The 288,358-nt window shown below is 36.7% G+C and overlaps 1 protein-coding gene across 1 annotated transcript; it reads right to left on the bottom strand.

Annotated features, from left to right (window-relative positions):
• Positions 1-128,144: 128,144 nt before the first annotated feature.
• Positions 128,145-265,459, bottom strand: Mmp16 (matrix metallopeptidase 16). Its single transcript, XM_059255607.1, has 11 exons — positions 265,380-265,459; positions 265,100-265,211; positions 257,790-257,938; positions 249,308-249,430; positions 239,071-239,375; positions 199,058-199,219; positions 196,928-197,139; positions 159,911-160,049; positions 142,325-142,475; positions 138,026-138,141; positions 128,145-135,406 (listed from the first exon to the last, which is right to left on the bottom strand). Exons 1-11 carry the CDS (start codon positions 265,457-265,459, stop codon positions 135,072-135,074), a joined length of 1,884 nt encoding a protein of 627 aa, XP_059111590.1. The 3' UTR covers positions 128,145-135,071.
• Between the last annotated feature and the right edge of the window lie 22,899 nt (positions 265,460-288,358).

Raw genomic sequence — 288,358 nt, 5'->3', positions numbered from 1 at the left:
CAAGAATTGTTGAGATCAAAGTTGGATAAAGCACAGGGACAAATAGCCGAACAAATGGAAACACATGAACTACGAACCAATGGCTGAGGGGTCACCAACTGGATCAGGCCCTCTGAATGGGTGAGATAGTTGATTGGCTTGATCTGTTTGGGAGGCATCCAGGCAGTGGGACCGGGTCCTGTGCTCATTGCATGAGTTGGCTGTTTGAAACCTGGGCCTTATACAGGGTCGCTTGGCTTGGCCTGGGAGGAGGGGACTAGACCTGCCTGGATTGAGTCTACCAGGTTGATCTCAGTCCTCGTCCTCGGGGGAGGCTTTGCCCTGTAGGAGGTGGGAATAGGGGGTAGGCTGAGGGGAAGGGGAGGGGGGTGGAAGGGGGGAGAACAAAGGAATGCGTGGCTGATATGTAGAACTGAATTGTATTGTAAAATAAAATAAAATAAAATAAAAATAAAAATAAAAAACATTATAGGTGACAGTTGTTGCCCTTGGTTGCTGCCCAGAGGTTGAAGGTAAGTTCCTATTGCTGAAGACACTATATACTTTGGACACAAGAACCAGAGGATATTGGTTCATAGTTCATGTGTTTCCATTCTTTTGGCTATTTGTCCTGTGCTTTATCCAACCTTGGTCTCAACAATTCTCGCTCATATAAACCCTCCTCATTCTCACTAATTGGCCTCCCAGAGATCCACCAGGGGCCTAGCCATGGATCTCTGCATCCAGATCCCTCAGTAGTTGGATGGGGTTTCTAGCAGGACAATTAGGGTGTTTGGCCATCCCATCACCAGAGTAGGTCAGTTCTGGCTGTCTCTCGACCATTGCCAGCAGTCTATTGTGGGGGTATCTTGTGGATTTCTGTGGGCCTCTCTAGCACTTTGCTTCTTCCTATTCTCATGTGGTCTTCATTTACCATGGTCTCCTATTCCTTGTTCTCCCTCTCTGTTCTTGATCCAGCTGGGATATCCCGCTCTCCCAAGCTGTTTTTCCCTCAACCCTCGCCCTTCATTATCCCCACTCATGTCCAGGCTGTTCATGTAGATCTCATCCATTTCTCTGTTATTGGGTGATCCCTGTGTCTTTCTTGGGGTCCTGTTTTCCAGGTAGCCTCCCTGGTGATGTGAGTAGCAGTCCAGTCATCCTTGTTCCACATCTAGTATTCTCCTATGAGTGAGTACATACCATGTTTGTCTTTCTGAGTCTGGGTTACCTCACTCAGGATGATTTTTTCTAGATCCATCAATTTGTCTGCAAACCTCATGATGTCATTGTTTTTCTCTGCTGAGTAGTATTCCATTGTGTATATGTATAGCTGAGGGGTCACCAACTCGATCAGGCCCTCTGAATGGGTGAGACAGTTGATTGGCTTGATCTGTTTGGGAGACATCCAGGCAGTGGGACTGGGTCCTGTCCTCATTGCATGAGTTTGCTGTTTGAAACCTGGGGCCTATGCAGGATCGCTTGGCTCAGCCTGGGAGGAGGGGACTGGACCTACCTGGACTGAGTCTACCAGGTTGATCTCAGTCCACGGGAGAGGCTTTTCCCTGGAGGAGGTGGGAATGGGGGGTGGGCTTGGGGGAAGGTGAGGGGGGCGGGAGGGGAGAGAACAAGGGAATCCGTGGCTGATATGTAGAACTGAATTGTATTGCAAAATAAAAATAAAAATTAAAAAAAAAAGAACCAGAGGATAGAAGCTAGATTTGGCCATAAAGTCTCCTCCCAGGAGAACTAGCTGCCATGGAACCAGAATGTATCTTTATACTTTTCAAAGGTCTGAGTTACTCTGTTATTTCACTTCTGTCTTGAGTATTTCATCTGAAATGCATTTTGGGTAGGTTCACTTCAGATAAATGATATTGTGCCTTTGTTTTCATTTTCTTCCTATATGAATATAACTTTATTGCTCCTACGTAATGAAAGACCATGTCCATGGAATATAAAATTTGAATTCTCATAGGCTGGATGGTTGCTTTGTATATGTTAACTTTCAAGAGTTTGTTTTATTAGTTTGTTTAAAGTGTTGTCTTCTGTCTTTCACACTTTCTGATGTGAAGTAGGTTAGGGTTGGTTATTCATTTTCATCCAGACATACACATTTATGTACCTATGTAGTATTGGATGTAATCATCGTCTGGTCTCAGGGTATTGTCTACAAATTTTCTTTTGAAAAGTTTGGTTATGTTTCTTGGCTGTTGTTTTTAACCAAGCCTCTATCATTCTATTTTATGAATAAAGACTCGGGAGCCAGATGCTGGGGTAAAAATCTGCTGGCTCAGAGAGGCCAGAAAGCACCCAGCTGCTCCACCCTCTGCCATCTTCCCAGAAAGAGAGCTGTCTCCTACACCATCTCAAACAATAACTTCTCCAACCAGATGCCCCTCCCTTCTACTTCCTGTGTGGGTCTCTCGCTCTCTCCTCTTAGCTTCAACATACTCTCTGTGGTTATTTTCTATCAAGTGGTTACTTGTTCCACCTCTTGACCTGAGGTTGCTTTTATTTAATACTGTTTACAATATTCAAGCAGAAAGTTCTTGGATTAAAGGTGTGTGCAAGGGTTGAACCATACCACAGCCAGAAGCAGGTTTTTCCAGTAAATAACACAATCTTGGGGTTCACAGTGTGGTCAAAATCTTGCAACACCTGGGGTTTGCTTAGTATTTTTCAAATGTGAATTAATGTCTTTTTAAGTCATGACTTATTCTAAGACATATCTCTGTCATTTTCTAATTCAATTCCTTCTTTGACTCTATTGTGCATGTATGACAGACACATACATCCAGGAATACCTTTGATCTTTCTCAAAGTCTTCCTTCTCAAGGTTGGATATTCTCCACTTAATAACTGTTTCCTAACTAAATGACCTCCTTTTACAGCTTCCAATGTTCCTTGCAAAACTACATTCTGATTGTTTTAGTTCAAATTTTGTAAGTTTTTTTTTCCGTTCTAGAGGACCCAATGGATCTTATCTTAGAATTTCTACAATCTCTCATAACATTTAAGATAATTTATATAGTAGCTATGTTACAATTACTACCTACTAACAATAGCTATGCATTCTCATGTTCTCTTGATAAAAATTAATATTTTCTTATTTTTTAAGAGTAAAAGTCATTTAGGATTGTATCTTGAATCATATAGATATAAAATACTCCTGTAAACTCCTTGAAGATTGAAGACAGGCATGAGTTTATTATTTCACTTAAAAGCAGAATACATACTGACTTAAACATACTTTTGTAAATTAACAAATTAAAGGAAAAATGATTGACATCTCTCATATTTCTCTCCTCTAAATTAGATTATATAAATGTCTTTACCCTTTTCCAATGTAATCATATTATGAATCATCTAAGATTGTCTCAATTCTCCATCATGAGATAAGCATGTGGAACTCATAAGAAAAACTCATACTCTTGTAGAGGCCTGATGGGAGGTGAATGTGCCAGTAGAAAAATGATTGTTCTGGTATGCATAAATAACAGCTTCCATTACCTTCTCCATCTTCAAATATTGAAACACAAATCAATACCACATTATAATGTCTAATTTCTGATTTATTTGTCCCTATTTATAAGTCTTTGGATGATTCTAAGGTTACAGTGCACATAAGTAGTTAAATTAGAGCTCATTAGATGATTTTCTAGTATGGTCTTGGCATATCCAAGATCAAATTTTAACCAGATTTCAACTATAGTTTTGTTTTTCAAAAATATGATGAATTCACAATTTTTGAATTTGCGTACTCCACTGAAATGATATTATACTAAGAAACTGAATTATAGAACTATGTATATGGAGGGATATCTTTTGCTGTTTGTACATTTTAATCAGTAAAAATATATTGTAATTTCTGAATAAAAATGCATCAGCTCATATTTATAAATAATTGCCTTATTTTCCAAATGAAGTACATGATGGTGACATCAAGATTAAGTAGCAATTTCTACTTATAAGTAAACATAAAACCTATTTGATAGTATATAGCAAAGGGAATTTATTATGAGAAAATTACATAAATTGTGATACATGAGGTTACTTTTACAATCAACACTGTCATTCTGTAATACTTATAACTATGTCATTTCTAAAGTTAAAAGGATGCATAAAAGGAGAAATTTTTTCTGAAAATTTTGTTGAGGCCACAAGTAGCAATTGTTCTCACCTTATCAAATGTGTGCCCAACAGAAGGATTAAACTAAAACAATAAAAGGATTCAATGATGTGCTTGTATGAGACAGCAAGAAGAATGATAAAAACAACCTATGCTTTTGTCTTTTGCTGAACTGCAAACATTAATGAAAATTTTTGAGTCAAGAAGAAATATCCTAAAGAGAAACATTGAATTATTATATTTAATAGGAACCAGCTAAAGTAATACATACTGGTACAGACACAAATTTAAGGCTTTCTCTGCCAAACCACCAGATAAGTGGCACACAGGACAAATATGTTGTTCTCATTGCTATAATTCTTCACTTAAAGCCACAATCTGCCCACAGACAGTGCCCAAGCCTGATTCCATCCAGTGTTGGACTAAGCTAGAGTCAGGAAAATTACTTCTCCAGCTGGCTAAAAATGGGGTAAAACTAAATTTTGAAAGATTTCTATGAAATTTTGCTGGTAAGGATATGTTTCTGAAATTTCTGTAATCACATTTTAGAAAATGCCTTCTAAGTTTCAATAATGGAGCTACACAATACCTAGAATGATACTGAAGCAAATATAATTTAAATCTTAAAATATGTGAGGGAGCCAGTTCCTATCATCTATTCTTCCACTTGTGTTTTAATTCTTGGGTATGATTTAATCCATGACACATGACAAATTTCCAAAAGGAGAAATCTTGACTTCTTACTCTCCTTTGACTTACAGACCCAACTGGAAAGCATAAATATAGCTTCATGCACCATGATCTGTATGCTGAAAAGTAACTTAGCACAGAAATTTAGACTTTTTTAAGCATAAATGACTACTAAATGAAGAAAAATAAGATACTGTAAGTATTAACCATTTTAAAGCAAAGAATGTATACTGAAGAAACACACTTTTTAGTTGGCTGTCAGTCACAACAAAAAGTACTCCAAAATATCTCTTAGAATGTACACTACAACTTAAATGGGCTGTGAAGCTTTTGTTTGTTTTTCTAAGAAACAATGTCACTTATGAATGATCATAGAAAAGATTCATAGAGTATATTCCTTTGATATTGATAATTATGTCCAAAGTGGTTGGTGACATTTTCTGCACACAGGCAAAATGAAAATTTATTAAGTGATACAAATTAAGGAGCATCTTTATTTCCAATTCATTACAAAATAAAAATGGAACATGTTGCCAAACTTGTGTTTGACTTTAAGAATCACTACTGGGAAGCACTTGGCCAAGATCCTGGTGTTCAGTTGAAGAGAGGGTGGAAGGATTATAGGAGCAAGGGGGTTCAGGATCATGATGGGAAAAACCACAGAATTAGCTGTCTCAAGCTAGTGGGAGCTCATGAATTCTGGACTGACAGCTGGGAAGCCTGCATGGGACTGCACTAGGCCCTCTGAATGTGGGTGAAAGTTGCATGGCTTGATGTATTTGGCAATGGGACCAGGACTTATTCTGGGTACACGGACTGGCATTTTAGAGCCCATTCCCTGTGGTACAATGCCTTACTCAGCCTTGATGCAGGAGGGAGGGAGGGGCTTGGTCCAGCACCAACTTGGTATGCCTGCCTGTGTTAACTACCCAAGGGAAACCTTACCTTCTATGAGGAGGGGATGGGAGTGGGATGGGGGTTGATGGAGGGGATCAGGAGAAGGAAAGGGAGGGAGAACAGGGGTTGATATGTAAGAAGAAAGAAAAATTTTTCAAATAAAAAAATTATTTGAAAAAAAGAATCACTACTGGGAAAGGGATTTTTAAATTAATCAGCTTTAGAAACTTCAATATTTTCCTAAATCTCATTCTACAGTTCTTCACTCCAGTATTTTAGATATTGAATACTTGTTATCCTCCATGCTGTTGTTATCATAGGGACATGTAAATGAATTTCTAAATGGGCTTATTTTATAAAAAACATGGAGCCAAATATAGTGGTGAAAGCCTTAGAAAGATCAGAGAAATAGGGAAAGAGCCACCAGCTAACCTTACCTCATCAACTCTGCAGCTTCCAAATGCGAGTTACTTCCTGTCTACCCATGCCTTTATTGCATTGCTGTTCTGCCCTCTTATTTGCTCTCTGTCTAACTACATCACTTCCTCTTCCTGGCCAGCTCTGTCACTTCAGGCCTCCAGAACTCTATGGTTGGTACTGGAATTAAAGGCATGTGTCACCATTTTTGGCTCTGGTCCCTAGTGTGGCCTTGAACACACAGAGACCCTGCCTGCTAAGTGATAGGATTAAGGGCATGTGCTGCTGCTGCCTGACTTCTTTGTTTACTTAATATGGTATCAGGGACTATGGGGGCCCAGCTCCTCAATAGTCTCCTCCTAGGGTCTAGGAAGAATCTACAACCAGCTGATAATTAATCTTTGATGTAAAGAAATGAATCTATGTACACGAAATTCCTTAGTCCATACATTTTATTATTCTGTCAGTTTTCTCTCTACAAGCGTATACTCTGCTCTCACTTTTAGCTCCTTTCTTGTCCAATTTCTCTTTATATTTATCTGTTGTCCCCTCTAGGTTCTATCTTAATTCCTTCATCTAGTTCTGTCCCTTCTAGGTTCTCATCTATCTAGTTCTTTCCCGTATCATCTCCTCTTCCATCTCCTTCTCTCTTATCTTGTTCTCCATCTGGCTCTTCCTCATCTTCCATCTCATTCTAACTCTGTAATCTAGTTCTTCTCCATCTCCGTTTGTTCCTCTCAAGTTCTGACCCATCTAGATCTTCCATTCTCTTTTCTCCTCTCCATCCTCCGTTCTCTGAGTTCTACCTAAGTGTTCCAGGAATCCAGTTATAGCAAGCCCCTGCTTGAGCAAGGTCACCAGGCTTGAATTCTACAGGGTCATAAAGGTAGGTAACAGTTTTCCTTAGGCAGCGACCACCAGGCTTTCTTTTACAATCCAAAATGAGAGTGGTAAAAGAGGTCAACTGAGTGATAATGAGCAGTTAGCATATCAAAAAGGGGATCTATGTGCTCAGTCTACATTCCTAGAAGTGGTTAGGAAAGAAGTTAGTGGTCTATTAGTAAGGTTGTGTAAGAAAGGAGGGTCCAAACTAAACTGTGTAAAGCTATTATTTAACGTTCACCTGACCTAGGCAGTGTCTCCTTGTGGAATTTATCTTAAATCAGGAGACTTGCATGTGGGCTGTTATCACTGTTAGTCCTTGAAAGTGGCTAAAGTAGATATCTGATTCCAGAGAAAGCCTTTCCTGAGGCTGTTCTCCAAATACCTGGAATGTGTATGTCCAGAGAGTGATCAATCCACACTGTTAGCCCTTATTAGGGAAAAGTCAATTGGGAAAATTATGAAGGCATACACGGTTTTCATAACAGAATACAGCTGATATATAACAAGCCAAATAACACCAAAAACTCCTTGGAATTTGGCTTCCTCTGGAGGAATTCCCGGATCCTTCCAGGTAGTGACTTTGCCATAACCAGCTGAGTTCTTATGATATATTCCTGCAGCCTGCAGCAATATGGCTTGCTATTTCCTCTGATCTGAAGGGAAATTTTATTTATTAAAGCACAAATAAAATATCACCACATTCCAGCACAAATAAAATATCACCACAGGGACATATATAGCATGAAATTATTTTGAACAAAATGACAATAAAAGATGAATAAGAATTGAGTATGTACCTGACTCCAGATGTGAAGTAACCAGCCCCTCAGGCTTCTGCCTCCATGCCTTTTCTGCCATGGTGGACTATACCTACTCAAACTCTGAGCCAAATTAATCCTGTTCTTCCTGGAGCTGTTTCTTACTGGGTATATAGTTATGGTAAGAAGGAAAATAAGTAATATGCAAACACTGGTACCAAAGTGTGGAACCTTAATGTGCTAATTTCAACATGTGTCTCATATGAATTTTGAACTATTTTGTGGGAGGAATGTAGAAGAATTTTGAGCAATGGGATAGAGAAGTCCTACAGTGCTGAAAGGTGAGGATAATGGATAATTTTGGTAAGAAATGGAAAGACCAGAGTTGTGAGAGAAATATTGAGCATGCAATTCATGCTCATGAGGTTTCAGAGAGAAGCCTTGAAATTTCAATGCAATTGAATTCACAGCATGAAGCTGTGAATATAAAACCTAAGTTAATTTGAGTTGTCATAAATGCTAGGAAAATGAGGTGTTTGCCACAGGAATATGCAGGCACAGGGTAGAGCTCCACATGAGAGAGGCTATGTTTGTTGCTAAAGGCTGACCCTAAAGGGGGGCACAGCCCTTGGCCATTATAACACAGATGATTCTATCATCATTCTCAGGTGCCTGACATAGAGACGTAAGATCTGGTGCAGTGGGACTGGGTCTTGCCTTTTTGTGATCTTTTCTTGATATGCCCCTATTCTTTACTTTTAGAATGAGACTAGGTAGTTGATGCAATAGTATATTGGAAGTATAATACTTGTTTATTGGGCTCATAGGGGTTCACAGACAAAGAGATTTCCTTCATACCCAGAAGGGAATTTGGACTTTGAAGATGTATACAGTGTTGGGACTGAAAACAGCTGTGATACCATCAGAAAGTAAATAAAGCATTTGGCGTTATCAGATGAAAAAACAAAATGGGTCAAGAATTTTAGGTGCTATGGGTGGAATATTATGATTCAAACTGATATGTTGTGATATCAAGTAAACAAGAGGTAGAACTATAATAGCTTATCTTCATGTCACTTTGATAGGATGTAGAGACCCCATAGAATCCCTTTGAGGGTTCATGAGGGAGTCTCCAGAGGATTCGACTGAGTATGGATTGTCTACTCTGAACTTTGGTGACACCATTCATTGGGATGGTGTCCTAGCCTGAAAAAAATGAAAAAGTGATATAAGCATTCATTCATTTCTCTCTGCTGGGTGAGGACATATGATATGGCTACCCAATCCAGGCTCCTGTCACCATGCTTTCCCTGCCATAATGGACTGTGTTCTGTCATACAGCAAGCAAAATTGAACCCCTCCTCATTTAGGAAAATAATTTCATATTGAAATAACTACAGAAGCATAATGATTTTTTTGCCTGAAACTGTCAAAGTTGACTTTCCATTTGGACCTTTTAGAAACTGACTTAGAGTAGGTCACATTAATGGTGTAGACCTTAGCAAAATCAAGTACCTCCCTATGAACAAGACTCAGGTGATATCTCCAAGAAACTTTGAATCCCATTAACAGTTTATAACCTTATGGAGGCCCTCAACTCTAACTATATTCAGTAATCTCATGGAAGAAATGGGTGATAATTACATTAGCAAGTACATGTACCTATTGAATAAGAAGCATTGCTTTGTGAGAGATACATTAGCACTGTTTCTGGTAGGTCATGAAGCTCCCGAGAATATATGAGTCACATTAATCTCAAGTTAAACCACACAGAAAATTCTGTAATTTTATGCCTCATGATATTCTAAAAGCTCTATCTATCTTCAAAACAGTGTTTCTTTCTCTTCAACACTTATGTTTACCTCATTGACATTTCTGAATAGATGAGATATACTTTATCTATTAGATATACTTTAAGGCATACAGGATAGTCAATATTATCTTTCAGTCCTTAAAAGACTCTGAGTTAAGTGTTCCATAATTTCTTGGGATAAACTGTCTCTATTAACATTTTCCCTTGTGGGAAAACAATATTCTTAAGCTATAGAAAGAGTATAAGGAAGGAGTTGAAGAAAGACTTTTACGAGATGATAGTGCTGAGTCAGGGCCTTTACCTTCCTCAGATTTTGTTTAGGATTTTGTATAGGAGACCCACAATTAGACAGCATATATAGATTAAGGGCTTTTGAAGAGGTTGGCCCTAAATGGGATGTCTGTATTTTAACCCTCTCCTCCATGCTCAGTGATCATTGTGGAAGAGGAGACAGAAAGCCTGTAACATTTAGAGATGGTGGATGACTCCAAGAAAACAGCATTTTACAGACACAACAGGGATGATGTACAAGTCAACTTAAAGAGACTGTGATAGCATTCACAAGACCTGCTGCACAAGTGTAAGCCAGATAAAATTCCAGCACAGAGAGGACAAGTGGTCACCAAATCCTACTCCTAACCAAAAAGCTATTTAAAGTGATAGCTGCTGAGAGAACAAAAATCACTTTTCTTCCATGAATTTTTATTTTTTAAATTAGATGTGATGGGAGCAGCATATTATACCATATCAATTCATTTTACTTTGTCCATTTTGCTTGGTTTTATGTTTGTAGAGCATACAAAAGTTACTACCAACTTCTATGACTGTAAGCAGAAAGTGATTGCAAGAGCTGTCAACCAGGTAATTTTGAAAACCTATGTCAGAGATGTTTTAAAGCTAATATAGGGATATAACAACCATTGAACTAAATAGGTACTTAAAAAGCACACTGGGCTAACCACCAAGAGAACTATATATGTACTCAAATCACTATGTTACCCACATAGTGAATGGACCTTTAAATAGATGAATAAATTAAGTTCTGATACAGTGGCTTCCCCCAAAGTTCCTGGAAGTTAAATTATAGCAATTTTATTGCCAACCTTCAGGACAGTTTTACCGTGAGGTATTGAACTGAGATCTCTAAGATCTCTAGCAACTCTGAGAATTATTGATTGTAAGAGTACATTAATGTTAATTATCTGGATACTAGAAATATGTTTTTTACTGCTTAATTTTTGCCACCTTTCTTCATTATATGAAAACTAGCTTTCCTCCATTTAGGACACTGTTCTCTTCACTGGCTCTGGTGGTTTGTTTAATATTCAGAAGCAATTTCTCTACTTATCTTGTTAGATCTGTCTGCTGCATGTGTTACTATGAATCATTCAATCTTTGAATAATCCCATTAATATTCTTTATTGTTTGCCTCCAGTCCTCAACAGTTCCTCCCAACTTTCTTTCATTGCTTCATCTTCCTATGTAGCATGCTGAAGTGGACTCTACTTTCATTCCATTCTTTCTCTCAAGCATTTATACTGTTCCAGTTAGGTAGTTGAATTTCAAAACTTAGCAGCTTAACTACTTATTGTGTATTATTAGTCAAGTATTTCCAGCTTCCTATTAAAAACAAAGCATATCGTATTATCATGCCCTGATTTCCAGTTCTCCCTCTTTGAGTGAAACATATCTCCCTTGTTAATTCCCTGAAGGAAGAGTGGGGCTATCATTACTTTAAACTCCCCAGAATAAGCCTTATCTGAGGTTTCTTCTTGCCTGCTGAGATAGCTTTTTCTATTTAATCTTTTAAATATGCCTCTTCCTCATTGTCTTAGTTTCTTTGTGCATGGCTGTGATAAAATATGCTGACAAAAGCAACTTAATGGAGACAAGGCTTATTGCGGCTCACACTTCAAAGTTTCATCCACCATGGTGGAGGAAATCAAGGCAGTGAGAACTGAAGGCATCTGGTCACATTTTATTCACAATTAGAGAGCAGAGAATGATGAATGCATGCATAGTATTGCTCAGCTCCCTTTCTGCGCTTACATAGTCTAGGATCCCAGCCAGGAAATCTTGCCATCTGCAGTGGATGAGATTTTTCACTTCAATTAATAAAATCAAGACAACTCCTCACAGGCATATGGCCCATTTTCCAAATGACTCTACATGTTCTCAAGATGACGTCTGAGATGAGCCGTTACACTCATATCTCTTCTCAAAAGCATACTTGGTCCACTGCTGTGTAGTTAAGCCTCTCTGTTAGTTTCCTTCTCACTCTTGAGGGGGCTCACTCTACATTTCAGTGCAGTTCCTGGTTCTGCCCTTCTGGGTTCAAACATTAGCTTTGTCTTCTTTTTCATTAAGCATCATTGTACTTCTGTACATTTGGTTTAAGATAGAAGAATTCCAAAACAACTGTTTGTCTTCTTCTTCTTCTTCTTCTTCTTCTTCTTCTTCTTCTTCTTCTTCTTCTTCTTCTTCTTCTTCTTCTTCTTCTTCTTCTTCTTCTCCTTCCCCTTCTTCTCCTTCCCCTTCCCTTTGCCCTTCCTCTTCCTCTTCCCCTTCTCCTTCTCCTTCCCCTTCCTCTCCTTCTTCTTCTTCTTCTCTTCTTCTTCTTCTTCTTCTTCTTCTTCTTCTTCTTCTTCTTCTTCTTCTTCTTCTTCTTCTTCTTCTTCTTCTTCTCCTTCCCCTTCTTCTCCTTCCCCTTCCCCTTCCCTTTCCCCTTCCTCTTCCCCTTCCCCTTCTCCTTCCCCTTCCTCTTCTTCTTCTTCTTCTTTTTATTTTTTGTTGGTTTGTTTGTTTTTTTGAGACAGGGTTTCCCTGTGTAGCTTTGGTGTCCTGAATCTCGCTCTGTAAACCAGGCTGGCCTCGAATTCACACAGATCTGCTTGGCTCTGCCTCCCTGGTGCTGGGATTAAAGGCATGCGCAACCACCCCCCCCCAGCCTGTATTCTTTTTAATATGCAAAATAGGATTATATTCCATTAGACAAAAGTTGTTCATGCAAATATTTTTTAATTTTTTGAAAATTTGTAAAAAAAATTGTATTTTTTGTAAATTTGTAAAAATAAGGCATTTTCCCTTTTATTGAGAATAGGTTTTTCCACATATAACACACCTGATTATGGTTTCCACTCCCTCTATTCCTCCCACTTCTTTCCCCACCTCCCCTGTCACACAGATCCACCCCCTTTTGGAGTACTAAGGGACAATATTAAAATATTTCTTTTTTTTTTTTTTTGGTTTTTTGAGACAGGGTTTCTCTGTGTAGCTTTGCGCATTTTTCCTGGAACTCACTTGGTAGCCCAGGCTGGCCTTGAACTCACAGAGATCCGCCTGGCTCTGCCTCCCGAGTGCTGGGATTAAAGGCGTGCGCCACCACCGCCTGGCTCAATATTAAAATATAATACAATAAGACAACCAACATATTGGAATAGAAAAAAATAAAACAGAAGAAAAAAGACCAAGAAAAGTCATAAGAAACACACATGGATATAGATACCATCTCCATCTCATGCTAAGAAATCCCATAAACAAACTAAACTGAAAGCCATAACATATATGCAAAGTACCTCCAAAGACACCATTGAGTTCATTTTCTGTTGGCCATCTACTGCTGGGCATGCAGCCTAAACTTCAGAGTAGTTTGTGTCCCCATTGAGGCTCTCTTGGAGAAAATTAAACTTCCATTTGCAAGTAGCTATCCAATTGAGATAGCTTCTGGTTCAGGGGTGGGAGATGTGTCTATTTCTCCTTTCAGCTCTAGGACCCTATACATGGTAAAGATCCATGTCAGCCCTGTGCACGCTGTCTCAGTCTCTGGGAGTTCACAAGAGCTTTGCTCATGTTGTTTTAGAGGGCTTGGTGTTCTTGGTGTCCTCCATCCCCTCTGGCTCTTTCACTCTTTCTTTCTCCTCTTCCTCAGGGTTACCTGAGTCATGAGGGTAGGTATTTGATGGAGACACCCCATTTAGGGCTGAGTGTTTCAAGACCGCTCACTCTCTACATATTGTCTTGGTGTGGGTCTCTGTATTTGTTCCCATATGCTGCAGGCGGAAGTTTCTCTACTGATGGCTGAACATGGTAGTATTCTATGAGTACAGTAGAATGTCATTATAGCTATTTTTATTTTTTAAATTATATTAATAGTAGTAGTAGTAGTATTTGTATTTGTATTTGATTTTACCATAGGTCCCTGGGCTATCTCACCTCAGGTTCATGGTCTGGTATGGGTTTCATCTTGTGGGGTGGGCCTTAGATCAAATTTGATATTGGTTAGTTATACTCACAAGCTTTGTGCCTCCCATTCCACTAGCATTTCTTACAGGTAAGACTCCACTGAAGATCAATAGATTTATAGCTGTGTTGGTGCTGTACATTTCTCCTCTGATAGCATGTACCAAGGTCACTAGAACATAGAGCTGAGGCTTTAGTCACCAGCTCAACTTCTCCATGTTCAAAGAGTTGAGCAAGTGTTGCCTTCGGCAATGGGGCCTTGCCATCAGTTTGTAGAAAGCAATATGTTGTCTTGGCAAAAGCCTGTGTTGTTGGGGGTTCCCATGGAACTTTTTGGCCAACAATTCAATCAGGTGTAATCCAATCTTGGTACTAGAAGCTTCATTTGCTGACAAAACATGTCCAGTTTGGGCTCTGTCTCTCCAATTAATTGGCGATTTCATTTACATCATCTTAAAACGTAATTATATTTTAGGAAGTTTCAATTGTTTTAGGTTTCTATACTATCCCTCAAATGGCCTTTAATTTGAGCTATCTCTGCCCATATTCCATCTCTTATCCATTTCTTCCCTCAACTCCCCCTTGATCATTCCATTCTATTCCACCTCTGTTCATCCATAACTTTTTAATCTATTACCCTTTTCTTGGAAGATCTGTCTGTCTCGCACTAGTCCCTTACTCTATACCTAACCTCTGTGGTTCTGTGAATTGTGGTTTAGTTATCATGGACTTAATAGCTATTCTCTACATATGAGTGAATACACATCATATTTGTATTTCTGAGTCTGGATTATCATATTCACAATTTTATCTGTTTTGATCCATTTAACTGTGAATTTCATTATTTCATTTTTTAGTGGCTAAGTAATATTTTATTGTGTATGTGTACCACATTTTTCTTTTTTTCCACTGTAGTCACTTCTTGAGTTTATTTTTTTTTCATTTCTTTTTTTAATTCATTTTACATACCAACCACAGATGCCCCTCTCATCCCTCCTCCTGCTCAGATTAGACTACTAGCAACAGTGGAGAGGGTGCCTGAACTGACCTAACCTGGTAATCAGATTGGTAAATACCCTAACTGTCACCATAGAGCCTTCATCCAGTAACTGATGGAAGCAGATGCAGAGATCTACAACCATGCACCAGGCCAAGCTCTGTGAGTCCAGTCAAAGAAAGGGAAGAGGGATTACATGAGCAAGGGGGGTCAAGGTCATGATGGGGAAATCTACAGAGACAACTGAACCAAAGAATCTCACATTTTTCTTTATCAATTCATCTGTTGAGGGGCATCTAGATTGTTTCCAATTTTCCGGCTATTATGAATAGAGAAGCAGTGAACATGTGTAAGCAGATGTCTCGGTAGGAGGTGAAGCATCCATTGGGTATATACTCAAGAATCTTGAGGTAGATTGATTCTCATCTTCCTGCAGAACCCCCACAATGATTTCCATAATGACTGTATAACTTTACGGTCCCTGCGGCAATGGATGAGAATACTTCAAACCCTCTCTAAAATAAAGTGTCATTTTTTTTATTTATAGTATCCAATCTGATGGGTGTAAGATGAAATCTCAAAGTAGTTTTGATTTGCATTTTCCCATATGATTAAGAATGTTGAACATTTCTTTAGGTCTTTATCAGCCATTTGGCTTTCGTCTTTTGAGAAATCTCTGTTAGTTCTTTACCCCATTTTTAATTGGGTTATTTGTTTTCTTTATACCTAGCTTTTTTGTTGTTGTTTGTTTTGTTTTGCTTTTTTTAAGTTATTTATGTATTTTGGATATTAGCCCCCTATAAGATGTACAGTTGATAAAAAAAAATTCCATTCTGTAGTCTGTCTCTTTATCAAAATGATGGTGGCCATTGCTGGACAATAACTTTACAGTTTCATAGGGTCTCTCTCATTTACTAATTATTGATCTTAGTGCTCACTTTAGCAGTCTTCTGTTTAGAAAGTCTTCTTTGGTGTCAGTGAGTTTAAGGCTGTTTCCCACTTTCTCTTCTATTGCTTTCCATGTATCTGGTTGTATATTGGTATCTTTGAGTCACTTGAAGCTGAGGTTTGTGCAGTGTGATAATTTTTAATCTATTTGAATTCTTCTACATGCACCCATCTAGTTTGAAGATGCTGTATTTTTTTCCAGCCTATATTTCTGGCTTCTTTATCAAAAACCAGGTGTCCGTAGGTGTTTTGATTTATGTCTGGGTCATCAGTTAGATTCCAGTTTAGGCACACTCTCCATTATTCTAGTAGTCTAAGCCGGGATCCTCCTTGTAGATTCCTGGGAACCTCCCCAGCAACTGGCCTCTCCCCATACCAGTGAAGTCTCCCTCCATCATGGTATCTCCTTCACTGCTCCCTAGTAATCAGATCAGTGCAATACTAATTCTACAGATCCATGAGTATGGAATATCTTTCCATTTCTGTTATCTTCTTAAGTTTCTTTCTTCAATGTCCTATTTTTTTTTTATTATTCAAATCTTTCATTTGCTTTTTTAGAGTTACCCCAAGATGTTTTATATTACTTAAAGCTATTGTGAAAATGTTGTTTCTGATTTCTTTCTCAGTCCGTTAGCCATTTGTATATAGGAAGGCTACTAATTTCTGTAAGTTAATTTTTTATCCACGAAATTGGCTGGATGGGTTTGTAAGCTGTAGGAGTTTTCTAGTGAAGCTTTAGGATCACTTATGTATACTTTCACATCATATGAAAATAAGGACAGTTGGCTTCGTCCATCTTAATCTGTGTCCCCATGACCTCCATCAGTTGTCTTATTACTCTAGCTAATCCTTCAAGTACTATACTGCATAGATATGGAAAGAGTTGACGACTTGTTCCTGACTTTAGTGGATTTGCTTTGATTTTCTCTCCATTTAATTTGATGTTGGCTCTAGGCTTGCTGTATATTGCCTTTATTATGTTTAGGTATATCTCTTGTGTCCCTAATCTCTCCAGGACTTTTATCATGAAGGGGTGTTGAATTTTGTCAAAGGCTTTTTTGGCATCTAATCATGTGATGTTTGACTGTTTGTTTATATTGTAGATTACATTTATGGATTTACATATATTGAGCCAGGCTTGCATCTCTGAAATGAAGCCTACTTGAGAATGGTGAATGATCTTTTTGATATATTTTTGGATTTGGTTTGCAAATATTTAATTGAGAATTTTTACATCTATGTTCATGAGGGAAATTGGTCTGCAATTCTCTTTCTTTGTTGGTTCTTTATGTGGTTTAGGTGTCAGAGTAACTGTGGCCTCATAGAATGAGTTGGCCAAGATTCCTTCTGTTTCTATTTCATGGAGCAATTTCAGGAATATTGGAATCAAATCTTTGAAAATCTAGTTGAACTCTATGCTAAAACCATCTGGCCCTGGGCTTTTTCAGGTTGGTAAATTTTAGTTAAAATTTCTATTTGACTAGGGGTTATAAGTCTGTGTAAATTGCTCATTTGATCCTGATCTAACTTTGATTAGTGGTACCTATTAAGATTCTCTGGATTTTCTTAGTGTCTGTTGTTATGCCTCCCTTTCTCTAATTTTGATTTGTATATTCACTCTATGCCTTTTAGTTCATTTATTTAATAAGAATTTGTCAATCTTATTGGTTTTCTTAAAGAAACAACCCTTCGTTTTATTACTTCTTTGCATTGTTTTTTGTTTGTTTGTTTGGTTGGTTGGTTGGTTGGTTGGTTTTTTGAGACAGGTTTATCTGTGAAGTTTTGGTGTCTGTCCTGGATCTTGCTCTGTAGACCAGGCTGGTCTTGAACTCAGAGAGATCTGCCTGGCTCTGCCTCCCAAGTGCTGGGATTAAAGGTGTGGACCACCACCACCAGGCCTTTGCATTGTTTTTGTTTGTTTCTATTTTATTGATTTTAGCCAAGTTTGATTGTTACTCACAACCCATTCTTTTTGAGTGTGATTTTTTTCTTTTTGTTGTAGAATTTTTGAGGTATAATGTTAATTTAGTATTCTAAGATCTCTCTCTACTTTTATTTAATGTAGTCACTTAGTGCTATGAACATGCCTGTTACAACTGCTTTCCTTGTGTCCCCAAAGTTTGGGTATGTTGTGTATTCATTTTCATTGAATTCCAGAAAGTCTTTAATTTCTTCATTTCTGTCTTGACCCATTTGTTATTCAGTAGTGAATTGTTCAGTTTGTATAATTTGTGAGCTTCCTGTTGTTTCTGTTGTTATTGATATCCAACTTTAATCTACAGTATTTGGATAAGATGCAGGGTGGTATTTCAATTTTATGTATCTATTGAGACTTGTTTGTGTCGAAGTAAGTGATCAATTTTGCAGAAAGGCCCATAAGATGCTGAAAAGAAGGTATAATTTTTGTGTGTGAGTTAAAGATTCTGTAAAATCCATTTGTTCCATAACATCAGTTAGGTGCAGCATTTCCCTGCTTGAGTTTGTTTGCTGAAAGTTGAGTATCGCAAAGTCTCCTACTACCAGTGTGTGTCAATATATAATTTAAGCTGTTGTAATCTTTCTTTTATGAACTTTGGTGTCCTTGTGTTTGGTACATAGGTGTTGAAAATTGCAATGTCCTTTCGGTGGGTTTTTCTTTTAATGAGTATGTAGTGTCTTTCCCCATCTCTTCTGATGAGTTTGGTTTGAAGTCAGCTATTAAAGTGGTACACCAGCTTGCTGCTTCAGTCCATTTGCTTAGAATATATTTCTTTTCATCATTTTACTTTTAAATGATATCTATCCTTGAAGTTAAGGCATATTTCTTGGATGCAGCAGAAGGATGGATCTTTTTTTTGGCATCCATTATGTTAGTCTTTGTCTTTTAAGTGGGAAATTCAGACCACTGATTTTGAGAGATATGAATGAGAACTGAATGTTGATCCTCATATTTTGTTGTTGTTATTGTAGTGGTGGCGGTGGGGTAGTGCTGGTGGTGAGACAGGTATTTCTGCTCTTTTGATTTGCTGGTCTGAAATTATTTTTTGCCTTGTGTTTTCCTGGTCATGATTAATGTCACAAGGTTGTAGATTTCATTCCAGCACCTTTGGTCACCCAGGATTTTTAGGTAAGTATTGTTTAATTTGGGTTCTATCATGGAATGTCATATTTTACATCTAAGGTGACTGAAAGTTTTGCTGGATAAAATAATCTGGGCTGGCCTCACTAGTCATTTATAGTTTTTAGAACATCTCTCCAGGCCCTTTTATATTCCGACTTTTAGATTTTCCATTGAGAAATGTGGTTTTATTTTAATAAGTCTGCCATTATATATTACATAGTCTTTTTTTTTCCTTTGCAGATTTCAATATTCCTTTTTTTTCTGTATACTTAGTGTCTTGATTATTGTGTGCCAAGTAAATTTTCTTTTCTGTTCCACTCAATTTGGTGTTCTGTATGAATCTTATATCCTTTTAGAGGCATCTCTTTCTTTAGATTAGGGATATTTTTCTATGACTTTATTGAAAATATTTTTTGTACCTTTGACCTGGATTTCTTCTTTTTGCTATTTCTATTATTCTTAGATTTGGTCTTTCATGGTGCCCCATTTTTCCTGGATAACATTTTTTTTTTTAGATATAACATTTTCTTGTACAGATACATCCATTTCCTCTATTTTGTTTCCAATGCTTGAGATTCTCTTTTCCATTTCCTGTATTCTCTTGGTGAGGAGTGCCTCTGAGGTTCCTGTTTGAATTTCTAAATTTTTCATTTCCAGTTTTCCCTTAGTTTGCATTTTTTATTGATTCTATTTCCACTTTAATGCCTTGAACAGTTTTGTTCATTTCCTTCCATTGGTTGTGTGTGTGTGTGTGTGTGTGTGTGTGTGTTTTCATGGATGTTTTTAAGGGATTTATTCATATCCTCTTTGAGGACCTCTATCATATTCATAAAGGCTCTATTTTAAAATATCTGTTTTTGTATCAGCTATGATATAATTCTCAGGGCCTACCCTGTTAGGTTTGCTAGACTCTAGTAGAGATATTTTCCTCCTTGTTAGTGTTTCTATGCTGGTTTGGAAGGATTGTAATTCTAGGTGCTGCTGAGTGGATGCTTTGTTCCTCAGTTTATCTTGCCCTTTCTGGTTTTGGGGATGGTGTGGTGGCTGTGTGTAGCCTAGTAAGGAATTCTTTTTTTTTTAATTAAGAAAAAAATTATTCATTTTTATACACCAAAGATCCCCCCTTCCCTCCTCCTGCCCCTCCAGTGTCCTCCTCCCAACCCCCCCCATTCCCTCCTATAAGAAGATAAGGCCTCCCATGGGGAGGTACACTTAGCAGAGGCAGGTCCAAGCCCCTCTCCCTGCATCAAAACTGTGCAAGGTGTCCCATCAGAGAAGTGGGCTCCAAAAGGCCTGCTCATGCACAGCTGATGGTTTCTGATCCTACTGCCAAGGGGCCCCTTAAGCAGATCATGCTACACAACTATTCTTTTGGGATCCTGCCAGGTGGGGCCACCAGGGTTTCCCAAGTAAAATGTTTTTCTGGGTATTGGAACCTGGCATTTAGAAATGTAGATGGACTGTGTGGGAGGTGGGGTGAGGGGCTGCTGAAGGAGGAAGGAAAGCAGGGTGTTCCACCTGTATCTGCTTAGTCCCCTAGTAATCGTGGCAGAGAACAGAGAACGTGGAGGAGCCCAGACAGGTTTTCTGCTATAGAGTCTGGGGTGAGACTAGGGGATCAGATTTAGAGGAGACAAGGGAAAATAAAGGTCTGCCCTTAGGCTGCCTGCTTTCCTGGCTGGAGTAGTCCACAAGTTTCCAAGGAGCGTGTGTTGAAGCTGGGTTCTGGGTTAATGAGATGAGTAGGGAGGGGAAGGAAAGCTGGGAAGCAAGATCTTTGTGATCAGATGCAGACTGGGGAAGGAAGGAAGGAAAGCTACAGGGGACCTGTTACAGAGGGGGATGAAACTGGACGTTTGGGTTTGGAGAAGAGGAGAGCCAAGTGGAGATGTGAAGTTAGCTTTCCTGCTTCGGTGGTTTGAGTGCTTGCTGGTTCTCCAGAAAGACCTGCTGTTTGGGGAGGCAGAGATAAAGTGGTGAATTGGGTGGAAAAAGGTTGGAGATGGGCAGGGAGGCAGAGGATACAACTGCAGGTGGAATTCCATAGAACTGGAGGTGAGACTAGAGGACTGGATTTGGAGGAGAGAAAAGAGAGGTGAAGACCTTCAGTTAGCCTACCTGCTTTTCTGGGAGGGGTCAATGAAAATATTTCTTAAACAAGTCTTTCTCTACATTTATTTTCTTCAAAGCTGCTAGAGAGTGATGCCGTTCAGGTTTGTTGGTTTGTCTGTCTTAACTAACATAAATCCAGGTTTATTCATGTTGTTTCCAATATAATTGGTTTTTGCTGTGCCTCCTTCCCCCTCTCTTTTCTCCCTATCCCTAACTATCCTGTTGCTTTCTGCCTCCCAGTCCCCTCCTTTATGTTTTTATATGATTTGTACAATATTATTTTCCTTTCTTTTACTCAAAACCTCCTTTTCTGTTTTTGTGGTACTTTTTCCTGATTTATGACCCATTAGGAGACTCAAATACACACACACACACACACACACACACACACACACACACACGATATACATATGCACACATATGCAGAAATATTAAAACCTGAGATACACCTATGAGAGAGACCCATAACATTTGTCTTCTTTAGTCTTGGTCACCTCACTGCACGGAATGATTTTCAGATATATAAATTTTCTGCAAATTTCAAATTTTCCATTTTTTATAGCTGAATATGAATATGGTATAAATGAATATATTTTCATGATCCATTCATTTGATGATTGACATCTAGGTTGATTCAATTTCCTGGCTATTGTGAATAGGCATGGATGTGCAAATATCTCTGGTTAAATATAGTCCATTAGAAAACGTACTACTTAAAAGTAGCTATCCTCAGGGAACAGCCCCAAACCATAAGGAAGCTTTCTGTTTTTTATCTATGCCAAAGGATCTCTAAGAACTAGCTTAGAATTTGATAAATTCTATAAAGAGGGCTTTAAAGTCTCAGCTCTGACCTCATCTATGACCTGCCTAGAGGCCACATTTTCCCAACAAAACTAGGGATTTTATCTTTTCCCTAAGGTTTACTATATGTTTTTCACTTGATTTTTTTTTTGCTTAGGAATTTTATAATAAAAATAAAAAAGTCTTACACCCTTAAATGTTTCACAATGAAATTGAATATTGTATTTCTTGGCTCATCTTCTTTCGTCTATAATGAATGCATGAAGCTAAAGTGAATTGTTTGATACTTTCTATACTCTGCCCTTTTTCCTTGGCTTAATCAATATCTAATGAATATTTTTTCACATTATATTAGTAATAACTTTGGTACATTCCTTCCCTCTCCCACCACATACTCTACTACCATGTTTTCTCACCTCCGATTTCACATTTTTTGCTTGTGCTTTAGCCTGCCCGAATCACCCAGAGGACTGTCAGCATCTGTTGTTCATGTTTTTGGTCCCCTCCAGTCCACCTCAGTGCTAGTCTGAAACCTAGTCCCATTTACTTTAGAGTTTCATTTAAGAGATCTCCATCTATGGCACTATCTCATAAATCAATGTTCAATCAGCAATACAGAATCGCTGTGAGAGCATCAAATGAGACCTCTAGCATTATCAATAACTATATGAATCTGTTTGCATAGAAAAGTACATGTAGAACTTTTACCTCTGCTTGAGGGCTGTGTGTCAGATGGCTAGAAGTCAGATAAGCCAAGATTCTGGAAAGAAAAAAAATAGACATAAGATTGAGAGAGTAATGAGAAACTAGAGCCCACAAAGAAAAAGATACTATGAGAGAAGGAACTAAAACTACATCTAACTTTAGTGATACAGATATGCAGAAGCAGCTGCCGTCTATGCTGAGATGCAATGTACACAGAACCTGCATGCAGAGGAACTGAAGCAGATTAAGCATGAGCTGACTGAGTTACATGACCAACAAATTACCACCCCCAACAAATGGCAAACTGGCACATCAATGCTAAGAAATTAATACATCTTTATCAGTAGATTTGTTCCTGGCTTGTGATTCATTGGCCCAGTGCTTCATTTCTATGTTATAAATCTCACTTAAATGTCCTTTTTGGTTAGTGCTGTCCTAGGATGACACAAGGAAAGGTATTCTAGAAACCATTCTGCTCAGTTAAGTAGAGAGAATGCAGAATACCCTAGAGACTCCATGGCACCATGTTATTTGAAATGAAATGTTTAAAACTGAATGAGTAGTTGGAAGAATTTCTTAGTAGAATTTCTTGCATAGTCTGTGCAAGGTCCTAAGTTGAATATCTAGCACAGGAAGAGAAGAAAGTTGGGGGGTGAGAGAGAAGTGAGGTTAAGGAAGGAAAGTTAAGAGAAGAAGAAGAAGGAAAACTGAAAACATTAAGTTGAAGAAATTATAATCATAGATGCAGATTCAAGGAACAACAAAAAAGCTCGGGAAACAAAGGTGTTGGCAGTGAACTAAAAAGAACCATAGAATGAGTCCTTTCACAGGGCTCCGTTGGGCTCCAAGGCCTAAGAAGCAAGCTGCACTTAGTCACAAATCTTTAATACATCTGTATTGACTAACAAGCATGTTGAGCATGACATGTGACACAGAGAAGCATAGAAGTTGGAGTGATCAATTCGACTACATCATGCAAGCTTGTCGTGTCCGCCTCGACCAGCAAGGACGACGCGACGCCAGGCTCTTCTCTAAGCAGTTTACTTAGGAACCTTGAACAATCTTCTAACCCCGGGGAAAGCCATCTTCTTTTTCTCTCTCACTCTCACTCTCTCTCTCTCTCTCTCTCTCTCTCTCTCTCTCTCTCTCTCTCTCTCTCTCTCTCTTCTTCACAGTCACCCCCACAGTCACTCTCACAGTCACACTCCCAGTCACTCTCACAGTCCCTCTCACAATCACCCTCACGGGAAAGCCAGCCCACGCCCTTTATAGCCACTGGGCAATCAACCCCGTGGTGCCACGTGGACAATGCCGCTAGGGTCAGACATATGCAAGCAAGCCAGATCCTAGCCTTAGCCAAATAAGGAGCATCTGCCATCGGGAAGACAGAAGCCAGATGCTGCGCCATCTTTGAGGCACGGCCGTGCACGGCTCTCTACACAAGCTCTTGAATATAGCTTTACAAAAGTGATGGGTGCCAAGTTGTGTGCTCACGGAGGGTGCTGAGGAGACCTCTGACAGTGAGATAAGACATGGACAGGTCTATGAGAGGAGTAAAGCAAAAAACAGTATTTTTCACCTGGCCAAGCACACTCATATACAGAGAAGTGTAACAGAGGCACAGTTTGATACTGATATGGATGAGAAAGCTGCACTCAAAACTGCTTTAACAAGTTCCAAAGCACTTTTAACAAAGAAAGTTTTAGTGGCTGCTCAAATACATCTTAGTGCATGTAATGGAAAAAATCATTTAAATCATTATTTTTGATTTACGTGCACTGATGATATCCTCCTTAATATTAATCTGTTCTCCCACTTCTCACATTTTTCCTCTTCAGTTTTCCTCCTTTGTTCTGAATAGTAAACTATGTTTTATAGGCAGATCATTTTCCTTCCAACACCTAGTGGGAAATTTCAAATACATACTTAATAGAGTTAAGTTTCCATGTTCTTAAAGGCAATAACAACTGGTAGCTGAAATGATAAAGGTATTTCCAGTTAGTAACATCAGGGCAGATACAGTGCCCCTTGCTTTATCTGCAATTGGCCTTTACATTTTAAACTCCCCAGCATGACTAATTCAATAAAACAAGACATTTCAATAAGAGCAAACTGCTCCTCCAGAGCTTTTGCACAATTAAAAATGTCTTTAACTGTCAACTATCAATGCCAGAAACACCTTTGACCATAGGAAGAAACTGTTTCTGGAGTCTCTATGGCAAAATACAGGAATTAAACTTCCCCATCTCATATTCAAAAGAACCCTGATGAACTTATTTAGTGCACTGTGTCAAAACTTACCTTTATAGATTTTTTTGTTAAGGAATAAGTGCAGAAAACGATAATCTTTTTATGCATTCCTGCACTCTCTGTTTTGGACAGATAGCTCTGGTAAGCACTGGATGGTAAGATTATTGCTGGTTTTCTGTATATCGTCCATCAAATTTGACGAGCACTGGGCTCACATTGAAGGCTTCCAGATACAGAAACATCATCAAGTGTGTGCAGTACTGATCAAAGCTGTAGCTTCTACAAGAAGCACAGTATTACTTTTTCTTCAAGTTTCTCTTCTCCTTCCATCCCTCCACCATGGAGTGTGTAGATCATTTTCTTTTCTATTCTTTTCTTTTCCTTGGTTTCCTTCTTTCCTTGTTTCTCTCTTCCTTTTTTTTTTTTTTTTAGAAAACTGGTTAATATCCAAAGAGATGGACATCATTATGGCATTTCATGCATATGTATCACTGTACTTTGTTTTCAGTCATTATCTTCCAACACTGCCCTCCTCCATGTGCGTGATGTCCTATGTCTTATTATCTTCTATCCTCCAGATAGTCCTCCTTTTCGATAGGAACACAATATTAATGTAATACCAGGCTTCAGATCTTCGATGAATCAGCATGCCTTTCTTTGTGGATTTGTCTGTGGCTTGTAAATAAATCAGATTTTCCTTATTTGCTTGTCATCAAACTGTCACCAAGAATTAACATCTCCATGAATCTGGAATTCATAATTTACATTCAATTTTCTGATAAAACTAAGCCTTTGAATTGTTTTTTCTGTGCAGCCTTCCAAGCTCCTTGAAGATCTGGGAGTATTTCTTCTATCTCTGTTTTAAAACATACTACTCAGTGATCTATCTTAACATCTATTCACTTGTAGATTGTAAGAAACAGAAAACGCTGTTTACGCAAATATGTATATGCTTACCATTATTTAAATGTAACCATAAAAAATAAAATAAAACAGATTTGAGAACTGAGAGAAAGAAATAACTACTGATTTTTATTACTCAAAATACTGTGGAACAACCAGGAACATAGGAGAGCTGTGGGTTATATTTGTTGAGAAATCCAAACTGTTGTTTTTCTTTTTTTTTTTTTTTCAATGTCTTATATCCTTACAGTCTCAAGCTTTGGACAGTAAGTCACTTCCCATGCCTGGATAGATATTAGCATGGTAATCAATTGAGGTAAGGTTCTCTAAGAATCAATTTTCACTAGTTTAAGAATGCAGTGAATAGATGTGAACTCAAGTGAACATGCTTCCACAAATTAGATTTGTGCTTAAGACCAGAAGGAGCCTTAAGAGAGTTTGGGATTCCCAAATAAACCACTGTGTGATGCACAAGCATAATGCCTTACATAGTCCTGTTGCTTTTATTCTACTTCTAGAAAAGGAAAGAGGCATATTAAAAACTTAGGAAGGCTGTGAGTATGGTTCAATTAGCAGAGTGCCTGCATGACATGAATGAAGGCCTAGCAATGTATAAATAGGGCATGGTGATACATGGTTCCTATCTTGGCACTCAGGAGTGAGGTGGAAGCTGAAGTCAAGGTCATCCTTGGCACACTGGTGAGTTTGAGTCCAGCTTGGATTATATAATACTCTTTCTCCAAATAAATTAAAATATAAAATGTTGATAAGTAGCAAATTAATAAATATAAATTTAGGAAGATTTTTTTTTCCCCTCAGCATCACTTTTCAACATTTCTACCATACAGAGCACTCAACAACACCCCATGACATGTATTTTCTGTCACACAATCTCAGAGAATGCCATGGACAACAGAAGGCAAAATGGAGACGGTGCTAATTGGAGGTGGACATCAGTGTGTGGAAGGCTAGAGAAAGAACATGTGGTTTCCATGACACTTTCCCACTAAAACCACGAGGCAGCTGTTATGGCTTGACTTCAGAATGTCTTCCAAGTTTAACGTTTTGAGTGCTCATTCTCCAGCTTGATATGTTGTTTTGAAACCCTAAGTCAAAAGAACCCCTTCCTCTGCTAGGTATTAGGCCACAGTTATGCAGAATTATTGGAAACAGAAGCTGTGAGACAGGATGGAGCACTGGAAGACTGAAGGTATGATGAGGAGAGCATTGTCTCTTCCCTAAAAACAATTATCCTCAAAAGTAATTTTCAGCTCATGTAATAACTTTTTTTTTTTTTACTTTTAAATCTTCTCCATAGGCATAAACAGAATTTTAGAAAGATGTTGATGGGAACTTGCTTAAGCAGCATTCCATTTTCTCCATTGCAGGCACTCTGATGTCTCAGGTCAATTGAAATAAGTCCTCTTTCTAAAGTACCAACAAATATGCTTAAACCCATCACATCTACATATAAATAAGTAAGTTCCAGAAAATCTGTACTTTGCTAGAGTTTGAATATGGTTTGGGTGCATCTTCAATGGTCTATGTGTTGAGATTAGTGTTCAGTAGCAGTGCTGAGAGGTGGATCCTTGTGAGAAGTCATTAAATTCCAAGAAGAGGTTAAGGTAGTTCTCATGGAAGCCTCAGTTCTCCCAGACCTGAGTTTTATCAAAGCATGAGGCTGACTCTAGAATTGCCCTGTGAATCTGTCCTCCTCTCGGGCGTTTTTCACTGTTATGACCCTTTCTGCCATGATGTTGGCATAGGGAGTAGGTCAGCATCAAGCTCCTTAACTTCTGCAACTATGATCTGAACAATGTTGTAGTAGTTTCTTTTGGAAACCAGCCCACGAATAATTACATGGAGACATGATATTAATTATGAAAGTTTAGTCTTAGCTTAGGCTTGTTCCTAACTAGTTCCTATAACTTAAATTAGCCCGTATTTTTTAATCTATGTTCTGTCACATGCAATGTTACCTCATCTCTCATGCTGCCCATTCTGCTTCCACCAAATCTGGCTGGTGACTCTGCCTTCTTCTTCCCAGAGATCTCTGTCTGCCAGAAGTCCTGCCTAGCTATTGCCCATTCAGCTTATTATTACAACAACCACAGCAATACATCGTCACACAGTGTACAAATATCCCATATTTCCCACTGTTTGTCTAAATAAAAAGGGAAAGTTTTAACCCTAATACAACAAAACTATATATAGTAAGAAAAATTATCATGTAAGTATTACATTTATAATGTCCACTCTGTCTACATTTGGCAAATTCAGAGAAAATATTCCATTATCTGTCCTATCACGGTGGGTCAAAAGTTTTGTACTTAATTTATTTTCTATCATAACTAAAGAAAACTATAACTATAACTATCTAGTCTTCAACCTCAACAGAGACTTGAGAAAGATATAATTTTATCTGATTAAACAGGAAGTATGGAGCAAGCAACTTCTGAAACTAAGAAACAACAGAGATATCTAGCTGCCTGGATAGTTACCCAAGGCTCCTCTGCAATATAGTCTCCTTTTGGAGACTTTAAAGGCTGATGTTAGGAATGGTCACAGTTCACTGCAGAAAACCTAAGCATTTTAAATGTCATATGCAGCAGATCATGGAGAGGATACAGGACCATAATCTATTAAATATATCTGAGGTACACAAGCTTAATTCCTAATTACCTGTTTCAGACTCAAGCCCAAAGTCAAGTACAGGAAGTTTATATATATATATATATATAAATCTTATAAATATTGAGATGATATTTACACCTTAAGAAAAGTTTTAAAGAGTCAAAATAAAACCAAAGGATTATGAGATTAGTGGCAATATAATAGCCCCTTAATTTTGGTTTTCTTCTGTCCCATACCAGGTGGCTCTTCTGACATGAGACAGAGACTTCGGATTTTCCTCTAACAAGCATGCTTAGGTTTAGAAACAGAGAGCCATGTTCAACTCCAGCTTCAAATTTTAATTGACTTGAGACTACAAAAAGACTATTTGCTTTATATGTCTGTAGAGAACAGCAGAAACAAATATTTGGGAAGATTTATGAATTTGTTTCTGTTAGAGATGTGTTATACCATTAAGCCAATTTATTCTTTTTCTTGGGACATTTTCTCTGGATGATTTGTCCTTCTTTATCAGATGTCTTATTAGTCCAATGGTCTTAAGATTCTTTAGTTGGATGCTTTTATTCTCCCAGAAAGACAAACACAAAACGCTGCACAAACCCTAACTTTGGGGAGTTTTCTCTTTCTTTTGAGGGGGTAGGTTATGTCTGATCACTTGTTAGTCTTATAAATTAATTTAGGTAAAATGGCCATGCAGTTGAGGAACACTCACCTCTCCTAATCAAGAGGTCTTTCCAAATTCAATCTTTATCAATCTTGATGGTATCCATAGCTTTTCTTCTCCCGTGGAAACAAAAGCAAAACTTCTTCCCCAATGTAACAAATACCTTGGTTTTCATTCACTGACTTCCTCAGTCCTCCAACATCTGAATGGCTAATCCCGGTCAGCCAATCTCTGACTCTATCCTTGATTCAAGGTGGCTTTATTGGCATAATGAATTGGCAGTGTTAACAATTTTCCTGCAACAGAGCAAGTCTTTTTTTTCTTTGCAATGTTTACCATACCTCAGTTATCCCATTACAGTAACAACAATGTACCAGTATAAAACTTACAGATTTCCTATCAACTCTGATGAATAATTCTCACAAAAGGCAAATCTTGGTAATGAATAGAGATACTTTAGTGAACCTATCTAAGATACTTCTGCTTGAGAATCCAAGTCCAAGAGGTAGATTATTTAAAACATTGCAACCAAGATACCCTATTATTTTTTTTCCTTTTGTTTTGTTCTTTGAGAATTTCATACAGACATACAATGTGCTTTAATCAAATACAACCCCTTATCTGTCGTTTAATTTCCTACCTTACCAACTTTATGGGCTCCCTTTTAAAATGCTCTTTGAGTCCATTTAGTGTTGCCTGTGTATCTTGGTGGATGTAATTGAGCATGGATGGTCTTCGAGGGGCTGCATCTATGAAGAAAACTGACTCTCCTTTTCCTAGTAGCTAACAATTATAATAGATCCTCAACTAGAGGCAGGACATTCATGAATACCGTTCCTGATCTGTAAGCACCAGTGTTTACTTAATGGGCCAGGGTCACCTGATACGGCCAATAAGAAATGAATCTTAACCAGACATAAGTTGGAGGGGTCACAGCAAGATTGAGGCTGTGACAAGTTTATTGTAAGTAATCAGACTTTTTATCCCCTTATTAGAAACAGAAGATAAAGGCTGGCTGTTGCCAGGATCAATAAAATTGTACTTGCCAGGACACAATCATGTTTGCAAACTATACTAGGTATACAAGATTAATGTCTAAGGCCAATTGTCCTGTCAAACCTCTAAATGCTTACTGACTTCTAGGGAATGCAGAGAAACATGAGGCAGCTTAAATGCTTCACTGCCTAAGGGAGTGCCTAAGTTTCTCAGAAACTAAAAGGCGTACAGTACTCCAGGAGCCATAGACTCTAACCTGAAAAACCTATTACATATGTCTCTCCAGGCAGCTACACCAGGCCAACTGCAATATTCCCCACACCTATACTTGTTGGGATTTTGTCTTGCTTGATCTAATAATGGTCTTGTGTATATAGTTACAGTCACTGTGACTCCATGTATACAACAACCCTGTTATGCCCATTAAATGCTGTTTTGCTGCAGATGTCCTTTTGGCAGACTTTCTCCGTCCCACCAGTCAGCTCTGTCTTGACAGCTGGCTCCCCAAATATCCACACAGAGACTTATTATTAATTATAAGTGCTCAGCCAATAGCCTAGACTTCTTACTAACTATCTCTTGCAACTTAAATTAACTCATATTTCTTGTCTATACTCTACTACTTGGTGGTACTGTTTTTCAGTACGGCATGTTCATCTCCTGCTTCTTCTTCATCTAGCTGGCAAACGCAACTTTCTTCTTTCCAGCATTCTCCCAGTCTGGCTCTCCCACCTACCCTCTTCCTGCCTAGCTGTTAGCAAGTTGGCTCTTTATTAAACCAGTGAGAACAATATGTATTCACAGTGTATGAACGGATTATTCCACAGCAATGTCTATTTTCTGCTCTCATAGACTTTTTCCACCTTTTCCATGAGGGTCACCGAGACTTACATAGAAGGGATATGATAAAACACAGTTGACTAATATAGAGCAGAGCACCACAGTCTCATTTCTTGCAGGTCAACCAGTTATGGTTTCCCTTTAATCACCATCTTCTTGTTAATCACCAAAAATAAGCTTCTCTGATGAGGCCTGAGAGACACACCAATCTATGGGTATAAAGATAAGAAATTAGGGGATAGTTAACAACTATGTTAATTTATCAAAATAATAGTATTAGGATAGAATACTAGATAATATAATAAACACTAGTATTCTGTCTTGGACCCAACACCTCGTGAGTCATGAATGTTTGACCGAGCTAACAGTACCAGACATGCATTCTATCTTGCAGAAGACATTTTAAATCTACTCATAAAGTGACTGAGTATTCCACAATAGTCACACCTCTGCTGCACTGGAGTATATATCTTGCCAGGTATGGGGATTTAAATGAGATGTCCTCCATAGTCTTGGGGATTTGAACATCTGGTTCCCAGTTGGAATTGTCTTGGAAGGATTCAGACATGTAGCCTTTGTTAAAGAAGGTATGCTGCTTGGGGCAACCTTAAATTTTCAGAAGCATTTTACTATCTCAAGTGCCCTTTCTGCTATCTATTTGTGGAGAGTGCTCAGCTACTTCAGCCACCTGCCATCTGTCATCTCTGTTCCACCACCATGGATTCTAGCCCTATGGGACTCTTCCTTATAAAAGTTGTCTTAATCATAGTACTTTATCACAACAGTAGAAAAATAACTAATACACCAAACCAGTTATTATTATAGCTCACAGGGTAAGACAGATGTGGAAGAATATTGATGACTTTTCATCACCAGAATCACACATAGAACTTTCCAGCACTAAGAAAGCTAGCCACCAAGTATCTACTAAAAAGGCTGATTCATAAAACTTCTTAATTTTTTGCTTTTCAAACTACCATGTACTTTTCTGGTTTATTTCATCCGGCGAAAGTTATGATATGCTCTTTTGAAAACCAACTATATCCATCAGAGAATCATGTTGGGAAGACAGTGCTATCATTTCCTTTTTATGAGGAGTCCATAGGAAACAGGACCTCTGATAATAACACAGCTAAGGCAGCATCTAATAAATGACCTTTTGTATCATAAATCTGTTTTCTCTTTCCTTCTTCCTTTTTTTTGTTAGCTGAATGAGACTTTGCATTAAAGTAGAATGAATAAAAGTATGAAAAACTGCTCAAAGTCAATTGTGACAAGAATTGAGGAAAAAATATCAATATTTAGCCTGTTTTCTTTTTTTATAGATTTTGATGTGCACCAGTGTTCTATAAAGATAAAATATATTTTTAAATGAAGACATATTTTCAGTGATCAATAGGATAGATAGATTAACTTTAAACACTCTACTAAATTTTATCAGCCCTTAAGTTGAGTTTTATTTTGAGTAGAGGCAATGGGTTACATAAGATCTTGGCCCCTTATCAGAATAAGGATTTTAGCAATCAAAATGCAGAGGAAGCATATGGATCTATGAAACTCTAATGTCTATGTAGAACCAACTTGTGAAAAATGTCTCTAAAAATTGTCTTAGTATATTTGTATCTAATACAGAGGGTATTTGGGAGATTTTAAGTGGAGAATTAGCAACACATGATCACATTTCACTGAATTATAAGCTGCAAGAGGGTATTGGCCATGTATGCTGATCACCTTCTCATGCCTTGTGGGCAGTAGAATTTGTTATTAAGTTTAGAAAGATAAACAAGTTGTAGACACAGTAAAAACTTGGGAGAAGAGGATAGCATTTATGAGCTACGAGCTAGGCTTGGCCTCGGTTGGTATATCGAAATGAAGATGAGAGCTAATACAGACAGCTTCAGACTCAAGGCCAAACCATTCTGATGGAATTTTGCAGACACTGTTTCTTCCCATATTGCAACTTTTTCTTTCCTGTAATAGTATGAAGCATTGACTTCAAATCTAGATGCACATAATTCTCTCTTTATGCCTTACTATTTGACAATGAGGGTGGGAATTTTTATTGAACCTTAGTTTTCAAGTTCCTAAATCAACTCAAAGGGTGTTTATGAAGTTTATACGAACATGCCATATGAGTGATGAGATAGAAAGTAGGCACTTAACAGTTTGTTTGATTGAAATCTTATCATGATTTAATCTGGGATTATTACAAAAGCTTCCATGGTGTTGTAGAGGATTCTTGTATGTGTATCCATAAAACGTACTCAGTAAAAACTTTAAAATACAAAATATTAATCACAAGTAAAATATACCCTTAAGTTCTAAACTCCAGAAATATAAAAAAAAAAAAAATTAAAAGTTGTCACTCTCAGAAAGGTAAATTGATCTATTTTATGTCTTGAAGCAGAGGATTTTAGAATCACAGGCTTCAAAAAAAAAAATGAGTCAGGTTCTTCATTGATAATAGGGAGGGCCACATTCAATTGCCTATTGTAGGCATTAAAAATATATGACTTAGCTGGGCGGTGGTGGCGCACACCTTTAATCCCAGCACTCGGGAGGCAGAGGCAGGTGGATCTCTATGAGTTCAAGGTCAGCCTGGTCTCCAAAGTGAGTTACAGGAAAGGCACAAAGCTACACAGAGAAACCCTGTCTCAAAAAATTATACATACATATATATATGACTTGAGAAATTTATCACATCAAGGTTGCTGTTTTAAGATTTAATATAAACATATTCAATAATTTTTTTAAACTAGTCAGAAGTGTGCACAGCTGCTCTAGAGCTGGTAAATGAGGATCTTAGTGAAGTTCAACACCAGTTTGGACAACTTGAATCCTGCCTCAACATAAAATAGTAACAGGAACTAAGGATGTGGCTCTAGTGCTTGTCTAGCACAAGCAAAGCCTTGAGCTTAGTACCCAGCACTGACAGATCCAGCAAGAAAATGCAATTTTAGAATGCTTTTTGATAAACTTCTGAATAATTTTTAAATTGATTAAATTTTATATGACTCCTGTAGCAATATCATCAGGGCACTGATGTTGTGTGTGTTCTGAGACTGCATTGCAGTGGATGGAAGCCAATAAATAATAAAAAGCTTCTGCGGAACAGTCCCTAGTGGACTGGATTATAGACAGGAATACATCAGTCTTTTTACTATGGAACTTCATTCTCTTTCATTCACATGCCCAGCAGTGAGATTGCTGGATAGCACACTGGTTCTTTTTTTCAATTCTTTTCTTTTAGAACTCTCCATACTGTGGTCCCCAACAAATGTACTATGCTGTATTCCTATCAGCAGTGTGGAAGAGTTCCCTTTCCCCTACATCCTCATCAACACTTGTTATCATTTGTCTTTTTTATAGTAGTTCTCACTGGATTATGGTTTTTACCATAGTGCTTTTCTTTTGATTTTTCCCAATAATTAATGATATTGAACATCTTTCATCTCACTGTTGGTCATTTGTTTTTTCCACAACTTTAGCCTATTTTTACCTGTGATGTTATCATTTTCAAGACCGAGTTCCTTAATTTCCTTATCTATTCTGGTTATTAACATCTTATAAAATTTAGTTTATAAATAGTCCTTTCAAAATTCTGTAGATTTGCTGCTTGTTCAGATGTGTCCTTGTTGTATAGAAGATTCTCTTTAGTTCATAGTAACAAAGATATGTAATAAAAATAAATATAAATCAGTGGAAAATAAAGAAAATATGGTATATATCCATAATGGTAATGGAATATTAGTTGGCTATAAGAAAACATAAAACAGTCCTGTTATTTCTGTATGGGCCTGGAGGACATGGTTCTGTGAAGTTAGACACAGAAAGACAAGCAACACATGAACGAATTGCTAAATGGTATTGAACTCCTAATCTAAAAGGGAGTATTTTATAAAATTGAATATATGGTATCAATTTTCAGGGACTTAGGACTCTGGAAATGAGAGGAGCCAGGGAGAGACTGATATATTGCTAATGTCTAGTGTTTGATTGCACAGTAGGATGAATGTAATTATACACCTCAGAATAGAGGAGAAATTGAATGCACTTGTCATAATAAATGATAAGTTTCTAGTTGATGAATAAGTTAATTTATCATTACCTAAGGTAGATAGGATTCAAAATACCACACTTTACCTTATAAATATATTCAACTATCATTTATAAATAAAAATCTTTTCAAAATATTAGTTGGTTGTTCTAAAAATTTATCAGCTGAAAATGTAGTTCTCATATTTTGTTGTTTTTATTATTTTTAATATTTTCATAAAAATATTATCTCTAAAAATACACACTACATTTTTGTAAAATAATACTAAAATCTACACAACTAGTGATTCCCAATGCCAAGAATGCCTGCTTTGCTCACTGTTTTTGTTCTGATAAACAGAAAATATTCTGACAATACAATTTTTTTCCAATGACCTGCATGGCCCCCAGAAAGCAAACCCATTACTAATTTTGCTATTCTTTCCTTGAGCATTATTTGAAGACAAAATATTGTTTTTATATTTCTCTTTACAAAGCAAAGGCATACCATACATAGTTACCTTGAGGAGTTCTTCCACAAATTTAAGTCAACAAAAATTTTGATTAACAAAAGCCTACTCAGGAAGACAGCCTTAAGCTTTCTATTCACAGTTTTCTATGCAGTCTATGCATCATACAGCAGCATTACCTAGGGTATGTATCACATGGACTCTTGTCATGATACCCATCCAAGATCAATCCAAGATCAAATATTAAAGAGAAATATTAAACCTTAATGCAATAAAATGTGGCCTTGACTGTTGCCTGCTTTTCCACATTAGTTTTCCAAGCAGTAATGATGTACAGTAACAGCAAATTCTCATTATTTTGTTTTGACAGACCATCTTGAACATTTTTAATTTCAGATTTTATAGGATTCCTTCGTATGTATATTTGCCTTTCCATTTTCAATTCTTTCTACCACTCTGTACCATCTATTCTTTTGGTATAGTGTAGTTTCATATGATCTATCTGGCCAGATGAAGAACAGATGAAAATCCATGCTCCCTAATTTCCTACAATCAGCAGTCCAAATAGGCTGTCACCTGCATGAGAATGAGAAGTAATCTACCTCAAGATCCACTATACCACTCTTGGGTATATACCCAAAAGACTCCTCATCATATCAGAAGGACAGTTGCTCAACCATGTTTATTGCTGCTCTATTCATAATAGCCAGAAATTGGAAGCAACCTAGAAGTCCCTCAACAGAAGAAAGGACAAATAAAATGTGGTGCATTTTCATAATGGAGTATTACTCAGCTATTATAAAAATGATGTGTACAGGGTAATGGATGGAACTAGAAAATCATCCTGAGTAAGGTAACTCAGACTCCAAAATAAATACAGTATATATTTGCTTATATGTGGGTATTAGTCATTAAATAAATGGTAACCAAGGTACAATCTATAGACTCTGAGAGCTTATGTTAGAGGAAGGGACTGGGGGAACACAAAGATCTCCCTGCAAAGGGAAAACAGAATAGGTTTCATGAGTGGATTGGAGCTGAGAGGGATGAGACACGTGGTATCAAGTGGGAGGGTGAGGGAGATGGGGTTGAGGGACAGAATGCAGGGAAAAATAGCTAGAATTGAGGGGCATTTGAAGGGCAGTAGAGAAACCTAGTGCAGTAGAAATTTCCTAAAACATATAAAGGTGATCCTAATGAAGTATCCAAATAATGAAGGAGACAGAGGCCCAACTGATGAATAGGTTACAACCAATTGAGTTGTTGGTCAAAGGGGTCCAATGGAAACCCCAAATAACTCAGGCTATTGCCAATGCAATAGGTTGCTCTCTACAAATTGAAAGCAAGACATTGCTGAAAACAACAACCACCGAACTCACTAAACATGGAGAGGTAAACCTGGTACCAACATAGAACTTTCAACCCTACATTCTAGTGTCTGTGGTACTGGAAGGTACTATGCAGACTACCAAAAGAGAAACAGAAACACCAACCCAGACATAAACTCTTTGATATACAATGCTGTCCTGCCTACAAAATATTCTATGACATTAGTGTCTCAAAGCTTGTGGGAATAACCAATCTATGTCTGCTTTGACTTAAGGCCTACTCCATGAAATGGAACCCATACCCAACACTGTTTGGGTGACTAAGAACAAGAAAAATAGGTATCTCAGAGACCTAAGATAAAACCAAACATAACTGGTCTAAAAAATAACAATAAAATACCCCAATGGCCTTGTGCTATACTCATAGATCAGTGCCTTGTTCTGCCATCATCAGAGAGACTTCTTCCTGCAGCAGATGGGAACAAATACCTATAGCTACACATTTTATATACATACACACACACACACACACAGAGAGAGAGAGAGAGAGAGAGAGAGAGAGAGAGAGAGAGAGACAGAGAGCTTGAAACACGCAGCTCTAAATGAGATGGCTCCATCAGATTCCTCCCATCAGAGATCAGAGAACCATGAGGGAAAGGAGGCAGAAGGAGTAGCCAGAGGGGATGGAGGACACCAGGAGAACAAGGCCCGCTAAATCAACAGAGCAAAGAGCAAATGTCTTATGACCTCATAGATACTAAAGCAACAAGCACAGAACCTACATGGGTCTGCACTAGATTGTGTATATATATACATATATACACATATACATACACACACACACAATAACTTTCAATTTGGTACTTTTGTGGGATTCCTGAATGTGTGAATCAGTGGATATCTGATATTTGTCCCTTCTCTTGGAGATATTTTCCTTTAGTTGGTTTGCTTGTTCAACTTTGATGTGATGGTTTTTATTTACCTTATTTTATTTTATTTTGCTAAAAAATTTTAAAATAATGATGTTGCTGGAGAATTTCTCTCCAGCTCCCGCCGCCGCCAAGTCCTGCCAGTCCCAGAGCCCACTTATAAAATAAACACACAGGCTCTTACATTATTTAAACTCCTTGGCCATCAGCTCAGGCTTATCATTGTCTAGCTCTTACTCTTATATTTAGCCCACTTCTATTAATCTTTACTTTGCCACGTGGCTCATGGCTTACTTTACATCGTTCTTGTCCTGGCGGCGGGTCCAGGCGGTCACCTCTTTCCTTCCTCCTTCCTCAATTCTCCTCTCTCCTTGTCCCGCCAATACTTCCTGCCTGGTCACTGGCCCAATCAGTGCTTTATTTATATAGAGCGATATCCACAGCATAATGAAGAAAAGAAACCTACACTCTGAGATTGCCTACAACTCAGCATTTAACACAAGCTGGCCTTTGCATGACGGTAGGTATCATCTTCTTATTCACTGTGACAGGTAGCAGCAGCTCAGTGAGTAGTGATGCTACTTCATGATTTCCTTTACTGCTAATTTTCTAGTGGCTTAAGTAGATAGCTGAATCTCAACGAGTTTATGCTTTAGACACAAACAGAAGTAATTAAACAATTTCATAAAAATTTTCTTTCACTGTACACTCTTATTTCCACCACTTGAATGTCTTTATCACTAAACCTCCTAAAACTAATTGTGGCTTAGATGGTGGTAGTGGTTGTCTCTATACTTAAGTGGATATTGCTAGACCTTATAAGCTTCAATTTTTTTCTACTATACTACAGGAGCTCATGAACACAAACCTGTTTCCTGATAATACACTAGACTACAGTCAGGAGAACATGACTTCCTTTTATAAATTTTTCCATGTCCATGAAAAGCTTCCACTCACTCAAAGCTTTAGTGGATGTTTAATTGCCTATGAATGGAACAAGCTTCAAAAAGACAGTTATGAAGACAGCAATTTCATTTGCCTTCTAGATGTTCAGATTCTGAAGGTGGAAATGAGATCAATAAATTCATACTTTAAAGCATGGTCAAGATTTGAAGACTAATCTCATGTAGGCATAGTTAAAATTATGGATAATATGTATGAGGTTGTGTTGTAAGTCTGAACAAAATTAGATCATTATAGAAGCTAAAAATGTCACTTTGAGAACCCTAACTCAACCTCCTACTTTCAGGAACCATGTAGAATCATTAATCTCAGTTGAGATCCAGAGGTGCCTAATCACCTCACCCAGCACTGCAACTACCCAATACCCTAGATCTCTACTGTACTCTCTAGAGATCTCTAGAAAGATGTACCAGGACCCTGAACCCTGGCAAGCTGCAGTGGGAGCTAAGCTTGGCATAAGGGATGCATCAGTTAATAAATGGCTAGTATAAAAACTATCACACCCATATCAATGTAAAACAACAAATTAATTTGCTTACAGCTCTGAAGGAAGTTTAAAGTCAGAGTTTAAAGTCAGTTTGTATTGAAAAATTGAAATTAAGGCACTCATAGTGATTCTTCCTCAACTGTATGGAAAGGAACAGACTCTCTTGCCTTCTCAAACTTTGAATCAACCTACACTCTTCCTCTCATGGTTGCTTTCTAAAATTTCTGGCTCCTTCCTTCTACCATCACATCTGCTGCTAGCTCCTATGATCTCTTGGCCACTCTCATATCAGCATTCTTTTGATAACATTTTGGGCTGCCCCAATTTATTCATTTTGTTTGTTTTTTCTTATAAAGTATTTTTTATTGATTCTTTGGGAATTTCACATCATACACCCCAATCCCACTCACCTCCCAGTCTCTACATATCTGCCTTTCACCCCTGCAGAATCCCCCCCAAAATAACTAAAAACAAACAAACAAACATCTGCCTTCCTCTGTCTTTCTTACCTCTCCAACAAACACCTCTTCATTCCTCCTAATGGAATAGGGAGCTGGGGTATGTCACATAATACACTCTTTTGTCTATTCAGCACTACCAGGAAATGGTCATTTCAATGAGTCATTGGTCTGGTTCAAGGCCTCTGGCCTCTGACACACTGAAACTTCTCTTAGATAATCTTTGTTACCATGAGTCATGGAGATCCTGCAGCTACCTTTCCACAGGACCAGTCCTTTCCTGTGCTCTAGCAAGTCATAGATGGGATAGACATTAGCGTGGGCTAACCCAAGGCTCAGGATGTAAGCCTGAGTGATAGCTGAGCTGGTCAGTCCAGGTTGCTAGGACTGCCCTCCTCAGGGAAGGGGTGCAGCCAGCATCCCTATGCCGATGGTGAGAGGCGGGGCCATCTCTCCTGAGTAGGGGAGACTAGCTCTCCCATGAGTTGCAGGACCAGCTATCCTGCTGCAGTTTCAAGTGAGGGGTGGAGCCAGCTATCCTAGGGCCAGTAAAGGGTGGGGCCAGCTCAGCATGGCCTTCAGATTTCAACATAAATGGTTCCTATGGCAACACTGGCCATGGATATCACCACAGACCCCAGCTATAGCAGGAATATGGACTAAGACGTGGCCCTTAGCAGCCGCCAGCCTGGATGTCACCATGGCCCCTGTGGCAGCACACTCCATCCAGTTCAGCATGGCTGTTGGACACCAAGATGGTCTCAGATGGCTGACCAGACTCTGGGCATCCACACAGGCCTCAGTGGTAACAGCAGCTATGAACATCGACTCAAACTCTGGCTGCTGTAGGGCCATGGACCCAGATGTGGTCCTTGTCATTAGCCTGGGCCCAGGCATTCCCTCACCATGGCCCTGGGTAGCAGTGCAGTCCACTCAGATTGGCATGGCCTCAGCAGTGGCACAGTCCTTAGAGACCACCATGGTCAAAGATTGCAGACTAGACCTCAGCCATCAGTGTGGCCTTTGGTGGCAACATGGGCCATGTACAACAGCTCAGACCCTGGCTGTTATAGGACCATGGACTCAGACATGATTCTGAGCAGCATCCAGGGTCCAGATGTCACCATGGCCCCAGATGGCAGCACAGGCCACTCAGATCACCATGGCCCCAATGTTATCATGACTTGGGTCTTTCTATATACACATTTCCATTACCAAAATATTAGGATGTGGGCATCTTTTGAGGGCATTATTCTTCCTACCACACAGCCTCAAGTTCCAAAATACAGTATTATATGGGTTTGAAAATGATAAATAATATTCCTTTTATAAATAGCAAAGGAGATTATTGAATCTCAACCCAAATAAGAGATCAGCCACTTAACAATAACTACACACTTGAATGAAATTTTAATCCAATAGAAGAAATACTTAATTTAACATATAACATGGCTTTTCCTTTGTGAAGTGCAATTTGTATTTACCACAGCAGCTCTGGCTTCTTCAGATGAAGTCTCCATCTGCTCTGCATTATTTTAAAATTGTATTTATGCTATACATACTTGTTCTGGAGTAGAGCTTGGTTTATATATTAGAATTGTGAGTTTGTGTATCTGTGTTCTGAATCAAAAGAATTAGTTAATTGGCATTAGCATGCCATTCACAGAGCCATATGCAATCAATCTATACACAATAAATATTAAGCATCATAAATAAATAAATAAATAAATAAATAAATAAATAAATAAATAAATAAATGTAAGAATACTCAAAGTATGCTGGGCATTGTATTATTTTTCAGTTTTATATTTCATAAGAAGAAATATGTAGAAAAAGACAAAGTGCAGAAAGGTGTCAATGGGGAGCTCCTTTGTGTTTGCTCTTCAAACAATCTTCCATAAAATTTATTTGAATTTTTAGGGACAAAAAAAGTAATACTCAGATACTAGATCAGCTTCCAAGATCATTTGCACAGTAACCTGAAAATTTGGATACAGAATAATTGTATGATTCTTGCTATGCTGTGGGATGGTCTGTATGTCAAGTGTGTTGCTGATTGGTCAGTAAATAAATCACTGATTGGCCATTGGCTAGGCAGGAAGTATAGGCGGGACAAAGAGAAGAATTCTGGGAAGTGGAAGGCTGAGAGAGAGAGACACTGCCAGCCGCCATGAGGACAAGGAAGATGTAAAGTACCGGTAAGCCACAAGCCATGTGGCAAGGTGTAGATTAATGGAAATGGATTAATTTAAGATATAAGAACAGTTAGCAAGAAGCCTGCCACGGCCATACAGTTTGTAACCAATATAAGTCTCTGTATTTACTTGATCGGGTCTGAGAAGCTGTGGGACTGGCGGGTGAGAGAGATTTGCCCTGACTGTGGGCCAGGCAGGAAAACTCTAGCTACATTGCTATTAACGCTTTGGCATTGCATTCTTATTTATTTAGAACATTATAATTTTGTAGAGTTGATTCATCAGATTTTCTTCTACAATGAAGGTGTGTCAGTTAAAAAATTGTTATTTTTATAAAATAGGGCTTGTTCCTTTGATCTCTTCTTTACCCCTATTCCATACAGCTATTGCTCCTTCAAGGATCCTGGGGGCAGTGGATTCCTAAAAGCTGTGCACATTACTCCTGTCTACTCCCCACTGCTTAAACTCTGGCAGTTCCAGGAGTGTTTACTCATTAAATGCTGGATAATATTTGGTGTTGCCTAGATAAAATTTTCTGAAACAGGATTTAGTCTTGAACATGAGGAAATAATACATGTGCTAGTATCTGGAATGATCTCCTCAGGAGATACTCAAATATCTAAACTATAAGTCACTGATTTTAAGAAGAAAGCTGAAGAAACTGGGTGCTATTTCAAGAATAAGGTAAAAACAGAAGCCAGATGTGTCTCCATTAACTGTGGCTTTGATTAGTTGTCCTTAAATTCTAATGTTCAAGTGTACATTCCAGTCATCTTCTTAGACTTTTTGGATTCCATTTTGTCTCTATATGAAGTTAACAATCCTATCACTGAACAGATAAGACTGACTGATACATTTTGTTCTGTTACTTAATTTCAAGAAAATATGTTTCATTGTCTTTTAATTTCTGGTAAGGTTTGGTGGGACCAAACAGAATTTTGTGCTTGCTACATGAGTACTCTATCACTGAATTAAACCTTTGGGACACTTTAGTTTAAATACCAAGACATCAAATGTCATTCACCAGTTGTCATAGAATAATGCTAATATAATGCATAAAAACACCATGAGCAGTCTCGGTGGTTCCCTATGTTTAACTGGTGAAAAGAGCTGGCAACCAAAAGCAATCACTTCAACAGGATTCTGTTTCAATTCTGACAATTACAGACTTAGGTACCAAAAACTTGCACATACACAAGTATATATTCATACAACCTTCATGTCTGTGTTTTAAATATTTCTTTGATAACAGCACATGATATGTGATCTTCTTCAAAACTTTATTTTTGTTCAATATTTTCAGATTATAATACAATTCCATCATTTTCCACTTCCCTTTTCTCCCTCTCAGCCCTCTCAAGTACATAATAGTGCTCTTATTAAAATTCATACAGAAAACTACTACAGTAGAAGCTTCTTAAAATATATACACCTGAAAGAAATATAAATGCAATCAGTAAATATTGGCAGAGACATTCTCTAACAAGATATCTCTCACTACCAATTGAAACCTCCTGTACCAGAAATGAGTTACATCAAATTGACATGCTGGCCCCATAGAAATTCCCTCCCAAAATAGAGTGAAATAATGGTGGAAGATAATGCTCAAATAGATGCCCTGATGTAACAGGTAACATAAGTAGTTTTCAAACAAGTACTTATTACTATGAGCCAAGAGGCGGAAGTATAAAAAATGGTAGTGTATCAAAGATTTAATTCAGTGATAAAGTGCTCATGTAGCAAGTGCAAAATTCTGTGTTTGGTTCCAACAAACCCTACCAAAAGTTAAAAGACAATGAAACATATTTTCTTGAAATTAAGTAATAGAACAAAATGTATCAGTTAGTCTTATCTGTTCAGTGATAGGATTGTTGACTTCATATAGAGACAAAGGGATCCAAAAAGTCTAAAAAGATGACTAGAATGTACACTTGAACATTAGAATTTAAGGACAACTAATCAAAGCTACAGTTAATGGATACACATCTGGCTTCTGCTTTTACCTTATTCTTGAAATAGCACCCAGTTTCTTTGGCTTTCTTAAGACACTTCGTCCTGTATCCTCTTTCTCCATCTCTACTACTCTCTACTCCTGATACTCAGAAAACTCTACCCGAGATCTGCTTACCCTCTGCGGAACCTCTGTCTTTCTCTCTTCTCTCTTGCCATGCCGGTCTGTTTCTTTCTACAGAAAATGCCTGCCCTTTCTTTCCTTGGGCACTCAGTTCTCTGCCTTCTCAGGAATATTGTTCCACCTTACACCTTGATATGTAAAAACCTCTTTTGTTCTCAGTCAAGTACTCTGGAGAGCCACTAGGCCTCAAGGCCAGGAGATGGTCTGAGCTTCATTTGCACAAGAAGCAAAGCTGTGCATCTCCAGCCAGCTTATCTTCTAGGCTCAGTGGCGGAGTTAGTAACCTAGAAGTTCAATGGGTCTGAAAATATTTAGGCATGCAAGAATTTCATAGTAGAAGACAGCTGAAATGTTAAAGGCTGGATAGCACCAAATATTCACAATAAATGGCTTGCCTCTTGACAGACCCTTGGCCCGTCAAGGTATAGCTTGAATACACAGCTGAATCTCTATAATATATTCTTGCGGCCCACAAGAACATCCAAATGACAATCCTCAAAAAAAGTTTAAAATTTACTGAGCTAAAGCACTCTTCTCTGATAATAATACTGTTGATGTTTTTTCTCTTTCTTAATCATTTCAAAATTTCTTTATCACTGTTTCTATCAAATTAGATATTTTCCCATTTCACAAGAGTAAATATAATTTACATCACAGGGCTGGTAGAGAGGTAAAGAGGAGACAGAAATAGATTAGGGCAGGGGTATCAAAATATTACTGTTTTTACCTCAAATTTTAAAATATCATTGGTTCTGCTTTGGACAGAGGCGAGGGATTCCAAAAGGAATATTGAGTTTCTCCTATCATGTTTCCAGGGAATGGGCCCCCTTGCCTAATATCTACATTTGAGGATGTGACCAGACTGAGAAGAAGCCTGTAGACACTTCTCAATGTGGCTAAATATGGTGACTAGCTTAGCCACTTTATTTTCTGCTTAACCAACCTCTTCCACAAGTTATATAAAGCCACTAGAGCAGCTGTTTGGTGGCATCCCATTTCTGAAGACCTGCTCTTGCTACACAGGAATTCTGTCTCCTTTCTTTAAAACTCTCACACACAACTCTAAAATGAAAATTCTTTCTGACTTCTTCCTTCTATTGTCTGTGGATTTCACATCCTGGAGGTCACTGACTTAATGGAAGTTCTGTGTCCCACATCCTAACTCATAAGTTAAAGCCTTCTTGTAGCTGTGTGAGTTGCTACATGGGTGTGTGGGTTCACACAAGTCCATGGAATGAAGACACAGAGGCATCTTAAGAATGAATCTAGACTTTCATGGCTGCAGGGGGGTCCAGCCTCCAAGGACTGAAGCCCTTTTCCCTTCACCTAGGGTACATTTATTTACTCTTTTTTACATTTTAGATAGTTACTTTCCATACCTTCAAAGCAACCCAAAAGGAGCTCCCAGAGACCAAATGCCAGGTGCAAATTACTTGAATTATCAGGTACCTGGGTTTTCTGGTTTCCTGGACCAAGTTTTGCATAGGCCTTTGATCCTTGGGGGATTCTCTGATCCTAGACTCTCAAACAAGATTCACATAGGGTGATAAAAGAAACAAAAGGTAAGAGAAACAAAAGGTGTGGTTAAACAAAGGAAAGATTAGGGCTAGGTGCTGCTCTCTGGAGCCAAGCCAGGAGCTCAGCAGAAATGCCGCCACACCTTCTCAAGTAAGGATCCCATCCTTAACCAAATCTAAAATACCTCAGTTTTCCCTTGTCAGTAGAATATCACTACACAAAACACAATGGAATAATTTAACTGCATATTACATATACATATATATATGTAATATGTATATAAGAAAATAATCAATATCTGAAAATAAATATCATATACTAAAATTAATGCAAATGTCATCCATTGTTCTTAATATCAATATTGTTATGTTTTTATATTGTTAGTTTTGTAATCACTTTAGCAATTATCAGTTATTCTTTAATTTATCATTACAATTTGTTCTCTTTCCCCCTTATTAGAAAAATTCAATAGCTTCTCTTTTTATAACCATACATTTTACAAAGTTTTGCATGGCATAAAAAGGACAGAAGACAATTTTGGTTCATAAAACTTGATTTTTAATACAACAGATGCTCAAACCTAGCCTAGGCACCATCTTGGTGGCCTGTCATCATATGCAGACAGGAAATTATTACTAGCAGTTTCTGTGAGAAGTTAGGGGTTATTATCAAATTTAATATGAAATGATATTTGCAGACCCACACACAGTACACTGTATACTCACGTGTTCTTTACTGATTGGGTGACTTATTCTGGGAATGACTGGAAAAGAATTTTCTAAAGGTTTTAAAATTCGGAGGTTATTGAAATTAATGTAAATGTCAACAAGCATCTCTAAAATAAACAAAACAGGGACACCTTTTGTAAGATGTGTTATTTATGTAAACAATTTAATGGAGTTTGAGCACCTAAAAATGTCTCATCTTTGAGTAATTGTTCTTCTGTTATATCAGCACAAGTAATACCAAGTGTTAATACTCAAGTAAATAGTTTTCAAAAATTAATTACCGACTTGGTTTCAAAAAGTTGTGAGGAAAATGAGAATTCAATTTGAGGAAATTTGCTTTTTCATTATCCTGCATTTATTTTACCAATTTTTCTTTTCTTTCCCTTGTCCATGTAATAAATTCCTGTATAACATTCTCTGGAAAGCATGACAATGAGAGTAGCACATTTTAAATACTTGAAGTGTGAACTTGTTGCAAAAAAGAAGGCTGTTATACATAAAATTATCAATTACATTAGCTATAGATTCCAATTGATTTTATGAACTCAAAAATAGCCAGGTAGTGGTGCTGCATGCTTTTAATCTCAGCACTGGAAAGGCAGAGGCAGGCAGACCTCTACAAAGGCCAGCCTGATCTACAAAGTGAGTTCCAGGACAGACAGGGCTATAGAGAGAAACTCTGTCTCAACAAAACAAAATACAAAACAAACAAACAAAAAAAAAAAAGAAAAAAGAAAAAGAAAAGAAAAGAAAAGAAAAAAAAAAACTAATAGTTCATCTCTAAATGTTTGTTTTTATATTATGTTATCACAAAACATGACATGGTTAGTAATTTCAAAGTAAATTTTATTTATAATATAATATACAATTAATAAGCAATTGCTACATGCCTATAATACTTACAATATCCAGTGAGTATGTGGAGATGATCAAATTCATATATATACCATGGATCAAAATCCTATCATATCCAGGAACAAAATCATCATAGCAAATTAAATCTGCCATCCCTAATTAGAGATAAGATCCCATATTTTTTGCCTTTCAGCTCCTCTCAGTCCCTTGTGCTATGTGCATAAGTTCATGGGAGACTCAGATAATTATTTATTTGAAAGAAGTTAGCAATAAATGCACCAAATGAATACTGGTTTTAGATTTGTTGTTTCCTACTAAAGCAAAAACCCAGACATGCTAATGTGTAAATAACAAATTTCCTTATAATTTCATGTTACATAGTACTTCTCTAGCTCAAGTATAACATCAATGGCTATAATCGCAAAGCTGAATAATCAGGTGTGGAATAAAGTCATTCGTTATATAGTGCTTTAGAAATCACACTTTGGAAAGTACCTTCCTATTGACTAGCTCTACTCAAAAGCAAGGCATCTATGAGCTCTCAGTGCCTTGGCCTCTGGTTATTGCAAGGAAGAAGGTGAACTGCACTGGGTTGTAAAGTTCGCTCCTTTGGAGGATGAAAGAAATCTCAGAGTCCCAACTCAAACAGTGCTATCCTATGAAGGCTGTGAAAACACTTTATGTCCTGTAGTAACAGAATCAAAATCCCCTTTTAAGGCCACAGGATGCAATTATAGAGGACTACAGTGTCTCTTTCAGTGGATTGTACACTATTTAGTCACAGTCCTCAGTGAGCAAAGGCAGCTGTGTGAATGCAAGTCCTCTGTTTCTGAACAGATCCAAAGCACAGATTTCTCTCTCACTGAGTCCTTCTGTCAAATCAAGTTAATCCTATGTTCCTATTTATGACTGTATGTGAGTAAAAATAATCAAATGTGCTGTCTGACTTAAAGAATTCAGTTAGATATTTAGTAATTACATAAACTAAAATGTGTAAGTAGAGGTATTTTAGCAGTGCTAATCTTCAAGGCATATTTCCTTTTCTGCAGTCAATGCATTTGCAGGCTTCCAACTATTTACACAAGCTGTACCCTCCACCTGAGATTTGCTTATCTTCTGCTTCCCCGGCATTCTGTTCATTCGTATTTCAATTCTGGTGCAGCTGTCACCTGCTCTAATACCTCCTTCCCAATCCACTCTCCCCCAATGTCATTATTTGTTTTTGATAAACTTTAAGTTTTACAGCAATTGTAGGTTCAAAGCAAAGCTGAGCTCACAGTACATGGAGCTCAAGTACAATCCCCATCCTTGCACGTGCACAGACACCCTCTCTGTCACATCAAGAAATAGATGAACCTGTGACGTCTATTATATTGCTGAAAGTACATTACTGTAGCATTATCGTCATGTAGACTATGGTTTACACTTGGGTTCAGTCTTGCTGCTGAGCATGCTATCAATTTTAAAAACAATTTTAAATAATATATCCTTTGTTATACTCCTTATAAAAGAGTTTCTCTGCTCTAAAATTTGTACACATTCTGTGTATTTTTTCTGCCATCTATGTTAACACCTGCAATATGAATGCCATAACTTTTTTATTCCAGAATGGATGATGCCATATGTTGTAAGGCACTGGAATATATGTGACATTTGCTGTGACACTGGTATGAGTTTTGAGAAGATGAGTATTATGGAACCATGAAGATAGGCACATTGGCCAGGGATGGAAGTGAATGCCTCTAATTCTAGTTCCAAGGAGGCTGAGGCAACAGAATGTTTTATTTAAAACTGATCTTGAGAACATTGTCAAATTCATCTAAAAATATGTGTAACATTACATTATGCATATATAACATAATTTACAGAGACATAGACAGACATAAATATATATTTATATCTGCATGAGCACACTAAGAACAATAATACAATATCAGTTGTAACATAGTAGTTTAGTGTTATATACTGCAACAATTTCTAGCTAGGCACAGGGCTAAGAATTTAGTAAACATATAGTATTTCATTCAATTGCATAGCATTCTCAGACCCATGTTATATATTCATAGATTCCAAAGGAAAACCATAAAATTTCAAATCTAAGAGATAGACCAGTATTATAAATACCACGAAAAGTTTAGAAATGAAAATTATTTTATTCAAATTTACAATTTAAAGTCAGTTGGTAAACTTATAGAGGCTACTTAAACATGGAGCTAATTAGAAAGCCAGCCACAGCAAGCTAAGGACTGAAAGGACAGGAGAAAGCAGAGTGGGAAGAAAGCTGTTACCGAATCTCAGAAGAAAATACTCACAGAAAGGAACAGCACATACGTACTCGCTGTTTTATACTGTTTCTGTGGGTCAGACGTTATTCCAAAGATATTTCATCTGATAAGTTTTTTATCTGCGTAGCAAGATGATATTTAATTTTCCTCAATGTACAGACTAGAAAGCAGCAATGAAGAACAAACAGTAAGGCTGAGGGACTTACCCCACACAACACAGTCAGTCCCACTGTAGTTAGGACAGAAACTCAGGCAGCAGTCTCCAAGTTACCTGACCATTTTTTATACTGCTGCCTCTTGGCTCATAGTAATAAGTACCCGTGTAAAAACTGCTCATGTTACCTGACGAAATAAATCATCAGGGCATCTATTTGAGCATTATCTTCCACCATGATTTCACTCTACTTTTTGGTGTTCTTTTTCAGCATATGTAAACAGTTGCTTCTGATATATCCTGCCAACCCAGCAAAAATGTTTCAAAGCAACTTCATTATGTTTATCATAAGCATTTTTGCATTCTATTCATGTCTTAAGACATGATGATATTTGTTATAACATAATACAATAAATAATATCAGTACTTCTGAAATGAATTTATAGTGATATCTATTTGTTATTTTAAAAATAAGTATTTCCTCTAGGGAACCCAAGTGAGCCTATTTTATAGTGAATCTTTGTGTGAAATAGATTATTATTATTATTTTTTTTTTTTTTTTGGTTTTTCGAGACAAGGTTTCTCTGTGTAGCTTTGCGCCTTTTCCTGGAACTCACTTGGTAGCCCAGGCTGACCTCGAACTCACAGAGATCCGCCTACCTCTACCTCCTGAGTGCTGGGATTAAAGGCGTGCGCCTCCACCGCCCGGCTGATTATTTCTGATCCAGCTTGGCAGTGATCACTTGTAGCAGTTGGGGAATGTAGACCAGAGATCATGAGACAGCCTGGGCTGCAGAGTGCCACACTGTCAAAAAATGATTAATTCAATCTAACTCACACTTCTTAAATATGAGGCTGTACTTAGGGATGGTCCAAAGCTTTAGAATCTGATCTACCTAATACCACCACATCTGGCTGGATCCAATTTGAAGACTGATTTATCTTCATTGTTTAAAAGATCTCATGAATACTTCATGTTGAGAGGCATAAATATTAAACATATAAGTCTTCAAGAACAGAATTTGAAGTACTCCATTTATGGTAAATGGGTTTATATTAAATGGAAGCAAGTAAATGCATCTTACCTTCGCTTTCTGTAGAGAGCACGTATGGACGTTATTCTAAATTCATCAGTAGAACTGTGGGACAAGCTGAGCTCCTTTTTACAGATGAAGATCTTAAAATCAGAGCAGGTAAGCAATTTGCTTGGATGCTTGCAAATACAGAGAACTGAAATGTCTTGCTGAATAACTTGTATTATAGCTCTGAACAATATAGGATGAGATTCAATTGTATTGGAGATCACTGAAAAATAAACCAAAAAATCCATAAATCCATTCTCTTTCTTTCTGTATTTGTGGGTGTTCAGTACCAGAACATTGACTTACATTAAAACTGAATTATTTTATTTTATTTTATTTTATTTTATTTTATTTTATTTTATTTACAAGTGCAATTTAATCTTTCCAACTGCATTTCCTTGCCCTATGTGATAATTTATTTTTAAAGATTTTAATGAATCAAACAGTCCTGGAAATTACATGTCTCAAAACTGTATTTATAAAATATATTTTAGGAAAAATGCATTCCAATTGTTCTTACATTCAAAAACTATTAGTACAGTGTAATGATTCTTAGCATGCACAGAATCTTCCACATGTTTTGAAATGAGTATTAACAAGGCAGTCTTGGATGGACTCTGCATATATCTACCCTTAACTGTCCATTTATCTTGACTTGAAAAATCACAATGGGTTTTGTTCATTGCTTTTTAAAGCTCATTACTGGCCACTGAAGTAAAACAGATTTCATGCTTTTTTAAGAATACAGAATTATGTATTTTGAAGTTTTGTTTATGCATTTTTATGAATCCCAAATATGTTTTCTTATTGGGTAATGTAGTTTGGTGATTGGTGTTTCTCCTCCCTGGAAGAAAGGGCTTTCAATTCAAGATAAGGGAAAGTTGACAGTTGTGAAGAAAGTGCAAACAAGCATACTGTAAGCAAATGCTGCTCGAAGGCTTATGACCTCATCACCAATACATTACAAGCACTTTTGACCCTCAGAAAGCAATCTAGACAAAAACCCAGTGATCTTAACTAACAACACTACCAGTTGCATTACCCACGTTACAATAACATAAATAAAACCGAATATTCATCTTCTGTCTGATGTAAATTGTTTAGACATAATCTCATGCCTCAAGGAAAGTTGTAAGAACTGAAAGATATTCAGTAAATATTTTTCTCACCCCATTAGAAAGTTTATTTAAAGAGGGCTTTAACTTTTTAAATATAATTATCTGAATATTTTGAATTGTCCAAATCACATATTTCCACTATTTCCATATACTGTTAGTTTGTGCAAGCCTTCTCAGTCACTGTAGGCAGAATGTTGAACTTCATCTGCCCTTTTCTGAGCAGTATTTTGCAAGCAATATTTACTCCAGAGTAGCTTGCTAGGAGATTCTTTTTTTTCACATAGATGTATTCCTGAATGATTCTCATTATTTTGGAGAATATATTAGTTTTTATTTTAAAAAATGAAGTGATTGAACAGTGTGTGCACACTGAAACTTCAGAAATTTTGCTTGATTAATATGACATGATTGGCATTAATCTGCCAACTTTAACACTGAGAACTGGACCGTGACAGCAACAAACAGTTTCACACTCAAGAGAATACTGCTTCATGAAAACAATCACTACTGGATTTATAAAACTAGAAAAGGGGACTCCCAGCAAAGAGGGAAAATAATTAAAATTTATAAAGCCTAGAGAAATAATAGTCTCTAGGAAACAGAGAACAACTTCTTATTATTGTTAAATTTATTCATTTATTTTATATTCTGACAGCAGTTTCCCCTCCCTCTTTTCCTCTCATTCCCTCTCTCCACCCCTACCCCCAAATCCACTCCTCCTCCATTTCTATTCAAAAAGGGGCAAGCCTCCCATGCATATGGCATATTAAATTGAGGTAGGACGAAGCTCCTCCCCTGGTGTTAAGGCTGAACAAGGCAACTCAGTATGAAAAATAGACTCCTGGATGCCAGCCAAAGTGTTAGGGACAGGTCTTGCTTCCACCACTAGGAATCCTGCAAGTAGATTAAGCTACACAACTGTCACACATATGAAGAGGGCCCAGGTCCATCCCATGCAGGCTTTCTAGCTCTCAGTCCAAAGTCTGTGAGCTCCTATGAACCCAGGTTATGTTTTTGTGGATTCCCTTGTAATAGCCTTGACACCCACCTCTCCCCAGCCCTCCCATCTCATACAATCCTTCCTCCCTCTTTTCAACAGGATTCTCCAAGCTCAGCCCAGTGTTTGGCTGTGGATCTCAGCATTTGTTTCCATCAGTCAGTAGATAAAGGCTCTCTGATGACAAATAGGTTAGTTACCAATCTGATTACTGGAGAAAGCCAGTTCAGGCTACATATCCAGGATTGCTAGGAGTCTTAGCTGGGGGCATCCTTGTTGTGGGAGTTTCCCTTGCACCAAGTTTCTATTTGACCCCAAAATGTGACTCCATCTTTCATTCCTCTCCCCTACATCTTCCCCCTCCAAGCCTACCTCTCATGTTCTTATCCCCTCTGGCCCCCAATCTGCCTAGGAGATCTCTTCTATTTCCTCTTCCCAGGGAAATCCATGCAGAGGGGACAACTTTTTAAGTGCATCTTACAAATTCATGACCTGTGGACAAATTCACATTAAAATATGGCTCTCCTGACCCTGTAGCCAAATTCCTTTGTACAATGATCAACCTGTGTAATTGCATGTCAGAAACATAAAAAAAACCACATATGTGTCTTTCCATGATGTCAAAATTTATTGAATAACAATAAATTTCCAGGACACAATAGTTTCTTTGGAAATAGTTTGCTAAATAGACCCACTTTCGGTGGGATAGGAATTGCAAACAAAGGTTCTTTTTTCATTCTTCACTACTAATATTAACTCTCATATCACATATTACACATCACACAGTCAATAAATACACCTCTGCATATGTAGGTTACAGAATGGCTTCAGGGGGTTAGACAGGTTACAGAAGCGTTCAAGGGGTTTCAAGGAGCTAACAGACAGATGCAAGATCTGATAGAGATCCAGGTCTCTTGGTGATGAGGTGATAACTCAACTTCTGGAGATCTCTGTGAAACACATGGCTGTAGAATCAGAGTGGTCCTGAGTTATGGAAGTGAGTGGTGCCTCACCACTGAGATGAGGTGCAGAAACAAGGTGAGGGACTACAAAAGCTGTAGTAGAGAAAGGTCAGGACTGAGTCTAGATGAAGAACTGGATAGATGGATGTGTGGTAATCTCGTGTCTTTCTGTGTGTGCATGATGTGTGCACAGGTGTATGTGTACCACAGTGTGTGTGTGTGTGTGTGTGTGTGTGTGTGTGTGTGTGTGTGTGTGTGTGTATAGTTCTGGGGCTAACTTTTGGGGATTACTACGGTGGAATTGAACTCAGGTCATCAGGCTTGTAAGGCAAGAGCTTTTACCTGCTGACTCATCTCACCATCTTCTACCTTCTATTTTGAAACAGGCTCTGTTGCTCACTCTGAAGCTCATCAATCTGGCTAGCCAATGAGCCCCAGACATCTGCCTGTCTAAATCACCTAGACCTAATTATAGATATTTGCTCCTGAACCCTGCTTTTGATGTCAATGCTGGGGTTCCAAACTAAGGTCATTATGATTGTGTGGCAGACACCTTTCCAGCTGAGCCAGCTCTCTAGATTCCAGTGAGATATTTTTAATTGATAAACATGTTAACTTTTCCTAGGAAGATGTAAGAAGGGGTATATTCATTCTAGGTAGGGCATGATGCCAAACAAATGCAAATATTCCATCAAAGTCCAACTCAAAACCATTGAATCTACTGGACTGACAGAGGATACTTACGGACTGAACATAATCCAAGACAGCTACATCATTGTCAAGTTCTATGTCATCACGGATGATGACTTCTTGAATCATGAAATCCCATTTTCCACTAGCCATCCATTTCCTACATGCTTAAAATTTCTGAAGAACATGTGAACTTGGAATGAGGAGTAGAGTAAAGGGAGTAATGGATGAAGGTCTATATGAGGATTCTATGAACTTCCCTTCCCTCCTTCTATTATGGAGGATTAACAGCTACATTACCGTCACCATTGAACTACCTCTGTGTCATTCAGCTTACCCTATTGTCATGACTACTGAGTCTAGGTTATTTTTCTCCAAGACAATGAGAGGATGATGGTATCATGTCCAAATGAAAAACCCATATTACATCAGTAACTTTTCAGAGACTTGTAATTAAAGAGAAAAATCATGTATGTAGTCATCTCAGATGGAGGGAAGAAATGCCACTTTCTTGCGCAGCAAGGAAAGATGTCTATCCTTGCCAGAAGCAAACTCTTAAATACTTTCTGCTTTCAAATTAAGTGGTAATAATATTACAGTCTCTCTAAACCTTCAACTATTCATAGACATCCCTGAGCACCAAGCTGTCCTTCATATCACTTATGCCTAAGGAGTTGTCTCAGCGGGGCCTGTAGACAAAAGAAAGATAAACTTGGAGCCTTCTATGTGCTTGTTTGCAAAAGAGGGGATTTTATACCAAGAGGTCTAGCTCTATGCCATAGCTGTGCTCCAAACATTGTAATAAAGCTTGGAGCAAGTTACAAACTATAAAACAAAGTCATCGCCTGGCATCTGTGGGTCCACAAAAATATTTAATATCTATGTCAGCTGAACACTTGTGCAGTTCTGGCTTCTGGAAAATTTATTGATGTTCCTACTATACCACTTTGCTGCCTTTAAATTGTTCAGATTGGAAATGCTTGAAATAAGAAACTAAGCATCTTCAATATGATGATCATCAGTAGTGATAATTCATGAATTTGCTAGATACACACAAAAAAGAAAAATTAATGCTATAAAAATATGCTCAGTGGATGTGTTATGGTAATCCATACTTAGATTATTAAATTGGCTTTCAATGTGAATCTCTGCTAAAAGGGGAAAGTTCCTGAATGAATATGGTTGGGACTTAATAGTCTCTTTCTTTATACATTTTCCCAATAGAGCAACTATGACCAATGAATTGTTGAAGCCTCATTAATTTGTTCAACCATCGAATCCAAAAATTGTAAATTGAAGGGGAAAAAAAAGAAATGATTCTCCCTTTATATTTTTTAAAGACTAGCATTTTGAACTGGTTTATAAAGGTGAATAGATTACAGCCATTTGTTTAAATGTTTTGGTTCCATATGCATGTTAAAGACAACTCCAAAAACACTCTTTGATGCCCGTAGTGTCAATGAAGTCAGCTTTATACATTCAGGTCCAAGAACAGGCAGCATGTTAAAGACAACTCCAAAAATACTCTTTGATGCCCGTAGTGTCAATGAAGTCAGCTTCATGCATTCTGGTCCAGGAATAGGCAGCTTTCAAGATTGAACACTGAACAGCAGAAGCTTTGTGAGTGTCTAGGCGCCTCCCCTGGCCACCTGCTCTTACTGTCCTCTGATTCCACAGGAGATACTTTGTTCCAAAGATACTGGCACGTGTTCAGTACTATATAGGATTAATACTGTGAACTGACAGATTTTCTGGCAGCTCTATCTTATCTTCTCTCTACCACTTTCCTCTCACTTCCTATAATATTTAACATTACCACTCATACCACAGAGGAAAAGGCTCTCGTTTTGTTGTCTTAATGCAGTACTTTGACTGAAATCTATGCAGCTACCTAACATTCTATCATTTTGGGATGTATGCCACAGTATATATGCCACAATAAATTATGGAGACAGAGAACTGAGAAAGAATTTAACAATAACATATTGAAAATATTCCCAAGCCCAGAAGTATATTTTACCTACTGACAAATACTCACTGTACCTTATCATTCTAAAAAAAAAAAATAGGTTTTCAATTTGATATATTCTTTTTTATTAAAAGAAATATGCATTTTACTGGGTAATTTTTTGTTTTGTTTTGTTTGTTTGTTTGTTTTTCGAGACAGGGTTTCTCTGTGTAGCTTTGTGCCTTTCCTGGAACTCACTTTGGAGACCAGCTGGCCTCTAACTCACAGAGATCTGCCTGCCTCTGCCTCCCAAGTGCTGGAATTAAAGGCGTGCGCCACCACTGCCCGGCCTTTACTGGGTAATTTTAACATGAGGAGACAAAAAGTGAAATATTACAAGCAATACAAACAGTTTGGGGTGTTACTAGAAATTATTTGCAGTTATCTGTAGGACTGTATTGACTGTGTGCAATTCTCTAATGGCTTACGACAAATTATCTCAATCAGAGGAAACAACTTCCCCTAAAGACATGACAAATATTTATCAATTCTCTATGAAGAAGGTTATTATACATCAAACAAACACAGGATAATACGTAATAAGGTTTCTAGAGGTAAGAAAGACCAAACTTCTTAGTAGTTTAGCCCTCAGTAAGGAAAATGGCACCAGCAAAGACACTGCGGGCATTTAGTACTGGGTACCAGGCAGCTCAGAATCATATAGAAAGCAGCTTCGCTAACAAGCTAATGTTCCCAACTATTAACAAAGCAAAACAACAACAATCCCCAAAACTCCAAATTCCTACCCCCAAAACAAGTTTACATAGATTCTCCCTTTTGGTAGGAAGGGAGTATTGTAATTTTAAGAACACTCCAGAAGATGTTAGTTGTTGCCATATCAGAAACATGAAGTCTACTCCTGTTACAGGGTCTAGAAAACTACTGATGATTGTTGAGACTTTTTTAGTCAAAAATACCATGTGTATAACATATAACCTCCACATATTGGTGATAGATATGTATTGAAAGAAAAATAAAGTGAATGAACACATTACTTAAGGAATTTTGAAAGTTACCATAGAACACCCTTCTTAAATTGGCTATGTAAATATGACAGAGTACTCTGCGTAATTCATTGTCAAAAAAATTTAACTCCTTTGAATGAAAAGAGCAGACTTCTCTTTTCAATGTGCAAACCAAAACCAGAAATGAATGCAAGTTGTGTTATTCCAGGAAATTGCCTTCTCCATCCTGCAATCTTGCCTTTGGTAAAAAAGCCTTGATTGCATTATCCTTCCTGAAATACAAGGTTTCTATTGCAGTATCTTTGACAGAATTGCTATTTAGGACACTGGATCTTTCTTTTTTTTTTTTCCTGGTTGATGTCTACAAATTTCATGTATAAAACAGATTTCCACACTTCATTTCAAAAGATTTTTCCTTAGATAAAAATATTATAGGAATAAATATATTCAAAGTTATACAGCGAATTCTTAAGTGTTATTTGTATTTTCTGCCCATACTTCTATGTGATGCTAGCCTCTTAAATTTAATTTTACTATTATTTGTTTTTAAATTAGCATACAACAAACTGTTTCAGACATTTTAATCTTTTATTTATTTTGATGGAATTATTTTTATTATTTTGTGTATGTGTGTTTGTGTGTGTAAAAATGGAAGCATGAATGCTAGTGTGCAGATATGATTAGGTTAATTGTTCAGATTATTCCTCTTAATTTCATTATCTATACATCTCTGTTTATTAGTTTTTACCACTGGGATCAAAATACTCCATGGAAATTTTGAGAGAGGAACGATTTCTTTTGACTCACAGCTTCAGAGGACTCATTAGGTCATAGGAGAAAAGCATGGCAGAACTCAGCAGCTCTTACCGTAATAGGCTGAGAAACAAGAGAGAGATTGCTGATACTCAGCTGGCTTTGTCTTGTCTCTCCCTCTGTTCAGTTTGAACCACAACTCATGACTCAATGGATGGCACTAACAGTCAACGGTGTTCTCACCCCTTAGCTGATCCCTTCTGAAGCTCCCTCCCAGATCCATGCAGAGGTATGATTCCATTTCCAAGGCTGTTCTGAAGCCAGACAAGTAGACAAAGACTACTAACCTTTACATAGTTTACTCCTTTACTCAGTGTGTCTGTCTTCATTCAAACTACATTTTGTCTGTACCTTAATTAATCTAACATTTTTTCTAATTTTAAGAATTATTTTATTATATTTAATTTCCCCCCCCCCTCTCTCTCTCTCTCTGTGTGTGTGTGTGTGTGTGTGTGTGTGTGTGTGTGTGTGTAAATACTTATGGAACACAACTGCAGGGACCAGAAAAAAAAAAACAATAGTATTACATTGCCATAGACTGCAATAAAGGGAGTTAATTGTGAGCTGTCCAATGTGAGTGATGAGAATCAACTCTGGTCCTTTGGAAAAGCAGTCTTTGTTCTGAACTGCAGAGCCATTTCTCCAGCTCCATAATTTTATTTTTCATTCTATGTGTATATGCTCAAGCCCTACTGTATGTATGTGTATCACATACATGCAGGTGTCCATGGAGTCCAAGAGAGGGTATCAGATATCCTAGAACTGGAGTTACAGGTAGTTGGGAGCTCCCTGACAAGAGAGTTGGCAACCAAACTCAGGTCCTCTACCAGAGCAGTAAGTGCTCTTGGCCGCTGAACCATGTCTTCATCCCCCATAATCCAGAATTTATTTATAGTAATATATTGTTTGCAAAGCAAAATACTAGGAAAATTTGGCCCTGGCACACAGTGATGAAAGCTGGATGGGGAGAGAGTGAACATAAGGATAAGATACTAACAACTTGTAGCACCAATCAGGAAAGCTTACATGGGAACATATGGTGAACAAGTCATGAGAGAAGGACCTCTAAGAAAACAGCTACTGAAAACTAAGAATGACTAGGTGAAAAAATGTGGTGCTTCAGGAAGGTCCCTAGTGTGAAACAAAATTCAGAACGTCAAATTCAGTACAGACAAGCAAGCAGTGGGGATTGTGGGAAGAAGTGTATTATCCGGACAAGGCAGACCCCAAATCATGCACATGTTACAAGACTGTGTCAGAGTCTGGATTGGAGTTTGTTCTGAATACAATAGACAGACATTGAACTTGTTGAGCAAATAAGTGAGATGGAATAATTACACTATTTTGTGGAAAAATGTGTGAGAAATTAATAAAAGGAGAAATTAACAATTACTTAAACTCTTGGCAAGTTTTCTCATCCAGCAGAAAGAAGATAGGAATTTGGGTAAGACTCTGGCCATGGAGATGGAAATAGAGATGTAAATTGCATTTTCGCACAGTCTGGACAGAGAAGTGAGGGAGAGAATACATGAATGCAATTCAAGTGTTTTTCTTGAACAATTTTCATATTTACTGAGCAGAGGAGACACAAACCTTAAACACATTGCTGCATTTTCTTCGTTTCTTCCCTATTATTAGTAGCACATATCAAATTAGTCCATCCTGTTTTGTTCTAATTGAGGTGATTGACCACGAGTAAATTGCTAGATATTTTTTATTTCTCTAAGACCAAAAGCTTGCAGCCAGAACTACAATCAAGACTCTTTTCAAAGAGAAGATAGATACAGCATTGGTCAGGGCAGATAGTTTTGAAAGTAGCTTTCTGTTTCCATTACTATAATATAACTTAATGGGCCACAGGTAGCTTTCATATTCTACTTTCCACTTGATCAAGTTGGAGGAAATATCACTTTTTCCCCATGGTAATAAGGACCTCAAAGAAAGATAAAGCTGCCTTCAAATGCTTTTACCATTAAACTACAAAAGAAACTACTAGTCATTTAGCACACTGTTCTGAGTGGGGTAAGTAAAACCTTGCTCCTCCTTGAGAGGATGAATGGGTGGAGGACATAGATGGGTGGAGGGTGCATACTAGGCCATCTTCCTGTTGGCCTGGTCATATATATACACACACATATATATATGTATATATATACATATATGTATATGTATATATGTGTAAAATTTGTGTGTGCATTTTCAAATCAGTATCAAAAATGAATTTCTGTTCTTATATAAGTTTGAAAGCCCATTAGGGACTTTCTAATATTTTAATATTTTTATATATATTTTAATATTGCTAATATTTTAAGACAACAGCAAATATTTCTCAATGGATTTCTTATTTAAAATTGATAATTTTCTTCTGGGTCTTGTTTTTTAATTAAATCACGACAGAACTGTTTTAAAGAATAACAAGAATGTGAGCTCACAGTATTAGGACTGATATTCATGTTAAAGAATAGACCACAAATGATAACTTGGAATTTAGTCAGACACCTTTCCCGGGCAGGATCAATTGCTTTAGCTAAGAAGCTGAGATGAGAATACAGACAATGAATCCTGTATAGTTATCAGAGTATACTTAGATTACTGATGCCTTCTTATTTTTCTGCTAAGAAAAGCCATTTCTGGAACTTCCCAATATCACAAATAAGTCAAGGAAGGAGTGTGGTGATGTAAGCCGGCAGCTACCAGCGTCCTTTCTATCTTTCAAGCTGAGAACACTGGCATAAGTCACACTGTTATTGTAAGAAGGAAGGCTGCATCCTACTCAGCTTTAACTATCAACTTGACACATGCTAGAGTCCCTCGAGAAGGTAGTCTCAGCTGAAGGATTGCTCAGATCACACTAACCTATTGGGCACATCCGAGTAGTACTGTGTTGATGTTACTTGGTATAAGAAGGTCTAGCTCACTGTGTACAGCACCATTGCCTGGACGGTTGAGCCTGGCTGTCTAAAAATACTAGCTAATATGGGTCTGTGATCGAACTAGCAAGCAGCTTTCCTCCAAAGTTTCTGCTCCAAGCTCCTGCTTACATTCCCTGCCCTGACTGACATCCATCACTGACAGATGGTAATCTGGAAACTGAAATACATCCTTTCCTCTGCTAAGTTGGTCTTGGTGAGAGTTTTACCACAGCCACACAGATGAAACCAGAGCAGGCTCATTACCACTGATCCTGTGACATAATTACTGGGTTGTACTTCCTGCTGTTTAAATGCACCCCAAATGCAGTTCCTAAAACGGAGTCTCTAAGAATTAGCGAAGTAGTTCAATGTTTATAAAACAATCACTTACATTAGAAGGGGTTAATAACTGCCATCTCCACCATGACAAAAACATTTTAGAGGTTTGGGACTGTCCAGGGTTCAAGCAGTTTCAGGCTCTACCTAGCTACCCCAAGAGGAAGGAAATCAATACGTTGACACATTAGTATTTTGTGGCAATCCATTTGTGGCACACCAGTACTTTGTGGTACATTGCCAAATTAAAATGAATTAAAGCAGATAGTGGCTTATTTCCCTTAAGAGACATAACGGTTGCTCAGGCTTGTAGGGCAGCCAGAAACTCCAGCCAGTTCCAGCTTCTCTCTTCAGGGTCTGTGTGCAGCTTCTGGTCCACACGCTCCAATGTGACTCATGACAGTAAGCTTTTTGTTTCAGAAGACAGGATGAAGGGGTGGGGGAAGGAAGACATACCTTAATGTCTTTCCAAATTCTCTCCCTTTGCTTACCTATATATTCTTATACGCATTTCGAGTAAGGCACTGACTCTACACAACACCTATATGAGTGATACAATTCCATGTTTCCATTATTCTATTGAAGCCAACTTAAACAAAAGGATCTCAATGATACATGGCTACCTTGACAAAGTCAAAATAACCTATCAAGTAGTCTAGAGACCTCAGATCATCAAGTAAGTTACCCAAAACCTATTCCTGTAAACAACAACAACAACAAAAAAATAGCTTACACCTTTTGACTCTCAAAAAGATAACTTTTATAAAAGACGATATCCAGGTAAACAGAGAATTGTAAATATATAGTAGTCCCACATAATGATCAGATTCCACTGGGACAGAAGTCAAGTAAATTCATCATCTGCTGCTTCTCTAAGCCCCTTGTACACTTTCCTCTAATTATCCTACCCTTTCTTCTGGAATATTTTCCTGTGTCCACGATGAGTACATGTGGCGATATTGTGTTTCCCGATATATTGTGCACCCTAATAAATTTATCTGGGGTCAGAGAACAGAACAGCCACTAGATATAGAGGCCAGAAAATGGTGGCACACACGCCTTTAATCCTAGCATTCCAGAGGCAGAGATCCCCCTGGATCTCTGTGAGTTCAAGGTCACACTGGAAACAGCCAGGTGTGGTAACAAGGGCCTTTAATCCCAGGAACTGATGGCAGGAAGCAGAAAGGTATTTAAGGCATGAGGATAAGGAGTTAGGCTGGTTAAGCTTTCAGTCTGGTTAAGCTTTTAGGTTTTTGAGCAGCACAGTTCAGCTGAGAGGCATTCAGTCTGAGGAAATAGCATCAGCTGAGGAATTAGCAAGGTGAGGTGGCTGTGGCTTGTTCTGCTTCTCTGATCTTCCAGTATTTACCCCAATAACTGGCTTCAGGTTTGATTTTATTAATAAGACCTGTTAAGATGAATGCTACAAGTACACCTGAGTTGAGTCATGGAGGATTTGCCCTCCTTTGCAAGAGAACAGCTATAGCTTCAGGCCTATTCCTGCTGCTATCTGGACAGCACCATCAGTGATGTCGGTGATTGAGTTCCTTATCCATGTACATTCAACTATAGTCAATACAGCTCACTAGACATAGGACATGGTATATTTGCTTCCAGCATGTTTCATGTGCTTATAACCATCACTAAAGATTGGGGGGGGGCGTGCACATGCATTTCAATTCACTGAGTGGAGCTAGCCTTAAAGAAATTCAGATAGTAAGTTTAGGGATCAAAAGCAATTCCCCTACAAGATTTCAGACTTGAAGGTAGTTTCTCTTCTCTGACTTAACAATTTTAAATTGTCAATGTTTAAAAATTATTTAACAGCATAGCTTTTGACAGCTTCTGAGCTATGTCATATTAATATTACAGCTAAAGATATATAGCACAGTTTGTTTATTAGCTTAAATCACCTAACTAAAACTCCCTTAGCCAACTTGAATTTCCCTGTGCATAAGAAAGGCTGGACCTTATTCTAGCTATGAGTATTTGGTTTTAAACTTTAAATATTGCTAGCAATAGTTCTGGTTCATTTTTCCTTTGCAGGATTCATCAGAAGCATTAGTATATACAAACCATAAAGTAACATTCAAGTATATATATATATATATATATATATATATATATATATATATATATATATATATCTCCCTAGTGTTAATAGCATGTGATCTTGTGTCTAAGCTCTCAAAAACAATTACCAAATACTTTGTAACAGCATTCCTGCTTTGAGGCAGGCATATCTGAGAGAAAGTTGTGTTAGGATGTATTTCATGAGAGAAGAATCTATTTTCAATAAAAATAAATAAGAATAAACATTAAGAAGTAAAAACAATTCTTTAGAGAATTTCAAAAACAGAAAGGATAGTATGAATATTTCTTTTTATTAAAAGTATAAAATATGATTGTTATTACTCCTGAAGAGGTGTCAGGTTGTCCATATTTGTGTAGCAATATTTACAATAGCACAAATCAGAATTGCCTTCACTATTAACTAATGAAATGATTAAGAAAGTGTAATCCATATATGCAAAGCAACTTCTAATTTTGGAATCTGAAAAGCTTTTTTATTATTTAGCACATAATAATGAGAAAAGTTCATAACTATAAGAAGTAAAATAACCTCTTTGTCCTGAGTTGTAAAATAGCATGTCCTATTGTGAAAGTAGGCAAGGAATTACAGAAACAGGAGAGAAGACAGATTGTCAATGAGGCAACTCAAAGCTTCCAAATGGTGATGTTTGTACAAACAATCCTCAAACTTCTGTCAAAGCCAAAACTGTAGCTTGAGACCCAAAACTAGCCACAAAACTAAAGGGTGAATTGAGGACAGTAAAGAAAATCAGCTGTGCCTTCCTGGCCCAAAGGCAACAAAAGCTGAAAGGTAAAGTCATGCTAATAAATTTGTTTAGTTCTCTGCTTTCTCAAATATTCATTCTGAGACTCAGGATATATACAATAGCCATTTGTTGATTGTAACCTTTCATAGCCAGAAGTGATAGAATATGGTTGATTGTCTCTTCTTTCTTCAGTAGGAATAGGTGGAGCTCACACTGAGACCTCATGTCTTCCTGGACAGATTGATATTATCACACTTACCTCAAAGGCTTCATTGGTTGATTCAGAGATGGAGAAGAATTGGGAGTAGTTGCAAGAGGGGAAAAAATCAAAATATCTTGTGTGAAAAAACTTAAATAAGAAAATTTAAAGTCCCAGTGGACAATACTAAGAACATGGTCTGTCTTGTCCTGGTGACCCACCTTATCGTATTTTTGTCCCTACTTTTTTAACAGTTCTTTTACCCTCTCCTGTGGACTTGACTTTGTTCTTTGGAAAGGTGCTTTCGAGGAGCATTCCCAACCTCAGGCTACCCCATCCAAAGACCCAGGTGACTCTCTATTTCTCTGTACTATTTCCATTAGTACAATTCAGTACATTGCTGATAGTGTTTAATTAGCAGGCTGATACCTATAATACTGAATTATTCCTGGAATCAAGGATAGCTCTCATGTCAATCATGTCTTGGTGAAATCATAGTATTTCTGATATCATAATTGAAACATTTATGACTTTAAATTGTAAAGCTAGACACATGTTAGTTTAGACCACCATTCTACCAACTGTATTTATATATCATAGTAAAAGTACATACTACTCATGAGTCTTAGGCTTATATAAAAATTCAGATATTAATACAAGCTGTTTAGGGATTAATGTAAAAATGATGTTCTCTGTAAAATATATTGATATGTTCTTGAGCAAATGGTAAACCACATACAAATTAGTTTTAACCTCAATATGTGGTCTCACATATATTCTGAGGAAAAAAAGTCAAACAAAATATTACAATAAATGAGTTAAACACAGGCAAGAAAAATACAGTGATGTGGTTCTCTTTACATATATCCAAAAATAAGCAAAGCTTTGGCCACCGTCTTTAAAGTTCGGTAAAACAGTTAACCTTACCATAGAGTTGGCTGGTAAAGAATACAGGGAGCTTCTAGAGCTTTGCATTTCATTTATAAAACACATCATGTTATACTCTGATGATTTGCATTTTCTGTACATATGCTATATATCAGTAAAATGATCTTTGGCTTTTTTATTTTTAAATATAACAGAGTAACTACTTACCAGTGGACTGGAAGGCTTAAATAATCTGTCTTTTAGCAAAATAAAGCCACAGTGGGATGATAACAATTTTATATTAAGCACGCAATCTTGACAACTCATTATTATTTTGAGAAAATTTGATTGATAGAATTATATTAACTAATATGCTGCATGATTTTAAAATTTTAGGATCTGAGTTATCATAAAATACATAACTACCTTAAACATCACAATTGCAACAAATACTTGAAAAGATCCTGATTTATTCTTTCCTTGGATGTTTTCAAAACATCCCTATCATCTAATAATAAATTTGGAAAACACAGTGACTTTTAGAGATATTTACTTTCTAATATTTATAAACTGTTGTAAGTTGAATAAAAATATGTAAGTTGGAATAAGATGGCCAACCCAATAGGCAGTAACCTGTCAATCCTGAGATCTTTATGTGTAAAACAATGTAGGACTGTTGAGATATCTCAGGTGGTAAAGGCTTGTCTTGTAAGTATGGGGATCTTAGTTCATTCCTCAGAACTTCTGTAAGAGAAGCCAGGAATGGTGGCATGTTCTCAGAATTCTACAGCTTGGGAGGCAGAAAAAGACAGATCCCTGAGGGTCACTGACTAGTCAGCCTAGCCTCCCTGGTGAGTTATTGGCCAATGAGACACTGTGTCTCAAAATCAAGGGGTACACACCTAAGGAACAACTCCTAGTGCCCTCCACATACATGGCCATAGATTCCCAGACACATAGACATTCACACACACACACACACACACACACACACACACACACACACACACGCAGGGTGGGAGGCCAATGAACAAATACAGTAAAAGTTAAATTTTATCAAGAACTTCTGGTAGCCTAAAATGTTTACACATGTTCTCTTCATATTTAATTTTTACTGAATCTATATGAAGAAAATCCCCCAATTTAATGATAATGTAACAGAGGCAGCAAGAGTGGACATGGTTTGCATTGTTCCAATGATGACTAAAAAGTGCTTCAGAGTTCTGGCCGCAGCTTTTCCAGCAAAGCATTAAACAGCATTTTTGTTCGGCCACTATGAGTTCCATGAAGTAGATTGCAAAATATGAGTGATGTTATGAAGTGTAAAAATCACAAAGAATTTTTAAGTCTTATAAGTGGGTTATTGGTGGCTGCTGTATCATTTCTCTAGATTTTCTCTGTTAGTAATGTATAAAGAGTCCTGTGAAAAAGTATCATCTTAATAAATCAGTTATGTGAGGGCAGCAACTAATAGAAACTGACTAAAATCTGATGGAAGATAAAATGTAAGGACCAAGATTATGAGGGATAGAATTACCTCTTCTATTTAAGAATCTGATTTCTCCTGTAAACACAGTTTATGTCTTCTAATTTGTGATAACTATTCAAATGTTGTGCTGGGTTAAACAAATTTGGAAGAGACTGGTTCAACATTTGATTAACTTGGGGGTAGGATATATCTGTTAAAGTAAGTCTTCGTTTAATTATGAGAATATTTCTTCAGAGACTTAAGCTAACATCAGATGTTAAGTCATAGAGCAAACAAGCACACTGAATATGCTACATTATAGCTACCCTCATGAAATTGTTGAGGTTTTCTAATTCTATGCTCCCAGAAATAAAACACTAAGGGGATTTTTCAAGTATGAATTATTTATATCATACGAGAAAACTTTTTACCTACTCCCCCAACACACACACACACACACACACACACACACACACACGCACGCACGCACGCACGCACGCGCGCACGCATGCTTGAGATACAATAGCTGACATCACTCAGATTTTGCACTCTACTTCATGGAACTCATAGTGGCCGCACAAAAGTGCTGTTTTTATGCTTTGCTGGAAAAGCTGCGGCCAGAACTCTGAAGCACTTTTTAGTCATCATTGGAACAATGCAAACCGTGTCCACTCTTGCTGCTTCTCTTACTGCCTCTGTTTCATTATCATTAAATTGAGGAGTTTCTTCATATAGATTCAATAAAAATTAAATGTGTTTTTGTTTGTTTGTTTGTTTGTTTTTATCTTTCCACTGTTTATTCCAGCTTCAAAAACAGAGTGTATAATGAATTACACTTTTTGCTTGGTATACTCCGAGTTTCTTATACCAAGTCCTAGGTGCACAAACTTGACTCAAACCAGCTCATTTGTCTACTAGAAATAAAGCAAGGTGGTCATTTTCAGTTAATTACTCCTTCTTTACAAACCCACCAGCTGCAGCCACAGCAATGAAGACCTACATCAATTTCATTAAAAAACAGGAGAGAATTTATCAAGATATACAAAGAATTTCACAGGTAGCAAAAGAAGCAAAGATAGACACTAGCCTAACAAAATATTAGGTTCAAATGTTTGGGAACAAAGTTCCAGGAAAGTAAGTAGCATTGGTTGAGATCATTCACCTAAAATTTTACCACTTAATCTTAAATTTGAAAGTTTATTTTGTGTGTATGCATTATATGTGTTTGTATGTGCATTGTGTGTGTGTGTTTGTACATATTCCAGAGTTTGAATTCTGACATCTTGTTCTATTCTTTACATTATTCTTTGAGACAGAAGGGCCTTTCTTTTTAATTGAAAAAAATGTTATGCAATATATACTGATCATACTTCTCCCCTCCACCAATTCCTCTCAGATCCTCCACACGTCCACACCCACTGAAATCTACTCCTTTTCTCTCTCCTCTTAAAATTAAGACACATACTCTCAAAAATGGAAATAATATGAGACAAAAAGTCTACAAAAATATCAGTAAGTTCATTTTGTGTTGGTCAACTACTCCAGGGCGAAGGGCATACCTTGAAGTGTGGTTAATATGCACAGTGAGACTCTATTGGAGGCAACTAATTATTCCTTTCCCAGAAAGAATCAATTGTAGGTAGCTTCTTGGTTAGTCACCCATGTCGACTTTGCCCTCTCAGGTCTGGAATGCTGGCTTGGATTTGGACAGGCTCTATGCATGCTGCCACGGTCTCTATGAATTCATGACTGTTGTATCTGAAAAAGCACTCTTTCCTTGTAGTTATTTATCACCTTTGCCACTTACAATCTTTCTGTCCTCTCTTCCTTATGGATTCCTGAGCTCTGAGGGGAGGATTTTGATGAAGACATCATAGTCTCTTGCTCTCTGAATTTTGCCAAGCTTTAGTTCTCTGTATTTGTTCCCACCTACTGCAAAAAGAAGATGATGGCCGAGCGAGTCACTAATCTATGGGAATAATAAATGTCATTAAGAGTCATTTTATTGCTATGTTACCTTAGCGAAACAAGAGTATTTGGTTTTCCCCTAGACACACAGCCTACCTAGTCTCAGATTCTTGGGCTACCCCAAAGGTCCTGGGCATGGGTTCTAGCTGGAGGAATCTGCATTCAATCAAATCATGAGAGGTTGGTTACTCCCACAATATTTGTGCTGTATCAGCATATTTCACAGGTAGGTCACTGTTTTCGTTAAGAATTCATAGCGTTCTCCTACCTCTCTGCTCTGGTAGGGTGCAAAGTACCTTCCACTACCATGAATGCTAGTGAGCATGGCACCAGCTGGACTTCTCTGTGTCACATGAGATGTAAGTATTGTTTTCAGCAACAGGGCTTTATCATCAGTCTGTTGAGAGGAGACAGGTTTTTGTACTGAACCTGGAGCTTGTGTTTCAAATAGAAACAAAGGCCTTAGTGATTGCATGGCAATTCCTTTATGCACTGAGCCATTTCCTCAGTCCCTGAGCACTGACTTTTTAATTCTGAATTCTGTTTTTCCTGCATCTCTGTCATAATGTAAATGCTTAAGAAAAAGAACAATCATAATACAAAACAATTTTGATATTACCAATAGTAGGAATAATAGTGACATTATGTTTAATATATTTGTGTGATCTTAAACAGATTTTGTATACTTAAAATATTTTAAAATGATAATATTTTTCCATGTACCTAATTATTAAATGAGCTTCATTTTGTGCTAGAAGAGTAGACCAAAGTTCTATGTTAATGTGCTTTAAGACATATGCTCATACTAAAATAAAAATCAATAACAAATAGTGTTTGGGGGTTTTTTACACACTTGCTGTCTCTCCCAAGTAGTAACAGTTAAATTGAGCTTCAGGAATCAGCCTTTCTTTCTCACCGACAAGAAAACTGAAACTGAAAACTTAATCATCTGAAGTCTGCAAAGCGGGAGTAAAAGCACTGTGGTTGGGAAGTCCGTCTTTCCGGTGTCCGAGCAGGAGCTGCCTATCTGTGCACACAAACTGCCTTCTCCTGAGTGCATGACAGACAGCACTAATCAATTTCAATATTCTTTTGCTCTAAGCTTTGGCATGATCCCAGAATCCTTTTCTACCCAGCATTTGAAGACGCCATTACCAATCAATTGGAATCAGTGTACGACTTAAAAGCTGTTTTCCTTTTCTGGCCCCGGCTTTTTCCACTGGAGTGAGCTGCCTCTTGAGAGATGATTAAAGAGTGGCTACTTCCCAGGTATTCTGATGATCATGTAGCAGACTGATGATGACAGGGCCCTGTGAGGTGAATTCTAAATAGGTTCTGTTCCGTGCTCCCACTGTTCTCTGTATGCACATTGGCCTCTTCAGAATGATATTCGTTAACATGACATGATAAGGCAGTAATTTTGCAAACCAGAGAGTCCTCTCATATATTGAAGTGCTCTGCAATGATGCAGACTCTTAGGGTACTCTCCAGGAGCTCATTGCCCATGCATCAGTACACGGTTCTGAAAAACAGAGTGAAAACCATATTGGAACTGTAGCCCTGAGCTTATTTTAAGCAGTGTGGCACTAGGAAACAAACGGTTCCCAACAACAGCCCCTTGGCATGAATGTGGCTGTAGAGGCAGGCGATGCCCCACCAGATTCTGACATGGCAACTGTGGCACAACTCTAGTCCTGATAGAAACCAGGGGAGGTAGCAGTGATATAGATGCAGAAGAGCTGATTTAACTTTTTCGAACAGTTTCTTACTTACACTGAAAAAAAAAATCAATTTCAAAGAGTTTTCATTGTGAGGTTCAGGTTTGGCGAGAAATGAAGCATGAAGCATTTTTAAATTTTTTTTTTCTTATAGTTTTAACTGGTTTATATCCATTGTGTATGGTACTGAGTTTCACAAAAGTATTTTCATACAAACGTATAATGTACACTAAGCATATCTCCATCTCCTTTTCTTTCTCTCCTCACCTATCTCTTCTACCACCCCTTCCCCAGTGTTGGTTACCTTAGTTCACCTGGACAATTTCATTTCTAATTTCATGTCACATACACATGAATAATTTTACCTATCTATATAAAATCTAGGGTCTACAAAGAAGAGAAAGTATGCGGTAATTTTCGTCCTGAAACTGACTTAATTAACCAATGCCATAACTTCATTTTCCTTTGTGATTAAAAGAAATTCCATTGTCAATATATAGATTACATATTCTTTTTTTTCATTTACAGCTTTTTTTCCCCATTTAACTTTTTATTGATTCTTTGTGGATTTGACATCATGCATCTCAATCCCAGGAATCTTCCTGTCCCTTCCCATTCACCCTCTATCTTTACAACACTGCCCTCAGGATAAAACAAAATAAAATTTAAAAGAAATGAAAAGAGAAAAAAAAGAAAGAAAAATCTTGTTGTGGATGCTGTAGTGTGACACTGAGACACACATTATATCCTTTGGTCAATATATCTTTACTTGCAGGTTTTATTGCAGTGAGTCATTGGTCTGGTTCAAGGCCTCTGACTTTTGCTACATCATCCATACTGGACCTTCACTTGGGCTCATCTTGGATATTCTGTCACTGTCTTGTGTCATGGAGATCTTGCCACTTTGGGTCTGCAAAACCAGTCTCTACATGTGCTGGGGTAAGCCAACTCATAGTCCTAGTTCTGGGACTGGGTCATTGCTGGGTCGGTCAGTTCTCTAACTCTCCCTCATCCTCAACACCAGGGTGAGGTCTCCATCACCACACCAGCTAGCTCACCCTATGTAGTAATCAGCAAGGGGCAAGGCCAGTTCTCCTGGTCTCATATCCTTGGGGCCAGCTCACCTAGACCTACACCACCAGGGACAGGTCGACTGTATTGCCCAGGCAAGGTGTAGGGGCCACTGTCCTGAGTGCTGCAGCTGATGAAAGGCAGGGCCAGCTCTCTTGCTCTCATGTCCTCAGGGACAGCTCCCCTACCTGCCACAGGCCTCGAGGGGCAACAAGGGAGGAAGGTGACCTATCACTTTTGCCCATACCACCCTACAGCAGATGAGGGGAGGGGACAGATCTCTCGGGCTCGTGTTCTCAGGGCCAGTTCATAGTGCCCAGACAAGATCAGCTCTACTGTGTTGCCCAGGTGAGGTGTAGGACTGTCCCACCTGCCACTGGGGTGAAGGGTGTGGGGGACAGTTCCCCCTCACTCATACCACCATATAGCAGATGTGGGTAGGGCCAGATCTCCCATGCTCACGTTCTCTGGACTGGCTCACCCAGGCCCCTATCAACAAGGTCAGCTCCCCTGTGCTGCCTAGGTGAGGTAAGGGCCTACTTTCCCTAGTGAGGGCCTAGGTCAGCTCTCCAACCTGCCACAGGTGGCAGGAGCAGGTGGGGAAGGGCATCTTTCCCTTGGAGTGGGTGAGGGGTAGGACGAGTTCTCCCTAGTGCTGCAGCTAGTGAGCGGCAAGTCCAACTGTGCAGCCCTATCCTCTCAGTCTTCACTGGTAACAGGAGACACAGACATGAACTCAGACCATGGCTTCGGCTCGGCCATGGTCATAGACATGATCCTTGCCTGCAGCTCAGGCTCAAACAACACCATGGCCCCTACAGCAAGCAGGCCACCCACCTCTGCCCACTCCTCACTGCTTCTGTCTCTTGGGATCAGTCTCTCTCCACAAGACATGGACCATTCTGTCTCTTCCATACTTCACCAATATATTTGCTCACTCTAATAGAGCCATTCACACAGTGCCTTGAGGCACTGGGTAGGGCAGGCTCATTTGGGGCTCAGAGCACAGGAGCGGCCAGTGAATCTTCGTCTCCTGCTCAGTCTTACTGGCCCTAGGCAGTTCCTGTCTTCTCTTCCAGGCCACACATATTCCTTTTATTTACTTGTTTATTTGTTCGTTTATTTAATTTCCCCAGACAAATCACATTTCCCCGTACCTCCCCCCACCCATCAACTTGTTCTCCTTCCTCTTCAGAAAAGTGCAGGCCTCCATGGATATCAGCCAGCCATGGTACGTTAAGTTGCACTAAGTCTAGGCATCTGCTCACCTATTAAGTCTGGTGGAAGCAATTGTTGGTGTCAGTTGTGGTGGTAGTGTGTGTGTGTGTGTGTGTGTGTGTGTGTGTGTGTGTGTGTCCCTTATTTGGGTTTGGCTGGTGGGACGTTTTCTATTGCCTGTGTTTTTGTGGTTGTAATTAACCTCTTTTTGATTGGAATTTTCCTTCTGGTACCTTCCATAGGGCTGGATTTGTGTATAGATAGTGTGTAAATTTGACTTTGTCATGAAATACCTTGTTTGCTTCATCTACGATGATTGAAGGTTTTTCTGGGTGTGGTAGTCTGGGCTAGCATCCAATGGTCTCTTAGAGTCTGCATGCCATTTTTCCAGGTCTTTCTGACTTTTAGAGTTTCTATTGAGATGTTGGGTATAATTCTAATAGGTATGCCTTTATATGTGACTTTGCCTTTTTCCTTTGAAGCTTTTAATATTCTTTCTTTGTTTTATGTTTATTATTTTGATCATTATGTGGTACAGGGATTTTTTTCTGGTTCAATCTATTTGGTGTTCAGTAAGCTTTTTCTACATTTATAGGTATGTCCCTCTTTAGATTGGGAAAATTTTCTTCTATGATTTTGTTGAATATATTTTCTGGGTTTTTGAGCTGGGATTTTTTCTTTCTTCTATTCCTATTATTCTTAGGTTTGGTCCTTTCATGATGCCGCAGATTTCCTGGATGTTTTGTGCTAAGAATTTTTTAGATTTAACATTTTCTTTGACTGATGAATCTTTTCCTTTTATCATATCTTCAATGCCTGAGGTTCTCTCTTCCATCATTATATTCCGTTGGTGATGCTTGCATCTGTAGTTACTGTTCTCTTACCCATATTCCCATTTCCAGAATTCTAGAATATTTTGTTTGTTTTTTCCTCAATTTCTTTAAATTAGTTTTTCATTTCCTCTTTAAAAACCTCTTTCACTTCATAAAGTTGGGTTTAAGGTCATTTTCTTGTGCTTCACCTGTGTTGGAACATTCAGGTCTTGCTGTTGTAAGATAACTGTGTTCTGGTGGTGCCAAATTGCCCCTCCTGTTGTTGATTGTGTTCTTACACTAACATTTAGCCATCTGTGTTGGGTATGATTATAGGTTTAGGTATTGACTCCTTAGTTGGTCTTTGTTAGATGGGTGTTTTCTTCCTTGGTTTCTGTTTCTTCTCTGGTCTTCTTGCCTAAGTGGCTAGGGGTTCTGGTAACTAGACAGTCTTCAGGTCCAGTAGAATATCTCTACTTTGGTTTCTGTGGCCTACAAGACCTCTGGGATTTTGGGTGCCAATTTTGCCTTTGTGTTTCCAAGTGCCTGTGTGGCCTCTGAGGCTTTGGGTACCTGCTTTGTATCTAGGATTCTTAATACAGTGTGGCCTCCAATACCGTAGTTTTCTGGACTGAGAGATTGTGGACAGTTGGGCCAGCTTTAGGGCATGTTAGCTGGATATGGGCAGAGTTCTACCTTGGGTCTCTAGAATTGTCCTTGCCTCAGGTAAAGTAGAAGTCATGCTTACATTGTGGGAATCCCAGGGGAGGGGGGGTGCAGTCTGGGCTTTGGGCGGGCTTTAAGGAGTCTTAGCAAGTGGTGGTCTAGGTCTTACCTAGGGTCTCTAGGACCTGCCTGGCCTAAACTAAAGCAGTCAGAGCTGTGGGCTGGGATATGGAGCCCAGGGGAGGGGGTTGATTATGTATTCCTAATCCATTCTTCTGCTGATAGAGTCTCAGGCTCCTTTCATAATTCAATTATTGTCAGTAATGCTGCAACAAACATTGGTACTCAAGTCTCCTTATGATATATTGATATACACTCATTCAGAAAAATACCCAGGTGTGGCATAGATAATGCAGTATAGCTATGTAATAGATCTCTTGGGGGAAGCCTACATGACTTCTACAGTAGTTGAACTAGTTTAAATTCTCACTAACAGTGTATAAGGGTTCATTTTTCTACACATTATCATCAGCATTTGTTGTTTTGATGACTGCCATTCTGACTAGAATGAGTTGGGAGCTCTATATAATTTTATCTTTCATATTTCTGATGACTGGTAATATGGAACAGCTTTTCATATTTTTGTTGAATATTTGTACTTCATCTTCTGAAAACTGCTTCAATAGGGCCTGGGTTGTTTGATTTCTTACTAGCTTTTAGAGTCCTGGATACTAGTGTATTCTAAAGATTAATCCTCTGTCAGATATGCATGTAGCAAAGATTTTGTCTCATTATTTAAACTACCTCTTCACTCAATTAATTTCCAATTATGCTACACAGAAGCTTTTTTGTTGTATGAAATCCTGCTTTTCAGTTGTTGGCATTGTTTCGGGAATGCTTGGAATCCTTTTTAGAAAGGCTTTGCCTATACTTTTATCTTGAAGTGTTTTTACTGTTGTATCCTGTAACATTCCTCTTATATTAAGGTCTTGGATTCATTTGGTGTTGATTTCTTATATGATGAGAGATAGGGGTTTAATTCCTTTCTTCTACATGTGGATAACCATGTTTCCTAGCAACGTTTGCAGAATTTCTCTTTCTATTGTGAATATTTTGACCTTTTTTGTCAAAGATCATGATTGTGAACTCATGTCTGGCTCTGCTATCCTGTCCTACTCTCTGAATGTAGGCTTTGGTGTCAGTATCATGCTGGTTCTAGTCACCATACCTTGTTTACATAATTGGAAGTCAGATCAACTATATACCTTCAGCACTGTTCTGCTTGCTCAGGACAGCTTTGGCAATCCAGGGTCATTTGTGTTTTCACGTGAGTTATAAAATTATAGTTTCTATTTTTATGAAGAATGATACTAGAATTTTGGGAGATTGTACTAACCGCGTAAATGTTTCTGATAGTACAGCCATGTTTAATTCTACCAATAGATTAATATAAAGTATTTCAATATCTTATAGTGTTTTCCTGAGTTTATTTGTTTGATATTTTAATTATTTATTTTGTACACCATTCACTTTCTTAGTAAGGTACATTTTAATGCTGTGTTTTTTTGTTTTACTTTTTGAGAAAATTGTGAATGAAGTTATTTGCTTGATTTCCTCCTCAGTATGTTTGCTATTAAAACATAGAAAGGCTTCATAAAGAAGAGAAATTTTGTCAGCACTAGGCATATGTACATGCAAGCAACCCTAAACTAACTCATTAGTGTGTTGTGTGTGTGTGTGTGTGTGTGTGTGTGTGAATGTGTGAGTGTGTGTGTGTGTGTGTGTGTGTGTGTGTGTGACTGTCTCTTTCTCTCTGTGTATATGTGTTCATCAAACAATATATAGTTGAAGAACAAAAGGGTAGAATTTGAGATGGGGAGAATACAGGAGGAGATGTAGACAGAAGATTAGTTTTCTCAGGGTCTGAGTGGGAATCATTAGTCAGATTGTGATGTATTATGTCTAAGTCTAATTGATCCAAATTTTTCTCTTAATAAATTCATTTATTTTACAAACTTGCCACAGTTTCCCCTCCCTCCTTTCCTTCCAGTCCCTCCCTCCATACCATCCACTGTATTTCTAATCCCCAATTCATTTCTCCATTTCTGTTTAGGAAAGTTCAGGTTTCACATGAGTATCAACAAAAAATGAAATATCATGTTGCAGTAAGACTAAGCACCTCCCCATGTATTAAGGCTAGGCAATGTGACCCAGTGTGAGGAGTAAGGTCGCAGAAGGCAGTAAAAAAGTCAGAGATGGACCCTCTTCCCACTGTTAGGAGTCCCACAAGAGGACCAAGTTACACAACTCTAACATATATGTAGAGTGCCTAAGTCAGTGCCATGAAGGCCTCCTGGTTGTTGGTTCAGTCTCTATGAATCCCTATTAAGCCCAGATTAGTTGATTCTATGAGTTTTCTTACGGTGTCCTTGACACCTCTGGCTCCTACAGACCTTTCTCCCCCTCTTCTGCATGATACCTTGAGCTCTGCCTAATGTTTGGCTGTGGGTCTGCATTTGTTTCCATCAGTTGCTGGATTAAGTCTCTCTGATGACAATTGGGCTAGGCACCAATCTATGTGTATAGCAGAATATCATTAAGCATCATTACATTGAAATTTTTTTTCTCTCCAGTCATGGTTGGTTCCTTCCTAAGTCTCTGGGTCTGCAGGTTGTGGGTCCTGGAATTTCAGTCAGTGTCAGGGACTGAACACATTCCTGGCATGAGTTTTAAACTAGACTGGTCATTGGTTTGCCACTCCCTCAATCTCTAGGCCACCCTTACCCTAGTACATCCTATAGGCAGGACAGACTGTAGGTCGAAGGTTATGTGACTGCGTTGGTTTCCTACTCCCTCCATTTGAAGTCTTGCCAGAAGATGGCCTTGACTGCATTGGCACAAGAGACAACTTCATGAATAGGACACCAGTAGCAAAGACACTAGAATCAACAATTAATAAATGGGACCTAATGAAATTGAAAAGCTTCTCTAAAGCAAAGGACATGGTCAATTAGACAAAACAGCAGCCTACAGAATGGGAAGAGATCTGTACCAACACTACATCCAACACAAAGCTGATTGGCAAAATCTATAAAGAATACAAGAAACTAAATATCAACAAACCAAATAATTAAATTAAAACATCAACAGAAATTTAAAATTCAACAGAAGAATCTCAAATGGCTGAGAAACATTTAAGGAGATGTTCAACATTCTTAGCCAATAGGGAAATGTAAACCAAAGATTCTGAGATTCTAAAACCTGTCAGAATGGCTAAAATCAAAAATACAAGTGACAGCTTATGCTGGAGAGGATGTTGAGCAAGGGGAGTACTCCTGCATTGTTGGTGGGGATAGAAACTTATACAGCCACTTTGGAAGTCAGTGTGGTAGTTTCTCAGAAAACTTGCTATCAATCTACTACAAGACCCAGCTATATCACACTTGGGCATACACCCAAAGGATGATCAATAACACAAGGATAGTTGCTCAACTATGTTCACAGCAGCTTTATTTGTAATAGTCAGAACCGAGAAACAACCTAGATGTCCCTCAACCAAGAAGTGGATAAAGAAAATGTGATACATTCCCACAATGGAGTATTATTTGTTAGAAACAAAGACACCAAGAAATATTGAAAGCAAATGAATGGAACTACAAAAAATCATCCTGAGTGAGGTAACCCAGACCAAGAAAGACAAACATAGCATGTACTCATTCATAAGTAGATACTAGCTATAAAGTATAGGATAACCATGCTACAATCCATAGCCCCAGAGAGGCTAAGTAACAAGAAGGGTTAATTGATCTATATAAAGCAGGTCTTGGAAATACTAAGATCTTCTTCAAATAGTTCCCTTAAATTTTAGGCTTTTTTCATCAAGTCCTTGAAAAAATGTAGACTGTGACTTCTCTAGAAACCATACTCAAAAGTAGGGACAGTACTCCAGATTTGGAGAATACCATAGAAATGATTCTGAAGACTGAAGCACAGACTTAGGAACTAAATTAGACTTAGGAACTCATACCTTTAGAAGGTGTGGCTTAGTGGAAGGAAGTTAGTTTATTAGTCATATACCAGAGTGGCTTAGTTCCTAAGACTTAACTTTCTGAAATACAAAAGAATGAGTTTTTGTTGAGGTTTCAGTAAAGTTATTGCATCTTTTAAAATCTTTGTTGAATTAAAAGCTGGAATTTCTTTTTAATTTCAAATTTACAGTATCTTAAGCAAATTAACCTGTGCTGAACTGGTTTATTCTTCACTTGGGGACAATATTTTTAAAGTAAGTAACTGATTCCAAAGAACAGAAAACACTTAAGTCTCATAAAAGATTAAATAATCATTATATTAATATATCTTTAGGTGGATGCTGTATTATTCAGGTTTCCATCACCTTGAGATAACCGAGATAATCACCTTCTAAGGAGAAAAGGTCTGTGTAGACTCACAATATTCAAAGGCGATATTCAAAGTGTCATATAATCTTTTGGCTTTGATGTCTTTGCCTAAAGCATGACAGCATGTTGTATTCAAAGCTCATGGTAAAAGATACTTTTGTTCATCCCTTAACAATTGAGAAGCAAAGGAGGAAGACCATGATCCTAAGAGGCCCTCTGGAATATACTACCAATGAACTAACTTCCTTCCATTAAGCCACACCTCCTAAAAACTCTGCAGTCCTCCATTCTATAGTGTCACAAGCCAAGAACCAACTGTTTGTCACATGTGCCTTTGATACGCATTCAAGATACAAACAATTGTAAGGTAATTAAAAAGAAGAAAAGTGAAACATCTTGATGGCCACAAATGGCAACAGTTCAGAACTGGAAAATCAAATGATCCCTTTTAGACACTATTTCACAGAATATAAGACAGTAGATTTTAATGGCTAGAAGCATGGATTTTCAACTTGCCAAAAATAACACGGAATCATTTCTGTCTGTTTCAGAACTACTATTGCTGGTTAAGATTATTTGAATTCTTCGCCGGGCGGTGGTGGCGCACGCCTTTAATCCCAGCACTCAGGAGGTAGAGTCAGGCGGATCTCTGTGAGTTCGAGGCCAGTCTGGGCTACCAAGTGAGTTCCAGGAAAGGCGCAAAGCTACACAGAGAAACCCTGTCTCGAAAAAAACAAACAAAAAAAAAATTATTTGAATTCTTCTTGAACATAACTAACATGAATTGGACACTGACCATGTTTAACAACATACTGGGAATCTCATCCAAATTCTCTTAATTAATCTCACAAATTTACAAGATTTTACTATTATCACCCTCTATTTGGAAAAGAGGAAAGGACGCTTGCCAACTGTTAGTAAATTGATTAAACTGGAGTAAGTTCTGTAGTGCATCACATTGTTCTGACACCAAGCTCTGTGATAGTGTGTACTGCCCTAATATCAGCTCTGTTTTTTAGATGTTTTGGGTCTCATTTTCCCAACTGCTGTAATATACAGCATGAGATTTTAGCTTGATGATGAAATGAATAAATATCTAAAGGTACCCATAAATACAGAACCTAAATGGTCAATGACTAAAACTATCATTTTTTTAATATCCAACTCAGTGATTCTGTTCTTGTTTTTGATAGCATTCATTATTAAACTTTTGTTTACTTCATGGTAATTAGTGTATAGTGATAATTTTTATTTGTTGACATTATATTGCTTTAGCAATCTTTAACATCACTTTCTTAGGGCACATAAAAATAGTTTTCAAAAATTTTATATTTTTGAATAATCAATCCGAAGCTGGGATATGGCTAAGTGGGTTATATTTGCTGTGCAAATGTGAAGACCTTAGCTCAAATCCTCAGCAACAACACAAAAATATCCAAGTATGGAATCACCTGGCTATTAGCCAAGAATTGGGTAGAAGACCCCTGGAACAGTGAGAGACCTTGTCTCAAAGAAATAAAATGGAGAGTGGTCGAGGAAGATACAGATATCTTCCTCTAGCATCATTATGCACATGCATGATTATGCACACAACCACACATTCACATGTATGAATCAGACCAAAAATCTTTAGAAAAAAGAAAAAAATATTTTTCTATAAATTAAAGAACTGAGGAGTAAAAGAGTGATAATTCCTTAAATCAAATGTGAGACAGTTTTTAGATCTGAATTGTACATCTTGTTTTTTTATCTGGAGCTATATCCTGGAATGTTCAGTAGGAATTCTCTAATTGATAAATGATAGCAAATAGAAGCATCTGAAAGTTGTGTATAGTAAATGATTAGACTCTGAATTCATACTGCATGGTGGGACCTCAGAAATAACTCTACCCCTTGCTCCTTATGAATGTTTCTCCAGATAAATTATTAGGGACTGGTGAATTTCAAAACCACAAGGTGAGCTTGGCACAGGCAGGATCTGCAGGAAGCAAACACCATTTACTAGTGTGCTTTGGAGTGGTGCATACAGGACATTTTTCCAGCTCACAGTGAGATAAATGTAGGGAAGCTGTATGTTCAGCTAAGTGGCGTTATGTATAATGCTAATCTAATTCTATTTCTTTTACTCTAAAATGAAGAGTAAGATTGGGAAGCACTTTGTAAACATACATTGACTGATGAATGTATAATCATAAAGTAATGAATTCTGCATTTTTCATGTTCATCCATAAATGCATTCAGCAAACATCTATTGAATTCCTAAATGTTTTATAGTCAGGATATATTCCATTTGCATGTCAAATTAAACACTACGAAGAATAGAAATCACCAGGTATCTACCCAATCTTCTTCTAACTCTAGAATTCTTGCTCGACCCATCCTGGCCCCTTGCCTCAGTCCGCCTCTAGAATTCCCAGAAAGCAAGGAATGACAGCTGCATACCCAGCCACATGCCGCGTCCTGCTTTCTGCTGCCAACTGCTTTTCGAAAAACCTATTTTTAATTTGTATTTAGAACTTAGAGTCTAGGTAGAATTGTGGAAATGTATTTTTACAATTACAATCTTGCAGTTTCAAATATAGCAACTATTTACATGAAGCAGATTTTTAAAGAAGTTTCTGAATCTGTACAGATCATTCATTGTTAAAGATCTGAAAATGAAAAAAAATGAACGATGAATCATTTGATTATAATATTGGGCTCTATATCACAATACAAATTCATTAGGAATTTCTTATTTACTATGAGTAAGCCATAAAATTTGCCCAAACTTTTAAGTTTAGTACAGACCTCAAATTCTTAAATTCCTCCATTTAGAATTCCCTTTTTATTGCTAGCCTTGTAAAGAATTGGAGTTTTGTTTAACCATTTTGAGCGGTTATTATTAGCACAGCCCATTAAAGCCTGGTGTTTACCTTCTGAGAGAGACTGAAGCAACAGGGCTGAAGTGTTCCCTTGATTTGAATTGAAAGATTGCAAGGCAATTAGGACCTAGTGTGTTTAGTTGGAGTCTGAGGCATCTGTCTGCACATTCATTCTGTAGGATGCTGCCCATAAATGAAATGGAAACCATTTAGCGGGGATGCTTTTTAAGGGCCCATTACTGAAATTGTAACACTAATGTCAATTCATGAATAAGGTTTTGAAATACTAGATGGAAGAATCTGCTTCCTGATTGGCGAGGTTTCAGGAGAGGAAGAACACTGGCACATTCACATCCAGAAACTCTAAGTGCAACTGATGTGTCATTTAGTTTTGGCCAATCCAGGAAAGCCATGGTTGCTGACAATGGATTCATTAGAACCTCTCTTCTACAGCCAACAGGCATAGGAAAAAAAATAAAATGTTTCTGGCAGTTCTCAGTGTTGATGGAAAAGTCAAAGTGGCCTTCAATGGGCTGGTGGTAAAAGGAAAGCTTTGTTTTGGGTTCCAACTGCCTGAGCATGGTCATTTTGAAACTCAATAAAGGTGTGTGTTCTAGGAAATCAGAAGAGTTGTTTGTTAATACATCAGCTGGAATGGAGGAAGCTGGGTAACTGTCATGAGGAAATTCATGATGCATGTGGGGACTTCCTGAGCAGCTTCCCCAAGGACTCTGCATTAATAGAAGTCTTTGTTGGTCATAAAATTGGATGACCCTGTAAGCATCAGAATTAGTTGTAGAAAGATTTGCTCAAAATTACATTCACTCCTTTTTGAGGTCTCTTAATGATTCAGATTAGAATTTACTGAAATAACAATATAGAAAAGACGTTATTTGTGTAACCAATATTATCATTAAAATATTTTGTTTATTGAACTTGACCAATACCCATAGCTTTTAGAAAGCTTCATGTTCTCCACCGTGTCCCTATTACCCCATTTTTCCACAAAATATTACAGAAAAAATTACTTCCAATGCCCCACATGATATATTCTGGCTTTGCATTTTTTTTTTTAATTGAAAGGGCTCTTGATGGATCAGGAAGCCAAAGAAAGGACAAAAACACCATGGCATAAATGCCTAAGTTTGTTGAAACAGGATATCTCCTCAAGGTAATCACCTCCATCTTCATCATTTACAATAAAGCAATGAAGGTGATTTTGAACATTGTGCAAAGTGGGAACAAAATTATTGATTTGAAATTAAATACATCAAAAATGTAAGATACAATTATTGTAAAGTTTAAAGATATTCAAAGAATACATATTTTAACTGCCTGCAATATTTCATAATAATTTAAATTATTCATATGTATATTTTCAGCATTGAAAACCAATGTAACTGGCATTTAAGGCTTATAGCAGTCTATAAAGAGAAGATAAAGTCTAACAGTGCTAACTCAGAGCTAAGACTGTCTTACCTGGCCTCACAGAGAATGTACTTATTAGATGTTGGCAATGTACAGCTAAGGGTATCTAAAGTATTAAGTATGTATCAGACATCTCGCTACATTAACCTGAGTGTTTGTGTCTCTCATAAATAAAACTCGTTCCCTTATCAAAGATATCACAGAAAGATCATCTCTCTCCTCATGTGAAGACAGAGAAGTGTGTGTCTGAAAGTGTCCCTATGTGTCTGAAAGTGAGTTTTCACTGACCAGTTTGCTTTGATCTTGGGCTTGTTATCTCCAGAACAATGATTCATGAATTTCTGTTATTGATAGGACAGTCAGTCTGTTATTTTTGTTATAGCAACACAAGTAGATTAAGACATATATCTTCCCTTTCTCTCTGAGTTTGCTAAGGTCAATATCTATTCCAGTTTCTCCTACAAAGTAATGACTGTCTCTCTCTCCTTTTCATGTTACCAAATTTGAAGGTAATCTTTTAGCTACTTTTCTTGTAGTTGTGACAAATGTCCTGAATAAGACAATTTAAGGAAGGAAAGGGTTTGTTTTTAATCAAATAGATTTTTATTCATGATATGTCATACAGTACATATCATACATACAGTACTAAATGTAGTTTTTAACCTCGAGTGAGGAATGTTGAGTGTGTTTTCATATCATTTTCATGAACATTAAACACTTACTGCCTTTAAATTTTCATTCATCATTATTGCATGTGTGTTTGTATTTGTGTGTGAGTGTGTGTGTGTGTGTGTGTGTGTGTGTGTGTGTGTGTGTGTGTTGTGTTGTATGTAGGAGGTAGTACTCATGCCATGGAGTGAATGTGGAGATCAGAGAACAATTCTCTGGAGCTTGTTCTTTCCACCAGCCCTTGCATGTGCTTATAGGATTGAACGTGGATAATCGGGTTTGCATGGCAAACACTTTAATTACTGAACCATCTTTCAAGCCTCTCATATTTAGTTCTTAACAAAGTTCTTAAAACTGGACTAAGAGTACTAGAAAACAGTCTCAATATATTTTCCTCTAATTTTCTCTAGTAAATGTCAACCATACCCTTCCAGTCGCCCAGGCAAAGACCTTTGATGTAAACCTTAACTTGACTTTTTCTCACACCACATTCTATAAACTAGTATATTTTGTTCATTTGTCTTCAAAGTGCATCCAGAATTTGAACTCTTCCTGCTGTTTCCACTACAGTATCATATTAAAACCCAGGATCCACTCTGATTGAATTATTACAAGTCTTGGTTTAGTGGTTTTCTTGCTCTGATGTTTTCTTCTGAAATCTAGGGAGTGGTGCTCTTAAAGTGCAAGTTGAATATTATATATATATATATTATATATATAATATATATATAATATATATATATATATAAAGAATATATAATATATATTCTTTTTAAAACTCTTAGTGGAACTCCATCTTATGCAAGCAAATACCAGACCTTACAGGGACCCCAACTTCCTTTGAAGTATGTATATTCCATTCCTCCCTGGGCCATATCATCCATATATCGTACTTACCAGTTCTGTTGGAAGATAGGTCTGTTTTCAAATGTTAGCACAGACCCTCTCTACAGCTATCTTATACAAAGTGACACACACTTTATAATGAATAATCTTGTTGTTGTGTTAGTCAATGTTCTATTGTCATGAAGAGACACCATGATTACAGCAACTCTTATAAAGGAAAACATTGGGTCCATTGTCATCATGATAGGAAGCATGTTGGTATGTAGACAGACATGGCTAGAGAAGGAGCTTAGAGCTCTATATCTGGATTGGCAAGCAGCAGAAAGAGAGAGACACTGGGCCTAGCTTGGGATTTTGAAATTTCAAAGTCCACTCCAAGTGACACATATCCTCCAACAAGGCCACACCTCTTAATAGTGCCACTCCCTAGTGCCCAAGCATTCACATTCTATTATTATTCAAACCACCATAGGTGTCAACTTGATTTGAACTGGGATAAAGTCAAAGTCAGTCCTCTGGGTACATCTGCTTAAAAAAAAAAAAAAAAAAAAAAAAAAAGGTGTTTTATTATGCTTTCATGCTTTCTATTGCCGTGACAAATCAATGATCAGTCAACTTGGGTGGAAAAGGTTTATTTGTCTAATAGGTTACAGTTCATCAGCAAGGATGCCATGGTAGAAAGTCAAGGCAGGTACTTGAAGACAGGGACTGGAGCAGAGGCCATGGAAGAATGCTGTTTACTGGCTTTCTCCCCATGGCTTGCTCAGTTTTACTTCTTATACATCCATTGACTACCTGCCTATTGGTGACACCACCCAAAACAGCCTAGGGCAACCCAATCACTCATTAGTCAAAAGAATGTCCTACAGATTTGTCTATAGGCTAATCTAATGGGAAAATTTTTATCAATTGAGTTTTATTGTGGAATAATCTTTTTGTGCACTATGAAGATTTGTCACTCAAAATGGTTTAATAAAGAGCCAACCAACAAATAGCCAGGCAGGATTTTTGGGACAAAGAGGATACTGGGAAGAAGAAGGGCAGAGACATGGGGAATCATCAGCCAGATGGAGAAGAAGCAGCATGGGCAGGACACGGTAAAAGTAATAAAGCCATGAGACAAAAAGTAGAGTGATAAAAATGAGTTAAGTTGTAAGAACTAGTTAGTAACAATCCTAAGTTATTGACTGAGATTTTATAACTGATAATAAGACTCCATGTCATTACTGGGGAGCCAAAGGTCCCAACAAAAAAGTCCTTTTGCAGAGTTTCCCGAGAAATATAAAGGGTATTTCCTGAAAGGAATAAATGAGGGAAGAAGACTTTCCCCAAGACCAGTTAGCATCTTTGAAGTGCACCCCAGATATAAGGAATTTTGAAGAAAGAACAAGAATGTTTTGTCTTCCTTCTATATTTTTTTGCTAGTGAGTTCTACCTACTGTTGCTGCTGCTGCTGCCATGTTTCCCTGACAGCAGAAGCCAGCTCCTTTGTCTTTCTAATATGGACTGGAGAGTGGTGACTCCCCAGGTGTCCTGCATGTGTGTGGTGCCCATTTGGGACTGCTGAGTTGTCAGCTTTGTGGGCTGGGCTGCTTCCAGGTAACAACCTCTTTCCAGGATAGTTTTGTTGAACTACATAACACAGATTTTATAAGTCAATATAGTGATTTATTTTGTAAATATACTTATCACCCCCTTATTTCTGTTCCTCTAGAGACCCTTGGCTACTACTTCTATCACAATTTTTTCCTTTCTTATAAACTAAATATAAATGTCATGTTCTGGGCACCACTGCATGTTTTATGGGTAAAGTCAGCAAAGTAATCAAATATTCTGTTCTCATAGAGTATTCATGCTGCTAAGAAGCTGCTAATTTTCATAATAATTACTAACATTGTGAACAACATAGGCATGTTTGGATTTTTGATTTTGCTTCAGTTATTTTCCTCACAGAGAGAAAGTATCAGGATAGCAAGAAGTTAAGTTTGTTAAGTCTTTGCAAGTTACAATATTTATCATTGTATAAGCACTAAAAACATATTCCCTAAATGAAAAAACAAGTGCATAGATATGTTAAATCTTAAAGTAGATCTTAAAGCTCAGGATTGAAAACAGACTCATCAAAGTGCATAGCAGTAAGTGCATACATAAAAAAACTGGAGAGATCTCATACTAGTAACTTAACTGCACACATGGAAGCTTTAGAAAAAAAATAAGAAATCACACCCAAAAGAGAAGATGGCAAGAAGTGATCAAACTCAGGGCTAAAATGAATAAAATAGAACAAAACAAACAAAGCAAAAAGAATCCTACAACAAAGAGTTGACTCTTTGAGAAAATCAATAAGATTGATGAGCCCCTATCCTAATTAACTAAAAGGCAGAGAAAGAATATATAAATTAACACAATTAGAAATGAAAATAAGGACATAACACCAGACACCAAGTGTTGGTTGGCATTCTGGCCTGCTCCTTGGGGACCCACTCTGTGTCCTGACATAAAGTCCTTTTAAAAAGAAAACTCCTCTTCCCCCTCTCTCTTTTTCTCTCTATTCCTAGGAGGTGTGCACCCTCTCTCTGTCTCTCTCTATCTGTCTGTCTCTCTGTCTGTCTCTCTGTCTGTCTCTCTGTCTCTGTCTCTGTCTCTCTCTGTTTCTCTCTCTCTCTCTCTCTCTCTCTCTCTCTCTCTCTCTCTCTCTCTCTCTCCTCTCTCTCTCTCCTCTTTCTCTCTCTCTCTCCCCATCTCTCTTTCCCTCTTTCTCTCTCCTCTCTCTCTACCCCTCACCAAATAAAATTCTTCACTGAGTGCTGACTGCATGGTGTTTCTGTCTCTTCCCCGCAGCAGGGCACTTTGGTTCCATCTGCCAGGGCCTCCTGCATCATAACATTGGTGCTAGTGACTCAGCAGAGACAATCCTGGTGCATTTCTCCTGCAGTCTGAGACACACTAGTTGCCCTGGAACCTTCAACACTCACTTCATCCAACACCAGCACAATTGGTAAGCCCCACTTCTGGCCATTTCCCACGAATGTGGATTCATCTTCTTGACCATGGTCTCTTACCTCTTGGCCCCACTCCTGTACGGGTAATCACGTGTCTCTCATGCTTAGCTGCACTCCTGCCCCTGTTCTCTGTTTGATGAAACATTGCAACAGTCTGTGCCCTCTCCCTCCCTCGGACATCGGCGTCCTTCCGGTTCCTGCTCTGAGATTGATAAATCGATCAGCAGCCTGCATCCTTTGCCTCACTTATGGGAAATTAGCCAAATCCAAGGATTCTTGAGCTATATACCCCAGTCCCTCCCTCCCTCCCTCCTTGCCTCCTGCCTGTAGCCACTGCCGCTCATGCCATCTGTGTGGGGATCCACACAGAACATAGCACCCGCCCTCACTGTTGCTGCTAAGGGGACCCAGGATGCCTCCCTTATCTTCTGCTTCTTCCTGGCTTTCTCTCACCCTGCTGCCTCTCAGCCTACAGTCCTACAGCTCATGCTTTATATTCTAAATTCTTATCTCTGGCTTTTTAAGTTGGTCAGCTGACAGTTTCCTGGAGTTTTATCTGTTGTTCTGTTAAAAAAAAAAAAAGTTTATTTTGTATGTGTGAATGGAAATATATGACTGTGACTGAGGTGGCCACATAAATGTGTTTCTGACTGACTTTTGAATGCTTGAGTTTATGTGTCCCATATGTGTTCCATATGTCTTAAAAAATGTGAACACATGATCAGGCAACAGAGGGCCATCATGTGGTCAGGCAGGTACCATCTTGACTAAGGTCAAAGAGGGACAGGTCATATGACCTTACTGCCATCTTTACTAAGGGCAACAAAGTTACTTCCTTTCCGTGGCTCAAGTGTGGATGAGGTGCCCAGTGCTCAGGCCTTATGGTTGCAGCCTGGTGTTCCTCTGCTGTGGCTCTTCAGCTCATGTGGGTGGGGCCCACAGACCTATCTTCTCCCCTCCAGGGCTCTAGGGCTTCAGCAGTGCCACATACTGGTGATATGGCCAACTTGCCAGCATATTTTATAGATTAAGAAAAATCAAGCCTTACTTTTTCTAAAGATACTAGATCACTTGACATAAATAAATGATTTAAATAATTCAGATTACTTTTCCCTTCTATGATATTGTTATATTAAATTTTTAAAATTTTAGATTTTAACATTAATAGAGCTCTGATGCTGTTTGGGTCACAAACTCAGGATTTTGGATTTTCTTTGATTGTCTTCTAAAAATAAACTTACAGGTGTGAGTCTAATGCTGTTTTTCAGATGTCCCACCCCCTGCTTCAAATAAAGGAGTTTTCCTCACCTGTCTATTCCGGAGGATGGTATTGGTATTTTCCTCTCTCTGGGTCTCTCTTTCCCAATTATTCATGGGCCTAAAAGCTCCAAATAAATTAATAAATTTTATCTTCTGTCTCTAGTCTGTCTGTCTCAGCAAGTTTCCCCTTGGCTGGCAGACACATCCAAGTGTCAATTGCTGCAATCTGCTCCAAAGGACCATGAGCTCTAGACTTGCTGAAGGCTGATAAGATGTGGACCAGTCCAAGCAAACACAATTGTTCCCTGTCTCTACCATCAGATCAGATGACCATATACTTCTGATAAATACCCATTGCCTGGGTTGTTCTCTCCTTACCTTGGAGTGGCCTTTTGGCCTCCTTGGGCTATGACCATCTGCTCCCCGTTTCAGCTTGAAGCACTTATAGAAGAGAATATGTCATCCTGTGCTCCCTTCCCCTCCCCCCACAACAGGCTAAAGGGCTAAGTAAAAGAGAAGATCCTTGGCACAGGGAACAAGATGTCTACCTATAATGCCCATCGATATCCAAAAACCGGGTTCAGAGTTGTCACTTAATAGATTTATTAACTAAAATGGTTCTGTAATAGGATAAGACACTTGACCTTCTTTATGAAGAACCAAAGAGATATTATATGACCTTAAGAAATTATTATTTCTATTTAATTTCCAGAATTCTGATCTAACTTTACTTAGTTCTTTGCGTATGTTTTCAGGGTTGAGCTTAAAATAAGTAACTAGAAACAATGTTTGTGTATTCAGATAAACCTGGACAGCCCTCAAATACTTCAGAGATCTGCAGAATATGGCATTTAAATTATTTAATTAAAAAGTTTTTTGTGATAGAGAGACATGCTAGCTTCTGACAGAACCTTTATTTCCTCCAAAGAAAATGGCTGGACACAGAAGAACCTCCAACCAGAACTTGCTCCAGAATAGCACCCCTAGCCACTGAGGTAGGCACAGAAGAATCTCTAGGGCTACCAGGGCCTTCTTCAGACCATGGACAATAGGACTCTGGGAACCCATTGCCTCATTTTGCCTAGACAAGATAGACTTGTCCTTCCCACGAGTTCCTACCCCACAACTGTTGAATCTTCTGAGGCCTAGCGTGCCTAGACCTGGCAGCCAAAGACTAATGTTGTTTCCCTGAGACCTCTGCTCTCAATGACCATGGAGGACCCTGGGGTGACTGTCTAGGTAGTCAGCAGGTAAGTCTCTGTCACTTTCAATTGCTGACTCAGGTAAAATTTGTCCTTCTCAGATCTCTGATGCCGTTTGACCACCAGGCTTTGCTTCAGCTGCCTTCTCAGTTCTCTATGTAAAATTTGCAGGCCTCATTCTCTTTGGGCTAATACTGTTCTCAGTATCTTCTGATGAACTAGATAAAAAGAAACACCTTTAAGGTTTATTTATATGAAGATAAGAAAGCTATCTTACTTCTTTTCACTCTGATGATGTTTAGGGAAGCCTCACTTTTCCTTCAACCACTTCCGTTCAGTAAATTTCCTCTGGTTATAGATTTAAAGATATGTTTCACTGGGCTGAATCCAGAAAATGTGCATGTCTTTTAACCCAATGCCATAGGCTTTTGCTACGACACCAAGATATGAATCTGTTCCAGCTGTCTTACAGATACATGCAGGTTCCTGGGAAAAGATCTGCTAATGTATCAAGAAATCTGGTCTGATGAAAACTAACAGTCTCCAGAGCCCATTTTGATCCCCCCAATTTTTGAGTATATTTTTCAGTTTCACTCCTTCTGCCTGAGCCAAGGCCAGCCCACAGGGGGTCCTCCAGATGTGCCAGCCACGGCACCAGCTCTGAGGATGCCAACTACGAACCAAGGATGCCAACCACCAATCAAGGATGCCAACTGGGATGGATGCACTTCCACTTCCAGCAAAACTGCAGATGTGATGGCTCATGTACTCCTAAAGAACACGTCATCCCTCAATTTCACTGCTGTAACCTGCCTTTTCAGCTCCCTCAAGGAACAGATGCCTGAGATCTCCACAATGACAGCCAACTGAATGCTTCTTCACTCACACTTCCCAACTTGTGTGACCCTGACTTCTACCTTCAACGCTACTTCTCCCCAAAATCATCAGGAAGCGGTCTCAAGAATTTAACGCCCTTATTCCCCTGCTTGCTATCCATAACTCACCTTTTTGTAATAATCAAAATGGAGGAATGTTGGCATTCTGGTCTACCCCTTGGGGATCCATGTGGTGATATTTTATTTATGTTTTAATAAATAAAGCTTGCCTGGAGATCAAAGGAAAAAGACCAGCCATTATAAGTAAATAAAGAAGTCAGGCAATGGTAGCCCACAATTCTCTCACTTAATCCTGTCACTTGGCAGGCAGGATCTCTGTGGGTTCAAGGCCACAATGGAAACAGTGCCAGGTGTGATGGCACATACATTAATTCCAACATTAGTTAACCATGGAGGTCTGTACAGACAGACAGAGAGTGTCAGAGCTGTGTAGGAAGAGGAAGTGATGTAGCTGAACAGAGAGAAAATCAGATGGCAGAACAGCAAGGCATATAGACATGGGTAGACAGAAAGTAACTTGTATTTGGAAGCTGCAGAGTTGGTGAGGTAAGATTGGCTGGTGGCTTTCCCTATTTCCCTGATCTTTCTAAGGCTTTCACCCCTATATTTGGCTCTGTGTTTTTATTTAATAAGACCATTAAGAAATTTGTCTACAGACCAGCCTTATGTCCTGAAATAAAATCCCCTTTAAAAAGAAAACTTCTCCTCCCCACATTTTCTCTGTATTTCCACGAGGTGTGCACCATCTAGGTCTCTGTCTCTGTTTCTACATATCTCTCTCTTTCCCTCTTTCCCTATCCCCTCTCTCTCCCCCCATCCCTACACTCTTCACAGAGCACTATCTGTCTGGCGTCTATGTCTCTCACCAGCCATGGGGCATCTTGGCTCCACTCATCAGGGTCTCCCATCCACCATATCATAACACCGAGGAAATCTAGAGAATTATGAGAATGTATTTTAAAAACTTGTCCTCAAGACAAGTAGTTGAAGGGACTTGGTAGTTGAAGGGACTTACTGTTATTCCTCTTGCAGAGAGTCTTGGTTCAATTCCCAGCATCAGTATCAAGTGCAAACATGAATAAATATGCATAAATAAAAATGAATTAAAAAATCTTAAAAAAAAATCCTGAACTTAACCAAAATTGGAGAATCCAAAAGAAATGGACATTTTTCTCAATGCATACCAATTATTAAAGTAAAATCAAGATTAGATAAGCAATTTACAAAGACCTATAACCCCTGGTGAGATAGAAACTGTTGGGATTCTGCCCTCACTCCTGCACATTCGCAGTTTGGGGTCTTGTGTCTTATGTCATCAGGGGGCACTAGTGACTACATACATGTGGTATGGTCACACAATTCGTGCCTTAAAACCCAGATGCAGACCCCACCCTCTCTCTCTGCTCTCTCTCTGATCCTTGCTCTGCTCTGCTCCCGCATCTTTCTCTCTCTCCAGGCCTGGCTCTCCTCTCTCCTATCCCCTCCTTCCTTCCAATAAAGCTCTCTGTAGAGCTGGTAGTCATGGCTGTGGCTTGTGACTTTTCTGCCTGTAACCAGCGCCACCACAAGCACTGTTATCATCCTTTCAGAAACAGTAATTAAAAATCTCCCAACCAAGAAAACCCAGCGCCAGATAAATTTAGTGCAGAATTCTATCAGACTTTCAAAGAAGAGTTAATTCCAATACTCTTCAAATTATTCCACTTGGCATGTAACGCATGGTGGTCATCGCTGTAGTTCAACTTTGGGGGTGGTCACAATTCTCAAATGCCTTTTAATTCTCATGTTTAATGATTGTCACTATGTGTTATGAGAATTCCCTTATATCATTTCCTTTGGGAAATTTTGTGTTGGTTTGAAGGATGAAAATGTCTAAAACAGCAGCCTCTTTAAACAAAATAATTCTTTGGGGAAAAAAAAAATCCCTGCCACCACAGAACCAGGAATTCCATTATATCCTCCTAATTATACAAAGAGCAGGAAAGTTAGAGATTTACTAGACACACCTGCCCCCAAGGATGATACACCTACAATCCAGATCTAAAGCCTGAGGCCATTAAGGGCAAGAGTTCAGTTAAAAAGTATAAAGAAATCAGAATGGTATGGTGTAATGGGAAACAACATCAGGACCTTCCCTTTTGGGAGCCTATGAAGGGAAAAGACCCACACAGTAAGACTAAGACACAAAGGGACACAATTAGGGAACAGGTCGGTGCTTATCCCCTTTAGAAATAAAAATTGTAGTGGAATGTCTTGTCCCCAGAGGTCCCTTTCCCAAGGTCAGACATTTCAATAAGGACTTCTGCTCCCTCAGGGGTTTGAGGAAAGTTACTGCTTGCTAAAGCAGTCATTCTCCTTATCTCTGGCAGGAGGAACTTCTAGCCCTTCCTTGATGTTAGAGGGCTCCTGGTAGAGTTACCGAACCTTTGAGAAAAATAGACTTTTAGATACTTGCTTAACTTAACACTTTTTTTCTCAGGAAAAATGCTGTAATGAAGTTAATGACCCCTTTCTGTTCCTGAATCATTGAGTCTGCTTTCAATCTTGCCTGTGGCTAAACTATTGAGTACAAAGGGTGTTTTCCTTTTCAATAAATGGCACAAGCAGCCATCCTGATTCACCCTCAGATCCTGTCAGTTGCCTCCCCCCAAAGACCCCACACATCCACTTTGGGACCTTAACCCCACTGCCACAGATGGTCTCTGGCGTTGTACAAAATAGAATTGCCCAATTCATTTGATGAGGCCACAGTTATGCCCACATCACATAAATACCAACAAAGAAAATCACCAAACAATTTCCCTTAAGACCACATATGTAAAAATACTAAATAAAATATGCAAACAGAATCCAGGAACATATCAAAAATATCATACACCATGATCAAATAAGTTTTCATCCTAGAGAGGCATGAATCATCAGTAAATGTATCCCACCATATAAACAAATTTAAAGACAAAAATGACATGATAAGCCTATTATATTCAGAAAAGACATTTGACAAAACCTACCATGTTTTTATGACAAAAGACCTGGAAAGATTGGGAATACAAGGGGCATATATCAAGAATATAAGGCAATTACAGCAAACTCATAGCCAATGTCAGATTAAATGGAAAGAAACACAAAGAAATTCAACTAAAATCAGGACAAGACCATATTGTCCACTTTCTTCATATCTATTCAGTGTAGTACTTAAAGTCTTAGAACAATAAAGCAACTGAAGGAGATCAAAGTGATATAAATTTGAAAAGAAGTCAAAACATATTTATTTACAGATTACATGATAATATATATAAGTGATCCTAAAAGTTCTACCTGAAAACTCCTACATCTAATAAACACTTTCAGAAAAGTAACTGGATACAAAATTAATTCAGAAAATCCATAGCCTTCCCATATACAAATGGCATATGTTCTGAGAAAGAAATCAGAAAAAAATGATACCTTTCACAGTACCTTCAAATAACATAAAATATCTTGGAATATTTCTAACCAAGCAAGTGAAAGACTTGTATGATATAAACTTCAAGTCTTTGAAGAAAGGTATTGAAGAAGATACCAGAAGATGGAAAGATCTCCCATATACTAGGATTACTAAGATTAACATCATAAAAATAGCCCTACTACCAATATCAATCTACAAATTCAGTGCAATTCCTTATCACAATCCCAACCCAATTATTCACAGATATTGAAAGGACCATTGTCAACTTCATATGAAAAAACAAAAAATCAAGGATAGCTAAAACAATCCTGAAAATACAAGAACTGGTGGAGGTATCACCATCCCTGATTTCAAGTGGTAGTACAGAGCTATAGTAATAAAAACCACATAGTATTGGCATAAAACACACACATTGATCAATGGAATCAAATTGAAGACCCAGACACCCATGGACACCTGATTTTTGATAAGGAAGTCATAAATCCACACCAGAAAAAAGACAATATCTTTAATGAATGGCGCTGGTTAAAATGGATGTCTGCATGTAAAAGAATGCAAATAGATTCATACTTACAACCTTGCACAAAACTCAAGTCTAAGTGGATCAAAGACCTCAACATAAAACTAGATGGACTGAACCTCATAGAAGAAGAATTAGGGAACAGCCTTAAATGCATTGGCATAGGAGTTGCTTTTCTGAACAGAACACCAAGAATCGAGGCACTAAGATAAATAATTAATAAATGGGACCTCATGAAACTGAAAAGCTTCTGTAAGGCAAAGGACACCATCATTTGCATGAAGTGACAGCCTAAAGAATGAGAAAAGATTTTTACCAACTCTAAATCCCACAGATGACCAATATCCAAAATATGTTAAAAAAAAAAGTCAAGAAATTATATATCAAAAAAAACCCCAAAAAATCCAATTAAAAATGGATCAGGATCGAAACAGGAAATTCTCAATCTAGGAAACTGAAATACCTGGGAAACACTTAAAGAACTGTTCAAAATCCTTATCTATGAGAAAAATTCAAATCAAAATTTTTTTGAGATTTCATCTTTCCCATGTCAGAAGAGAAAAGATCAGCCAAACAAGTGACAAATCAAGCTGGTGAAGACAGAGAAGGGAAACAGTCCTCCACTGCTGGGGAGTGTTCCAACTTGTACAGCCACTATGGAAATCGATACAGTTTTCCTTAGAAAGTTTGAAACAGATATACCTCAAGATCCAGATAAAATACTCTTGGACATACCCAAAGGATATTGCATCTTACCACAAGGATACTTGCTCAACTGTGTTCATTGTGTCTATTCGTAGCCAGAAACAAACCAACATAGACATTCTTCTATGAAGGATATAGAAAATGTTCTACATTTATACAATAGGGTATTATTCAGCTCTTCTGAAAAAAAATGAAATCATGATATTTGAAGGCAAATGGATGAAAATAGAAAAAACTCTTCCTGAGTGAGGTAGCCAGGTCCACAAGGACAATATGGCATGTATGCTCTTACATGTGGAATTAGCTATTAAAGAAGTAATAACCAAGCTACAGATCCAGAGAGGTTATTTATAGAGGAAGGGACTAAGGGTTACACAAGGATCTCCCTATGAAGGAGAAATATAATAGTTTATGGGTGGACCAGGGGAGAGAGGGGACAAGGACAAGAGGATCAGGTGGGGAGAAGGAATAGAGATAGGGTTGAGGGAGTGAATGTGGTGAGAGGCCATTGGCACTGAGAAGCATTTGAGGGATAATATGGAAACCTAGTCTGGAGGAAACTTCCTAAAATATATGAAGGTGACCCTAATGGTCTTTTAATAATGGGAGATATGGAGTACCAACTGGCCATTTCTTGTGACCAAAGGAGGTTTCCAGTAACAGGACTGGGTTACATTCAATTGAGTTGTTTCCAAGGAAATCACCAAATAACTCAGACTGTTCCTAATGACAAAGGGTTGTTCTCTGAAGTAACAGTGGAGTCCCATTGCCAAAGATAACACCATCAAAACTTACTGAATATGGAGAAGTTGAGCTGATGCCTATGTGGCGCTTTTATCCCTACATTATATATAGTGTCTTTGGTGAGGGAAGGTACTCTGCAGGCTCTCAAAAGAGAAACAGTGACACCAACTCACCCACACAACTTTTGACCTACAATCTATTCTGCCCGCAAGATATTCTAGGGCAATGATACCACAGAGCTTGTGAGAGTAGCCAACAAAAATCTGATTTGACCCACTCTGGGAAGGGAACTCATATCTGACACTGCTGTGGTGACCAGGAACTAGAGACTAGAAAGCCCAGAGACCTAGGGTAAAAACCAAACTACTGGTCTTAAGGATCACTGAAAATACTCCTCATGATATTCTGATGTACTCATAGATCAGTGCCTTATCAGTCATCATCAGAGAAGCTTCCTCAGGCAGCAGATGGGAACAGATGCAGAGACCCACAGCCAGACGTTATGAAGAAAGAGAGTCTTCTTAATGGGATGATTCTATGAAAGCCCTCTCCTCAGAGCTCAGCGCATCCCTCTGAAGAGGAGGCAGAAAGACTATTAGAACCAGAGAAGACTGAGGACAGCAGAGAATAAGGCTAATAAAGGCTTATGTGAACTCAGAGAAACTGGAGCAGCAAACACAGGGTCTGCACAAGTCGGCTTCTCATCCTCTGCATATGTATTGTAGCTTTCAGCTTAGTATTTTTGTAGGACTCCTGAGTATTTGACTGACTGTGTCCCTGTTTCTTGAGCCCACTCTTGGTATTCATTTCCTTCTGTTTGGGTTACCTTTTCCAGCCTCCATGTGATTGGTTTTTTTTCTTTATCTTAATTTTTTTTATCTTGTCATACTAGATTGTTATCTCTTAGAAGTCTATTCTTTTCTTTTCATTTCTTTCTTTCTTTCTTTCTCTCTCTCTCTTTCTGTCCTTTTTTTTGGGGGGGAGGGGGATGGTGAGACATGGAACCTCTGTGTAGCCCCCGACATCTTGGAACTCATTCTGTAGACCAGTCTGGCCTCAAACTCACAGAGATCTGCTTGCTTCTGCCTCTCAAGTGCTGGAACTAGAGACATGTGCCACCACCCCCAGACACCTATTTTTTTTCTAATGAGAAACAGAAAACAGGTGGATTCAGAGCAAAGAGGAAGTGGGAGGAGCTGGGAAGTATAGGGGGAAGGGAAACTATAACCAGGATATGATTGTATGAGAAAAGAATCTATTTTCAATAAAAGAAAAATTAATTCATTAATTAAAACCTAACCACTAGGGTACAGATTAACAACTTAACTGCTAGGAGAGGAAAAGTCACTTTTCTCCCAGAGAATAACACTGAGTATATCAACAAGTTCCAGGCAAGCCTCACGTGCAGGAGTAGTTAACCAACATATGTAAGACTCCACAGAGTTTTGTGAGCTTTCATTTGGTTATAGTTTCAAGATTTTTTTTTTCTGATGGGGTATTCTTATTTCTTTTCTTGGTTTTGTTGTTATACTGAGTTTTTGTTAACTTTTCTCTGAAAAAATTTGAAGTTGGGTAGGTAGAAGGTACAGAAATTATCTGGAAGGACTTGGAGGAGGGAAAGGATATGATCAAAATATATTTAAATTGTTTTAAATAGTAAAAAATATAATAAAAAAGGAAAAATTCTCATTTATTAGTTTGCTTTCCATACAATAGTATGTGCATTGGTACACTTGAATTTCAAAGTTACTTTTCAGTGAAAGATAAATCTTATCAATATGAATAATAAGAATATTTTAAATCAATAAAATAATTATATATATATATATATTATTATAGTAATATATATTAGGTAGAACATTGAGAATTGACATATATGCAGCATGATGAATGAATCACTTGATTTGAGCCTGTTGGAGAAAAATTTTATTTTACACATGCTTTCCACCAAATCCAGCATCCATGCCAACTACCATAAATAAATAACCCAAGAAGCCCATGTGTCATTTACAATTTCTGTCATTAAGTCACCATTTCAATGGTGAGAATTTCAAGCTAATACAATGGTGTCTGAAGTTTCCATGGGAAGACAATTATTCCAGATTGCAACCAACAGCAGACAAAAGAAATGACTCCACCCAAATTTATCCAATAAGTTGAATTATGGTTACCTATAAGGTAACTTAGTAGAAGCTGCAGTACTGAGGAAAATTCTTCCTCACCCCGTCAATAACTTCAGCTTCTCATATATGGGTCCTCAGGGAGGGGTTAGATACTGAGAACCTCTTTCTCCTCCATTATGGATTATGAATACACCCAATATTTTGTAGGTCTTCTGTGGTATATCACAAATGGTAAGAGTTCAAGAGGCAATGACCATGTCATGCACAAACAACATCATTCTACCATGGTCTACACCTTTTTAGTGTTATTACATTCTTTCTTCCATATCTTTTGTGATATAATACCTGATATCTGGGGGGGGTATTATAGTTGGCTTATTTAAGACTGATCCCTCAAAAGTCACTTATTCTAAGCCCTTTAACTAGGTTTGAGATTCCAGACTTGATATTGCCCACTGTAAAGAGCAATTTCCCCAGTTAAAGCTGGCAGCAGTAATAATCTATGAGTATAAAAATAAATATTGGGTGTGGAACATCTAGATCGTTCCAATTTCTGGTGGTACATTTAACAATGGATTATTACTCAACTGTTAAAAAAATGAAATCATGACATTCACAGGTAAGTGGATGGACTTAGAAAAGTCATCCTGAGAGATATACCCCAGACCCAGAAAAACAAATATGGTGTATATCCACTTGTATGTGGCTACTAGCAGTTAAGTCAATGATAACCAATCTATAATCCATAGAACCATAGAGATTGGATATATAGTAAGGGACCAGGGAGGACAGAGAGATCTCCTTAAGGAAGAGAAATAGAGTAGGTAATTGTGGATGGATGGAAGGGGCTGTAACAGAAGAATCAAGTGGAGAGAGAGAAGGCCTCAAAAGAATGAATACAGAGACAGATAACTAAAACTAGGTGCTATTTAAAGGGTAATATGAAAACCTAATATAGAAACATCCTAAAAAGTAGCAATAAAAAGGCCACTGATGACATTCTCTTATATTTTTTATATCTGTGCCTTGTTCAACCACCATCAGAGAAGTTTCCTCATGCAGCATATGGAACACATATAGAGACCCACAGCCAGATATTAGACACAAAGTGAGGTACTTTGAAACATTCTGCCCCAAGTGGATGTCTTCATCAAATTTCTCCCTTCAGATCTCAGAGAACCCCACCTCCAACTTGTGAAAGATGAGACAAAAAGAGAAAGGGGAAAATGTAATCAGGATCTATTGTGAAGGGGAAAAACCTTTTTCAATAAAAGAAAAAAATAGATTTATAGGAAAAATACTTTAAATAAAAAATATTTGGAAATCAATTTGATAAACACATTGTGTTCATTTAGCAAACAATAACAATAGCTTCCCTCATGTCCTCTTCAGTCATTGGCTTTTGATTAGGTTTGAATACCTGATGTGAATTCTCCTATGGAATGGACCTAAAATTCAACCAGAAAGTATCCATAGCAACTGTGTCCACTAATTCATGACATTTGGACATTTCTCCTTAGACACGTTGATATTAGAATAAATAAGGTCTTCCATGAAGATTTTTGCAACAATTCCCCATCATCAGCCAGCATAGCACTTCCCGGAACTGTGAAGGCTAGCCAGTCAGAAAGAAGTTTCTAGCCCAGTCTGAGCTTGCGTTTTTACATATCCCATACCCTGAGCAGATTGTGTCTTCAGCAATACTGTCTTACTGTCTAGTTCTGGTGGACAACCAATACCAGTAAAAATGAGCCATATTGTTTGGAGTGAGGTAACCCTGGCGTCAAATTATTTGTTTAATAACTTTATAGCTTCTGGAAGCTTCTTTCTCCACTCATTTCAGGCAGATTTGATAAAACTCTTTAATCATCATTTTATTATTTACAGATAAAGGCTGTTTGTTGCAAGAGTTTTATTTTCATTCATTTTATTGAGTATCATCTTCACCTTGTGCAATATAAAGTCTCTAAGAATTTCATAACTGTATCTGGTCCTTACACCCTATGTAAACTAATTTTCCCCCTTGCTCCTTTAAATGTTTTCAGATACATTCATAAATTTGTGAAACATTCAGAAACCTTGCTATATTTGCTTTTGAGAGTTATATTTGCCATTCTTGTTTGCTGTGACACTTTATGAACCTTGCTATATGACAGCCTAAATCACTGAGATCTGCCAAAGCATGCCCTTTCAAAGATAACATCTTACTATAGTGTTCAGCAAGAACACTAAAGTCACTTTGTCCCTTCTAAGTTATCTTCTTTCTTAACTCTCCTATTAGCATCTTCCTATCCATCCCAGTTGAACTGAAAACCAAAAACTGCCCCTCTTGTGCCTAGTATGCTCACTGTGGAATAGAGAGACAGGTAGAAGTCAATTAAATAAGTGAAGGAGGAAAGAAATTCATAAAGTACAAAGAGAGTAAAACTATCCACTATCCTCTCAGCTCTGTATAACCAATACCCCATTTCAGTGTATTATCAACTTTTCAAAACATGGAAATCATACTGCTTATAAGGCTTTCTGTGGGTTTTTACTCCTAGCTTCAGATGAATACTCTTCAACACCAGTAAACACTCTTATAGCATGTTTTTGTAGCTCTTGTAGTTCATAGGAGTGGTCAACAGTGTCTTTAATATCTCTATTGCAGTCATACTTCCTGACAGATACGTACGTGTTATGGAGTGGCATAGTCAAAGATTTCCTGCACCCAGAGAAGCTATGACTACATATAAGAAACTAGCCCAAGATTAGGCCCGTCAGTGTTCGTAAACTCACTGCCTCTTAAAGCAACTGTACAAGGCAGCTGAGTATGTGAGTTGAGCTGTAATACTCTCCAGTGCTGTACCTGGACTTCACATCATTTCTCTTCTCAAGTAACAGTGCACTTAATTGCATAACTTTTGTTGCAGATTGAGCAATCCACTTTTATAATGAGTCAGCAACTTTAATGTCTTCCTTGCCCACAGCACTGAAATCATGGACTAGTTTAAAAAGAAGGTATCCTAGAATTAGGCAAAAGTGATAGCTTATGCAACGTATTATTTACCCTGTGGGCAGCTGGTTCAAATCGTATATGTAAGTACAATAGCACCCAGTTCATGTAACCAAATGTTCAAGGCCCTGACCACCTTGGCTGTTTTATTCCTTCTGTCTACATTTTGCTTGCTAGCCACAGTGAAGGAGCAAGAAGGGCCAGGACACATACTGTACTTTCATTTTGTTTTGATTTTAATTTTGTTGCTATTTTACTTGCCTGTGCCATGGAGTTGTTCTAAGAAAATCAATTTTTATTATTTTTGTTTATACTTCTGGCAAAGCTGTGGGAACACAGACTGTTCTTCGGATTTCATTCAAACAAGTTTTATCAGTTCTTCTTTACTTCTTTTGCTTTGCAACTTCGTTGACAAAATTCATTTCATCAGAACTGAAAATATGCTGTTCAGCACCTGGGTCTCTTATCTGTGCCTCATATTTGAAAGAAAGTTTAAGCCAAGTAATAAGAAATAGTATTTAAGCATTAGAGGCCAGCTGTCAGGCTACACATTGAACATCCTGGTGATGAAAAGTGAATTTTTGGAATTTAACCTCCAAACCAAGAGCATATGGAACTAAGGAGGCTTTGTTTGTAATAAAGATAAAATCCTATTATAAACAACCATAGAGAACACCTGAGTTGTTCTGTGTCACTGAAATTTTACTAGAAGTAATAATACAAGTCTATAAATCACATTCCCGTCAACACTAACAGAATATGACGCCAGCCCTGTGCAGTTATCTCCACAGTGAATTAATACAGGGGACTTGCAGCAAAAACCTTAAGAAGAAACGTATCCAACACATACCCCCGCACCCCTTTTCCTCTGAATCCTTTCTTTCTAGACTGGTAGCGATATGGATTATTTGGTTTGAGGGACTGTTGAGAGTTCAGGTTAGAAGAACATGGTGGGAGGAAGCAGGTGGATCTTACAGAGAAAATTAAGATGAAAGGGCATAAATGCAAAGATAATTTCTCTACCCTTTCCTCAGTGGAGCAAACTGCTGGGTGAAGCAATTTAAAACTACCTGTCACTGAGAGAGGAAATCAGATAACAACCAGACTATTCTTTTGAAGAAAACAATGTAATTAGTTAACAAAACACTGTTGTTTTCATAGACCAGTGCCTAAGCTAATTTGACTACATAAAAAGGATCTTGTGAGGCTATGATAGGACTTGGATTTTTAACTGTACTTTCTCTAGTCTTGCCTGAAAGAGAAGAAAAGAAATGAAAAGAAAAAGAAAAGACCACTTTCTTATCTTGCAGAGCCTTAACAACAAAGGACACACTTTGTTAAGTATACTTATAGACCTGTTTATTTATTTGACATAATTTATGCAGAATTCCTGTTTCCTTTCACTACTGTATTGCACAATGTTGGGGAGAAAGCCAGATAGATGTTTCCTAATTTTTGCTTCCATTACCAACGTGTTCCTCTTTCTCTTGTTGTACTTCTTATGCTGTGGGATAATGACCTGCCTTCTCTGAAACTGTGTTCTGCTCCCTGTGAGCACAGCGTCTGGAAGAATTTAGTGTGTGTTTAATTATTGAGAGAAAACTCTCTACCCTTGTTCACCTCAGTACTGTTGTTACATATTCCTCAAGCCGTTAGGATAAAGAGATCAATGTGTTTTGTTCAAAAGAAATTTGAGGGATATGTAGTCCAGGATTTTTTGGAATTTGCTTTGTATTTTTATGTACAGTGAACATATTCCAAGTGTTATTCATACATAATCTCACTTAAAGGTCCCCCAAAGCTCTATGGAATAAGGATTATTGAGCCCAATTTACCAAAGTGACAACGGGGATCTGAAAGAGAAGGTGATAAATAGTCAAGTCAGACTAATGCAAGCAGCTTTAGTTGCTGGGTGAGGGTGAAGGGGAGCCTTGTTTTTATCCTCTGGCACTCTTTCTAGTATGGCAATTATTCAACGCCTTTTAGTTTCTTAGGACATGGGAAAGATGTTTCAGGAAGTCCCAGTGCCAAGTGTGGGATACCTAGTAGTGCTCCTAGACACAGTGGATACTGAACAAAATCCCATGTGTGCAATACTTGTGCAGGGGTTGTAAACTCTATAAGCTATGATACCACCCCAAGGCAATTGTACTCACCTCCAGAATAGTGGCAGGAATGTTATAGAGACAACCAGCTGCCCTCTGATTGGATTTGAGGCATGTTCTGCTGGAGGCAATTCATGTCTGTTACTATAAAAATCTGTGTTAAAACCCATGGCAGGGAAGATGATAGGCCGTAGGATAGATGATGGCGCTAAATTGACATGACACAAAACTGTCTTCTAAACCTCTTCATTTATACTTACAGACAAATACTACCCTCAGCCTTAAACAGAGATATTTCTCTTTACAGTGGAAGTCAGTGGATGCAGAGACGCTAATTGCTCAAGCTACTGAGAAAGAAAAAGGCTGACAGAATCCTCAGCAGTAAACAAGACATTTATAACATCTCCTGTAAGGTTCAGAGAATATCGTAGAAGAAGGGAATAAAAGAGTTAACAGATGGAGGTAGGGAGAAGGGTAACAAAATCCTATCTGTGGTCATGACAGTTATGGTTGTAAAGAATTCACAACATTCACGGTTGCCTGCACCTGGCCTGAATAAGACAGGACATATCAAAATTCAGTTGTAGAAAGAGGGGGTGCTCAAAGGGGTCCTACCCTTCCTTGCTGAACTGATGGCTCCTGACAGATTCTGGGGGATGGAGAGAGAGTCATTGTTTTCAAATGTGTTGCAGCAGTCCAGTCACCCACCAGGCTTCTCTGGGCAGCACCACATTCATGGCCGTACAGAAATTCCTTGTTCATCTTGGTGTGTCACAAAAAAGAAACATAAAGACATGAGAAAGACCTCAAGGGAGGAGGCAGATGTTCCAAGGGAGAGAGGGAGACAAGAAAGGGTAGGAATGAGAACAATCAGAACGCATTACATACATATAAGAAGTTGCCCAAAATTAATTAACAAAAAAATCGTGCCTGGAGTATCTGAGGAATTGATGTAAAGATGATGGCTTTTTGTTGTTTTGTGTTAACTTGATTTCTCAACCATCATTCACAGGTTTGACTACTTTTCCACTGCTCACCAAGAACACTATCATATTTCAATCTATGCCTTTCTCTTACCAATTTTCTGCACTGAGTGTTACACTACCCTGCTTCCCTAGTTTTCCATTCTAACTGACAAGTTGTCTTGGAATATGCTTTTCACATCAGTATCCTGATGCTGTGACTTAAGTCTGAGATACCCACTAAAGGCCCCTGCTCTGCATGTTGGCTTTTTAGGTGGCAGGTATGCTATGGAAACTTAAGGAGTTGGGGCCTAGATGGGAATAGATTCACCAAGTCAAGCCTGACCCTGGATGCAACAGTCCTAGTAAGTTCAATGCTTGCCACTTACTAGTGCTACCATGAATTCTAGTATCCCTTCCCTCCCAAGAGGGCTCAAAACTATGAGCCAAAATAAATTGTTCTTTGCCTGAGTTATTTATACCAGATAATTTCTTTACAGTAATGTGAAAGGAGCTAATCCACCTGTTAGGAAAAGCAGAAAAGGAAGAAGGGTATTTTCAGTTGCCTTTCTCCTTGTGTGCCCTGAGATATATGGTAGCAGAATGATAGTCACTCAAACATGTCTGCCTCTCTCTGTCTCTGGAGCTGGTTGTTGAAATGGGAAAGGGAATTTTTAGCTGTACTCAAGTAAAGACTCTAGAGAAGAGGGGATTATTCTGAATTATTGCAGCAGGCCAACATTCACTATGATCCTTACAGGGAGGAGGAAGTCTGTTTAGAAATAGAGGAGAGAAGAAACCATGTTAGGATCTAAATTTTGGAGGAGGAGGAAGAGGAGGAGGGTGTCAGTAGCCAAATAATGCAGTGTTCTCTAAGAGACAGAAAGAGAAATGATTTCTTATTCTCTTCATGCTTCTATCACAGAACACGTGATATAGGTGATTTATAATGGACAGACAAGATCCAGGTTCCAACATCTAATGAGGATTGTCTTGCTACATCCTTTCTTGCTGGAAAACAGAAAAGTAAGAGGCCAAATATTGTATCATTACAGGAACAAGAAAAGAAGAGAACAAAATAGTCATATACCAAGTGAATCTTCTATCCTCAACCTGGGATAGAGGCACTGATGGCCCAGCCACCTCCTCAGATTCAATCCCTTGAAGCTATCACATGGGTAGTATGATATATTTTTAATAATTCTCATCATTTCAAATGGATTCTGTCTTAGAAAATTCAGAAGGAATCGGTTCCATCGACACTTGAATTAGGGCAGCTGACCTCCAGAATCACAGAAGAATAAAATTCTGTTAAAAATAGTTTATGGGGTCTGACAGATGGCTCAGGGAGCAAGAACACCTCCTGTGTAAATCAGGATCAGACGCAAATCCCCAGCACTCACAGAAAAACTGTATAAGCCAAACAGTGTGGGAGTAGAGACAAGACGGTTGGTCAGATGTGATGGCTCTAAGCATACATTCAAGTTTATCGAGACCCAGTCTGAAGGAAATAAAGTGATGGACTCGGACATTCAACATCCTCTTCTGGCATCCATGTTCATGCACAACCATGCATAATCACACCAGAACATGTGCATTCATCACACACACACACACACACACACTCACATGGGAGGGGAGAGAGAGAAAGAGAGAGTGAGGTTTATCATACTATGTTTCAGTACCAATAGGAAAGCATGTTACTGTCAAACAAGCTTTCTCACCTGTCCTAAAAGACCAAATCTTGCCATGTGCATCATATGATCATAAGTGTTCAATGACCTGAAGCCATTAGAGATGCTTTAGGGAACGGGGCAAAAGTTATGACGTGGGGCTTTTCACTTGCCTTGTTATTACACTTGATACTGTAAGACTCTTCTGCTTATCTCTGTGTAAGGAGTAAAGCGACAGGGTTGTGTATCTTATAGAAGGGCCATCTAGCCTCATTTGTTAAAGCCTATAAAATACTGTGGAGATAATAAATGCTAATCTTTATTTAATCAACTAGGCAAGAAGACAATTAACTGAAAGACTAGGAGTATGCCTTGAAGCTCAGTGGCTGATAGAGTTCTTATAGCAAAATCCAACAGAGACCTATATTTAAAGTACAATTTCCATAATCTTCCATATCAAAGTGATAAATTGAGGCTTAGGGCTTCCAATTCCTTGTTTATCTCCACTGCTTAAATTCAATTGCTTTAATTAAAATTACATTGAGAATGCATTTTCCAATTTAGACTTCCAAAGGCCACTGGGGTTTGTTCCATTACATCCTTTTCATGTTGTAACATTTAAAGAATCATCACTTAATTTTCTCAATAGTTAAGGGAAAATTTTCTTCTTAAATTAATAGTTATTATTTTAACTAACAAGCCATAAACACACCTCATAGTTTTCAGTGCTAAGTTAGTAGTAGGTGGAATTTCCAACCATTCAGCCTTCACAATTTGCTTTAATTTTTGTCTCAGGCATGCAATGAAGCAGAAATTGCTGGTGCATTTCTGTAATCACATATATTAGGAAAACTGAAGCTGGAGTATCACAAGTCCAGGGCCAGCTAAGGTGCACAGTATGTTCAAGGCCGACCCACTCAAAACAGCTTGACTCTGATTCAAAACCAAAATTAAGGAGAAAGTTTTGGATGTAACTCAGGAATAAAGAGCTTGTCTGGCAGGCAAATGGCCTGAGTTTAATCTCTAGTATGTAAAAAGAAACACACACACACACACACACACACACACACACACACACACACACACATATATATATATATATATATATATATATATATAGAGAGAGAGAGAGAGAGAGAGAGAGAGATTAGTTTGCAATAAAAAGACTCATTCCAATCAAAGGAGAGTGGTGATATAATAATGTTATATTGAATACTTCTGGCCAGCTTAGCAATTGCTAAGTGACCTAAGAAGAATCTCCCAGTTATTGTACTTAGAGTGTCAGAATTCTGCAATAGGAGAAGCAGAGGAATAACCATCCTACAGGAATAACATAGGATGAGAGTCCCATCCATTCAAACCTCACAGAAACTCCAAGCTTTAAGCTAGATAAAAGATACTCTGCTTCAGAGCAAAATTCAACTTTGCTGCCTCCATCTCTTCTTTCCTCTGTTGTAATTTAATATAATTTTATATGTAAGGAGCTGTCCACAAACAACATAAGGAACTTGTCTATATGCTTGTTCAAGACACAAACACTGTGTATTTGTTGTCTTGTTTGTTTTTGACCCATTAATATCCTCCTCCAGTTTCTTTCTGAACCATGTGAGAGCTCCTGAAAGCACTGTGCTATTATGTTATTACACTGATTGATTCTTCATCTTCTGTTTTCTAAACCAAAGGATATTCTCTTCTATAGTTTTCCCACAAATCACCAAAATTGAAATACTTTACATTGGGGCAAAATGGTGGCTCATTTTCAAATTTTTGTCAAAGATTTTAATAAAATATTACTAGTTATTATTTTAGAAGTCTAGAATTAATCTTTGCAAATAGCTGCTATGCTGAGGAGACCTTCTGGGCTTTATATTTATTGACTCTGATGTTATTGAACTGTACAAGTAAAATTATTCCTGAAGATACTTTAATCAGTAATATTCTGATTGTATTAGCTTTGCATTACTGTGGAGAAATATCTGAGTTAAGAAGCTTATAAAGGAAACAAGCTTGTTTATCTTGTAATTTGGACTAAAAAATGGTAATGAAGTTGCCTGAGGCCTATGTTGACTACGTGATGAAAAACATGTAGGAAAGGGAAGATCATATCTTAAATTGAACAGTACTGTATGTTCAGCAAAGAAATGGAATCTGAAAGGAGTCAAACTCAGGTTTTTCTGATAACCAAAAAATAAGCAACAGCAAAATAAACCACCAAAGAATACAGAACTAGATTATGAGGTGACTTAAAAAACTCCCAAAACGTCCCACCACTGTGGGAACCGAGACAGTCAAGGTAGACCCTAGAGGAGACACTCAAACCACATTCAGCTACAATGTTGGTGCTCTTCATCCTTAGGCTCAGGTTATCATTGCCAGGAATACTATGATTTTTCACACCTGGTACATCTTATGGAAATGTATACAAAATCACACTAATTACTTGTAGTGTCAGTTTTATCACTTTGTTACTTTGGTATCAATCAAAGTGGCCACTAATTCCCATCTAGAGCCAATAATTTTTGGTGGGCGAGATGACATGAGACCACCTAACCATCAGCATCTGATAGAACTGTAACCCTCCAGCTTCTGCACCCACTAATGGTTCCCTGGCTCCTCATGACTTCCCACACCTACTAGCCAGTACCTCACCATGACTGGTTTTATGATACATTGATATCTTTCTTTTGGAATGTTTTAGAACCCTTCAAGGTCATTCATGTGTCCTTGTGCTCTTAGAGCTCTTTTTAAACTCTGGAACCATAAAACTAATAGTTTTCTCTTGCTTTTTCACTGTCCTAATCATGAACTAAGCGGTCACCTATAACTATTGTTCATAACTGATAGATAGCATTTACAATATGAAAATTGAATGCTGTGTATTTGTTCACTGTTTCTAGTGGGTCTTAGATTACAGATCCTTTTAGTCAACAGAGCTAGAGCATGTGCATATATGTATACCTACATTCAAATGTATTTGTGTATCTATCTATAAATACATAGTTAAGAATTATTAACTCTTATTAACTTTTCACTAATTCCCTACAACGCATTCTTCTCTGTCCAAAGTTGACCTATTATTAAGTGAAAGAGGTTAAATGTGATCCTAGACTTCTCTGATGCATAGAAATCTAGATTCAAAATCACTGAAGTTAAATTTTCTGTCCAATCTCTACAGAAACATCTTCTACTCAATCATCAATATCTATAATATGCTTAACCCTTCTACCATGAGAACTCATTCTTGCCAGCAAAATGGCTCAGCCAGTAAAGTCACTTGCAGGCAAGCCTAATGACTTGAGTTCATCACCAGGACACACATGGTAGAAGTACAGAACAGACCCTGCAAGTTGTCCTCTGACCTGTGAGCATACACACACAGAGCCATTCTTTCAGAAGTAACAAATTTAAAAATTATTATATTGTATGTTCATATTTGACAGAAGATTAAAATTTATATTATTTTCTAACTTACTTTTTTATAATTATGTGTGTCTGTGAGACTATAATTGTGAATATATATCTATGCATGTAAGTGCAGGTGAAGGCCAGAAGAAGGTGTAGGATTACCTAGAGGTGGAGTTGCACATCGTTGTTAGCTTCCTGGAATGGATGCTAGGAACCTAACTTGTGTCCTCTGTAAGAACAGGATATGCTCTGGACCACTGAGACATTCGCCTGCACCAAAATTTTCTAAGTCTAAAAGATGGATTAAAATTTTTAACTTATTTGTTAACCCTGATGATAAGCAAGCACATTAGTAAACAGTATTAATTGAATTTGCTCTCCAGGGGCCTTTCAGTGACAATGAAAACCTAGCACAAAATGCCCTTTCCACATCTATGAGTTTAATGACTTATCCACACTTTATGTAGGCCATATTTTTCTCTGAAAAGTGAAGTACATAACTAGAAAAAGTATATATCACAATACTTCTTCTGTTTTTATCTAGACCACAGAAGAATATTTTTTCACACATACTTCTGTGGAAGTTCTATGGGTTATGTATATAAGAATCAGAAATGAGTCTAGAACTTTGAACATATGTTTTCTTCTAAGAGCTGTTGTTAGTCAGTTTTCCATCACTGTAATAAATCTCTGAGATTACCATATTCTGAAGAGAAAAATATTTTTTTGACTCACCCTTTTGGAGACCCTAGTCCATGACTTAACAGACTCTTTGTACCTCAAGTCTTCTGATAAGGTGCTAGTTGGCAATGACAGAGAATATTGGGCAGAGCCAAAGCACTCATCCCCCAGAAACGAAGCATAACAAAATGAGACTCGAGTCCCATGCTACCCTTTGAGTGTTCAACTCCAGCGACCTAAATATGTTCTCACAAGCCCCAATTTGTGAGATGTTCTACCACCTCTTACAAGCTTCACTTTGAGATCCAACCTTATGACACACCTACTTATGAGGGACATCCAAGATTTAAAACACAGCACATGTAAATTGCTTTTAGGGCTTTCAGGACCTAGACAAGGAATTCTCTCTAATGAGTCTCTATTAATATAAATAATCAATACAACTCAGTAGTTACATGCAGGTTTGAGAGGACTTTCTTCATCTCTGGGGCCATTTGTCAGGAAACTGTTACAAAATATGTCCTGGATTTGAATACTAGCAAAACCTTCTTAGGAGAACTCAGGGAAGGAAAGCTGAAAATATAGAAAACTCAAGCTAAACCTGAAAAAAGAAAATTGCTGAAGAAAGACAGTGGCAATTTTGGAAGGTATCATGTTTCTTTATTTGCAGTAAAGTCTACAAGACTGAAATAGCAACAATTACTAATGCCATGAACTATAAAATGGTACTATGATAGAAATAACATCTGAATAATTTCAGTTTCTTTAGCAGATAAATGTCTAAAAATAAACCTTCATGATGTGTTTATTAATTATTCTTTATCAATAAAAACTCAGGAGTCAGAAATCAGATTAGGAAACCGAATGATCAGATAGGCTGCAGAGAAGAGACCAGTGACCTGTGGTGATATTTTATTTGTGCTGAAATGTGGTGATATTTTATTTGTGTGTTAATAAATAAGCTTGCCTGGAGATCAGGGGGGAAAGGCCAGCCATTTTAAGTAAACAATAAGTCAGGCAGCACATGCCCTTAATCCCTTAGCAGGTAGGATCTCTGTGTGTTCAAGGCCACACTGGGGAACGGAGCCAAGAGTTCCAAGAACACATGCCTTTAATCCCAGTACCAACCATAGAGACCTGGGGGTTTGTACAGACAGACAGACAGTGACAGAGCTGTGCAGGAAAAGGAAGTGAGGTAGCTGGGCTAAGAGTCAATGAGAAGGCAGGAAAGCAAGGCATATAAGCCTGGGTAGACAGGAAGTCACACTCCTTGGAAGCTGCAGAGTTGGTGAGATGAGGTTAGCTGGTGGCTTTCTGTATTTCCCTAATCTCTCTGAGACTTTAACCCAAATTTCTGGCTCCATGTTTTTATTTAATAAGACCATTTAGAAATTTGTCTACAGTGATCTCCTTTCTTTCCTCAATCCAAAAAGGCCAGACCCTCTCTAAGACATGCCCTACTACTTTCTGTCTCTTTATCTGTCCTCAGTCCTCCAAGACTTCAATGGTTAAGTTTGATCATCTAGTAGCTAGCTCCAACCTCTAATTCAAAGCTAATTTTTATTGCAGTCTTGGGAACATTAGAATATGATCAGAATACCATACAACACTGTCATTTCTAATACTTGTGTCAATTCTATGTGATCAATATATTCAAATTATCTTTAATGAATTAATTTTTCAAAATAAACTTCCTGATGGAGGACAGTTATCAATACAAATCTTGTTTATTTGGGTACTGGACATGTTCTACCTCTTTGGAATTTACTAAAAATTTAATCACAAGTCTTACTAATACTTGTGATTTTTTTCCTCTGGTAAAGTGATGCAGTCATTTCATTAACAGTGGAATATTTATAGAAGGGATGGGAAATAAGCTGCCTGACAATTGAAGAAACAGCTGATAAGTTCATGTGTAGCCAGGCAGGAAAAGTGCAGAGAATTGAAGAAAGAGGGGACAGTTGAGACCAAAGGCTGATAAAAAGTTCTAAGGAATGTGAAAGTAGAACCCACAGGCCTACTTTTTTCAGAGAGTTTCAGGGATATTTCAAGTGCTCAGGGCCAAGGGAACCAGACACCACATTTAAAACGAAGGGTCACAGTACAGTGTCAGATTTGGGACTGTAGGACCTGGATATAAGGCTCACTTGATACCTGCATTCTACACAGGGACTCTACCACTAGAAAGTCCCAGTCCTCTTTGTTTCAACCTGTCTTCTGTAATCACATGCTGATGAGGCATGTGAAAGATGCTGGAGTACAGCCATTGAATACAGCCTCTTGCTACCTATGAGTTATTTCTGCGTAGTGCTAAAACAAAGCAAGGAAAAAAAAAAAACCTTCATGGGTTGATTATTGACAAATGAGTTTCCAGAGCCTGTGTGTGATTATTAATAGTAGCGCCATGATCTGAGTGAATCCTCCTTAAACTCATGTAATGGAAACTCCATTTCACAGTGTAGTGGTGTTGGGAAGTGGGGCTCAGTGTTGTGTTGTAATCCTAGGCCAAGACCCTAAAGACTGGATTGATGAGTGCTTTGCTTTGAAACTGGGACAGCTTTCTGTAGATTTCTGATCCCATTCCTATATTGTGCATACTTATCTCCCCTTTCTTTCCAGATAGCACTATGTTGTTGGGACAGCATGAAAGCCTCCTCAGATGCTAAGCAGGTGTAACAACACTATTATGAAATTTACATGCTATAAAGCAATGATCCAAATCAATTTATTTACTTGATAAATCACCTAGCCTGTGATATTCAGTTAAAAGATCACAGAACAGGATAAGACAATCAAGAGGTGGATGTTGGGAGAAAACAGGAGGTTTGGAACTGTGACATTTTGAATTGCGAAATTCAGGTGGTGGAGAGAGTCAAGAGCAGAAATCTGAGAATTATAAATTCTATCTCAAATTCCAAGTTTTGTGAAAGGCTTTTTATCTTGACAATGTGTTGCTTTACTCTTTTGTGTTCTTTCATACAGCTGGTCCTGACACTGTCGACGCTAGAGACTAACATGACTAACAAAACTGATTCTAACTTTCATCCATTTCTTGAAAGGATATCTTAATTAACACAAATACAGATTAAATATTGTTTATAAAGTGCTGTCTTTTTTGTTTTTAAAATATGTATTTGAATAATTGCAGATATTGATTTTTTCATTGACATTTCATGTGTTTCTGCACGAAGAACTTCACTACTCAACTATTTTTGTTATTGGAAAATCCTTTATATATAGTCAGGTATAAATTCTGGAACCACAGAAATAGAAATGGCAAGTGTAATCAATATTCTGCTGTCTAGGCTACACAGTGAAGATGGCCAGGGCCTCCTTGCATATCTGTGTGTATCATGAAGACACAACTGCCTCTTGAAGAAATTAGCATTTTGGAATTGGAGATGACTTTGAATACTTTTGTTTTATAATCTCATTTTATCAGTTAGGGAGTTGTAGCTAAGAAAGACACTACTCTCACACCAAAACAACATCAAAACCAACTTTATAGAGACTGAAACATAGAAAACTGATACTGAATGTGAAGCTTTCAAAAGTGATGTAATTATTGTTCTTAAATGTGTTCCAGTTTGGGGATTCTCCGTATATTGAGTTTCAACATTATTATCAAATGCAACTCCTCTAGGAGAAATAAAATATATGTTTTCTTTTATTTTTGAGATTATAATATAAGTACAACATCTCTCCCTCCTCCTTCCTCCATCTAAACCTTTCCATATTTCTCTCTTCATATCCATGGGCTCTTTTTTCATTAATAGTTCTTACATATGTATATGTATATACATGTATATTCCTAAGTATAACCTGCTCAGTCTGTATAATGTTATTTGTATGTATGTTTTCAGAAATGACCATTTGGTATTGGATAACCATCCATGTGTTCTTCCCTACAGAAGACTATTTCTCCCACAATCTGCATTCTTTATTTGTCTGTAGTTCTTTGTATAGGATTGAGGCCCATGTATTTGTCATGTCTATTGGTTTTGTCTCTGTCCAGCTCATGTTTAGGGAGTCATGACGGTGAGACATTATGGAAGCGCTTCTGATGTTACTAGGAGACACAATCTTGCAGCAAATTCCCCAAGCCTCTGCCTTGTACAATCTTCCCACCCCATCTTCTGCAGTGCTCCCTGAGCCTTGAAGGAGAAAGTGTTTTGTAGATGCATCCATTGAGACTGGGTCCCACAACTCGGTGTTTTGGTTTTCTGTAATAGTTTCTGGCTGCTCTAAAAAGAAGTTTCCTTAATGACGGGTGAGGACTAAATTTATCTCCGTGTGCAAGTGTAAATATTTAGAATGTAGTTAGGGATTACGCTCATTTACTAAAGTGGTGATTGTACGTTCTCCTCCAAGATCAATGGTTTACCATCACTGAGTGGTTGGATATGTTTCCAGTACTACACATGGTTCCTGTCTTGTTGAGCTAATCTATAGCTAAGGTCATGGAACCTGGAGATAATCAAGATGCTTATAGAATTGAAATCAGGAAGTGGGGAGAGGATGAGGAGGCATGTTGGTAAGGAAGTTGAGACAGAAAGAAAAATCAATGTTGCCAGATGGACATTTTGCCTAATGACAGACACTCCTACACTTGAAGATGTTGACTAGAGAATCTGTGGCCCATTTTTTCGAAATTGTAGCACAGAACATGCTTTGTTCCAAATAGGAAGTGATAAAAATAACTATCTTTTCAACACAAGCATCAGCTTTAAGTGGTATACAACATATTTTTCATCAATCAATTAGACTGCAAGCTAGAAAGTCATGAATAACAAGGATACCACATCTCCCAAGTCACTTCAGGGTACTGTTTAAAAATAGAAGACTGCTGGAATATGGAAGAAACATAATCAATACTGTGATTAATGGCAGTAATTTCACACAAACATCTGGGCAATTAAATATGCTCTTTAGGAGGTGTCTTGCCTTGTGATGAGTGAAGGAATGAATGACTTTCAAATCAAACATCACTCTCACTGTATTAAATAATTCACAGCTACAACAAGTTCAAATGGGAACATTGCCAGCTGTCAAAGCCATAAAAACTCTTTCATTTTGAAGAGAATGTACCTTGGGTCAGTTTTTCACTCTGTAATCCGTGTTCACTAAAGTAAAGGCATATTGGTGGTATACACACACATATATACTGTCTATGAAACAAAAAATCTGTGCACCCAGACTTTAACTGTGGGTCATGTGCAATAACAGAACTGTGCCACAAGGTTTCTGCTCCCAGGAAAATTGAGATTTATTTATTTATTCATTTATTTGCTTGTTTATTTATTTATTTATTTATTGCTGACTAAGCAAAGAGTGTTCTCAGAAAACAATGAATGATCAAATGTTTGTTTCCAAGCCTTGGTAAGTGATCTAGCTATTTGAAGGACTTGTTAAATTTAATTCAATAGATTTGGTAAAGCATCTTTGAGGCTTCCTTAATTGCACCTTCAAGAACACAGTACGGCAGTTTTAAGAAAATAATATACAGAATCAATATCTAAAATATGACTCAAGATAATCTCATTTTACCCAAAAACAGTCCTGAAATGGGCTGGCATGTTAGCATGATACTTTAAGCAACACAGTTGAAACTATATGCAGTATGAAGATTTACCCTTCATTAAGCTTTGCCACCAGGCTAATCATTTCATTGAAGTCATCTGTGGAATCCTTGAATCATTAAAGGATGAGAAAAGTAGTCACTTATATAGATTGGAAACAGGAAGGTTAAAAGGATGACTTGTGTTGTTCCAAAACAAGTGAACTAATGAATGAATGATCAAATAAATATATAACTGAATAAATAAACTGCATTAGTGTTGGGGATCAAACTCATAATCATGTAGAAGCTAAATAAGTACTCTACCAATGAACCACATTCCTATCTTATACTATCTAGTGATTCACTATTCTCCCATTGCCAGATCAACTTCCACCCCAATTGCTTCTCTCAATGAAACTGGGTACCATCTGACAAGGTCGCTGTGAGTTCAAGTACTGGAAATCTACTAACAAGCTTAATGACAATGCAATGCCTCTTCTACAAAACATGTTCTTACAGCTAACATCTCTTAATATTTCATGCCCAGAAAAATGAATCCATGAGTAATGCCATCAGCTTAGTAGATATTGATTTTAGTTATGGCAAGGCATTGCTATGGAAAGTAACTACTCCATTTCTAAAAACCGAGACAAAGAAGAATGTTCACTGGTAAATTAGTGACTATGATTCTGATCTTGTCTTTTTCAACTCTCAGATCATCTAGTCAAATGATTATACACTGCCTATGAATCAATGTAGACACTTAATTCAGACTATCTCTCATTCCAGGCAAGGTGAAGATTTATCACTTGAATTTACTTTCCACACTGCTCTTTAGAGTCACTCTTGAGTTGAAATACTGCACCGCAACAGGCTTTTCTAAAGCTGCTGACATCAAGCATTTCAAGTAACCTGGTACACAAGATGGAAATGGTTACACCTCGGGTATAGCCATGGTTTTTGAGAGAAGCAGAGGCAATTGGTAATATGCATCTATTTTGCATGCACCATATGCATTTAGGATCTCATTTATTATTTACAACTTCTGAGTAAAAATGTATTGCTATTGGCTTGTCAGAAGTAAATGTGATGGACATTGGGTAGCTAAAGTCCTAGGATTCCATCTCCCAAAATAATGCTGAAGTAGAGAATGATAATAGAGGGTGTTTCCTGTAGCCTAGAGTGACTACTTCTTCCCAGTACAGTGAAGGTAAAGTAGAGATTTGTTGGGAGGGAAAGAACATGAGAGAGAAGAAACCTACACATTGTTGGGACTAAGCAATATTACAATATTAATTGTGATCTGTTCCAGAAAATTGATTTTCTTATTTTTGTGGTAGGTATAGTGGGGATATATATCTATAGGCCAACACTTTGGAAGCTGAAGAAGGCAATATTTTTGAGGCCAGCTGGGTTACATAATAAGTTCAAGACATGCTTTGGCTACAAAGTGAGATTGTCCTAAATATCAAGCAGGTGAACCAGTACACTAACAGAAAACCAGATTAGAGTTAGAGAAAAGTCACTGTTGAGATGTCCATGAAAAGACTAGATATTTATTTTCCTTTGAACATGGTCACCTTATGGGATCTGAGGAATAGCTTAGATCATTTCAAGAAGGTTTAAAAGGAGTCATTGTCATAACTGGTAACAATCAAAGTTTCTCCTTCCAAAGTAACAAGATGTTTCTTTTAAATTTTAATCAGTGCTGAATCTATAGTCCAATTTGAGTATGAGAATTGGGAAAGTTCTGACTTTCTCGTAAGAGTTCCCATATGCAGTATCTTTATCACTTATATAAGTCAGGTAGGATGTTATAGACTTTTCTTCTGTTTTGATCTTGGGAACTTTGAAGACAACTTAGCTACTCTGAATAACTACTAATTAAACATAAACATAGTTCCCTGCTTCTGATGTCCATACATTGTAGTTTGTGTGCTGTCACCTCATTAAACCACTAATCCTATGTCATTGATAAGATATTCTCCTTAGCATACCTGCTTAGCAGTGGACAACCTCTAAAGGATCTTTTTATTCTAGGAAACAAGGAGATGACTCAGTTGCTTGTAGCACAAGCATGAGGACCCAACTTCAGATCCCTAGCACTTAAGTAAAACACTGAATGTAGCAGTGGTGTGTCAATACTTCGAGAACTGGTGACACTGAGACAGGAAAATCTCTGGAGCTTGCTGGCCAGCCGGTCTAGCCAAATCAGTGAGCTCTAGGTTCAGAATGAGACCCTGCCTCAAAAAAAATAAATAAAGTGGAAGTGACTCAGGAAGATAACCCAAGTAATTTCTGGCTTCTACACATGTATGGATACACACTTTCATATATGCATACACATACATACACGAACATACATAGACACTACACAGACAACACAACACACACACACACATAACCACATACACATATTACATCACATACACATAAACACATGCACACCCTCCCACCACCCCACATGTACACACACAACAGGAATGAAATGTGTTAATAACAGGGCACACAATTTTAGATGTCTCCTTTTATGGTAACTATTAGAGAAGTTACAAGGTGTTTTAGCAAGGCCAAACAGCCTTCTCAGATTGGGAAAATGAGATAATTGTGCTCACAAGGGGCTGGAAACTTGGAAAAGTATAAACCTGTAAGTCTTTCCACATGACCTCACTGGAATTACTTGAGTCCATTTCTGATCTACAACCTTATGTTTCATAGGACCTATTGAGACTCAGAATTAGTAGACACTAAAATCTGGCAACATTCTAGGTCAAGTGTGGGTTCTGTTTCTAGCCTTCTCAGAGCAATGACTATAAAAATTCAGAAATCTCAAAAATCTTTAGTTTTCAGTTGAGGCCTGAGCCAAGAAAATTTGAATTTAGCTCGTGATAATCTTTTTAAAAGATTTCACATGCTATTGGAAGTACTGCTTCCAACTCATTATCTAATGTCTTCTGACATGTGATGCCTCTGTAAGGCTTCAAGGAAACAGAGTCTGTGCCCTCTAAAGTCTGGTTCTACCTTTTCTAATTCCAGGTCAAAGGAGATAACACCCAGAATTATCTGCTTTGCCCCTATATATCACCAGTTCTGAAAAATGTGTTCCTATCAAATACATACACTTTTTATACTTCAAGCCTTTGGATAGAACATTTAAACAAGTTCTGGTCATGTCTGTAGTTTCTATTAGAAAAGCCAGCTCAACCAGGAGTCTTATCTGCATGAAAGGAAATCACCCCTTGCCAACATCATCCATTATTAAGATCAATCCACGTGAGTCTATTTAGTGGGTAATAGAGATTTATTAAGATATAAACTGAAGAAATATGCTCATGAATACAAAATGGAATAGACAGCTGAAGTCATCCTCTGATCTGATCAGGAGCCAATCCACCTGGTAGTTTCATCAGACCAGGAAGCAGGCAGCAGGGAGAAGGGGCTCATGACCCTGCTCCCTTTCCTTTTAAGAAGTCACGTACAACAGCAAGAAGCACTGCTTCCTTTTGACCCTATAGCCCAAGGTCATGGGCAGAGCAAATACCATTATAATCCATAGTAGATGTATTTTCATTATTCACCCAGCTAAAATTTAGTATGTATGAACAATGATATTTTAATGAGTATCAAAGAAAATTTCTGTAGACTGGGTGAACCTGTAAAGTATTATCTTCAATTTGGCGACCTAGACTCAGAATGACAAATATCACATGCTTTCTCATATGCAGAACCTAACATTTAATGTATATATGGAGGTGTAAGTGTAAGTACCTGCAATAATTTTAGAAAGAGGCCAAAAGAAGTAGCACTGAGGAGGAAAGGACAATATAACACAAATAAGCAAAAATGAAACTAATCAGAGTGGAAATTGCCAGAGGGAGCCAAAAGGTTGGGAAGGAGAGAGGAGAATCTACAAAAATAAACATCATTTAAAATGCCACAGTGCATCTGGATGCTAATCAAAATAAGTAATAACTAATAAAAAATATATTTAAAGGCATCGCAGGTATCTTATAGAATCACGAGACGGATGACAACATAAAGGCTCAGGCAGCAAACTCCTTCATCATTTAACCCACAGCTGCACTGCTTCCTGATTGTAGCTTTCACAGCTCATCTTAATGCAGACCGTGTATTTCAGAACAGTGCTGTTCTCCAAAATGCCCAAGCTGTCTCACACCTGTGAGCCTTTTCTACACGTTGTCCTTGTCTGAAATGCTACTGTACTTCTTTTCACCAATTCCTACTTCTCCTTTCATGACTTACCTGCTTTATAAGTATTCCCTGGGAGTCCTGAGCCAAGCTTTGGGAGAAAACTTTCAAAACTTTGAATGAAAGTTGTTAAGACTGTCATGGCTTCCTTTGTCTTTACCAATAGGAGACTACAGAGAAATACCAAGTATGGAAGTAGAAGGAAAAACTGATTAAATGAAGATGAGCAATGTGCTTTGCATGTATGCCTAGAGGTGTTATAGCAGGCCACATGGTAGCTCATCATCATTATTATTATTATTGTCATTCTTATTATTTAATTTCCTTAGTGACTTCTTGTTTCGTGAGCAGTCTACAGGTTATAGTCTTAGGAGTACTGTTCACTAAACTGTTGGGTAATCTGTTTTTTGTTTTTGTGATTTTCTTACTGAATTTGATTTTCCTTTCTTTGATCCCTCATTTAGGTGAATACAAATTCTAGCTGCAAAATATATCTAGAAAAGTAAATTTTCTTTTTATACTGTACACTTTGTAAATACTTGTGTAAATATTTCTAGGCTGAACATATGTTGTTGTGGAGTTTTTAAGACAGTGTTATATGATTTTAAGTTTCTAGTGTTGCTTTTGAAAACACTGAGACCTTTCTAATCCTTTTCATATTGCAACATAGTTTACTATCCTTTGTCTGGAAATTTATAGTGTTTTTCCTGTCCTTTACAATCTGACTTTTTAGAATTATATTCTTGATTCTGAGTCTATTTTCATTCATTATACTGTACATAGCAGGGCTGCTTCTTCAATCTTACAAGTCAATTCTCTACATTATGGAAATTTTAGTAAGTTATATAATTATTCCTTACTTCATTTCTTCTGGTCTTTTCTCCTAAACTTTTATTATTAGAATATTAAACTTTCCAGCACTAGAGATCTGTCCTCTTATTTTCTAGCACTTTATTGTAAATTTTACTCATATTTTCTGTATTTTTCAGGGATTGAAATTTTGTTTTATGATAGTTGTATTGAGTTTTCCATTGTTCTTACCATGATTTTAATTTCTAAGAAATTGTTTTTAGGTTTTGAATTTCTAAGGACAAATATACTTCTAAAAGTTGATTTTTTTCCCAATGAATAGTTATTTCCTTTTTTATCTTTGTTATTTAGTCTGTATTTCTAAATTTGTACCTTTCCACAAATGCCTAAAAATCTTTGATTATTTGATCCTGTTTAACAGGTAACAAAAAGTTGCTTGAAAATGCTGATGAACCTATTAGCATGATCTTTGGTAATGATTTGGCTTGTTGGACACTTAGTGGTGCCACAGTGGCCACCAAATTTTAATGACATGTCTTGGGATTTTAGAAAAGTGTGCTCCATTTACTTGTCTGGGTGAAAATAAACAAAAAAATAAATCCTTTCTGCTGAGCTGCATATGGTGAGGTGAAAGAAGATTCATTTTTCCTTTGTCTTAGTGCAGAACTCTAACATTCTTTATTTCAGAATTCCACCCTTTCCATGGAAGAAAGCAGACTTTTCAGCCACAGAGAACAGTTTGCTAGAAGCAGGAAGTCCTAGATGGGGTCTTGAGCACTGGGTTGCTTTCCTGTTTGAATTTAGTCAAGTGCCTTCTTCCTGCTTCTAGAGAAACATGTTCTCTGTTTGTTTAGCACTCTGTTTCCTTGGGTCTATTAATCTAATTGTTAGATTTCCACCTTTCCCCTAATTCCCAAATAATGCTATTATCACCTTTTGTACTCTCATTTCTTAGGTCTTTGAAAAAAAAAAAAGAAAATATCTATTTTCTGAGGTTTAGGAAGTCTCTGAAGGTCAGGAAATTATGTTTCTATGTTTGATATACCATTTGACCTAAAATTTTAGCTGTCTGCCCCACACCAACTAAAATCAATAAAGTCTTCATGGCGGACAGCCATCATAAGAATAGTAGTAGCTCAACAGCTGGTCAAAGTAACAAACGGTTTTGAAAACAATTTCTTTTCTTGTCTTTGAGCTGTTTATCTGTCTCTTTTATTCCGAACTTGGCTTCTTTTTTATTTCTGAGTACTTCTCTCAACAACATCCTCGCTGCTTTCAGATCAACACAGTATTTGATATCCTGTCCCACTGTTCCACAATAATTAAGATTATATTTCCCTCTGAACAGGCAAAATGACCCCAAAGGTTCCTGCTAGTTCCTCATTGTAGGGAGGATTCTCTTGTCACAACTTATTAAGTAAACTAGCAACTTCTTCTTCGATACTTATGCATAGATTTAAGGAAGGATTTACTTTTTGGATATTGTACTTATATTTGCTGTACCTGTGGGTACCTCCAAGGCACAGGTCTTCTAACTTCACCAGATTATAATAACTGAAAAATGCTCTCATTTCTTAAAGTGACAAATAGAAATAAGAAAAGTATATAAAATTTAGCTTCAATTACAGGTGTACCTTACGGCTTAATAAGAAACAATTTAAGAGCTTTGGAAAATAAAGTTTTAGAGAGAAACAAGGTCAAGTACTTACATGATTGATGTTAGAAACAAGTTATTTTAGTATCTTTATTCATAAAATTATTCAGATGGATTAGGGAATGGATAACAAAGCCAAATAAAATATCTGTAATTCTCATTATTTTAAAACTATTGTTTGATTTAGGGCAACACATGTTTCTGGAGCTCTTCCTTTCAAACAGGCATTGTAGTGGACTCTGCAGCGGGAGCGAAACAGAAATTACATCACCACAGTGAAGACGGCACAGTTCCTAGAAAATAGATGTTAACAAGGAGCAAGGAAAATAAGCTCGCATGCACTATAATCCTTATCCAACATTTGCATAAGAATACGGTCATACAGCTTATTATAACACAGAAAACCTTTGAAGTGAGAAGGATGTGCTATTAATTATCCTGTGATTGCCCTAGGTGAAATACAATGGAAATGCAGGATTTCAAAGGACATAGGTTTTGTGTACTTAGGTCAGGGAAAATAATGACAATGAAGCTGGAATTCAAAGTGGATACAAATGCATTACAAATACAAAACAACACACAGGAAATGGCAAAGATGAAGAAAGTTTTAGGTACAACAGTGTTTACTGGTGGAAAATCTTGAAAGACAAGTAGAGAATAGATTTTGGAGAGTACACACATAAAATCCTTGTTCTTGGGGCTGGGGAAAAAGCTTGGTGGGTAAGAGCTCTTGCTATGCACAACTGAGGAGCTGAGCTCAGATATTCCAAACTTAAGTAAAAAGCTGGGCACAGCTACACTGTGAGTAGGGGACAGCTGAGGCCATGATTGCTAACCTAACAACTGGTTCAATGACAGACCTGGTCATAAGAGAAGAAGGGGAAGAAGGACAGAGAAGGACACCTCTGGCTTCCACATTCATGAACATCCTCCCACACACAACCAAATATTTTTAAATATTTAAAGAATTATTGATTTCTGATAGTGCAGTTCTATAACTTAGAGTCTAGTGAGGGAAGATACTTGTGCCAGGAAGCAAGGCGGGCTGGGAAGGAAAGACCTAGATAGGCAAGAAGATGTAGGATAAAGATATCAAAGAGAAATAGGATGTCAGAAATACTGTGGAAGTAAATTATAGTGCTGGTGAGTGTTTATGCAGACAGGTGTAACAAGGGGGAGGGAGACCCAAGACAATCAAGATTTGAAGGACAGGTAACAAAAACTACCTAATACAACAAATAAAATGAGAAAATTCAAGAAATATATCTCTTTTGAAAGCAAGAAAAAGACAGTGGTGATTTTTCTATTCAGTGGTTGAATGCAAGAAAAGGAAAAATTAAACTTAATTAGTTCAGCAAGTGTGGAAAGTGTGAATATGGATTTCACCTCACATTATAAACCTGAAGCCCAGGAGTCAGTGCAAAATAAAGATCAAGAACATTTGAATAGACTTAAATAAATTCATGTTTAGTTCCAAAAGTTACCCATTTTCGAAGAGTGGATGCTAATGTCTAGAGTCCAACATCTGATGTTCATTGATTATGGACCAGTACAGCAGTGAGATCTGAGGATGGAAGAGCTAAGTGATATATAAGCAGGCTTACACTATTCCCTAGGAGCTGTCTAGAAAAAGTACTAGTGGCAATGTAACTAGTCTTAAATACAGTGAGTAAGCCAAATGGGTTAGGAAATAAGAAACAGCCATCTTAATAATAAAAATTTCACATATGTTAGAATAAATAGGCCTAGTGAGGAGCTTAAGAAGACAGAAAGATTATAAGAAGGGAATAATTAAATGCATAATTTCTTTCAAGGATTGAAATAAGGAGAGAGGAGAAAAGGAGTGGAAAGGAAGTGATGGGAGGGGAAAAGTCGGTTGTGAGGTGCTGCTGGTAAACTAGAGTAACTAAGATGTGAATGTAGCAGAAAATATTAAAGTGACTTGAATCATGTAATTTAGTCTTTAAAAAGAGACTTAGACGATGAAAACATATGTCGCCTTAATAAAAGCTCTCTTACAATGTGCTAGGCATGTTAGTAGATACTTCATAACATTGTCTGGATTTTTCTTCTTCAAGAAAGATTATCAAACTGTAGCCTGGATTTTAGTGAAAAATACTCAGGCATGTGTGCACAAACCTATACTTCACATAAAGTCTATTAGATAATTGATGTACAAATCCACATAGATGAGAAAAATAAACTTGTTTGTGGGTCAGACTGACATTTTTAGCTTTCCTCTCTTCTGTGATAATAAGAACAGTACAGACTTTCTCTCAAGTTCACTCTGATATTGATGGCTTACCTGCTTTAATTACTTCATCCTTAAAGTTGTATTTGCTTAAGAACCATCTACAACTACAAATATGGCTGGTAGTCTAAAGTTTGCACATGCTTTGGCATGCCCTCAAAGCGCAGCAATGCTTCTTTTCACTGCTGATTCACGGAGCAACGTTGGAGTTTCTTAAAAAGGGTCTTTGGCCCAAATTTAACTATGAGTAATAAGAAAGGGGACTTAGGAAAAGGACACGTGCCCGAACAGGAGCTGTCAACCCAACAGGAATCACACTTTAGTGCCTGAACAGTAACCGCTCTTCTACTTAAAGTTTTGATAGTTCTCTCCATTCTTTGGATCTGCCTTAGGACAAATACTCAGCAACAGAACAGAAACAGCTCTGTCTCTCACATACTTTTTGTCTGATTAGGCAATTGATCTCCCATGACCATTTTAGTTCACTTGTCTCCAGATCCTTGTTTACATGTGGATTACAATATATAAAGTTAGGCTGGTCATGGTCAGATATGACTATTAGTCCAGTAGCAGGAGTCTAAGACAGGAGGGTGTAAAGTGCAACGCCAATCTTGGGATCTTTCTCCCCTCTCCCTCTTTCATTTTCTTCCTCTATGTGTTTGTATGGATGGATATGATTAATTTCTTGGTACACAGGTCGGCAGATTTTTGTATGAGGGAATGTCTTTTTGCTTTACTCCCAATATAATTTGTTATTCTTTGTAAAATTCAGATGGCTCTTAGGATTTGGAAATTACTGATACATGCAAGAACTGATTAAAAAAATGCTTTCTTAGTTTGGCATTTTTAAATAGAGGTATTGACTATTTCCCAAATGATATTTAGCTGACTCTTAATTTATCCAAATGTTAAATACAAAAGAGTATTACCCTTAGTTTTATTTCTTGAAGTTGGTTGGTGCTCTTTCTTAATATAATATGATTACTAAAAGAAAGAGGACTGAGTGAACTCTAATCATGCACTGCCCTGGGTTCAGATCCCAGCAACAAGAAAAAGAGGGAGGGTTCTGCAAATGAAATTCTGCAAGAGTTTTGATATAAAACATAAAACAAAATTTAATTCAATTTACTTAATCAGGGTTGGTATATAACTTTAAATGATAGTTTACACTTACTTCTCTAAATAGTTATTTTTCATATGTCTCAAGTCTCATAAAAGCCATGTCTGTGCTCATGGCCACTCGCCTGAAGTACATGTGGTGCAGCAGCATTTTTGGCTCCTCTCCTTGATCACAATTGTTTGCATATTGTTAGTTGTTAAGCAATTCTCCAACTGATAGGGCTAGAAAAATATACTTGCTAACTCAGGAAAAGACACAAGAAACTTTTTTCTAAATTACCCCTGCATTTTCAATTGCTGTTTCTTAATTACGAAGCCAAAGACAGTAAAGACTGATGCTATCAATCATATTCTACATGCTGGTCATAAATGGAAGCAAATCATGACTAAAACCACAATGTCTATGAATGATTTTTCGGTTTTCTTATTTATTGACAGTTTTTTAAAATTACAACACAATGAATCGATGGTAAATACAGAAGATGCAACAGTATAAAAAGCCATTTAACCTTCCCCTAGGTTAAGACACTTACAGCAGACAAACACTGCCCCATCCAAACCCCTTCTTGAATGGAAATGAAATAAATATAAATTAATAAATACAAAACAAATAACTGCACAGCCCTTAACTCTTTGATTGCCATGGCAAAAACCATGCTGATGATTCTAGCTTATGACATTTGTATGGTTAAGGTGGCCACAGCAGTCAAAGGGTTATAGCGTTGTAAACATAAGTACCTTGTGAAAATATTCAGTCATGTTACTGATCTATAGAATGAGATTAATAGCATGACCCTTGACCTTTAATGAGGCCTCATTATAAGGAGTCAAGGAAATAATAGCTTGGTGAGCTATTACACAAACTAGGCAACCATTTTATTAACAATGTGCTATGAAGCCTTAAGTTTACTAATAAAAGACAATTTGTGAATAAACACTGTTCAACACACTGGTCAATAAAATCAATGAAAAATTAATTAAAGCACCACAAAATTTTGCCTGATTATATCTGACAGTCATAATACACTTTAGCACCATTTATTTAGCCTTTTATTTGCACACAAACAAGCTTTGTGTTTGTCAGTAGAAGCAATCGGAAAAAAAATATATGCCAAATTTAAGATGGAATAAATTTATATAATCCTGTGTGGGCAAAACTGTAACATTCAACCCTTAAAATCCACTGAGAAAATAAATGTGTTATTTCATGCCTTGTACACAGAAAAGTACATGTTATCAAAACTTTAGTGAGATAATGTAGTGTAAGTACAATGAAAGAAACTCAGAAACTCACAGTTATAGCTTCATACTCTCTCTGTAACTGAAAACATCGAGGGAATAAAGCAAAAGCTAAGGTATAGACAACCACAAGACAACTATCTAAAATCCTAACTTCCTGGCCTTTCTCTCTGCTTCACAGTCTATTGTTGTTCAATAAATCCTGCTTTACTTTCAATGTTTTAATTCCTAATATCCATACTATATAAATGAAAGGTCGTTTTCATGGGAAGCTGTAAAATACTTGTTGTTCGCCTAGGAGACAACTTCCCTCTGGATTGCTTATATCTCATTTGGACTCTGAAAGCTAAATGTCTGTAAAAGTATTTGAAAAAATATATGGTATTTATTTAATAATTGATGGACTCTTCTTTCTCTTAATCTGTCTAGTGAATATATATGTATATATACATATATATCATATACTATATATTCTCAAATATATGTTATCAGATAGCTTATATAGATATCACATATCTATATTCATTGTCAGTTATACTGATCCACTATTAGAATCAAGATAACAATAGGTATTGAAGTCTTAAAACATCTTGAAGATAAATACCACACTGGTGAAGCAGGCAAATTTCTCAATGTCAACAATATTTGATTTGTTTAAAAAATTAGACTATGAACTGATTATATTTTGTTTTCATTAAAAATTAAGCTTATTAAGTTGATATTAGAACAAAATTAAACTAGTAAACTTCATCCATTTACTTTCAATAATATAAAACCAAAATATATTTGATTAAAATTAGATACATGTAAGAAAAAATCTTTAAAGACATTTATACTTGAAGCAAATTTTTGTGGCCAAGTCTCTAAATCCCCTGAAAATAGAGGTCCACCATAGAAATGCTGATACAGTCAAAACCAATGCAGCAGAAACCACTGCTGTAATATACATTATTCTTTTATTCTATCTCTTTCTTATATATGTAATTTCCACTAAGGAGAAATATCCCAAAGATTCTAGGCTGTAGGCATGCATTTCCTCCTGATGTACTTAAACACTACATTGTGAAATTTACCATACTGTATATTTATATTTGATACATTCTCCCAAAATAAATTTTCATTGCTATCTTATCATCAGACAACAGCAATTATACTCAGCATTTCACTTTTTTTCAGGGGAAGAGCTCTATAAAAATATATGCCAATGAAAGAGTTTGGAATGTGATAAGGACTGTGTTTTCCATGTAATATTTGTTGGAAAATTCTGAGAAACAAAGACACATCTCCAGGGTTTCACCTATGTGCTGCTAAGTTCTCGTTTTAACAAACAGAAAGGAAATAAAATCTGATTTGAAAAATAACAAAATTGGTGACTGAAAGGAATCAAATAACGATCACAGAAGCAGGGTGGAAAATGCTGATGATCACTCACTCTTGATTAGAATACATGTTTGGTTGACTGTGAGAATTTGGATTCATGAGTATAGAAAGGAATAATGGATTTCATGTCATATATAAGAAGGAAATGATGATCCAACATAAATTCCTACATAGGAAATGGAATTCACAAGGAGCAAGAAGTGAGGTGATAATGTTATTTCAGAGTAGTAAAAATTATTATATTAGAAAACCCCTGTATTACTACTGAAACCATTCATTCAAAGTAAGTTTTATACTAACAAGTGGCCTATTGGTATACAGAAAGGGAATGAGATCCAAAGGTATCACATGAGAGCAAACATGCATTCTAGTGACTTCAAATAGACAGTCTACACAAGGCTTTATTCATCGGTATCCTGGCAAGACAGGCCAACATAGCAACACACATTCATACAAATATGGCAAGTACAAGCAGCACTGCAGCCTATCCTAGGGAAAAGCATCCTTTCATGTCATACCTCAGAGCTACATAATGTATGAGGCATGTATCAAAGGCCTGTGTTAAAAATACTATGCTTGTGATCCAATCTAGCTACATATCAAGTGCTAGGAAGAAGTCTATATGCAACTCATATACATATATATGGAAAAAACATTTTTTCCATGAACAAAAGCAGGTGAAAGAAACTGTAGAAAATGTCTTTGTCAGCTGGGATTTTGTTGTTTGTTTGTTTTATTCTTGCTTACCATTCTTTCTTTCCATTTTCTCAGTGAAATAAAAGTTAGTGATATCTTACTTTGAAGCTAAGTGGCAGAATAGGAAAGAGTTATATTTATATTTGATATTTTCTTCCCTTCTTAAGGGCATAACTATCCAGCTCTGTAGCAGAGCACATGGCAATGTCATGTGATCAGCACAACATTCCAGCTTGTGATATGTTTTCCTGCATAGCCTGGCATGCCCTTTCATGGAAGGACACGTTGAGCACACATCTGAATAATATCGTTATGTTAATATAAGAAAAATTCCAAGACACACTGCTTTTTCAGTTGAAAGGCATAGAATCTCAGATTTCTCCATATATGAATGTCCTGCATATATAGCTTCTTATGCTTACAATGTACTGATCACAAGTACTGATTTTGCCCCATTTTCTTTAAAAAGCATTCACTACTGATGCCTGTGAAGCCTTCGTTACATCACTAAACTTCTCGTAGTCTTCTATCACTGCTTCCTATAAATCTAGATTATTTTACAGAAATGATGTATGTCCTGTTTTGTCATCAGTTCATAGCCGTGTTCCAACACTGAAAGCTGCTACTTCTGGATCCTACCAGGAAATAGATGGGAATTTTGAAATATCACCAGTGATTTTTCTCTGAATTTCTGGGATTATGTCAAGTCAGTATTCATTCTAGGCTTTCTATACTATTGACTTATATGTCAGAGTAGACATGTTGAAGGAGATATAAATAATTAGATGTTATTAACCTTACCTGAAATATTTAAAAATCAACTCAAACTTAGACCAATAGAAAGACATGATAAATGATGTCAGTGGTGCATTATAGACAACGTCTACAATTAGATCAGACTAGAACACTAAGGCAACTTTTGCTACTATGCCAAGTGTTTTGTGTTCTATGATTATTGAGGTAAACTTCTATCCTAGAGAAATGGCTTTTCTCACAGGGTTCTAACATCTCTCTGACTGGGATACTGAATGCATATTTTTAACATTTTGGGTTTATGAGGCAATGGATAAGTATCAGATGCATTTACATGGGTCACATCTAATGAGCACTGACTAAGTATATACATTGATAAATAACATACTCATCACTGGTGTGAAGAGTTTGAAGTTTCATTTTTCTCTATTATTTTTGTTCCTGCTAAAGTAAAACTTCCAGTTGTAATATTATAGATTGCTAGAGTATGACTTTATATTTTATAAAAGATTGGTTTTGTCCTTCTCCATTGCTCATTCTGCTTATAAAATGTAGCTTTCATATTAATGGTGTGGTACTATCCTTGGTTGTTAGTTTATTTTGCTAAGTTTAGCCTTGAAAAAGGACTTGTTTCAACTATACGACATAGCTATACTTCCCACTCAGGCAACAGGACACATGTCATTAGACTCTGGCACTTGTTTCCTGGGGTTGTTATACATCAGTATCGTGGAGGTGAATGCCTTTGGGAAGAATGGCTAGATTCTACCCTATGAATTCCTTGACCCCTTCTGTGGTATCATAGATTAGTGAAGACTGTATTTATGGCTCTTTGCCATAGGTCATCTGAATGTCACACTTGTGGTTTAAATGGTATGTCGTGTCTATGATATCTTGGAATATGCTCTCTAAGGTCTCAAGAATTAAACATTTTGCTGTGATTACTGTAAATGTTTCCTCACCATCCCCAGGCTTATTTCATTATATACTACAATCTCACAGACTCAAAACTACCATCAAGTCACTGCCTTTATTTGTTTCTGGAAATAAATACCAAATATCTAAAAAGTTGGTTATTTTCATGACTTTTGTTTAACATTTCTATTCAAGTATAACATCTATTCTTCTTCAGATAGCACATTGAGTTCAATTAATATGGGTGCACCAGTTACTCAACTGTAAGGTCCACATAACAAGAATGTGAATTTGTGCCATATTAGAGATATCAACACAACATGGAGAACTTGAGAATATTACATTACTCTTCCTAGGATCCAGTATATACACTCTCATTCAGATATCACACTGAGCAGTAGAATCTAGGCAATGCTCTTATATCCACTACATTGCATTGTAATCATTCACAGAAATGAAATAAAAATAAATGTACAGTATTTGAAAAGCCAAACTGTGTGTTGATAAAAGAGACTGTAGGCAGCTCGAGTAACAAACATTTTCTTATTTCAGTAAAGCGGTCTCTATCTTTTAATACTTAGTAATTGTCTTGTGGTGATTATTACTTAGTACTTTGTTACATTTGGTTGAGAAAAGCATTGCTCTCTGGTTAGGAACAGAAACTGCATTTGCCAGTAGTGCCTATTATTCTCTAATTGAGCTCTGTAACCTCTGCCATGCCAGTGAACGTCTGTCTTCACCTGGTGTGGTCGCCGTCTCTGCAAAAAACTTGGTTCTCAGATGGGTTATCAGGTACCTAAAATCACAACTTTTCTACAGAACTGATGCAGAACTACTGCTTTATAGAAAATTCAAACTGATCACTCATCTTAATATTTCACTTAGTCTGATTATTAATATATAGAGAAACAATATTTATCTGAAATTATAAACTATAAGTTCATTTTAGGTAAAACCATTACCTTGTTTACAGTTGTCTTCAATATTTGGTAAAGTAATAAAAATAATGAAACAGATGAATTATTTCATGAACATGAATATGTTTTCATTTCAGTTTTGGAAATAGTAGGTCTGAGCTTTTCATGTTACTTATTTAGAGATGACAGGAAAAACTTGATTGGTTCCATGCCTTCACTAATATTGAGCTGACATTATGTTCCTCATCCAGAGAACTTCCTTTCTTAAATTTAAATTGCTATTTTCATATGCTAGATTAATTAATCATTTTCATTTTCATGCTTTCTTAAGCGTTGCCATATTTTTCTTTTCTTTTCTTTTCTAAACAAATCCCAAGTGTAAGAACAGTCAGCAACCATATGAATGAAGTGCCTGGCACACAATGAACAAAGGAACCCCAGTGATTTTTATTACATTGTACTTAGTTCTTATCATTTATGATCTTCTAAATGTCTTAGGCAAGATAGTAGACATATAAACCTTTTTTTAATACATAGACTTCTCATCTTCAAGGCAACACAACCCAAATCATATCCATGATGTTTGTCATAATTCAAGCATAATGAAGATTCCTTCCTTTTCAATGCTATGATTATTTTCTAGCCCTTAGGTACTTACAGTCTTGTACTGTGATGAATGAGTTAAGACGCAATAGATTGCTTATTAAAATTCTTTTTGATTTTAGAGAGAAAAAAAGTTCAATGTACATTGATGGAGTTTCTCAATGATTTGCACATGTCCCAAAATGTTACAGCTCCTCACTTCTATCATTAGAAGAAAAGAGTTTCCAGTCATTTTTTTCCTTGACATCAAGGTCCTGAAAGGATTAAACCCTCTAACAAGCAAACACTGTATAAACAGGCTTATGTATACAGTCCTCCATGCTCTGTAGGAACTAACTATAATATTAGCATCACCTAGAAAGGAAGTTCTTGAAGTAGAAATACAGGGCTGATCCTTGCCCTCCCCTTTCTTATTGACCCTCACATTCAAATCTTTGATGTCCTGTTGAAGTACAATCTACATTTCATAATGTGGTGCTATGAAGCCATTCCTCTTTCCTAACTGTTCATTTTGACTTAGCCTTACATGATATATGCTCAGATTGTAGGAAACACCAGTTTTCAAGGCTTTTCAGCATGCCACCCATGATTAGAAAATATTTTCCCCAACCAAATCATAAACATGTAGTTTAACCAAAAGGCATTCTAATTTTCATGCTATGTTGAGTATAAATATAAATTCAAGGCAGCCAAACTATCCATTTCCAAATAAGAATGTATACCTACACTCATTAAAAATCATCTGGAAATGTGTATTATTAGCAAATGAGTAAGAAATTTTCACTAGTATAAAATTCCTGCTTTATATAAAAGCCACACTGGCCATTCAAGTATTTGAGGTTTTTTTTTTCCTATGTTTTTTTTTGTAATTTTTACTAAAATGATGAAATTAAGCTTGAAATTAAAGAAAAAAATTAAAAAATACCTCTACCTATAGGGCATATTCAGAGTGTGCATGTAGAGAGCAAAGCGTCCACCTGCAGATCCAATACCCAAACTCTCTCTTTACTCTAAGGAAACAGCTCTTGCTTACTAGGTTTTGGAGAAGTGACACCAGATTTCCTTCAGTTTGTGCCAGTTTGCAAGTTAAAGGTCAAAGGGCAAAGACACAGAACAGGACTCTTCAGGGAAATTTTTCACAGAAGACAATGTTTAAGTTGTTAATGACAGTCAACAGATCAATATCAAATTCAAGGCAAGCTGTTCATTGTTTCAAAAGCTAATCCCCTCAAAAGCTGGCTTTCACACAAAGCCAGTTGTCTGACTCGTGGGGTGCTTTCTTTCTGACCATCTCTAATAAGTTCACAGCCCCGTGGCTGTAAAGCCTTTCACTGCAAGAAGCAGCTCCTAAAATCAATAGAGGTCTGTCAGTTGCTGACTTTTCTCTAGGAAAAAAATATTGATACAAACCTGCTCTGCAGGTCACATGAAAATGACAATACTGCTGTTAGGACAAATGACACTCAACAATGGAATGCTTTGGTGTCTCTTGGCTCTGTCAGTGATCAAATGGATGGCTAAATGCCAGAAGCCACACCAACCCTTTGAGAACTATGGCTGACATGCAATTGGTAATGCATTGGAAGATATTCATGCAAACTCAGAGTCATTGTCTTAATTCCTTTTTAACCCCACAATGCTAACTGCATATTTTATGGCAAATAGAATTTTCATGCAATGGATTTTAAATTAAAAAAATTCAGTATGTCTGAAGGAGAAAAGGCTTAGGTTGTTCTAACCAATTATCCAAATAAAATTTCACTCTCATAAGATACTGTTAACAAAATATCTCTTTTTATTTGCCAGAAAAATTTTGGCAAGTCACATCACTGTTGTTTGTTATAAAACCATTTATGGGTTGCTGTCAGTCATTAAAGATTTACATGGGATTTAAGGTATGCTTTACAAATCTGAACTTCTTGAACCTGTGATGGCTTTCACTGCTGGCCAGTTCTACCAATGATCAGACTGCAAGACTGATCAACCTGACTCTGTAGCCTGGTCTGATAGTTCTCAAAGGGTTACACCGATGTATGCACAGAGTCCCGTGTCTTTATAAAATAACCATCACTTAATTACTTCAGAGACACACGCTTCTTGCTCTGCTTTCTGCTGAGTATTGCTGACAGACCAATGGAAGGCCTGGGACAAAGGCCTAACACAACTGGCAGGAACATCACAATGGTGTTGGGTCAGGAGGCAAGAGGGGGTTCAGAAACATTTCAAAACAATCAAAAGGTCCTGTTTGAAAACAGCTATGAGTATGGAGGTGATGAAACGTTGTGGACAAAGCTGAGAACAGCTGTAGAAAACGAAAAATGCATGTATTATTAAGGCTGTTACTATATTGCAGATATTTTGGCCCCTTGTTTGTTGGAAAATGGCTGTCCCAACAGTCTAGAGTCCTGCATGTCTGTTCAAGATCTCCCACCTGAAAAAAACGATGTGCAGGAGACTATCCATAGTGGTCACAGAGCTATCTTCTTTGGAGACAAAGCTGTTTTGGGTCTTCACACTTTCCTGAAAGTTCAATTGTGGATTTTTGTTGTTTTTAAAACTCTTTCTTCTTTTGTTTTAAAGCAAAAACCTATGGGTTTTCTGATTTGCTCTTTTTGTTTTCTCTCTCTCTCTCTCTCTTTATCTCTCTCTCTCTCTCTCCCAGAAATGGGCTCAGATTTCAGAAGGAAAAGTATTTTTAAAAACTTAAGAAGAACCTTTTCTTCTGTTTTTCCTCTTCTGCAGTTAATCCTGAAATTTTACTGGGCATTGAGCGTGCAGAGGAAAGGCCTAGAACTGAATGACAAAGAAAGACAGAGGACTGAAGAACGGCAGATACTGAGCATCATGGAAGATTCTCCATGAATGTATTTCCACTCATGTGCAGGACCAGCAACCCTCTAGGTTTAGAAGGTCAGCCCCGAATCAGGCTGCCACAAGCCTGCTCCTAGCTAGGAAACAGCATAACAGCTCTTGTCTTGAATCTCAAGGTACCACAAACTCCTGGAAAAGAAAGAAAAAAGAAATCCCTACATCACACCCACTCTTGCATAGAGCGTTTACAGTACAGTATGTGGCGGGGTGTTCCTTTCCTCTTGAACTGGAACACAGTGTAAACCAGTACAAGGAGGCATAAGGCCAAGATGCAGGGAATGACAATAGCTATGGCTTTCACAGTGCTGGCTGTGTTGTCCAGTTTGATGACAATGTCTACATCATCTGGTGGGCTGAGTCCTTCTTTATCTCGGTCTGTTGGTCCATCACAGCCCATAAAATCCTTGAGGATGGATCTTGGATACCCAGGTTCTACTTTGAGTATCTGGTTGTTGAATTTCCAATATTCCTTTCCTTTGTAGAAATAGGTAAAGCCTGGGGGAAAACATACATACACAAGTACTACTTATTCGTGATCATATATATATGCATATAAATGCTAACGAATAGACTACTTCTTAAAACATGTGTTTTAAGATCTTAAGTTCTTTCAATTTCAAAAGAAAGAAAACACAATCCTAAATTCAACTGTATTACAAAGGCTCTGGGTGCTGCATTCCAGAAATGTGCCCTTTCTCTCTGTTTCCTTCCTCTTCTCTTCCTTCCATCCTTCCTTTCTTCCTTCCTCCCTTCCTTCCTTCCCAACTTTCTTCCCTCCCTCCATTTATCTCTTCCTGTTTGAGAAAGGGTCTAAGTCCGGCCCCCAAACTGGCCTAGAACTCTACAGAGTGCAGGGTGGCCTCAAATTTAGGGCAACTATTTCTCTTGCTTCAGTCTTCCCAATGCTTGGATTGCAGGTGTATCCCACCAAGCCTGGCTCATATGTTCTAACATCTAAGAAATCTGTGACTGAAATATATGGGTGGCAGACTACCTATTATCTATATCCATTTCTGTTGTGGACTATAAAGAGGGTGTTATCCTTTTTTCTGACTTATAGGAGTACTAATACATAATTCACATCAGAATTATGATATTAACTTTTATCAGGGAATTTTGAATTGCTTGAAAAATTAAACCATTGCTGATCCTCAAACTGCCACCGAGGAGATTGTTCAATGCACAATAAGGAAGTTTCTCACTTAGTCACACACCAGGGCATGTTCTCAACATCTTAGTTTTGGGAATTTTTGTGCTCTTCCTAAACAAGAGGTTCCCATTTGTTATTTAGATAAGAAATCATGACAAATAAGTGGATTGTAGGTATTTTCTTTTGACTATTGGCAATTCTAACAAGCAAACACATATTTACAGCATGTTGTACACTAACCTCATTTCTGGCTGTAGGTCACTCCTACTTTGTCTTTTCTCCATTTATTGTCTTCATTTGTCATACCTACTTATTTATCCTAAATTTGTTACAACTTATGGAATTTTAAATTTCATTATTACATTATTTTTAGGAATAAAGAGATAATAAACCACAATTTTATCTTAATATATCTGAGTAATACTTCTCATTCATCTATGAAAAGTTGATATAAGAAGTTTCAAATAATTCAGTAATCTATGATCCAAAATATTACAGTTAAAAATAATAGATGTTTTAAATTCTTAACATACACAAACTTGTGGTTTTTCTTAGTAGTATTTTTCAATATTTTAAGATATGTATCCAGTTAAGTTTCTGATTGTGCTACTTGGACTTTTTTCTTATTTTTAGGTAAAACTAAAAACTAAAACTAACAAACAAGCAAGCAAACAAAACAAAACAGCAACAACAACAAGAAAAAGACAGAAAAATGCTGTAGGAATTGAAAAATACATTTGGGAGTTACCTATTTTGAACAGAACATTACAGAATAAGAGTTCAAAATGATGATTGTTATTGTATGTTATTACCATGGAAGAGTTACAGTGTTAAAAGCATTACTTTTATCCTTCACAACTGTTCCACTATTAAGAAGAATTAATTTCCCGTTTTTATTTTTAGGAGATATTGGGGTTCAGAGGCAAATACTAATTACTAAGACCAAAAAAGACTTAAACCCCTTTCCACAGCTAGAGCTATAACACATGACTTTGTTTCTTAAACACCACTGGTCAGATAAGTGTCACTCTTGGGATAAAGAATTCTGCAAATGCAAGAAATTTTAGGGATGACAGATAGGTCATTATTGGTATCAAGTTTTAAGAATATATATAATATGTTCAGCAATAAGCTATTTAACACAGCTGAGTATGGTTGAAGAGGTCTTTGGTTGGACAATTAAATGAATTTATGAACTATACTTGATACATAGGAAGCATTCATATGGCATCAGATAGTCATATTTCATAACTGATTAAAGGAAGAATTAAAACTAATACTTAGATATTAGAAGTGACATGTTTCACCTAGAAAAAAAATGTGAATAAAATATTAAAATTTAGTTACTTAGTTTTAAATTTATGGATTGAAATAAATCACTATTAGAAGAAGATTCTTAACAGCAAATTTTGATAGTGGTTGAAGAGCAAACTAGAGATATCATCTTAATGCTCTGTCTTCTTTGATTTATGATTATCAAACATAATGTGTAGGCTTATATGTTGTTTCTTATCATGATAGCCATATTCATTCTACTCTGACTGTGTTGAGGGGAATCTTTTTTAGTAAGCATGGATTAGCAGAAAGTACCATTGAAATTGGCTGAACTCAGGACAGAGTCTTTGGGACAAATTCCTGTCCCACACATATTTGTCGTATTTTCAAGAATTTTAATAGATATGTATATCATGTCATTAAATAATATCCACTCCTCAATAGTAAAGTATTACTTATATTTTCTTCTAATAAATTTAAATAGATATAAATAAATTAAATATAAATCTGTCCAGAGAGTAATATTAAGCATACATTCTTAAGAAGAAGAAATATAAATAGGAATTACAAATATGAATATACATAATTCATAGTTCTAGTGTTGTATTTTCAAATTATTTCATTTAACATAAAGTAGTCTGATATTAAAATAGGAAACTTAGGAGCTGAAACGTGCATGTGCTGTGTACCATTTTCTTTGTGGACAAAAGCTCCCTGAGGTGATTCAGGGATCCCCTTCCAGATGGTGATGGGCTTTGGATAGCCAGGGTCCATGGTTTTCATTTCTTCACTATATCTCCAATATCTAAAATTGGACAAACACAATACATGAATGAAAAACATCACTCATACAAGTATTTATATTTTCATTAAATGCTTGCCGTATGGTTATACACCTGTTACTGACTAAAAAAACTGACTGAAATCACTGGAGTGACATAAAAATTATTCTCTGTCTTCTGCAATGTATTGTTTTCTGTATCTTTCATATGGTGAAATGATTATTCAATCTTTTAAAGTTAATAATCATGGTAAGTGCATAAAGCTATCTAAGTAGACTTATAACATAAAGTTACAACCAAAAATCACATATGTACCTACACATGCCCAGATAGACAAACATACATGTTGAATTTTGATGGTTCTAAAGATATAATACTGAAAAAACAGACATGAACTTACTTTATTAACATTAGAGTTTTAGATAGGTGGGTATATATACAACAAAGCAAATCATCAATGAAGATAGAAAATGACAGGAGCTAGTAACTACTATGAGGGGAACAAGGCATAGAATGTTATAAAGTAAACATAATACATTAGAAAGTAAGTCCTTTGTGAAAAAATTGATATCTGAGGCAAGAGATGAGAGGAACAGCAACCATGGGAGGAAGTTATGAGAGGGAACAGCAGTGAGGGAGCAGCAGTGAGAGAGCGGCAGTGAGGGAGCAGCAGTGAGTGAGAGCAGTGAGGGAGCGGCAGTGAGAGAACAGCAGTGAGGGAGAGCAGTGAGGGAGAGCAGTGAGGGAGCAGCAGGGAGGGAGCAGCAGGGAGGGAGCGGCAGTGAGAGAGCGGCAGTGAGGGAGCAGCAGTGAGGGAGCAGCAGTGAGAGAGAGCAGTGAGGGAGCAGCAGGGAGGGAGCAGCAGGGAGGGAGCAGCAGTGAGAGAGCGGCAGTGAGGGAGCAGCAGTGAGGGAGCAGCAGTGAGGGAGCAGCAGTGAGGGAGCAGCAGTGAGAGAACAGCAGTGAGGGAGTGGCAGTGAGGGAGCAGCAGTGAGAGAGCGGCAGTGAGGGAGCAGCAGTGAGGGAGCAGCAGTGAGGGAGCAGCAGTGAGTTAGGATCACAGATTGCATGGGTTCGAATGATGAGATGTAACTACTTACACTCTCTAATGGTTAATGTTAATTCTCAACTTGACTGATACAATAGCTAGGCCCCTGGGCATACTTGAAGGATGTAGATTATCTTAATCACAGTAATTGTTGTTTGTATGTGGGACCCTTCTCTGAGGAAGGGGACCCTGTACTATACAAAATGAAGAACACAAGTTAAGAATTATAAAGGCTTGCTCTCTGGCATTTTACTGGGAATGCAATGTGACTAGATGCTTCAGTCACCTGCTGCCTTTATTTCTCCTACAGGATGCATGACTACTTTAACTGTCAGCCAAAATAATCTCTCTGTTGAGCTACTTTTGCCGGGGTGATTTTTTTTTTTTTAATCACAGCAACCGAAACTGAAACTAGACATAATTTAAAGATCAACCTTAAGTAAATATTTCAGTAGAATTTAAAGTCATATATAATTGTTTTTTGCATTGAACCAAGTATAATTTGGAATAGGGAATTCAGGCAATACCTAATAGCATGGACGTAGAGAACATATCTTTGAATCTGTAGATGTAAGAACATCCTTTGCAATTGGTATAGGATTAAACTTTATTTGTTAGGGGTTTCCTTTAAATGATAAATTAAATAATGGAACTTCACACGCACAATCATTTGCAGATGATTTAACTGTAAGTTAAAGTGAATTGTGAAGTGTTAAACTAGAATATGGGGAAATTTTAAATCCTGTGGATAGCATGGTCACTTAATAACATCATTAAATGCTTAGAAATCAAATTAGTTTTCTGACAACCCTCAATATAATAATATCCATACTTTATACAGGGTATTATGTCTATAAAAAGTGAATCAACACAATGTATTATTTTATTACACTTAATTTCCTCAATGACTCTCATGTTGTACTTTAAGTTCCCTGTGATAGTGTCCAAACAATAATTACAGCAGCTATGGCAGCCAGTTGAATCAACAAAACAGCACTAGCACCTAATACATCTTTCCTCCATTTAATAATTTAAAATTAAAATTTAAACTAACTCTTCAGTTCATAGCTCAGTGTGATGTTGAGTCATGCTGTTGCTAGTATTTTGTAGACACAGCATGCCTACGACAATGTTGCTGCCCATTGTTAGCCGGTTTTTCTTCAAATATTGGTGTTTATTTGTTTTGGTATAAGTTTTTTTCCTGTTGATGTATTCTTAGAATACTCAGGCATCAACATTCATCAAAACATCCATATCACAGGCCATGGAACATTCATAGCAATCACATTTCCAGAAGTTATTTAATGGGTGCTAATTTCTATTATAAATTATATATAGGAATATAATTATGGGTGAATTTGTCAAAACAAATAAATTTCACCTCTCCTATCAAGGAATGGAAAGCAGAATTTGAGATCATTTTGCAATTTGAGAAAGTGAACTTAAGCTTACATGCTTAGGTTTTCTGTTGTATGTCAGCTTTGATATGTAGCTCACTATCTTGAATGGGATTAGAACTATTCAACCCTATCCACAGTATCTTACAAAAATTACTGGACTTATAACCACAGGTGCGTATTTTAATTTCATAGATATTTCAACATCAACAAAAATATCAAACATTTTGTTTTTTTCCCCTGAAAACTGAACTTATGGATTCATTAACAGATAAAAAGTATATTCAGACCTTAACATTGTAATTTAAACAGGTTGAGCGATTTGAAAGCTAGGTATTTTCACAGAGAAATCTTTTACTATTGTCCCAAAGTAACTCTTTGGCACATGGATGGGCTGTCGCATATTCATGTTTTCTCCATTGACAGAATTATGTAAGCTTGGTGTAGTGGCATGAGCCCATAATTCTAGCATTTAGGAGGCTGAACAAACACTTCAAGTTCAAAGTCAACTTAGACCACATAGGGAGAACCTTTCTCAAAGTAAGCCTTTGCAACAATATTATAAGGACTATAAAGGACATTATAGCCTTTTCATCTCCTTTGACAGTGGTCTCTATAGCATAATTCTGACTTTAATTAGGTAAATCATTTTAAGACTTATTTATATTTATATGTATGTGTTTGTGTGACTATATACTGCATGTTTGTGGGGACCTGTGTAGTCCAAAAGGGGTATGAGGTACCCTGGGGCTGGAGTTACAAGCACTTATAAGCTACTCAGTGTAGATGCTGAGAGCTAAACTTAGATCTTCTGGAAGAGTAGAAAGTGCCCTTAATCACTGGGCCATCTCCGCAGGCTAAGTAGGGCATTATCTGTGAAAAGTGTACCTAGTCAACACTTCAAAATAAATCATTACCAGAAATAGTAATCAGTTTTCAGGCATACTTGTGAATCACACTGAAAAAAAACAAGCTTCGCATCCAACACCACATAAAATTAAAAATGTTTAAATAAAATTTAAATTAAAAAAATAAAGAATCCTTTCTATGCTAAGAAAAAAGGGTGGGGGCAAAATCTAAACTTCTGGAGCAATTTATTTCAGTGACAAATTGCAGGATACTGAATTCCAGACTGAAATCCAGCTATATCCAGAGGTTACTTCACATGGTCCTTGACATTTTGTCATCTTGGTCTCATCATAATCTTGCTCTACTGCTTCATGGTATTTTTCAGTATGAAAACAATCAAGGTCACTGGTTTGTTTCTAGCTCATTATTCACATCTTCCAAAAGAATATAAAGTGTCATGGGTTATAATAGGAGCCTTGGGTTAAAATAGGAGCCTTGTGGTCTTTTCTACTACAATATCTGTATTGTTTAGGATCCAATAAAAATTTATCTTAAATATATTATATAAAATACACTGACAATCTTTCTAGTATACTAACTCTTGTGTTTAGATACATACATATCATTATTTAGAGTAATGTTTATTATTGAGTAGGGACCTTGACTTTTCTTTTTTTTTTTTTTTTTTTTTTTGGTTTTTCGAGACAGGGTTTCTCTGTGTAGCTTTGCGCCTTTCCTGGAACTCACTTGGTAGCCCAGGCTGGCCTCGAACTCACAGAGATCCGCCTGGCTCTGCCTCCCGAGTGCTGGGATTAAAGGCGTGCGCCACCACCACCCGGCGCTACCTTGACTTTTCAAATCATTAGGTAACTGTTAATGTGTGTATCTGTAGTGTGCCACATTCATACTGACCGGTCGCCTTTGAAGAAATAGGTTTTGCCAACGTCTTCCCACCAAATGGCAGAATCAATACCATGAGGAGGAATTCCATTCCCAAGGGTAATCAAGTCATGTGGGTAACCCGGTTGAAGAGTTGTATCCTTGAACACCCAGTATTTGTTACCTGTATGAAATAAATATAGGCATAGTATATGTTAGTGAAACATTAATTACATTGTACAGTATAATACATGCAAGTTACTATACAAGACTTCCTGGAAATTAGTCGTAGTCACACCCAGAATATTGACATTCTTGCTCAAACATCAATGTCACTTTCAAAAAAGATATAATGAATAAGTAACTAAATAGTCTAAATATGTCAGCTAATCTAAATGTAAAATAGAACAACTACTTAATAATAAAAAAATTGTGAGTAAATTCAAAAGTTAAATCTACATTTTAGCCATAAAGAAACACTTCTAAGTCAAGGATTCTTCCCTGGGTTATCAAAGGACCTACTTCTATGAAGTGCTAGCTCCTTCCTGTTGTTTGTACATACTGCATGCCTAACTGATGGTTTGAGGATACCATCTACTCTTTGTGAGCATTTCCAATGGGTTGATTCCTTCCTATTATTATGTAAGTATTTACAAGTTGCTTCAGTCTAATGAAGTCTTCCAGTTTTGTTTCTGTGCCTATTTGAACTATAAAACTTATAAGGGTATCTAAAAGGAAGGAAATTTTAACCCTTAAATGATAATGGCCTAAGGCCCTGAAACTACAAACCCACTTTTAAATGCTTTCCTTTATAAGATTTTCATTGGTCACGGGAGCTCTTCTTAACAATAGAACATAATTATATATTTAATCTTATCTGTAGATTCAATTTACCACTTAAAGTAGTTTCTTCCTTAAGCAACTAGGAAGCCATTTTTTTGTTCTCCTTTCCTCTCTAGCTGTTGGTTTCTGAACTTCATTTATTTTTTATTCATCAGTACATTAACGTTGATGTTTCCTTCTTTCTTCTTGCTATAATTCTGACTTGTGCTTTCAACATCGAATTCTCAGTTTACCATTATGAAGGTTTTGGTGTCTTTGGGAGGTAGGGCTTGCTTGGCTGAAATAGGTCACTAGGGACAACCCTGCTCTGTTGTATTCCCATTAAGGTATGAATAGCACTACCACACAGTCACAGCTGTTCTGCTTGACTTCCCACTTGGATGGATTGAAATCCCACAGAAACCACAGCAGAAGTCAACTTCTTCCTTTCAGTTGTCTGTCAGGCATTCTGTCACAGTGAAAGGGAAAATGCCTAATACAGATCACAAAATCAATTCTGAATGAGGAGGTGAGGAATGACTATGCTGTTCCCTTTTACTAATACTGAGACCCTGGCAATGAAGTCTGTAGTTATCCATTGCCTGAAAGCACTACCTCATGCTTACCCTTCTGATGAACAATTTTATTACCCAACAACCTCTTCCAAGCCACTCCCTCTGGAGGTTGATATTTAGAAATTAGTAAGCTTAGGTCCTTACTAAGAGATGTTATGCCTTACATTTTTTTTAAATAAAATTTTAATCTCTCCCTCAGACAAGGGTTATATTTCATTGGAAAATTCATGCTGCATTTATAGATGTTAAAAATTAAGACAATGTGCTTCCCTAAAAACAATACAACACCAAAGCAGATGGAACCAACCTCTAGTTTGTAATCATTGGTAATCTCATTTATTTTAAAACCTCCCACTATCATTGCACATCATTTAAATGAAAATACTAATTATTGAAAGCATCATGTTTGGATGCTAAAGAAAGTCTGACCACCATCATTATCCATCATGTTAATAGAAGAGGTTAGTGAAAAATAAATGTGCATACATATAGTTGTAGTGACTGAAAAGCTAATGAATACTAACAATAAATACATTCAAGCTCCAGGAAAAAAATAATTTACCTCAAATTCAGAGAAAATACTTCATTAAAAAACAACATGCCAACCTTTAAAGAATGAGGAAATACCTATACAGAGAGCATCAGAAAAAGCCATTCAAGCAAGGGGAATTTGTTATCAATGAACTGAAAGATCATTGGAGTACAATGAGCAAGGAAATATCACTGAAAATCAATATAATGGGCTCCACTCTATTTGTACTGCATTAGTAAAGATTTCAATGTGATCAAATTAGGGAAGGGACATGATCAAATTTAATTTTGAAAAGATTATTTGGGGTCTTATGTGTAACAGAGGAGAAAACAGAAATAGGAAGACGAGTCTTTTGTGATAATTATTTCATTAAATGAATACATTCAATAACCAACTTCCTACATCTTCTGTTGCAGGCACTAGAGTGAATAAGAAGGACATGTCCTATCTCATAAGGCTGATGACAGTCTAGTGAAGGGATGATGGAAACTAACCTTAAGACAAGCAAAGTCACAAATAAACACAACTTTGAAGAGAAAAAAATGCTTATGTTGAATAAAAGGACATTAATGAGATAGAGAAAGAACAGAAACAAATTTGCATTGAATATAGGAAAGATTCCCAGTCAGTCTTTGGTATGTGTATGTACAGATGTGTAAGGGGGTATCATTTGCAGGCGTGTGCACATGTACATGCATGTGGAGGCCAGAGGCCAACTTCATCTGTCATTTCTTAGGAGTTGCATACTTTGTTTTATGAAACAGTGACCTGGAGCTTTGCAAAGAGTGGCTAAGCCGACTGGATAGTGAGTCCCCACGATCTATCTGTCTCCACCTTCACCATACTGCAGTTATAACTCATAACACAACCTCTATTCAATCTTTATATATATACTCAAAGAAACCAGATCAGTAAGGGTTGTTTGGTACCGAAGAAATATTGAAAGCAAGTGGTGTAATGGGAAAAAAAAATTGTTGTATGTTTAGAAAAAAGCAGTTGCAGCTCAAATAGTAAGGCTACATGTGCTGACAGGGAATTCTATAGGAGTTTGAATTATATTTCAAAAGACATAGGAAGTCATTGAACAATTATATAAAATGGTTTTGTGATAGTTTGAACTAAACTGTAAGAAATAGAGGTAGGAAGAAGAAAATGCACTCAATCTATTCTGAATTGGAATTGATGGGCATCACTGGCTGACTGGAAGGAATGTGGTTTTAATATCAGAGATTGTTCTCAGGTTATGCTCCATGTGGATAGACAAGAGAGACAGAGTATTACTGAATAAGGTAAACAATAGTAGAGATGGGTTAGAAGCTGCCGATTCAAATCAAGAGTGTAAGGTATTAGTGATATCCCTATAAGAAAATTGGTAGAGGTAACTTTATGTGTCAGTATAATTATAGCAATTTGTAGGCTAGAAGCATAAAATGGCATTTGCCAATTTAGGATTCTGTGACGTTATTTGTGGAAGAGTAAATAGCAGTTACAGAAAAGTCATAACCAGGCCTCGAGAAAGAAAGGCCTTCGTAAAAGGACCACACAGAGAACTAGAGAAAAGTAGGCAAAGGAGGAAGAATATGCAGTGGTGATGACTAACATAATAGAGGTGTTCAGAAGTGGAGAGCTAGACGACGGGGGTGGGGGGTGGGGGGGGTGGGGGGGTGGGGGGGTTAAAATGAACAAGCTGGTTCTCTCCAGTGCCAGTGACAGAGAAAGAGGGGGCACAAATGAACAAGCTGGTTCTCTCCAGTGCCAGTGACAGAGCAAGAGGGGCACAAATGAACAAGCTGGTTCTCTCCAGTGTCACTGACAGAGCAAGAGGGGGCACAAATGAACAAGCTGGTTCTCTCCAGTGCCAGTGACAGAGCAAGAGGGGGCACAAATGACAATAGCTCTGGAAAACCAAATAGTATATGCTATTGTGATTTTTTTTTCTTCACAGTTGACTTTAAGTGAAAGACCTGCATCACCCTAAGACCTGTGTCCTACTTTCATTTACTTGTTGTGATCAAATATCCTGACAAAAAGCAACTCAGGGGAGAAATGGTTTATTTCAGCTCACAATTCTATTGTTACAGGGAAGTCAAGGTGGCAAGAACATGAAATAGCTAGTCACATCACGTCTACAATCGAGAGCAGAGGGAGAAATGAATGCATGCGTGCTCACTTGTTCTCAGCCTGTCTTCTATACTTATGCAGTCCTACATCAAAAGCCAGAAAATGGTGCTGCCCAAAGAGGGATGGGAATTCTCACATTGAATACCAAGTACTCCAGTCATCTCCCCAGAGGCACACTTTTAGGGCAATCTGATCTAGCCAATCCCTCATTGAACCTCTCTTCCCAGGGGATTCCAGGTTGGGTCAACTTGGCAATTAAGATTAGCCATCACAACCTATCTTCTTATTAATCTTATTCAGACAGGTGTCATAAAACTTACTCAGTTGATCACATCATAAATCATGTGCATTCTCTTTTCCTATTGAATGTATCATTACAGTCAACTGATTTTTCTGTCACTAGAACTTGTCCCTTGAAGGCCATTCTAATTGTCAGTAATACAAAGTCTTTCTTTTGTTTCTTCTAAAAGCAAGTACTCTGTAACTTTTTATCCATATGCTCTCTCTATATTAAAAAAAAGGAGGAGGAGGAGGAGGAGGCAGAGATGGAGTAACACAACTGAATGGAAGAGAAAAGAGGAACAGAGAAAATTAGAGCTGGTTTGTGAATGAATGAGACACCAGGTGCTCTCTAGAGAGATGGCAAGAATGTGCAGTTTCTGTGTTGTGAGTTATCACATGTCTTCTCCCTCTTAAGCTTGATTAATGCATTTGAGCTTTTCTTTTATGTAGGAGACCAGCTCCCACATTTTTATGACAGGGAACTCTTGAGGAGAGAGGGATAATGAATTGAGGTAGAAAGGGGAGAGAAACAGAAACACAGGATAGCCTCGGGAGGGTCTGGATGCTTATCCACTGGCCTTTTCTGTCTCTTCTAAAGGCCTGTTTATAGGAATGCCAAGAGGTGGAGCAAAGACCTCCCTCTAGCTCAGCCAAGTGCAGACCCTTCCAATCACCTAGTAACCATGCACATGGTCAAGCAATCCTCTAATGCAGCCCTGCTGAGTAAAGGAAGCTCAGATCTCACTAGGAAACCTCTGTGGTTTTAACTGAATGAGGCAGCTCTTTATGAACTCTGTGCATCCACATTCTATATAAAGTATGACATGCAATATGAGCCTCCAAATCTTTGAATCAGAGTCCCAGCTTTTAGCCAACGTACAATGCTGTCTTCTAGCCAGGTTGCTTACTGACTTGATGACAACATTGTAGCTTGTTCTACTTCAAATCTCTTTCCTTACCAGCTTGCCTCTAGGGTGTCTTCCTTCTGTTCATTTGTCTCAAGGAAATTAGAAAACTTCTTCTAAAGTTTGTACCCTACTTTTGTGTCTTTAAATTTTTTAAGTGGTTCTTTATTTTTAATCGCTCACAAGGTAAAATTCTAATGCATATATGTGGAATTGCAAGGCCCCTTTCAATATCATTTGCTTACCTCATCTTCACTCAATATATTCCCCATTCAGAAAAAGTGAGCTAATCCCTTTAGTATTTACTTTGGGTTATTTTTGTGGGAGTACCCTTCCTACATAGCATGGTTCTGATATATTGCCAGAGTTTCTAGGATTTATCATTATCAAGTTACTTAGTGGTTTGCAAGCTGTCAGCCACTCTAAGTGTGAGAAGCTAAAAGAAACAGAACAGTAATGCACTAGTTTCCCTCAGCGCCTCATATACAACACCTGAAACTATTTTTAAAATGCTTTAAAAATGGCTAACATTGCAAAGAACCATACTGAAGATTAAATGAATAATCGAATACAGGATTGAAGAGCTAACAAAAACAAATGATAGCCTAATGCTATGGTTGCTATTAGCTTTGAATCTTGCTAGCAAAGCTGGAAGATGAATTTTATAACAAATAGAATGTATGAACAAATAGCCACGGCTCACTACTGTGTTGAAAAATAAAAACCTATGTATGTATTATATTTAATACTGTGTTTGGAAATGCCATCATATAATACACATTTCCTTCATGTTCTTTTAAATCTGGAAATTTGAAAGTAAAAGCCTTGCCCAATGTCCAGATCAAATCTTTGACAGAGTAACAAGGTAAAAATCCAAAGAACTACTTCACAGCACAAGTCTACTTTAGTTCCCGTGTCTTTCACCATTCTAACAGAACATATTAAAACAATAGAGGAAAACTTCTAAAAGGCCCATCCTACTGACCTATGCTCAGCACCTCCTGTATCCTTTCATTTCATCTTATTCCTAATTAGGAAAGGACATGTGGATGCAATGCCCTCCATGTCACCTACTGAGAGTAAGTCTTTGTTCAACTCAGCTCTACTGTAGCTTTCCAATAGGAACATTCTATACTTTATAATATGTACCTTGGCAATTTTGAACTTTATTACTTTCAGGACAATTTCTTCATACTTTTCCCATATTCACAGTGGATAAACACACAGAATGAAGTATTCACAGATGTTTTCTTTACATGTTGGTTATATGTCTCAAGAGAGAATAACTTATGAGAAAACAGAGTCGATGATTTCATTTAAAATTTTTGTTAGTCTCCTAAAATCTTGTCTTCTATTTTGTGATTACATGTGACACATATATTTGTATGTACATAATGTGTATGCATGTCTGTATTCATGCTTGTTCAGGTATGTGATTGTGGAGTCCACATGTCATGGCTCTTGTGGGCAGGTCAATAGACAAGCTCAGGTATTGGTCCCATCTTTCACTTTGTTTGAGAAATTCTCTTGTTTGTCTTTGTGTATGCTCAGCTAGGCTGTGAGATTCTAGGGTTTTCCTGATCTTTTTTTCCGTCTCTATGTTGGAGAATTTAGAGTACAGGTCTCTGCTTTTACATGGATTTTGAGGATTAAAATTTGGGTCCCCACACTGTGGGCTTTTGAGGCTGGGGAAGACAGGTCAATGAGCAATGTTTCTTAAAAACTGTATGATGGAAGTGCTTTTCTATTGGTCCAATATTTTCCATCTATACAAAAGGGAATGAACTTTGAATGAACAACACATTATATAGAGAATAATCACTCCCATTTTTCATGTTGAGAAAGAATAAACAAGACTTTTTAAATGCACATAAATGTCCTTAGAAAGAATAAAATAAAACAAAAACCTTAACAGCATTTGCTGTTAGGTTACAGGACAGAATCCCAGGAGTTATACATCAAAAACGTTCTGCGGAACCATGACTTTGCCTTATGGGTATTATGGTCTAGAATTCAAGGAAATATCAATTGATAATGTGGCCAGTACTTAAACTTTCTGTGTGTGTATTAAGGATATACAACATAGTTCCTTCTGCATCTTAATGAGTTAGGATTTTCACATGACAGAACTTAAGTGACTTGGGCTATTCTTTAGTTTGTATTGAGTGATTTCTATTAAACCCACTTTCTTTTATATATAAGAGTAGCTCTTTGCTTATGTTATCATTAGGGTGCCTGACTTTTTAAAACACTATGGCCTGTGATGCAGAATGAAGTTTTTGCCGATTTGAAATGACACTGGAAAGTTCTGGTAGAAGTGGAAAAACTGATCTTACTGACACTGTATTGGAGGAATGCAGATGAGAATATCAACAAGACAGTATAAAGGCAGAGCAGTATGGTAAATAAAAAGGATAACCAGAAATAATGGGAGAGAAGGCCTTATAGATTGCAAGCCTCGGGGCATTTCATGGGAATCATCGCGCCCATCCAGTTGCCATCCGCTAATTAGCAGCCTGTGATAGTCACTGGAACAGAAGGTGCAGATTTGCTGTGGAAGCAACGCACAAGTTTCTAACCCCTGTGATGATTATGGACTACATACATGCATGCAATGATAATTATATATTTTTATTTTTATTTTGCAATACAGTTCAGTTCTACATATCAGCCACGGATTCCCTTGTTCTCCCCCCTCCCGCCCCCTTCAACTTCCCCCCAGCCCATCCCCCACTCCCACCTCCTCCAGGGCAAAGTCTCCCCCGCAGGCTGAGATCAACCTGGTAGACTCAGTCCAGGTAGGTCCAGTCCCCTCCTCCCAGGCTGAGCCAAGCAACCTTGCATAGGCCCCAGGTTTCAAACAGCCAACCCATGCAATGAGCACAGGACCCAGTCCCACTGCCTGGATGCCTTCCAAACAGATTAAACCAATCAACTGTCTCACCCATTCAGAGGGCCTGATGCAGTTGGGGGCCCCTCAGCCATTGGTTCATAGTTCATGTGTTTCCATTCATTTGGCTATTTGTCCCTGTGCTTTATCCAACCTTGGTCTCAACAATTCTTGCTCATATGAACCCTCCTCTTTCTCACTAATTGGACTCCCAGAGCTCCACCCGGGGTCTTCACCAACCCCACATCTGACAGAGGACTGATATCCAGAATATATAAGGAACTCAAAAAATTATACATCAAAATGCCCAACAGTCCAAGTAAGAAATGGGCTATAGAACTAAACAGAGAATTCTCAACAGAGGAAACTCAAATGCCTGAAAGACATTTAAGGAATTGCTCAACATCCCTAATCATCAGGGAAATGCAAATCAAAACAACTCTGAGATACCACCTTACGCCTGTCAGAATGGCTAAGATCAAAAACACTGAAGACACCTTATGCTGGAGAGGATGTGGAGCTAGGGGAACTCTCCTCCACTGCTGGTGGGAATGCAAGCTTGTACAATCACTTTGGAAATCAATATGGTGCTTTCTTAGACAATTGGGAATCAATCTCCCCCAAGATCCAGCTATACCACTCTTGGGCATATACCCAAGCAATGATAATTATTAACTTGAGAGTACTGGGGGCATGCGGCAGGTTTGAGGGTCGGTAGCTATGAGGAGCTGTTGGGAGGAAAGGGAAGGGGTAGTAATGTAATTCTATTTTACTTGACAACATATTTAAAAACAAGACCAAATCTAAAAGAAACAAATAAAAAATGAATCATAGGATCCATTAAAAAGAAAGCAGGGGGATGTAGTCTCTTGCAGAGAGATAAGAACACGAATTGAGGAGTGTCTGATTTTGATAACACAAAAATCTTAGAGCCAGACATGCTCATATGTGCCTTTAGTAGTAGCACTCAGGAGGCAGAGACAGGAAGATTTCTGTGAGTTTGAGGTCAGCCTCATCTATCTAGTGAGTTCTAGGACAGCTGAGGTTACTTAGTGAAAGACTGTTTCCAAAAATTAAAAAATAAAACAAACAAGACAATACACATTTGTGTAGCACTCAGTAAATATTATTTATTAAGTGAATTGCTATTCAATATCTGTATATTCATTGAGAAAACTTAAAGAGGTTGAAAATAATGTCAGGAAGAATTTTTTTCTTTCTTTTTCTTTTCTTTTCTTTTTTTTTTTGGTTAGGTTGTTGTAGGCTTGATTAGTGGAGCATTTAGCAGGTTTGAAGTTAAGTAAATGTGGAGGATGACAAATACAACCTGTGAGATCATGGGTAAGTCACTATGTGGAAGACTTCTTTCCTAACTTGTATAACAGAAACTGGCATTTCTCATTCAGAGTTTTGTAAATAATCAGATTTTGAATGCATAAAAATGTCACCCAATTTGCTTACCACTTAATCTATATATTTATAGATCTTTCTTTCTCTCTCTCTATATATATACATATATATTCAATAGTAAATTAACATATCTATGTTATTGCTTATTATTTAGGATATGGTTTAATTTCTCTTATCTATATGTCAGAAGCTGAATAAACACCTAAATTCTGAAAGTCATAAAACTTCTTTGAAGGACATATTTTTGTAGATTCTACAATATTATCACACAAGCAGAGGATTTTGAATTCTAGGCCAATGTGTTAGTCACTGGAGTGTGAAGCTCAGATCTTCCTTCAGGAGAACATTTCCTATGAGATGAGTCCTTTGAGAAGTTTAATATCTTTTCTGACATTCCTTCTGACCTCCTAACCCAGTGTTGCTCCTAGGAAATGTAAATAAAAGGATGCAATGAAAGTTTTTGAAAGTGAGGAAAACTTTATACATGCAGGCAATATTGATGTTAGAAGACTGCAGTTTGAATTATAAATGAAAATAATAATAAAAAATTTAAAAAATTTGAATATTCATAAGGTTAAATATATAATGTCATTGGAAAGTTTCAGTTATCAACAATAAAACTGTATTGTAGAAGTAAGTGTTCCTGGGCAAGGCCAATAAAACAAGGAGATTTAAAACATTAATATGGCATGTGTTATATTTTAGATTAAGGTCAGAAAGTTGCTGATATGCATTTTTATTATAGTCTTCAATTTAAATGAAAATTTTGTTACAAAATAAAAAACTAGACTTCAATCAATATTTATAATTAATGATATTCATTTGCTTGACATCTATTTTTGCATGTAGCAGGATTCCTGAAAATCTAGTGTAACTCTTTTTTCATTATCTCTCATAGGCAAATAAATGGTGTTTGCAAGCAGTTACTCACAGTAGATTTCTTCTATTCATTGTATTGTGTAAGAAATAAGTTACTTTGATCTCAAATGAACTTCATTAGCACTTCTAAAATTCCCAAGAACAATGATTTGTGAGCAGCATATAAAAGTGCTGGCTCATTTGAAGTGAAGTAAAAATGCAAGGAACAGAAACTAATCCGAAATAACCAAGTTTTGGTCATTTTCTGGTGTGTTCCATTTTTAGAAGATTCAAATTCTTCTCATTTGCTACACATCTTTTTAATACTTTTCTTCTCAAATATTATGAGCCTCTTTCTGTCTTCAAATAAATATTCTTGTTTCTATTCTGGAGCTGATCTTTGCTTGTTTGTTTGTTTGTTTGCCTCTGGAAATGAAACTGTCAAATGTGATAAGAAGTATAGCCTAAAGTTATAAAGTGATAGCAATAATAGAAATTTCAGACAAATTTTAAAATGCTTTGACAGTGGCTTGTTCTTTATTTTAAAATTTAATTTCTTCTTGAGGGATATTTTACCAATTCTATCTTCTACACAGATTATTTTTAATATTATAATCTCATAACCATTCACTCAACCTGCCTTGTAATTGAATGTAAACATCTGCCATGATTGTGTTTTTCCTTCTAACAGGCAAATGTACTACACACTTGATGGCACATTCCATTTCTTATTTCAGACTAAAGAAGCCACCTTAGGAACCCAATAAAGGAGAAGCACTCCATATTGGCTGCCAAATGTAAGGTAGAGGAATAAGGGGAAGAAGTTAATCTAGATCCCATTAGCATAAATGTAACCCAATCATTGCACATACAACAAAGGCCTTTTGAGAACAGTCTGTTTTACATCCACCCTCACAATCAGCTCATACTCACTTCTACATAGTTGTGCTGTGGAGCATCTCTGCAAGTTAAGTGATACATTATGTAATGACTTCCTTTTACTTATTTTTTAAAATTTTTAGTTATGTACGAATGTGTGTTGTTCTGTGAACATGAATGTAGGTATGGTGGGAGTTATCTGCATACAGATGAGGTGATTGTGAGCTACCCGATATCAGCACTAGGAACTAACCTCTGGTTCTCTGCAAGAAGCAAGAACTCCACCACTGAGCTGTCTCCCTACCCTCTGAAATGACTTCGTTTTTTGTTTTTTTTTTTTTTTTTTTTTTATAAAAGAAAGAACTGTATATCTAATACATTTAATGGATTTTAAATATCATTAAAAATGTCTGTCAACTTCTGTTTTCCTTCATTTCAAAAAATCTTAAGGGTTCATATGAGGAACATATAATTTAATAGAAAAACATTAAAAACAAGCAAAACTAAACTAGGGAACTTAGTAAAAATAGAAAAGTAGTAACAATTAAATATAACATGGTGAGACTGTACAAAAGTGTGGTTGCTGACATATTCCATAACGATTATCAGTGCAGATGCTTTTGAGAAAACACATTAAAATCATTTCAGGATAGAAATATATAACATTAAATTAAGATTATACATTTTCAATATAGCTTTGGTAAATGAGTTACTTCTCTATTAACTCTTAATTTACCAGTGCAGATGCTTATTAGAAAACACATTAAAATCATTTCAAGATAGAAATATATAACATTAAATTAAGATTATACATTTTCAATATAGCTTTGGTGAATGAGTTACTTCTCTATAAACAATTTACCAGTGCAGATGCTTATTAGAAAACACATTAAAAATCACTTCAAGATAGTAATATATAACATTAAATTAATATTGTACATTTTCAGTATAGCTTATTAACTATATTAACACTTAGCTCTCATTTTAAAAAGAGTCTTAATGCTAGGACGTAAGCCAACACAGAAGGCTGCCAGGAAAGAGGAAACTCTGCAGTGAGGCACCCCTATTTGATTGGCATTATACCTCCTTATCCAGTAGTGAACTATAATGAGAAGTGTATTAAGTTGGGGCTTACATTTTACATGCTCTAGAATAATAAAGGAATTAATTCTAATACCTATGGCCCAGCATATGTGAATCTGTAGAATACGTAAACTGATAGTTTTTTTTCCCTTACATAATAGCTTTGTTTGGTATAAATATCACAACATAATAAATAACAAGTAAATAATATGTATTTAAAGCATATAATTTGCAAAATTTTCATATATATAATAAATACATATAGCTGCACTTGTCAAAATATCAGATAACTAAAAGAACGATCAGTTTACCCCCCTGGATTCCTACAAGCTTGCCTGCATTCCTTCCCTTACTCTCATCTGTATATTAATCTTGGAGAAACTTTTGTCCACATTCTACTAGTTTTTATTGAGCTTTATAAAATTGTTTTAAAAAATTCTTTGTATATTCTGGGGACACACAAGAAATGTTGTTCTCTTTCCTACTTTAAAGTATCTTTGGAAGAAAAAAATGAAAATTTTTGTGGATAATGATTTAGTCATTCTGTCTAATTTCTAACTAAAGTCACAAATGTCTCCAATATTTGTCTAGAACATTCAGATAGTCAACTGCTTTAAGAACGGGGATGAGGCCATTGTGAACTCATTTTTATATATGGTCTAAGGTACATATTAGAGCTTATTTGTTTTGTGCATAGCTGGCCAATAGTTTAGGCAGTGTTTGTTGGAAGGCCCATTGTTTTCCTCTACTGAAAATTTTTCTGTACCTTTCAAAGAAATCTCTGAAGAAAAAGATTATCTTTAGATGTATATTTGGGTCTATTTCTGAGCTAGCTGTTCTCTTTACTGCTGTCTAATTTTTTTCCTCATGCCAATGACTTGCTGTCTTCAACAGTAGTCGTAAAATAAGACTCAAATTGATGTAATAATCTCAGAGACTCTTTGTATAATGAGTCTTTTGTGTATGGATTAGAGTTAGCTCAATTACTACTACATATACTACAATGAAGCCTGCAAAAGTTTTGAGTGGAACAGCAATGAAACTATAGACAAATATAATTGGATTTCACATTGCAACAGTATTGATTGTCTCACTCATCAATAAAACATACTTTACCTAAAATTTCTTTACTTTTGTTTAGTGGAGTTTCGTAGTGTATAAGTGCTACATATTGCTTTGTAGTTGGACCCAGAAATATTTAGCTTTTTAAATGATATGATCTTTAAATTTTTTTCTTTACTAACATGTAGTAGAAAACAATTCCCACAGATTTTTTTTAACTGAAGCACTGACTGCCTTTACTGTGAAACACATTAGCAAAGAGATTTGCATACTAGATCTTCTTCGATCATAGTGCAGTAATTCCTCTCCTAGTAAAGATGTTTATTTACTGTCCAGTATAGTAAAGGAAATGTTTACCTTCAGAAAACATTTAGAAGGGCTTGCTTCTCATTTAGTTTGCTGTTCCTTTTAGCCATGAAACAGATTATATGAAGAGCAGTTGTCTGGCCTTCTTCACATCACACCATGAGAGTTGGGTTGCAGGCTACTGAGTTTTTTGCCTAATTCCCTTCCTCTTTTTGAGGATGTTTTGCCTTCATCCCAAATCCCATTAAAGTAAAATAGGCTAGTCTGTTAATTTACAAATATTACAAATTTACAGAGTCCCAGTCTCTTCATAATTGTTCAAGATATATTAAAAAATTGATATTTCTACAATCTTGTCATGTTACTATATTCACTCGCCAATTTGAAAAACTTTTGGTTGACTCCATCTTATATTTACATAGGCACAAACTGGTATGTGAATAAAGTTTTCTTTGCAATATGGATGCTTTTTATTTGCAATCCTTGTCCCTTAAAACACTCGATACAGGCTTCAAAAATATGATTAAGTAGGATGTAGATATTATGATTTGCTATATTTTATGTTCCATATTTTTGTAGCTGTAACTATTCTTGGACTTTATTCCAGACCAATTTCATTGTAATGATCTACTGCTTCATGTCTTACCTTAAATATTTGTTAGGCATGAATAGTGCAGTGATTATTCTTAAGCAGTTAACTCCCGCTCCCCAAGGCACACACCAGGCAATTATTGGCTAACTTCTTGAGTATGAATATGTGGCTGGAAGCAGAAGGTACTGTCAGCTTCAGTGATTGCCACCCTTTTTAAAATTTGTACTGACATTTAATTAGCACTTAGAGGCATTATTTTATTAAAATGTTCATTAAGTAGTGACCATGCAACCAGTACTGTTTTATGAGCTGAAAATACAGGGATGATAAAATATAAACAAGATCCAGCCTCATGAAATTTACATTTGAAAGTTTTAGGTTTTTAGGTAATTTAAAATTCTTTGCAAGTGGTGCAAATGTGTTGCCCAGAAGGTATATTTAAATACCACTGTGTCACATTACAGCTTCCTCATTGAGATTTTGTTTTATTATTTGTTTGGTTTGATTTGTTTGTTTTCCTTTTAAATTTTATTCTATTTACCTTTTTTTGGCAGGGGGGTGGAAATTGCAAGGGCAGAGGGTGGTTTCAAAGGGACAGGGAGCTGAATGGGATCCAGATGCGTGATGTGACATCCACAAAGAATTGATAAAAAGTTAAAAAAAAATATGGTGGTTGCAAGGGTATTCTGAGGGCATACATTTATACTAAAGGTGAAAGGAAAGGGGTGAACCCTTCCACAAAAAAGTGAATAAAAGTGAAACAATCCTAAGGGAGTGATGGCTTCTCACACCACTAAGACTTTAGCTTCCCCTTAGGCAGTGTAGACAAAGGGCATTGTCAGAACAGCCTAAGGCTATCTAGGGTCACCTTTCCAAACTCAATGTTTTAATTGTTTTGAACTTGATCATTATCACAAGCTATACTTTGTTCCTGAGAATAATTACTTGTTTGGTAAAGATAAGGACAAGGAAGAGTGCAGAAGAGGAAAATCTCCCTCTAGGGACTCTGCCTCCAACCTTCACAACTTTCAGGTACTGTTTGGATCATCTTCAAAGCCATGGAGACTTTCAGCTTCACCTCCTATTTCCCTGATAACACTCAAAAACAAATATTAACTTTTCAATTCCTTAGGCTTTAAACATGCCAAATGACAAATTAGAGCTACCAGGGACACGCTGAGGCACATTAAGAATGGGACCTACTTCTGGTCTGAGTGGAGACATGACATTCTGCTCAGTTCCAAAGATTAGAGCACTGTATAATATTGTCTGCTTTCCTAAGAGTTAATCTAGTGGACCTGTCAATCACCTGGCCGAGATACCACCTTTCAGGAGGGATGATTCATCTAAGTCACGCTAGGAGATGGAGGAATAATTATTCAGTTAGTGAGATAATGTACTTATTCTTTCAGGAACTCCTTCCCATGCAGTCATTGGTAGAGAGAGATTTCACAGACAGAACTGTGGTGTCTCTGCTTTTCTGAGTTACTCAGAAAAATATAACTTTTCCTTTATGAAGTTTCTCCTTTTCTTTTTGATTCTGGCCAAAGCTTGAACAGGCTTTCCCAGACACTCGGGGCTTCCTTACTCTTTTTGTCTAAAACTACCTCTCATTCTACCCTGTAGCTGTTTTTCTGACATGTGGCTTCTCATTGACCTCCACTGCTTTGCTTTTCTCTCAGTGTCTAATAGAGTTATGCTTAAGCTTCCTTCTTAGTCTCTTTCTAAGTTATTGTATTAACAAGACTTAGAATCCAACTAGGAACCCCAATTTGCCTGATAACAGTGATGTGCATACTTTGTTTACAGTAGTATAATACCTGCATATTTCAGTTACACCAGCTATAAAATAGCAGGAATGCAGTAGTATTAATAATCATAGCAGCAGTGGCAGCAGCAATAACTGGCATTCACTGACAGCATACATGTGCCAAGTACTTCATATGTGGTAATAATTTAGTAGTCACAATAATCACAAGGTAGGGAATAGTATGGCTCATAATCCCTGATAAGTAAGCTGGGGCAAGGAATATCACCCAGTTCATGAATTTAATAGGAGTTTATAAAGAAAAACATAACAGCAGACCTCCACTTTCATGTAATGTATAACTTATGTAGCACTGTTTCTATTTTAATCAAGAGATGATCCTCAAAGGAAAAGAAATCAAGTGTGCACTCACCTAATATAGCTTAAGACACACATATTGCCACCTAACTGTTTTTACTACACTCATCATTACATCAAAGTCTATTTCAACCCTGAAAATAATTATATTTTTTTCCTTAAGAATCTCGTTTTTTCCCTCTCAAACTGTATCCTGTTTTTAGCTTACTTCCAGCCTTCATAGACCCATGAATCACATACCAGTTATGACTCTTCCACAGTCCAAGGCTCAGCTTCAGTTCATGTGGGCCCTAACAAATCCCTCAATTCTCCAGCAGCCTGTCTTATCTCTGTGCCCCTGACCCTCACTTAAAGTTATCCATTCTCAAGTATTAAGGATAGAGGACTAGCTCCCTTTGCAAGGTAATCTACTTTTGCATGCTAGGTACTTGGCAGTATTTGTGAGATAAACATTCACCACTGAGATAAATAATAATTAAGTCAATATCAGAATACTGATCATTGGGTGAATTTTCTAGTCACAACCTTCTCTCATCCTTATGGTTAATTTCTTAGTTTGACAGAAGTTCTTTACATAAACCAGTAAAACTTCAAATATTATATACTCCGAGTTATAAAACACACTTCACCACAAAAAGCAGTAAGCAACTCCAAATACTACAGAAATAAATGAACAGATGAGGAATAGCTATTTATTTTATTTCCTTACCCTCTCTCCTTCCCTCCTTTTCATCTTTCTTTCCACTTCCTTCCCTTCCTTCCTTCATTTGACAAGGTCTTGTTATGATCCTCAGGATATACTACTCTCAAACTGCTGGGTTCCAGCCATTTTCCTGCTTCAACCTCAGTCTCCTAAGTGGCTGAAGTTGCAGGCATGTACTGGTCCTACCTTACTCCTTAGGTTTATTTTGTGCTGTATATAATCTAAATCTAAAATTCCTAGAGAGAGGGTTGCCATCTGGTTTTGACTTGCACATAAGCATACTGCAAATGAAAGTAAAAATTACACAATTAAACATTATACTTAATTTCACTTATATTTTTGTTCTATATACATTGTATTCATGAAATCCACTATAAAATCTTAATAACCTTTATTTATTCACTTTCCTTTACTACAGGGCTCTGAACAAGCTGATCAATATACAACAGAACCAGTCTGAGAAAACATACTTACCTTTAAAAAAGACAAAATTTCCATCACTGTTTTCATAAACTGCATCAATACTGGGAGGTAAGCCCCGCCAGAAGTAAGTAATTTGCATGGGGTATCCATCCATCACCCTGTTGTTTCTCACTCGCCAAAACCACTGGTCCTACAAAAGCAAGCAAGAGCAATGTTCAGCATTTCTGGAAGCCTGTCAGCAGTGCAGAGACAACTGTGCACTGGACAGTTTTAAAGCTGATCTAGGATTATTATTTTCTTTCATCAACACAACCTGAGGGAGAGCTAATACTTCACAGAAAACTAGCTAGGAAATCCCTCTATCTCTAAACCATAGTGTGTGAATAAATATGCTGTCACAGAGCTCTAGGTTTTTCATTTGTCATTATCTTAGGACTTTCTAGACAGACAATCAGAATGACAGACATGTTGTCTGGTGGTGGAAGGTGGGTATTGATCACAGCTATGTCATGTGCATTTTATATGCACAGTTGCATTTTTATACACACACAGGATCTCCATGCTCCAGATGCCTAAATTTGAATAGAAGGGTCATATCTCTTTGAATGTCCATGTTATAGCTGCTGTCAGTGTAATGACTGATCATCCAATGTGTCTAATATTGGTAAGTAATGGTAACTCTACATAAGCAAATTTATCTTGAAATTAATCAGAACAGAAGATTTCACTTATGGTAATTTTCTCTTCTACTTGATTTTTCGAAGTGCTTTACTTGCCTCAGATTTAAAACTGGTCTCATATCTATTCTTAGTCTAGTGAATAACAGGATTTGGCTTGCCATGGTTGTTTATAAAGTTAATGAGTTATTAATTAGACTGAACATAATGTATTTTCATAAAAATCCTTACTATTGGACAGAAAAAGCAAAATGTAACAAAAATCTATGAAAAATGATACATCTGGTGATACTGAATAATTTCTAATTGAAGATTTGGATAAAAAAGATTATTCAAAGTCTTTTGATACTAGAAAACACAGGTATAATTTAAAAATTATTTTCAATTCAAGAACATTTTACTTTATTTTAAATTTTATTACATTTCAAATACCCATATGTATAATAAAAATTGTTTCACTTGATATCAAATATATTTACTATACAGACAAGTGCATACCACAAGCTTACTTTGGTTTTAATTCTCTGCCTTTCTCCCAACTCACACATCTGTGAATCACTTGGTAGAGTGTTTGCCAAACATCTGGGTAAAAACAGGGTGCACCACCTCCCTGTGCTTCCTAGGATTGACTCCAGTGTTGACACAGTCCACTGGGAATTATTTGATGCCATACAATATGATGATATAACATCTGTCCCATTGGAATTTGTTCATGTTTAGCTATTAGCTATGGGTTGTTTTCTCTGCGCATCAATTATTTAGAAGAAAACAGTAACATCATTTCTGGCTCTGAATTAACACCCTATTCTTGTCTTTCTTCTTAATAAGCTTGTCATCTTGGTCAAGACTCTAGTCCTTGAGTTAATTACCAACCAGTATCTAAATCTCTGCGTGAGTAGTTTACTAAATACATAGGGATACCTGAGCCAAGGGGACATGCCAACACTCATAGTTATGGTTTAAATTATTTCCTCCAAATCAAAACTTTCTGTCATGAAAAGAAAAGGGAGGCTTTTCAGACTGAAGAAGTTGTGAGCTCTCTCCCAAGGTTACACAATCACAAACACTTTCTGGGAAGGAGGAAACTCTTCAGTGCAGCTGCCTGCAAAGGGTGAGGGAGCCCCAGGGAAGTAGCTTTTGTAAGATGTCAGGAACACTTGGGTGATACACCTTTCTTGAGTTACCTCTGCTCTTGGAACTACCCATAGTAAACTCACTGATTCGCCAAACTAGAATTAGCTCAAATAATTTTGTTGTTCTTGTTCTTGTGTTTTAACCTGTTGTTGGTACTTGATTTGGGATGAACAGATATTTATTTATCTATGTCAGGAAAACTTACACAGCAACCTAACATACTGTAAGAGGCCAATGTATACTTAACAGACAAACTTCTCCATATTTTTCCTTTACCAAATCACCATTAAGATAAAGTCTATGACAAACGAGGAGAAAATATTTGCATACAGATCATATGGGTTAATGAAGCAAAGATTTCTTTGACAAGAAAAGCAAGCAAGCAAGCAAGCAAGCAAGCATGAAAGAAAGAAAGAAAGAAAGAAAGAAAAGAAAGAAAGAAAGAAAGAAAGAAAGAAAGAAAGAAAGAAAGAAAGAAAGAAAGGCAAGAAGAGGTTTGAGAACTTAGGAAAAGAGATGCAACCTGACTTATAACCAGTGAGGCAGAAGCAGAAACTATCCTGTGATATCATCCCTCTTAGCAGATAAACTTTAATGCTATGCTTTGAAAAAATAATGTCTTTCACATATCCCTGGTTAGAATACAACATGACACAACATCTGTGAAAATCAACACCATTACATATAATAGCATTACTTATGCATTGTTTCTTTTACCCATAAGTCTCTTCTCTAGCAATTTATCCCAAATCAAGATAGAGCTTCTGCAAAGGAGAACTATAATGCAATATGCTGCAATACAAAGTTATGGAAAAAATTCAATTTTTAGAATCTGTTATTAGATGTCATCTGTGATATGAAAGTATGTTATCATGTGAAGGATGATAAGAAAAAGTCTTCATGTGTATTAATACAGTTACACACAATTATATGTACATATATGTGTACACACACACACACATATATGTATAGTAGACATTGTTTATGTTTGCAATTACATATCAAATGAATATAAAGATAATGGATAGGTACTAATTAGGGAAATGCAGACTCTTAGGTGTCTGTTTTCTTTGTATTTTTGGGAAATTTTCATAAACATTTCTTTTTTTTTTTTTTTTTTTTTTTTGGTTTTTGAGACAGGGTTTCTCTGTGTAGCTTTGCGCCTTTCCTGGATCTCACTTTGTAGACCAGGCTGGCCTCGAACTCACAGAGATCCACCTGCCTCTGCCTCCCAAGTGCTGGGATTAAAGGCGTGCACCACCACCGCCCGGCCATAAACATTTCTTAAAAATACTTTTTCATTAAAAACTCTGGGAAAACATAATCAATACACAGGTCATGAAAAGACACAATATTTGTAAATGCTTATAATGGATACATAATCATTCTAATGAGTAAATAGAAGTTTATAAACTCCCATTAACTTGATGTTGAAATCGAATGGTATAAATAATGCCACTGCAAACATCTTTATTCATAAAAGAAGAGACAAATATGTGTATATATTTTTGCTCGTGCTTTTGTCTAAGACAAATATATTTGATACCTTATATTTTAATTATACATGTCCCATTGGATCATAATAAACACATGCTAGAAACATAAAATCAAACATGGTGATACCATACAAGTAAGAGCACTAGATTTCATATTAAACTGTAGTTTTTAGGTTACTGCCTGTAGAGAAGTCTACAGGGCATTGTAGTGTTTAAAGAAAGAGAAGAAATCTATGCATAGCTAGTTAGATATATTACTCTTCAGTACTGGGAAAGAAAAATTAAGATGATAGCTTGGAGAAGAAAAAGAAAATTGTAAAGGAAGTATAATTACTTGTGCCTTGAAAAAGCAATGCCCTTCTGGGAAGTTGGTGCTATCTTGTTCCGGTAGCTGACATAAGCTGTGTTTTTGGTACATAAACATTAGGGGACAGCCTAATGTTTAAAGCACTAGAACAGGCTTCCTACTAAGACAGCCATGAATGTGTGCATGATTTTGCTATTAAGGATTTCTCAGCTCATCAATGAGAGATCAACCAGAGGAAATTCCAGGAAGAAAGATGCAGTGTTCCATCTACACTGGGTAAACATTTTACATAGTGTCTACATTATTGAAAAAGAATCAAAACATAGACCCACTGTAGTAGCAGAAGAAAATAACATATTAGTGAGATGCTTCCCAAAACATATTTAAATTAACAATTCTGAAATTTTCCCCAAGTAGTTTTAAGAAGTCATGTCTTATAGTTAACATTTGAATTTAGAAGGGTAAATTCTTAAATAAATGAAATGTGTATAGGTGTTTTAAGAAGCTAACATTTCAGAATATTTTGCTTACTACTGTGCTAACCTCATGTAGTAACTTGTGCAGTTTGAACATGTTTCTAAAAATCTTTTGGTTTTAGTTTAGTTTATATTGAAAAATTCTGGACACTGAAAGGTTAAATGATGTGTTTGGTGTGGACCACTATCTTAGTATTTAATAAATCATGACATATCAAATATGCATTTTTAAAAATTAAAAAATTAATAAACATCAATGCATGATTTAATGTGTACATACAATAACATGAATACTAGTTTTATCTGATTTGCACATATAATTAATGACCAGTAAAGAAGTGTTGCGTTATTCCTCCCCAGAATAGAATGACCTTAGGAGGAAGTAGGCAATAATGACTGCTGACTGTTTTCACTAATAGCTCCTGCTACGTATTCCCATGATTCTCCTGGAATTTATGCTTCTTTAATATGCGCACCATAATAGGTATGAGAAATTTAGATTTACAAAAAAGATGCACCATCCAACACATTTCATTTGGGGGTGATATCAAACTCCACACACAACTGCACAATGCAGCAACATTACAATTTAATATTATTTTCCTCTTCTGGAACTTGAATATCAGGAATATTGGCAGGGTGGTCAAATTCCAATTCAGATATCTGAAATTAGGTACTGAAAACATAAAACATCTCCTTGAGTTCATTGTATTATTAATTCCAGATATACAAAAGAATCTAGATATAAAAAGGAATTTACATATAAAAAAGTAAATAAAATGTATATTCAACTTGAAAGGCCAAAGTTGATGCCAAAATGTACTACACTTGCCTGTATAAAAATGGGGGCTACTTCTTATTAAATATAATGACTCACAAACAGTTGTCATAAGAGGAGATTTACCATTCTTTTATTTTTCACCTGAAGAAAAAAATTTTCATTTGTCATAAAAACTGTTTAGTATAGACCTATTTTTTTCAAGGCATGCAAGACAATGGGTTCAATGTAGAGCTTTCTATAAATAAATCAACTAATTATTAATTTTACATCCTGGCCACAGTTTTCTCTCCCTTTCCTCCAGTCCCTTCTCCTACCTCCCCCTCCACTCCTCCTCCATTTCTATTCAGAAAAGGGCAGGCCTCCCATGGATATGAACAAAATATGGCATATCAAGTTGCAGTAAGACTAAGAATCTCCCCTTGTATTAAGGCTGGGCAAGGCAACACAGCATGAGGAACAGGGTCCCAAATGTAGGCAAAAGAGTCAGAGTTAACTCCTGCTCCCACTGCTAGGAGTATCACAAGAAAACTAAGCTACACATCTGCCACATATGTGCAGAGTGACTATTTCTGTACCACGCAGGCTCCATGGCTGCTGGCTCAATCTTCTCAAGCACCCATGAGCACAGCTTAGTTGATTCTGTGAGTTTTCCTGTTGTGTCCTTCATACCCCTGGTTCTCACAATCCTTTCTCCCCTTCTTGTGCAGGATTCCCTCAACTCTGCCTAATGTTTTGCTATGGGTCTATAGCAGTTGCTGGATGAAGCCTCTCTGATGACAGTTGGGCTAGGCAATAATCTGGTCACAGGAGATGGCCAGTTAAGGTTATATATCCACTATTGCTAGTAGTCCTAGCTGGGGTCATCCTTGTAGATTCCTGGGAGATTTCTTTAGGACAGATTTTTACTTGATCCTGAAATGCCCCCCTCCTTCCAGTAGACTCTTTTAGTACTCCCCACCCCGTGCCCTATTGCAGAATATTTGTTTACACTGTGATGATGTGTCTTTACTAAGGTGCCTTCTGATTGGTTTAAAAAAGAGCTGAATGGCCAATAGCTAGGCAGGAAGAGAATCAGCAGGATTTCTGGGCAGAGAAAGAGAGAGAACTCTGGGAAGAGGAAAGGTGGAGTTGCCAGCCAGACACAGAGAGGAAACAGGAGGTGCAAAGTGGAAGAGAGGTAACGCCATGTGGCAGAACATAGATTATTATAAATGTGTTAGTTTAAGTTATAAGAGCTGCTTAAGAAAAAGCCTAAGCTAAGGCCAAGCTTTCATAATTAATAATAATACTCAGGGTCATTATTTGGGAGTTGGCTGTAGGTACAGAGAAAGATTCACTATATTTGACATCTAACATCCAGAATGAAAATCCACATGGTCTGAAAAAGCTGAAAAAAAAAATAAAGTTCTGAGTAGGCTCCACACTCATGGCAAACAGAGGCTAGCTCTCTTAAGAGGCCCTGCTACTGAGCACTTGAATGGGTTTATGAGCAATGGGTGGTGTGCTACTTGGTGGCAGGAGACTAGGGAGAAGAGCTCACTTAAGTTTGAGGCTTGAGCAGATAGACAGGCTACAGGTCTGTGCCTGCAGGCATAAGGCTCCGCTCTCACCACCCCAAAGCAGGTGGAGCCAACCACCTGGCCATGTGTTAAGTGGATCCACACAGTGGAGGGACTAGCTGCTGCTTAGCAGTTTAAGGTTTGGCTCATATGGTCAGAGAAGGCTGTGGATGTGTAAAAACTCAGGTTCAGACAGAAAAAAAAAACCCTCTAAAGAAATATAGTATGCTTAAAAATGTGCTTAGATGATGAAGAAAGAAAATGGATATAGACAGTCATAGAAAATAAACAGTTTAAAAATAATGAAGTATTTAAAGAGAGTAAAGTAATATACATGGAATAGCCACATAATGATGGAAATACACAGGGTGTCTGGATTCTGTATGTTGCTTTGATAACTTAATTTTTAAGTGCTAATTAACAAAAAACAATAACTGCTGAGAAACACTGGATTATGGAAACTGCTAAATTAAACCAATCTATATATTTTAAGAATGTCAACTTCAGAATGGAAGTCAGAAAATATGCTGTGTTGAGGGAAAGGTAATGCCTTTGTTTCCACAGGAAACAAAAATCTATGGATTTCTTAAAAATTAATAAAGATCAGATTTGATTGGGGGAGACTTCCTGAAAATCTTGGCTACAGACACAAAGGAAAAAAATACAGGACAGGTGATGTATATACTGATCCCTCTATACAGAAACAATTCTGAGACTGGATTAGACAAGATCAATCTTATTGGCTGCAGAGTCCTCATGACTTTTACATGGCATCCTTTCATATTTCATGGATCAAGGTTTGGTTATACAGTCTAAATAGACTTATGAAGTTGACAGATGCCTTTTACCTTCTCAAACATAGAACAAAAAATCATCTTTAGCTGACTTGTACACACTACACATTCCATACTTGTAGTCATGCAGATATATATGTTACCTTTAAAAGTTTGTGTGTTTTTAGAAACAAAAAAGGATCAGATACCAATTAAAACAAGGAGCCCAGGTGATCCAGCCTCCCAGAATACCTCTGTTGCAGCTTACTCAAAATTCTGCATTCAGAACAACTTTAAAGCTGCTAGTTGAGATGGTTCAGCCTCACAGACTACTCCAACCAATACTTCTTAGATAAGCTCTACACTTTCACATCACATATTCCTTGGTTGAAGGACATCTAGGTTGTTTCCAGGTTCTGGCTATCACAAATAAAGCTGCGATGAACATAGTTGAGCAAGTGTCCTTATGGCATGACTGAGCATCCTTTGGGTATATATATGCCCAAGAGTGGTATAGTTGGGTCTTCTGGTAGACTGAGTCTCAATTTTCTGAGAAACTGCCACACTGACTTCCAAAATGGCTGTACAAGTTTTCACTTCTACCAGCAAGGGAGGAGTGCTCACTTTGTTCCACATCCTTTCTAACATGAGCTGTCCTGTGTGTTTTTGATCTTAGCCATTCTGACAGGTGTAAGATGGAACCTCAGAATGGAGGACAGGCACTGAGACTGACAATTAATAAATGGGACCTCATGAAATTGAAAAGTTTCTGTAAGGGAAAAGACACTGTCAAAAGCTAACCAGGACTATATAGCAAGAGACTGTCTCAAACACTCTACACTGTAAGACAGAATCTCAAAGTCATTTTGATTTGCATTTCCTGCATGACTAAGGGTGTTGCACATCTCCTTAAATGGTTCTCAGCCATTTGAGATTCTTCTGTTGAGAATTCCCTGTTTAGATCTTTACCCCATTTTTTAACTGAATCATTTGCTTTTTTGATATCTGGTTTCTTGAGTTCTTTACATATTTTTAAAATCAGCCCTCTGACAGATTAGGGGGCTGATCAAAATCTTTTCCCATATTGTAGGCTGCTGTTTTGTCCTTATTCCCATTAGTTTCTTCTAGCTCCTTTCATCCTGGGCAAAGTGCCAAGACACTGTCATGCTGGGGGGTGGGGATGTGAAAAGACTCATCATATGACATAGGAAAGATCAGAAGTGTGAGACCACACTAGAGAGTTTATTTTCACCTTAGTCATGAACCAGCCATATTCTTTCTCTGCAGATTTCATGATAACATAAGAAGAAACACCCCAGGCTGGAAGTTGTAGAAATGAAAGCAAATGTGTGCTTTGAGAACAGTATATTCAATAGATATAAAGGTCAAGTCTCCACTTAACTTACCTAGTGCAGAGGCAAAGGAGGAGAGAAGATGGTGGGAGGCTGACAAGCAGGAATGGCCCAGGGAAAAGGTTTTATATTTTTAGTAAAAGACATACAAAGTTACTTGTCAACAACTGATGTGTTAAAGGACTATGTTGAATTAGAAGTTTGTTCCCAAGAGATAAGGGCAGCTGGGGCAGAGAATTCCCAAGAAGAGCAATGCAAGACACCCTGAACGATTCCTAAGTGAGGTTGTTTCAGAGGCCACGGGCAGTTGTTACCATAACAGCAGAGACTAACTCTTATTACCATTGCCTAATTGCTTTATGCTAATATGCTCTTGAGAACATTCCTTCTGCTCCCACTGTTCCACTCAGCTTTGTTTACTTCAAAACATAGTTCAAAAGGTAATTGCCCTTCCTTACACTCCAAGTGAGTCCTCAACAAACAGCTTGATGGTAAAACTGTTTCTACCAAGATGCCTGTGGGAAATTAGGTGACCTCAGTGTTAGAAAATGTAAAGTCCTGTGATACTGCTTCAAAAAGGAAAATGTGTTAGAACCACTATTTGTTCCTGCTGTAGGGGAATGTGGTAAATCTTCTGCAGCATTAAAATAAAAACTACACTTCCTAATCATTCCACTCGGGCAATGGAGCCTTGGGTGATTGTGGGGTGATTATGGGAACTCACTATGTAGCAGTACGGCTGTGGCCTACGCTGCCACACACTTCTGCCATCACCTTATTTCAGCCTTTAAAGTACACCTCCGCACTTGGCAGTTTTTGAAAATTATTCTGATAAACTAGTAATCTAAAGACTGAAAAATGAATGAAGTAATGTCAGAGAAGGTAAGTACACCAACAAGAACGATTTGTACATAAAACAGATACTGAGCTAGAATATTTATAGATTAAGAGAACCTTTAGCAACCAGTGATGATGAGAAAGGATGAAACTAGCTTGACTTCCATAAGTAATTTTAAAAAAATACATCTTTCAATTTTTGAGATTATAATATAATTATATTATTTTTCCATTCTCTTTCCCTCCTCCAAAAACATCCATGAATCTCCCACCCCCTTGATCTCTTTCAACTTCATGGTCTCTCTTTTTCTAATTGTTGTTACATATGTATATATGTGTATGTGCCCCACATATCTCTGTCTCTATCTTGATCTATCTATCTATCTATCTATCTATCTATCTATCTATCTATCTATCTATCTACCTACATATCTATGTACTCATGAACACACAAATACAATCAGCTCAGTTTGTATAGTATTTCTTATATGTATATGTCTTTAGGGCTGACCATTTGGTTTTGGATAACCAACTGGCATGCCCTTCCCTGGGGAACTCTTTCTCCCACCTATAGCATTCCTTAGTTGCCTCTAGTTCTTCGTCTAAGGTCAAGGCCTCCTGAGCTTTGTCCTTCCCACATTAGCATTGTGTCACTCTGTTGGTTTCATTCTTCTAAGGGTATTAGAGAAAATAAAGTTGGCATACGTTATACATCACACAGATAGAGACGAGTAACAACAGCAACAACAACCAAATTCTGTCAAGATGAAAGTGAACACATGACGTGGAGGCTAGATGGAAATCAAATAGATACAGTAGAGTAGTGTGTCCTAGAGCAGCGCAAATCAAGTAGATACAGTAGAGTAGTGTGTCCTAGAGCAGCGCAAGTAAGTGAGGAGAAGCCAGGACAATTGTAGAAGCAATGGCACATAAATGGGAGGTAGAAGAGAAAGCAGGTAGCTTGATTGGGCATGGGTCGGTGACATGGTCGATACAACAGAATAGCTATTGAAACAAGGTAGGAAAGAGAGGAGGAAGAGCAAAGTGCACAGTAACGATGTTTGACACTTGTAGGATAAGAAGGATCCAGGAGACTGCACAGTGAGGTGCCTGAATCTAACTTGGAAACAGAAAACTCTAGATTTGGGAGGGAAGAAGTCTATAGTAAATCCTGAAAAAGAAAAACACTTGAGTTAGGTTACATTGTAAATGGTCAATAATGAAAGACATGCATGCTCTAGAATGGATGCTAAGTTATCAAAATATTGCTGATAATAAAGAATAAGTCAAATTATTCTCCAGTTGCTAGAAAGGAAATGCGTTATTCATGTAACACATTTATATAGGTGGGGAAATTTCTCTTTTCTTAATCATGTACATAATTTCAAATACCTAACTATGCTCATTTATAACTTTCATGTTTGGGGTTATGGTTGGAAGTTAGGGTCTAATTGTGAATATAAAACTTGTCTGTATTTTTTGTAAGAATTGAAATTTACATAGAAATGTAAGTATAGTAAACTTTTTCTTACTGTTTCTGCTTACATGTGGAGAGATGGGAACCAAATCCAGGTTCTCTGCAAGAACAGCCAGTACTCTTCAATGCTGAACCATCTTTTTAGTCATGAAAATAATTACTTTCCTTTAATTTTGTGAGTATTCCTTGCATGCAAAATTAAATAAATCAATGCAAAAACCATTTTGTATTCAGACAATGGCTTTTCCCATTCAATATCTATGACTCAAGTTTGTTTAGCTTCAAGTTACAATTATATTATTACTTTTGGAAGAGAACTGAATCAATGAGGTTGTTGATAAATAACATGAGTGAATTAATGATTCATGGTCTTGCTTATCAGCCTTTTACATGTGTTCAAACTCATTACTATTCTCTCTCTGTGTGTCTCAGTCTCTCTTCCTCTCTCCCTCCCTCTCCCTCTCCCTCTCCCTCTCCCTCTCCCCCCCCCCCTCTCTCTCTCTCTCTCTCTCTCTGTCTCGTGTGTGTGTGTGTGTGTGTGTGTGTGTGTGTGTGTGTGTGTGTGTGTGTGTGTGTGTGTGTATGCATGTGTGTTTGTATTCCACATTGAGTGTGGAGGCTCCTGGTCTAACATTGGTTGCTGATTCTTACTTTGTTTGAGATAGGGCCTCTCTTATTTTATTTATTCATTCATTCATTCATTTATTCACCTATTTATTTATTTATGACTTTTCTGTGTACATCAGGCTAGCTGACCTATGAAGCTTTAGATATCCTCCTGCCTCTACTTATCTGTAAGATGAGGCACTGGGATTACAGATATACTACTGTGTTTGGCTTTTACATGGGATCAGAAAATCAAAACTAACAATCTCATACAAGAATAGCAAGCACTTTAAGCACTAATCAATCACCTTAAAATCCATTATTTGGCAATTAAAAATGACTTTCATAGAACTGATTACAATGAAAAATGTGTTGTCATCTTATAGTTTTGTAGAGCTTTCACACTGTGAATTATACTGTTTAAATCCAAAGCTGAAAAGGACAAATGAGTGAATGAATGTAAAGAAGGTCCAAGGTAATATTGAAATAGCTATGTGAGCTGAACATATATTACATGATTCAATCTTGTGTAAAATTAACTTTGTTTCTAAATATCGTTCTTGTTAATATATGAATGTAAGTCTGAATTCAATCTGCCAGACTAGACTGAGGAAGCACAGTAGTGTGTCCGGACAATGTCACAAACAGAAGCTCTTCCCTCTCTTTCCTTTGCTGAGTGCATGCTTTATTCTAGTATCTTCATAAAGGACAAAGTGAACATTATTGTTATAGCTGTTTTCTTTTATTATTTAAAAACTCTCTTTAAAGTATATTTTCAGACTTTTTAAAAAATAATGTTTCAAGAAATTGACACATTATTCACCACCCAGTTTCTAATTTCTGTACTGTTTATATGATAGCCACCAGCCACAGGTGGCTACTATATTTAAGCAAACTGCATACAGTGGGAATACCATCCCTCACATCTGCTAGGCACACCACAAATGCTCAACACACAAAGGAGTCTAGTGGAAGAACACCATGGGCTGCTTCTACCATTGCAGCAAGTTCCATCAAACAATACTGCTCAAGAAAATTATATTCTGTTATTAGTTAGGGCATATTATGCCATTCTTTTATTTGTGTTCCAACATTACTGAAATACAATAATTCATGAATAGAAAAGTGGTAAAAAAAATCTATGGGAAAACATTGACTGAGACAAATTTTTGTACTGTTATTTGTAGAGTCTTCAGCAGGACATGAGGGAATAGGAATTTTTGTTGTTGTTACAAAATTCTGCCTTTGTAGTCAGCCTAACGAGTATGATGGTAATAGTATCTCCTACAGGCATAGAGAACACTTTCAATTTCCAGAGTTCTTTTTTTTCTCATAAGGGTTGGGAGCTAAATCTTCCAGGCCATTTAAGCTGAAGGTCTGCCTGGAATGGTCTTCCACAGCAATTCTGAAACACCGCTTCCAATATGCAGTTTTTAAAACTTCACTTCTTCCACTATGATCTCTCTGAACCACTAAAATTTGATTAGTTTTTATTTGGATAAATGTTCCCCAAGGTTAAAGGTTTGGGACCTAGCTATTGCCTTTATTTGAAATCTTTTAAAGATGAGAATCAGTGTAAAATCTTTTATCATTATTGATATGCCTTAGAAGAAAATATTGGGACCCTATGCTTCTCTTTCTATTTCGCTCTCTCCAACATGGCTCTTAATGATTGTACAGGACCAATCAGTCATGTAGGGGCATCTACAAAATGCTGATTCAAATACATCTTTTCCCTTCATAAGCTGATTGTTGGTTGTAGGTAATATTGTTACAGTAATAGAAAGCTGACTGCTATAAGATCCTGTTTCATGCATATCTACCTTTTCTTTCCTTTTTAACAGATCACCCTGTATTATCACCCTCATTGCATTCATTAATGTCTTACTTAGCAATATTTATTTAATTTCTGACTGACTCCTTTCCCTGATTAAAGCAAATTTAGAAGAGCTCACTACAATATCATCGTATTCTAAAAGGCTACCATGCAAAGGCAAGCACCTTATAAATATTTATTGTAGAAAGAAATCAATAAATGCAGTGGGTAGGAAATGGAAATTAAAGCTATTCACAGCAGAAATATGCCTTTTTGAAATAAAAATCCATTTTAAGTTAAAACCACAATTTCTTCAGTTTCTGAATTTGATTTTTGCCATTTATATTCACCGAACTTAAAGTCTGAAACGAAATGAGTACTGAAATGAGTGCAAAGTTACATGGTACAAAACAAGTTTTCTTTGAGGAATGCTAAGTGAAAGGCTAGTCTGTGCCGGAGGAGATCGGCCATCTGCAGCGACAACTCATGCAAGTGATAGGAGACATTTGTTGGTGAGACTGGGGATTCATTTACTTACTGAAGAGCAAGTAAAGTGTTGGCATCTTCAGTGTGAATGGAAATTTTGAAAATAGTCAATTTAGATTGCACACTATCCAGAAAAAAACATTAAAAATGTAGCTTTTGGGCAGAGGAGTTCTTTAATAAATAAGGGAGTGCATGCATTAAAACCTTTGCACAAGCTAGCATGTTGGATATTTGACTCTATGCTAACTGTGACAGTTGTATAGGGTTATGAGGAAGCTGATGGTCTTCAGGATACTATGAACATTGCCTATTCAGAAGAATCATTCTTATTAAAATTTACCTTATAACACAGATTTTTCTTGAGCACACATATTCATATTTTTGAGATAATTGGAGTTTCTGTGAATGTGGGTTTGGATTGTTGACTGATGGTTTTTAAGGCTGAATCAATTCCTACAATGTAGTCTATATACTCAGGAATCAAATATTGGCATGTTCTGCCTTTCACTACAGGAGAAGAGAGGCTCTTTTGAACTCGCCTGCCCCCCCCTCCCCCCACCATCCCTACATTCTACCCCCTCTTCTGACATCCCCTCCTCTGTCCTAATCTTTTGTTTTGTTTATTTTTCTTTAGTTTTTAATTCAACCACAAACACATTTAATTTCTTTAAAGCAATATCCAATATACAAAAGATTTTATGCGACAGTAGGAAGGAGTAAATTTAAAAGAAATAAAAAATTCGTTCACTCTGTGATAGTAAGACACTAAGATTGTTCTATAAGTCAGCGTTTCAAGTGTAAAGTGTTCATGGTGTGCAATATGCTACAACTAAATAAAACAAATCATAATTTAACCATCATTTTAAAAAATTATTGTAGATGGTTAGAATGATAACCATCATACTCATCACAATTATCTCTGGGTGCTTGTGAAGCTTACTAAAAATTCATTTAATTATTACATTGACAACCATGTATACCACTACTAGGGTTAAAATGGAAAGAAAGAAATCATTTTCCTATGGTTTTTTTTTTTTTTTTTTTGGTTTTTCGAGACAGGGTTTCTCTGTGTAGCTTTGCGCCTTTCCTGGAACTCACTTGGTAGCCCAGGCTGGCCTCGAACTCACAGAGATCCGCCTGGCCCTGCCTCCCGAGTGCTGGGATTAAAGGCGTGCGCCACCACCGCCCGGCTCATTTTCCTATGTTTTATTGCACTCCTCTTCATTGTTTATATTTTCCAGCTTTGCCAAGCACGTAGACCAATAAACAACAATAAACCTATTCCAAGTTTTTAGTACATACAAAAGTGAATGATACAAAGTTGAGATTTGTACTAAATGTAATTTATTTTGTCTATAAAAGCATTGATTTTTAGTCTGCTCAAATTATCTCAAAAACAATCTTCACTGTTTTAGAAAGCTATTTTCATTGATGTTTTTGTTCTTAGGCAGTTGTGCACATGTATATATGCACACTGACCATTCTCACCTCATCCCTCTAGCCCATCCCCTCCATCCCACCAATCTTTCTCCAGTGTTCATGTCTTGTTCTTTTGTTTTGTTATATAGATGGCATGTCTATGAGTCCATGAGTTGGGGGGTGGGATTTACTGGAGCTTGCTGGGTAAACTAAAGAAAATGATTTACCTTCTTCCTAGGAATGAGAGGGGATTCTGTCGCTGGTATGTAAAACGAATAAAAAAAATTTTAAAAAAAGAAAGTGATTTACCCTTTTCAAAAACCTATCAATGGCCAAAAGTTCAGAGGTAAACAATAAGGCCTATTGGGCCTCTCCCTCTTCCATTACTATTGCTGATGGCCTTTCTTGTGTGGTACCAGTGCAGGAAACTAGTTATAGTGAGTTAATGACTGTAATGTTTTTTATTAAGTCCAGAGAATGACGTTAAAGTCCCTCATTTTATATTTCTCATCTATTCTCCCAGAATATTCTGTGAGCCAAAGAGGAGGTGGTACAAAGGTCTGGGTTGGGTCTGAACTGTTATCCATTGTTTATTCTCTGCAACCTGGGCAGTTGTGAGTCTCTGCATTTACCACTCTCCATTGTAAGGAGAGACTTCTTTAAGGCTGGGAGTAGTTTTATTTATGGATATAAGTATATAAAATACAAAAGGGAGATTGGTAGAGTTATCTTGAATGGTTGAATAGTGCTGCTTCTAGACACTAGTAAGACACTAAATGATTGTTCAGTGGATTACTGAACAAAGCCCCCAGCCCCATGTATGAGATACCTTCTTATGAGTGTGTCAGAGAGGCTACCGAAGCACCCCCACACACCCAATAACACAAGCTCTTGTCCATCCTCTTGGTTGCTCACCAGAACTAGAGGATAAGACTATATTATAGAAGATACCACACTCTTTGGTTGTAAGTTATAGAGAAAGAAAACTGTAACCGAGCTGAACATCCCTTCCCCGCTAACTAGCACTGAAACCACTGCATGGTATTGAGTGGGCAGCAGAGGGAGAAAAGGCATCATTTGTCTTGTCCAGCTGTGAATCCTATGAAGCATAAAACCTACCTGCCACGAAAGATATGCCCACCTGTGCAACACTGAAGTCCTCCATACTCACGTTTATCTTCTTGTTGCTTTATTTTATTTATTTGCTTCTGTGGATTGAATATAGGTGTTGCAGATGCCAAGCATGCACTCACTCTGCCAATGGTCCACATCATTAGCCCTGTCTGACCTAATGTCTGAAAATACAGTGCAGTTCTGACTCAAAGAAGGTTAATATTCTTTGGTATCCATAGTTTGTCATTTTTCCAGGTTTGTAAATTAAATTTAATGCAAATATTTTAAAAGCAACTAAGTTTTAAAGGGCATGTAACTGTTGTTGTTGTTGTTTTAACAGCCCAACTACACATTTTAAGGCAGAGAAGATCAACTGAACCCTTACATAGACAGGAAGTGTACACATGCTGTGGGGCCAAGCTCTGTTAAGGAGTGACTGGGTTAAAGTTGAACATGAAATACAAACTTAAATGCATTTTTACTTTTTCCTTTTATGTATGTATATATTAGAAATTTCAACAAGACTACAAATGTTTCCTGTTTGAAATGTGTAAAGACTTTTAAGAAAACAATCTCTACAGGTCATTGCAGACTTTTCACCAAGTGACTCACATTAACATGAGATCCTAGGACATATATTTAATATAGGGCGGGCCTGTCTTGGTCTGAGATGAAAGCAGAGCATATTACTGGCAATAACAGAAAGGACTCATTATTCCATATGTAATATAACCACAAATCGTGGGGTATTGGGGGAAGCACCATGGTATAATTTCATGTGTGACACTCACATTCATTTCTGCTTCCCCCAACATGTGTGAGCCCTGAAATAACTGCATTCTTGTAGCATTTTCTACATATTCCAACAGGATCCTTGAAAACAGCAAATGAATGCTAGATTATGACAGCTCCACTGACAAATATTGCTACTGAAGTAATTGAGTGAAAGTATTTTTATGTTGTTAACTTGTACACGAATTCATAAAGTAGTTAACTATAATTGCCCAAACTTATTGAAATGAATTAGAAGAGTGAAAGCTAGCAACTAAGGCTTCTGTTAACTCTTCTCCATTCTTTTTAGAGTCAAGACAACTTACAGCTTTGTTTTCAGATGCATTTATGGACTAGAATTACAAAATTTGAGGTAAGGAAAAAATACTGTATTTCCCCCTCTTGCTAAGTTCTAGCCACTCTTTAGATTCTATGGAACTGGGTTAAGCAGGTCTCATTTTGGGAGTTCATAAAATAGCCTACATAGTATTTCTGGTCCTGTCATCTGCAGCTTCCAGAGAAATGAGAGGAAGATATTGATGATCAGCACATCTCAGAAGCACCATGGCTTTCTTTCCTCCAGCAAACACTTTACAAACATGATTTCAAACTGACTGGTCAGCAGTAGGGAAGTGTGTTCACTGTTTTTCTCAGTCTCTTGAAAGTCCATTATCGTCCCTTGAACGGCAATGGCCATTAATCGGTTTTACTTGTTTGCTATGCTAAGCCTCTCTGGGTGCCAAGATGAAAAATGCCTTTAAGGGAATGTCAGTTCCTACAGAACCTGCTTGTCAAAGGATTTCAGTTTTCTTCCTATGGCCTTCCTAACCACTTATAAAGGTTTACTTTTTCTTCCTGGTAATTCCCATATTATGGATGCATACAGCTTGTAACCATAATTCAGGGTGGGCTGTGCAGTTAGGAAGTTACAGACAAAGTTGATTAGGTATCAAAATGCAAGGTTTTAAAGTGCATTAATGCTTTACCGCTGCTGATCTCAGTGGTGTGAAGGAAAAGGCTGCAATTTGCTAAGTTATTTTTAAAGCTCTATTAATTTCACTTTGAAAACATAATGAAAAAAATTCAATTTTATTGTTATTATGGCCACAGATAATCTGAAATATACAAATAAATTTCTGGTCCCCAATGACAATATATATCAGAGACAAGGCAGGGTCTCTCGGAGCCTTGAATTCTCAGTTTTGATTCTGGGCTCTGACTTTGGGCTTGTGTGATGAGGTGAAGTTCTTCACCTCTCAGGCCCTAATAGCACTTACATCAGTGAGGGAAAGAGGATTTGCATGCTTCTTTCACTATATGCATACAATTATAGTGAACACAGTTGTGTTACACATAGGTAGGCTGTTGCTTACTCCTGTAGTCCCCAGTAAAACTTGTTGAGAAAGCCATGTCCAGATGGAGACTTTAACTGGGATGAATGTATTTCTAGGGGGCGGGGCAGAGCTGATTCCTGCAAGAGCAGGTTCACTCCTCTCTCTGAAGCACACATGCTTACCCAGTCACACTTTGTCAGAGTATGCCACCCTACCCTGAACTTCACTGGACTAGACTGCATCAAATAAACCTATTTTATTTAGAAATTGCGATTTCAGGCATTCTTTAATACTATCAAACACCAGCCAAGGTGAGAATAGCTACGAATTTTCCAAACTGCTAAAATGTCTAGAAAACCCACAAGTAGCTATCCAATTTAACAATCTGAATGGTGTATAAGAACAGATAATCTCTCTTGACTAATTAATGACTATTGTTTTCTAAGGCGACTTTCTACTCTCATAAACAGCATTCTTCAAATTCAAGTATGTCTCTGAAACTTGAATCTATGCCTGATTATCTAATGACATTATGACCAAGAAAAGATGTCCCTGAGAGTGTCTTCCTGAATACCCTCATCATCAGGTTCCTAGCTGAGTACTCAAAAGACTTCCAAACCAGTGGTTATAGAAAATGAAGTAATCAAATAATAAACTCTTTTCCACCGCCCAAATCTATGTTGCATGAAAGTAATAGGAACTTGGGTGGACTGTAGGCCACTAGCATGACAAAGCCAAGCAGAACGGGCTTAGGCTTTAAGTATACCACAGCGCTTTACTGTTTACACCTTTAAATAGACATGTTTGCTTAGCTTGATGCTCAATACTCATTTATAGGCCAATAACACGTTATCTACAATTCTTAAATTGAGTCAGTTTGAAGAAGTTTCTTGAGTTTGGTGCAAACTTGTTTGACAGACTTCATTTGAGTTTATATAAGGAATTTCATGGTTGCGGTATGTATTTGTGTATTTTTATTTACTTTAAATATATTGTGCCCATTAATATCTTACTACATACTAGACACAGCATATATATTATACTTATATATTATAAATATATATTTTATATATTTATGTGATATTTATTTACCTGTATTTATATAATGCACGTCATATACTACATTATTATACTACAAATATTTATGAGGTTTTATGAAGAGTTATTAATGTGCCTGACTGAACGCTGTTTCTCTGGATCCTAGGATGTTATTGTAGAAGAAACTTTCAATGAACTGAATTGCCATGCTGAAATTAGAAACAAAACCAAAAAATTGAGTTTTAAATTCAGCTGGGTATTCTCAAGAGCTTTAAGTTTTGATAATACATATATGGATCTGTGATAAAAATCTGTAAAAATAATTTTCTAAAAATTACTACACAATTTTTCTTGGGTGTATTGTATTATAAACACTAGTACATCAGCAGTCAAACTTTGAATTTAAATGTTCATAGCCATTGCATTATTTTTAAAAAACTCTATCATGCTCTTTCTGCTCCTTTGATTCTCTAGATTATTCTCCATTTTAGTTTTTGTCTTTTGGGGTTTTAAAAACAAGTACAAGAAAGGGACTCAGGCTCTAGGTTCCTGGGCATCACCTGACGGCCTAGGTGTGTCACTCCAGTCAGCCTAAGCACTGCTGACAGGGACAGCTGCTGTCAGAGAGGAGACTGGCCCACAACGTGGAGACCTAAGGATCCCTAGACACAGGATCCTCACATGGAAGTCACACTCCTTCCAGAGAGCAGTCTAAATGTGAAGCTATGTGGATGATGTCATTTCTTTTTGTTTTTGATTTTTAGGTTTCCTTACCAGACTCATCCATCAGCGAGACCTAGAAAAAAATCTCATGCTCTTAAATTCTGATGTTCGCACACTGGAAAGAATCTTGTTTAACTGTATCTAGTGGAGAGAGAGGATCCCCCAGACTCTGAAATGTGAAGATGCTGCCTCTAAAAATCAATTCCAGTCAGAGTCAGACCTTTCCATGCCCAGTCTGTTTTCCTAATCTGGTTCTATTTCTGCTCTGCACATACACAGAATATATTCCTTACAGTGGAAGACTCAAAAGTGTTACATCACCTTCTGGTGTTTCCTTGTGGAAAATCAATCTTTTAATAATTTTTTATTGATAATAGTTTTATAAATAATAAGAAAAATATTGTTTCCATTTAAATAAAATTATTCAAATGAAAAAATAATTTGTGTGCTAAATAAAAATATTGGTCTTAAGTTAATAATTTGACCAAAAATCTAAACCTTCTTCTTCCCTTTGCACCTCCTCCATCTCATTTTTCCTCTTCCTCTTTTTTCTCTTCCTCCTTCTCCTCCCTGCTTCCTCTTTTCTTCCCTTTCCACTTCCCCTCTTTATTTGATGAGATATATTTATGCCACTCACTCTAAATTCAAAGTCAATCTTCTTTTGCCTCAGGTTGTCCAGTAGCTGGCCCTACAAACATGAAGAACCACAAAGAAAGACCTTTTCTGTATATAGATTCATGCTTTTCCACATTTCTGCTATGGAAGCATAGAACCACAGCTCAGCTACCACCATAATGGGGAAATTATAACCTTCTGTTACACCAGCCCTCTCTGTCCTCCAGAAGCATGTACAGTCAAATGCATGCACCTGTGGTGATATTTTATTTGCGCTTTGATAAATAAAGCTTGCCTGGAGATCAGAGGAAAAAGGCCAGCTATTATAAGTAAACAAAGAAGTCAGGCAGTGGTAGCACACGCCCTTAATCCTAAATCCTATCAGTTAGCAAGCAGAATCTCTGTGTGTTCAAGGCCACACTGGAAACAGAGCCAGGTTTGGTGGCAGACACCTTAATTTTAACACTAGTTAACCATGGAGGTCTGGAGGTCTGTACAGAAAGACAGAAAGTGACAGAGATGGGCAGAAAGAGGAAGTGATGTAGCTGGACAGAGAGCAATTCAGATGGCAGAACAGCAAGGCATATGTGCATGGGTAGACAGGAAGTAACTCACATTTGGAAGCTGCAGAGTTGGTGAGATAAGGTTGGCTGGTGGCTTTCCCTATTTCCCTGATCTCTCTACAGCTTTCATCCCTATATGTGGCTCTCTGTTTTTTATCTAATAAGACTAGTAAGACCATTTAGAAATTCATCTACATGCACCAACACACACACAAACACATAAATGTAATTAAAAATAAAATAAATCTAAAAATTAATAAAGAAATTTGGTACATGGACCCAATTCCCCCAGTTCCTCCAGCATACAACTGAGAATCAATGATAAGCAAATCTGCTAGTCTCCATGAGATTTCAATGCTGTTCAGACTCAAAAAAGCAGTATTAGTATTATACTATATTAATAAATATTAATGATATTAGATATTAAAATGTTTCAAATGTAAAATGTGGAGCTGACACTGAGCTGAAGAAAATGAGAATCTGAATTATGATGAGTGTTTAGAACTAACCAAACTGTGAAAAGAAGGATACAGATTCTAGGATTCTAGTCCTGCCATTATAAACTGAGAGGCATTAGGGTCCTGCTACAAAGTTAGAAGGGAGAGTTTCTGAGATCATTGTCACTTCTGACACCGATGGCCAGTTTGTGGGATTCAGAAAACATCCTAAGGTTCAATAATTTCCAAGTATTGCACAAAGAACTCACTGAACTCTGCTGCATTCATGCTTTATTAAAATGATACATATTTTAAAAAGGAAGAGAAGTAACACTTCCACAGAGGTGCTTCTTCATATCCTTATTGACCAGGTTTTAAAAACACACAGAACAATTAACTGTTTTGCTTTTATTGAACTAGGCCACACTTTCTTTCTATTCAAACCATACAATTTGCTTTCAGATACATTGATTAGTACTTGTTTCTCCCATGAAACTGGAAACACTTTAAAGGTAAGAGTCCTAAATTGGAGGTCATTGAAATCATCCTTTGAGGGCTTACAGGTTGATTCTCTGTCACATAGCTGTTCAGAGTCTAAACTTGTTCACTCTACTATAACCTATTTACCTACACACAGTGATGAATCAAGACTAATCAAACAGATAAATAAATTTAACAATATACAAAGAACTATGTTTCATATGCTTCTCCAATAGGGAAAACTGGATGGGTAGGTATATAACAAAATATTTTAAAAAGTTTGCCCAAAGCATTCTGTCTCTCTCCCACACTACACCACACATTTGCTCACCATAACAGTGCACGCCTGCTGGGCACCGCAAAGCACCAGGTGACCCCACATTTTCTCCTCGGAGCCAGGGGTAGACTGCCCCAGGTCTGCTTGTAGGTCTTTTTGTCCAATTCTGTCCATCATTACGCGCACAGGACCGTGCTTCCTCCTTGGAACCCTGGGCAGTCCACCCCAAAACTGCATGGCATGCTGGTCTCTTTGTCCTACTCAGTCTCTCATCTACATCACTCTTTCTATTCTCACCTAGGAACTCCTGACACGTAGAATAAAGCCTAAAGTTTTCAACATGGTATGTAAGATCATTTATGAAGCATTCTTTCCTTCATTTCTCAATTCCAGTGCTTTGGTTTCTATAGAAAGCCATACTGTCTTCTTAATGCATCACCACCTTCTAACCTCTAGGCCTGGCTGATGTTGATTGTTCTGACAGGTACAGATAAAATAGCCTCCAGACACATGTCTTGATGTATGGACTTCTGTTATACATTATACCTTAGATACTGACGTATTGTCTACTGGGCTATTATCTACCCCAGGGATAGAATGGGGAGTAAAAAAGATAAAAAGACCAGATCCCAATCTCTAATGATTATTTCATGGATAGCCAGCATTTTCTTGAAGGAAAGAGTAAAAACAAATTCATAATAGTGCATAGTAATAATCATAAGCCTCAGGAGTTGACACAGAACCTTTTGCAGACACTGTAAGTCTAATACTGTGTTTTATCCCAGATTAGTACTAGTAACAATTAGAACTGTGCCACCATAAGTAGCTACAACAACCATGGCAATCGTTGCAACTGCGTGAGCACTTCCTGTTATGTACAGGTATGCACATGGTTTGCAGTGTGCTACTGTTGGATGAGCTGACAAACTCACGTGGCAGCCTTCCTTACATTGCAGAGTCTAACAGTACTCTCTCGATAGGTTTCTAAATATCTTGTCATTCTGCATGATTTTAAGATGCATTTAGTGAACAGAATAAATTCTTACCTTGGTGGTCAAAACAACAGGAAAACTGATTATATCAAAATATTTGGCTAGATTGATTCACAGAAAACTATTGCCACTTGAGACGAAACCTTGGTGAATATAGAATCTCATTTAATTGGATTTTTTCCTAGATGAACTAAAGTATATTACTGAAATGCATCACCATGATTTTATCCAAGCCAACTTAGTCATGGTCTAAGGGAAAATGACAATAAATAGATTAATGGCTTCTGCTTTTTGATACTATTTTGAAAATTATATCATTTCTCTTTTATATATTTTTATTTTATAATTAACTTAATTTCACATATCAGCCACAATTCCCCTGTCCTTTATCATTTCTTAATCTGTTACAACTTTCATAGTTATTAAGCTATTTTATGCCACTAAATGTTGGGACATTATATAAACCTAACATTCTGAAATTGTATACATGTAAAATCCTTTCATAAGATTTGCCTTTATTTTCTTATAGTCTTTCAAGTGCCTTATCAAAGCATGCATTTCAATAATGAGATGTGTAACAGTTTCCGTTTTGCTGTTTTCCATATTATATTCACCATTCTCATTAACTGATACTTTTATTTTTACAATTACCCTTCCTGCTAAGCCTCACATATATTCCCACCTGCTGATGCATTATAATTTCCTATGCTGTTACTGTGCTACTAGACAATTTGGGTTTCCTTGCAAAGTTTATTCTGCCAAGAAAGCATCAACGAATATTATTATCTAAAATATAATGAAATGTATCTACTTTTATTATTTTCCAGGTGAATTACTACACAGTTGGTTATTAACTTGGAAAATATACAAATTCTTCTATCTGTGATAACACATATTGTATGCTGTACCACCTGCATGCTATTGTTCATTCTTAGTGGAGAATTAAGGTGTCTTATTTAAGACACCTTAATTTATTTTTAGTTGCAGTATCTAATTCTCAAATTCTGCAACAATGTTCAGTTAACTCCAATAATTGGTATTAGTCCTGAGACATAGAAAACCACAGAGTAATCCTTAAAACTATTCTATTTAAGAAAGCATAAGATTCTACATTTTTCCCCCTTAGGACAGACAGCAATAAAACCCATAAAAACCCACAACAAAAGTAATAGAATCCTAAAAATGATCACTACTGTTTTTGGCATATTTAGGGATTGAGCACAGGTGCTTTCATGTTCTAGGTGAGCACGATACCATTAAGCATGTTCTGAGCCTCAATAACTTCAATTTTGTAATCAAGAGATAACTGTTCTCATTCGGTTATAACATGATGTCATTGAATCTTATTTCTTTTGCTTATGGTATGGTTTTGCCTATATAAATGTACATATATACAAATATAAACACATCTATCATTAATATATCATATGTGTATTTATAACACAGATGTCTAAACACCTAAGCTGCAGATTTAAACTCTCATATTCTTGATAATTTACTTTTCCTCCCTAAATATTCTGCTTAGTCCATCCTGTATCCATTCCACTGATTGCATTCCTACATGTCTGAGTAACTGTGTTGTGTATCTCAATGTTTTGTTCTGAAGCAACAGAGTTAAAATATTGATCTATAACTCATATAAATATATGTATAATATATATTATATATATAATATATTAGAATAACTTCAGTATTTAAAAGTTACACTGCATTCAACTGTCTAATACAAATTTTCATTGATGATCACTTGTATGGTGTTCAGGATGTTGTAACTTTAGTCAATGCAGGATCAAAACATATAGGTTTAGCCATTAAGTGCTCATGAGAGAAATACAGAACAAAAAACTTGGATGTATCTTTTTATTTGTTAAAAATTAATTTGGGGTTATTTTTATACAATAAATTTTCACTTGAATTCTTTGAAAAGTCTGCACCCTTTACAATACGTTTATTTCTAGACATTTTATGTTTTATTACCATTAAAAAATATTGCCATTTCTTAAACATAGTTGGACTCAAACCCCACAAAAAATGAAATAAACCCAAGACTGACAAGATGGCACCCTCGTAAGGGTGCTTGCCATCAAGTCTCATGACCTGAGCTAGATCTTCTGGACCCATGCAGTGGAAGGAGAGAACTTAGTCCACAAGTTATTATCTGGCCTCTACATGCACATCATGTCCTACTGATGACTATACATACACATACATGGTCAATACCCACACCCACATACATATCACACAATGAATTCAATAAAAACGTAATAAAACTGTGTAATTATATTATTTGAGTACAAAACAAATGCAGTAAGAATGAAGATAGACTCTTCAGTGGTAGTAAGAAAAAAGTAGTAAGCTCTCTAGAATTCTAAGAATATGCATTGGAAACAGTTAACCTTCTGGGGCCTTTTGTTGTTATATAATGTGTAGTCTATGTATGGCAATATATTTAAAACACTGAAGAAAGTGTCTAGTGGCTCATGGGTACTAAATGGATGTTACATATATTATTATTTCATTATTGGGTGTATGATATTAAGGACCTGAGAAAAAATCTGTAGGAATCATTTGGGCTAAAAATACTACTTTCTTTTATTCATTATGAATTCTATAAATTATCTGATCATAATACCTACAATTCAGGAACTTCATGAAATCATGAACATTTAGAAAGAGCTGCAGAAACTGCTGGTTACCCACACTCAGTATCTAGTCCTTCTCTTTCCTGCTGCTGAAGTCGGGATCTTATTTGAGAGAACAATTTGCAGAATTTTCAAATCTTGCTTATCAGGCATCTCTATATAAGTAGCAACAGAACAGCTGTAGCCATGGAAAGAAAGCTGAGCATTTGTGTTTCCCCTGATATGATTGCTACATATTCATTTGACATTTTCTTATACTGTATAAAACATTAAATATCAGTGGGCAAAGCACTCATTCTGACACACTGAGAACTAAAAAAAAAAAAATCAATCATGGTATATAGGGGATTGATGATGGATAGCGCTTGGAATGAAAGTCTGCCAGAAGACTTACACTATGAAAATTACCTTGTCTACATATCAATTAAAAATTTGAAAAGTAAGGACTCCCCTCCTCCTATCCCATTAGAATTACAATTATTACATGTAGGATAATGTGGGAGAGTAATTATTTTCCAATATTGTCTTTCCATGCCAGCACATTGTAATCTTCCCCTTATTTAATTCATTTTAACTTACATAATTAAAGTTTTTTATATCCCAAATAATAATCTCTTTTAAAGAAAAAATATGATGTGCTAATCGCAAAAACTATTCTAAGTATTGGGAATAGCATATTGAATAAGAATGCTGAGAACCCTCCTCATGGAATTCAAATTCAGGGAATAGAGAGTTATAAGCAAAAATACCATTCAGTAAATAAATGTTTATTGAATGCCACAGTTATACCACATTATTTCCATGTAAGTTAAATTTTGTGACTGGTTTAGTGATTGATGCCAAGGAATGTTTCCTATGTGTTCAGTCTAACTGATTACTGGGGTGTTCTTGTAAAACCACTGTGTTTCTAGCTGTCTTTCTGAAGGCTTGTGTGGGTAAATGTTTATTTTTTCCATTGATTTTCAAGGAAATTTTCAGGAAGCTGTATAATTTGGTGATGATTATAGCTTTTTTCATATTGTATTCTAAATATATATATATACACACACACACACACACACACACACACACACACACACACATATGACCATCTTGTGAAGATAAATAAATGCTCTAAAAATTTTTGAAAGACCTGGCGATTTTTTACAAATAATTTTAAATAACTGAAGGTTGCAGTGATGATTACAACACAGCTAATTTATACTTAAAGTGGGCATAAAAGCAATAAAATTTAACTCCTGCTTTACAGAATATAAGCAATTTTGTTCAGCATATATACATGTTTTTTTTGTTTTTTTGTTTTTTTGTTTTTTTGTTTTTAAATCACAAGGACAGATCACCTGACAGTGAAAAAGGAAGAAAGCTTAATCTGAGGTCATGGTATCCCGGGCATGTCCATCGTGACTTGGTCATGAGCTTGAGAAGAGCAGTATGGAGAACATTTGAGGGAGCAATGGTTGGTTGGCAATCAGGAAAGAGAGAGGGTGTATGGGACAAGACACACCCTTCCCACCTACCAACTGTGCCCATTCCCTCTAAAGGAGACTATCTATTTATGGTTGCCACAGTGAATGAGCTTCATTTCCTTAATCTGCTATCATCTCCCAAAAGCCGGTCAGCAGACACTAAGCCACATGCCTGCAGAGGGATTTCATGGTCAGACCGTTAAGGGATCAAGACTGAAACATGTAGAATATTAAATAAAAATTTAAAATTTAAAAATAAATTTAAATTTAAACTTAAAAATTTAAAAAATAAAAAAACATTTAGGAGGAATGATTTTGAAGAATTCTTCAATAAAAATTATATTTTACATGTTTAGTAAAAAACTCAAAACTAAGCTGATTATTTATATTAAATGAATGAATATAAGTGTTCTGAACCATGAATTGGGAAAATGAGCATATCCTGTGAAATTTTTCAATATAAACAGATTATAAAATATAGAACACATGAATCAGAAAAAAAGTTATATTTGACATGAATTTACATGAATTAAATACAGCCAGGAAGTTAACATCACTATAGATAGAATGGTTCTGTCCTTACATATTGTCGTGAGTGACTGTCCTCTGAACCAAGCACTTGCCATTTTGCGGTCTTAGGTTGTGGTCCCTGCAGAGGGACTTCCCAGCTGGACTTGCTGACAGTTTACTCCGCCTCTTCTTGAATATACAACTGCTCCTACCAACTGACAACTTCGTACATACATGACCTGGCGTAGAGACTAGAACAAATGTGTGTGTACATGTGTATGGGCCTGTGTGTGAGTGTGTTTGCATGTGCATTTGTGCGGGTGGGTGGGTTCATGTGTGTGTGTGTGTGTGCGTGTGTATGTGTGTAAGGTCTAGAGTCGAGATTCCATCTATGTGGTTATATAGTGAAGCTGTCATCCCTGCTACTAGATAAGGCTTACCAAGTATGGCCAGCTGGAAAGGGGTGTCCACATCCCTATAAATAACTCTTTTACCTCTGCCAAAATGAACTTTGCTTAAATTGTGTTTCAGCTTGTTACTAAGACCTTAGGAGAAGACATTGCTCATCTCACAATGAAAAGAATTTTAGCAATATCTATTTCTACCAAAATAAAATGTGCTTGATAAAACAACTTAATCTTCAAAATATATACCATAGTCACATATTAAATTATATATTATACAGTTATGCAGTTTTGGTCTCTTTAAGACTAGTATCCAAATATAAGCTTAGCACTCTTATACTCACTAAAATCTTTGAGTTAGAAAGAGTTTGGGAAGTCAGGTGGCACAAACACATTCCTTCTGAGAATATATATATATATATATATATATATATATATATATATATATATATATATATATATATGGAAGACCAGAAATAATAAACCATTACAACAGGAAATCATAAACCAAGAATGACTACAACAATCTTGAAAACCAGTTGATACTGACATAAAAGTGCAGCATCCACTCAATTCTAGCTGTTTCCTCAAAGGTTTGCCTAAGATACTTGGAACACTATGATTTTGTACCAGAACAAAATTTTAATTAATTTCCTGCTTAGATCATCATAACTTTAGTTGTATGTGAGCCTAGACATGATTTTAATACCCATTACTAGGTGATACTCTGGCAGTACCAAATTAATATTCGACTAAACAGAATCTAAGAGTAGCCTGTGCTACACCACTGCTGGGAGTAATTTTAGATGTTTTGAAGAACCCTTTTTAGATTCTCTGCCCAACAAATGGGGCTTGACTACTTACTGAGTAGGACAGTAAGAACAATAGTAAAAAAATGTATACCTCCTTTCCTGTATACCATAAAGATAATAGCCATCTTCTACGTAGGAGTACAGGTTACTTTACAAAGATAAAGATAATTTAAGAGACTGGAAAAATGGTGCTTGATTCACAAACCTGGGGATGTAAGTTCAGATCTCCAGCATCCAAGTAAACAGCTGGGTGCCATACCATGTGTCTACCATCCCAGTGTTGTGGAGTAAAGACAAAACATCCCTGGAGCACACTGGCTTGCTCACTGGGCAAAATTGATGGTGTCTGGGTTCAGGGACAGGCTATCTCAGAATATAAGGTAGAAAGCAAGAAAGAATATACTTGGCACTGAGCTCTGGCTTTCACAGGTATAGACATGTATATGTACCCACAGTCACAAAGTCCAAACACACACACACACACACACACACACACACACACACACACACACACACACAGAGAGAGAGAGAGAGAGAGAGAGAGAGAGAGAGAGAGAGAGAGAGAGAGAGAGAGAGAGAGAACATAGAACAGCCACTACTGTGTACATACCCACATACATACATGCACAAGTAGTAATTTTGGTGCTTGATTTGGCTGTACATATAGTAAAATTTGAATGATGCAAAAATTAAGATGGCCTTGCTCAAGAATATTAGACAGATTCCTATTTCATTGTTAAAATAAACACCATTTCAAATACAATTCAAATTTGAGCTACTGAACCAACTGTATAGTTAACTATGCTGTTTCTGTCTTGTTTCTCAATAGCTAGCATTTCCTTTCCTTACCCCAGACTTTTTTTTTTTTTTTTTTTTTTTTTTTTTTCTGAGACAGGGTTTCTCTGTGTAGCTTTGTGCCTTTTCTGGATCTCGTTCTGTAGACCAGGATGGCCTCGAACTCACAGAGATCCGCCTGGCTCTGCCTCCCAAGTGCTGGGATTAAAGGCGTGCGCCACCACCGCCCGGCTACCCCAGACTTTTGATGGAATTTCTTTTCTGCAGTAGATTGGGAGGTAAGTTCTGAAGTATTTAACAAGTATTTATTGCCTACTATATTCTATCACTGTGCAATCCAGCAGTGGCTAAGTTACTGGAAACCCTTGTCTGGAGCTGATAGAAAGTGGGATTTAACTCTTTATCATCTAATGTCTAAGGACTGCAGGATCATCCTATCTCAGTACAAATAAGGATCCTCTCTTAGGGAATGGAAAGAAGTCTAACAACAAGACGACAGCAGAGACTTTTTTTTTTTTGTGAATGTAAGAAACCAATCCATCTCATCATTTCAGGATTTGAAATTCTATAGTATAAGATGTGCAGGATTGTCTGAGATTCTTCACATGCTGTGCCCATGCTCAGGCATGTGTATATCTAGGTAGCACCATTCAGAGTGGGAATTAAGAATGAGCACTGTCTTCAGCTGCTGAACACAGGGGAGCAGAGATCCACAAGTGGTTAATTCCTATTGGACAAAAACATGCAATCCCAAGAGTACCTGGCACACTAGAGGAATTGCAGGATAGAAAAAAAGTTCCTGGGCTTGAGGGGATGAAAGAGCTAAGTCAGGGAGAGAGGAGACCAATCCCAGGGGAAGGAGAAGACTGGTCTAAAGCCTCAAGGGAAGAGAAAAAGTCTTGGCTTTTGTTCTGAACCAGGGAGAAAGGGCTTCTGCTGAAGCAGCCCAGTGATGAGATCCACAGCCTTAAAATAACACTTCACACACTGTATTGGCAACAGACAGTCCAGGTGGGAGGGGCAAAGTGGGGCAAGGAGGAAAAGCAGGAGCCTAATTTAGAGAATATTATATGTGACGGTGTCTTGTCTTGAGATAAGATGATAACATCATACAAGGAAAGAAGATTAAATATTTTTAGATTGAGGCATTCAGAGTTTGACTGTCAAATAATGAGGGATTGAACCACATTATTATAAAATATTATGAAAATATATTTGAGGCTGAATTCTTAAGTTTCTATACCTTGTTTAAATATGTCTTCTCTCATCTTCTTTTCTTTTCAGTAAGAAGTTGTTCACTTGTAGGAAAATGATCAAATAAAACAAAAAAAAATTCTTGAATGAAATTGGACTCTACTTTGTATTTATTTGGAATTCCTCAGTATAATTAAGTATGGTCACATATCAATATCAATAAAGATTGCCATTCATGAGAAAATAAAGATTCTGATTTATTAAATACAAACAAAACTGGACAGAAAATTTGGAATTCAAGAGTCAGAAGAGAGGGAGGAATACTTCTGAGAAAAGTTTGTACTGATACAGCGTGGCTAGTGTACTTAGAACCTCACAGCAGCTATGATTATCCATATAAGATTAAGCCTGCAGGAAAGTCCAGCATGAATACGGCAGGGATTCCCCAAGCCCCACCCCTTATTGTCGAGCTATGGACAAAGTTATTAAAAAAGAAGATATGAAGCTGTAGAGTGAGGTGTTGGAGGCCATAATGGGTAGTGGATATTATGATATTTCATTGTATATATGGATGAAATTATCAAACTTGAAGAAAATTATTTTTTAAATGGATCCCCAACAATATCTGCTTTGGTTTGTTGTCTGGTACTAACAGAATTTTCCCAGGGGCCTGCCCTGAGAAGATTCCTCCCAGAGTCCTGGGGAAGACACTGCGTCTGGTGTGGGGTTATTTGAGGGAAAAGAATCTACGTACACCATGTGCTTTCATTCATTACTTTATTTCTCTAAGACAAAATTCTATGTATACAGCTTCAGCTCAGTTCTCACATACAGCTCCTCTCTGTATGTGAACTCCTATGCTTCCGACCTCATCTTTGTCCTCTGTTCCTTTGTCTTCCATCTTTCCTTGCTCCTTACCCCTGCCTTGAGAAACTGTAATTTCTCCTCTCCCTGGCCTTGCAGCTCTGTCTACCATCTACAGAAATTCTCCCTGTTCTATTCTCTCTGGCCATGCGGCTCTGCCTGCCTCTTGAATTCAGCTCCAGTCCTTACTGCACTTGGTTATGCAAAAAGCCCTAATGTCCCAGTCAACAGCTCTGCAGTGCTACTAGGCCTGAAGGCAAGGGATGGTTTAAGCTTCATTTGCACAAGAAACAGAGCTATGCATCTACAGCCCACCTGTCTCCTAGGCCCTGCAGGGGTGTTAGTTACCTAGTGGATCAGCAGTAGATCTGAGAAGCTTAGCTGTTTGCCAATATGGCCTAGTATAGGAGCATACAAAAATTTCATAGCAGAAGAGAGCTGTTGTATATTAATAAGCTAAATAACACCAAATATTCCTTGATAAATGGCTTCCTCTTAAAGGACACCTTGGTCAGTCAAGGTATAGCTTATTATATACAGCTGAATCTCTATAATATAATATTGCAGCTTGCTGCACTGTACATTATGAAATGGTTCCTAATCTAGAACCACGAGCTTACTCTGCACTGACAGCAGTTCCTTCTTGCCCTGGCCTCTTCAGGCTAGCACTGGCCTTTGCTTGCTGGGCTTGAGACAAAGAACTAATCAGTTGAGAAAGCCAAGTCTTTTTACATTAATGATATGACTTTCTTCCATTTTCTAGCTTCAAACACTACAGCTACTGTTTCATTCTTTCAAACACAATTTAATTCACACTAAGATAAAGACCAATTATTCAATATTTTTCTGTTAAAGTCCAAAGGCATATGCTAATGTTCACTGAACAATTAGATTCCATTATTGTCACCTCAGTCATGACACCTGACAGCTTAAGCAAACAGTCCTAGGGAATGACAATGCTTCTTATGGTATTGTTATTTTTTCTCAGTTCCTTGGTATTTTTCTCTGATCCTCAATGCTTGCCTTAGGTGACTTTACAGTTCCCAATGATTATAAAGCTGCAGAGGTTAGCTTTCTGATACAAGCATCAATATAGAACACATGTGCATCACATACACACATATAATATGGAACACACACACACACACACACACACACACACACACACACACCACACCACCCAGTTGAAACATGGTTCCAGTATAACTAACTGTAAATGAGAAGATGATATTGATTTCTGTGAGAGAAACCTAGCAAACAAAAGGAACTACGCTGAAACTCCTATTGTAAAGCAAGAATTCTTTCTAACAAGGAAACAAATGTAACTTAAGTTATTACCTTACATATAAAACTAGATTTTCCATTTTTTGGTTAAAAACATACATATAGAATTTAAGTATATTAATGCTCATTAAAATCTTTCCAAAAAACATACAGAATAGAACAGCAGGAACACTCATTTGGAAGTAAGCCAGAAAACCCCTGAGTATGATCCCTGGGACCCACGTGGTGAAAGGATTCTGAAGTTTACCTCAAGTTGTATTCTGACTTCCATGCACACATCATGGAGATTGGAAAGATTAATGGATAAAACAGTCTCTAATTTGTATAGAGTTTTTAATAAAGAAAATTAAAAAAATCACACTATATAAGTTAAGAGTATCAAACAAAAAATTCCTAAATATATTTGACAGGCTAATCAACAGGGTAAAATATGAGAAAGTGTGTGCTTACAGAGGGAATATTTAAGAGACAGGAGTTTAAAAGACAGACTGGCAGAGACTATCAAGCAGGAAGGATAGGTATAGGGAATTGACATGGATGTAAAAATGAAGGTCATCTGGGTTATATAGGTATAGCATAGAGGGAGAAATTAGCAGACCAGCTATCATCCACACAGCAGATTTTGACTTCCATGTGTACCCACAAAACTCATTCGTGGAGCCTACATGTGCAGTCCTCTCTATTATTTACTTTTCTTGTCATTATGGTAGACACTGACAGAAGCAACTCAAGGGAGGAAGGCTTATTTTGGCTTGTGACCTCAGGGGATGCAATCCATCATGGTGAAATGAAATGCCACTGTAGTTCTCTCCATGGGAATGGGGTTTCACAGGAGGAGATGGAGGCTCATTCACCTTGTGATTGGCCAAGAAGAAATTAATGATTGGAACCAGAAGTGAACACCACCTTCCAGGTTCACTCCTGTTCACATTTGGCTAGCTAGACCACAGTCCTAAGGTTTCCATGACCTCCCAAAGCAATATCATCACCTGGAAACACATTCAAACACAAGAGCATGTAGAGTACATTAAACATGCAAAACATAACACTCTTTCACTCTACTGTTCACCTTGAAAACTTGAATGCAAGCTCTAAGAAATAATAGTCTAACCTCTTTTATATACTGTTAATTTGTCAGCACCCAGAACAACACAGACAGGGATCAGAAAAAATATTTCTTCAACATTTATAACATCACAATATTTAGTTAAACTTAGTTTTGGAACATTTTCTGACTTTCCAGATAACAGAGTTAAAAAGTTGAGTTGGAAGCACAATGGGCTGAAATCAAATAGACCTAGTTCAACAGCTCTTTACAGTTATTGAAAGAATAAATGACTTAAGTTTTCTGAATTTCCATTTTCTAGTAAGATAAAAAATGCTATCCAATTGTTGTTGAGTTCAGAGATGGTGGATATGTGCCTAGTGTTCAACTTGGCACACATTGATTACCCAGACTGTAACAGCCATTGACTAAGAGTAGGCAACCTCCCATTGTGCCTTCTACTTAAATCTCATGTTGTTCACATCTGAAATATAGTACTAGGCACTGTGTATTAGATAATATCATGCCCAATCTTTTCGATGGAAGGAACTGTCTGTTACCTATTTATTTACCATTTTTAGAAAATTCTGCTCTTAAAATTAATTCAAAATGCTAAAACTCCTTTTTGTATTAAACCAGAGTACTGTCTCTTAATATCAATGTTATAACTGCTGTATTTGTCTTAATGATATTTACATTCATGTTCATTTTTTTATTCAGTTAGTTATATGATCTGTGCACAGAAGGGAAAGCTAGTTTGTATTTATACATTATTGGTGTTTACCAAACCATCTTAAGCATGAATGCTTATTATGTGCAGAACAAGAAATATGGAAGCTGTAAACATGTGTAATATTAAGAAAGTTGTTATTAAGAAGAATATAATGTCTTTCACATGATGTTATATTTAAGAACATTTCAAATATATATTAGGGACTGTTTCCTTAAGTAGTTATGATAAGGATTCTAAGGTAAAATATTAAATTAGGGAAGAAAGCTGAGCTATAACTTTTATGATATCAAAAGTAGTTACTATTGCCTTGCATTATAGAGTCTGATCTATGAGCTTTTTTTATACTCCTGATTGAAAAACCAGTATCCATAGGACTTTGTTACTTAGTCCAGTTCACCCTCTGCATAGTACAGTATGCAGGACAGAGAAGCAGGTGAAGTTAATTTGATTGCTAGAGATGTAGCGATCATGCTCTTCTGAGAATACCAGTCTGTTTAGACAGACAGAAATAATAAAGAATGCAGCCAGGGTTGATTTCAAATTATATTCTTAGATAATAGTGATACTATGGAAATTGTATTTTATCAAGGTATCATGTTGTAATGTGGAAATTTATCTAAAGGCAGTAAAAACAAAATCCTGGTCATATAGAATAAACAAATTGCTATATTTTGTTTTCATTTTCTTTCCAGTTGGTTGCTATGACTTAACCACAGAGCCACTGTGAATAATGGTGAATTTTGAAGAGTAACTTTGGGAATCATCAACCAGTAGCAACAGCAGACACAAACAAAGATGTGTGAATACACACATAAATAAAGTAAACCTTTTCTTTACCACCTGTGTCTAAAATTAGTAACATACTTAAAACTGGAGTCCTTTATAAATATTGGGATAATATTCTTATAATATGCTTACAACTTTTTATTCCAAAATTTTCTTTTTATTTCCATTCTGATTTTTCTTTTTTCAAAATTTTTATTAGCATTTACAGTTGTACAAAATTAATCAGCTAATTCTGAGATTTCCATGAGACATATAAATTCACTTTGCTCATATTTACTACCTATTTTCTCTTTTCACGAACTGTTCATTGGGGTTACTGAGAATAAAAGAATTTGATTAAGTACATTTTTTAGTGTAAAAAATAATTTTATAGCTTACAATTAAAAATATAAATTAAGTAGTCTGCTAAAGAAAAAAAAGTGCTATCAAGTGGAAATGATGTTCTCATAGTGATTTAACTAAAGTGGGTAACATTAGACCCCAAACAAACCGAGAAAATGAAAAAAAAAAAAATCAAACAAAATAATGACAATCCCTCCCCTCAAAAAACAATATTAACAACGAAACAAACAAGCAATGTAGTAATTGTCAGCTGAAATTCCAGAGACATTTTAGGATTCGTACACTAAGACATCACAGCACCAGCATGCTGAGAAGTGGCTAAGCTGGCAAGCAAATCACCGCTATTAGATCCCATTCATGATTTAAATTCTGCTATTTTATCTCTTCGTAACATGCAGTACTTTTTCAACCTCACATTTCCAGGCATTTCAGCTCCTGCTGACATAAGTGCTTTCCCAAAATAGAATGTCACAGCAATCTTCTGCTAGACATCTACGCCCATTTGTGCATGTATTTTTTTAGGATGCTTTTTTTTTGAACCTCTTAACTGTGAGAGGGTCTGGAAGGTAGGGTTAGAATGAATGAGACCTTGTTTTCTGAAACGACACTAGACACTTTATCTACTCTTAAAAAATAAATCATGGTCTCCTACCTTAAAAACAAACATCTCCCGACGAAGAATAGCTAGAGTGTTGAAGTTCCCATCACAGATGTTGGGTTTGGCTCCTGGATAGGAAGGTCTGCCAGTGGGAGGCCGGGGAGGTTTTGGCCTGTCATTTTTCCTTGGGTCAGCCGGAGGAACGGATCGGTGAGGGGGCACTGTCGGTAGAGGTCTTGTGGGTGGAGGGATCTTGTCAGGTGGACCTTTTGAAAACATGAGGACAGTGCTTGGCTCACTTAAAACTGGAATAGTGCTGGAAGATATGCTACAGAGAACAAGTGCTTATCAGCAGAGGGCACAGACTAAGCAAACTAAGAGGTCGTTAAGATCGAATATTTTCTGAAAACACAAACCCTCCAACCCTCCCAACGGCTGCCAAGGATGTCTCGGACTGTCCTAATAAGGCTGGAGTTCAGCTCCTAGTACTATGATTTCTTTGTTATTTTTTACTGAGTTTTATTTTATAGCTTCAACCCAGTCACTGTTGGACAGTTGCTCTCAAAACCTGTTTGGAAGTAGGTTTTTCATGAAAACACAGAAGTATGAGAATAAATACTGGACTCATAACTGTGTACTTCATTCAAGAGGAAACTGGACTTTGACAGATGTTGATCTCATGAAAATATTTCCAAAGATAAACACTAGCAAACCAAAGGTTATTCTAACATATGTCTCCAACTATCTATTATAAGCCTTTACCGATTTCACTATTTTATTTTAATGAAATGTCCTGACAAATAGCTCAGTGTTTCACTTAAATAGTGAATCTAAAGTGTCCATTGATTAACATACCACTGGTGAAATATTAATGTAAAGTATTTCTTAAAAAATGCTTCCAAGTCGAGCCAAAGTTTACTCATGTAATTTGCAACAGATGTTAGCCATCATTCCTCAAGGGACTGATGCTCTTTCTCTTTAATAAATAGAGTTGTTCACACTTAAAATTTAGATATGGGATGGATTTTCTTTCAAGGCCCTTCAGTCTAGACTACAAATTCATGAGGTTATGAGAAAGAGACTTCTTTGAGCTAACCATGTATAAGGAATTTATGATGACACACACAGTCAATGGATCTCTCTCTCTCAATATCCAAGCTCTTTGGATTTGTGTCTGTGACATGTACCAGCACATTCAATCCAATTTCAAATTTACTTTAACCCTACAAGAATGATTATGACTTCACTATTAAAACTGAAAAACTAATAAATGTAAAACAAATTAGTGCACATGAATTACACTGTTTAAAATGCAAATCATACCTTCTGGATACAGACTTGACAGACTGATAGCACACACATATCTTTATAAAAATGAAAGCTTCATTTCCTTGATCTAGCAAAGCATACCTGCTATAGGTAAATAATGGACATCAAAATCTTAATAATATGTGAAATAAATGTCTTTACAAAGGTCACTGGTTGTACTGAGGAAGTTATGGTCACAGTAAATATGCATGATAGTTTTTCTCCATTTCTCTTAATTTGCATTTGCTGAATAAACCTTATTAGTAAAACAATACTACCAAACTAGAAATATAGTTTGAAATATTGGAAATGTAACCCATGCAATCCGTTGATAAAAACTTAGCCACTTATTTGCTTTCATGCCTTTCTTGTTGACTTTCATTCTGACCCAATAATTATACCTTTGAGGTCAATACGTTCTTATATTGCATAACTTATTTTCTTGACCCTGAAAAGTGGTTTGTCTTAGAATTAACAAGAATTTTATACACTAAGTCCAGCTGTCAGTGGAGGAAACAGTTTCCTTACATTATGTCACAATTTGTACTTTTACCTATGTTTATGAAGTTATTATTTATTTTAATATACTACTACCTAAATTTTAAATGTGCACATTATTTTTATGAGTGTAAGTTTCCAGCAAACTCAACAAGAAAGCTCTAGCAGTGATTAAGTCTTTCTGGTAATCTATATTTTAATATTTGGGGGACAATTGCCAATACAACTTGACTGATGATAGAATATTGCCCATAGGACAGAACATTTTTCTTCCATTTTCTCTGTCTTATATCTGAAAGACTCTACCTCAAAGGGAAAAAATGTGCATGACTTCCAGTTGCCCCAAACAATTAGGAAAACAGGAACAGTGGAACCTACCATATATTTTCTGGATGCCCTGTAAATCATCATTAGGGAGCTTGAAGTTGTCTGTTTCCATGTACTGGTAAAATGGTGCCATGATAGCGGTGGGGTCATTGGAATGCTCCAGTCCTAGAGCATGCCCCAGTTCATGAACTGCTACAAGGAATAAATCATTTCCTGTCAAATGAGAAGAATAGAGGTTAAGATTATTGCAAGTGATAGCCATGGAATTGAAAAAGGAAACAGTGTTATCAAAACATTAATCAAGAACAATAAAAAGACCCCTTTACTGCAGTGGTCAATATGATTTGAACACTGGCTTTCCTACTGGCAAATATTTGCTTTAAAGGGTGATAGTGAGACAGATGCTTAGAGAGTAAAAGAAAGAAAGTTTTAAAAGACCAGCAATATCAAAACCCAGTATCACTGGTGTTAAAGTATCTTTCCAATCATAAGGTAAACTACATAACCTGTCATGTTATAACCACTACATTTAACACAAATTTTGCAGTAATAAAAAATACAGCAAATATAAAAACTCAACTTTTACAGATAAGAGTCCCAAAAGGCACAGAGGATTTGTTTTTTCAGAACAGCAGATCCTGCTGAAGCTTAGCTGTGATTTGGACTCATGTCATTGTGACTCCTACGTGAGTTCTATCATCTTATTAGCTAAGAATACAGAAGCACTGTAACTTAAAATGCCTATTTATTAGCTATCACAGTAATTATAGTTGTAGTACTAGCTTAATAAATACCAATTCTAATCAACGCATAGGTTATCTAAAGAAAATGCATTTACTTTGGAGCTTTGTTCTCCCACTGAAAATTCTCACCTAAGTAAACTTGCATAATATAGTCTATATAATCTAAATTCAAGAGAAGTCTTGGGGTGATATTCAGATCACTTTTCTACCTTCTGCTACACTTCTTTCTTTCATTTTCTTCCTAGGTCCTTTGTATTTTCATCCTTCTTTAAAATTTTTATTTCAAGTTTAAAAGCAGATCTAACTATGTATGCCTTGGCCGACTTCCAACTTGTGGACTTCCTATCTCCATTTCTGAAGTGCTCAGATTCACACCCATAAGACTTAAGTTTCTAAGGATTTCAATTTCCAAGGGGAATCATTAAAGATATTGGAGAGGGAGTGCACCACTTTCCTTGGAGGACTTGCTACAAATGAAAATAATTTCAATAAACATTACTTTCAGGAAAAGCCCTTTCCAACCATTTTACACAATATAATACAATTTAATGACCCCCCCCTTTGAGATTTATATATTTTTTGACACAAAGTAGGAAAGCAACCAAAATTAGCTCCATTTAGAGTAGTCTGTCTCAGGAGAATGAAAGGGGTCATGTGGCTAATTCTCATGTGACATTGCCACACTGAAGATGAATGAGCCACTGACATATTTTCAGCATCATTTTATTTCTAAAGAAAACTGACGAGAGACTGGTGTAAAAATTTCAAGGGCTTTTAAAACAGAGATAACAGGGCCTGGAGAGATGGCTCAGTGGTTAAGAGCACTGACTGCTCTTCCAGAGGACCCGGGTTCAATTCCCAGCACCCACATGGCAGCTCACAACTGTCTGTAATTCCAGTTCCAGGGGACCCGACATCCATGGCAAAACACCAATGCGCCGGGCGGTGGTGGCGCACGCCTTTAATCCCAGCACTCGGGAGGCAGAGCCAGGCGGATCTCTGTGAGTTCGAGGCCAGCCTGGTCTCCAAAGCGAGGCGCAAAGCTACACAGAGAAACCCTGTCTCAAAAACCAAAAAAAACAAAAACAAACAAACAAAAAAAACACCAATGCACGTAAAATAATGATAAACACATTTAACAAAAAACAGATGACAACAAGCATTTTCAAATTTAAGAAACTTATCTCCTTTTCTTATAAAATTAACTAATAATGAAAATTAAGGCAGAAAGAAAAAAATATAGTATGTATTAATTGTAATGGAAAAATATTATATATCATTACTAGAAGCTTACTTACTCTTCTGTAGAGGTTTCAATCAGTTTACCCTTACTTTCTTATTTAATTTTTGCAAAATTTATGTGATTTGGCCACTTATAATTATTATTTCCATTTTAGTAAATCAGAAAAGGGCTGATGATAGTTTATAAAACTTTCAATGTCATACAGTAAAGCATAATAAGCATTCAGATATCTCTCAGGCCACCTGCTGAGTGCTTACTTTTAATCACTAAAGTAAACCACATGCACACCACCATATTAGCATTCACAAACTTTACAATGTGAAAGCAACCTCATTCATGAAGTGATTAATTTATCCCACAATGGCTTAGCTATATCTCCTATGTTTTAGGTTCTTTTGTAGGTTTTGACAAAAATACTGAACAAAATAGAAAACAGACAAAAAAACATTTACTTCGCAGCATTTATATTGTATTGGAAAAGACTAGATAGAAACAAGGTAAACAAGGTAAGAATAGAGTACATGAATAACATGGAAAATATCAAAGCACAAAAATGATGAGGTCAAAGAGAAAATCAGAGCTAGAGCAGGCATGGCATTTTAGATAACAATAATGAGCTGGCTGCTAGTCTAAAGAAGATGGTACGGAAAGTTTCCAGGGAGACAAAGAGCACAATCTCATTTCAATTTGATAGAGTCACTCTGGGAATTACTCTATAGCATCAACTGCAAGACAGAAGAGACAGTGTGGGAGCTGTTGCATAGCAATTACCTCTAAGATAAAGCATTTCATCTTTGAGGGAAGCTCTTGAAGATTCAGACTCTTCTAAAGCAAGGTGAAGCATCCACCTTGCAAGCAATTTCATTAAAATTCAGGAACTCAACAACTCAATAGCTTCAGAAAATCCCTGACCAGATTCATTAGCCCTTTCTTTCCCCAAACTTATATAGTAGTGAGGATTGCTAAGAGATACCTAGACTAGGAGAACTACCTTGAAGATGCTCAGACCAGTCAAGATGCCTAGAAAAGTCAGAGCAGTCAAGCTGCCTAGAAAAGGCTCTGACCAACTGAGCTGCCTGAAAGAGACATCTTCCAATCTGTCAAGTTGCCTGCAAGTTCTGCAGTGAGTTCTTGGTTTATAGCTACCAAGAGTCATCATCTGTGCTGGAATGCGCTTTTGTTGATGTGACTGTTTTAAAGTTATTTCTTCTTTCCTAAGTAACTTCCTCCAAATCACTGGTTCACCAAACTGGACTTTGGAGATATCGTTGTTTTGGTCTGTCATTGATTTTGATTCCCTATCTGGGATGAGTATCTTTTTGTTCATGTCTCCCCAGGGTCCATTCACACAACAGAGAGTGATGTGGAGATGAAAATAGAAAGAAAAGAGGATGGCACATACCACGATTCTAGTACTTCTAGTTAGAGGAACATGGAGGAGAAAACAGACATTGTAATCAAAGAAATATGGAGAATAAAACAGTTTTAAAGAATGTAAAAGAAAGCATAGTCAAAGTTAACTCTATTATCTGTTGTCAAAAAGAACACAAGGACAATGTTGATTAGCAAGGGAATATTAATGAGGATTTATTTGTAACTTCTCTGGTACAAAAATCAGGAAAGAGGAAAGAGGGGAGAGGGAGGGAGATAGAGATGTAGATAGATAGGTAGATAGATAGATAGATAGATAGATAGATAGATAGATAGATAGATAGATGATAGATAGATGATTGATAGATGATAGACAGATTTGTGTGTGTGTGTGTGTGTGTGTGTGAGAGAGAGAGAGAGAGAGAGAGAGAGAGAGAGAAAGAGAGAGAGAGAGAGAGAGAGAGGAACAAAATGGGGATTCTCAAGTTATACAGTCAGAGGACAGGGAGTAAAGAGTGCCCCATGTTTTTAACCACCACAGGAGTGCAAAGATGTAAGAGGTTTAGATAAGTAGACTCCATTTAAATATAGAGTTTATAATCAGCTTCAAGTAAGTTAAAGAAAAGCTGAAGAACTTGACCCATGACAATGACAAAGAATTAATGGAGGAGATGGAGAGAGAGAACTATGGACGGTGGCAGAAATGATAACTTCTCATATCTGCTTTTATGTAAGTTTCTATCATTTCCCCATTGTCTACCAGTAAATCCCATATCCTTGGAGACATAGCCAAGAATGTTGGCACACAAGTCTTTGTCCTGCCATTCCAAAAGTATCTCTTCTTTCCTTCTACAAACTTTTTCAAGTTAGAGAATAAAAGCTTGTTCTGTCTACAGAGTCTCTATTAAACTATTTTCTTTCTGGAATGTCCTTTCACCTTTAAGGTGTTGGATCTTCATTTCTTCAGAACTGCTATCCATCACAGATTAAATTTTCCTTTTCTATGAAGATTTTTCTTTCAGGTCAGATAGCCTTATGGTCTGTTGTCCCCTTCATACTACCACAGACCTGGTGCAACCCTCCACCTACACCATGACAGTTATATTTTATTGTCACTGTCTGTTCACATATTTTTCTGCACATTTTGAGTAAAGACTGATATTGAGCATCACTTATCTTAGTTTCTATAATTCTGAAGGCATTGGCTGACCCAAAGCGGATATTTAATATTTCAATGAGTTTGAATAAACAGAACAATACCTGGTGAGTAGAAAGCTAGTTTGAAATTGAGTATTAAAAATAAGAATATAAATTCCACCTAAACATGCTTTCAAATGCTCCTCTAGATATCCTGCAAAGAACTGGAAGAGAACAATAATGTTATGAAAAAAGGACAGGAAGGCCATTGCTCAGAGGAAGCTTTAAACAGTAGAATAAGAGTACGTATCACTTCCTGTTCCTCGATGAATAGCAGTAAAGGTTTATGTTTCCAGATAACACACAGGAGACAAGGAATAAAAGAAAACTATATGTAATGAAGAACAGGTTTCATTTCTTTATAGAAGTTATAATGATTACAGGGAACAAGGAACGAGAGAAGAGTGTTGACTGTGTGGTGAGGAGAGAAACGTGGTTTTAAAAGCAGAAGCCATGTAGAGTAGAAAAGTATTGTAATGTGGCTTTGGGGGTTATTATAGTCAAAGAAGCAGAGACAAAAACAGAAAGAAGGAGTGTCATTCCTGAAGAGGTATGGGAGTGTGTCTGCAGGTATGCAATTTAGAGAGACTCCTAAGGATTGTGCCATCAATAATTATTTACAGGCAAGAGGAAGGCTTTGAAGAAAAAAAAACACATCATTTTTAGACAGAAAACATCTGATTCCAACTGTAAACACCTTCACAAAACCTGAAAACAATGAATTTGGTTCTCCAAATAACAAGTGGTACTGGACAGAAGTAGAAGTGGTAGACCAGCTTCCATGCATACTGAACCAGGGCAAGCTAGAGGGATTTTGGCTTGAATGCTCTATCAGTGGGCTGAAAGTCAAAGAAAACTCTCCCCAAGAGCAGAACTATTGAGTAAATTAAGATAAAATAAACAGAGTAGTAGCAAAAATCAAGGCAGCCAATCTAAGAGCAGAAAACCCAAAAGATGATATTACAGCAAACAGCTGGTTAAATGTGAGTTCAGGAACGGAACAGTACTGGTTCATGTGGCTTTGGACTCTCTGTGTCTTCATGTGGCACGACAGATTACAGCCTCTTAGCCAGAAGTCCCAAAGTGGCCTCCCAACAACTGTCTTGCTTTTATTCTTTAAAAGCAAAAAATATTCAAACTTCAGTGGTTTTCACCTTGTGTATCAAGTTGCCTTCAGTTGCAAAAGAAATACCAGGAGCCCAGTGCCTAAGTAAACATGTGGGAACCAACCGTCCTGCACTTAGGCAGATGAATACCGCTTCCAGCCATCTACTAAGCTGTTGGCTAGTGGCCTAGCTAAATTATTAAAAGCACTTCAGATCTCACAGGAAAAGAGTCTCCTGGTCACTTTTTTCCTTGGCTTGTAAGAGGAATTAACAAAAGACAAAAATAAACCACACAGAACAGCAAATAGGTCATAATGGCCAAAATCAATTCATTGTGCGAATAGGTCATGAAATTATTTAAGTTTTTCACCAGCATGATTTTCAAGGATAGAGCTAAAGCTATTCCTTCCAAAATGAATAAATAAGGTTTTAGAAAAAAGTTAGCAGGATTAGGATATGAACTTATGACCTGTTGTACAAGCATGATGCTTTAATCAGAAGCATTGGCCAAGTGTTCCAAGTAATTACCGTTCTGCTGATGATTGGCAATAATGTAATTAAACGTCACTTGCAGCTTCACAATAGTCTAAAAGGGTAAGTTGTTAAATACAGTACCACCCTGTGATTTTAGTTCTACTAGGAACAAAAGTTGTTGGCACATAATGAGGTTTGGGTAATCAGAATGCACCAGACCTCTTTCCTAATGCTGAAAATAATAACTGCTTCTGCAGTATTCCATTCATTCACGTTATTTAGGCTTTTTAATTGTAATATGCCTGATCTTATCAACAAGCAGGCAACAAAGGAGAAATCAGTCTTTCTGTTCTTAGTTCAGAAATAGCACTTGCTGTTCTTGCAAGATTTTGAGTTTTGTGTGTGTCTTTCAATTGCGTCTCTAATCTCTTTCCTTTTGTGTATTCTAACACCATATGGATTGCTGAACTGGATATTATGAGAGATAATGCAGTGTTTGTAATTTCCCTGTCATAATTATGTCTATATTTTATCCTCAGTTATTGCACTACTTCATGTGTTTTTATAGGTTGTTTCCATTGATGACATGTCCTGAATATAAGTGAATGATTATAAAGCACTTCATACATACAAATTTTTGGAAAACACACACCTATAAACTTTCCTTTTTTTCTTTTTATTTCTCTTTTTTTTTCTTTTGTTTTTTGAGACAGAGTTTCTCTGTATAACAGCCCTGGCTGTCTTGGAACTCGATCTGTAGACCAGGCTGGACTTGAAATCACAGATATCTGCCTGCCTTTGCCTCCTGAGTGCTGGGATTAAATGCATCACCACCACCCAACCTATAAACTTTCTTAAACTGTAGTACCAGCACCTGTGAATCTCTTTTCCTTTTTTTATTCCATAACTTGGTGTGACATTCCCTTTGAGTGTAAGCACACTAACCTAAAGTTTAAATTTCTCATTTAATAGCTTATACTTTCGGGTTTTGATCACCTATGTGCAGTTTAATAAATCATAATATCTCTGGTGTTTGAGCTTCATAAATTTGGCATGTTTTTGTATATATCCTACCTACGAAATACACTGAAACTTAGAACATTTCTTTACTATTTGTATATCTTATTTGCCCATTTGTGGTTATTTATCCTTAAGGGCAAATCGCAGTTCCCTCCTCTGTGAAGCCTACCCTGAACATCCAAGTCAGTTCCCTTATTCTGCTTCTGGGTTTCTCTCATGTTTGTAAAGAATTTATCAACTTTACTCTAAAGGCTTTGCTGGAAGCTAATGTTTTTAATATTTACCTAGGAATTAAATGACTAATGAACCTGAATAGATTTAAAATTTTTAAATATTTAAATTTAAAATTCCAAATTACAATTAATATATTGAACTGAATTTCAAAAACTCATCACCACATTTTAACTAACAAAACATTTCCAATGCTCAGAGTATGGATGTGACAGAACACTTTTCCTTTTTTTTTTTTTTTTTTTTCGAGACAGGGTTTCTTTGTGTAGCTTTGTGCCTTTTCCTGGAACTCACTTGGTAGCCCAGGCTGGCCTCGAACTCACAGAGATCCACCTGGCTCTGCCTCTGAGTGCTGGGATTAAAGGTGTGCACCACCACTGCTTGGCTCAGATCACATTTTTTTAATCCTAAACCTTGTATGACTACATTCACAGCTAATTTCTTTAGTGGAAGAGCTAAAGTTAGTAATTATTTGTTCTAAGTAGAGTACCAAATACTCTATTTGTATTTTCTTATCTATTTGCCAACATAGTAGATCTTACTACTTACAATTTAAAAGTACAGAAACTGAGTCTTTAGTAGATTATGTGAGCTAACCAAAATTATATCAAGAGGTAGAAACTTGAATGCCCCACCCAGATGCTGTGGGATGTTCTGTATGTCAAATGTGTTGCTCTGATTGGTTATTAATAAAACACTGATTGGCCAGTAACCAGGCAAGAAGTATAGGCGGGACAAGCAGAGAAGAGAATTCTGGGAAGTGGAAGGCTGAGGCAGAGAGACACTGCCAGCCACCGCCATGAGAAGTTGTTAAGATACTGGTAAGCCACAAGCCACATGGCAACTTATAGATTAATAGAAATGGGTTATTTTAAGATATAACAACAGTTAGCAAGAAGCCTGCCACAGCCATACAGTTTACAAGTAATATAAGTCTCTGTGTGTTTACTTGGTTGGGTCTGAGCAGCTGAGGGACTGGCGGGTGAGAGAGATTTGTCCTGACTGTGGGCCAGGCAGGACCAGGAAAACTCCAGCTACACCCAGACTAGGATCAGGATCAAGAATTTAGTGTACTGGAAAAATGTATTTCACTTTTTTTCCCAAGCCCTAAATATTTTCTCTAGGCTCTAGGCTTTGCATTCCCAGGAGGACAAAAAAAAGGAGCCACTCTGTCATGTCACCTACTCACAGGACAGCACTGCTGGTAAATAATAGCTCCCTCTACAAGTTTGTAGTAATAGTATTTCTTTCCTTCATTCAATTAAAGCTAAATTTAATTGAAATTGACTATGTATTTCAAATTGCTTACTCTACTATGACAAAAGGCTAGAAATTGGAGAACTTAAACATTAGAAACTTCTTTCTCACAGGTTTTGAGAAGGTACATCTGAGATCAGGCATTTCCATGATTGGTTGTGGATTGGGCTCTCCTCCTGGCTTACACACTGTGGCCTTCTCTTTGAGTCAACACAGCACGGAGAGCCAGGGAAACAAAGGCTCAATATTTTATCAATTAAAGGCACTCATCTCAGCAAGTAGATCCCATGCTCAAATTCTCATCTAAAGTCATCTAGCTTCCCAGGGTTTCTAGATACAACTCAGACACTGGAAGCTACAGCTTCATCATGTGAATTCTGTTAGTAAAACTCTGCATCACAGTGACATGATACCCGGCAGAGTGATGCAAGCAAAGCAGGATTTGTTGTATGTAGCTCATGGCTTCAGTACAGAGGAGTCTGCTTGATTGATTCAGGGCCCTTAGTGATACAGAACATTATCGAGATGGAGGAGGAATATGACAGAGGTTATTCATTTCATGCTAAACAGGAAGAAGAACAGGCAGAGGGGGAGGGGGAAGGGAGAGGAGGAAGGAAGGAGGAAGAGAAGAAGAGAAGGACAAGCAGAAACAGAAGAAGAAGAAGAAGAGGAGGAGGAGGAGGAGAAAGAGGCAGAGGAAGAGGAGGAGGAAAATTTGAGGAAGATGAGAAGAGGAGGAGAAGCAGAAGGAAGAAGATGAGAAGGAGGAGGAGAAGGAGGAGCAGGAGGAACAGGGTAACAGGAACAAGAAGAAAGGGAGGTGGGGCGGTGGTGGGGATTTGGAGGGGAGGTGGAAGTGGAGGGGGAGGATCAGTGGTGTGCTGTTTTTCTCTTTTCATTAAGTCTACAAGTCTGGCTGCAGAGAAAATTTTTTTCTACAGAAATGAAACCAGTATTGCACTAACTGGAATAAAGGGTCAGTGTATGGACTTGCACTTAAAAAATATTTCAGAACACTTCCTGAGAACTTCAGAGCTATCTGGACGACACTTGTTTCAAACCTGCTACAAGTATGTACTAACTAGGCAAAATCAAACATTTGGCATTACAATGTGAGGTAAACAAATCACCACCTCATAAGCCTTCTTCCAAAAGTCAGTAAAAAGGTTTAAGAACCTATACAAATAACAAATAATGACGTATTACGTTAAGTAGACACTGTAAAGTAAATCAGTGTAATTAAAGCAACTAAGGTCTATGTTAAGCAACTATAGTAGAAAGCCTACGAGAACATTTGGATAATGAAGGCCAAAGTACACTTATTATTCCTTTAGGCTATAGTTTGGTTATGAAGTCTATAGTGAATTAGTTCTGTATCCTCTTATTTCAGAAAATTCTTGCTAAAAAAAAGAAAGATATGGTTAATTGCAGCAGAGTATTAAAAGAAATAGGAGTTGTATTTTTCCTCTTCTACTGAGTTTAGTTAAGCTTCTAGGAACATTCTCAGTTAATGTGCCATCTTATTTATTCATGTGCAGGCTATTTGTGCTCTGCTCTCCCCAGGGCTTCTTAGTCTGATTGTTGAGGCCCATTATAAAGGCTTACTCACCTCTCTGTGGCTAGTACAAAGGAGATCAATATTCATGGCTATGTAGACCACAATAATCATATAATAAATCACAAATGCTGCTTCACAGAACCTAATTTACATTACTTTATATACCATTACTTGAAAAATACAAAGTATTATCTGATTAGCAATCCTGCTAATATGCACTACAATTTTCAAACCAGCAACCACAATACAACACAGTTTAAAAGCTTATGACCTAGCATATACAAGGAACAATTTACAGCATTAGCAAACTATTAATAAGCAACTTATCCTAACACATAACTGATTTTTATAATGTGTGCCAGAAAATATGAATGTCACAGACTCCAAAGAGCATGATAGAATCTTTGTTCTCCCCTTTATAGTTTATTCATTTATCTATGCATTTATTTAGACAGGATCTTGCAATGTAGTCCAGTTGTCCTTGAAGTCACTAGGTTAAACAGGCTGGCCTCAGACTTGCATTAAACTTCCTGCTTCTGCTTTCTGAATGATAGCATTCCAGGCATCTACTCTCATGCCCAGCTCAGGACTTTCATTCATAGTTAAGGGACTGAGAGTTTACTCCATGATCATGAGCTTCTTTTGAGCACATTAGACACTCAGTGAAACTGAGAATCTGTAGAAATTCTCACGTGACACATTAACACATTTGCATCCAGTATGACTAGAGCTATTTGTACCTCACTTGGTCCAGTGACAAAATCAGGCATGAACTTGTTTAGCTTATTTTTTGTTACATATATTTATTTGTGTGTGTGTGGGGGGGATGGGGGTACACACAAGTTCTACAATGCATGTGCAAAGGTTAGAGGAGTTGCTTCTCTCATTCTACCAAATAAGTCTCAGAGATTAACTCAGCTCATCAGACCTGGCAGCAAACAACTTGACTGATTAGGCATTTTGCTAGTCAAAAAAAAAAAAGTAACTTTTTAAAACATACATTATTTTCTGTGTATGAGTGTCTTACATGGAAGTATGACTACGTACCATATGTGTGCAGTGCTCACAGAGGTCATAAGAAGGCACTGGATCCTCTGGGGCTACAGTTTTAGACAGTTGTGAGCCATTATTTGGAAACTGAAAATTCAATCTGGGCCCTCTGGAAAGCAATCTTAATCTCAAAGGCACTCTTCAGGCCCAAAAGTTTAGCTTTTAAGATGAATAAGAAATTTCAGCACTACTTTTCAGATCATGGTCAGCATTGAGAAGGTAGTTGAGAGTAAAATGATATTGCTGAATATTAATTTTACCTCAATGTGAGAGGATGCTTGGAGTGAATATGCAACTAAAGGAAAAGGAAGTTTTTGGAATTTCATGGCTTCTGGAGAAGAGAGTCAGTTTCTTCAAAGATGTGGTCTCCAATAAGTTACCTATGCGCCACTGGATGGCTCCATACCAAAGCACATATAAAAAGTGAACAGGATCAAAATTTCTTGTATATATGTATAGGATTCTCAAAGACCAAATTTTGTTTCAGTAAGTCAAAATTCTTAGGAGATATGAACTGAAATGAATTAGGAAACAACAAAAGCAGAAATACTTAAGTGACAGAATGATTAAAAATTGAAAAAAAATTACATTTATAATGAATTACTAATAACTTTTTATTGACCAAAATCCATGTAGAAATGTCTCATTTTATACTTGTTATTGCCACCAACTGCAAAATGTCATTTAGATTTTTCACTGAATTTTCAAAAATAAACATCCTTGATTTTTGAAAGTAGATTGAAGAATTATAGGATGATGATATAATAGTGACAACTTGAAAACTCTGTCCATTGAGAAATGAACATTTCACATTATTTTCACATAGTATCTGAAACTGGCATTTCTTTACCAGTTTTGTGCCTAGCTGAATTATGACTAGAGGTAAAGAAATAACAAAAATGTTATAAGATATTTTATTCACTTGTTTGTATCTACAAATTAAAAAAAAAAAGCAGATCTCAAGTGTACTTGGTCCCTAAGTATCTCTTTGTTGATCCATGAGCTTTTCACACAAGAGAAAGATATATTGTAACTCCAGCAATATAGGCCTGATACATACAAAGGCTATCCTGTGCTAGTCCATTAAAAGGGAAAAAATGAGCTCATTATAATGTAAAGAGGCAGAAACAGAAAAAGCATGACTTCTGAAAGTAGGATAGGAAATGGGAAGTGTTATGGGCATGCATGGAAAAATGTGCATCTCCTACAACTTGTCCTGTTAAAGTTGGACGTTAGTACTGCCCCAAATATTAGAAGAGTAATTGGCAAAATAATACTTATGTTCACAAAATAATTGTTATCTCAGCTTATGAGTTCAAGCACCAAACTTGTTTTATTTTACACTGGGAAGTCTTGGTGGTGTGACAGTGAGTGAACAGCTGTGAGAGACATTCAATTGAAATGTATTTTTGTGGTTTATATATCACTTAATACAGACATGGTCTTACTTCTTTGGTCTTCAGTTTGTGGGAACTTTTTTTTTTTATTTTTTGGTTGTTTGAGACAAGGTTTCTTGTATAGCAGCCCTAGCTATCCTGGAATTCACTTTTTAGACCAGGCTGGCCTCAAACTCACTGAGATCCACTTGCCTTGGCCTCCCAAATGCTGGGATTAAAGGTGTGAGCCAATACGCCCAACCCAGTTTATGTGAATTTTATAGACAAATTTTGGAAAATTAGAAACTTGATAAAAAGCCTTGGTCTACCCTTGCTCTTTCATCTTTTTGCAGAGAGACTACAATGACCTTTAACAACAGAGAGGGCACTGACAAGACTAAAAGTAGACAAACAGACAACAACGAAACAATTATTCTCCCTATGCTTAATTAGGGTTACTCACAAGAGCATGCATTAGGGTTGCTGAGAGAAGAATGGACAATATATGGATTACTATACCCACTGGAGAAAATGTCTTCCACCTCCACCAACTGTGAACCACTTACGTGCCCTCGGAGACCAGTGGGGCTTGTGAGTCCTTCCTCACGATCTACAGTGGAACATTAATGAGCTCAATCTTGTCCATGACTCATGCAGATAATCACAGTTACTAGAGTTAAAGACCCAGTGGCCATGCATGCCTAGTTGATAACATTTTATTACCACAAACCCTTTGGCATGTAAGTATTTTCTCGGCATTCTCCCAATTAATGTCTTTCACAAGGACCAGAGCCTCACCTCTGTGACATGTAAGCATGTGGAATGATTCCTTTTGCTCTTCTCTGAAGCAGCAGAAATCACATTATGAATAGGGTCAATGAACAAATCACCTAAGAATATTGATTAATCTATGACTATACATCCTGGGGAAAATAATGCCAGTATACAAAAGAAAGATGCCCACGGAGCTAAGATGGTGGTGTGGCTCCTGTGTGTACCCAGCTAAACTCTCGAATTTTTCTGGTATGCTTCTAATTCATAAGGAAAAAGTTAGATTTGAGGAAGCTTGGATTAAAATTGGAAGCTCCTGAGATTCTTAGTCCCTCACAAAAGAAGTACATAAACTTTAGCATGAAGAGTGTAACAAAGGAGAATTAGTGTGAAGTCATGTGAAAATATGTGACAACCCTGAATAGATTTGTTATGGATTGAGTCACCAGAGTGGGTTTGCCTGTTCTCAAAGTGAATCCATAACACGTGCTTCATTGTACTTATATGTATTTACATGGGTAAAAACAACTGACTTTTATTCAAGTACTTTCTGAAAGTAGAATCAGACTGAAGAATTTTATAACATTTAGCATTTACAAGGGGTTACAGTTTTGTTGTTTCTCACATTCTGAGTTTTCCAGTTCATCACCATCACATATTAGAGACTTAAGGTTTAGGGATGGAAATTTTCATTATTTAAGAAAAACAACGGACAACAGAAATAAAATGGCCTATGCTCAAGTGTTTGTATAGAGATCCAGCACAAAACATGAATACAGAAATAAAACGACAGCAGGTGCATTACAGAAGACATCACGGCTTCATTGTGCCTCGTCACAACCTCCTGATGCTACATCATGGCTTCATTGTGCCCCGTCACAACCTCCTGATGCTACATCACGGCTTCATTGTGCCCCGTCACAACCTCCTGATGCTGCATCATGGCTTCATTGTGCCCCGTCACAACCTCCTGATGCTACATCATGGCTTCATTGTGCCCCGTCACAACCTCCTGATGCTACATCACGGCTTCATTGTGCCCCGTCACAACCTCCTGATGCTACATCAAGGCTTCATTGTGCCCCGTCACAACCTCCTGATGCTACATCACAGCTTCATTGTGCCTCGTCACAACCTCCTGATGCTATATCACGGCTTCATTGTGCCCCATCACAACCTCCTGATGCTACATCATGGCTTCATTGTGCCCCGTCACAACCTCCTGATGCTACATCACAGCTTCATTGTGCCCCGTCACAACCTCCTGATGCTGCATCATGGCTTCATTGTGCGCCGTCACAACCTCCTGATGCTACATCATGGCTTCATTGTGCCCCGTCACAACCTCCTGATGCTGCATCATGGCTTCATTGTGCCCCGTCACAACCTCCTGATGCTACATCACGGCTTCATTGTGCCCCGTCACAACCTCCTGATGCTGCATCATGGCTTCATTGTGCCTCGTCACAACCTCCCGATGCTGAGCCCTTCCCTCCAGCTCAAGAGTTTCTCAAAAATAGGTAACTTTTGCATTTTTTTAAAAAAAGTAGGGTTTTAGTATTAATTATTGAAGAGTCTTTTTATACTTGTTTCTTTTTTATTCTAAAATACAGGTGTTTCCTTATTTCCCATAGCTGCTACCTTTCTTTTCAAAAAGTTACTCTGTATGGATCAAATGTTTATACAAAATACAAAACCATTTTGAACAGAATACTTCACTGTAATTACACATTTTCAAAGTGGGTTTCCCTCTACATTTCTATCTTCCTCTTTCTCTCTCTCATACATATAATATTTTTTGTTTTTATGTTTCTGTGTGTATCTTTGCACCATACTATTTTACCTGTAGAAAAGATCAAAATACTTCACTGGACTAGCCTATAAATGATTATCCAGATCTGGAAATTAACAGCTCAAAGTGATTGTGGCAAGAGTTTATTGTTGTGCAATTCTTATTATAGGATAATTATTTAAGCTAAAATTTGGGTTACAGAAACAAAAGATGAAAGTTTGTTGGATCAATAAATTATCCTTCATGTGTGAATAAAAGAAAAGTTGGAATTCAAGATCACAAATTGGATAATTATTTGTCTAGTTGGGGTTAATGAGGGTCAGATGGGGCAGTTCATCAAAAGTATTTTAGTAAAGTGATAGACTTTAAAATATATATGTGGAACATATGAATAGAGCCATAAGTGTTATGCCAAACTTGGTGTTCAGCAAGCAAAGTTTGCACACTATTTCTGGATCTTGGACTAGGATGTGGTGTCACTAAGCGCCTTCCTTATCTGTCTTTAGAACATTGGAACTCAAACAGCAAGATAAAAATGGCAGCGAAAGATTTCTTTTTATAAAATAATAGATGTACTTTAACATCAAGTTTGATTTATATAACATATTATGTACCCAAGGCTCCAAATAAAATAACAAAATACCTTGCCCATTCATAAATAAACAAACATATGATATGCCAAAAGTGCAGTTTGCGATTTGGCAGAATATTCTGTTGGCAGCACAGTTAAGAATTCCAAGTGTTCTGAATAATGTTTTCTTTCTAGGATTCATGGCTTGGAAGGAAAGCATAGCTTAAATGTCTCTCTATGTATGTTGTCAATTTTTGTGTGCTGTTCATGTGTAAAGTAATAAATGAAGCATCTATGTTTCATGATTTTCACAGATTTTATTAAAATATCTCTCCCATGTAATAAATTTACTGTAATCTTGGAAAATTTCTCCTACAACCAGACAGATTAAAACCATATGAAAAGTACAGACTAAGAAACCGAAAAGTCATGGACACCTGGATTTAATGGTTTCTCCTCACTTTCAGCAATCCCTTGATTTCAAGGGGCTTAACTGTGTTGGGAAGCAGGTTTTTTTTTTTTTTTTTTCATTTGCAAAAAAATGGAACAAAAAATAACGTGCATGTGTTTCTCACTAAGCCCTGGGAATGAATTCTCACAAAATCTCTTCAGGTAGATGAGTTTACTCATGTACAATACTGAAAAAACAAAAGTTTAGAGTAAATAACTAAAGCTGGTAAATAATACAGAGATCTTTTTGCCCACCCAGGTATCTTTGAAAGCACAGATTTTTCCTTTGAACATTATTCAATTTATTATAAGCAGTACACACAACACAGAAACCAGAGTAAAGTCGATCACATAAACTCAACTTGAAGGCAGTGACATAATCACATAAAGAAGGAAAATGTGCTGATGCTAACGTATGAGCACTTTTTCTAATGCTTGCTCCTGGATCATTGGTTTCCGTGAGTTTTCATCAGATGGAACAAAGGTTTGTGTTCTACAGCATCCCTACTCAGTAATGCATGCTGGCGAGTAGACAGGAGTCTCTGGATAATTGTTTGACCCCGGATGGATAATATCTGCAACCCATTTTGGAGGGACAGCTAATGAGGCAGCACACTCATTAACATAGCCATTTATTCAAAGCCCTGAGATAGTTTCTTACCAGGTTTAAAAAGCCAATAAAATTATTTATATTTGAGTCCAAACTTTGTTTTCCAAACCATGTCCCAGTATTTCTGGAACATGTAACGTACCTCTCAAGAGTTCTCTCCAAACAATATATTAATTTTTGCCTGTTTCTTTATTTTTATGCCATAATACATTAATACTATTATTCATGTAGCTCTGTATGTCTATAGTTAAGTTTTAGTATATGCTCTGTGATCAAAGTTGGCACAGTCCATTTTAAGGAAGAAAAACTGAACTATATCTATATATTATGTAACATCATGTTGGTGCTTTTGAGAGATCTGTATTCTTCAAAGGGAGAATTTCCCTCTGAAACTCCCTTGAATATTTTAAAATGCTCCTTCTGGCCTTTCCCTGTTTTGTTTCCTTAGTTAACTTGATAGAAAAATGCTTGATAAAAACTCTGTGTGTGTGTGTGTGTGTGTGTGTGTGTGTGTGTGTGTGTGTGTGACTAAATTATGTAAATTACTTTTTTTAAATGTGGAAAATAACAGATTTTGTTTGTGGTAGGAAGTGAGTTTTAGTGCTTCCAAAGGTTGGGAAAATATTTCAGATACAAATTTTCAATCATTCATTTGAAAAAAACTACAACAATGGTAATGGAATTATGTTGCACAAATCTTAAAAGATCTTCTATTAAGGAACCCAGAGATAGATATCGGGGTAAAGGCTGAAAGACCAGAGAGACAAAGGAACAAGCCACTGCCACTTCTCACCTTGCCATCTCCAGGAATCCTCTGAGTCTTCAGCTGAAAAGGCTTCCAGCCAAAAAGGCCTCCAGCTGATAAGGCTTCTAGTTCCTGTCTCCTCACGCCTTATATACTCTTCTCTGCCCAGCCATTACTTCTTTCCTAGTGCTGGGATTAACGGCATGTGTGCTTGCCAAATACTGGTAACAAAGGCATGAGATCTCAAGTGCTGAGATTAAAGGCATGTGACTTCCAAGTACTGGGATTAAAGGTGTGTGCCACCACTGCCTGGCCTCTATGTTTAATTAAGTGGCTTGTTCTGTCCTCTGATCTTCAGGCAGATTTTATTAGGGTACAACAAAATATCACCACAGAATTATTTAATTATTTCTAAATATGAAATTGGCTGATTGATTGAAATGTCATTATTTCGTAAAAAAGATTGCCTAAGTTGGAAATTGTCATTTATACTTTTATCTTGGGAGTGGTATACCATTATTTCTTTTATTTTCATTAGAGAGGAATCATGTTGTCCAGTGTACAGTGAGGCAGGGGAAATTACCTAGGGTGCCATGACTAAGGTTTGGTTCATTGGTTGTCATCTTTGAGGTTGGCTAATTGGATATCAATAATACTGACTGCTGCTATTTTGGAGAAGTCTCTTTGTTTTATGAAGGCACTAGGTGTCCACACTAATTGCAATTACTATTCAAAGCTGCTTTTCTATCAACATTCGATCTATAAAAAAGATAAGAGACTAGCCTAAGGACGTTGGCTAAGGCTCCAGTACCAAGCATGATTTCCCTCCTGGTGAGTGTGCCTTAGGTACTACTAGAGAGCACTTAAGCTCCATAATTGTTGTTCAATTCAGAGTCTTCATTCTTGAAACCATATACATACAAACAATAAGAATGGTCTCAGTAAGTTGTATATATCTCTATATAGATACAGTTATAGATATTTGTGCATATATATATATATATATGTATGTTTATAACAACAATATCAAAGAAAAAGAGGAAATGAACTTAAGGGTAGAGACATGGGAAGGGTCTTAAGGAAAAGTGGTTGGGGCTGAAGGGAGCAAAGGGGAGGGGTAATAAAAAACAATTGGATTTCCATTTAAAACATGTTTTAAAAAGAAAAAGAAACAAATACAAAGATATTAAATAAGTAACAAGGACTCCTGTTAGTAAGGGACAAACCAAGAATTCAAATGCCACTGCATTTTCTTCAAAATCAACGTTTCCTTCTTTCCTTCAGCATGTTGAGTTTGAACATGTTCTAAAGTATCAAAAATTATCTAAGTTTATTCCACACAATTCTGGAGAGTCCTAGATGGTTTTGTACAGAAGACTCTTACTGAGCTATCTTGCTGTTAAATATAATAAATTTTGTTCTAGAAGAAAATCATAACCTTCAGAATTTGACACTTTTCAACTTGACTTGGAGAAAGGAAAACATCTGACTTGCTGAATTCTGAAATAAAATATTTTTTTTCCTCAGAGTTGCATTTCTGAGAAGAGTGCAGAGATACAGGAAACTGATTGTCTTTGTCTGGCACCCTGGGAATCTGCATGGACCTTGCCCATCCCTGTTCTCAAATAGAAGGTAGAAAGAGGAGCTAAGGACTACCAGGAACCAGAGAAAAGAAAGCCCAAGGCCTTAGGGAAAAACCATATGCTACTATTCTAAAATACATGCATATATATATATGTGTGTGTGTGTGTGTTTATGGGTGTATATATATGCATATATATAATAAAAAATGATGCCTATTGACATATTTCTATACTCATATATCAGTACCTCGGTTAGCCATCATTATAGCGGCTTTTTTCCTGCAGCAGATGGGACAAATACAGAGGTCCACAGCCTCACATTATGTGGAGACTGTAAGACTTTGGAACACTCCACCCTAAATAGAATGCCTCCATCAAAGTCCTCCTCTCAGGCTCAAGAAACTCCATAGTAGAGGAGGCATAAAGAGTGTAAGCCCGAGAGTGTATGGAGGAGACTAAGAAAGTAAGGCCCTCTAAATCAACAAGCTCAAGGCACATGTGAACCCAAAGAGATCGGGCGGCATGCATAGTGTCCATAAGAGCCTGCACCATATGGGGCATCAGAACTGAAAGAAGTGGACAGATGCTACCATCCCTAACCGAGAAGCTATCTACAATTGACAACCATTTGCAAATGAAAAATTTAGTTTCCTCCAAGGTAGGCTCACTGGAGAAACAATGTTTAAAATTTTATATAAATTTTATTACATAATGGTAACAGTTTTAAAAACAAAAAAAATAAATAAGTGAACATAACTATTCTCAAACAACATCCTCCAGAAAGTCAAATTTTGACAAGAATTTTGATGATGTTAGTTATGTGTTATTTGGGAGGCTACTAATTTTATTGTATTGACAAACAATTGAAAGAAAAAAATATCAATATTCTACCTTCATGGGTATAAAATGATGCTTTTGCTTAATTCAATATAAGAGAAAGTATAGGAGCTGAATATCCACTTTTTAAATGATTGTTAGAATTAAGTAAAATTTGAAGTAGCTCTAAAAATAATGCTGGTAAGGACAGAGGGAAAATGGAACAGCTATTCACTGCTGGTGGGAGTGCAACCTGGGGAAGCCTTTATGCAAATCTTTGCTGAAGTTCTCCTCAAACTGAGAAGTAGATCTATCATATAATTCAGCTATCCCAATCAGTCATATTCCCAAAGGACTCTGTATCCTACTTTGGAGATATTTGGCATTCAAGTTCCTTGCTGTTCTATTTACAATAGTTAGGAAATTAAAACCGTGTTGATCCGCTGACAAATGGATAATGAAAATGTGGTATGTACACAATCCAGTACTGTTCAGCTGTAAGGGAGAGAAACTATGAAATCCACAGGTAAGGAGCTGGAGCTGGAAATAAACATTCTGAGTTCATTAATGCAGACCCAGAAAGATAGAAGTTAATTCTCTCTCTCTCTCTCTCTCTCTCTCTCTCTCTCTCTCTCTCTCACACACACACACACACACACACACACACACACACACACACACACACACGTTTGGATTACAGCTTTGAATGGTTAGATAGGTGTTTTGATACCAGAACACTCATAAGAAGTCAGCAAACTCCTGAAGACTCTGACTATCTAAACCAACTGTACAGCTCATCTCTACATCTTCTTAAGTGTACTCCTAACAAATTCTAATTAATTACTCAGGCATTGTTCTTTCCAGAGACAATATTCCCATTTCTAAAGTAATACATGTCACAGAAATATTCTTGGCACCCATCCTTCTTTTCATTCTACCAAGCTGCCTGGCTAAATATGTCATCTCCTAAAAGCTTTTATCACCCACATCTACAGACATCTAGATCTAATGCTGATAATGTATGTAGGCTTCTTCTGATTTTTCATCCTGTAATATAACAATATTGACAGTTCTATTATGTGTTAATTTTTAGTCTGCTCATGTCTGGATGATTATATGAATAGAATTCCCCACAAATAAGTGTTTTTACCACAAAAAGAAATAAAGCTTTTCCTTTTCAACAATGAGTGGCCAGCTTATCTCACCATGATTTCACTGATTCTTTATACAAAGTCTTTTCCTTTGAATCCTTTTAAAGTTCTTTTATTAATCTTTATTGTCCCTTACAAGTTTCTAATCAAAGTTTATTTCAATCAAACTGAATTCCACTACATGCATTTATTCATTAAGCAAAAGTCTATTGAGAATCAAATTAAACACACAGCTCTGATTCTCAATGAGCTTAGTCTGACACAGGAGAGTGATAAATAGAAAAAAAAAACCATGAAGAGCTAAATCAGAGATGCCAACCACGTCACCATAAAGAGGCACACCATCCTCAGTCATTTAATCTCCAGGATCAGTCGTCAGTTCTCAGAACATAAAGGTGCAAGAAAGTTATAAAACAATTGCACCTTTTAAGCTAAAGCCTTAAATGAACCAGTGAAATCTCAGATGAGGAAACAAACCATTTTTTATGACTTTGTAGTGGAATTGAGTCTTGCTGTTTGAAATTAGTAGCAGGTTAACCAGGTTCAACCTAATAAAAAATACCAATTTAAGAAACAATGAGACCAACTGTGGAATGACATGGGTGGGAAGTATTGTACAACCTTTCAGAGACAGAGGGGGAAGCTTTGGACCAAAAAAATGTGAAATGTGCTAAAAAATAAGGATCATGAAAATATGCCACATATAAATAAACAGCTTTGGTAAAGAACTAGTTTTTGCTCTGGACAATGAGATGGATATTGATATATTAAAAACATAGAAAAGATGTGTGTGTGTGTGTGTGTGTGTGTGTGTGTGTGTGTGTGTGTGTAGTAGGGTAAGCCCAGGGCCACAAATGGGTTGCTTGTTTTGCAGTATTGGACAGTGAGGTACCTTAGAGCCCCCAAACACTAGAACCTATTGCCTGCACTATTGGTTATCCTCAAGGACTTATGAGTAAGACCCTATTGATGGAGGTAGAACATACTATAGTCATTAAACATAAAGATATAAAACTCATACTGTCCTCCTGAATAGCCTTTGTAGTATTGGAAGATGCTTGGCATGCTACTAGAGGAGATGAATCATCAATATTTACTCAGATGTGCAACCTACAGTAATGACAGCTCTGGTAAGATATGCTCATTGGTGCAATTACAGCATGAATATTGTAGGAGTAAGCACCCATGTTCTGACAGTATTTAAGTCCATCTACACAAGATGAAATCCATTCTTGGCACCATTATCTGGCCAAGAACTTGTCTAAACAAGTCATAAGACCTAGGGGGAACTTCAATTCTTCTCAATTTATCAATTTAGTTCATAATTATCAATAGTATGAAGTTAAAACATAATAACCTATACCATTAAATTAATGTATCTCTCAACATTCAGCAGAGAAGCTTCCTTTGTAGTAGATTGCAATTAACACAGAGACTCATAACTAGTCAGGACAATAATAGACTGTGGAATGATCAACTCCAAATAGAATATATATATATATATATATATATATATATATATATATATATTCCTCTTCCTTCCCATGGTCCAAGGATTATTATAGAATAGGAGGAAGAGTGTAAGAGGCATTATCAGTAGAAGACTGCAAGGGCATAGTATATTCTAGAAACAGTTGGGCAGCTGCACATACAAATTCAGTCAGGGTGACAACGTTCTAGAGACTGGAGGAAGCTAAAGGCAGAAAAAAATCCCAGATTGAAGAGGTGAGGTAGGTGAAAAGTTCCACCCCTAGCTGAGGAGCTACTTGCAATTCATAGCTTCTGGAAGAGGCAGAGTCAGTTTTCTTTAAGATTGTAAGTTCCTTGTAAGTCAACCATGCTAAAGAAAAAGGCCACACACCCAAGAATATATGGGAAAAACAAATTCCACATGATGGGTATAAAAAAAGGAAAGGACACTAATTTGGATAGGTAGGAAAGAGTAGCAAGGGGAATATGGGAAGAATTGGGAGAGTGGGTGAATATGATGCAAACACATTGTATAAATCTAACAAAGAATTAAAACATGAATAAAAACAAAAAAGAAGAGAGAAAGTATAAAAGGAATAAAATAGATCCAGTCAGTCAATATTTAGAGGAGTATGGACAGTGTTTCTCTACTTTACTATGGCTGTGACAAAGTACAATGACCAAGGCAACTTATTAAAAAAAAAAGCATTTAATTTGGGCACTCATGGTTCCAAAGAGGAGTAGAGGTCATTACTTTCATAATGCTCATTACCTGCATGATGTTTGAGTAGTAGCTTAGAGGTCACATGTTGAAACAACAAACACAAGGCAGAGAAAAAGCCAATGTGAATGGCATGGGTTTTGAAAGACCAAAGTCTACTCCCAGTGACACACATCCAATAAGGCCACATCTTTCCCAAACAGTTATACCAACTGTGGGACAAACATTCAAATATATCAGCCTATGAGGGACATTTAAACCATCACATTAGAGAAGGAATTAATGAAAAGCCATGTGCAGCAGTTGAAATAACAGCATAGCATATCAGTAGTCTGCAGGGAATTTACAAAGAATTCATGTTTGAGAGCAGAATCTAAGAAAAAGTTAATATCAAGAAAGAAATGTTCTTCAAAATGATTGGAGTGATAATCACGATTACTGACAAAGGAGACAAAGATTTTAGTTCAAGAAGGGAGGAAGGCACAGTCACATTTATATGGGCCCTACTAATTGGACACAGCTGTTTATAAAAAAAGAGACAAAGTTTGGAGAAAGTGGGAGATGTGATGGGCAGGGTCGGGGGAGTTTGAGGGTGAGAATCCAGGATATACATGAGGAACAAACACTTAAGCATGTATTAAATAAAAATAATAATAATACAAGAGGCATGGAGGCAAGCCACTCTGTTACTGCCATGCCCACTGCATTTGGCATTGCCCTAAATAAACATTTTATATTTTTTCAGAAAAAAAAATGAGAAATTAAGCAAAGTTCAAGCATCTTAGGGGATGGCTGCCTTATTTAGTTGTTTCCATGTTCTTTAATTGGGTTTCATGAAAAATTTTAAGTAAACAAACTCATTAATGTAAAATATATATGAAATATTTTGTAAAATTCTTGAATATACATCTCTGATAGCCATTAAACAAAGAAAACATATTTAATTATTCCCTGGCTAAAAATGTATTAAGATGGCAAGAAAGATGATTCACAGCTAAGAGAAATTGCTGCTCTTCCAGAGGCCCTAAGTTGGATTCCCAGCCCCCATATGGCCTCTAACAATGGTGTGTAGCTACAGATTCATGGGTTCTCATGACCTCTCTGGACACCATGGGCACTGCATATATTTGGTACACAGACAAATATGCAGGAAAAACACTCACATACATTTAAATACATACGTACATACATACATACATGCATACATACGTAATACATACATAAACTTGAGACATGCACTGATGATAATAATACAGTTACTTTAGTTCCTTTGTGGTAACTATGTCTCTAGAGGAACTGTTATCATAGTACTAAGATCAAACAATAGGATGCTTGTGGCTAAACATGAAACAGAAATCTGTATGTTCTATTTGTTAAAAGGATTTAAACAAATACATTGTGGTTTTCATCCAGAATTTTTCAAGAGGCTTATTCAATATCAGTGTAGCATATAATTTATTTTATTATTTATTTTTCTCTCATACAATACATCCTGACCACAGATTAACAGTAACAAACTATTTAGTTACTGAAACACATTGGAACCTTTCAAGTTTGTCAAGAAGAGTACCACTATAAACTATTTGTCTATATCTTTGTATCAAGCAAGCACACACAGCTCTCTCTCTCTCTCTCTCTCTCTCTCTCTCTCTCTCTCTCTCTCGCACACACACACACACACACACACACACACACACACACACACACACAGTGAAATGAAATGTCTGTTCATTAAGCATACATGTATGCAACTTAAAATGATAGTTTTCATTTCAAATGAAGCAGACTTGGAGATTTCATTATAAATCATTTAAATAAATAAAAATTTTAATTAGAAGATTAAGAGGCAGAAAGAGGAACTCAGGAGAAAAGTCTGATACAACTAAGAGAGAAGCTGTAGGTTTCTCTGTCAACAACAACATAGTTTTCTATAATATATGTATTAATGTTTCAATTTGTCTAGGATGTATTGGGCTCTGATCATTTCATATTCTAGAGAAAAACTTTCATAAGCAATGATTTCATTTATATCTCCAAGGTGATTAATATTTAAATCTTTCTGCTCATATATCTATTTCTTTTTATAACATGCTTGCTCAAGTGTTTTACATGGTTTTATAATGAATTGCCATTTTCCCTTTTATATGTTGAAAGATATCTGTATTCAGGAGGGTTCATGAGGAATTAGAGCTTTTGCTATGTTGGGAGAAGTAAGAAGCTGGCTTGCTATATTTCATGGGATACTAAGACATAGGATACCTAGATCTGAGACAGGACCTAACTCGTCATAGCTGAGTAAGCATCATGGGCATCAGTACACTGGCTTGAGCTTCCCACTGAGGCTCATGTGTATATTCTCAACTAGGTACTTCACAATGTGCTGCATAAAAAAAGCACTCTGTTATTAAATATCTAGCAGTGTCCTCAAGGATAATAAGGGGCTGAAAATTGTTCTAGAAGAAGGTGCTATGTTCAAGACCACTCTTTTTTTGGAGAGGGATAAATTATTTACACCTTCCAATGTTATTTCCTATACAAAATGGTAAAATAGGAACAGAAAAATTCAGAGCATCTCATCTACAAGATGTCTAGCAATGCAAAATCCCTATGAAGAATTGTTACTAGAGCAGCTGAGAGGCTAAGATAGGGAGATCAAAGCCAGGATAGACTGACTATATGTGAGTAATGGGGCAGTTTGGGTTATACAGTGAGGCATTGTTGCAAAAGATTTTTTAAAGTCTTTTAACAATATATTATGTGTTTTTGTTCAGATATTAAAAACATCTATCCCAGAAGACAAATGGTTTTTCTTTTTCATACTTTCATTGAGACTTTAACAATGAATAACAATTTCTTCCTAGTGTTTTTTTGTTTCATCTTTGTATATATTTCCGTATATATTTATCAAAAATATTTAAAATCAAGGCAAATTAAATACAAAGGAAATACTCAAAGACAAAACTAGTGAAGTCTAAGGAAGACATAAATTGTATAGTTTGCTTAAACAAAGAGATTAATATGGGTATACAACTTTTCAAAGTTAATGCTAGAAATATGAAGACTAATACTTAATATCTTTAATAAATTTAAAGAAAATAGAAACCATACTTAAGCTTTTTCAGTAAAAATGACCTTTAGAAATCAGTGCAAAATATAATAAATTTCCACATAAGGGAAACCTAAATTTATTTATTTATTTAACTTTTTAAAGAAAATTATTCTTTTATTGAGGTAAGATATGTGTATTTACAACATGCCATTGTTAGAGTATACAATTTGACCATGAAGCTTCTAAGGCAGCTGAACTCCAAAGAACTGTAAGGGAAAGGGAAAAGAAACCATGGCAGGCTGGTTTCTGTTACGGAAGATACATTTGAGCATGACAGAAACACTGAAGGCCAAGTACTGGACCTTTCCCACCATCTGAGGGGAATAATCAAAGTACAATTTTGTCACAAAGACAAAGGCCATGTTTGGTACTTGCATTTGACTTTATGATGTCACCTGTGAGAACTCGATGAATAGAAAATCCTACCTCAATAGCTCATGGGATAATAAAAGATCTGGTGTTGTGTCTGATGCTCTCCAAAAAGTCTCACCTTTCCTGGAGAGTCAGTGCTGTGCTTTGAGAACTGACTTGTGTGAGGTGCCCAGTAGACTAATCATAGGCTTTGGCCCACATGATTGACAGACGGCTAGGTGTCACTCCTGTTAAAGCTAGAGTCTGCCATTTAATTCCTTCGTAGACACGACCCAATCAAAGTAGATTTTGTTTGTTTTCTCTCTACAGCAAGCATCCCCTTTCAGCACTCTGATTTCAGAAAACACTGGGCCTGATGTGTCCTCAGTAAGGCCAAGGGCTGGGGTGGCTTTCGGGTTTCAGGCGAGTCTGCAGTGGACCTGGGACTGCTTGGCAATGCTGCACTTCTCAGTCAGAAGCTTGAAGAGGTTCAGTTTTTAAACAAACCAGCCCACTGACTTCTGTAAGCCCTAGTCTCGAGGATTCCCTCCCCCATCCACTTCTAAAATCAGCCTTCTGTCTTTGTGATAAAATAATTTATTACTAACAAGTCTAAATCTCTTTGACTTAGGCAATGCTCCTTTTAACATCCTTTGATGTGATGAGTATTGCTATGTTATTCTTGAATATTTTTAAAATCCAATTTTCTAATTGGATTTACTAGGTTGTAAAAATAGTAAATAAATGAATACAAAGAGACATGAATATCGTTGAGGGACATATTGGGAGTGATCCATGGGGACCTGAGAGGGGAAAATGAGGGTGGATATGATCATATTTCATTGTAGGCATGTATGAAATTCTCAAAAAATAAGTTATAAAATATATTTTTGGGCCATTGAAAAGTTATGCATTTTAACTTTAATTAAAATGTATTAAGTTACAGACACTTGGAAGATCAAACAAGTTTTGCCTCTGCTTCTACTATGAATGTAATTATATTGAATTAATTTTGTGAGATATTGATTATGTAACTAAATTCTTTAAAATATTTACATATATCTTTTTAAACTTACTAAGTGTACTTCATAATATTTTGAATAGAAAGAATTGTTGCTATAAGAACTCAGAAATGCAATTATCTCACATCCTAGAATTTAAAGAAAGAAAATAGATAAATTATAGTCTATTAAAATTAAGGATTTTGTTCTGTATATTATAATAGGGAAAACTGAGGACTTTGAAGGTGAAAGAGGATGTACCATTTGAAAAGTCACCAAAAATAAATGACTACATGGATCAAACCTAGCTACTAGTGCCACCCAACTTCTATAAAATCATTAATGACACAAAATAAAAATCCCTGTACCTCTGAACTCAAGACTGACAAAGGAGTTCCACAGAGTGTAGGAGGCTATTCCTCAGACGCTAAGGGAAAAGAAGGAACTGCTAGACCCTCCATTATGAATGACAGTAGTTTGCTTTCTCCCTGCTTGAGAATGACTCAGTGGAAAAAAATGAGACTCACAATTCATATTCATATCTACTTGATGATTTTTTTCAACCTAAAAAATAATTCAGCACAAATTCCCAAAATAAGTAAAGGCAGAAAACAGCTGATACTTGAAAAAAATATGTACACCAATTTACACACAAATTATATGCCTTTCAATATTAATAAAATATGAAATTAAGCAAAGTTATATTTTTTATACAATCAGATTGGTCAAGGTTATAAAAAGAAAAACTTATTTTAGTAGGCAGCTGACTAGTTTTGAATGGTTAAAATTCTGTGCTATGCAGCCACATTGGGGTAATAACAATCCCCATAACATGGGACCATGAATTTCATCTTGGTACCCAATTGGCAACATTCATCATGGTATCTGACTGTCCTTGGCATTCAGCAGTATCATTATAATGGTAACTTTTTACTCTTACTAAAACTCCATAGTTATTAATATCAAGGTCAATGAACTTCATACTCATAAATAGTGGGAAACTGTAAACTGGTTGCCTGTTTATTGAACCTTCTCTAGTAACATGTCAAGCTGTATTAAAATATTCACATTAATTAGCCAAATAATTCTATAATTCCATTGTAAAGAAATTGCATCAAACAGCATTCTATGCACAAATAAGTTAGAGAAAAAGTTATTTGATCATAATAATAATAATATAAAATATATAAAGCCAAGTGGGAAAATAATTTATACTGCACTTAAAGATGTTCCAGTAATAAGCATAGTGTTGCACACCTATAATCCTCGCAGTTTGGAAGCTGAGGCAGGATGATAATAATTTCAAAGCCAACTTGGTTTAAACAGTGTAGTCAAAACAAGCTTGGGCTATATTGCTGTGGGATGTTCTGTATGGCAAATGTGTTGCTCTGATTGGTTAATAAATAAAACACTGATTGGCCAGTAGCCAGGCAGGAAGTATAGGCAGGACAAAGAGAAGAGAATTGGAAGGCTGAGGCAGAGAAACCTGCCAGCCGCTGCCTTGACAAGCGAGATATAAGGTACCAGTAAGCCACGAGCCACGTGGCAACTTATAGACTAATAGATATGGGTTAATTTAAGATATAAGAACTAGATAACAAGAAGCCTGCCATGGCCATGCAGTTTATAAGTAATATAAGCATTTGAGTGATTATTTTATATGTGGGTTGTGGGACTGCGGGGGCCTGATGGGACCTGGAGAGAAGCTCTCCAGCTACATATATAGTGAGACCCTGTCTCAAAAATAAATCCAGACAAACAAGCAGAAAAAAATCATCAATGAGATAGGAGATGTTGGGAAATACATTCAGAGATATGGGTGGATATTTAAAAACCATAAACAATATACTATGCATTACATATAAACCAAGATTTGCATCACTATTGTGTTATTCAGAACTCTATTAATATCACAGCCACTTAAGGTAATGAACTTGTACAGAAAGTTTTGTCTCACAGTTTTGGATGTGTCAGTCTGTGATAGAATAGCCCCATTGCTTTGGTGCATCCCATTGGGAGCACTTGAAAGAAAAAAAAATCATTTACTGCACGGCTGTCAAACAATAGCTGGAAAGGCACTAAGGCTCTAAGACACTGTCTATGTCCCTTTTCACAATGACCTGAAGGCCAAACACCAGCGCCCACATTTTAAAGGTCCATCATCTTTCAATGGTTTTTCTCTGGTGAGCAAGTTCCTTTATTTATTTATTTATTTATTTATTTATTTATTTATTTATTTATTTATTTATTTATTTATTTATTTATTGAGACAGGGTTTCTCTGTGTAGCTTTGTGCCTTTCCTGGAACTCACTCTGTAGCCCTGGCTGGCTTCAAACTCACAGAGATCCGCCTACCTCTGCCTCTTGAGTGCTGGGATTAAAGGCGTGCACCACCACCACCACCACCACCCCACCACCACCAGTCGCTAGTGAGCAAGTTTTAAACATTGGAAGGATGCTTAAGATAAAGATCTCAAAGGTATAGGTTTCACTAGTCATTAAGATATCATCTGAGGATATTGGTTAAATATATTAGAACTTGCGGTGGTTAACTTGAAGAAGAAGTATTCAAAGTAATTTTAAAGTTAAATTTTAATTTCCCTGAATTTTAGAAAGAAAATATATATTGCTTTTATTATTAAAACAAATGAAAGTATATTTCAGTTAGATATTTGCTATAAAATGGGCTCAAATATTTTAAAAATGTCAACTAGCTCTCTATTTTAGTATACACTAGTATTTGTTTTAATATATATTATATGCCAAGAATTGAAATAAGTGAATTGAGGTAGGCACACTGACATATTTAATATGTTTAAATGGTGACTAAAGTCTTACCAGCAGACCCTATATTATGAATCAAAAGACAAAGTGTTAGTCAGTTTCAGGACTACTAAGTACAGAATTAACATCTTAATTTTAGAACAGATATCTTAATTATCTTCTTGTCAACAATCTTGACTAAGCATGAGAAATAGAGATACTCTTTCCAGATGTTAATAATCATTTTGTCCTTTATGTGTAAGACAGGGACACACAATTATTTAAATTTCATTTAGCTTTTGTCTCTAGAGGCCTAACTGTTACATCTAAGTATTCATAGGTTTTCAGGTCAATTAGGACAAAACTAAGAAGAGAAAGACATGAATATCCACTGGTATAGATAGTCAAACTTGATACATTTTCATATATGTCAATATTGGTGTTTTGTAAAGATATGCAGTTTATTGAAATGATTAAGTCAAATCTAAGGGGAAGGAATTAAGAAGGTTGCAGCATCTCAATAGGAAGAAATAGAGTAAGTCAGAATCACTAGGACCATATGGGTGGCCATGGTGAAGGGCTATTAAAAGACAGAACTTGTAGCTACAGTGGGCTGCTAAAACAAAGGGCTACTAAAACAAAGATTTTGAAGCTACTTAGAATAATGGAAGTTCCTTAATTTTTAAATGTTATTTATAAAGCTTCAATATTATTTTTTATACTGTAATAAGAAATGCAGATTTTTACAAGGAAAAATGAACATGATATAAATCTATTTATAATGTCAAACAAATGTTAGCAGAAATGTAAACAGTGAAATTCCAACTTCTACAACATGAGGCACCAAAGTTGCCATTCACTAGTAAATGAAACATAATATTATTGACTACTCAGGCATGTCATTTATAAACGGTGACCCCCAAAAGATACTAAAACTTGTTTGACTACTCAAAACTGTACTGACTGATAATTTAAAAATAAAAATATAATCAAGATGTCTTTTATTAAGGGTGAAAATTGAATTAATTCCACTTCATGGTAGAAAGAGTAACATTTGACTGTATCTTTGTAACAAGTGAAGTTCTTAAGTTTGCCATTAGTTCTATGTCTCTAAAATTAAATCCCAAACTACATCTTGGATATATTTAATTCTAAATTTTCTCACATATAAACTTAACATTTTTATATGATTTAATGGATTTTTTAATTTCATAGTTTTAAAAATTATCTCCACATATATTATGCTGAAAAATATCAAAATGAGAAATTACTTTTTATACCTTTTTATTAAAAATAAAACTTCACTAAAATTCCAACTGTGCTATTCTGTAACAAAGAATTGGCATTGGAAAAAACAAAAATCTTATTGTCTATGAAGAATTTATGTAAATGCAACATGAGATCTCTATTAACACCATAGTGTAGACACATGCCAAATTTTAATGCAAAACCCTTCCTTATCTTTTTATTATATTATGACTAAGTCACTTGAAAGTTTAGTTATTCATTTCAAAACATGTATCTGTTAGGAACTTTTTATTAATTACAATTATTCATTTATTTTACATCCAACCACAGTACCACAGTTTCCCATCCCTCATCTTCTCCCATTCTGTCCTGCCACCTTCCCTGGCAATCCACTCCTTCTCTGTGTCCAATCAGAAAGGGAGAGGCCTCCAATGGGTGTCAACAAAGCATGGCATATCAAGTTGAGCTAGGACTAAGCTCCTCCCCTTGTGTTAAGGCTGGGCAAGGCAGCCCAATATAAGGAATAGGTTCCTAGAAGCTAGCCAAAGTGTTAGGGACAGGCCTGCTTCCACCAGTAGAAGTCCCACAAGAAGATCAAACTACACAACTGTCACACATATGTAGAGGGCCTAGGTTGGTCCCATGCAGGCTCCCTAGCTAGAGTCCAGAGTCTCTGTGAGCTCCTATGAACCCAGGTTAGTATTTTAATGACATATAATTTGATGCTATAAAGAATATACAAGTAATTACAAATATAAAAATTTACTTTTTTCTCATTTTTCTTAGCTTTTATAATAGTGTTAGAACAATGATTACTCTCATAAGAAATGCAGTATGGTTTTTGACTTGATGGGTGATGTTGTTCTGTATGCTGTGAATATGTGTTGCACTGATTGGTTGATAAATAAAGCTGTTTGGCCAATGGTGAGGCAAAATAAGGTTAGGCAGGACATTCCAACTAGAAGGAAAAGAGAAAGACAGAGAGAAGAGACATTGCTAGCCACCGTCAGGAGAAGCAAGATATAAAGTACCAGTAAGCCACAAGCCATGTGGCAAAGTACAGATTTATAGAAATGGATTAATTTAAGATGTAAGAGCTAGCTAGTGAGAAGCTTGAGCCATTAGGCCATATCGTTTGTAAATAATATAAGCCTCTGTGTGTTTATTGGGTCTGAGCTGCTGTGGGACCAGCAGGTGAGAGAGATTTGTCCTGATCGCAGGCCGGGTGGGACACAGGAAAACTTCTAGCTACATTGACTTAGTGAATGACAGTTATTTATTTTTTTTTTAAATTAAATGGGGATTTATTTTTTAACATTCAGTTTCTTTTGTTTCATGTTTCTGCTCCTCTATTTGGGGGACAATGTGTGAGCCTCAAGCCAGATCTACCCACCTGTTTTTTTTTTTTTTTCAACACAGTCTTTTATTCTTGTCTTTTGTTTCTGCATCATTTTATCTCACTATTTTGTTGTTTGTTTGTTGTGTTATTGGAAAGTATTTGCCAAGTTCATCTACATGGCGGGTTGAGCTTTATATTAGACCAGGTTAACATTTCTGTTCCACAGATACCTTTTGAGGGGTACTCTGATTACTGTCAATATGGTTTTCTTTTCTCTGGCATAATTTCTGTGTGAGAGGCTTTTTGCTGTGTCATCAGGTACATGGTCCCCTTCCTACTTTCTTTTTCATTATTTCAATTGTACCATTTTGCTATTGTCAACTATACAAATCTGGGCAAGTCAACATACTTTTAATGATCAAGTTTCTTTATAAACTAGAGGTAATGGTATTATTTTATGAATTTCTTATGAAAAGTAAATTATTGTTTAAAATTCATTGAGAATAATATTTGAAACATTAAAAACATAATTAAGTTAATCTTTTACTTTTGAATAATTATTTTCTTCTTTAAGCATCTTTGACTAAGATTGTTGATAACCAGCAAAGAGGGTACATTATCACTTTCTTATTTCTCTTTTGATTGTTATTCAAGTATTCTTTAATAAAACATTACCCACAAGGATGATACTTCATGGTCTTTCACCGATTTTCATTTCTTGAGGTGTTTGTCTAACAATAGTGAACCTTTTACTATGGGCACAATCTTTTTTACTTGTGTGTGTGTGTGTGTGTGTGTATGTGTGTGTGTGTGTATGTCTGAATGCATATGTGTTTGTATATATATATATGTGTGTGTGTGTATGTCTGAATACATATGTGTATGTATATATATATGTGTGTGTATGTTTGAATGCATATGTGTTTGTGTATATATATATACATACATATATGTATGTGTGTGTGTGGTGTACAGGTGTATATAAACATTATTGATAAGGGTGCACATGTATATGCAGGTACAGAGGTACATGTATGCTCATGTGTTTGGATGCAAGTAGACGCCCTTGGGTGTTATTTCTCAGAAGTAAAACTCTTTCCTTTTATAGTTTTTATATTATATTTAATTTGTTTACTTTATGTCGATATGCATGTGTGATGCATAACATAGGACGTTTGTGGAGGTAGAGGACAATTGTTGGGAGTTTGTTCTTTCTTTCTAGTGTGTGAATCCTGAATTTCAAATTTGAGTACATTGGCCTGGTGGTAAGCACATTTATCAGCTAAGCTATATTTCTAGTTTCAGCCATATATCTAACTTTTGAGTGAAGGTATCTCACCGGCTTGGAACATGGCAGGTAGGTTAGGCTGACTAGCAAGGGACAACCAATGATCCAAATATCTCTACATTCCCAGAGCTGGTAGTTTCTGCTTATGCTTTCAAGATAAGAGCTTTACTGACTGAACTGTCTGCTTCGTCTGACAATCTCTATCTGATGTATCAAATCAGAGGCAAGAATACAGTCTCTTTGTAGATTAAAACAAGGTCTATTTTCTGTTACTTTCCTGATACCTGATCAGCAGATTGGTGAGGAAGGAAGTTATGGCAATGAAAATTTTAATGTCAAATGAAGAAGAGGATTACATATCAGAATGAGAAAAATTGGGGGACTGTTTTATTCTGCTTAAACATAAAATGATTTACTAAAACTGAAGTGCATAAGATTTATAATGTTGTGAAAGTAATGATCAAGACTATGGTAGAAATTTGTTTGCATTTTTGAATTTTTAGCAGTGTTGGGGAACAAATCCAGAGCCTTATGTTTGCTAGGCAAGTGTGTTCAAAGAAACTACACATCCAGCCTTGGTCTTTTCTCTATAAGAAAACTATTAAGTTATTGCACCAAAGACACTGTTACTTTAGTCATCAAACATGGCTAAATTGGAGAAGTACTTTCTTTTCTTGATGATCATCTAGAGTTAAGGATAAGGATCCCATGGAAAGATAAACCTGAAGGAGGTTTTCATAAGGGATTTAATGGAAGCAAATTATTTGTTAAAATGACAGTATTTAAATGAAGGTATTTAAATGAAGGTTTATTGTAATTAAGCAACTTAGCCAGAGAATCAGAATGTATCTAAAAAAGCAACTCTTCTGTGCATAGGTCATTAAAGATCAGTTTCTGAACATATGAGTTTTCTGAAATGCTCTCTAATACCAAGGCTCTGGGATTGAATTGTAGTTCATGGAACTTGCACAGAAACATTAACTATGTCACTTATAGATATGATATGGAAAGCTCCTCACGAAAAAATGTATCTTTCCCGACTGTGGCATGAATGAATGACGGCATCCATGTCAACTTTGGAAGATATATTGATGGTGCCTGAGCCTCTGTGTGTCTCTATCTCTGATGAAAAGTTTGACAGAGCACCTGTGTCTTATTTCACAAACACAATGTAAAATTCTTTGTTTAGTCATGGACTTTTCAGTTTTATCTGCCTCAATTATGGATTACCATCTTGCCTGCATTAATGTTCAAGATCCATTCCTATATCCTTTAATGTTGACAGGAATTAAAAATTTTCCAATATAATTATTTCAGTTCATCTGCTATTCTGATTTGTATGAATATCTAAAAATAAAGAACCAATTCAATTTAGCATGATAATCATATAATGCAACAGTAATTTAATGGTTTTGAGAAACTCAAAAGAGTATCAAACTTTATTATGAGTTTAGTAAAATGAAATAAACATGATAAAATGAATTTCATTCTAGGAAGGAAGAAGAGACTTTTGTAAAAAAAAAGACAATGCCTTTCTTGAATGCGATGCCTAATTACTTTGAAAGAAAGTCTCTCTTTTTTTTTAGTAAAACATGTTAAAAAACATATGTGTTAGTAAATTAATTTTAAATTTAACAACTCAGTAAGTACTCCTGTGTTAAGGACTGATCAAGGTCCTTTACCACATAGTCACAGCAACTATTTTTCATATCCATTGACCCTAAGGATAGACAACATAGATAATAATCACACAGACTATGGATTGACCGATAAGCATCTTTGCAAATGCTCACTTGTCAACTGAAACTGTTCTTGATCAAAGGTCAGAGTGAAAAGCTTACAGTCTCCTGAGAATCACTTTGCAGCAGCAGTACCTGCAAGGTGAACAGAAAGGCTGGGAGACAGAACAAGGAGATTTAAAGTCTTGGTTTGCCTCAGGAAAGAAACCTGTGTCTCTGTGACCCATTATACCATTCCTCATTGATTCTCTGTGGTCCATATGAAGATTATATCACAAAGATATCCACATAGGTATACTCATAAAAGAAGATAAACTCATGAGAAAGCAGGCCTAGCCTAGAGGTAGAAGTCACTAAGTTCATATTTAATAAAGATAGATTTAATAGGTTTGGTTTCCAATGAAATTATTACCATCATTTCCCCTCCATGTTTGTTAGACAGCGCTGATCATCTTGATGCATGCCTCTTTACACTAGAGAATGAACTTACAAACAAAAAACTGTTTCTGCAACACACACACACACACACACACACACACACACACACACACACACGGTGATGGACATCAATCTCACGGCTTCTTAATTCCAGACAAGTATTTCCTCCTCGACCTTTGCAATGCACTTTCGTGTTAATAGAATTGTAACTTAGTTCATAATGAAATTCTGACAGTTTCTAGATAATTTTCTATAACAAGCTTATATACAGTTTTATAGGCATGGTTATTTTCCTGTTGTAGGTGACTGATATGAAATCTTATTGTACTAGATACTTCTTATTCAGAAGAAATTGGTATAATGTTTGTTTTAAAACAGACAACGCCACCTAAACTTTTATTATTACACCATAGCTTAGAAAAGAATATGTTGATATTATTCAAAATAGATTTTAATATTCTGCTAGAGTTAAATTTTCTCACTCTGAGGCCATAAATACTTAAAAAAAATCTTGTCAAGCTGGGTAGTAGTGGCGCACACCTTTATCCCAGCACTCGGGAGGCAGAGCCAGGTGGATCTCTGTGAGTTCGAGGCCAGCCTGGTCTACAGAGCAAGATCCAGGACAGGCTCCAAAACTACACATAAAAACCCTGTCTCGAAAAACCAAAAAAAAAAAAAAAAAAAATCTTGTCTAGCTAAATATTTTTTGTTTTGAATTACTATGCCCATACTCAGCTTTTTCACTAATGAAAATTCAATATAAATTTGAAAATGGCAATGTTTTACTAAAGATGCATGCATATGTAAATGTCCTTTTATGTTTTAACAAAATTATTGTGTAATTCTATTAATAATCATTAGCTTGTGTTTTTAAAAGACATCATGACAATAAGCAAATTGATAAGAAAGTAGGCAACAATGGTCTATGGCGACTGGACCTGTGACAGTGTTTATCTCTTTTCAGGTAGACAGAATTCAAATTGCCTTCATTAGCGGAGCAATATGCTGTGGAAAATGAGCAAGGCACTTATCAAGAGGCTCTTCATTTGCATATGTTTGCCGCAAAACCAAGCAGCATATTCTCTAGCTGCTTGAGATCTGTGAGTGAGGGAGAAAACAACCCAGGGAAGTAAGCCTGGGCATTCAAGAACTAGATTAAAGCACAGACAAAGTTTGTCAATGAAGATGTCAGAATTGTGCCTTGTGTTATCTGTGCTACAAAATGACAGTCTTATGGGCTGTTAGGACCTAGGATGTAACACTGCATGAATGCTTCTCACATCCACCAATCCCACTAGCAAAGCTAGAGGCTGCTCTTGTAATAAACGATCAATACTTCAGACTGACACCACCTAGCTGTTTGCTCTGGCCGCTTAAGACTCTGAATTTCAATTAAGCGGTAAATCGTTATGGAATTATATTTTCAACTGCCAATTAACATGCCCTTAATCCCTGGCAATTCTGAAACACTGTTAGTTTGCACAATTTTTCCTTCAAGATTCTTCCCAGAGCAAAAAATTCTTACTTGACTGGTAAATATATTTTTCTCAAAATGAATGACCAGATATCAGATTGTTTAAGATTGCAGCTGGATGCTTACATCAAAAGAATATTTTAATTACACTTTAAGTTACAATCCACAGTATAAATTAAGAAAAGTAGGTTGTATTCTTAAAAACATTTGGTCAAACATGTCTTGAACTAGCTGTAAGTATTTGGTCATGTTACATTTGAGATTTTTTTTTCACTGACACATTTCTTGGAAAACTTTTTAAATCAAATGAAACACATAAGCATTCATAGTACTGGTCCCACTCAAATTAGTATAAACATTTTCCTTTCCTACATAATCAAATCCTCATTTGTTTTTGTCAGTAAACTTGTTTATTTATAAATGTTCTGTCGGCTACCTAGTGGAGCAGAGAACTAAAGTTTAGTACTGCTTTTATTGAGGATTATAGTAATTTAAGAGAAAATATAGACAGACTGAAAGATATAATATTTATGCAATATTTAGATAATTTAAATTTATGAGGCCACAAAGCTAAATAAATGCAACTGTCAACATTCAACTACGTCTGCCAATGTTTTAGTATTAGTAATGGAATGTTATAAAAAAGTTAAATATATTCTACACACAGCCTACATTGAAAACACTTCTACTTCCAGGGTTCATAGCCTACTACATAAATTACACAATACAGATTAAAACAAATTTGTTGCAGGCTATTTGAAACAATGATTAGTTAACCAACATTTAAACATAAATCTGTTTGACTATAAAGTTTTGGTTTTTTATTCCTCTATAAAACATTCTATGACATTCTCTCATTAGCTTGAGAAAACTTAGTAATAATGCAAGCCTAATTTAATATTATAAAATGCAGAACTATTAACTCCAAAGATCGAGTTAGTATCACAATTTTATTGTGGAAAACATGTAGATTAATTTGTCCTATGAAACTGATGGTTAGTTTCACATTTAGCCTTACCAAATTTACACTATTCATGACCTTACTAACCTCTATGTATCCTAAAAGAGCAAGGTAATTAACAAAATCCCTTCAGCTAAACGTTCTTGTGAACTAACCAAACTTAATTCCATGACTAGGATTAACTCATCAAAGAGGGATTAAGAGTTTTATTAGCTGATTAGTTGCCATCAAAGTAAAACACATTGTAGTAGGACACCATTGACAAAAGTGAGGAGGGAAATTATTTAGGTGTGGATTGTAGGAATGAAGGCTTTGACTCCTAAGGGGTCACAGGATTCTTAGGTCTGACAAAACTGATTTTTTAAAAACATAATCTATAAAATACACATTTTTATACAAGGGAATTCCTACATTTAACAACAGTAACTCATACTTGGATTTTCCAGCTCTTACACTGCTGTTGTGTATCAGAACATAATGATAGCAATAAAACAACTGACAGATGGGTTTAAAAAAAAAATGCAAGACATTTGCTTATGAGGCAATATAGATAGTATTAAGATAATTAAACACGTAGTCATGTCCTATCCAATTGAAATAGATGAAAGACAAAGGAGAAGGAGAAAAGGGCATAAATAAGAAGGGTGATGGTGATAATAGCACTGAACATAATATAAAATATACAGTGCAGTACACTGTATATGTCAAAGTATATTTCATATGGAAAAATGGAATAAGGTGTATATGATGAAATCTCATGACTTTAGTGATAAGCTATAAATTATTTTAAGAAGTAATGATTTACAAAAACAATGTAATCAGTGTTTGCACTTATACCCATTCCTTCAAAGAACACATACATATGTATACAATGTAATAATTCTGATCGATTATTTCCCTAAAATATAAAAAAGCCTTCAACACTGCTTTTATAATTTTACAAGTAATATATGGACTCTCTACCTTAAGTTTATAAATTAGAAAATTATTTAAGCATTCTAAAATAAAAGGGGGATCATTAATCTTGACAAGAAATGATGCACTTACCATCATGATTGGGATTTCCCAGTGTCCATGGCTCATCAGAATCAAAATGAGTATCTCCTCCAATTCCTGGTCCAGGGAAATAGGCATGTGCCAAAAATCCTCCCTCCCCATCAAAGGGGGAACTGTCTCCATGAAAACCAGATGCAAAAATGATGGTTATATCCACATCACGTTTGCCATTTTCTAGTTCACTGTAGGGAACTTCTTCAAATGTTAGTGGAGTTACATTCTGCCACACATCAAAGGCACGGCGGATTGCTCTCCTGGTCTCAGGGTCTCCAACTTTTGGAGTTACGTTCTTTATACTGAAAGTGGGAAAAGATAATGATCAGTGTGTCTTCTTGTATGTAATTTGAATTATTGCAATTTTTTTCACTTTTTTAGTTCAGAATTATCAGAGAAAATGGCTGTATCATACAGAAATAGAATTTATTCATGTTTATTGACTTTATAGACACTGTTCATTACACTGGGTTATTTCATTATCATCAAGGGAGCATTCGTGTGCCAAGGCTATTAGGGAGAAGGTCTATGTAGGATGCTAGTGGGAGGTAGGATGATAGATCAATCAGTTTGCCAAGTGTTCAAGCAGGTGCAGCAGCTTAGAGCTGAAATAAAAACCCCAATTTCCATTTTATTTCCATCATTGCAGAGGTATATCACTGTAATTACCCAATCAAATAATATCTTTAGGCTGAGATCTATTAGCACCAACTCAGCATGAAGCAAGTCTTATTTATTGTTTTTAAAACAAAGGTCCAGTTATTGTGGTCCCTGATATTCTGCTCTGATATTCTTAACTAAGTCTTTCCAGTAAACAAAACAAAACTAAATAAAATAGCAACTTACAACAAAGATTTACAAATTTTGTGAATTTAAATCAAAGCAGGAAAAAATAAAAATGTTACCTTGACATTTTAAGTTTCACCCTGGTCTAACATTAATATAAATTGATGAAGCAAAATTACTGTTTTTGATTCATTTAACACTAATAATATATATATATATATGATTTCCTGATAATTTCTTTAAAATACAGTATAAATGAAACTAATACATATATATAATTTTATGGTGCAGAATACACTCTATGCATTTTTAATTAATAGATGGATACTATAAGGTTCATAGTTTCAAATCCTTTCAGTTAGTAATACTCTGCACAGAAGATTACACCAAGTGAAACCTTTGATTAAAAAAATGCTGTGATGTTCAATGTAATATAGCTTGCTATACAGACATCAAAGATAACTGGGAGAGCTGCAATTTACAATGATAGTGATGTAGCCAAGTTATGGCATCTAAGCTGAATGACGTTCCTTATATAGGACTAAAATTTATTTTTATTTTTCAGATCTATTTCTCAATACTAAAAACATTTGGACTTTCTAATAGAAAAGTAACATTCTGATTATATACAAGTAAATTGCATGTAATCATTACAAATGCTATAATAACAATAATGACCTTATTTGTGCATTTAGAGTGTGACAAACACTTAATATGCCTTATTTAATCCCATCAACAATACATGGAGATGAATATTAATACCTACTTTACAAAAATGTTACAATTTATATAGTTTAAAGGAAATCTTCTGACGAGCTTTTTCCTAAACACTCTTGAGAGTCCATTGTCTTGGAGTCCATATACACCATACATCTAAAATTAAGCTTTCCTTTTTTTATAACATATAGTCCATACCTTATTTACAGTTTAGAATGCTGCTGAATATTATTTATTCTATATAAAAGGACTAAATACCAACAAGCAGCACAGGGTTGGAGGCAAGGAATGATCCAGGAAGCCAGAGGTGGTAAAAGGCCATGAAGTGGAGATTTTCCAGCAGATTCCAAGAGCCACAAAGTAGCTGGTGTAGTTGGAGCAGTGTGAAAGGTAGAATCAGAGGGTTTTATTCATTTTGTTTTCAATTTTCTTAATTCTTCTCAGAACTGAGCTGAGTGCTGAACTTTTAGAACAAATCTCTAGCATTTACTGTTGACAGAAACTTTTTTCTACATAGCATTAAACCATTTGTATGCTTATTTTGCTCATAATTATTAAATATTATATTTTTGTCAGTGCCCTCCCCTTCACTTTTTATATATTGTTTTGAGTGTAGGAACAGCAAACAGAGCATTAGGAATGACATTGGACTTCTGCCATGAATAAATGAATCGAGCCACAATGAGGAGTGTATCCTGCAGCAGAGAAAATGTGGAAATGGAAGATTTTAAGGACTTTTGCAAACCCCAGATGGGAGATGGTGGAACAATGGATCAGGTGGTGCCAGTAGAGACAGGATGCAATTTTGAGGGTCCACACACAACTAAACTTAACACCAGAGGAAGGATGGATAGAAGCAACTGCTTTCTGCCTGCTCAGGGATGGTTGCTTTTCAGTTTGCGCTAGTCTTATCCTTCATTCAGCAGAGTGTCCTACATTTTATTTTGAGAAAGAGGAAGTATCTACTTGGAGGCATCAAGGTCTTTGCAGCTTGTTAGATAGAACTCATTTCCCATCGTGAGGCAGAAGAGATGCATGCCAAGTGAAGGCATCATTCTTATTTTTTTGCAAATTAAATTACTAGTAGTCATTTATCCTCTTTATACACTGTGGGACTGCAAAAGTGCTAACGGCATGGGATTTGCAAGGATTTACTGCAGAACAGTACTTATCTAGATGCTAGACTATACTCCAAGAGAGCTTGTATACTTTTGTAACAAGACATAGGAAATTTAAAGAGCAAAAACAGTGATAATCTACGGTGACAACTGAGTGAGTAGGCAAACGAAAGATGCTAAATGTTGCTTTATTGACAGGATGGACCAAAGACACTTATCATTTAGTGTCTAGACAAAGTAACAGTCAGTAGGAGGCCAAACTAAATTTGTCCATTTAAAAAAGAGAGCTGGAGTGAGGTGTTATAAAATGAACATAAAAAAGAAGGTCATGAAATGAGAGAGGACTGACAGGGAGATAATATTCTATAGAAGGAAGATTCTAGAAAGGTGTAAGCATAGACGCTCTCTAATTGTATTTCCATTACAAATATGACTACCCCTTATAGAAAATGTGTAAGAGGGGAATAATGATAGGAAAAATTATGTCACTAACTCACACAGAGGATCGACAGGAACATGCTAAGATTGACGGTATTGGAGACATAGAGAACATGTTTTACTGTATATTATGAGAGAACTGTGAGTGGAGATTAGTAATTCAACGTATAATGGAGAAATGAATTTTATTTTAAGTAAACGGTAACCTTAAATGATGAAAAGAAGTGTCGTTATGTTAGTATGACTTTTAGGTGAGTTATTACAGGCTATGAGAGGAAGAAAACAGTACAGACAATATAAACTAACACGGATTGTACATGCTAAAACTTGAAAAATGTCACTGTTTTTAGAAGCCACACACAGAGGCGCTTGCAAAAATAAGCTTCACCATGCTATATGTGATATTATTTATGAATAAATATCAACCATACATGTGTATTTCAGATCCATGTTGGGAGATTAATACAGGAGACTCAGAAAACAAGATATCACTGAAGGATGCACTTCTTAATCACCATTTATATTACCTGATAAATGAGATAACAGTGGCACTGAGAGATCATGGTGTCATGATAGCAAAATAAAGTGGGTAGCCTTAAACTTTTAATATGTAATGCACAAATAACTAAATGTTAGCCATATGAAAGGGCAGTATTATAAAAAGAGGAATACTAACATTTTTGACAACTGTAATGGCGCTGATTTAACTGAAAAATCATTACTTGCATATTTCCTTTTATAGACAAAGAGAACAATCATTTAAAAATGGATTTTATTTGCCCAAGTGTTTATCTGGCTATTTTATGAAGAATCGCACCACGTTTTTTAATTTTCTTTCTGATAATATTTGGAACTTTAATCTAAAAATCATACCCCAAACAAGACAACCTTAAACTGATTAAAGCAAAATGTGTATAGTTTTTATTTATCAGAATAATTGGCACTGGTATCAAAATGGGTGACCTGGCATTATTAGCTATGAAGACTTAGGATTTCTACTCTTACCATCATTATGTACTGTGCCAGTTAATTTCATGATAATAACACATAGGAAGGTTGCTACTTTAATTTTTCTTATGGTGGTAAATTTTTTTCAAAGTTAGACTGCAGTTACACCTTTGATATTGGAGGTAAGAACAAAGATAAATGCCTTGGAATTGAATTAAGATAGAGAAACATTGTAATACTCTTTTCTCAAGATGATTACGGTTTGGGGAGGCTTAAATTATTCATGTGAGTGAAAGGCCTTCTCTGACATAGATTATCAATAATTATTCATTGTTTTCTGGGCTTATAGATAACTTCCTGGCTGTTTATTTTGTCTCACATAGTCTCTAGTCAAGAACTTTGTTATTGCATGATCTCCATATTGGAGAACATACAGTCAAAATAGAAAAAGCCAGCCACATAAAAACATTCAGAAACAGCTGAAACTCTGGAATTATCAAACCAGTTATTCAAAATAACTCACCAATATGTTAGAATCTTAATAGAAATGTAGCTAACAAAAATTATAAGGTGTGTGTGTGTGTGTGTTTGTGTGTGTGTGTGTGTGTGTGTGTGTGTGTGTGTGTGTGTGTGTGTGTATGCTTTACCCATGTAACAGAAACTGTAAGAAATGAAGTAAAGGGCAGGGCAGATATAAAACTGCACATGAAACAAATGAAGACTACCTTTGATATTCTCATTATGGCCAAGGAAAGAATCACTGATTTCTAAAATACCACAGGAACTTCCTCAACTGCAAGGTAAAGCAAAAAAAAGATGAAATCCAGAATAGATAATCCAGGAACTCTGGGGAAATAGATGTAAAGATTACACTTAAAGGAAGAAGAGCAGCTGTAATAATGCCTACGAATGTTTCAACATTAACAACAGAAACCAAATTACTGATCCATGAAACTCAGAGCACATGAAGGAGCAACCCCAACCATACCAGAACCATATCTGTAGAGGAGCAAAGCAAATAATTATAATTAGAGTTCTCTTTTTAAAAAATGCAAGAAGAAAGCAGTAAGAATGTTTAAAGTGTTCAGATAATAAATAATAAAACTACCAACCTAGAAATCAGCATCCAGTGAAATTAGCATTCAAAAGTGAAGTAGAAAAAATAACTTGTTCAAAGAAAAACTAAGAAATTCTTGTCAGTAGGCTTTTCTGACAAGAAATTTAAGACTTCTTCAGAGATAAGATCAGAAATTCAGATCTACATAAAGAAAGGAAAATTATTAGAGAAGGAATATACTTCTTTCTTAGATACCGCAAAGCAAACAAAGTATGTGAAAACAATATTTAAGCCTGCAATAAAATGAAATGCTAATGAATTACTCTTTTTGTATATACTATTTCGTATATATATATATATATATATATATATATACCATCTATATGAGAAAAAGTAGAAAATTCTGACACAGTAAAATACAAATAAGTAGTAAAGTAGTCATGTTTATGGATAGGAAAACTCAATATGTTAAGGTTTTAGTTCTTTGTTACTTGATCAGTAGACATAATGCATTATTAATCAAAATCATATTCAATTATTTTATAGATACGAACAGATGGATTTTGATGTTGATGTTGAAGTTTATGAAACTCAACATAATCAACATGATACTCAAAAACATATGCAGGCAACTGAAACCACTAGATATTACAGTAACTTTAAAGTTAGTAATTGAGATAGTATGATATTGATTAGATCAGATATATCAGGAACGAAAGTGAAGAATAAGCCCAGAGAGTGACCAATGCACACAAGTCAACTTCTGATCTAAGACAAATGAGTGAAAGGAATATAGTCTGAACAATGCAGATCTTCTCAGCAGTATTGCTGGGGAGATAGGGTACACACACACATACATCCACACATCCACACACACACACATCCACACATACACACACACACACACACACACACATACACACACACACATACACACACACACACATACACACACACACACATACACACACAGACACACACAGACACACACACATACACACACACATATGCATTTACATGAGTGAATACAGTTGTAGTTAATGTGCACATCTTACATATTGTTTCAAAAGTTATTGAAAGTAGAGTGGGGGATGTAGCTCAATTGGGTGTTTTTAGCTAGCATGGAGGAAGCCCTGGGTTTGTTAATCATTACTTTATAAACATGCACTGTGTTGCACTCCTGTAATTCCAGCACTCAGGAGGTAGTGAAACAATACTGAATGACTAGAAAATAAGTCAAAGGATCATATACATGTCCTTGGTTTTGATGGTATATTTTTCTTATTTATTTATTTACTTGACATCTCAACAGCAGTTTTCCCTCCCTCCTCTTCCTAGTCCTTCCCCACCTTCCCTCTGCCTTCACTCCCCATCATCTACTCCTCAAACTCTATTTAGGAAAGGGCAGGCCTCCCAAGGATAGCTATAGAACATGGCATATCAAGTTGCAGTAAGACTCAATTACCTCCCCTTGTATTAACTATGGGCAAAGCAACCCAGTATGAGGAATAGAGTCCTAAAAGCCAGCAAAAGAGTCAAAGACAGTCCCTGCTTTCACACTTAGGAGTCCCATAAAAAGACCAAGCCACGTAACTGTCACATATATGCAGAGGGACTAGGTGAGTCCCATGAAGGCTCACTGTTGTCAGTTCAGTCTCTTTGAGCTCCCATGAGCCCAGGTTAGTTGATTCTATCGGTTTTTGTCTGATGTCCTTGGACTCTTCTGACTCCTCAAATCTCCCCCCCCCCCCCACACACACACTCTTCAGCAGGATTCCATGAGCTTGGCCCAATGTTTGACTGTGGGTCTCTGCATTTGTTTCAACCAGCTGCTAGATGAAGTTTCTAATGACAATTGGACTAGGCACCAGTCTCACTCAGGATAAATACACAATAACAGCCAGGTCAGTATTTCACCGCCAGAGCCCAGGCATCTCACTACAGCAAGCCATGATAGTATATTTTTAGACACTACATATAACAACAAAGGAAGGAAATTAGTTGGACATTATTAGAATTAAAACAACTGCTCTAAAACCAATCACAAAGACAATGGAAGTGTAGGCCACAAAACAAGAGAAGATGTTGAAGACACCACTGATTAAAGGCTTACTGAAGAAATGATGTCTCTTAAGCAAGAAAGCCATCTAGCTATTAATCAGAAAATCTGAGGATTTCACCAAAGTAGTTATTTTGAGAGTATACAAGTGCAGATGATGCTGAACATTATATTTCACTAAAGAAACCATCTAAGTACATTATCTCCATCTCCATGAACAATGAAAATTCTGCATCTGTGTCCTAGCTAGTTTTATGGCCACCTAACAAAAGCCATAAAACAAGCCAGATACATTTAGTAAGAGAGACTCTCAAATAAGAAAATGCCTCCTAAGATCTAGCTGTAAGGAAGCCTGTTAGGCATGTTCTTCATTAGCAATTTCTATGGGAAGGCCCAGCCCATTGTCCTTGGTGCCAACCCTGAGCTGTTAGGCCTGAGTTCTATAAGAAAGCAGCCTGAAGAAGGCAGAAGGAACAAGCCAGTAAGCACACTCCTGTGTCCTCTGTGTCAGCGTCTGCATCCAGATCCCCACTAGATTTGTGTTCCTATTCTTCACTTCCCTCAATGGACTATGACTAAGGATATGTAAGCCAAATAAATCCTTTCCTCCTCAAGTTGCTTTTGGTGTTTCATCACAGCAACAGTAACCCTAACTAAGGAATGCTGTCAAATCAGCTACAGTTTCAAACCCTTAATCCTAAAGTCAGAGAGATTATAGGCAAACACAGTTTTCAGGTACCACTGGTGATGATTCAAAATGGAACATCGAGCCAATAAGAAAAGTTATATTGGCAGTTTTATAAAGAGCTCACCCCAGTTTTAATATACAATAAACAATCACTCTCCTTGGTACTCATTCAAATTATCTAGAAATTTATATGCACACAAAAAACTTGCACAAAAATGTTTATACTACCCACATTCCTGAGAATCCCTGAAAACAACTGAGATGGTTTCAGTAGATGGCTAACTGAGTAAACTGTGATATCGTTACAATGGGTTAGTATTGAGTAATAAAAACAAATGAGCTATCAAGTCACAAAAAAGACGTGAAGAATCCTTAGATGCATCTCAGTAAGGAGAAGTGAGTTGGAAAAGACATTAAGCCAGACTACAACTAAACGGCCATACATAAAAATCCATGCTCACATTGATAATAACAAAATAAGTAATTGCCAGGGTTTTGGAGGGAAGAGAGATGAATAAATTGGTAGGACATGGGATTTTTAGGGCACTGAAAGTACTTGTATAATATTGTAGATATAGACATATGACATCATATACCAGCCAAATACATAGAACCAGACAGGGTGAATGGTAGTTCAAACCATTAAACCAAAGTTCCTCCATCAGGAATCAAAAATGATTCTGGATCATCAGATCTGCAAATGTGCCACACTAAACACAATATTCCCAACAGCAGAAACTGTGCTGTTCAAGATTCATTGGTCTAAAATTGTTGTGAAAATGAAATCTTACATTATTTAAGATGGCCATAATTTTTATTATTTTGAAATTACTTAGAATTATGCTAGGCTTTATGAATAGAGATGTAGTGTATGAGTGACAGTAGTTTCAGTGTTTCAAATTCTTATATTTTTAATGTTTATTACCTTTCTAAATACCTTCTCTGTCACTGTATGAGGCAAAGAATTGCTTTCAATCAGTCTTGTATGAAGTATACAAGTGCTTTTCAATCCATCTCCAAAGTTCTCACTATATACTCTTTGATATGAAGTTCATTAGAGAAAGAAGGATAGCTCATTGGACAGCAGGCATTAATATTGCCATTGCTGGGAAGATATAAACAGTATTCCATATTAATTTCTGGGAATAATATTTAACTTTCTTTTCCAAGCACAGACAGTGTAGTGGTATGAAATGTTTCTGAAGCGAAATGAATAATCCCACGAAAAGATTAAATGTTGGTGAATACTAGCTTCATGGAAAAAGCCAAGGGTTTTTTTTTTTGTTTTTTTTTTTGTCTTTATCTGAAGAGCAATTGACATAATTTACATAAAATAATTATCTAGTCTCATTCTATCTGGGAGGACAATATAAGATTATAAAGTAATTCTGAGCAATGTTTCTCCTCTAAATAATCAAAATAAGTACAAATACCATATTCCAGTTGTATATAGAAAAAAAACAAATCATTTTAATGTTATCTTTAAACATTTCATTAAGGCCTATTTGTGAAAATAGCAAGAATTATAAAATTCCTTTTCTACTCATATAATTTGATTGAAGTATTTCTTGGCATACCCTCTCCATAAAGTGTCTTTCATCTTCTAACCATTGGTTTAACAATTTCTTTCAAATATTCTTATGGGCCTTGGCTACGAAGAGGCATTGAAGACTCCCTGGGTTTCTAGAATGCCTAGGACAATTCTGATGTTTTGAGGGTGTGTCTTGTTTCTTCCTTTTCATATAAACATCACATTTACATAATTGTTTAACCTCGGCATTGCTATGTATTCTCTAAGGAAGAACAGGGTCCTCGGGCTTTATTTGTTGTTATCTCCCTGGGCTGATCACTGTTCTTTGTTCATACTTAGAGCAGTAGTAGGTCATTGGGTAAAAAAAAAAAAAAAAAGCATAAAATTTTCCAATAAAGTAGTGGTAATCTTAGGTTGGATATAATTTTGCATCATTGAAGACAACAAAGAAAGGATGTCAAGTTCAATAATTACCACAGGGAAAAAAAGGCAAAATGTTAATAGTGCTACCACAGTTATTAACCATTTATTTCAAAAGCATTTTGTTTAAAAGGTAGACTTATAGACTATATTACTTGTTTATTTTTTAGGCTATTACATACTTGAAAAGAGTGCACCAAAGTAGAACCCTCATCTAAAAGTCCCTCAGAATATTAACATCTTTTGGAAGTTGTGAGGCACGAGATACAAGAGACCAACAATGTCAAACAACGTCCGCAAGGTCCCCTAAAATCCATGTTATTCTCTTCCTATTGCACTTGAAAAATCTCTAGGACAATATAGCATCACTGATTACTTACATGTAGTCCATGTTCACAAAATAACATGTATCGAACAAAATGTCAAAGCAACAGAAATGAAACAAGGTTGGGGTAGGGCCGAGAGCTTGTACCTGTAAGTGATATGTTTGTGTTGCCACTTCTGGCCAGTTAGTGCGTAGCGCTTCCGACGAATGTTGAATTTGGAGCTGCCTCTTGTCTGGTCTGGTACACCACATCGAGGCTTCTTCATCCAGCTGAAAAAGAGTGGTATTTTTCAGCAACTCCTCTTAATGATTTCAAAAGGGAAACAGCAACCCACAAAGGGAAATGGTCCATGTTCAGTGTTCTTACCATTTAAATCTAAATAGATGTCATACATTTTCAGAAAGTTAACACTTACTATGTTACTATTCAAATTCTTTAGTGCATTTACTTCCTCCAATGTACTTTGAGATAACTGCACAAAAAGAAGTTACTTGAAATTTCTATATAGAATCCACTGTTGAAATGTATGCAACCTTGAACAAATCTTCACTTCCTCACATTATCTATGAAATGACACTAGGATATGCTAACATTCTGTGTGTTGTGTTTTTTATTTTTCAGATTAATTTCCCATTGTAATTTCTGAGTACAATATTCCATTATAATAGCTTAGTATAATATTTGATAATATATAATTAAAATTATACTATTCCATGACAATATCTCAATAAATTTCATTATAGCATCTCATTATAATATGGTTGGCAAAAGAAAATAATTCTACAGTCCTAAGATTTTTTTCTCTGTGACAGGATTTCTCTGTGTAACAGCCCTCCCTAGCTATTCTGGAACTCACTCTGTAAACCAGGCTGGCCTCAAACTAACAGAGATTCACCTGCTTCGGCCTCCAGACTGCTGGGATTTAAGGAGTGTGCCACCACTCCCATCTTGAGTCCTACGATTTGATCAAAGACTTTCAGCACATTTTTGCATGGGATATGCATAATATTTCTAAATTTTATTTCATGTATATGGATGTTTTGCCTGAGTAGATGTCTCTGTGCTTTGGGTGTGCTTGGTGCCTGCAGGGTCAGAAGAGGGAGTTGGATTCCTTGGAACTGGAGTTACAGATGATTGTGTTCCACCATAAAGACCTTGGGAATTGAACCCAGATCCTCTCAAAGAGCAGCAGTGCTCCTAGCTGCTGAACCATCTCTCCATCAGCTCCATAGATTTTTATATTCTCCTTCTAATGGCAGGTTTCACTATGGCAGAGTCCCTCTCCTCCAGCCTTGAGAGCAGTATATTGCTTGTTCATATGGTGCTTGCATATTCCTATTTCTCTTTTACTTTCAGTCATTATTCATGTTTCCCAATGATAATCAAATTCAATAGTTATAAAGTATTTTTCAGAGTAAGCAGTTCAGCATCACAGAATGAAGCTCAGCACTGAAATGAAATGCTGTTTCCATGTATTAATTTTACTGTGTAGTCATGTGTCACAGTCTAACTTGTTTTCTAGGGCATGGCATTTGATCACTGTCATGTTTATCACCTACCCTTGAGTCTTGTTTAAGCAGAAAGTTGTTAAGGATATTCAACAGTTTCCCTCACAATACATTTTTTTTTCTGTTCCTTAGCCTCTTTACTATCAAGATCACACCCAATCTTCTTGTTGCTACATGAATCAGAAAGGATATGAAAATAATTTGGTTTTTTGTATTTCATCACATGTGAGTTTTTAAAATATTTGAAATGGATTTGAATTTAGAAATGGCTGCCTATGAATATGCACTATACAACCGGGTACTTTCATGTGCACTCAATATCCTGGCACCTGGAGAGGAGGCTAAAACAGGTTTGTGAATTCAAGGCCAGCAAAGTCAAAACCATTCCAGGACAGATGAAGAAACACAACAACGTTGATCTCGAAATGTATGTATTTACTTACTTATTTTTAGTATGCTCTCCTATTGCTTTTGTTGCTGTTTCATTACAAAACTAATGCATGCTTACTCTAGAACGACTTCAAAATTAAAAAACAAAAACTTTTGTTATTGAAAGTGAATTAACTTTTTAGAAGTAGTTTGCTTATACTATCCATGTATGAGAATATTAACATACACCAATGCAATTACTTACATTACAATAAAGTTAACACCTTTAAAGTAAAGATTAAAAGTATATTTTTATCATTATTATTATTATTATTATTATTATTATTATTATTATTATACTCAGAGTAATGGGGATATCACAGTCATCAGATACAGCCAAGCTCATTCTAGTCTCAACAACATAGTTATGAGGACAATCACTCCCTTTCCAAGTCAAATGGGATGCATTCTAACTCCTAACTCCTAGGAGGCCCCCTAGGTTTCAAAATTAAACACTGTAGCAATGAGTATTTCCAGTCAGTTTGACTTCTCCTTTTATGTTCAGGAGAGCATCCCATTCAAGTATCAGATCTTTCTAGTTCTTTGATAATAGATATTACAACAGCTATTGGTTCTCGCATTTTTCATAAATATCCACCAGCTCAAAAATAACACACTTTACATAAATATGTAATGTACCTCTTCTCCAACCAAAACAGTGCCCATTAGCTTCAGTAAAATTTGGCTTTATAATTACATCAGTTTTTACACCCCAGACTGTGAATTCTAGCCAGTGCTCTGTCACTGGGTGATGGATAAAGGGTTCTGCAATGCTCCTGAGGTTAGTTTGGAATCCTCATCCCAAGCAATCTTGTAGCTTCAGCCTTTCCAATATCTGTGACTGTGGTTCCGCATAGGCAGGTTTGGCTCAGCACAGTTGTGGTCCATGTATCTGGGACACTGCGGCAATGCTGTTGGAAGCAGCACTGATCAGGGAGAGAGGGGACAGCCAGCTCGCACAGATGTAATTGGACACCCCATTAGTTTGGGGTACTTGGATCTACATTTACTGAGAGAAAAATTAGTTTCAAAAATATTTTGCAATAGGTTAGACATGCTTTCATCATGCGGACATTCCAAATTTTAATGAAATGGAAGGGTGATAGCTGCTGTTTAGAGTTGTCCCAGATCTTTCTAGGAATACTCAAATATGCTTCCTTTATTATTTTAAACATTCATAGGCTGTATCATCATGGAGAGGACTAGATCTACCAGGTATAAAAAGATTGTTAAAAGCAATTTTACACAGCTCCAACACTGAGGGCTTATTTTCTCTACATATATCAGCTCATTAACTGCCTCCCTGGACACACGTACAACTCACAAGACAGAAAGTGCAAAGATAAAACACTGAAGTACATGATGACAAGGAAGAAATGTAATGGTCACCACAATCATCAAAAAGAACAATTGTCTGTTGTCTTGCACTTATTAATGTGTTACCCTCCGGATAAGCTCTAAGTCTCTGACTTACCTACAAACCATATGTCTGCATCGACTAAAGGGAGGGCATACAGTCCACTAAAGCAATTCTGTTTGAAAGGCATTGCCATACTCAGACAGTAAAAAAAATAAAAATAACAGCCTGATGGTGGTGGCGCATGCCTTTAATCCCAGCACTTGGGAGGCAGAGCCAGGCAGATCTCTGTGAGTTCCAAGCCAGCCTGTTCTACAGAGCAAGATCAAGGACAGGCACCAAAACCACACAGAGAAACCCTTTCTCGAAAAAACAAAAAGTAAAAAACAAAAAACAAAAGCAAAAAAAAAAACTTTAACTACCAAATATCACATTTTTTTTTCTAAATTTAGAAGTATTACTATTAGGGTATCAACTTCACAACCTGGACAAAAGAATAAAAATAAAAAGTATTGATAACTGCATGAAACAGTATTGTTCTTGGTATATATAATTAATTATCTCAATTTAAAAAAAAACTAGGATTTTAAGTACTACTTCATTTTCATAGTAAATTTTTAGAAATGCTACTTAGAGTTAAAATAGTTCAAATAAAAAATATTAGCATGTGTTGAATAAGTTATGTGGCATTATTTAGATCATCAGAACTATTGAACATGTACACACATATATGCACACACACAAACATGTCATATCTATGGAAGTGGAAAGAATGTTGACCACTGTAAGAGATAACTCTTTCATCAAGCATTCTTCACTATACACTACTGTGTGTACATTAAACATGAACCAGCAAAAACAATTACATTTAAAATTAGAAAAAATCAGGCATGCACTACATAATGAGGTTGCATTTCTCAACTAGATAAAATATAAGACTATAAGATTGTCTTTGCATTAAGGAATTTAAGTGAGCATTTTTAAATAAATTAGGTAACCAACTTACAATTAAAAGAATTATTATACTATTAGACAATGGATTTAGTTTTGGGTGGAGAACAAATGCTACTCTCTTTCCAATGACAGTTCTAAGGAGCAAAAAAGTAATAAAATATTCTCTTCAAAGCAATACCTAAATTTGTTACTTGGAACTGGTTAATTACTTCAAAATAATACAAGGATTACTGCAATTGGAATAATCACTTTTAGTTACCCAGGAATTATAGATTAACTGTACCACATGTCTGTTTTCCAAGGGAGGGTTTTTTTTAATTTAAAATCAAATGAAGGGCTAGAGTGCTGGTTCAGTGATTGTGAGTACTTATAGTTCTTGTAGAGGAACTGTGTTCAGTTCCGAGCACCCAGATCGAGCAGCTAACAATAGTTTATAACTCAAGCTCCAGGGGTACTTTCTGTCATGTGTACATGCTTCCCTACACACACTCTCATACACATACCTAATTAAAATAAAATTCATCTTTAAGATATGACCTGGATAAAGAGGCACTTGCCTTAACCAGCACTCAGGATGGGGAAGCAGGATGTATGAGAGCAAGGAGAGTGTGGCTACATAGGATGTTGGAGGCAGCCTGGAGGCTACAGGAATGCAGTCTCAAATGAACAAGCAAACATAAATAACAGTGAATTGAATATATAAATAAGTGACCATGAAGAAATAAGCGGCTCGATAACATTTATAGATCACTTCTCAAATGACTGAGCATGTTTTAATAAGCCTGAAAGTGCAGTAAGTATTTTATTCTCTTTGTTGTTTTGAAATAGGCTCTATCTAGCGTAGGCTGATTTCAAACTCTTATGTAGGTATTGAATCTGAACTCACACCATCATCATTGGGCAGAGTTGTGGTCTGACTGAGAATGGCCTCCACAGTTCATCTATGTAAATACCTGGTCTGTAGTAGGTGGAAAGCCTGGGGAGAGTTGGTTGGTGTGACCTTGCTGGAGGAGATGTGTCCCTTGGGGTAGGCTTCAAGGTTTCAAAAGCCCACAGGATTACCAGTTATTTCTCTGCCTCTTAGTTGTCTCAGGATGAAAGTTCTCAGCTATTGATCCACAGCAATTCTCCCGCTTGCCACTGTGCTCTCTACTACAGTCATGGACTCACCACTTGAAACTGTATGGCCCAATAAACTCTTTCTTCTATAAGTTGCCTTAGTCATGGTGTGTTGTCACAGTAATTTAAATGTAACTAAGACAAGCAGCAAACACTCTTACCTGAGGGGCCATCTCTCTAGCCTCAGTTTTTCCTGACAAGGTTTCACTCTCTATCTAGAACTTACATGAAACTCACTATGTAGGCCCAAATGGTGTCACAGTTATGTCAATCATCCTGCTACCACTTCCTATATAATGATATTACAGGCGTGGATTATCATATCTTATAATCTATGTAAAGTAGTAGATTGAAGTTTCCGCAAGATTGTCATTATATACTCATTTAAATTTTTTTTTAAAAGCACAGAACAATGCTTTTACAGCACGATTAGAGGGCTTATACTTCAAAATATTTGATATGAGTAACCTGAGTCCACCTCAGGATTAGCTATTTCATTGAAAAAATAGACAGCAGGCAAATGAAGTCATGGGGCTTCCAGTTTCAACAACAATAAGGAATAAGGCCAAACACTCTAGAGCAAAGGAGGAGCTTCATAGAAGAGAGAGGGGAGAGACAAAACCAAGAAGGGCTAACAGTACTTTTGGAATTTCACCTGGCAATAACTGCCAAGTTAACATTTGCTAACGGCAAAGATGCATTGTGTATTCAAATAATAAAAACAAACTAATTGTACCATTGATATTCAGTAAGAATAAAGTTGTAATACACAAAAGCAAACAAGCAAGTAAATAAAAAGCAAGCAGAAACACTCATTTTGTTTTAAGATAAGAATTATCTGTCAGGTTGTTCTTAATCTCCAGTTCTGTATCACAGAAAGACTACTTATATCCTACATATTGACAGGTTCAATTCTCTTGGTGTGGAATCTGAGTCATTGGATACCAGTGGAACATTGATGTCCTCTACATCTCCATAATGTTTATACCCTCCCTCTAGGCCACAAGAAAAAAAACTTATTGTTTGTCACATAACAGGGACCAGCTAAGCCTATTATGATCACCTGTCTTTCTCTAGCTGTATTAGGTATTAGGAAATTACATCTGCAACCTGTGAATGACAAAACTGTGAGAAACAGGTGATGACCTAAGTAGGATTCTATTTCTTAATGTTTTTAAATGTTAATTTTACTTGTATGTGTGTATGTATGTGTGTGTGTGTGTGTGTGTGTGTGTGTGTGAGAGAGAGAGAGAGAGAGAGAGAGAGAGAGAGAGAGAGAGAGAGAGAGAGAGAGAGAGAGAGAGAGGAATGTTTCTGTATGTGTGGGTTCCCATGAAGACATCTGATCCTCTTGAGCTAGAGTTATATGTGGTGTGAGCTTCCTGATGTGCATGCTGTAAACTGAAATCAAATCTTCTACAAGATCAGTCAGCATCCTCAACATTGAACCATCTCTCCAAATCCCTTAAAAGATTGTTCTCCCTTAAAAGATTTAAGTTTCTTACCTTTAATATCTAGTAAAATGTAGATATTTCTTCATTTTTTCCTGACATTGGAACACTTGGAAAATGTAACTTGTTTTGAAAATACTCATTTTGCTTGTATTTTTTAAATATTGTGTTTAAAATTTCAAGAAAATGAAACAGAAGCTAATGGTTCTTCATTAGGGAGCAGTAGAATATTGATATGAAGAGTGGAGATTAGCTGAAACAATTTTGTATAATACCCAGAAACAAAACACAAGACTTGGTTTTTCCTTGTTAGCAAAGGCTACCTTTAATTGTGAGGACGGATATTTATAGTCTAAAAGAAATGTCTGATGTGTCTCTATGAATAGATAATTACAATGACTGGAAGTACTCAGGTCTGCATTTTTCAGCTATTCCCAATATTGAGGTGAGGCTTCTAACTTTTGCAGAATGTGGCTTATTGTTGACTTTTGCTTCCCAAGGTCTGAACTAGTCAGTACTCATTCATCTAATTAAACACTATGAGGGTTAAGATCTTAAATTTTAAAACTCAAATTGAAGTTTAATTTTAAAGGATAAATCCTATGAGCTCTTGTATAGAGATACAGCCTTATGTGAGCATTAGAAAAAAATAGAATTTCAGTATTAAATGTAGAATTAGTTTGATGGGTCAGAATTTATTTGAGTCAAGATATTTCATTTTTGAAAAGAAAAATGAATGATATCTCTTGACACATCCAGAAGATAACCTCCCCAAGATGCAAAAAGGCCTGAGTTGTGTAATTTTTCTACACTTCATTTGGCCTGTGATATTGAGCGTCTCTTCTCAGGAAATAGAGAGAAAATTGTATTTTTGTCTACTATGAAGGTTAATGCAAGATAATCAAATAACAGGGGTATATTCACTTTGTGAGTGTCAAGGGTTCTAAGACCACAAAAGACTTCTGCCTGCCTACACAGGGAAAAATATATCCCTCCTTTGTAGTAGAGGACCAATAATTATGCTTCATACTAGTGCTCAACCTCTAGGAGCCAGTGACAAAAATACTGTGCCACTAAATGCCTGTGAACATGTTTAATTACGTTACCAAAGAGGTAATAACTTTTGTCTTTGTAGTCTTTCAGGAAGTGTACACTTGAAGAACCACTTGTTGAGACAATAGAAGAAGAATATTGGATAAACAATAAATTTCACAACTATTATTACGAGGCATGAACAAGTCCTTTGTCACTGAGAAATTTAAAGTAGACATCTTCCAGTGAAAAATATTATTTTATTTATCTCATTTAGTGAGCTGTCACTTATAGGAACTTACTAAACATTTAATAGTCGATTTCTGAATTTTCCCTACCAGCCCAACATAAGAACATTATTTATACTGTTTCTGACTTCCGAGTGTTTAAACATATGCATCCCATTCCATCTAATGTGAAGCTGCTAACAGGATAACACTTTGTAAAGATGTGAACAACGACTTGTACAAACCACACAGAGCAGTAATCACTAATTGCCACGTCATACAGTGTCTTCAACCCTGCATTAATTTGACTCTTGCTCATATTTTCTTTCCTGCTTCAAAAGGTGTTGTTAGAACAATGTGAACAACCTGACTTTGTATATTACATGTTATGAGAACCCTCAAAAGACAGGGGTTGGAAATAGGATACATCCCAAAGAAAAGTTCATGAATCAAAATATCCCAATAGTGGTTATGGAATGTGTATAGTTTTTGTGACAATTGAATTGGGCTGAAGAATCAATGAAAGAAGGAATCTGGAGGACATTACTTACTCAATTGTGTTCCTGTCCACTTTTCCTGTCATATTAATGCCATAGAACTGCTGCATGGCAGCTAGAGCCGACTGCATGGTCTCTGCAGAGCGTAGCACTGACATTCTGGGATCAGTTGGTGGAAGGTAGCCGTATTTTTGTAGCCAAACCTGTAATCACAAGAGCAATTCCTTTAGATCAACTTCACAATTTAACATTAATATTCTGAAAATTAATTAATATCTATAGTAGATTCTAAATTTATTGGATGTCTTTGAAATATACATTATGTACTTTAGATTATATTATAATTTCTGTAGTAGTTATAGACATTTCTAACATATTTATAAATATGAATTAGTAAAACTTGTGATTAATCACTACTTAGATATTTATTGTATATAATTTGTATTCTTAATATGCAATAAAAAATAAAAATAAGATTTCATGTGTCCTCCAGGAACTCAATTCCAAAATAATACTTTTCCAGTAGTCTATCAAGATGTCATTGCTGGAAGGGGAAAGAAATATGCACATGATGCATCTAAAGAACTTTATCTACAGAGAATTGAGCAGTGGCTGCAAATGGGATGGATATCTTTACAGATGAACTCTGATATGGCATTTGCATATATCATTCATCTAAACAGTTTACCCAAATGCAGCTGGACATTCTCAAGAATGTGTAACCTTTTCATATGAAAAAAATTTATTATGTAACATATATCATAATGTGAAATTGATATATAATACTCAACATTCTTGTATGTTTAGGTCTCAACCTAAAGATCTCATGATTCTCATCTTCTCCCCAGTGACAAAACTTGGGAGGATGGTGAAAGAAAGAAGTTAGAGTGCAGCAAACCTCCTCATCTTCACTGGGGCAACAGTTAAGCATTGTTTGAAGTCACAGAAAAAAAAAATATTCAGGGCATTTGAAGAAAATAATGGATTGCCACCAGGAGCACAGGCCCGCTTTCCCACAGCCTCACACCTTCACTCCAAAAGTACAGTCTTATGCCTGATATCCCTGATCCAAGCATGCTGTCTTTTATCTCAGTCGTCCCAGGAGTCACAGGTTTCTTTAACAGCAGTGAACTACTGGGCAAATTGCTAAGTCTGATGAAATTGCAGTAGTAGTTAGGGAAGCCAGTGTGTTTCTCTCCCTGCTGTGGTCTCCTTACCATGTAAGTGATTATATAGGAGTGCAGTTTTTTCTGTAATAACTGGCATTATATAAGTTGTAACTGTTGCCCAGGAAATTCATTTTCCCAGCAAAATTATCTAGCAAATACAAAAACTAAATTTTGTAAAAAGGTGATATTAAATATGCTGGATTTAAAATGCGAAAATAAAAGGATAATGTTTTATGGATTCTCTAAAATTGACATCCCTAAAAGTACAATCTCTATCATCAGCTTGATAAAAGCTATTTAAAGTTGAGCGCTGCACTGCTATCAAGAAGGTGGCTAGTAAAAGTCAATCTCGAAAAGCTGCCTCCTAAATGATAAAAGTGTGTCAAGATGCTTCTCATCTAATCAGTGATGAACAGGCTACTAGGAAAACAATCTAATCACCTATTTAGCAGTGGTGAAATCTGAGAAAGATTCCAGTATTTCCTGAATGTAGGAGGCAGTCAATAATATTATTTAGTGTGAAATTCAATATTTTAATTCAGTTGTCAAAAAAATAAGAAGACTTTAATAATACACATGAGCAAAATTTTTTAAGCTCAGTAATTTTTCCATAGCACCACATTCATATCTTATGTGCTAGGAAGCTGTTTGTTGCTAGGCTACACTTGGTGCTAAGCTACGGCAATTTCATTTATAAGAACAGCAAAGAAAAAACTATTAATAAGCAAACCTATGATTTATATACAAATAGACTAAATATAAAAAATACATAAATATAAAGTACATAATGAGAAAATATCATGTTTTAGAAAAGGCACATTTGATTTATGCCTTAGCTTTCCAAAACAAATGATTTCAAATAATGTAAAAAATGAAGTATTATTTCCCTTCATTTTTTCTCTTACATTTCACTCTTTAGCATGAAATGCTGTTTTTTTCCAATGAGTGACAAGTGGGTAATTTTTTTTTAATTCTAAAACAACATGCAACTTCTGAGACTTTCCAGTTTGCAGTCAGTTTATTTTGAGTGATATATCAATGTCATGATTTTGTCAGCCAAGAAAGACATTATCTATGAAACTATAAAAACATCTTGGAAAAAAAACCTACAAAGTAATATTTAAAGATATACCTTACCTCGTATTCTTAATAGCATCCAAGATTAATAACATAGTATCTATTCTTGTATCTGTTGCACTAATCATACATCTTCACTTATAGATACATGTTTGTCTATATATGTGCAAATATGTATATACTTTATTTTTAACAGATTGCAATTCAGACATCCATCCTCATATGCTGCTTCTAAAAATATATTCCTCTCTTAAACTTTGATTTAAACTCCTGACACTCCTAGATTACTGATAAAAGCAAATTTGTCTCCTGAGATATATTTTGTGCCTTGGAATCTTTTCAGTACACATTCAGTGCCCAAATGCACATTATGGGTACTTAGGGAATATGTTCTTCAAACGTGCATTTGAGGACAACATGAGCCTGAAATCAGAGTATATAAAGCTCGCAGTAAAATCCGTGCTCGGTAAGTCATATTATTTATGCCTTTGATTATTACAATTGTGTCTGATCAAGTAGAGATCTGACTTAAAATAGGACAAGACTGAAACATAAGAGAACTTTAAATAGGCTTTGGAAGCAGAGGCCACATAAAAGAATCACAAACTATTTGAAAATTCCTCATATCTCAAAACAAGGGGAATGTAAAATATTTGCCAAACCTGGCGTGGGTGACAAGCACTGTTACGTTTCATTTATTTTATTTTACTGCTGTCATTAGATCAAGTGCATTTAAGAGCATTGAAAACTTAACAATAGGAAGGATCTTCAAGGAAAATTGACCTGTCTTATGATACAGTCCTTCTAGTCATTGCAACTAGAACAACCACAAAACTGAAAAGGATCTGCGTGACCTCACTTAACTGTACTCCCATGTTTTACTTTATCCATGGATATTCTTACCTTTAGTGGTATATCTTATTGGAAGCACAACCAGAACAATGCTTCTCTCTACAGAATGGGATCTTTCTAGGGATGTTTTTAAAAGAAAAACTGCTGGCCAAGAGATATTACCATCACTAGTTTGTACTACAAATAAGAAGCACTTTTTAAAGTAAACTTCACTATAAAATAGGCCATCATTAATAATATTTGATGAACCCATATCATGAAAACCCACATTAACTGATTCAGTTAAACATATAATCTTATAGGCAGCAGCCTATAGAAAGTTATCAATATCAGGGGATGTAAGTAGGTCCCATCATTAGTGACCACTTTAAGAGAGAAACTAAAAGCTAACATATTCTTATTTACTGCTTAGCCCTGTAAAATAATCTAATGAAATAAAATTCCCTTTAGTCTTTCAAGACAATGCATCTCTCAAAGCTTCAGATAAAGGCAATAAACAGCAAATCACAGATGCCAGATCAATTAAAAATCTTTTCTTCTGATAGGTTATAATAATTAGTAATCAAATAGTGATGGCTCTGAATATTTGTAAATTGCTCACACACATTTAATCATTAAACAATAAGTTTATAGAAATGTTTGAATAACTGAATTAATTAGTGTTGAGGGGGAAATATTTTTGATAGAGTATATATATATATATATATATATATATATATATATATATATATATTACTTTATTCATTTTACATACCAACCACAGATTGCCCACTCATCCCTCAAACTGCTTCCCCCAGGCTCTTCCCCTGATCCACGCCCCATCCTCTCCTTCAAAAGGGTAAGGCCTCCCATGGGGAGTCAGCAAAGCCTGGTACATTCAGCTGAGGCAGGAACAAACCCTTTCTACCTGCATCAAGGTTGAGCAAAGTGTCTCACCAAAGGTAATGGGCTCCAGAAAGCCAGCTCATGCACCAGGGATAGACCCTGATCCCACTGCCAGGGACTCCTCAAACACACCAAGATACACAACTGTCTCTCACATGCAGAAGGCCTAGTCTGGTCCCATACAGGTTCCACAGCTGTTGGTCTAAAGATCATAAGTTCCCACTAGTTTGGTTTGATTGTTTCTGTAAATTTCCCCATCATGATCTTGACATGCCTCCCCCTCCTTCCCCCTTGCTCATATAATCCCTCTTTACTCTCTTCAACCGGGCTCCTGGAGCTTGGCCTGGTGCTTGGCTGTGGATCTCTGCATCTGCTTCCATCAATTACTGGATGAAGGCTGCTATAAACACAGTTGAGTAAGTAAGTCTCCTTGTGGTATGACTGAGAATCCCTTGGGTGCCCAAGCATGGTATCATTGGGTCTTGAGGTAGATTGATTCCCAATTTTCTAAAAAATCATCATACTGATTTCCAAATTGGCTGTACAAGTTTGCACTTCCTCCAACAGTGGAGGAGTGTTCCCCTTGCTCCACATCCTCTCCAATATAAGCTGTCATCAGTGTTGTTGATCTTAGCCATTCTGACAGGTGTAAGATGGTATCTGAGAGTCGTTTTGATTTACATTTCCCTAATGACTAAGGATGTTGAGCAATTTCTTAAATGTCTTTTGGCCATTTGAGAGTCTTCTGTTGAAATTTCTCTGTTTAGATCTGTAGCTCATTTTTTAATTGGATTGTTTGGTATTTTCATGTCTAATTTCTTGAGTTCTTTATATACTTTGGAGATTAAACCTCTGTCAGATGTGACGTTGGTGAAGATCTTTACCCATCCTATATTTTAAGAACTGGAAAAATCTTTGGATGGTATACAAAAAGGAGTGGGTTTGGGATCTTATTTGACCTGCAAAAAGCACTTTTTTAAAATCACTTTTTTATATCACTTTGCTACTGCAAAATACCAATTGGCTACTGACCAGAGACCTCCACTTATATTAAATAATAATCACTTCTAGTCAACACATACCATTGGAAAAGCATGTTTCTGTATCTATTTCATATATTCAAATCACAGTACTATCTATTGAATAAAAAGGACAGCGATGATAAGAATACTTTAGAGAGCAACTTTGTTTTTAACTTAAAAAAAAACAGCATTTCCATTTCTACATAATTATTTTTATTATTTTAGAAAATTATTTGCAAACATTACTGAGTTCATAGCAAAATTCAAATACTAGTATAGCTATTTAAATCTGTGAATGTTGAATCGAATTCTAAAACACAATTGATAAAATGCATTGTATCAGACATGCGACAAAATGTTAATTACCTTATTCCATATGAACCTTCTACATAAATGCACTAAGTTCTCTTATAAACTAAAATTAACATCTAGGTGATTGACTCCATAGTTTATGATGTCATCAACAAAACCACAAAATCTTCAGTGTATTTCCCCCTGAAATTCTATCATTCATAGGGAATAGGCTATAATAAAATTTAGTGTTTGCATTTTGTAGCTTTAAAAGTGGCTATAAGCATGAATTATATGTGCCTAGTAATGAAAATATTAAAATGACAGATGTGTTTTCACTCTGAATTGGTCATGCTAAAAACAGATAGACTAAGTTAACTGGGCAGAAACTGGCCTTTTTCCTCATTCAGAAATCCAAATGGTTTCCATACCACTATTCCACCCCTCAACATGAATGAATCACTGTATTTAATTTCAGTCATTGTGTTCACTCCACTGAGAATTTTACCATCTATACAATGAATTACAAAACTGGAATAAAACAGGTATCCTGCTCTGGTTAGTTTTTTGTCAACTTGTCACGAGCTGTGGCCATCTGGAAAGAGGGAATATAACTGAGAAAATATCACCCATCATATATGGGCCTGTAGATAAGTATGTGGGCAGATTTTGTACTAATGATTGATGTGGAAGGGCACAATCAGTTACAGAGTGTGCCACTAATAGTCAGGTGATCCCAGGAGGTATAAGACAGCAACTGAGCAAGTCAAGGAAATCAAGGCAGTAAGCAGTGCTCCTCTATGCTCTTTCTCAGTTCCTGCCACCAGAGTATTACCTTGAGATCTGACCTCCCTTCACAGACTGTAAACTGTCAGATGAAATCAGGAAAACTACTAGCTTATGAGTGTAAGCTGCAACAAACATCATGGCTCTATATTTTATATCAAATGGAAACTCCCATCCATGACAGAATCTACAACTTCTGTATGTTAAAGTGAGGACAGTTTTTCTTTCTATGCAGGTGAACTGAACTATGTAGATGGACATCATAGCCAAGCTCTTCAATCAGTAATGTACCATCTCCAGTGACAAGGCTATGTACCTCCCTTAATTGGAATCCCATAATCTGCTAGATATTGTTAGAGGAAGTTACAGAACTGTGTTTCGATTGCTTCCTACTGCCGCTTAGTCTATTTAGATTCCTTATGATGTTTAGTGAGCACACTCCCATTTCATATAACAATAAAATAAATCTATCTCCAACCAAACACAAGCACCAACACCAAAAACAACAAATAAAGAGGATGAATGCATAGTCACACCCATGATGACCTTATTCTACATGATATCACAGACACCTCACCAATCCTAAGCAAGAAAATTCCCATGATATTTATAATGTTATAGATGATAGAAGAAAAGGGTTAAACAATACAGCATATGTATTTTCTAGAAAGCATACGCACAGAGTGAGTCATGTGCCTGAGGATCTCAGCTCTCATTTATTTTCGGGAAGCAGAGTCAGTTTCACAACCACTAAAAAGGTGATTTAATTAATCAATCTCCTTCAGGACCTACAGAATGGTTATACAAAATCACCCATCCAAACAGAGGCGCATCTTCTATATTATACATGTTCAGGCATAGTTATATGAGTATGGTATGAGACCCAAAATAAGAAACAGCAGCCTTTAATTTATAAGCTGTCTGTCTTCACTGTGACCAGACTTCATATACACATTGTCTTTGTTCCATTAGCTATGCACAGGAAGGGAATAGAAGTCCACAGTGTAGCTATGTTGACATTGCCAGCATAAATAATCAGTATGAGGAGAAGAGGAGAAGAGAAGAAATGGGGTAGAGTGAGTTTATTCAAAGTAAATAGAATGCATATAAGACAATTCAACAATAAAACACACAATTTTATATAGTTGATGCAAAGAAAGAAATGAAGCAGAAACCAAAGACAAATGCTGCTTGTTTCTGACTTATGTTCATCTAATTGTCTCATGCTGCTCATGCCCACCTGCCTAGTAACAGCAACATCCAGTGTGTGGGACCCTCTTACATCAATTAGCAATGAAGTAAATGCTCCACAGCCATGCCCACAGACGAATTGGATCAGGTAATCCCCTGAGATTCCTTCAGATAACGCTGGCTGTGCAAGCTGATAGTTGAAGCTATGTAAGAGAGCCAGGAAAAGTGGGTTTGTGCTCATAGCTATTTGGGAACATAAGAGACAGAGAAGAAAGCTTTCAATCTGTCAGAGTCAACATGCACTTCTTATTATACTTCATCCTGCATAGCAAATTAAGTTTTATCCAGAATGATACCTACTACTGTCATACCTTGTTCCAGTGCCCCAGTAATTCCCATCAAACACTACAACATTTTCCAGTTGGCTTCTGTTTTTCCACATTGCTACCATGATCTACTGATGCTCAACTAACATGAACCAGTTATTGCTCTAAATGTGGAAAAATGCACATAACTCAATATTTACCCTTTTAAGAGTTGCCAAGTTTATACTTCACTGTCATGGACACTGTCATGCAGCCAGCAATATCATTCATCCCAGAGTTTTTCATTGTTCCAAGTTGAAACTCTGCACTTACTATCTCTCTTCCTAGCTAGTCCTATTCTTGCCTATGTCCTCATGAATGTGATGATTCCCTGCACCTCACCTAAGTGGAATCATGCAATATATACTCTTTTGTGACCAACTTATCCCATGTAGGACTATGTTTTAAAGGTTTGTCTATTAAGCATCATATAGCTATTAACCACTGAATAATACCCTAATGAAGGGATACTATACAAATCTTGGAATCCTAACCCAATGTGATTGTGCTGTTGGTGTCTTTGGATTAGTGCCCTAATGAATAACAATAAAGATAGTTCTATGATCATTCTTTATACCCTCTAAGCACAATATAAAAGTTTAGCAGCATGCACTTGGATGAGAGGCCTTCATCTTCATATTGAAACATATTGGCACTTGTATTTAGTCTCCAGAACTGTCTGCAATACTGTTTCTTAGCAGCCATAGTATAATAGCTTGATATAATAGCTTGAGTTGACTAAAGCAATGGCTATTGAAGCTCATTTTATTATATAAAGTGCACAATATTTTAAATTTTTGCCAACTTTCATTTTCCACTTAAAATTTTGGAATCATGGATATTTTGATGGATATGACATATGTTTCTTAAAGCTAAGGTCAAGACTATATTGTTCATTTGATTACAATCTAACAGCAATTTCTCTACTTATTCCTAAAGGTAAACTCTTAATTACATCATGTAAGTGAAGAAAGAATCACTGTAAATTCTATAACTTCTTCACATGGAAGCTTCTTTTCATATTCCAAGTACACTGTCTTTTTGTACTTATTTCTGATAACAAGCTAAATTCTTTCCTGCCTTGGGGCATTTCATTTACTCTCCTATGTAAAAGATACACAATACTTTCCTTCTCGTCCTTTAAAAGGAAGTTCAGTTAGAGCACTTCAAAGAGGATTTTTTTTTACTACTGATAGCATGTGGCATGTTTAGTATCATTAGTTGTGCCCCTCGTGACAACCAAGCTATCATTTTTTAAATAAATGGATTAACTACTTATATGTTTTGTTGCTAACTTTAGGCCCAACAACTATAGAATATCCTGGTATTCTGAGCTTGATGAGTGGAATTATGAGGTCTAGCTGAGTGGGGAATCTACATACTAATGCCTAACTGATATTACAACTAGCCATGTAAGTAGCATGCTGCCCTTTATCTAACCCCTATTCAATTATTTGCACACTCCTACATTCTCACTGTTAGGTACACAAATAGAGGATGGTACACTATGAGAAATTAAAAAAAATGTTTATCATGTACATGGGCAGGGTATTACTAATTTTTTGGTAAGTTCTATGTAATGTGGAGGAAGGTAAATCAGGAGATGGCCATTTTAGCTGCTCTTGGCAAATTACTTAGCTTATCAAACATAGTATTGTTTATTATTCAACACTACTATAACAATAAATACACAAAATCATGAACATTCATTAAAATATATTACTAAAATCTACTCTAAAATTTCAGAGTGAAATGTGCTTTACTATTTGTAAATTACTTAAAGCAATTCTGATATTCTGTGTGAATGACATGCTCAGCACTAATATTCATTAAGCAGAAATGTGCTAATCTTCTTTATATATTAGCACATATAATTATCACCACAACTTTGAGAGGTTGGTATTATATTTATTTTATAAATTAACAAATAATGTAGGAAAGAATAATCAACATGACCAGGGCTACAGAACAAATAGATATTATATAGGTATATAACCTCCATTTGACTGAAATAACTCTACTTAGGAAAACAGTAAGTAATAACTGTACTTAGGAAATCAATCTTTGGAAAACTCAGTCTTTGTTATCAAAGTTTTAAAGTCAGAAATCCAGTGTCTTAGCTTTACAGTCTGAATCTCATCAGTGGCAGAAGAATCATTTTGTTGGACAGACAAAATAAAAATAAAAGTAAATAAATGAATGGTAAATTTTACTTTGATTCTTAGGCAGATATCTATACTAACAATTAACATTTTGAAAAATAAAGTGACCACTTCCTCAAAGGCCAAACACATATACACAAGTTCTCTGAAACACTTGTCTGTCCTTCACAAAGGTATGGCTTTCTGAATGCACCAGAGGGATGCTCTGTGTCTAATTATCTAATGGTCAGTTAAAAAATACCGAGAATGTCCTTTAATGTACATCATTGAGACTTCTCAATAATAAAATTTAATGATAATTTTGACACAGAGGAAGAGAATAGTCATGACACAGTGTCATGTGACTTCTAGACTAACATACTGTACTTTGAAAAGTCTACTTCCCAGCCTTTGGGAATTTCAAAACAAGATGATTTTACTGAGTACCTGCCACATTGCAAATCTACGCACATAAATTGCTACTGGAAATTTCATTGTATGTATTTGGGCAAATTGTTTTATCACAATAGGTAACAGGATTAGCTTGAAGGAATCCTACATCTTTAAGAAATTGAAGGAAAACACACTGGAGTGAAATTAAGAAAAGAAATTACATGGTCTACCCCTGCAATAATTTGTACAAATTTTTGTGAGGCAAAATAATACAAGAGCAGATGATTGTTTACTCCTTTAGTGATTTTATGCTCAAAAGTACATTAGAAAGCTGCCATTCTCCCTGGTCTGTGGGGAATGAATTGGACAGTATATAAATACAAAAGTAGTGAAAAATTAAATGCATTCTGGTGATAGCTTGAGGAAGTGTTAGATCAATTCATGATTCATTCTAGAGACAGACAGAGTAACTGTGTAAGCAAGGAAACCATCACTGTGGTTATTCTAATAACTCAGTTAGTGCATAGTGTTTTGGGGAGCATAACTGCAGGGCAGTAATTCAGGGGTAAACAGCAAGTTATCTATTATTAAGTTCACAGCACAATCTTAAGAAACAAGGCAGCATGCCCATTGAGCCTGTACTATAAGTGGAAAGTGGCAGGTCACCCGTAGTTCACAGGGCAGATTTCTGTCAGGAAGTGAGTGGAAATGGACTGCTAAACAACTGAAAAAGCACTTCAAATGCTAATATATGAGTGTTTTGAAAGCTTGCCAAAATTCAAATTTTCTAGATGACCTCCTATATCAAGCAATCTTTTACTGACACTTTAATATTATAATATTTTTCTAAGTGCCTAATTAGCTGCCCTGGCTCTGGATTCTTTCAACTTTGACCTATTCCACTTAGTCTAGAAATAGCAAATTTCCTAAAAGATTATGTCCTTTATTTAACATACCAGATCTTAACATCATGATTATTGTCATTAGTTATTAAAGTTGCTGAAAAAACTTTATTCCTAAATATAATAAACTGCAGAAGTTCTATATATCAAACTTTGGAAAGTAAAATTTCTCTAAAAAAATGAACTGCATAGTCTCTGGGCTGTTGCTGGATACACCATCATTGCCCTGCATATACTAACATGGATTGGCTGACATGCCCTACACTTCTCTTCAGTCTTCAAAACTTGTAACTTGCCTAGACTACAATAGCTCTTAGTATAGTCTCCGAGTGCTTCACTTCACAAAGTTATGATACAAGAGGTAGAGAGGTATGGCAGCTATGAATGGAATACTGCCTTGGGGGGGGTTAAGGATAGATTTCACTAAGCAATAATTAGATAGAAACCTTTAATCTTTATTAGGATAGCATATCAAAACAAACCTCAACAATGGTGGATATGAAGTATAAATCAGCAGTTATTTCTTTGACATAATAGGCAAGTGTGGTGCTTTGAAAAAGAAATAGTCCTTATAGGGAGTGATGTGATTAGGAGGGGTGACTTTGTTGGAGTAGATACGGCCTGGTTGGAGGAAGTATGTCACTGTTAGGGTGGGCTTTGAGGTCTCCCATGCTCAAGCTATACCAAGTGTGACATAGAGTTCCTTGTACTGCCTGTGGATCAAGATGTAGAACTCTCAGCTTCTTCTCCAGCACCATGTCTGCCTGCACACCACCATGTCTCACCATGATGATAACAGAATAAACCTCTGAAACTGTAAACTAGCCTCAATTAAATATTTTCCTTCACAAAAGTTGTCATGGTCATGGTATCTCTTCACAGCAGTAGAAATCCTACCTTAAGACAGAAGTTGATACCAGGAGTTGGGTATTGTTGCCTGGTGGTGTTGATTGGAGGAATTAAGATTTTGGTATTTGGGGTTAGGAAAACAGTGTAATGCTTTGAGTACTGCTTAGTGGGACATACTAGTAGGAATATGGGAGATAGTGCTACTAAGTAAGGGTGATTTGAACTGTGGAGTTCGGGCTCAAGAAGTTTCAGAAGAGATGAATTTTCATATGTTGCCTAAAATCATTCTTGGGATATTTTGTGAAGAATGTGGTTGCTTTTTGCCCTTTTGTCTGAAAAGTCTTCCTGGAGCTAAAGTGAACAGTATTGGATTAATTCTGTTAAGAGAGGAAATCTCAAATCAGCCAAGTATAGATTCTGTCATGTGATTATTAGTGGCAACTCTAATGACGATTTATAATGAAAAGGAGAAAGCTGAGTAAGAAAAAATACAAAATATAGAATTTGAGGAGAAAAGGTGCACCAGGAAGATAAGCCCTGTGTTTAACGAGATAAACAGATTAAGAAATGGAATAAAAGGAGTGGTAACCTTAGGGCAAGATTGCACCCAACTAAGTTTACAACTTGTGAAGAGGAATTAAAGAAAAGGTCAGAGAAGGTAGTGGTGGTGCACACCTTTAATCCCAGCACTCCAGAGGCAGAGACAGAAAAATCTGATTTCAAGGCCAACATATTCTACAGAGCAACTTCCAGGACATCTAAAGTTAGGCAGTAAAGGAAACCATCAAAAACAGACAGCTAGTGAAGATATAAATGAACAGTGGAGCCATATTCCAGGTCCACAAAGCAGCAGAACTTGACAGCTTTGGCCATGTGGGTCTGGCTTTAGAATCAAAGAAAGAAGAAAGGGGTTATGCAATCTTCCTCTGCATCTAAGAAAAGTCACTGATGCCAGGCATGTGTCAGGGGTGCCCCTGGATGAAGCTTTATGTGAAGTTTGTATTTCCTTGGAGACCTCGAGATGCTAGAGATGCCAGAGTAGTGGGATACATGCTAAGGAGAGCTGCTAACAGGGAGTGGAACCACCCAAGAGAAAGAAGTGTGTTGCAGTCAACAATGTTGAAAGGAGTTGGAGATCTGAGAAGCATTTTGCAATCAGACATGGAAATGTGGTGTATGGAGTTTGCCTACTTGGTTTTTGGTCTTGATTGGATCCAGAATTTCCTTACTATGCTTTCTTCTCTACGTTTTGGAACTGTAATGTATATCCTGTGACACTATGTTGGAGGTATTTGATCTGCTCTTTGATCTTGATTTTACAAGATATTACAGTTAAGAGATTGCATGAATCTCAGAAAAGACATTTTTAAATAAGTTTGAGATTCTTATAGACTATGGGAACTTTCAAAGTTGGACTGAATGCATGTTGACAATATACCACTAGAAGCTTTTGGGGGCTAGGGAGTGGAAAAGTGGTGGTTTGAAATAAAATGGTCCCCATAGAGAGGAGCATTATTAGGAGGTGTGGCTTTGTTGGAGTAGATATGACCTTGTTGGAGGATGTGTGCCACTGTTGGGATGGGCTGTGAGGTCTCCTATATTCAACAGTGTGACACAGTTCCTTCTGCTGCCTACAGCTCAAGATGTAGAATTATCCTTCTCCAGTACCATGTCTGCCTGTACACTGTCATGCCTTGCCATGATGACAATGGACTGAATCTCTGAACTGTAATTGTGCCATTCCAATTAAATGTTTTACTTTATAAAAGTTGCTATGGTCATGGTGTCTCTTCACAGCAGTAGACAACTTAGACCAAACTAAGACAGAAATTTTAGGTAATATATTTGTTAAATTTCTTGACAAAGTATCTATAGTTTTTATATTAATTAAGATAACAAAACAGACTATTTGCTTCTCTGCTAACATGTGATCTGAGGATGTCTTGCAGAAATATTTGGGAGTGTATCCTTTTATGTATAAATCCTTTGAATTGCACCCACTTCTCATCATCTAATTCAAATGGGCTGATATGAAGAGACACATATAAAATATTGTTAGGTAAATACATATACAAACCAATTTATATGTTTGCTGATTTATATAAATTCTGTATGTTACATAAGAAATCATTAAAAGCAGATAATTCAAGCAGGTGGAATTGATGTTCAAAGAACTGTAGTACAAAATCTCTTTTTAGTATTTTTAACTACTTTATGCTTATATTTTTGATTGCATTAACAATATGTAATAAACATATACTAGGTTCTATAAACATATCTCACACTCACTACTGATTTTCAGCTTACCACAATCAAAACAATGCCATATCCTCATCTTTGTATTTGATCAATTATCGTACATCTCCCTATGTGTTACAGAGTATGTAAATAAGTAAATGCACTCAGTATTTCTCAACACAAAGTGAGTATCTCAAAGGATGCTTGAGTGAAAGTGTTAGACTTCTCCATCCTGATGAGAAGTTTGCCCCTCCCTACTCTGGGGTCTGTGTGATAACCTGATAATAAATGAAATAACTATACTTTGTGTGTTTTACTTAATATGTCTTAGAACCATCACAGAAACTGTCTCATGGAATTAAGATTAAAATCTTGGTTAAAAGTTTATTTTTTATACAAATATGATTTCCACAAAAGATATCAGACAGTTTAATAAAATGAAATCTACAGTCTACAAGATTGTACCTGTAATGGTTAAACATGATGAGCTTTGTATCTTAACAGTAACCTCATTAGATTACTGGTACAGACATTAGTGTGCTACACCTCTCTATAGTCACTCCTATGTGCAGCTCATTTGTGATTAATAGAATATGGCATATTGGCCTAATAAATTAAGAAAACTAAAGTTTGGAATAGCTCAGATTTGTGAATGTAATATTTTTGAAAACTAGAGAAACTTCTTTTAGTACAATTTCAGGTGATTTCCCTCTCTAGGGCTCCAGGAATGTTTCTCATATTTTCTATCCAATATTCCCATCTAGATTGTGTCTCCATGGATACTGCACGTCAGCCAGAGCAGAAATTGAACTTTACTTCCATACTTCTCTGGCACTCAGCAAAGGCAAATGTTGTTAATTTTAGGATAGATATGGAGACAAATCAAACTAGCCCATTGCCCAAACTAAGCATGTAGTTATTGTAAGCACAATCTTTCTACTTCTTTTTTTTACATTTTTATTAAGATTTTTTTTCACTCATTTTACACACCAATCAAAGATCCCCTTCTTCCCTCCTCCCACCCACCAGCCTTCCCGTCCCAACCTACCCTCCACTCTCCCCAATAAGAAGGCCAGGGCCTCCCATGGGGAGACACATCCAGTAGAGGCAAATCCAAGCCCTTGCCTAAAGGCTGCATGAGGTGTCCCATCATAGGTAGTGGGCTCCAAAAAGCCCGCTCATGCACCAGGGATGGATTCTGGTCCTACCATCAGGGGGGCCCCCAAGCAGATCAAGCTACACAACTGTCTCACCATGCAGAGGGCCTAGTCCAGTCCCATAGCTAAAAGAATCCTGTACAACAAAGCCATCTCTTGAGGGATCACCATCCCTGACATCAAGCTCTACTATGGAGCTATAGTAAGAAAAACAGCTTGGTATTAACTTAAAAACCGACAAGTGGACCAATGGAATCAAATTGAAGGACCTGACATTAACCCACACATCTATGAACACCTGATTTTTGACAAAGAAGCCAAAACTGTACAATGGAAAAAGGAAAGACTCTTCAACAAATAGTGCTGGCATAACTGGACATCAGCACATAGAAGAATGCAAATAGATCCATATTCATTGCCATGTACAAACCTCAAGTCTAAGTGGATCAAAGACCTCGATATAAAATCAGTTACACTGAACCTGATAGAAGAGAAAGTAGGAAATAGTCTTGAATGCATTGGCACAGGAGACCATTTCCTAAATATAACACCAGCAGCACAGACACTGAGAGCAACAATTAATAAATGGGACCTCCTGAAACTCAGAAGCTTCTGTAAGGCAAAGGACACAGTAAATAAGATAAAACAACAGTCTACAGAATGGGAAAAGATTTCCACCAACCCCACATCTGACAGAGGGCTGATCTCCAAAATATATAAAGAACTCAAGAAAATAGACATCAAAACAATGAACAATTCAATTTTAAAAATGGGTTATAAAGCTAAACAGAGAATTCTCAACAGAAGAATCTCAAATGGCCGAAAGACATTTAAGGAATTGCTCAGCATCCTTAGTCATCAGGGAATGCAAATCAAAACAACTCTGAGATACCATCTTACATCTGTTGGAATCTTCCTTCTTATCCTCGGTTAGAAGCCTAAACATATGACTGGCTACATAATGTAAATACATCTAGACTCAATGTTTCCCTCCTTCTTTAGCCTCACAAGAGGAACTGAAGCTTCCCTAGCTTTTATGAACCATTTCCATACATCTCATTATGTAACTCAAACAATAAATTTAAAATGAATAAATATGATCAAACCGTATAAGATGATGTTTTGGAATGTAAGTTGTGGATTGACTAAGTCAACTTAACATTCCTTTCTTTATGTATTTGTATTTATTTGTGGTGAAAGTACTTTCACTGACTTACAGAAATGTTCAGGTTGACAGTCCTTAATTGCAGTCATGGTAAAGGCAGAGTGCCGCAGTGCTTCTGAACTTATGCTAACTGAAAATTTGTAGCCTTGATTTTCAACATTTTAGCTGAAAAATCATATGGCTGATATACCCAGTCACACTCTTATTTTTCCTTTGCCAGTGGTATCAAGTGAAGATAGCTTCTTGGTTACAGGTAGCTTTGGATAAGATTTTTATTCTTTGACAATTTCAGTTTTAATAGAAAAATATTTCAGTTCAAGACCATGACTTGCCTATTCACAGTACCGTAATCATCTTGCCCTAAAATATCTCCTCAGACTTTCTTGATATTCTTAACTTTGACACTGGAGGTAAATTAGTTAATTTGAAGAATAACTGGTCTGAAGTGTCTCATTATTACATTTAGCTATATAACTTTGGCAAACACATCTCAAAGCAACAGTGTTTGGATTTGTAGTCGTACTCGTTTCCACTTAAGGTGAAATTTCTTGAACCATTTACTTAAAGTGGCATCTGTCAGCTTATGATGCCAGTAAAGTCATGTTTCCCCCCTTGTAATTGATGGGGAGATCTAGATTATATTTAAAAACACCTAAATGTCAAGTTCCTAAGTATTCATACTTGCATAGAAGATAGTTCTTGGTTACTTTATTCAACAGATTTCCATCTATTACAACCACTGCTTATTATGGCATCCATATTACACACTGAATGAAACAATAGAAGACAGTACCATAGCATCTATCCTTTAAACTTGTTCTCATTATTTCTTGTGAACTCTCTTGCATTCTGACCAAACAAGATGTTCTAGACTCATCTTGTACACTCCCAGAATTAGCCATTTCTCTAAGAAGTTGCAGAGGATTTTACTAGGTAATGATATTTAGAAGTCAAGAACTATGGGGAAAAGTGGGATCATTATTAGAATTTTCACTGAAGTATGAAAACTTGAGGAAAATTACATGCATATACATGTATGCACATGTGTGTCTATGTGGGTATCCATGTACATATTCACATGCACATATTACCATTTATATTTATTAACTTTTCCCTAACATACTTGTTTCTAAATCTATACTAATTTCATATATGTATGATTACCACCATTGAGTTTAGTGTGTTTTTGTATTACTACATTTCTAGTGTTCCTCTGTGGCAGTATGTTCCTGGATATCATGATCAGTAACAAATTGACATATATGAACAATCTTATTCTACTTAATGAGCCAGTGCCTCTCACAATACTTTTTCATCTTTGTAACAAGGAAACAAGGTAATTCAAGGAGTACTTGTTCAGAAGTATTTTTCACATACACTCAGAAAAAATCTAGACCCGCATTTATTGTCATTTTATGAATAACAGAAAATACATATGAAAAAAATAAGTAAAAATTTTAAATTGCATGTTTCATATATATATAATTGTTCATGCTTGGATTCAAAGAAATCACCTTCCTAGACAAGTTAGATGCTTAGAGATACATTTTCCAAATCACTAGACATGTTTATGTTTAGGTTAACCAAGCCTTACATATCCCTCACTGTATCCTGCCCTTAGGTCCAAAATACATAAGACAAATCATTAGGAAAATAAAAAATAATGGACTATTTTTATTGTTTTATTTTGTTTCACATTATCTTTGATCTGATAGTCTGATATATTAAGAAAAAGTGATTAAAAGATCCTGTGACCCCTACTCTATTTCTTACCTGTTTTTCAGAAAATGTGACAGGCTCTCTATATAATACCTATACATGTACAACAATACAGTTTATAATTCTGTGTTGTCTACTCGTCATTTACTAAGAGAGTAGATATTGATATTCTCACTTCTCAGAAATATAGTACCTAAATGAGGTGGTGGATATGGTGGCAGCTGTTTCACTAATTGTATTTGTGTATAAAAACATTATATCACATGCATTAAATGCATATATTTTAATTTGTCAAGCATCAGTTGAAATGTTCCTCAAATATCCCTAATACTAATGGTGCTCATATAAAGAATCCTTTGAGAAAACTGACACAAGACTTTGTACATGTACAGAAATTCCAGAGGACCTCTGCACATCAGTCAAACTCACAATATGTTACTGAGGTACAATCTAAAGTGAACATCAAAAAAAGACCAAAATAGATTATGATTACTATACTTCAAAATGAGAAAAAATGTCTAAGCAAGAATTTAACATATAGCCTATAGTATTTATGGGGTGACTAACTGTTAAAAGGCTTTCTTGCATATCAGATAAAAAAATTCTTGTGCCTCATGCAGCACTCATCCTGGAAAGGCAAGGAATGCCTTAAACAGTATTAAATAAATATGCTTACTAAAATAAGTCAATATAAAATTACATTCTGAAGCAAGAGCTATAGAGGAATATAAAGAAAGGAGGATTAGAAAAATATGAGACTGGAGAAACATACTTAAGTTCATTTGAATTTGACCTGGAAGAAGTGTTGTGCATCTGTCTGTCTCTAGAACATGGCATTGATCAACATGAAAAAGCAAGCTTTTGCATTCTGTCAGTCTCTATGAGTTCATATGTGCATTAGTCTTTTTGTGTCCAGAAGACACTGTTTCCTTGGAGTCATCCCCACCTCTGCCTTTAGAAATCTTTCTGTCTCCTTTTCTATATAGAACCCTGAGCTTTGATGGGAAGGGCTTGATAAAGGAATCTTATTTAGGGCTCAAGGAACCAAAGTCTCTTAGTGTCTGCACATTGTCCAGTTGAGAGTCCCTGTGTTAATTACTATCAACTTAGTGTAAGAAGATGTTTCTTTGATGAAGGTTGAATTATGCTTTGATCTATGGACATTGCAGTATGTCATTAGAAAACACGTCATTGATGTATTCATTTAGCAAAATAATAGTCCAGACAAAATCGTAGCACAGACAAGGGTAGATAGACACAAAGTCCCACACTTACCAAAGAAATTTTTGTGATTAATACCTACTGGGAAATAAAACATCAATTTTCTGCAATGGAATGCCACTAGATATTATCAATCACCTTCCAGGATCGAGCAACTGCCTAGGAGAACTTGGCCAACTTAAAACAACTCCATGTTTTTGGTGGGGCTTTTTTGTTGTTGTTGTTTGTGTTATTGTTTGTTTGTTTTCTTATTTTGATTTTCTTTTTTTTTCATTGCTGAGAGACAGAGAAATAGATATAACACGAATTGGTGGGGGACAGGAGGATCTGCAGGGACTTGGGGGAGGTGACATTTAAAAAATCTTTAAAACATCATGTTGTTGATTTGGAATTAATTATAGACCTCCTAGGAGGAAGAAAAAAATCATAAAATACATGAGGGAGGAGTGCTTAGAAGAAGAACTTAAACAATAAAATATTAAACAAACAAAGAGAAACTGTTGCACAGAGACAAGAACAAAAAGGCTGCAGGGGTTATTTTGAAGAGTCTTCCTTTTCCTTTGCATGATACTATGCCTTTGTCTGTTCACAGAAAGGTCCCTCTAAAGGATGGAGAGACAAGCTTCTCATCCACTGGGGGATCCTGCACTTTGGCAAGAAGTATAATTAAAGACACTCAGCAGAACAAGTGGCTATTCCTTCAAAAGCTCAATCTATACTTCATAAAATGTAAAACAAAACACCGAACAGTTCTTCTTGACCTAATTATAAATATTTCAATTTTAAGCTCTGATTAGCATGCATATCTTAGGGCAAACACAGTGGCATCAAATTCAGGGCTTTGCATGATGAATTTTACCTTAGTAATATGAATATCACATTTTTTTTTTTTGAGTCTTTCAAGACAGGGCTTCTCTGTGTAACAGCTCTCTTGCTGTTCTGGAACTCACTTCGTAGACTAGGCTGGCCTAGAATTGAGAGATCCACCTGCCTCTGCCTCCCAAGTGCTGTCATTAAGAACCCATGCCACCACTGCCTGGCTATTATTATTTTTCATGAGAAATATTTATTTTCATTTTAGTTTTTCTCTTTTTCTTTTTAATTATATTTTATTACTTAAAACAATTTTTAAAGGTAAGTATATTTTGATCATATTCTTACCATTCCAAAGTCTTTCTAGATCCTCTACCCATCACTACAAACCCAACTTCTAGTTCTTTGTCAAAAATCAAAAATACAATTCAACAAAAAACTCCCCTAAAACAAAATAAAACAACACCCTAGAAGAAATGAAAAAAAAAAAAAAAGCCCCACATCAAAACTAGCAAATAAAATCAGATAAAACTACCATGGAGTCCATTTTTCAGCTACTCCTAAATATGGGCCTGCTCTGCAGTTTTTGATATATACCCTGTTCACTCCATTGGAGACAATAGATGTTCCCTCTCCCAGCAGGTATAAATGGCAGTTCAGTTGTTCACCTTTACCCTAGTGGCTATGTTTTCATTTATTCATTCTTTTTTAAATATAAAAAATAAAATATATTAAGATAAAACAAAAACTATCACATCGAAATTGGATAAGACAAATTAACAGAAGGAAAAGAAACCAAGAGAAGGCACAAGAGTCAGAGAGTTGTGGAGTATCTCCAGTCAAGTAAGTCAAAGACTTCTATGATAAAAATTCTACGTAACTGAAGAAACAAACTGAAGAAGATATCAGAAAAAGGAAAGATTTCTCATGCTCATGGATCCCTAGGATTAAAACAGTAAAAATGGCCATCCCACTAAATGCAATCTACAGACTCTGTGACATCCCCATCAAAATTTCAATACAATTTTTCACAGAACATAAAATGCCAGTTTTCAGCTTCATATGGTAACAAATGCACGTGCACACATGCACGCATGTGCACACAGACACACGCACACAGACACACATACACACAGACACACACAGACAGACACACACACACACACACACACACACACACACACACACACACACACAAACAACCTAAGAATAGATAAAGCAATACTGAATAATAAAAGAACTGCTAGAGGTATCATCATCCCATCCCAGATTTCGAGTTGTACTGCAAAGCTATAGTAATGAAAACAGAATGGTATTGACACAAAATCAGACACATTGACCAATGGCATGGAATTGAAAACCCAGACATAGATCCACACATGTATGGACACTTGATTTTTGATAAAGATGCCAGATAGCCACACTAAAAAAAAAAATTAGTAAATGCTGCTGGACAAACTGGATGGCCACATGTAGAAGAATCCAAATAGAGCCACTCTTACCAATCACCGTGAACAAAACTCAACTTCAAATGGATCAAAGACTTCAACCTAAAACCAGATACACTCAACCTGGTAAAAGAAGTAGGTGAATTTCTTTTTTTCTTTTTTTTTTTTTTTTTTTTAATTTTTATTTTGCAATACAATTCAGTTCTACATATCAGCCACAGATTCCCTTGTTCTCCCCCCTCCCGCCCCCCTCCCACCCCCCTCACCTTCCCCCCAGCCCGCCCCCCATTCCAATCTCCTCCAGGGCAAAGCCTTCCCCACAGACCGAGATCAACCTGGTGGACTCAGTCCAGGTAGGTCCATTCCCCTCCTCCCATGCCGAGCCAAGGGACCCTGCATAGGCCCCAGGTTTCAAACAGCCAACTCATGCAATGAGCACAGGACCCGGTCCCACTGCCTGGATGCCTCCCAAACAGATCAGGCCAATCAACTGTCTCACCCACTCAGAGGGCCTGATCCAGTTGGTGACCCCTCAGCCATTGGTTCATATTTCATGTGTTTCCGTTTGTTTGGCTATTTGTCTCTGTGCTTTATCCGACCTTGGTCTCAACAATTCTCTCTCATATAAACCCTCCTCATTCTCGCTAATTGGACTCCCAGAGATCCACCTGGGGCCTAGTCATGGATCTCTGCATCCAGATCCATCAGTAGTTGGATGAGGTTTCTAGCACGACAATTAGGGTGTTTGGCCATCCCATCACCATAGTAGGTCAGTTCGGACTGTCTCTCGACCATTGCCAGCAGTCTGTTGTGGGGGTATCTTTGTGGATTTCTGTGGGCCTCTCTAGCACTTTGTTTCTTCCTATTCTCATGTGGTCTTCATTTACCATGGTCTCCTATTCCTTGTTCTCCCTCTCTGTTTTTGATCCAGCTGGGATCTCCCACTCACCCAAGCTCTCTTTCCCTCGACCCTCGCCCTTCACTACCCCCACTCATGTCCAGGCTGTTCATGTAGATCTCATTCCATTTCTCTGTCATTGGGCGATCCCTGTGTCTTTCTTGGGCCCAGGTTCTGGTCCCCGGGCAGGTGCCCTTCTACCCCAACCGGGAAGGATCCCCTTCTCCAAGACCCCTGGCAGACCCTGCAGTCTCCACGCCCTGCCCCCACGCCCATCTGCCTGAGCCCCAAGCCTCTTCCTGAGACTTAGAGGCCGGCCCCCAGCTCCCATCTTGCCCAGGACTTCCCTTCTGAAGCACAGGTGAGTGCCCTAGCTTGCCCCCGACCCCATCCCTGGGCACCAGCCACTCCGGGGAAGACCTGCCCAACTTGGCCCCAGGTTCTGCTCTCCGGGCAGGTGCCCTTCTAGCCCCACTGGGAAGGATCCCCTTCTCCAAGACCCTTGGCAGACCCTGCAGTCTCCACGCCCTGCCCCCACGCCCATCTGCCTGAGCCCCAAGCCTCTTCCTGAGACTTAGAGGCCGGCCCCCAGCTCCCATCTTCCCCCGGACTTCCCTTCTGAAGCACAGGTGAGTGCCCTAGCTTGCCCCCGACCCCATCCCTGGGCACCAGCCACTCCGGGGAAGACCTGCCCAACTTGGCCCCAGGTTCTGGTCCCCGGGCAGGTGCCCTTCTAGCCCCACCGGGAAGGATCTCCTTCTCCAAGACCCCTAGCAGACCCTGCAGTCTCCACGCCCTGCCCCCACGCCCATCCGCCTGAGCCCCAAGCCTCTTCTTGAGACTTAGAGGCTGGCCCCCAGCTCCCATCTTGCCGTGGATTTCCCATCTGGAGGAGAGAGAGAGAGAGAGAGAGAGAGAGAGAGAGAGAGAGAGAGAGAGAGGAGAGCACCTATCCTCCCCCGGACTTCCCTTCTGAACAAGAGCTTCCATCCTGCCCCGGACTTCCAATTTGGACAAGAGAGCTCCCATCTGGACAAGAGAGAGAGACTTCCTGAATCTGTCAGCTCTGTCTGAACCAAGTGTGCGGATAAGGCCAGGAACGAACCACAAGGAGATGGGCAGACGTCAAGGTGAATTTCTTAAAAGCAAAACATACTTATCTTTTGAGAGACATCAAAGCAAGTTATCTATTTCTTTCATTTCTTATGAAAACTTTACAAGACCAAAGTAGAGAGACATGAAAATGAACCTAAATGCCAGATCACCTTCAGTAATCATCAGTGCAGACCCAATCTACTTCATACATATAATCTTTTTTCTCATCCCTTCCCCTAGATAATTGTGGATCAAATCTCAGACATCACTAGAAGCCTACCATTTCATTAATAGTTTACTTCAATGACAACTTTCAAAATACACAAAACTTTTAAATACTCACATTTTTACTATACCTTCCATGTCTAATCAAATTTAATAATCATCTTATTAATTTATAATGCACCTTGCTTCTGTTAAAATAAAAAAATCCTGTATGCTATTATTATGATGCCTATGGATTTATTTTTATTTTATTTTAAGTTCCTAAATTCCTCAAATTGGTCTTTTATTTTGTATTTTTTTTTAATTTCCTTTTTTAATTTCTTTTTGCTAATAGAACTAGATCATTTCAAAGATTTATTTTTATTTTATTTTGAGTTCCTAAATTCCTCAAATTGGTCTTTTATTTTGTATTTCTTTTTTTAATTTCTTTTTGCTAATAGAACTAGATCATTTCAAAGATGTTCTCTCGTTGTGTTTTTAGCTTCTTCTAGTTGCTTCTTTACACTGTCATTTACCATATTCACTTTTTTCAGTCTGACGGTTTCATGGATAGTGCTGTAGACCACTGACATATATCTGACGTGATCATGATAACCACTGTCTGGGTAAACTTCTAATTAAGAGTTGAAATGTGTTTGTTTTGGACATCATAATTATGGATAAGTATTCACAATAGAGTTCAAAGAAAATTGGACTCCCACAAAAGTAAATTAAAATGTCAATATAAAGCTAATACCACTGGAACGTGGCCCTTTAGTGATCTATCACATCTAAACTGTCTTATGATTTACAATTGTAAATTCTCATATGCATTGAAAGGAAACATTTGTGATTTTTGATTAAACTTGAAAGATTGAATATGTCTATTTTTGTTGACTCATTTTCTAAAATTTTACTAAATTACCAAATAAACTAATTCAGTAAGGAATGACTCGAGAGTCATACAGTGATCCAGTAGACTTTCAAGACTCCAACCTAGGTCATCTGTGTACCCATGCAGATGAGGATGTGTCAGGGTCAGAACACCAGGCTTGGAATAACAGGGAGTGAAGTAAAGAGATCACAGACAAATGGTTGGCCCTGGAAACATACGTAAAAGTAACATTACACAGACTCAACAGGCTGTGTTAGAAATATATACATATATGCAAATACATATATGCATGCAATAAGAAAGAAAAAAGAGTGAAGGAATTGAAAAGAGATTCAGGTGGGGTATATAAAGTAATTTGGAGGAAAGAAAGGGAAAGGAGATACTTTGTAATCAAATTACAATCTCAAAAATACACAAACAGATAAGAGAGAGTGTAGCTAGAGTTTTCCTGCCTGGCCCACAGTCAGGACAAATCTCTCTCACATGCCAGTCCCACAGCTGCTCAGACCCGACCAAGTAAACACAGAGACTTATATTGGTTACAAATTGTATAGCCATGGCAGGCTTCTTGTTATCTACTTCTTCTCTCTTGAATTAACCCATTTCTATTAATCTATAAGTTGCCACATGGCTCGTGGCTTACCGGCGTCTTCACATGCTGTTTGTCATCATGGCAGCTGGCAGTGTCTCTGACTCAGCCTTCCACTTCCCAGCTTTATTCTCCTCCTTGTCCCACCTATACTTCCTGCCTGGCCACTGGCCAATCAGTGATTTATTTATTGACCAATCAGCAACACACTTGACATACAGACCATCCCACAGCAAGAGAGGACAGGTTATGGACTGGGGAGACAAGTTATGGAATAAATAATTGGATAAACAGCTAGACTCCCTGTCTGTTCCCATCTAGCTCCTAGGCAACCTGGCTGGGACATTAAATAAACATTTCAGTGCCTCAGTTTTACATATGTGTGGAGATAGCCATGGAAAATGAGTCAATGGAAAAAATTGTCCAAACTAAGAATTCAAACCAAGCAATTATCACATTTAAAATCAGCAATTGGGAAACCAGACATGAAGAATATGTCAAAATAACACAATGACTCTAATTAACACCCCCCGGGAGTTAAAACTCTGTGAAAAATAAACAAATAAATGAAAAGAATCGGAAAAGAACAATGAAATGGAAAACTGGCAAGTAAATAAAATATAATCAGAAGTTACGGTCAATAGAAAAAAAGAATCCTCTGGAAATATAAAATGATAGAAACACATGAATAATAATAAAAACTATTTGAAAAGTCGGAAATGAGCCACAAAATTGGAAAATAAGTTTAAAAAATAAACAGAAAGGGAAAAGAAGTACATTTATTTATTTTTAACGATGACATCATGTATCACAGAGGCCTACATGAAATTAAAGAGGCCTATGAACAAGCAATTTAAAATAAGTTCAAATTGGATCATTAATCCTATCTGATTTAGGAGATTTTTGCTCGATAATCTTGAAGTATCCACTCTATGAATAATTTTCAATTTTGTATATATTTATTTTCTCATGCCACCATACTTATTTTATCTTGATAAGTTAGTTAGTGTCATATAGACTAGTTATAGCATCTAGGTAGGTGAGTGTCACCTCCTTCTTCAGACTTTTCAGATCTTCACACTCCATACAACATGAGGTATTTTTTGATTAAGCAATCATGTAAATGCCATGAAAAGTAATTATACAGAATTTACACCAGGTATTGTAAAAGATTCTCAAAAACTATGTATGGCAATGTGTATGAGAGAGATCATATGATTTTGCAATAATCAAAAAATGTTCTACTAGGCAAAAAAATAGTATGAATCTGAAGAATGAGTGATGTTAAAATGTGAAGATGGAATCTAAGATCAGGAGCAGGACAAGGATGCACACACCCTTACTTTTATGTGACAAAACCCTGTAAGTCCTTATTATAGCAGTCAGCCAACAAGTTAAGAGTACCCAAGGTAAAAAGGAGGAAGTACAATTTCCACTAAATGAACATGACTTTATCTTATACATGCAACAGTCTCCAGGAGTCCAGCACAAGCTCTTAGAACTAAGAGATGAATGAATGAAGCAAAGTTACAGGCTGGAAATCAACATGTGGAAACTCCCTAGGAAATGCAGAAACAATCTCATCTCCAATAGCCATGAGAAAAACAAAACCCCCAAAGAAACAAAGCATCAAAACAACAATCAAGAAAAGGGCTGGCAAGATGGCTCAGAGGGTAAAGGAACCCGGCAGCAAGCCTCTGGTGACCTCAGTTCAAACCACTGAATCCACATAATAGAAGAAGCGAACCAACTCTTTCAAGTTGTCCTCTGACCTCCACACATATAAAACAGCAATGCTTGCATTCCCTCAATGGAATAAAGAAATAAATGTGAAGATATTTTGAAAACTAAGAGTAAATTTAAAGAATTCCAATGAAAATCATAAAATGCTCATGAAAGAAACCGTAGAATATGCAAAGAAATGGTAAGTATTGTTGCATGATTAATAAATCAATATTGTTGAAATATTAAACCTTAAATCTGCAGATTCAATCCTTCTTCATCAAAAGAGCACTTACACTGTTCAAAAGAACTACAAAGAACAATCCTAAAATTGAATGAAATCACAAAAATACTGAATAGTCAAAGCTATCTTGAACAAAAAGGGCAAAGTATTAAGTACTTTACAGCCTGACATTAAACATCACAAAGCTGGAGTAATAAAAATAGTATAGTGCCACCATGCAAACAGATGTGCAGACCAAGGGAACAAAATATAAAGCCATGAAATAAATTTGCATTTGTTCAGTCAACTGAGCCTTAACAAAATAATACAACTACTCTACAATTCACATTGTCACAACTAGGTATTTATTTAAAACAATTAAAATCAATATGTTGAAGAGACACCAGGACCCCTATGTTTACTGCAGAACCATTCACAATAGTCAAGAAGAGCAATCTGTCTATGAAACATCAAGGTAGTACATGTACACAGTGGGATATCATGTAACCTTGTAAATGAAAGTAATCTAGTCATTCCATAGATGAAGTTACTTGGAGAGCACTGTATTAAGTGGAGCCAGGTAAGTAATATGACTCCATTCATTTGTGGGACCAAAAAGTATTGATCTTGCAGAAATTATTAGTTATCAGGGACTGAGGAGAGAAAGATGAATGAATGGATGGAGAATCATTGATTGATGGGCAATAAAATTATATTATGAGCAAGGATTTCTGGTGTTTCAATTCACAGTAGAATGGCTGTATTAAGATAATGTTCTGTATATACACTCCAAAACACTTAGAAATTAATTATAAAGTAATGAAAAGGCAGGTTAAATATGAATCCAAGTATTAGCATGGTGGGAGAAATGGCCTGAATAAAGTCAGGGCCTCTGCTGAACTGGAAGTGAGTACAGTAATGACATGATCTAAGCATTTAAAACAACTTCAAAATGTTAGCAAGTTGATGTTCAGTGTGAACATCTGGTGAGAGGTTTCACTATGAAGAAAACTTAGTTTGCAGTCACTCTGGGCCTCAACATTAGGCTACAAACACACTGAGGCCCATTAATACCTTCAGCCCATTTCCCAAAATTTAATGTACTACACTGGATACCGCATGTCATGAGCCAAATATCTGAATAGGAGATGTATCATTGCATATGAAGGACCCTGAACAGCAAGAAAATAGCTATTGACACCGTGAACAGATGTTTAGGGTTCATTTTCCTCACACCACATGCACTTTTTCCAGTACTCACATTCATTGCACAAGAAAGGATCTTTTGGCTAATTTACATAAATAGTCATATGTGCTATTGAACAACAAGTGCTTAGAAATAAGCATCAATGCTTTCATAGCAAACTACTATTGACTACCTAATTTAAGTTTTATATCCAGGATGGTCAGAACAAATTGACCACGGAAGACTAACACAAACAAATGCCAACTATTCTGACCTGTAAATAAATCTGTTGCTAAGCTTAATTTGAGGCATTGACACATCAGTTCTTGAATTGTAGAACTGTATTTTCGTGGCATGTTAATGGATGATCAGCAGGAGGAAAACAAAAACAAAAAAGACTCCTGTGGTCAAAGACACATGGTGAATGCTGAGTTAAGCTGATGTTCCTTTCCAGAAAATCTTACAGAGCTAATGCAAACTGAAATTCAGACAGAGGCTTAAAGACGACAGCATTTGACCATATTACTTGTACTTCATGTATTTTCTTTCCCAGAGTACCATTAATGTCACTGAATGTGATCTGAAAGACTCTCTGGTCTAGAGGATTAGAAGCACCTCTGGTCTTCTTTGCTGCTTCCTGAGTGAGGTGTGAAATAAATCCTAACACCTCAAATCATTAGAAACAAGTGACATCTCTTTGAATATCTGAATTACTCTAGTTGTGTACTGAAGCATAAAGGAACTCTTCTAAACAAAAATAAATTCTACCCTTGAGCTATATAATTACAGTTTAAACTGGGCATGGTGACTTATATCTGTAATCCCAGCACTCAGAAACTGAGCCTGCAGGGGTATTGGGAGTTCAAGGGTAGCCTGCACTGCAGAGTAAGATATTACCTTATTTAAAAAAGCAATAGTGTACACATTAGTTAGCCAACCAACCACTGTCCTTATTTTAACTTGTTTAAAATGCATAACAATGCAGAGAGAAGAGACAGAAGAACACAAACCAAAACTACACTTCATCTAGAATGTTTCCAAAACATAGAAAAGTGTACACCATGTGCTGTCTCTCTATTTGTCTTGTTTTTAAAATGTATAGTTTTATCAGGTTTTTTTTAAAAGCAGGTTAGAATATATTACCATATTTATTATTATTTGGGAATTATTTATTCTTAAAGACATGTGGTGATATACTGTGTACCCCAATAAAGCTTGCCTGGGGATCAGAGGACAGAGCCAGCCACTAAATTAGACATAGAGGTCAGGCAGTGGTAGCACATACCTTTAATCCTATTACTCAGGAGGCAGAGATCCATCTGGATCTCTGTGAGTTCAAGGCCACACTGGGCTACATGAGAGAAACAGAACTAGGCAGTGGTGACACATACCTTTAATCGCAGGAATTAATATGGCAGGACATAGAAAGGTACATAAGGTGTGAGGAAACAGGAACTTGCTCTCTTGAGGCTGAGGATTTCGTAGAGGTAAGTTAATGGTTAGCCTGTTCTATTTCTTTGATCTTTCAACTTTCACCCAGTATCTGGCTCTGGGTTTTTTATTATGAGACTTTTTAAGATTTGTGTTACAAAGACACATTTTTATATTTAAAAGAATTGTTTAAATAATTGTAACAGTAGTTATCCAATAATAACAAAATACAGAAAGACAGAAATACACAAAAACAGATTCATTGGGAAATGTATAAGAACATGAACCCCATTCATACAGTTTTACCTACAAGGATGATTTCATCTATTTTGTCTAAACTTTTCAACTTTTAATGTTCTGTGATCATTTCATCACCCCGTGTCATGCAGGATCATTATGCATAACTTTATCATTAATTAAGACCTCTCCTGCCAGTGAACATTTAATTTGCTTCAAATGAGTCATCATTTCAAAAGCACACTTTTAGAAGTTTTATGCAGAATTTTGATTTTTCTCATTTTGAGAAATTTGTGGAAGTGGCAAAGTAGAACTAACTGAATAAATATTTGAAGTTTCAAGGCCATGAAGTCTCTCCTCTGGAAAATTTGTGCTACTTTGACTTCTCCCATCAGCTATCAGGTACCCATTTCCCTACAGTATTTCTGTGTGTGTGTGTGTGTGTGTGTGTGTGTGTGT

The sequence above is a fragment of the Peromyscus eremicus genome, chromosome 2 (genome assembly GCF_949786415.1).
Source record: "Peromyscus eremicus chromosome 2, PerEre_H2_v1, whole genome shotgun sequence".
NCBI classification, from domain to species: Eukaryota; Metazoa; Chordata; class Mammalia; order Rodentia; family Cricetidae; genus Peromyscus; species Peromyscus eremicus.
The sequence above is the reverse complement of the archived record's forward strand: the minus strand, read 5'-3'. Positions and strand labels throughout refer to the sequence as shown.

Coding starts and splice junctions, on each gene's coding strand:
- Mmp16 (XM_059255607.1), bottom strand. CDS start 265,459: ATGGTAGCAATGTGGAAAAACAGAAGCCAACTGGAAAATGTTGTAGTG. Junction 239,376..249,307: donor CACAAACATATCACTTACAG/GTACAAGCTCTC, acceptor TCCCACTTTCAG/TATAAAGAACGTAACTCCAA. Junction 138,142..142,324: donor TATTTCTTCAAAGGCGACCG/GTCAGTATGAAT, acceptor GTCCAATTTTAG/ATATTGGAGATATAGTGAAG.